Raw genomic sequence first — 208,301 nt, 5'->3', positions numbered from 1 at the left:
GACGTCTAACGAGGACAGTGCTGGGACACTGCTCGTGGGTGCATAGGACTGCCCCACAGCAGAGGATGGATCACCCGCCCAACAGCAAAAGTGCCGAGGTTGAGGAAGCCGCGTGTAGTCGGCACGTGTGCGTTCTGCCGTTTGTAAGCCGCTGTCCTCACTTCCAAAGGGGCCCGGCCGTGGAAACTCCTGCCTCAAGAAGCCAGTGCCGCATCCACCTGGCCCGGCGTTTGCATTTGCAGCTCTGGGCGCAGTGGGCCGCTGCTCTCCGCTCCCTGGCTCTCAGCTGCAAGGGCCCTTCTCAGCTTAAGGGTTAGAAGGGGGTTTGTACACGAGCTGTGCCTCCGTCCGCGGGGGCTCCCTGGGCCCTCGGGGGACGCATGCGCTCAGGAGCAGCGGGACAGTACTTTTCCTGTGCGGTGAAGGTGGAGTCTTCAGACAGCCCTGGCCTGCTGTGAAATTCCATGCCCGCGCCGACCCTCCTCCAGTGGAGCCACTAGGGGGAACCTGAGGACCGAGAGACGCTTCTGCTTCCTGTTTTCATCACCCGGCCGGCCCAGCAGGCCCGGCTGTTCTGCGTCAAGATGCTCCTTTCATAGCTTCAGAATTTATTTCATGGCCAGCGGCTCCGTTGAAAACAGGCATTTCTTTTTATGTTGTTGACCAGACTATTTTGCTGGACTAAACTTGAAAAAAAAAAAAAAAAAAACCAACACAAACTGAGCAGGATGGGGGTGGGGGTGAGATGAATATTTATTTGATCTCAGATATTTGCATTTTTGAATAATTGGCAACCAGGGAGGCTTGCCCTCCTCGCTGTCCAGGCTAATAAGGTTTGGAGACGAAATGTTCTAACACCCCAAGTACTTTAACTGTTTTTGTTATGAAACTTTGCAGGGTGACATGAAGCTCTGCGGTATTTGTGAGGAGATCTGTAAATGATGGATTTGCTCACCTCAAAATAGAACTGTAGCCGCTCCAAACTTTCCACAAGTCGGAGCACAGTAACAGAATTCATTCAGGACTTGCTAGTTTCCTACTTGAAATGTGTTACATAACAGAACAGTCCCGCCTTCGCGCCTCTCAGAACTACCCATGAAGTGATGGTGAAATTTATCCTTAAAAGCTAGAAATAGCTTTGCTAAACTCTGGGAAAAAGATGAGTTTTTTTTTCTTCTGATATCCCCCCCTTTTTTCACCCAAACATTGCATAATGTTAAAAAAAAAAAAAAAGTCAAATCTTTCCGTGGGGTTTAATTTCATCCTCCATGTGGCTGTGGTCGGAGGGGTAACTTAAGTACTTTGGGGGCTGGTGGATTTTTGGAGGATCACGCACTCCCGGGTCGGTTTTCATCTGAAGCCTTAGGGAAGCACGCCCGATCCTGGGGTTTCTCCCCTTCCCTCCTGCTCCCCCTTTTGTGGATGAGCTATCTACAACGGAGCATCTTTTCAGAAAGCCTGCCTCCTTGTAGGAGTGCCAAAGCAAAGCCGCCCTCTGCTTTCCACACTGAGGTTTTGATTTGGAAATGGGTTTCCCTTACCATTTGGGGTAACTGACTCGTATGCGAAGTCACCAGCCCCACCGCCTGTGCTCCATGACCAGCCAGGTCTCATTTCTTAGAACTCAGCCTGCAGATACTGTTTGCTGACACTGAGGACTTGGTGTTCCAAGCTTCTGCTGCTCATTTTCAAGAGATTTAAGATAACTTTTTTTTTTCTTTTACTGGGTCCTGAGAAACCCAGAAGTATATTTTTTCAAAAATTTCCTTCAAGAAGGATTGCAGACTCCAAGAGAGGGATCAGAATCATGTGATCAGACTATGCTGATGTTTTTATTCGTTCATTCACTAAATATTTACTGAGCACCTACTATGTGCTGGGGACTGCTCTTTGGGCTAGAGGCACAGTGGAGAATAAGGTGGACAGGCTCTGCCCTCGTGGTGATTATCCTCTTGTAAGAGACCTTGGACATACAGATTTAGACTCTGATAGCCTTTGAAGAAAGCAGGGCGAGGAGTAGGCAGAGAGTGAAGATCTGGCGGAAGTGAGGGTAGAGAAAGTGATGGAGGTCAGAGAAGGGCCCTTAGAGATGGACCACTGGATCGGAAGCCTGAAGGGTGAGCGGAAGGGAGTTGTGGGAAGCTCTGGGGGAAGTGGTGTTCAGGCCGCAGAGTATGCAAAGGCCCTGGGGTCAGAAAGGCTGGGCATGTTGGAGGAGCAGAAAGGAGGGCATGTGGCTGGAGTGCTGAGACCAAGGGGGGGCACGGAGGAAACGGGGGCGTTGGTCGCAGTCCATGGCGTTCAGCCTGAGTGCTGTATGAGAACCAAGCAGCCATTATTAAAGTTGGCCCCCGTCCCTGCACTATGTCCGAGGGGACCTGTTTTGCTCCCTCCCTGCTACTCATTGACCCATCCCTGCCTGTCTTGGTTTCCACCTCTCTGTTCCAAGGGGGCTCGGGTGAGACCCCTCCCACTGGACTCAGCCCACTCCCATGCCCAGTATTTCTGCATGGCTTTATTAGCATCAGTGATGCTAACTGTTAAGTAAAGGGGAGGAGAAGCTGGTCCTCGGATGAAGTTTCTTGCTTTTCCAGCAAATCCTTCGAGGGATCTCTGTTCAGCCCTGCCTGGGGTACAGCGGGCGGAGGTGATTGTTCTGGGCGAGTCCTGGAAAGCAGACTTAGAAGGTGAGTCTGGAGGGAGAACAGGTAGAGAAAAATTAACTGGGTCATGGTCTTCGAAGCCGCCACATTTCCAGAATGTGTGCCCTTGGGTCTGATTTTGAAGAGGAAGCCCTTTGCAGTCATGAACTGCGTGCGGGAGCCCAGGCTGTGTTCAAATTCCTCCTGAAGAAAGAAATAGTAACGAGAACAGGCTGTGGAAAAGAATGTAGTTAGTGTCTTAAAGATGGGCAAATATTCATTCTCATTTGTCCTTTTATGTGAAACAGATTTTTAAAAAGGCAATTGGAGGAGTTAACGACATCCAGAACCCTGCTGATTCTAGTGGGGCTGGGGGGTGGGGACTCCAAGTGGCCCACGTGACTAAATCAGACCCGAAGAAAGAGGTGAGTTGATTACCCTGGAAATTGCACAGGAATTCTTCAAAGCCATGGCCAGTAATTAGATTGCAAGATGCTACTCTCTATGCACATAACTTAGCATAATTTTATTAGGCAGCGCATCACCACCAGAATTAGAGAAAACCAGGCCAGAAAAAAATCTGCTAGCCAGGCTGCCTCATGCAAACGTGGAGACGGTTGCTCTAAAATGGCTTCAGCTTGAAGGAGACACCGCGAGAAAGCCCTGACTTTCCTCTGGGGCTAAGGGTGGGTGGGAGTGGAAATGGATGCCCTGACATTTTAGGGGATGGGCTGGAATTGGGCGGGGTGGGGGGAGGGCTAGGCAGCCAAGGGCAACGTGCCATGGACCCCGCTGAAATCAAGAGAGGCTTGAGAACCATTTCCCACACCTGCGGAATGATACGGGGCCACTTCCTTAAGTTCTCTGAGCTTCAGTCTCTGCCTGATTTTAGGAGTGAGAACCCCACTGGTGCGGGCCAGCAGCCAGGCTCCTGGTGCAGTTGTGGTCACCACTGAAGACGTCTAGGGGGAGGGTGGGCTGCAGACGGAGGAAGGCAGTGTCTCTCCCAAGCTCAAAGTCCTTCGTAAATGGAGTTCCCATTGTGGCACATCGGAAACGAATCCGACCAGGAACCGTGAGGTTGCGGGTTTGATCCCTGGCCTCGATTAATGGGTTAAGGATCTGGCGTTGCCATGAGCTGTGGTGTAGGTCACAGACGTGGCTTGGATCTGATGTTGCTGTGGCTCTGGCGTGGGCTGGCAGCTGTATCTCTGATGGGACCCTTAGCCTGGGAACCTCCATATGCCACAAGGGTGGCCCCAAAAAGCAAAGTCCTTCCCAGAAAGGGGTTCACGTGCATGTTTTTTTTCCAAACACTGCGGTCATCTGTCTGGATAGAGTCCTTAGAAGATGGCAAAGCTGAGGCATGGGGGGCAGTATCCCACGTGGACTCCTTTTCCTCCCCCTTTTCTTGACTTTGCAGGTGATCGGCCTTTAACTAGCCCTGCTCTGCATGGCTCCTTTTCTCCCCACCTGTGCTCTGAGCGGGAACCCACCTGCGTTATACTGGGCTGGCCTGGCCATCCCTAACTGGGGCTTAGGGCTGGGGGTAGATGTGGCCCAAGGAGAAGGGGGACATCCCCCAAGTTCCACTGACTCGGCGGATGGAGAATGAAAGTTGGTCATTGAACTGGCAAGTCATTTAACACATTTTTTAAAAGATGAAAACAAATCCATTAATACAGCAGAAGGCCAAATGCGCTTGAGTTTGAAAAAATAAGAGGCTTGAGAGAAGTGAGGGGGGAGGTGGTGGCCGGAGCCCATGCGGGTGGTGCTTGCTCACTGCCTCGGCTCTTAGCGGATAGGGAGAGGCAGCCGAAGAGGAACTGGCTTCTGGTTTCTGCCTCAGCCATCCCTGGACCTGGCCCGTGGTGATGCCTCAGTAAACCTTTGTGACTTAGACTTTTTTTTTTAAATTGTGGTAGAACATACCCAAAAGGTACCATTTAAACTATGTTTAAGTGTATGGTTCAGTGGCATTAAGTCATCGGATTCTGGAAGATTCAAGAACCCAACTTGAAAAAGTGGGCCTTGCTGCGGCATGGTGTTTCAGGGTTGCAAAGTGCTTTCTCTCCCACCTGCTCTTCATGATTCTGTGACTATGAAGTTATTATCCTCATTTTGCAGAGAAGAAAAGCATCACAGAGAGAGGCTGAGGTTGAACAGGCCACATAGCAACACAGCCATTCATAGCATTATTCACAACAGCCAAAAAGTGAAACCAATCCAATTGTCAAGTTATCCATTTCTCCACTGATGAATGGGTAAACAAAATGTGGCCTCCCCATACTGTGGAATACTATCCAGCCATAAAAAAGAAGGAAGTACTGATACATGCTATTGCATGAACGCTCCTCGCAAACATTGAGGGAACTAAACCAGTCGCTATAGGCCACCTATTGTATGATCCTATATTTATATAAAATGTCTGGAAGACGCACATCTGTAGAGACAGAAAGTAGGTTAGTGGGTGCCTGGGGCTGGCTTCAAAGAGGTATGGGGTTTCTTTTGGGGGTGATGAAAATGTTCGAAAATTAGCTTCTGATGATGGTTGCAGAACTGCAAATACACTAAAACACATTTCATTATACCCTCTAAATTTGGGTGAATTTTATAGTATGTAACTTATATCTTAGTAACTCTGTTAAAAAACAAACGCTGCCAAGCTGCTTAAGAGTTGCGGTTGCTCCACATCTTCGTCAGCACTTGGCATCGTCTGTCCTTTTGTTTTAGTCCTTCTAACTGATGGACGGTGGTCTTCCTTCCTGATTTTAATAGCATGTTCCCGATGGCTGACGACATCGCACATCTTCTCATGTGCTTGCTCGCCGCTCACATAGCTTCTCTGCTGAGTTGTTCATGTCTTCCCCCCACCTTAAAAATGAGATTGTTTTCTTATCGTTGAATTCTGAGAGTTCTTATTTTTTCTTTTTTTCTTTTTAGGGCCGCACCTGCAGCATGTAGAAGATCCCGGACGAGGGGTCGAATCAGAGCTGCGTCTGCGACCTACCCCACAGCTCACAGCAATGCTGAATCCTTAACCCACTGCGTGAGGCCAGGGATCGAACCCACATCCTCATGGATACTAGTCGGGTTCGTAACCTGCTGAGCCACAACAGGAACGCCTTTCTTTTCTTTTTATGGCTGCACCTGTGGCATATGGAAGATCCTAGGGTGGGGGTCAAATCAGAGCTGCAGCTGCTGGCCTGCCCCACAGCCACACCAGAACCAAGCTGCATCCGTGACCTATGCCACAGCTTGTGGCAATGCTAGATCCGTAACCCTCTGAGTGAGGCCAGGGATCAAACCTGCATCATTATGGACACTATGTCAGGTTCTTAACCCAGTGAGCCACAGTGGGAACTCTGATGAGAGTTCTTTATATTGTATGGATAGAAGTATATTGTTGAATATGTAATTTGCAAAAAAAAAAAAAAAAAATTCCCCCCACTTGTAGGTTGTCGTTTCATTCTCTTTATTGTCAATGTTTCTAATTCTAGCCATTCTGGTAGGTGCATTGTGGTATCTCATTGTGGTTTTAATTTGCATCAAATCATCTTTTAGTCTGGCGTGTGGAGTCTTGGTTCCACAGCAGCTCTGGCTGTGTGTGCAACACACTTTACACACAGGGTCTTTTTAATGAGGGGGAGACGCTCATTATTTTTTCTACCTGCAAGGTTTTAAGAGATTCAGTGACTGGCTCAAGGTCACAAGGCTCCCACGTAGGGGGTGGGGCCAAGATTGGAACCCAAGTCCATCGTCTTAGAGGCAGTTGCCTCTTTGGAGCTGTAATCTGCTTTGACCCTCACCTTCAGTGCTCCTGGTAAAAGCAACAGCCTGACTTCACTCCAGCAAGCTGCATTCCTTTATGTCATGTCACGAGAAGTTGAGAAATGCCAAGGAGGGTGACTAATAAATGCTCCATTTATCTGACTCCCATCATTCCCAAGGGCCCTCCTTACCTCCATCCCTGACGTAGCAGTTCCCAGGGAATTGCCACATTCCCTAGCTGCTGTCATTGTGGCCGTTCCCACCTTGTAATTATGAGCAGAGTCAGCCTCGGACGGGGGGGAGAGGCCTTGAGTGGTGAGTCATCGCAGGGACCCATCACCCGGGGACGAGGGCCTCTGGGCTGTCTGGAGACGCCTTTCAGTGTCCACAAGCACCTACTGGGCACCAGATGGCTTCTCGACACTGGGGATGTGACGTTCGTGGTCCCTGCTCTCTGAAGCACAGACAGAGGAGAAACAAACGAGCCCCATTTAAGTCTTCGCCCAGATGTCCCTTCTCAGAGAGGCTTCCCTGACTGCCTCATCTAATGTGACATCCTGGTCACTCCCTAACCCCTTACCCTGCCGTATTGTCCTCAGGAACTTAGCAGTATTAGAGTCCGCAGAAATGAATGCTCTTTGGCGGGCTAACGAATGCTGTTCTGGGTCCCGAGAAAAAGATGGCACGTGGTGGGTGTTCAGTAAATGCGGAATGAGTGAGTGAACTAAACACATGAGGCAACTGCTTTTCACCGCGATAATTACTATGATGAAATTAAGTCAGGATGCCATTAGGGAGACTGAATAGAGTGGGGCGGGGATGAAGGGGGAGGACGGTGTATGGCTATTTTAGACTTGGTGACCAGGACAGTGTCCTCGAGTGGGTGGGTTTTGTGCTTAAATCTGAACAATGAGGGAAGCCAGCATTCATAGGTATGAGAAGAGAATGTTCCAGGCAGAGGAAATCGCACTTGCAAATGCCCTGAGGCAGGAAGGGTTTGGTATATTGAGAAAGAGAAAGAAGAGCAAATGGCATCCAGTGCTGATGAGTGGCAGGAAGTCAGAATTGTTTTCTAGTAGGAAGACATCCATTTGCCCTCCTGGGTCTTTCGCCACCATCCAGAGCTCACTGTCCTCTGACCGTTCCAGGCCAGCTTTGTGGACTTGCTGGGGCTCCCATAGCCAGAGATGCCCATGGCTCACACCCCAGACCACACTGCTTTCCCCAAGTATGACTGATTTCTTTCTTCAGGTCCAGGGCTGTGGCTTTTAGTAGTTGGATCAACCTCATGAAAAAGCTCTGTTAATTCCACTGAGCTGAAGAAGTAAATGCCTTTCAAAAAGGAGGCTTCTGAGAACCACACGGCTTCCAAATGGGAGTGTGTATGCTGTGTATGCTATGTCTGCCACCTGTATTGTCTCGTTGCGTCCTCGCAGTAACCATGTGGCTTAGGTTGAATTAAACTCGTCTGACAGATAAGGACAGCAAGATACGCTTATATTCCAGACCTGGCTTATTAACTTATTAACTGTGAAATGCTGGGGAAATCATATACTCTGGGCCTGAGATTTTTCCTCTCTGGAATGAGCATGTGTCTGTGAGTGTTCATGTGTCCAGTCCCTAATGGATAATACTTGTCATGAGAAATAAATGTGATGTATGGGAAATGCCCGGCTTGGTTCATGAACACATAAAGCCATTTTGTATCAGTCACAGCTCCATGTCTGCCTGTAACCGAAATCACTATTGGCAAAGCTAAACCAAGGATTGGGGAGGGGGAATGTGTTGCCAGGATGCGGAGTAATTCAGAAACTGGAACTTGGGCTTGGAATGGACAGGAACCAGGATGTGCTAGGAATGCAGGTAGCAGAAGCTCATCCACCTCCAGTCGGGTTATTGCAGCTTGTTTTTTTTTATCATCTCCAGCTGTTTCATCCACCTACACTCGGGACCCATACCCCATATGGCTTCTGGTGGGAGACCCTCATGTGTCCAGCTTGGATCATAAGGTGGCGTATTTTGATGGACGGTTTCTCCAGATTGTCTGCCATGGGGAAGAGGTAATTTTTCAAAGGGATTGTTTTTGTTTGCTCTAGAACAAAAGGCACATGGATGCTTGGTAGTCCAAGCGTCTGTGATAGTGTGATAACCATGCGCATTACATACTAATGCTGGCTTTGCTACTGACCTCCCTGCTCAAGACCTCCCCTCTCCAGGCCTCAGTTCCTACTCTGAAATGAAAGCACTGAGTTCCACGCCAGGGTGACTTTCAGAATCTCTGTTGGAACTTTAGAAAAATGAGGACCGGCTCTCCTAGGCCATCTCTTTCGATCAACTTTGAAAACACCCGGAAGTGCCGCTTACATTTCATTGGCCAATTCTGGGACACACGCCCACCCCTAGACCAATCACTGGCAAGAGGGATATGGAGGAAGACCAATCAGATTTGACCTCTGATCTTATGACGGCACAGAGAGGGGTTGCAGTTGGCTGACTGCAGAGTGGTCTGTGGTGCTTTCTCTTTGTTGGATAAATTTCTTTGAACCAGTGAAGCTTGAAAAGGCGAGGTCTGGGTGTCCTTTTTAGTCCGGAAGTGGCCATAAAATTTGATTGTGTCCTCCCTGGACTGTGGAATACCCCAGAGGGAGGCTGTTTGTCACCTGCCAGGTTGTTCAGCCGCCCCAAGTATCCATCCCACCTAAACTGTGCCAAAGCTGCTACGAACCTAGAGAAGAAACACCAGGTGGAAGCATCAAATAAATAAGGATTTGGGCTGAATTGCAAAAAAAAGAAAAAGAAAAAAAAATTATCTTGCCAGGTATGATGGCTGCACTGGTGTTGACTTAAGGCAGGTTTTAATTACAGTGCCAAGTAAGCTCGAATGCAGGTTGGGGGCTGTCCCCAGCTCAGCTGTCAACTTCGCTTACCTTCCAGAGAGCTGACAACTACATGGTGGCACTTTTCCACTCACGTGTGACCTAACACAGCCATTCTTCTCAAAAGTTGGTAACTAAATTTAAGGTGCTGAAAGAAATATTGCGATTGAAATAATGCTTTAGGGAACGTTTATATGCCTTGGAGTGAATTAATGTCTCAGGGAAAAAAGGCCCTTCTCTAAGCACAAATATATACTTTTCACATTCCTTTTTAGGCACCAAGGATTTTAACAGCAGTGTAAATCAGATTTTACAGGCCACATATTTCAAGTATGGAGTTCATTAAAAGTGTGAAATTTGACATTTGCTTCAGGGCGTGGCTAGGGTGCCTAGTAATGAATCACAAATTGTGTTGGGCTTTCTGATCAAGTTCAAGATGCTAAGACCCCTGTGGAGTTGCACAAAGAGGCAGTTTCTCTTCAAGCCTTCCCCAGCCTGGTTTTCCCTGGAACCCTTCTTCAATGGACTAGGTACTAATAAGAGATGTGGTTCCATCATTATTCACATTGAGAAACATGGGAGACACCTTCTCTCAATCGATTCTTGAGTGGCGTCAATGCATCTATGAATTCAGTGATCATTTCCCGGGCACCTGCTGTGTGTCAGGCTCCATGTCGGCCGTGAGGATGCAGTGGTAAATGAGACAATAGCTCACCTGGGGAGTGTGTAGTCTTTGGGGAAACAGACATGGTATTTTTAACTATTTCCACCAATAACTAGGAATCACCAACATAAGAAGTGCTATGGAAAAGCCTGGGGTGTTATGAGGCCCAGGAGAGAATTTTTTTTTTTTTTCTCTGAGAGTATTAAGAAAGGGCTTTCTAGAAGTCATAGTTAAACTGATGGATACATCTTAGCTAGATTAAGAGTAGGGGATGTGGAGTGGAGGGGAAGGGGAGAGAGACAAGGCAGGAGTGTGGCCTGCCCTCAGTTAATGAATGACTAGGTATTTATGGACCACCTGTGCTTGAGTTAGGCATTAGGATGGAGAGAAAGATGTGAAACTTGTATCAGCTGAGAGTCATGGTTGCAAGCGACAGAGCCCGATTAATTGGGACTTTACTGACTCCTGTACCTCAAAAGTACAGAATCATGTCAGCTTCAGGCATGGATGAATCTAGGATGAAATTGACATCAGGCATCTGCTTCTGTCTCCTGGCTCTGGTTTGCTGTTTGCCTCTTTCCCAAGCAGAACCTCTCTTCCTGGTGGCCCCAGGAGCCCAGGTTCATATCCCACTAGTTTTCCAACCCCAGTCCACAGAGTGCTTCCTTCTTATTAGCTCCAGCAAAAGTTCTAGGTTTGAATGTCATTGGTTGGTCCCACATCCAACCCTGAGACAGTCATTGTGGCTGGAAGTGTAGGATGCCCTGCTTGGCCAGCTCTTACTGGAGCTGGAGAGAGGTGGGGTGGGCTCCACCTAAGCCACAAGAGTGGGAATGGAGATGGAGTGGTCCCCCAGAGGAAAATGGGGGTACTGGTTTGAAAAGATGCGGTAGCAGATGCAGGGCAGGTAGAATATCTGCCACAACATCAAGGCTTCAGGTGAGTGAGTCTTGGATGTTGATGAGTGCAGGACGTTTTCCTGAGCTTCTCTTCCGTGTCATGCCTTGTGTTTAGAAAGAGCTGAATGACGACATCTCCTTGTTGTCTAGGTCCCTGTCTCTGAGAAGGACTAGGGGTGCACAAATGATCAGGGTTCAAGGATTCTTTGAGAGCACTACAGGGACAGAAAGTAAGGCAATGCCAGCAATGACATTCTCATGGAAGAGAGGCTTGCCTGAGAAGTGCCTTAAAGAAGAGTAGTGTTTCAGTAGTGATGTCAGGAGGGCCTTTCAGGTCAAGGAAAGGGCAGGATTAAAGGTGCAGAGGCTGGAAGGTGGGCTATGTTCTGCTAACTGTTCACAGCAGCATTTTCTCAGAAGTATAAAGACGTGGAGGGAAATAGTGGGAGTACAGCTAGAAAAGGAAACCGAAACCATGTTGTTGGGTTGCCAGTGACAGAAACTCACACCAAACCAGTTCAGACTTTCAAAAATGGGGGCCAGGAGATGTAGTGCGTGAGTAGAATTGGCTTCAGGCATAGCTGTATCCAGGGACTTTAAGATATTTTGAAGGCCACTTCTTTCTTGACCTCACAACTCTATGTTCTCCTGAGTTGGCTTGGTGGTGGCTAGGTGGCCCTTAGCAGCTTCTGGCCTGCATCTTCTCAGCCTGGCGACACCAACAGAGAGAGGGGAAGGAGAGGGAGGGAGAGACAGACAGACACCCTTCTTTGTAGTGCCAGAAGCCTGGTGCTGTGTTGACTGTGGTGGCCTGACCCGGCTCACGTGGCCAAGTCCGAACCAACTCCTGTGTTCAGGGGAACGTGGCACATGTGTCAGCCCAGCCTGGGTCACACGGACTCAAAGTGGGGGATGTGTGACTCCTTCCTCTTCTCCCCAGAAAACCCAGAGTGGAGTTGCCAAGAGAAGCAAAAAGGAATGATGGGGAACCAAAGCGGCAGGCACCCGTCCCAGGGAGTTTAACATCACAGTGAGGAAGCTGGTACTTATTTCAGGAGGCAATGGGGAACCATAGAAGGTTGTTGAGCAGGGGAGTGATATTAGCATCCAAGCTATTCTTTGGGAAGATACCTTTGGCAGTGGGGGAGGGAGAGGGGTTGGTTGGAGTGGAGGGGGAGGAGGTGAGGTAATGGGAGAAGAATGGATAACGGGTCAGGAAGGATGAGACTGCGTTTGAGGTGGGGGAGTGGAAAAGCGAGACCCCAGTGGAAGGACATTGATGGGATGGGATTGGGGATGTGCTGAGTGCAGGGCAGGGAGGCCCTCAAGCCTGCGGGGCGCTGGGTCACAGCTGGGCGTTGGGAGCCACGCCCTTGGAGCTGGTGATTTTGGAAGGACGTGACCCCAGACGAGATAGGAAAACAGAGGGGCCTGGGTCTCTCCTCGGAGAGCATTTGGGGGTCACTTGCGAATCCCACAGGGATTTGGGTTCTGACTCCAGGGAGGGTGGGTCGTCAGAGCCACAGGCCATTTTCCACAAGGCTTTCCAGATGTTTGCTTTGTTGGTTTGCTTTATTTATTTATTTTGAAAGCAGTAACAACAGAGGGGGAAAAAAAGGAAAAGAATAAACAAAACTCAAGTTGAAAGTGAGGAGCCTTCAAGGGGAGGGGGCTGGGAACTCGGAGGCCAGAAGTCGGAGGGGGACTCCTGCCTCGGGGCTGCCGGGGGTGGCTTGTTCCATGTCCCCCTTCTTACCCCATGCCCAGGCCCTGGCAACCCCTCCAGGAAGGACCCTGCTGGGTTTTCTGCCATCCCAGCCACAGTGACTCAGCCCGCCCCAGGCCTCCTGCCTCTGTCCAGAGGGCTTCCTCTGGAAGATTCTCAGGGAGCAGCTAGGTCCCCGGTCCCGCCCGCTCAGAAGTGTAATTCCTGGAACCTGGACTTGGTAAGAAGCATGGCTGACCCCATGTGAATCACAAAGCCTTTGAGCCTCAGTTTACTCTTTGGTAAAAGGAGGGCTGTAATTTGTGTCTCTTGGAACAAGGCCCCGGGGAGGAAGCGAGAGGACGCCTGGCAGGGTCTGATTCCTCAGAGATATTTCTAAATAGGAGGGTCGGCGGGTCGGCAGTGGGCCTTTACTTCCAGGGTGGTATCCTTGCCAATCACAGGCCAAAGAAGGCTGTGGAGGGACGGTGACAGTGCAAGTTCCTGCCGGTGGACCATGAAGCTGGTCTGTGGAGGGAGGCAGGGCCATTAAGCCTGTGCCCCTGTTGAAGGGTGTGTGGCTGGACATGAGTTAAGACACTCTCAGGTTCAAGGAATCTGAAACCTGGCCCAAGCTGTACAGGTTGCCAGATAAAACATAGGGTGTCCACTTAAATTTAAATTTTAGGTAAACAATAAATAATTTTTTAGTATAAGCAGATCCCCAATATTGCATAGGACATACATATGCTAAAAAAATTATTTATTGGAGTTCCCGTCGTGGCGCAGTGGTTAACGAATCCGACTAGGAACCATGAGGTTGCGGGTTCAGTCCCTGGCCTTACTCAGTGGGTTAACGATCCGTTGCCGTGAGCTGTGGTGTAGGTTGCAGACGCGGCTCGGATCCCGCGTTGCTGTGGCTCTGGCTTAGGCCGGTGGCTACAGCTCCGATTCAACCCTTAGCTTGGGAACCTCCATATGCCGCGGGAGCGGCCCAAGAAATAGCAACAACAACAAAAAAAGACAAAAGACCAAAAAAAAAAAAAAATTATTTGTTGTTCATCTAGAATTCAAATTTACCCCATGCTCTGTGCAACCTCACAAACCGATTTAAATACAAAGGAAGTTTATCGTTGAAAATGTCCAGGAGTCGACTTCGGGCTCAGCCCGAGCCTTCAGGGGTTCAAACAGTGTGACTGCAATTTGGTCTCTCTCTCTCACTCTCCGGGCGCTGCCTGCGCGGCCGCCCTCACTCTACACCAGCTCGCCCCTCCTGTTGCCACGTTGGCCACATCCTTCTACCTTCATTTCCAGCAGGAGAGAGGGAGTCTGTTGAAAGCTCAGGTGAAGGCTCCCTGTATAAACACTGGCCCCGACTTGGCCACGTGCTCATCCCTGAGCCAATCAGAGTGGTCAGGGGAGTTTCACGTGCTGATTGGCTGTGGGCCCTAATCACGTGATACCCCGCCCCACCCTCTTTCCTTCTTTCCTTTCTCTCTTCCTGCCTCCTGCTCTCGCTCCTGTTTTGTCTTCCTCCCATCCCATTTCATTCCCATGTGGGTATGAAAAGACGTTGTATTATTATTTCACTGTCTAGCATAGTGGTGTCTACACCAGATTGGATTTTTTCAGATGGCACATGAAGCATGGGCTAACATTTCTCTTTGATTCCCGAGAACCTCAATATCCTCTGTCTTTTGGAGAACCTGGTTTCTGGCGGCGTCTGGGATACCATCTCCAAGAATACCGAGGGCGCCTAGGAAGGCCCCCGTGTCGCTGAGTTCTATCGCGTTCCCTGCTCGAGATTCTCCCCTTTCCTTCTGACCACATCTTCAGCAGGCAGTCCTATGATTCCTCAGGCTCGTGCACACCATCTGGGGAGGGCTCAATTTTGTGTGTTTGTGTAGAAGGTTCATAGAAGGATGGGCAGCATCCTGGGGTCTTTGCCACCAGATGTCAAAGCAAGCTCTACCTTGAAGCTCTGGTTGGAAGAAAAGAATGTGTGGATTTATGACAAAACATGGTATAAGGCTCCACTTGGAACTGGAATTAAATGTTCCATGAGAGGGCTCTTTGGTAGCACCCGTTTTACTGCTCTTATCACTATGGTGGGGTCAAGGTGCTTATTGGGAGGTAGGAAAAAAAGGTTTGAAGAGACAGCGCTTTTAAAATCTGCTTCTAGGCCTGCCAGCTCTCATTCTTTGACAGCCAGGACGTGCTTTTAAGTGGGGGAGGAATCCCTCCAAGTGTATGGACGAGGGTGAGGGGAATTGCCAGAGAAAGACTTGGCTATTTGACCTGTGCTCCTGCGAACCTGGGTAAAGTCCGAGCCCCAGTTGTCCCCTGGGTCACCCCTAAAAGTGTCACCCTTGATTTCATCTCAGGGACTAGTGAGCGCTGCATATGAAGGGTCCCATGCCACCTGGCAGCCCCCACCTGTAGGGCGGGGGAGGGGGAGGGCAGGAATCAGGCTGAGAAGTGAAGGGAAGCCTCTGTAGAGCCCCTGCTCAGTCTGCGGGCTGTGGGCTGGAGCTTTCCATAGCTGGTCCCTATTCCTCACTGGCGCAACTGGAGATACGTGTGATCATGTCTGTGTCACGTGTGAGAGTGTGTCACAGGGCACACTTTTGGCCACAAGTACTGCAAAACCTGACTCAAAGGGGCTTAAACCTCAGGAAGTGTATCATCTTGTTAGCAGGCACGTTAGTGGTTAGGAGAGTTTTAGGAACTGCACATCAAAGCCCGGCTCTATTTCTCTGTTTCCCTTGGTTTATCTTTTTTTTTTTTTTTTTTTTTCTGGTTTGCTTGTTTTAATGGTCACAAGGTGGCTACTATCAGCAGCTGGGGCAACACTTCCCAACTTCAAATTCTTGGGGAGGGAGTAGGAGACGTGGCAAGTGATAGAAAATCCAATTCAAAGTGGCTTAACTGAAAAAGAAAATGTTTTCATATGTGTGAGAAGCGGCATGAAGTTTCTCCCGGTTTCAGGCATGGCTGGATTCAGGGGCTCAGATGTTGTCAGCAGCACTTAATCCCTTTCTATCTCATGGCTTTCCTCTGTGCTGCCCGCCTTTTCTGACAGCTTGCTGTACAGATGCAGTGCACCGAGGCGGCTGACAGCAGGTCCAGGCTTACATCCTTCTCTCTCAGGAGGGACGAGAGAAGAGGTATGTGTGGGTGAGATTTCCTTCTCTAATGGTTCAAACTACAGTCCCAGGGCTGACGCTCATTGACCCGAGCCAGTCGCTCTGGATGATGAGAAGCTGGACCTGGGTCACATGCTCAGACTCCAAATTGGGATCGACTCAGCCTCCGACTTGCCTGAACGGCACGATCTGAGAGTCAGAAAAGTTTGATCTGGGAGCTCCTTGGTGGTCTAGTAGTTAGGATTTGGCGCTTTTACCATTGCAGTCCGGGTTCAGTCCTTGGTGGGAATGGAGATCCCATATCAAGTTGCTACACGCCACACCAAAGGGAAAAAAAGAAAGAAAAAAAGCTTTGATCTCTAAGTAAGAATTGGGACACTGTTTCCAGAAGAAGGCAGGGAGGTTAGGGGCTGGGGGCAAAGCCAGCGAGTATCTAGAGCCTCCTGGGAGGACGCCTCTCCGCCACCGGGCCATGGCGTAAGGTCCCTCTCACCCCCAGGACCCTCCTTCCCAGTCAGAGTTTAAGGTCTGTGGGTACTCGGACCTGCAGATGGCTTGTGCCTGTGTCCCATGCTCTGACTTTTCAGGTTTGGGGAGAGAGGCCAGTGGCAGGCAGCTCTCTCCCTGCGGCTCTTCTATCCATAGCTCCCATTTTGGTTTTTAATGAGTTTTGCTCTTAACGCTGATTACAGTGCAATGTTAGACTGCCTGCCTGACTGCAAAGTGAGTCAGCGCCATGCAAAAACTCACTTTGAGAGAATCTGTCCCACACAGCGAATCCAGGGGACGGACATGTCTCTGTGGAAAGCAGGGAGGGAGGGAAGCAGGCAGGCAGGCAGGCTGAATGTGGATAATCACCGTTGGTGGAATAGACGCCCTCCCGGAGGAGTGACGTTGCTGGTGCCTGGTGCTCGGGGCCAGGTTCTATTTGCTGACCCTCTTCTTGATTTACCAGCCCAGGAAGAGTTCCCAGACACTAAAGAGTGGCTGCAGTGGCCCTTCTTCTTCTTCTTCTTCTTCTTTTTTTTTTTTTTTTTGGTTTTTAGGGCCGCACCTGTGGCATATGGAAGTTCCCAGGCTGGGGGTCCAATAGGAGCTATAGCTGCTGGCCTACACCACAGGCACCATAACAGCAACTCCAGATCCAAGCCGACCGAGTCTGCGACCTACACCACAGCTCAGAGCAACGCCAGATCCTTCATCCACAGAGCGAGGCCAGGGATTGAACCTGCAATCTCATGGTTACTAGTCGGATTCGTTTCTGCTGAACCACCATGGGAACGCCCCAGAAGGCATTTCTAAAGAAACATCAAATGGTTCCCAAATGGGGCAAATCGAGGGCTCTTCCAGAGGACGATGTGGATCTTCTGGCTTCTGCCAGCCTCTGGGAGAAGTTGCCATGCACACATGTCAGCTGAGCAGTTTTGGGATAAAAAGATTGGGAAATTGGATCCATTTGGCTCAAGAATAACTGCATCTAAGTAGTATTAAGTTTCTCATTTTCCTCTAAAGCTCAGTCAACAAACATATTTGGGGCCAGCAGTTGATGTTTTCAGCTTTGCTGGCCATCTGGTCTCTGCTGCGACTCGATTGTACCACTCAACCATTTTGTCAGGAAGACAGCCACAGACAGTCTAGATGTAAATGTACATGGCTGTGTTCCAATAAAACTTTATTTACAAAAACAGGCAATGGGCCAGATTTGTTCATAGTTTGTCCACCCCTGACCTAGACCAAAGAAACTGTAGGAACAGTTAGTAGCCTGAGTCAGGAAGCTGGGATTTTTTAAAAGTCAATTTTACTAAATCATAATTTGCATATAATGAAATGCACATTTTGAGTGCACAGTTCCATCCGTTTTGACCAACACCCCCTCAGTCAAAATACCTTCACCCACTGTCTACCCAGCCAACTGCAGATTTGTCTGGACCATTCCAGCATTTCATGTAAAAAGGTTCCTGCAGTGTGTTCTCATCTGGTCTGCAGAAGCTGGTGTTTGAAGCCCTTCTGGTCCAAGGAGTCTTTTTGGCCGCTGTGATGATTTTCAACTAATCTGTGTGTGCTGTGACACACTGCCCTTCAAAAGGCAAAGAGGGGGCCACGTTCCTTGGCCCAGGAATGTGGGCTGGACTTTGCAACTTGCATCGAGGAGCAGGATGTGGTCGGAGTGATGGAAGCAGCCTCTGGGATTGGTCACAGCTTCTGGTTCTGTCTCTTCGCGCTGAGGGAAGCTGGCTGCCATGCTAGGAGGAAGCTCAAGTAGCCTGAGGAGGGGCCTGTGGGGGAGGAACTGAGGCCCCTGCCGGCACCTGGGGCCCATGTGCCAGCCCCAGAGGGAGCCTCCTTGGAAGCAGAGCCCCCACCCCAGTCAAGCCTTCTGATGATGCAACCCTGGCCAACATCTTGATTTCAGTGCGATAAAGACGCTGGCCCCAACCAGGCTGCTTCTGAATTCTTGCCCACTTTAGGTGAGAGTAAATTTTTATTGTTGTTTGAGGACTAAATTTTGGGGTGACTTGTTACACAGCAATTAATTACTAATATGCTACTGACACATCGAGTCCCTCCATTCATCCATTCACTTTTTAATTCCTTTGTTCAACAAATATTTATTTCTTTAACTTTTTTTTTACAGTTTATAAAGTTTAATGAAATTTAGAAAGGTTTCTATAAAAATCATGCAGGTATTTTTGAGGGCTAATGCTTCCTTGACAGAGTATGCTTCAGTTCTCTAAGAGTAATAATTTAATAACCCATCCTGCACTGCGTACTGTTCTCCTCTGAGCATGGTTTTGTTTGTTTGTTTGTTCCATTTTGTTTAAATTTGCTGTGCCTGTGGCATGTGGAAGTTCCTGGGCCAGGGATCAAACCTGTGCCACAGCACTGACACCAGATCCTTAACCTGCTGAGCTACCAGGGAACTCCCCTGAGCATGTTCTTTGTGTTAGCTTTCATTACCGCCCCAACTTTGCAGATGCAGAAACTGGCTCTCTGAGAGGTTGAGTCACTTGCCCAGTGTCCCATGGTCAGTAAGTGGCGGAACCGAATTGGACCCAGGACCCACAGTCTTCTTCAGGAAGACGTTTACCCTGCGCGTGTAGGTCTCCCTGCTAACATGTCTTCAAGGCTTATGCTCCTCCAGGCGGGAGGCCATGTCTTTTCCGTCTGTGTGGCGCTGGACCCAGAGTAAGACATCAACACGTGTGTTGACTGACTGACTGACCGCTGGAGCGGGGCTGGCTGGATGTGGCATGCATTGCCCTAGGAAAGCCCCGGGGATCCTGAACAGCCCTGCCCTTCGGCTCGAGTGTGAGACTCTGTCCTCCCCGCAGAGGCACCAGAGCCTCCTCTCCTGGACGGGCACACAGCTCAGGACGCAGAGAGCCCCAGAATAAGAACACTGCTTCCCCCTTGGCGGCCCAGAGCCGGCTGACCCGGGTCCGGGATGAGCTGTGTTTACCTTGGAAGGCCCGACCTCTTTTGTAACACTCACTCATTGTTGCCAGGAGCCCAAAAATACTTTTATTAATGGAAAAACAGGGATGGCTCCACAAAGAAATATTTGGACAAGCCCAGAGGAGCCAGCGGCAAGGTTCAGAGCACATCCTCAGGAAGCGGGGGCTTCTTATCTCCTAGGGAGTCCGCTGTGGGGAGAGGGCAGCACGCTGCTCCCGGCCGGGCGCCTGCCCATTTCCGTGCAGGGCTCCCAGGCCCGGCTTCCTGGGCTGGATTGCGCGGAGGCGGCTCCCTGCCACGTGGCCTGGTCCACACCCCACTCTGGATGCAGCTCGTCGGGGCCCAGTGGCATTATCTTGGGTGACCGCCCCTTCCGGGCGTTCTCCTTCATGGCCCGTTTCCTCTGCTGCAAGTGATGGACTGGAGCTGTTGCCAGATATCTTTCCAGGCTTCCAGGTATGTACCAGTGCCCACTGGGAGAGGGGGTGCCCACCTGCCTCACTGAGACCAGAGGGCACAGGTGGGGAATGTCCCTCCACAGCTGCACCCCCAGAGCCGGGGGCTCCCGTACAAGTACCAGGTCCATGCCAACTCCTCACGACAGCTCTCCAGTTACATACCATTACCCCCATTTTACAGATGAGGAAACCGAGGTACAGGGACGTTCAGTAACTTGGTCACAACGTTGAGGAGGGGTGGAGCTGGGATTTGCACCCAGGCCAGCTGGCTCTGCAGCCTGACTCTTAACCTCACCTGTGGCCATCTCTCTGAAGTGCACATCTGATCAGCTTACTCAGTGTTTGTGTATTTGATGTTTTTGTACTCTTAAAGTAAATCCCGTAAGGACTAGGAAGCAAGTTTAGCTGTTGTATTGAAGATCTACAAATAGCAGTAACTTCAACAAGTTAGATGTTTGTTTTTCTAGGTGGGAGGTCCAGGGTTGATATGGAGGCCCCGTGATCCTTAGGGACCTGAGCTCCTTCCAACTGGAAGCTTGGTTTTCATTAGCACCATTTCCACCTCACAGCCCAAAAGGGCTGCTTGAGCTCCTGCCATCAGGTCCCCATGTCAGCAGAAAGGGGAGAAGGGGAAGTGAAGTGTATCTCCTGTCTCTTTAGGGATTTGATTCCAGTCTCTTCCATCATGTGAACAAGGGCAAGTGATTTAACCTCTTTTATCATTTTTGAAAACAATATTTGAATTTCTTTTAAAGGTTATGAGGATTAGATGAGTTAATACAAGTCATACACTTGGGAAAAGGGCAAAGTCTTAACACTCAATAAATTTTAGTGACTATTATTATTGTTGTCATGTAGATGACACTGTTCCTGGGAGTCCCCACCCCCGTGACTGGGTTATGTTGCTCTCTTAGGTGTTTGTGGCTCCCCAAGCCTCTCTTGTCACAGCACTAGACTTTCACTTTGTCATGCATGTTGACCTCTCTTGCCCCCATTGGATGGAGGGTTCCATGAAGACATGCATTCGCTGTCTTGTTTTCCTGCTCTATCCCCAGCAGCAAGGGTCACAGGACAGGTACCCAGCAAACTAGCTGAATGTAAGAAAGAATGAATATTTCCAGTGACAGCAGGCTCACAACTATAAAGGAGACTTCCTCAGGGCCTTTGCACATGCTGTTCCCTCTGCTCTCAAGGCGTTTCCCAGCTAGCTGCATAGCTGGTTCTCAATGTCATTCGGTTCTGCTCATATCACCTCTTCAGTGAAGTCCTCCTTGACCACCCTGGATAAACCTGGCTCCTTTTCCCCCATCCTTTTCTACCTTCACACTCCATTTTTTGTTTCTTTTCTCTCTCTCTCTTTTTTTTTGTCTTTTATCTTTTTAGGGCCGCACTTGTGGCATATGGAGGTTCTCAGGCTGGGGTCCAATCAGAGCTGTTGCTGCCAGCCAGCACCACAGCCACAGCAACACCAGATCCGAGCCGAGTCTGCGACCTACACCACAGCTCACAGCAACACCGGATCCTTAACCCACTGAGTGAGGCCAGGGATCGAACTCACAACCTCATGGTTCCTTGTTGGATTCATTTCCGCTGCGCCACGACGGGAATTCCTCCACTTTGTTTCTTCCTTGGCACATGTTACTTCTCATCTATGTTGTCTGTATTTGTGCGGTCACTCTTTTTATTTTTATTATTTTCTTTTTTTTGGCCGCCCTGAAACATACAGAGTTCTCAGACCAGAAATCAGATTCGAGCCTCAGTTGTGACCTATGCTACAGCTGTGGCAGCGCTGGATCCTGTAACCCACTCTGAGGGCCGGGGCTTGAACTGCATCCTGATGCTGCAGAGATGCTGCCGATCCTGTTGTGCCACAGTGGGAACTCCTGTGTGGTGGCTCAGTCTCCCACTGGACTATAAGCCCCATGAGGACAGCATTCTGCATCTGTTTTTCTCCTGGGTGCACTCCCGGTGCCCAGAATATTGCAAGTATGTGACAATGGTTGTAGAATGAATAAACAAAGCAACAAGATAGGCTGATTGACTTTTGACTTTTAAAACATGAGGAGTTACCGTCACGGCTCAGCGGTTAACGAACCCGACTGGTAACCATGAGGTGGCGGGTTCGATCCCTGGCCTCCATCAGTGGGTTAAAGATCTGGCGTTGCTGTGGCTGTGGTGTAGGCCAGCAGCAGCAGCTCCAATTCAGCCCCTAGCCTGGGAACCTCTATATGTCGCAGGAGTGCAGCCCTACAAAAAAAGAAAGACACACACACACACACAAAAAAAAAAAAAAAAAAAAAAAGGAGAAAAATTCTAGGTCCATGTCCCTCATTTTTTTAAACAAGAGAAAGGCCTGACTCCTCCCCGCTTCGCTCTCCGAAAGATGCAGACGAGATAAATGGTGCCTTCTCACCCCCTTCCCCTTTCTCCCGGCCAGCCAAGCCGGTTCCCTCTCTCTCCACGTCAGCTCTCCAGCTTCTAGGAAAAACCTCCCGCCTCCGAGGAGGGCCGAGGGCTCCGCCGGCCCCTGGTCCCATCCCGGCTCCGCAGTCAGAGCAGCCGAGGGAGCCCCTCCGAGGGGCAGGCTCTCCCTGGAAACTCGCAGTCAGCAAGCAGCCCGATGAGCTGGCAGGCAGCGTCCGGGGTTCTCTCCAGATGCCTCGGAAATCTCCCTGTTGGGGCACATTCCGGCTCGGGGGACCCTGGGATGACCAGGGCTCTGGGTGGCAGCCAGCGGCGGATTGGGAGGTAGTGAGATTCAGCACTTCTGCGTTGGAAAAAGCGGCGCTGGGTATTATTTTGGGAACAGTCAGTCATGAGAGCCTCCAAGAGCAGATCAGGGAGGCTATTAAAAGCAAGACAATGTATTTTGAAATGAACCAGGCCGGGGAGACACCTTGGTCCCTGCCACAACCACGGAACTGGGAGTTCTTTCCAGATGAGGCGAACCTTTCCATTGCTTGGAAACGGGGAAAGCCTCTCCAGCTGCCCGGCCACCGCCCCGTTCCTCCGGCCCTGCCAGCCCCAGCTGAGCCTCCTCTCCTCCACCTCCCCGGCCATGTGATGGAGCCAGGGGCCTCCCCAGCCAGCCGAGCAGGGGGCCAGACACTCAGGCCAATCATTCGACAGTCACTGAGAGCACCCGGGAGTCCGGCTCCAGAGCCAGGGGCTTACTCTCTGGTCACCGTGGGGCTCTGTGCCTCAGTTTCCTCACCTGTAAAATGGGGATAATAGTTGTTTTCCTCCTGTGGACTTGTTGGGAAGAGCAAATGAGTTAGGATGTGCGGAGGGCTTGGGAGAGAGCCTGTCTCGGAGACATCACGCTGTAGACACACGACAGGAGTATTTGCCGAGTACCCACTGCTTCCAGACATCACTCCAAGCCCCAAGTAAAGCGGGCATGGTCCTCTTTTCCTAGTCTAGTGGGGAGATGAGTCATAACCGAGTAAACAAACCGATGAGACAATGTTCGTATTCTGTTATTCACTCAACAAACCTTGTTGAGGTCCAGCCACATGCCAGGCATCATTCTTGGGGCAGAGGAGACAGCAGCGAATGAAATAAAGCCCTGCCCTGGTAGAGTTTATGTTTTAGTTGGGAGGCAGGGGAGACCTATGGTACCCAAGTGAATATATAATTTATTTGTGGTAAGTGGTGAAGGCGCTGCAGCAATACAGCAGGTGTTGTGATTGAGGTCTGTGGGGAGGGGTCAGGCTTTAGGGCAGAGGGCCCGATTTTGGAGATGAGGGTCGTGGAAGAATATGTTCATAGGATGACATCTGAACTGAGACCAAGAGGATGAAAGCCACAGGCCATGAGAGATCCAGGTACAAAGGGTTCCTGGCAAAGGGATGAGGAAGCATAAAAGCCACGCGGTGGGACCAGGTAGGGAAGGACAGTGAGGCTGCAGTGGGACAGTGGATGGGCCGGGAGGGCCATGGGGTCAGACAGGTGGGGCAGGAGGGTCTCAGAGGCCATTGTATTAGTTACCTGCTGTTCCCTCCACACTTAGTGACTTAAAGGAAGAAGTGTGTACTATCTCCGTGGGCCTGGAGCGCTGTGTTGACTGATGCGGCTGCATCATCTGAGGTCTTGGCTCTTGGTGGGAGGCCTCAGTTCCTCACCATGCGAGCTCTCCAGAGGGCTGCCTGAGAGTCCTCCCAGCAGGGCAGCTGGCTGCCCCCAGGGTGAGGGATCCAAGACAGCAAGGCAGAAGCCACACTTCTTCTCTAACCTAGCCTCCGGAGTCACACGCCACCGTTTTGGCAATGTCCTAGTGTTACACGGGGTGGGAGGGGACTGGACGAGACTAGGACTCCCCAGATGGGCGCCCCTGGGACCGACCTGGAGGCTGGCCGGGGACAGCCATGGTGAGGTAGCTGGCTTGTATCCTCAGGGGGATGGGAAACCTCTGCAATGCTACCTTTGGCCCATCTGAGACCTTGCAGAACTGTTGTACGAAGTGGCCAGGTAACAATTTTAGCACTGCTATCGAGCGCTTCCACCATACCAGGCACTGCACGTAGTGCTTCATTAGACAAAGTGTCATCAGAGCCTCACGTCTCCCTAAGAGGATGGTACGGATCCATTTCATGGACGAGGAAGCTGAGGATGTCTGGAGGCTGAAGCATGGAGTTCAAAGGTGTAAGAGGCGAGCGATGAGGCTGGAAGGGGTGGGGCGGGTCTGATAGATCTTTGCGGGCCACATAGAGGATTCTGGACTTTGTGCTGAAGGTAATTCTAATCCAGTGGAGCAATTGAGATAACACTTGAGAGGCAGCATTGCCTCGTGGATCAGAACCTGGGCTCTAGAGCCAGGTGGTTGGGGTTCGAATCCCGTCTCTGCCACGTGCTGGCTGTGCAACCTAGAGCAAGCTGCAAAACCTCTCTGGGCTGCAGTATCCCCCTCTGTACACTGATAATGGAAGGATTGGTAAGAGGATTCTATGGGTTCACACCTGCCCCACAGCAAGAGCTCGGTAGATGATTGATCACGTGACAAAGATCCGTAACCCTCCCCCTTCTGGTTTTCATACATCTGGGTCCATCCCACTTTCTGTGTTTGAGACACGGGGGCGTCCAGGTCCATTTTGATGGCCGTTGACCAGGAACGGGTCGGCGGTCAAGGTGACTGACAGGTGAAGGGGACCCCCGGAGTATAGATGCCAGCTGCCCTCCTCGAAGGGGCCCGGGTCCTCTGACATCCTCCTGGTGCTGGAGCAGTGGTTGGGGCAGCCCCAGGAAGTGATGCCTCAGCAGAAATACCTGCGTTTCTTATTTATGAGGCCTTCGGAGGGAAGCGATTCTAATAAAAGGCTTCCCCGGTGAGTCAAGGTCTCCTCCAGCCCAGATGTCTTGCGGGCTCCCTGGGCCTTTCTCCCCACGGCCACCTGGACGCCTTCTATTTGCTTTGATTCAGCCTCTCTTTGGCTTTTTCCTCACATGCTGGCGCATTCCCACCCCAGCTGAGAGCTTCTATTTTGGGGAGTTTTCGTGGATAATTTAGTGGGCGGAAGCTCCCCACCCACCCCCCTCGGAGCATCCCTAAAAAAAAGGGAGAGTGCTCGAGAGAAGTGAAAAGCAGTGGGTGGTTCAGTTCAAAAGGACAAAATAGTTCTGGCCCTGGCACCGCGAGAGGAAAGAAATTGTCTGAGGAACCGAGGAGCAGCTAAACTGAGAAGCCGAAAGCTGCAGCTCCTAAGGGCAAATTAGGTGACTCAGCTGAGACTCCCCCGCTCTGGCCCTTGTAGTATTAACGTGCTTTAAAAGGGAAAAATGCTTAACTGAGACAAAGAGTGGGCTCTATAAAAATGTGGCTAATGCTGCTTCTACCACGTTCCAAAGGCGTCCCCCTCTCGGCAGCGCTGGACACCTGTGGAGATCGGGACTCGCCTCTGAGACCTGAGCCTGGGTGGGACCGAGTCTAAAATTATCCCCGATAATGAGCCTGGCAGAGGAGGCCCCGCGTGCTCGTTTCCTGCCGCACCTCTGGCCTCCAAGACCTCGGTGCCCAGGGAGGCCTCCGGGAGGCAGGGGCTGTGGTGCCAAGAACGCGGGCTTTGTGGCCAGACAGAAGTGGGTTCCAAGCCGGATTGGCTGTGGGGACATCAACTCACAGGGCCTCAGTTTGCTCATCCATAAACCGGGCTCCCAGCATGAGGCTCGGGTGGGGGGTGAAATGGACCAGATGTTGCAAAGAGGCTGCAACAGGGTTTAATAAAGGGAAGCCTGGAGTGGAAGGCCATGGACTACAGGGTCAACCCAGATTAATTCTGGCTTAAGCATGACTCACTCTTTGAGGGTAGAAAAGCTTAAAATACATATGTGTGTAAATATAATATATACACATGTGCATATGCATATGTTATGTATAATATACATATGTGCATAAATGTATATACATATACGTGTGTGTGTGTGTGTGTGTGTGTGTATGTGTACTTTAGGCATTTATTATCCTGACATCAACTCCTAGGAAGGCACTAATAGCATCCCCGTCTTGCAGAGTGGGTAGCTGACTCCCTGGCAGGGCCAAGCATCTGATTCCAAAGCCTGGACTTTATCCTGCCTCTCGGGTTGCCTAGCCCCATGTTACCCTGTAGAACTTTCTACAGTGACGGAAACGGTCTCTTCTGGGCTGTCCACCTCTGGAGCCACGGGCCACGTGTGGCTTTTGAGCAGTTGAAATGTGGCCTGTGCATCAAAGAACTGACTGACCTTTTATTGAATTGTTAATTACTTTAAATTTTAAGGGCCACACGTGGCAGGTGGCTACCCTGTTGCCTGGTGCAGGGCTGACCTCTCACCATGTCAGGGTATCACTCTGTAGGGGGTCAAGGGGCAGGAGCCTAGGTCGGGGCCTGGCACATGGTAGGTGCTGGGCTAGGGCTTGTGTTCAGAGACGATGATTTGTGGAATTGCCTGCACGTGCATCACTGCGGGAGGAAGTTGAGTGCAGAATCTCTTTCGAGCCTGGGGTGACCAGCGGGTCCCAACATGCCTCAGACTTCCCTGGTTTTAAAACTGAAAGTCTTGTGTCCTAGGAACCACCTCAATGCCAGGCAGACCAGGATGCTGGGTCACCCTGTTCTTGCCTCAGATGATGGGGTACAGAGGGATGGGGCTTGTCTGAGGGGATGGGGCTGCCTCTGCAGGGTTCCCTGAAAAGAATCTCTTCCAGGGCCTTCTAGGCTACACTCCAGTATTTGCCAAGGAAACCAACAGGCAAACCATCTGGTTTTTTGTTTTTGTTTTTGTTTGGCTTTTTAGGGCCACACCTGTGGCATACGGAGATTCCCAGGCTAAGGGTTGAATCAGAGCTACAGGTGCCCACCTACGCCACAGACACAGCAACACAGGATCCGAGCTGTAGCTGCAACCCACACCACAGCTCACGGCAATGCCAGATCCTTAACCCACTGAGCGAGGCCAGGGATCGAACCCACCACCTTGTGGTTCCTAGTTGGATTCCTTTCCTCTGTGCCACAACGGGAACTGCAAGCCACCCACTTTCTCTGTGCCTCCATTTCCCCTTTGGAAAGGGGGAGAGAGGGATTCCCCGCTTGTGAGGCAGCTGCTGGGAGTTCAAGGTAAGGCCGCACAAGGCTGGGAGCACAGGAGGTGGGCAGATGGGGCTGCTCTTGCAGGGAGAGCATTACTCAGGCTGGAAGCCACCCTGGCTGAGGCAGGCTTTGGGGCGCGATGGGTGGGCGAAGCCTGGGTGGGGATGGAGGGCTTTTCCAGTTACTGGGACGACGTCTGCAGCAGGACTGGTCATGTCTGAGAGCCCCGAGAGGCGCTTGTGGGCCAGGGCGTGGAACACCGAGTGGTCCCGCAGACGGAGCCAGCGCCTCTCAATGCCTCTTAAAGTTCAAGTCTGTCTGTAAAAAGGGGGGAGGGGCCGCTGAGTCACCAGCCTTGGTGCTCCCCGCAGTTTTATCAGAGCCCACAACGGTATCTGAAATGGCTCTTTTCAAAGCTGGCTTCAGCTGCGGGCCCCTAATTTCCCACCCCGCAGGCAGGTGAAGAGGCAGAACCAGGCTAGGTTCAGAAAGAGCGGTGTGACAGCAGCACCTCTCCCCCTCCCCACTGGCCTTCCCGGGTCCGGGGCCCACCAACGGCAGCCATGCGTGGCATCCCACCGACCTTCTTCTGGAGACCGTGCAAAGTTCATGACATCCCTTGCCTTTATTTTCCTGTTTATTCAGAACATGTGTAAACACATGGGTTGCCTGGTTTCGGCGTCTCTTTGGCCATTTCATTATTGCTGGAGCCTCTGAGCATCACTGGAAACCTTGGGTTTTCTAAATGAATCTAAAAATAGACTTCTTTGAAAAAAAAATCTTGGAGAGTTGACACAAGGCACCGTTATTTATTTCTTTTCCCTCCTACCCCGCCCCCCCCCCATCAGCCCAGAGCACAGAAAAAATCTGGGCAGCCAGAAGTCTCGAGGGACTGGGAAGAGCCCCTGGGTTGGTGTCCAGGGGTCCCGACCACCTGGGGTGTTGGTTTGAGCCCTGGGCGACTTTCTCTGGGAGATCCCCGCTGGGGAAACGGGGGGCTCGGGTGCCTCGCGCAGGATTTCTGCGAAGCTGCAGCGGGAAAGGGAAGGCGGTGGCTGGGGCAATCCTTGCAAACCGCCGCCTGGAGCTCCTGCAAGGCCGACTTGGACACTCCCACGCCCCCACCCCCTTCTCCTCGCCGTCGCCCGCATCGCTCCCTCTCCCTGACTTTTCTCCCAAACAATCAGGGACTTGTGCTGGCGGCTGAGGGAGCCACGGAGCTGGCTGGCCGCGGAGGAGGCGACGTCATGGATTCCTGAGTGTGAAGTTTGCAGGAAAGCCCTTAGTTTTGGAGATGGACGGGATCCAGTGGTTTCCATGGCGCTGGATAAACAGGAGGAAACAGTGAGGGAATCCCGTTATTTTACTGCATTGAAAGCCTATAAACACGGAGCGCGGGGAAGGAAGTCGCGTTCCCTCTCGAGTAAGCCCGAGCGCCGAGCCGCGCCGACTCCGCCGCGCCGGGAGCCGGGAGCCGGGAGGCGGGAGGCGCGCAGCTCCCGGGCCGCTCGCAGGCTCCTCGGCCAGGGCAGCCCCGCGAGCATGCTTTAGAGAGGACGGCGCCCCCTTGGCTCGTGGTCTACCCAAACAGACCCCTCTCACCCCGCGCACCGAGCCCCCGTCCCCTCCAGATGCAGAGAGAGGCTGCGTTCAGACTGGGGCACTGCCAGCCCCTCCGCATCATGGGGTCTGTGGACCAAGGTAACTGACTCGCCCTCTATTCCGGCCGCTTCCTCCTCCCGCCTCCCAGCCCTTTCCCTTCTGCTCTTTCCCGGGCAGCGCTTCCAGCTCCTGGCTGAGGTCGCGGGGAGGCCCGGGGACTCCGGTGTCCTAGGGCGCACAGGTAGCGTGGCCGGGAGGAGAGCGCCCTCGCCCTGGCCGAGGAGGGGAGATGGGGAAGCCAACTCCAGACCACTTCGCGCGGGGGCGGTGGAGTGGCCCCGGGCGGGATTCCCCAGGCCAGTCTGTCGTAAGGACTGTCTCCTCCATGGGACACCGGGAGGGATTCTCGCTGCTCACCAGGGGCTGCTTAACCATTTCGGCGCTCGGCTTTTGACAGCAGATGCGGTTCCGCGGTATTAGTGTTGTCGTTATCACCCCCCTCCTCATTATTGTCATTATTTCGCTTTTTTCCCCTTTTTTTCTTTTAGGAGAACAGGCTTGGCATTTTACTAGCTAGTACATCTAGTAAGGAAGAGTTTGCTTTTTAGCAGTTACAGCAGCAGCTGCTCTGGGACATTTAAGCAATTTTCTTTCCCCCCCTTTTTTTTGATGTGCCTGATGGATACAGTCCTCCAGCTCCCCCTTTAAAGTGCAATGTACCATCAGTTTGTTTGCGGTCTGATTACACTCTGCTTGCCGCGTTTCTGTCTCTTTCCCCTCCTCTAGAGTTAGTCCTGGAGTCGTACTGCTTGGATCTTTCGGGAGGGGCTTAACATATACGGATATGATATGAAAATATCCCATCTGGTTGGGATTGCGGAGGGGTTTCGGCTGGAGACTAATGAATCGGACTTGAAACGTGGAAAGCAGGCGGTGTGATGTGTTTTTCAGAGGCCAGCCCGTTTGACTAGTGGGGGGCACTGCCCAGAGGGCAGGGCTGCAAGAGTTAAATGAAATAAATATGCGTAGGAGGAGTTAGCCTCGTGTCATAAAATCAGAGTTGAATGTAGGTTTTGTGCTCTGCGTGGCTGATTAAAGTTCTAGGGGGGAAGAAATGACAATTTCAGTAAATAAACCTGAGGGGCTTTTTTTTTGAAAATCGGCGTGGGGCCAGATGCCTCGGGTTAGGTAAATGGTGTGCTTTGCCACAGCGGACCTCAATGACATGTATTTTTAGCTGAGTTGCACTTTTGAAAGCAAGACCCTGCCAGCACTTTGAACATTTTAACTGGTACCAGTTTATCCTGTCCTCTGCTAGTGGTCAAGCCTATGACATAATGGCCAAGAAACATTACTAATACCACCTCGTCTGTAAAAGTGATACTCGGAGACAGGCGACAGATATATTAAGGACGCGAACTGGTTTTTACTGTCGTATATACTGAAACACGGTGTCGGATGTTTGGAGGTAGGGGCGGGGGCACGGACTAATGCCAAATTTGGGTCTATTAGTTACGAGAGAGGGAGCTGGGAAGAGAAGCTGGGCTTCTGTTTTACTGTGTGGCCTCACACAGTCCTCACATTTCACTGAGGCGGCTACACCTCTGCGCCAGGTGTGTGAGCTGGGTCCTCTCTCAAGGTTTTGAAGTGTGTGGATTCTGGGTGTGCGCATGCATCGCCCAGCCGCCCGCAGCCCACTCTCATGTGTGCAGGGGGTGTGAGGACGTGCGTGCCAGCGAGTGTGTGTACACATGTGGGAGACAGGGCACCGCATTGTTCCCGGCGAACGACATTTGGCACGCCGCGGCCCCTGGGCGCGCAGAATGCAATTCCAGGCATCAAAGGCAGCTGGCATGAGAGGCGCTTCGACCGTGCCCTGCACAGGGGTCTCCAGAGGAAACCCCGAATGCCCCTTTAACTCAAACACTGCCACAAGCACAGGGACAGATCTGAGGGTACACGCGGATGGGTGGGGTCATTAAATAGGGAATAGAAATATTTGCCTGGTAAGAAGATACTGACCTTGCTGTGCAGTTGTGGGTCGAGGCCCTGGGAAAAACAAATGATCCGAAAGAGGTGTGTTCAGTTTTAGCTGAAATGGGGTGATGGAAAGTATTTCAGGAATAAACAAACCCAGGGTGAGCTCTGCTCACTCCCGGACCCAAACCCCCTGCCTTGTGCCTGGGTTAGAATTTCTGCTTGGCATGCATGGCAGCTGTGTGATCTTGGGCAAGGGACTTAACCTCTCTGTGCCTCAGTTTCCACATCTATAAAATGGAGCCAATACTAGTGTCTCCCTTCCAGTAAGTTGTGCGATTCGGTGGGATAGCACCTGAATCAGTGGGATCGTAGGCGCTGCTGTGCTTATAATCAATGCTTGATAAACATTAGCTGCAGTGCCTATTAGAGAAGCAAACAGTAACTTATGTTGCTATAGAACCTGCGTTTCAGGGCAAAAATTCTTTGAAGAGAGGCAGTACTTTCAGCCTCTCAAGGTACTTTGTGACTTGCTAGAGCTTCACAGGGACACAGGTTGGGCTAAAATTATGGCTTGTGAGGCCTTCATTTCCTGATCTGTGAAAGGGAATAATAGCAGTGCTGACCTCACAGGGGTGTCTGAGCATCGTATGAAATCATGCACATAAAACACTTACTCTGTGCTTTATATGCACTTAACATACATTACATGTTATTATTTTCTGACAGTGGAGGACAATGACAGCCAGTTTCACCTGTGGTCACACCATAAGTGCCTAGCACAACACCTAGCACCTGGGGAACGTGCTCTTGCCGTCCTCGGTGGGCCCGGGGGGGGAAGGGGGGGCGGCAGGTGAGCAGACCTATTAGGAGCATTGACTGCAAGGGGCAGGGCCAAGTGCTTTCTAGGTATTAAGACTTAATAGGTTTAAAAATTTTATTTTTAATTTTTCCTACTGTGTAGCATGGTGACCCAGTTACACATACATATATACATTCTTTTTCTTACATTATCAGGCTCTATCATAAGTGACCAGACATAGTTCCCAGGGCTACACAGCAGGACCTCATTGCTAATTCATTCCAAAGGCAACAGTCTGCATCTATTAATCCCACGCTCCCAAACCATCCCACTCCCTCCCCCTTGGCAACCACAAGTCTATTCTTCAAGTCCACGATTTTCTTTTCTGTGGAAAGATCTATTTGTGCTGTATATTAGATTCCAGATATAAGTGATATCATGTGGTATTTGTCTTTCTCTTTCTGACTTTACTCAGTATGAGAGTCTCTAGTTCCATCTATGTTGCTGCAAATGGCATTATTTTGTTCTTTTTTATGGCTGAGTAGTATTCCATTGTGTATATATACCACATCTTCCAAATCCAATCATCTGTTGATGGCCATTTGGGTTGTTTCCATGTCTTGGCTATTGTGAATAGTGCTGCAATGAACATGCGGGTACATGTGTCTTTTTTAAGGAAAGTTTTGACTTAATCAGGAAGTTCCTGTTGTGATGGAGGCTGTAATTCAAACCCAGGCTCTTGACCGTATGCTCTGTTGGCCCTGGAACTTACTAATATTATTGTAATTTTTTCATCACACCATTTGACAGGTGAGGAAACTGAGGCAGATCTTGTCCTGGGCTCTTGCCAGTTCCACGTTGTTCCTTAACCTACCCTGGAGGAGAAAGAGAGAGAGGGGTAGGAGGGTGGAAGGGTTTAAGCGTCACTGTTAGAGGCCGGAGACTGAGGCAGCAGCTGCTTCATCCCGAGTGGAGGTTGAGTCAAGGGAGGACGCCTCCCTGGCCTCAGGGAGACCAAAGCACGGGGTTGCCGCTTCTGCCAGAGGAAGACAAGACCCCCCAGGCGGCCAGGAGTGCCAAAGCCAGCACTGCTTTCTGTCCGCACAGAGCTGAGTACCCCCCTGGCTCCCCAGACAGCCCCTCCTCCAGAAAGTCCTCCTGGTCTCTCCCTCTATTCCCAGGACTTCCGAGAGAGTCACCCATGCTCCCAGATGCTCCTCTGCCTTCATTAAGAACTTTACTAGCCAGATTGTAAGCCCCCCGAGAACAGAAGCGGGTCTCCTGTGTCTGGGACTCTCAGGGAACCCTGGGTGACATTTCTACACCCAGGATGTCCAGAGCTTGAGATCTGAGCCAGGGGTTCATGTCTTGGCTCTGCCACCTGCTGGCTGCATGACCTCGTGCCAGTACCTTCCCTCCTGCCTCGGTTTCCCCACATGTTAAGAAGTGACAGTGTGTTTGTCTGGAGTATCTGTTAATAGATTTAACAACTGAGATATCAACCAATCAGAACAACCAGAGCAGGGTCCCCAGGGACTCCCCTGCCAGGCCAGGCTTTAACCCTTTATTTGCTGAATTGTGGGGGAGGTCCCACCCAAGGCAGCAAAGGGGGCGAATGACAGCAAATCACTTACCAGTCCTTGGAGAGTTTCGATCTTTTCCTAAACAATACGAAGCTCAAAGTACCCACATAATTAATAACTGCCATTATTATTAGGGTACAATGCGTTAGTTCAATATTTAACCTCCCCCCGCCCCCGCCGCCATCATTCAACCTAAACCAATCACCAAATGCTTCCCCACACAGCCTCTCACTGGCTGGCTCTCACTCACGACACGAGTGAGTGACTGATTTCACATCTGGCCTGGAAGAAGCGGGGCAGTTTCCTCTTTTTGCTCCTTTGCTGGACAGGGAATCGGGGACTCGGACCACCCAGACTGGGTTGGAGGCGTCCTCTGAGTTCCCTGGGCCTCCACCCTCTGCTTGCTACATCCCGTCTTGTGCTCATCACACTGGTGGCCATTGTCCAGGCTGTGTCTGTGTCCTCCTCCAGACCTGAACTCCGGCCACCAGAAACCACAACTGTCCAGTTCGCCTCTGTGGCTCCAGTGCCTGGAACAGAGCCTGGTACATAGAAGGTGCTTGGTCCTTTTTTTGTTAAATGGTTGGAGGAATGAACAAAAGAATGAATGATGCACAGTAGGGGTGATGCTGCCTGTTACGGCCACAGAATTAAGACTTCAACTCCAAGGCATGGTGCCATCTTTCTGGGTCCTTCACTCCTGCCTCCTTTTGACAATGACAGTGGTTTTGACTTCCAGGTTTTCCCACCAAGGGCTGGGGACCCAAGCAGGCTTCCTCCTGGGTCATCCAACAGTCACACGCTTTCATGTCGTTGTCTGGAAGGAATCAGCCCTCAGCAGCAACTACGGCCAACAGTGATGACCATGACAGCAGCAACCACTTATCGAGTGCCACCTCTGTGCCAGGCGCCATCCCCAGGGTTTCCCATGGGTCTCCTCCTTAGTCCTCAGCCAGCCAGTGACTACCCAGTGTTGCACAGGGAGGGGCAGCCAGTGTCCCAGGGTCATATCGCTCAATGGGAAGCTTGGAACCCATGCCATGCTGCCATGTGGCTCCCTGGTAGGCTGGATAATCATAGCAAGAGCACCATCTGTTTTTCCTGCCAGACCCAGCCCGCAGGGCCAAGAACTCTACAGGTATTTATTTTACTGAATTCTCACGAAATAACCTCAGAATACGCTGAAGATGATCCTCCCGTTTAGAGAGGAAGAAACCAAGGTGAAGCACGATCAAGGTACCGCTAGAGGACCGAGCTGATGCCGAAAGCTTGGCATTTGAGGGCAGTATGGTCCTGTCCCTTCTGCTTCCCGCAGCAGGACCAGCTGCTTGGATGGGGAGCTAGAGATGGGCCATAGTCCCTCCGGAGCCAGCCCTCCACAGTCTGCGGTGGGGGGTCTCTCTCTCTCTTCTATGCTTTTCTGGGCCACCCAGGAGCTTCTTTAATTAATTCATGAATTATTTTTTATTTTTTATGGCCATACCTGCAGCACATGGAATTTCCTGGGCCAGGGGTTGAACCTGAGCGGCAGCTTGACCTACGCCGTAGCTATGGCAACGCTGGATATTTAACCCACCACCCTGGAGCAGGGGATCAAACCTGTGCCTCTGCTGTGATCTGAGCCGCTGCGGTCGGATTCTCAACCCATTGTGCCACAGCAGAAACTCCCACCCAGGAGCTTCTGGTGGCCTCTCTCCCCTCCTTTTCCCAGTGGGACCTGCCAAGAGGGACCCATTTTCTTAAAGCCTCTCTGAGTGGCCAACACCCAGCTGGGTGCTCATTTGGCCTGATGATCCAGCGCTTCCATTTCGTGCGCTGCCTCTGCTCTTGGGGCTGGGTCCACACCTGTCGGCTTGCACCCCGGCACCGCTCCCTCCTCCCTCCACCTTGGCTCTGCCAGTCTTCCCACCTGGGGTCCCTGCTCCCCCTGTTTCACATCTTTCCACAAGGCCCAGCTCACTCCCATCCCCTGTTAGAAGCCTCTTTGACCATTTAATTCATTTTCTTCATGTTAGAGCATCTTTTGTACCAAAGGGCCCGGAGAAAGGGACCAAGACCGACCAGCGGCTCAACTCAGCCAACACCCAGCGAGCCGAGCAGGAGTGTCCAAGATAACGCAGGGGCTGTGACGGGCTCGGGACCCAAAGAGGCGAACAGGGTGGCAAGTGACTCGCTGCATACGTGTGTGGTGCGTGGGTGTACAAGCTTCCTGTGGCTGCCATCACAAGTCACCACAAACCGGGCGGCCTGAAACGACAGGGATCTGTCCTCTTACAGTTTCAGAGACTGAACGTGTGAAATCAGGGTGTCGGCAGGGCCTGCTCTCTCTCTCTCTCTCTCTCTCTCTCTCTCTCTCTCTCTCTCTAGGGTAGGCCCCTTCCCCGGCGCTTTTAGCTCCTGGGGCTCCTGGGGCTCCCTGCGCTCCGTCCCTGGGCTCCCGGCTGCCCTCCTCTCTCCTCCTCTGTCGTCACACGGCCTCTTCCTGGGTGTCTGTGTGTTCTCGCCTCTTCTCATAAGGACGCCAGTCCTCAGATCAGAGCCTTTAGCACTAAGAGCTGCACGTGACCTTGATCACATCAGCAAGGGCCCTGCGGCCTGAGATCAGGACTTGAGCATGTTCTGGGCGGGGGACGTCATTCCACCCACAGCGGCGGGGGTTGCTAACTCGTGGTCCCTTCCTCTCTAAAGAGATGCCCTGCTCATGGTCTCTGAGCGCAGAGGGATCTGCCCGGAGAAGCGCCGCAGGCAGACGCCACCGGGAGTGCAAAGCCCTGAGGAGAGACGTGTGCTTGGCACCTTCCGTGACCAGCAAGACCAGTGTGGCTGGAACAGAAGTGGGGAGAGCGGAGGAGGAGAGGAGACAGAGCAGGGAAACAGGCCGGGGGCAGGGTGACCCGGCTCTGGTGGGCAGTTGGAAGCGTGTGCTCGTGGTAACGGGGAGACTTTGGGGAGAGGGTGTGAGCTCTTCATCTCTCCCTGGGATCTTACTGACCACTGTGGCCTCTAGCCAGGAAGAGGGGCTGCTTAGACCCCGGTGGGAGGCTGCTGCAGGGGCCTGTGTCGGGAGGAGCAGGTGGGAGAAGTTGGTACTTCCCTGTCGTGGTGCCTTCTCCTCGTTGGTTCTCAAACTGCGTTCCCAGAGTCCTGGGCTTCTACAGGGATGGTCCCTGTTTGGGGCACCCCCTGGGTAGATGCCATTCACTTCGTGAAGAATATGAACCCTTTCAGATGTGTCTTCCTCTTAGCCCGGCCTGGACCCCCGCGTCAGCGCCTCCTCCCCTCTCTGCTATCACCGGGAGTCATAAGACTTTTCTCAGCGTTTCATCTTGGTCCAAAAATGTCCCTTAGCGCATCCACCCTTAGCCAATAACCCAGGAGCAGGGTGACTCAGTAATGAGTATCAGACTTGCCGTGGGACAAAACCACTTCCGTGGCGGTATGTGCGACTTCAAAAGTAACATCACAACCTACCCCCTGCCTTAGTTTCTTCAACTGAACCGTGGGGGTGATAGTGACCGTGACACATGGCAGTGCTTGGAGCTTTCAAGATCGTGGCCAGGGCGCTCTCCGTGTCTGTGAGGCAGTCGGTTCCCGTTAGCTGCCATTTCCCTCTTACTTTACGGTATTAAATTCAAGTTAGTACTTTCCTTCAGCCAACTCACCGCCAAGCGTCCTTCCTGATTGGGATAAATCCATTTTCTCCCAAATCTTTGGGGCCTTTTCTGGATGACCTAGTTCAGTCACTCAACCAATGAGTTCAGGGGTGTCTGTGGGGGATCTGCTCATGCCAGGTATGGGAGGTGGTAGGGAGAACACCCGAGATACATAAGAAATGGAGTTCCTGCTGTGGCGCAACGGGATCGGCAGTGTCTTGGGAGAACTGGGTGGCAGGTTTGATCTCCAGCCTGGCACAGTGGGTGAAGGATCCAGCGTTGCCACAGCTGCAGCTTAGGTCATGACTGTGGCTCAGCTCTGACCCCTGGCCCAGGAACTCCATAGGCTGCAGGGTGGCCCCAAATGAAAAAATGAAACAAAACAAAAACATAAGGAATGCTCACTTGCATTTGAAAGCCAGATACAGATTTTCTTTTCCCCTTGTGGCAAGTCAGATAAAGGGACACAATCACGGAGTTCCCATTGGCTCAGTGCATTAAGAACCCGATCAGTATCCATGAGGACGTGGGTTTGATCCCTGGCCTCGCTCAGTGGCTTAAGGATCTGGCATTGCTGCAAGTGGCAGTGTAGGTCACAGACATGGCTCAGATCTGGCGCTGCTGTGGCTGTGGTGTAGGCGGGCCACTGCAGCTCTGATTCAACCCCTAGCCTGGGAACTTCCATATAACGTGGGTGCAGCTGTAAAAAGAAAAAAAAGAGAGAGAAAAAACAATCAGGTGTGAAGCCATTCACATGCAAAATAACTAGAAGTTTTGATGAAGTCTAGTGATTTTTTTGACTGAGGAATGGTGGGGGCGGGAGAGCGGGCAAGAGCAGATGCCCTGTGCTTGGTGCGGGGTAGGGGGCGGTGGGAGGTGGGAAGCCCCGGGATGTGGTCCAGCTGGAGGGAGGCTGGAGGTGCGTGGCTGTGAGATCCTTGAAGCCAGCTTCCTTGTCCGCATCACTCGTCATCCCCAAAGATGATGACACGGACGCAGATGTTGGAGCCTGCGGAACACAGCAGGGGAGAGGATGGAGTTGAGGCTCAGGATCCTGGGGGTGTGACCCTTTAGGAAGACAACTTGGGTGACGCAGGGCGACCGTGGAGGGAGGGAAATGGTGGATGGTTGAGAAATAGTCGTGGGGTTGGGCAAAGACTAACCCACGCTCCATCCCCTAACCAACCAGCCCTCTGCTGCCTGCCGTGAAGGCTCTGATTCAGTAGAAGATGAAGCTCCCCTGGCAGAGGGACGGTGGCACCTCCTGCTTAATTAAAGGCAAGGACGGTAGTTTAGGGCTGGGTGAGTGTGCTGACCGTGCTTTCCCATTAAATGTCAGTTCCACAAGGCGGAGGGGAATGTGCTATGAAGCAAGGGATGAAGAGGACCAGCAAAGCCAGGACAAAGTAGGTGAGCAGGGACCGGGGAGGAGTCAGGAGCCTGGGACCAGGGTCTGGAGCTCGGGTGCTCAGGGGGATGGATTCGGACAACTGGGTGGGGCTGGTGGTGACCTGGCAACGGGATCGTTTGGAGGAAGAAGCCCCTATGCAGCTCCAGCTGGCGAGTCCATGTGGGGATCTGAGCCCACAGTGGCCTGATCTTCCCATTTGGGGGAGACATTGGCAACCTGGATTTTTCTATGAAACTTCCCAACTAAAAAATGGTAGTTTAGGTTAAAAAAAAATTATGGGCCAGGCCAAACATAATATGCCTGCAGGATGGGCTTGACCAAGCCGCTGCAGACCTGCGGCTGCAGCTGCTGTCAGATGGGGCGTCTTTCTACCACCCACACCTTGATTTGGGTTCTGGCTTTTGGTAGATCCCTGCTTTCCTAGAGCTTGTCCCTTCAGTGCCCGCCAAGAGGGGCACCGATTTCAACAGACTGCCTTTGGCTGCAACCTCCATCCTGGAAAATAATTTTCTCAGAGCTGGGGAGACCTGTTCAGGCTTTAAAAGGTGAGGTCGATCGTAGATTAGTGTGAAAGTCACGTTTGAAACTGTCTTGCTGTTTTTCCAATTCATAAGGAGCTCATTCCTGAAAGATGGTTTTGGGGGGAGGCAACACGCAAGGGAGGGGCCCCAAAACGCAACAATCAAAATGAGTAATATTTCCTGTAATATTTTAGAAATCAAAATTGATGCAAAAAATCCACAATAAAAAGTAGAAATAAAAATTTTAAATAAAGACAGGATTGCTAGTATTCATTTTTCCTTTGTCCTCAGGGTCCTGTATGGCTCTCCACGGTGCTGTTACTGGTCCTGTCTTTATTCAAATTGTAGTGGTTTGCTCACCGTGGATTATTTTTCATTTATTTTGGTTTTTAAAAAACATTTCATGAAAACATTATATATATAGATATATATTTTTTTCGGTTGCACCCTCAGAATATGGAAGTTCCTGGGCCAGGGAATCCAAGCTGCAGATGCAAGCCACACCACAGCTGTGGCAACAGCAGATCCTTAACCTGCTGTGCCTTTGCAGGAATTCCAAAAATAGTAAATAGATTTAGTTACTGAGTTTTTGGTGCTCTCTTGAATTTTGCCTCACTTGGCTCACTCTGGTTCCAGCCCCAGTGGAGTCAAATGCACCCATCTGTAAATTAAAATATTAACATCTAGGGTGATAATCCCAGGATGTGCTTAAATTAAGGGGAGATGGGGTCTGGACTCTGGTAAAGAATGCTCCTACTTTCTGGATTAGATTTAAACACATTTTATGGTCAGGCTTTTATTATGATGGGGCTTGTCAGGATGTGGAGTTGGTGATAAGAATGTGTGATTTATTTGTTACACACGGCTAACAGGGGCGGACGACATAGTTGCCGGGCCCAGTGTAAAAGGAATATTCGCAGCTCCTGGCTCAAAGATTATTAAGAATTTTAGGGTGATGATGGCAGAGAATTAGACCCAGCGTGCGGTCCTCTGAGAGGGAGACGCTGTGTGACTGCACGGGTTGTACCCCCGTGAAGATGGCCCCGGCTGCTACTCAGGTTAACATCTGAGCATCCTTGAACATTAGAGTTGGGACAGGGCCTCAGATAGTATCGAAGTCACTGCCCCCATTTTATCGATGGAATAACTGAGGCACAGAAAGGCCAGGTGACTTGCTTAAAGGTCACAGATTGAGTTAGAAGAAGCACTCGGATTGGATCCTGGGCTCCCCCTGGTTCTTTGACTTTCCTTATCGTGCTGCAGATTCACCCCTACCTGGGCCAAACAATGAGGTCTTCCTGTCTGTGGGGGCCACTGACTCTCATGAAGGTCGTCTTGGAAGAGGGGGGCAGTGGTTGGATTCAAATCCACCAGTTTTGTTATAATGACCCCAAGAACATAGTTCCTGTAACAACATTTTCTAGACGTCATTTTTTTTCCTTTTCTCTTAAAAAAAAAAAAATGTACAGGCAGAATTTCCCTGAAGCCATTGAGTCAGATGAAATGTCGTTTACATAAAAATGATTACAGGTATTATAACCACGCTAGAGGTTGGGCCTCTGATTGTGCAAAACACCAGATTTCCAGACATTCCTGATGAGTCCCATGAAACCGAGGGAAGCAGGGACTCAGGTTTTCCCTTTGATGCAACTTCATGTTCTCAGGGATCTCTCACGTGCAGTCTTTGATGGGCACTGCTGTTTCACTCATTCCTCAGCTCCTTTTTATTTATTTTTTTGTCTTTCATGGCTGCACATATGGCTCATGGACGTTCCCAGGCTAGGGGTCAAATTGGAGCTATGGCTGCCAGCTACAGCCACACCAGATCTTTAACCCAATGAGTGAGGCCAGGGATGGAACCCACATCCTCATGGATATTAGTCGGGTTCTTAACTTACGGAGCCACAGTGGGAACTCCTCCTTTAGCTACTTTTTAATGCCAGGTACCCACCACGTGCTGGATATTCTTCAAGGATCTGGAGATACAGCCAGAGTTGCTATGTAAAAATACTGGATGTCCGGTTAACTTTGAATTCCAGAAAAAAAATGAATGAGTTTTTAATTTAAATGTGTCCCATACAGTATTGGGGACCTACTTGGGCTAAAAAAGCATGCTTGGTTGCATTTGGTTATGCTTTGAGGATAGGGCTTCCTGTATTTGCCAAGAGTTTGCAGGTGAGTGTGAGCAGAGAAGAGGAATAAAGGACTTCTTGGTTTTCAGCCAGAGAGTGGGATGAATGGGAGGGTGACACTTGAGCAGTTTTAGAGGATGAGAGAGTTTGACTTGGACACACTCACTTTGAGAAGCCTTTTGGATGCCCCGATGGAGATATGCTGGGTGGACAGCAGGTTATGCGAATCCAGATTTCAGGGGAGAACTCCAGGCTGTGATTAAAAACGAGCTTTATACCAAAAGGGGGAAATGAGGGCAGAGGTCTTCGTGGGAGGCGCCTGCCAGGAGGGGGTCTCAGGACTCAGAGCCACTTGGGGTAGGGTGGGAGGGGCCCAGAGGGAAGTTCATCTTAGATAATTATATTCACATGGACTCACGTTAGGCTGCATTTTAAGAGGAGAAGGAAAAGAGATACTTTGAGGATGGACCCAAGGATGAGCGTATGTCCGCCTTTCATATGCGTCTATGATTTCTCTCTCGACTGCCGTCACCGTTATGTCTTGCCTGGATGGCTGTGTGAACAAAGCTGCTACTTTGGTCTTTGTGCTTCAACCTCACCCCCTACAGAACCCAGAGCAACTGCTTAAAAACCCAATATGATCTTGTCATGTGCTTGCCTAATAAACTTCAATCATTCCTCATTGGTCTTAGGTCCAAAAATTCTCCAGGCCCCTCTAACCTTCCTTCCTTACCTCAAACCTTTGCTGGTCCATCCCTAAGCACCTGCCCCTCCAGTCTTTTTTCAGTTCCTCTAATACTTCCTACTTGCTCCTGCCTCAGGGCCTTTGCACATACTTTCCCAGCTGGCTGTTGGTTCTTCCCCTCACTATTCTCTGGCTAACTTCTGCTCAACTTTCTGGTCTCAGCTTAAATATCACCTCTCCAGAGAAGCCTTCCCTGAATTCCCTGTGGACATCAGGTTTCCTTGGTATAACCTCTGTTGGATTTTCTTCTTTCATTTCACTGCACTTGTCTCAGTTGGTAATGATATACTAGAGTAAATGCTTTTGAAGGCAACTGAATTCCTGGGTCAGGGTCAGACAGGACCAGCATGTGCTAGGAATTTCAAACTCTCAGTGGTCTCCCTAGCTTCCCATTGCACTCTGGTTGGAGAGAAACTAAAAGGCCTGGGCCTTTGCAAGGTGATTAGCAGCAAGGCAGAGGGAAGGTTGGCAGAGCTATACTGGCAAGGCTTCCATCTCACTCCTACCCTGCTGGTGTGGCCTCTGGATGGAGAAAGGTCATGCATTCTGCTCCTAGCCCCTGCTGCTAACAGCACAAAGTATTTATTTTGGAAATGAAAATATTCCTCTCCCCCAGGTCCCACCCTTCTAAAGCAGCCTTTAGAGAAGAAGAGCCTCCGACTTTCCTGTGCTCCAGCAGAAGCTCTGTTATGGGTCAGGGCATCGTCTGAACCTCTTCCCTTTAAAGAACTCTGCTCCTAGAAACTTTAAATATATATCCACTGTTTAGAGGAACAACTTAGGCAATTAGGATATTATTCAGAATGTCCCGAATCATTCTTGTAAGGCAGCAGTTTTTGTAGTGGTTAAATCAGTTGTAAAGTGATTTTACCTTTGTTATCTCATCTCATTAAGTATCTCAAGAGGATGTCAGTAGGGGGTAAGAACTTAGATTCTTGCCCTAAAAACTGGGTGGCCAGAGTAAGCCTCAGGGAGAAAGGCTTTTAAAGAAAAATATAAGGACCTTATGTAGGCAAGGACAATCAAATTTCTTTATCCAACTATCCGTCCATCCATCCATCTATCCATCATTCCATCCACTTTTCATCCATCCATCCGCACATCCACACATCAATTGTACACAAAGCTGTGAATGAGGCAATCATGACCGCTGCCCTAGTGGATCTCGTAGGCTAGTGGAGATCAAAATCTCTTATTGGCCAAGCCTGGGTCATTTGTTCACCTCTTTGCCAGCAGAGTGTGTGACAACTTGGTTGATAATTTTGCCAAGATCGTATCAAGCGTAGTTTCCCAAAGGAACACACTGGGGTGTCATCAGGAGAAGGGGGAGTGATCCCAGGTGGGCCCAATCAACAGACGTTCATTCGAGGAGAGGCACTGATCATTGTGGGTGGGGGGATGAGAAGAGACACATGTGGGGGACGCCAGCCTTTCTCCTCTTCTATAGCTCAAGGGCAGGCTGGTTCTTTTGTTTATCCCTGACCAAATTTGAGGGTTTGGAGTTTGAGTCCTGTCATAGGCGCTCAAGAACACCCATCTCTTTCTGGATACCTATCTGAGCTGTCTCCCCTCCTCCACCTAAATTTATCAGCCTCCCCTAAGATGCTTGTTGGATCCACCCAGTATAGGTATGTTGATGCTTAGGAAACCAAAAAGAGGGTTTGCTTACGCTCTGCCAACTAGAAAGTGCTTCCCAAGACGCTGAAAGTTCATGAGTCTTGAGCCAGACCTAGGCTCCTGGAACGGAATTTGTGTCTAAACCCCTGATTCTCACCCTGGGCTACACACTGGAAGCACTGGGCAGGTGGGGATGGTGCTCTTACAAAATAGTGCTGCTCAGGCCTCAACCATTATAACTAGTTTCTCCCAGGGCCCAGCCACTTTTTTTTTTTTTTTCTCTTAAACAGCTCTCCAGGGGAGTCTAGGTGTAGCTTGGGTTAAGACCCACTGGTCTAAGTGCAATTTGGAAAACCCTGTTTATTGCTGTGCCTCTTTGCTAACAGGATACAAGTAGGATGAGGGTAGTGACCATGTTTTGCCAATGGCTACACCCCCAAGGTTGGTAGCAGTGCCAGGTGCCTCGTAGGTGCCCAGCCAAGATTTGTGGGACGAATGATGATTGATAGCTTCGCACAAATCCCTTAATGGACCAGAGATGCCTCTCCCTGAAGAGTGCATGTCCTCCATGCTGCTGGCACTTGGGGAAGGAGTCCAGTCCCCATGTGAGGTCAAGCTGTGCTTCTCAGGGAATCTCTGAACCTCACCCACCTACGTTTCTGAGCCTGTGATTTTCAACACTCGTGGCCTTTTAGATTCATCCGAGGTCATTAAAAAAAAAAATACACTTTAGGATGTCCTTGTTCAGAGGGTTTGGATTGAAGCCTGGGCACAGATGTTCAAAAAAGTGTCCCAGGTGAACGTAATGTGCTGTAAGCATTGAAGGCCCCTGTTCTCGTCTCCCTTCTACCTCTGTGAGTCTGCTTCCTGACTTTGGCTAACTTGATCTGAGACCCCCTGGAAGTGTTTCATGGGAGCAGTAGTGGGTTCTTAGGTAGCCTTCCCCAAGGGTACCTGTTCATAATGTTCCCCTTGGGTGCTTGCTTAAAAATACGCATTTCTGAGCCTCTACTCCGGGCTTATGGACTCAGGCGCTCCAGTGAGGGTTCTGGGAATCTGCCCTTTTAACAAGCATCCGGGGATGCTTGCCACCTGCCGCCTCTCCATCGGCACTGCCCCCCTTGCTCCAGCTCCCACACATGAACTCCTGGCTTTTGCTTTCTTTGGGTTTCCGCTGCCCAAATATTCTTCCCCCAGATCTTCCCATCCGTCAGTCAGGGTTGTCCAAATGCCCCCTTCCCAGAGAGGCCCTACCTGACCACGGAAGGGACCAGAGCCTCCCCAGGCCCCAGCCTTTACCCTGTATCTCTGGTGGGTTTTCTCCTGACACTCTGCAGGGATGGTCTTGATTCCTTCTTCCCCGACCAGAACCTGAGCTTCCCAGGGCAAGTGTCTAGTCCCGTGCTAGGTCCCCGGCACCTGGCACAGGATAGTGACCAGGAAGTATAGATGTAAAGGTGGGAGGGACTCGCGCTTTTCAGCGTCTCTGTGGGTCTTTGCCAGGCCTTGGGGAATTGAGCGCAGGGCACACAGGTGACTGATGCAGGTGAAAATCATGCCAGAGCTGTGGGCGCGCAGAGGCACCTGGAGACACGGGTCCGCGATAGAAGGGAGTGGGTGCAGCCCCTCCCCCTCAGGGAAAAGAGGAAAAAGCTTGAGCTCAGCCAGTCACGGAGGGCAACACAAGTGGCGGCGGCTTTGTCCTCTAGAGCCTGGGTCCCGCAAGGGCGCAGCGCTCAACGCGAGGACAGTGGGAGCGGCGGCCTCGCCCGAGCGCCTGGCGGCGGCTGGCTGCGCGCGGTGCCCGGGCGGTGCGGCCAGGCCCAGGGGGCGGCCTCCTTCCTCCCGGGCGCCAGGCCGCCGGGGCCGCGCGCCTCTCCTCCCCTCCCTCCCTTCCTCCCTCCCTCCCTCCGCTGGTCCCCGGGTGGCGGCCCCGCCCCCGCCGGCCCGGCCGCGCTGTCCCCGCCCCCCCTCCCGGGCTGCAACAGGTGCCTCCGGAGCAGGAAGCTCGCGCCGCCGCTCTGCTCCCCGGGGCGCGTCCAGGACCCGCCGCGCCAGGCGCGCCATCCCCGGACCCGGCGTGCGTCCCCACGAGGACAGTGACCCCGCCGCTCGAGCCGCCCCTCCGCCCCGCTTCCTGCCACCGTCGCCACCCTCGGCGAGGGGCCCAGGAGAGAGCCGAGTCTGCCCTCGCCCCCGGCCCGCCGCCCTCTCGCCGCTTTGCACGCCATGGACGCCCCGGAGCCGCAGCCGGACCCCGACGGCGGGGACGCCCCGGGCCACGAGCCTGGAGGCGGTTCCCAAGACGAGTTCGACTTCTCCATCCTCTTCGATTATGACTATTTGAATCCTATCGAAGGTCGGTGGAGGCTCCCCCCGGCCTGGCCCTCGAGCCTGGGCTGGGGCTTGGGCCTGAGCAGTGGGCAGAGGGCCCTCTTTTGCTCCAGATGCCACACTTCCTGGGGGACCTGAAGAGGGGCTGCCTCTTCAGCCAGGTGGAGGGAAGGCGCGAGGCGGCAGCGACTGCAGCCACCTTTAGGGGGCGCTAGGCTCATTCCGCCCGTAGGGCGTCAGTTTCCAGTTACTTCTGCCTCAGGGTCGGTGGTAGCAAAGCAGAGGGTGGCCGGGGGTCTCTGCTGGCCTCTTGCGTGCTGCTGGGTCCTCTGAGGGCAGCGAAAGCTGTGAGTTTGCCTTTGGAGGGAGGCGGTGAGGAAGCTAAAGAATGGCGTTCGTGGGGAGGGGCCGGTGCAAAAAGAGGGCGTGTGAAGCGGCCCTCCTACCTTCGGGCACCACCGCGTGTGAGGTGTGAGCCGCGCGTGGTGGAGGACTGTGTGTTGACACTAGGAAGAGGCTGGCTGTGTCTGATGCGGGAGAGGGGTTCGACTTCAGGTCAGGCGGCTGGCCCATTTCCTCCCCGGGTTCTGCTGCCTTTGCAAATCCCCCCGACCGGCTCAGTCTGAGCTTTGTTGAGTGATCCCTTTACCCGCACGAGTCACGATGGCTGTGGGGGCTGGGGGGAGCCGGCCTGTGATGCGGGCAGCTGCAGGCTGTTCCTGTCTAAGCAGGCTGCCAGTCTGTGCCCCCTGGTGCCCTCTGCGCGGGGATTTCCCCAGGCCGGGCCTGCATTTCACGTGTTTCGCAGGAGCCTTGGTCAAAACGAGGAGGTCGCACACCAACCTCACTGTATTTTTCTGGGTAGCAGGTTGTCTTGGAACAAAACAAGAAAAAAAAAAAAAAAACCCCAACCAGGCTTCCTGATTGTGACAGCCTAGCCCAGCCATTGCTTACTGGAGCCTCAGGGGCAGGCCTGTTGGTACCTTCCAGAGGCACTTGGGCTTGGCTGCGGCCACAGAGTAGGAAGGGATTGTGCTGGCTGGTGTGTGTAGGCGGCCGTTTCTGGAATCTCCCAGGCTTACTGTTTCCCAGAGATGCTGTGTTAGGCGGGTGACGGAGAAGTTTTAACTTCGCTTCCACCACGGCTTCCCTGGCGATCTTCGAGGGAGGGGTTGGCTCTGACTTTGGAGGATGCCCTTCACTCAGATACCAAGTGAAGCTGGTAATTAGTCCTTATTCTGTATTTTGGCTGGAGATGGAAATAATTAGCCAGCCAAAGAGACCAGCCTTCTCGAGTTGCAATCTGGAGGCCATCCTTTCCTTTGAAAAGATACAATTAAGAATCTGCAAACGATCCTTTTAGCATCAGTGGTCTTTCTGTTCCTTAAGATTAAAGCCGTATTTTGCAGGGAACTAATACTTACACCCCTCCCAGATTCACAATCAACGCACTTTTTTTTTTTTTTTTTTCTTCCCTGCAGCAGGGGAGATTTCCGGGGAAATAGTTTCCAAGCCAAATCTGATGGGAGGTGCTTTTTATAGTTTTTCTTGGCAAGTGGTGCTCGGTGGCTGCCAGATGGGTGTCTAAGTGACCACAGGGAAGGCCCCTGAGTCTATTTCTTATTGATAAACTTTATTTTTTGGAACAGTTTTTGATTTACAAAAGAGTTGTAAAGATAGTACGAGAGGTGTCTTAGGATTAACATCTTACATTGGTATATGGGATGTACTTGTTATAATTTATGAGCCAGTATCATGCAGTGCGATGAACCCAAGTCCATAATTTATTTGGATTCAGACTGTCCTTGTTTTTTTATGAGCTTGGCAGTTTGAGGAGCACTGGTTCGGGACATTGTAGCCTATCCCTCCAGTAGGGTCTTAACGTTTTTCTCATGGGTAGACAGGGCTGAGGGTTTGGAGGAGGGAGACTGCAGAGGTACAGGGACCATTTCCATCATGTCACATCCTTGTCGCTACCGTCAGCATGACTTACCACTGTGGAGGTTGGTCTTGATCAAGTGGCCGAGGTAGCGTTTGACAGGTTCCTCCACCGTCAAGTTACTCCTTTGCAAACTGTGCTCTTTGGAAAGAAGTCATTATGTGCAGCCCCGCTTTGGGAGTGAGGAGTTATGCTTTGGAATCTATAAAATAACGACTCCTTGCTGGGAAGTCAGCAGCCCAGAAACATCACGGCTCAGGGAGAGAGGATGTCATGAGCCTTGAGAGGCTACAGCGAGCTCTTCCAGATGTCCAGGGTCGGATTCTGGCTCACCCAGATGTTAATAGCAGTCACCTCTCTCTCTGCTTCCGCAGGAGGGAACTCCCCAAGGGCCAACGCTAGCTTCTCTCGTGCTCTCGGGCCTTGTCCCAGGTGATGGGACGTGGGTGATGCAGGCGAGGTGTTACCCTTCACTCCAGGCATGGACTTGGCAAAAAACCAAGACGGGAAGAGGACTGCTCATGGGCCAGACCTTGTCCGAAATTGGTGATGGCTCTTCGGTGTTTTGGGGAGGTCAGATGCTCGTTTTGTGGAACTTGAACATGCGGCAGACATTTACTAGCTCATGCGTTACCCTCCAGCCTTAGCAGGTAGGCACCGTTGTTACTCCCGTTTTACAGAGGAGGATGCTAAGGCCCAAAGAGGAAAAGGAATTTTCCTAAGGAAGCGGAGCTGGTAAATGGCAGAGCCGAAATAGGAACCTGGCAGTCCTGCTCCGGAGGCTGCTTTCCGATCTACTGGGTGAGGGTTCCTCATTCCCTCATTTGATGAGGAACATATGTAAAGCAGGTGGTAAGGGAACCATGCAAGGCTGGAATTTAAAGCATTTACCACCAGAGTGGTCTTGGGCCCGTCACTTAACCTCTCTGGATCTCAGTAGAGCTGTCACATGGCTGAAAAGAGACTACTCACCTCGGTAGGGTTCTTTGCCTTGAATGGGTTAGCACATTTAGATCTATTAACATAGCGTGATTTGTTACTAGCATTTATTAAATCCTCGATTTTGTTAATAGAGGTGTCACTTAATGTGAGTCATTATTCATGTCCTCATCCAACTGATTATAGAGCACCTACGGTGCTGGATCCTAGGGATATAATAGGAAATAAGACCTAGTCCCTGCCGGCATGGAGTTAGAGCCTCTAATTGAGACTCTAATGGTTTTCTCCTGTTTAATTGCATTGACCAGTACCTCCAGTAGCATCCACCTCGTAGTGGAAAGTAGGCATCCTTGCTTTGTTCCTGACCCCAGCAGGAGTACCTTCCAGCGTTGGCTTGAGGATGAGGGCACATGGATTTAATTTTGTGGCGGACGTATTCCTCTGTTTCTGTTTTGTGGAGAGTTTTGATTAGGAATGAGAGTCATACTCATAGATAGTCATGTTATGTCAGAGATAATAACAAGTGCCTACAGAAGAATAGGGTTTTATTCTTCTAAAATTTATTAATATGTTCACTTATAGTAATAAATTTCCTAATATTGAAACATTCCTGTCATTAACCCCCCTTGTCACTGCACATTTTCTTATGGTGGTGGGGCTGGCATCTACTCGATGTGTTTTGTTAAAGATTTCTTTCAGCAGTGTTTGCAAGTGAGGTATGTCTACAGTGTGCTTTTCACTTTTCGGTATGCTGTTAGGCTTAAGTGTCTTTCCTTCAGGGACAATGTGTGGATTGTTGGGGGTGTCCAGTTTCTAAAGTTGTGATAGAAGTCCCCTGTGAAGCCATCTGGACCTGGTGCCTTTTTTTTTTTTTTTTTTTTTGGTCTTTTTGCATTTTCTTGAGCTGCTCCGGTGGCATATGGAGGTTCCCTGGCCAGGGGTCCAATCAGAGCTGGAGCCACCAGCCTTCGCCAGAGCCACAGCAACGTGGGATCTGAGCCGCGTCTGCAACCTACACCACAGCTCATGGCAACACCGGATCCTTAACCCACTGAGCAAGGCCAGGGATTGAACCTGCAACCTCCTGGTTCCTAGTTGGATTCGTTAACCACTGCGCCACGACGGGAGCTCCAGGACCTGGTGCCTTTTTACGGGCCTGGGCTACGACGGCTTTCTCGATGGTCTCGATGGGAGTCGGTCGTTTACTTTTTCTACTTCTACTGGAGTCAATTTTGGTAAACTTTATCTTTCTAAGAAAGTATCCATTTTGCCTATCTAGGTTTTCAGATTTATTTGCCTAGAGACATGCAAAGTAGACTGTCGCTTTTTTCTACTGAGGGAGACGGCTAAGTACATGGCAGTAGAAAGGATGGGCACAGGGCTAAGGGAGCCGTGCCCAGGGCTGCTGCCCCCACCTTGGAGCAGAGGGGTGTGCTGGCTCTCATTGCTTCCTGTGTGCTTGTGATTCAGCCAGTCCGTTTTTACTTGAGAGACGGGCGGGTACGGGCAATCCCAGGTCGCCTGCAGAGGCGCCAGCTCTCCTCTGGGCCGTGCTGGGGACCAACCTTTCTGAAGTGCTCATTTCTCACCTGGCTCAGTGGGTCTGGCGTGTCCCTCTGCCGATTCCTGGTAAGCTGATGCCTGCGGCATCAACTGTGACCTTTCAGACGGGACAAGGGACTCCTGGCCATTGCTTGTAGAGTTTAAACGTTTTGGGTCACAGCGCTTTGAAAGGCTGATAAAGCCACAGGTCCCATACACCGTAGGAGCGCACTGCTCACACGCAGACCCCCTTGCACTCCCCACACCCCTGGCCCACAGGCATCCCCACCCCCACAGGCATCCCCCTCCGCCCCCAGCCCACCTCTTATACCATTTTCAAGTAGAGTCACAGACCCCGCTGTGGCCCATTTCTAATGTCACCAGCACTTCCACTCAGGGCCACCTGCCCTCCACCCATTCGCAGGGGACAATCAAAACCTCCTTCTCTCAGCAACCACTCATGAGTGCTGGTTCTGTGCCAGGCCCTATGGGGGTAGAGAGACGAATGAGATGTGGTCCTGCCCTCATCTGGCCCCCAGGCCAGTGTGGGGCACAGCCTGGTAAACAAATGGGGACAAACGAGGTGCTGGGATATAGTCTCAGGCAGCTTTTTTTGGTGCTTGCTAAAAATAGAGCTCTACCCTAAGCAAGCAGGTTTGCTAAACACATGTGACATTCAGAGACGTTGCCGTCTGTATCGAGCTAAGGACAGGCCTTAATAAGCCTGCTTTGTACAAATAGTGTCTCCAGGTGCAGCTGGAAAGGTGAACTGAGGGCTGACCTGAGCCCTGACCCTCTCAAAGGGGCCAAAGAACTAGGAAGAAAGTTGCCTCAATCCTTCTTTACCAGTAAACACATGTCATCCCTGCTTCCAAATTAAAGGCCTTCTGTTCTCGAGGTGGCCTCAGATTTTGATTGGGGGGTGGAGGCGCTTCAGATCTCAGAGCTGTATTATTTGGGTTGGTTCCCAAGGCTTTTTAGTCCTGTAGGTGATGGGGTTGAATAAACTGGAAAAATGCAGCATCTGCGGCCAGTGGTTCTCAATCCTGGCTGTGCACTAGAATCTTCCAGTCGTACGAAGGCCCCATGAAGTCATATTCTTTGAGGGGTCAGCTGCCTTTTGCTTGGAGTCATTCAGGGGCACGTGGCAGAGCAGGGCTTGAACCCAGGCTGTTGGGCTCCCAAGTCTCTGTCGTTCAGCCAGAATGTCACTGACTCCAGCTTTTGAGGGTCCTGCCTACGCTAGCATGGGGTGCTTTGACCCTGGAGGTTTGATACTTATTATCAATGGTGTGTTCACGCCTGTCCTGAGGGATTATATTCATTATAAAACATGCAATAAAAATCAAAGTGGAAAGGACAGAATATAAACGGGTGTTCTGCTATTTTTAAAAAGTATTTCCTTCTACGCCCCACTGGATTGTTGGGCATGCCTTCGGGGGTACACGGCCCCCCACCTCCAGAGGCCATTGGCCAGGCGAGTTAGAGCACCAATCCTGGCTTGAAATTCTGACTTAGTTGTCTTCTACCTGCATGACCTTGGCCAAGCAAAAGTGCCTGGATTTAGCAAGCATGCAATAAATCATTGCCATATAAATGGATGAAAAGTTGCATAATTCCTTATTAGCCGCGTGCCTCAGGGCAGTGGTTTTGGTTCCCTGCACTTGTTTCTCACCTGTGAAATGAAACGGGGCTAGTGCTCTTGCGAGGGCTGATGGCAGGTTTTCTTGGGGTGGCGTGACGAAGCGTGGGCTGTGTGACCATCCATCCAGCGGCAGTGCTGGGGCCAGCAGTGATGGGCTCTGAGAAATCTGGGTCACCTGACTTCGGGAGAGCATTGGCTCCTCGGAGGAGTCTTTGCCTTGGCCTTTGATGAATCCTGAGCCTTAAGGGAAGATGGTCTTTGGAGAGGAGCCACTGGCTGCCGGGCTTACGTTGGCATTGTAGCAAGTTACCTAACAGACATGCAATCAGTTCTGACTTTAAAAACTTTCATCAGGCCCCTGCCTGCACCCCGGAACTCGGCTGGCTGCAGAAACCTTCTCAGCTGCCTCGGCTGCAGGGTTCCCTGGGCCGCCTCTCTCACAGGCCCTCCCCGTGGTGCTGCTCTGGCCCCCGGAACCCCCTGAGCCAGGGCCAGGAAGGGGCAGCCTTGGGAAGTGCCGCGTGGTGGATGTCTTGTGGCTTCCCCCACGGAGGGACTTCCGCTTTCCTCGGTCCCCAGCACAGGAAATCGCCCCTGGCTCCGAAGAGTTCTGGCCAAACTCGGCTTCCCTGGGGCCGGTGTGAGGTTTTTTGCTGATTGTTCCCAAGCTGAGCTCAGGGAAGAAGGCTCAACTCTTCCTGGGATGGAGCAGGGGCAGAGCCCGACATGGGTCCCCCCAGAGCAAAGGGAACTGCCTTTGACTTTTTCCCGAACTTTTATTATGAACTTTTTGCAAAATAAGGAAAAGTAGAGACGTTGGTATAATTACTTCCCGTGTTCTCATCACCCAGCTTCAGCAGTCATCAGCGCACGGCCGGTCTTATTTCAACCCAACCTCAGCATATTCTCTGCATCCCCACCCTTGCTGATTTTAAATCACATACCAGATGGTTAATGTTTGATTAATAAATAGATTAGTATGCAGCTCTCAAAAATAAGGACTCTTGGAGTTCCTGTTGTGGTTCTGTGGTTAACGAACTTGACTAGGAATCACGAGGTTGCAGGTTCGATCCCTGGCCTCGCTCAGTGGGTTCAGGATCTGGCATTGCCGTGAGCTGCGGTGTAGGTTGCAGACGTGGCTCGCATCCTGCATTGCTGTGGCTGTGGTGTAGGCCGGCAGCTGCAGCTCCGATTCAACCCCTAGCCTGAACAGACTGTTGAGAGTCCCATCATCAAACCTTAAAAACTCCAATACTTAATTTCAAATATCTAGTGTTTAAATTTCCTGCTTGTTTCACAAGTACCTCTTTGTGGATAATTTGTTTGAACCAAAATCCAAACAAGAGCCTCACGTTGTAGTTGGTTGACACGGCTGTTATTATGTCTTTTATTTTATAAAAATCCCCATCGGTCTGTTTTCTTGCCATTTATTGGTTGAAGAAACAGGGTCATTTTTCCTGTGCTGTTGTCTACACAGTGAATTTTGCCAGTGGCATCCCTCTGGTGTTTTTTTAACCTGTTCCTCTGTCCCCTGCCTTTCCTACAGACTGGCATTTAGCTCTAAAGTCTTGCTTTAGATCTAATTTTAATGCCTTTTTTTCCCCCCCTGCAAGAGAAACATGTTGAAGGTAGATTGGAAGCTATAGGAAAAGCAGCGAGAGTGTGTTTCCTGAGTTGGCACTGGGGACCCTCCCTGCGTCCCAGCCTGAGGTTTTGGAAAAAAAGCATTTTCTCAGCTGGGCCTGTGTTAGTTAGTAAGATGTGTTACTAAAAGCCAGTCCTTCTATGCGAATTTTAATTGGGCCACGCCTGAGTGAGCTTTCTGAAGGTAAGAAAGTTGCCTGCAAAGCTCAGGATTTATAAAGGTCCTTATCAAAACAAACCTGCTTGGGCCTGCCTGAAAAAGGGGGGGCTGTTCAACGAGGGGGCGGAAGCCTTGAAATCTGCAGTGCCTGCGAAAGTCATTGTACAGACAGAGAGGGGCTGTTTACCTGCGTGATCTGGAGAAGGTGGGCTGCAGGTCTGAAATCCGCGACGGGTGACATCACCTCCGTTGCCATGGAGAAAGGAGGAATGTCACTAATGACTGGGGTTGGCAGGGGCCACTGATGAAGTGTGCCCACCCCTGGGAACATGGCACCGACGTGAAAGCTCCTGGGGACAAGTGTAAATAAAAAGCCCACCCGTCAATCGGGTATTAATTTTAAGTCTCTGCCCCTGGCTGGGGGTTCCAGGAGCCCGGCTGTCTTCAAGGGGAAAGTTTCCACTTGGATTTCAAGTTGGCTGAGAAAAAGGTGGAAATCAGCTTTGCAGGCTGTGCCAGGGGTTGGGCGACTCAGTATGGGGACTGCTCTTGGAGGTGCTGGCATAAAGGTGGGGGGACCTTGCTGACGTGTCTCTGTGCAGGCCTTTGCCCGAGGGATGGGTTAGCCTTGGCGAGCCCTTTCTCTGAGGGAGGATTATCTGAGGTCTATTTCTGGTTAATTCTTCTGACCAGATCCTTCCTTCTCCTTTTGGCGAGGAAGCGGAGCCCCGCCGAGCCCCGCAGAGCCCTGCTGTCTGTCGCGTGTTGCCTGGCAAATGTGGAGGCACTCTCTCCCGTTAGAGTTGGGCTTCCCTGAATCCCAAGTGCCATCTCCAATGGCTTTCTTCTTGAAAGAAAAACACGGGGCAGGATAGCAAGGGGACCAGATAAGTAGCATTCGATGGAGTCCTTTGAGGGACTATTGCGCAGCAGTTAAAAAAAGGAACCGAAGCTGCACACAGTGTGGTTCAATCTCAGGCATGAGGTGGACGAAAGAAGGGACGTGTATGTCCCGTGTGATTTTCTTTAGGAGATGGGCAAGAGCAGGCCACGAAGGCAGGCTAGCGGGTCCCCTGAATTTGGGTTATTGGCCGGGTGGGGCCGCCAGGGAGCCCTGTGGCGGGATGGAGATATTTTCTCTCTTGAATGATGGATGCATACGGTGCATACCAAAGGCACTGGACTGCATTTGAAGGATGTCTCGATTTGAACCCCCGCTCTGCCCCTGACTTTTTTTGTGATGCTGGGTGAATCCCTGCACCCCTGACCCTCAGAGTCCCACCCGTAACACAGGGGACTGGAGAGTGCCGGTAAGTTGCAGAGACAGAAGACACGGGAGAGGCACGGGGAACAGCGCCTGTTTGAATGAATCAAAAGAGGAAGGTCTTTGAACCTCTTGAAAGCAGGAGGCCCCCCTGGAGTGACTTTAAACTGGTTCTTTCCATCCTATGTTGAGGTCGGAGGTGAGGTTTCCTGTCTGCCAGGTGCCCGGGCCCCACTGCCCCGTCCAGAAGCTGAGCTGACCTCGAGGTGCACGGTTTGCCGAGTCCCTACATTTCTTCGCTTCTCTTCGAAAGGAACATGTGTCAGCCTGTGGGTGCGTGTGTTTTTGCAAACAGCCACGCCAGTAGCCAGTCTGGAAGGCTTGTCGCTTGCAAATTGTCCTGGGCCCTGTGTCGCTGGCGCCTGGCCTCATGGCCAGCTGCCCGAGAGGCAGGACTGAGCCTTCCTTTCTGCCCTGTCTGGTGGAGGCAGACAGCTGCCTTAGCCGGGGGCAAGGTCAGCGGAGAGCTTAGTGTTCAAGGTGACTTTTTCCAGTGGTTCCACGTTGACGAGACGGATGGTAAACTGCCTTCCTTCCCTTTCTGGCATTTCTGGATCTGACTTATCTGGATGGAATTTCTCACCTCTCACGCCCTGCGTCTGTGTGTGTCATCTCTGACTGACGGGCGTGACCACCTGATTCTCCGTCATTATTGGTACACACGCTTCATGGATCGGGAATCCAGTTACTGTTTGGCATGTGTGCTTGGTGGCGGCAGCAGGGGCAAGGGGGAGCCCTGCGGAAAGTGTGCCAAGCACCGACTTTGGTCCTCGAGGGCGATCTGTAACTTTTCAACGAAGGCCTTTCCTGTAGGTGATGCAAGCCGCCAGATGAGAAATGCATCCACCCTCCGCCTCTCCTGGCGAGTCCGTGCAGCCCCCGGCACACGGGAGGGAGGGGAGGGCGGCGCGGAGGCAGGCAGGATTCTTGCTCTCCATCTCGTCCCCCGTCCTCCCTCGGCACATGTGCGGTGCCAGGTTGTGGCATCCGAACGCTGCCATGGCAACAGACTGTGATGTCTCAAACCCAGGGCCAGGGCCTCACAGCATCTCGGGCTGTGAGCTCCTCCAGCAGTGGGTCTGTCCCCTCAGGGACAGATGCAGCTTTGGGGCCCCCGCTGCCCTCCCGAAGGGCATCTGGCCTCAGGGCCAGGCCCTGCCTTCCCTCCTCCAAGTCCTTCAAGCCTGAAAGCACTGGTTCATGCTGTCCCTCCCCCTCCCCCTCCCCCAAAGGACAGACGCCTTGTGGAGGTTCCTTAGCTGGGTTTCTATTTTGGTCATTCTGTTCTGCTTCCTGAAAATTCCACCCGCCTGTAGTTCTAGGCGGAGAGGAGGTTCTCTTGCTGTTCCTTTTTTTTTTTTTTTTTCAAAAGCCATCTCTTGGCGGGCGGGTTGGCACCGACAGCTGCCTCAGGCTTGGCCGTGTGTCCTGAGGGTGAGCAACAGGCCTGAGAGAGGCTCCAGGAGAGCAGGCTCTGGCAGAGAGCTCCGTGTGGCCTGAGTGGGATCTTTAAAGTAATCCTTGACTCACTCCTGGGGCAGAGGAGGGATTTCCTGGGGCAAATGAGTATTCCAGAAGAAAGGAACCCATGTCTTTAGTTGTCAAGGGCAGCCTGCCTCCTGATGGGGCTCCGGAGCAGTTCCTATTCTGGGGGTACCTCCTTTCCATGGGGTGGGTGTAAGGTGACACTATCCAGGAAATATCCCCTTTCAGGAGAAGCAGGGCAGAGTGATGGCTATGCGGGTGGAGGAGCCAAGCTGCCTGAGACTGAATCCAGCTTTGCCCCTTAGAAGCTGTGTGACTTTGGGCAGATGACTCACCCTCTCTGAACCTCACTTTCTCCATGTATAAAATGAGGAAACTCTATCACCTGCTTGGTAGGGTTATTGTAAGACTCACCTGCTTGGTAGGGTTCTTGTAAGACAAATATTAGCAGATGTTAAATGCATACATAGTGGATCTTGATATAAAGTAACTGGTAGAGACGTATTAGCAAGAATCATTTTTGTTATTGCAACTAGCTCACTGTACCACTAACACTTTAGTAAGATTTAGTTGATCAGCGCCAGGTATAGCCCAGAAGAAAGGGTACAAAGCATGGAACAGAAGGCATGTTTTACCTACTCCATGTTTTTTTTCTAAAGGCTGGCAGAAAAAGAGAATTCCCAAACTGCTGACCAATCCATTTTGTTTGTATAAACATTTCTTCCCTTTTTCTTTTAAAAAATGCTTTTTAAAGGCATTGGGGGGCTAGTGGGTGTCACATGTTCAAGTTGTAAAATGAAGCAATGAAAACAGAGCGTAGAATTCCCACTTAAAAGATCATTCTTCCCATAATAATAATAATGATATACTGGTAGGCCTCATTTATTGTTTATTTTGGGGGTTTGGGGCTTCACGTGGATTATGTGAATGAAGAGGTGGGTGTTGTCACCAACCTCTGCGCCGTGTTGTGCATGAAGACTCAGAGGTCCCCAGCTTCCCACAGCTGGGGGCGGGGGGCAGGGGGCTCGTAGAGCTGGGGGCCCCTAACACTGTGCCCTGACCGAGACCGGGATCTAGTGCAGATGCCTTGCTGAGGCGGGGCTGGAGGGGCCTCCAGTCTTGTGTGCCGTTTCTGAAAGTGGCCAGAGATCTCCACAAATATTCATGGGGCCCAGGTGTTGGGGTGAGTGCCTGGGAGCTTGAGGAGAGGAAGCTGGTCCTGGAACTTTCAGGCGTCTGCTGCAGAAATGCTTGACCTGCCTGGCTGATGGGGAGCAGGTGTCTCATTCCTGTTGGGTCGATGCTCCTAGTTGTCTTTGGCACCTCTGCCGGTGCTCAGGCCCCGGGTGTGGCCGGGGGTTTTAGGGCCTAGAGCAGTGGTTCTCAGCTGGGAGCGAGTCTGCCTTGCAGGAGAAATCTGGCTGTGCTTGGAGACGTTTCTGGTTGTTAGAACTGAGAAAGGAGTGGGGATGCTACTGGCGTCTAGTGGGTAGAGGCCAGGGATTCTGCCAAACACCTGTCAGCCTGCACAACAAAGAATTTTCTCACCTCAAATGTCGATAGTTCTGAGGTTGAGAAGCCCTGGTCTCAGGTCTGTTGGGTTCAAGCTGTGAGACCTTGGGCACGTTAATTCACCTCTCTGTGCCTCAGTTAACACATCTATAAAAGGGGAATAAGCAGCACCCATCTCATAGGTTGTGAAAATAAATAATTTACTACGTGTAATGTGCTTACAGCCGAGCCTGCCATGTAAATTCTCAATAAATGCTGCTGCTGAGGTCGTTATTGACCTTGATCTGCTTCAAAAGGCTCACAGTCTAGTAGGGACTGTTGAGTGAATCTATACTTAACAGACTTCACTGCATGACTCTGTAGGTTCTGGCAACACTATATTGCCTGTAGCGTCTGGTCCAGCCCACGGAATCAGGGAGGGCTTTCAGGAGGAGGTGGCCCAAGTGAAATCTTGATGGACAAATAGTGACTTACCAGGCGACGTGAGCACGGAGGCATGGAAGGGAGTTCTGCATAAGGGGAATGGCATGTGCAAAGGCATGGAGGCCCAGAGGACCTAGCCACCTCTGGATCTGCACCTGCTTCCACCTTCTGCCTCTTCTGGAATACTGAGGCCACGGGTACCTCCCGTGGCAAGTGGGGTGGGTTGCAGGACCCACAGGTGAGATCACTGTGCGTGAGCGCCATTCCCCTGGCAGAGCGCCTTCTCCTGAATCAGAAGGCGTGGAGCCTCGGTCGGGCGCTGCGGTGTCTTGAACGCCTTTCTTTTTTGACGTCATTTCCTCTCGCCGCCTCTAGCTTTAGAAAAGCTAGGCTTTCTGGGGTTGTGGGAAAATGTCCTACATCCTAAGATGAAGGTGGTGGTTACCAGGGTGTATAACATTTGGCGCAATTCTTTGAACTCTGCCCTCAACGTCTGTATGTGAAAATGATACCTTAAGAAAAAAAGGACCGAGGAAGAAAAAAGTGGGGCTCAGCCTCAGAGCCTTTGGCCAGCAACCCTGTCTCGCTTGAATTTGGTAACTTTTATTTTTATTGTATTTTCACCCTACCTTCTATTTATGGAGGTGACATCAATTTTCCATTTGTGGCAGCGGTATCGTTTCCTTAAAAAAAATTAAATATGTGAATGAATTTAGATAGAAATATTAAGTGAATAATCTTTACTGCTGGTACATGGATATAGCGAAGATCAAACAAGTGGTGAGAAAAGCAAGCTTTGTGGAAGCCCTTCGGAGAGAAGCTGGTGCTTCTGAGATGAAGGCAACTTGGCCCAGTGCTGTGTGGGCACTGCCAGGGCCATAAGGGAGCTGTCTGCAAGGGTGGCACTTTTCTACGGAGAAATAGCGAAGAATCCTAGCTACTTACAGACATATTTAACGATGAGCCTTTTGTCTGTGAGATTTACTGTCAAGTGCCCAGGGGACTGAGCATTAAACAGTAATAAATTACCTCCACATTCCCAGCTTGTGGTTGAACCTTCAAAATCTCAGAGAAAAGAAAAGAAAAAGAACCTCTGCTGCGTGGACTCATTAAAACCAATGTAAATACTTTAAATGCTTTTGCTCAGCAAGTGGGCCTTGCTGCTCTTCAGTGCTGCCTGGCCGTCTGAGCCATGTGTGTTTGGATGGCGAGTTTCTGTGCATGTTCACATCAGCCCCCGAGGGGGTGTTTCTGATAAGACGTAATGCAGTTTTTCTGATAAGGATGGAATTTTCACTCAGAGGCGTTCTGTGTTTGGTTTTGCTGGTTCACAGGTCGATGGATCATCAGAATGTGGTTGGACATGGATTTGACATTGATCTCCTCCTAGATGAAAAAATCTATGTTCTGTTACCTGCTAGGAAGCGGGGTGTGTGTGTGTGTGTTTGCAAGCACCAATACAAAGTTACGTTGAACTTCAGCTTCACGAGCAGCCCGGACCACACAGACTCTAGCTAGAAAAACGATAGGATTTCAAAGCCAGAAGCAGCCAAGGAGACCGATCTGGTTTATAAATGAGAAAGTTGAGACCTAGAGTGGGTGGGGGACTTTTCCAAGGTCACACAACTAGTGAGTGGCAGAGGAGGACCAGAACTGCATTTCCTGCTTCCTAAACCAGGGTGTCATTACCGTATATCATGTATGTCACCCCCCACCTTAAAGTAAAATAACAGTGTGTCTTTTGGAAATCCAAGTTACACAGAAATCAGGGTCTCCTTGCTGCTCCTCCTCTGAATGACATAGTTCTCGTCGCTGGAGGAGGTCACTGTCACCTGTAACTTCCAGAGCAAGCCTGTGCAACCATCAGCACTGTGTGTGTGTGTGTGTGTATCCTTGCTTGTCCTCTGTTTGTATACCATACATACTCTATGCCTCTTTAACACTATCTTGTGCTCATTCTCTATCAATGCAAAAGGAACTTCTTCAACCTTTTTCATAGCTGTATTGTATCTCACTGTGTGAATGACAGAATTTAACCCGCCCCCGGCTGATGGGCAGTAGGTTGCTCCCAGTCTTTGGGGATTATGAACAGGGCTGGACTAACCAAATTTACGCACACCTCATTTTGCACCCATGAGAGTGTATCTGCAGGATAAATATCTAAAAGCAACATTGCTTGGTTCCAAAGATGCACGCGTTTGGGATTTTGATAGATAGTGCCAAATCACCCTCTGTTGAGGTTATAGCTTTCTACCTTTTGGTTCAGATGTTAGCATCTTTGAGTAGTAGTTTAAATATTTCATACTTTATTCATTTATGCAGCAGACCACCAAATAAATGTTCTTGGAGGGTCTGCCTCATAGCAGGTCTTGTCCAGGTGTTGGGAATACAATAGAGGTGAGTGTCCTCATGGAATTGACTGATTGGTGTGGGTGGGGCAGGAGGTTGCAGGAGAGGCCGACAATGGACAAATCACGTCAGAATTACATAATTGCAGTGGAGCAGAGTAGGGAAGTGTGAGTGGGGTTTGATCTGTCAAGAAAGACATCTGGGAGCACACGACACTTTAGGCAAACTCTGGTGAAGGAGCAGCTTTGGTTACTTAGAGAAGAGGGTGGGGGAGGAGCTACTGAGAGCAGAGGGAACAGCAAGTGCAAAGGTCCTGAGGCAGAAATGAGTTTGGTGCTTTCCGAGAAGAGAAAGACCACCAGTTTGGCTGGAGTCCAGAGAGTGAGGAGAGGGTCAAGAGAGGTGCAGCTAGAGAGGTGAGGCTCGGGTCTGGTCTAGTTAAGGTTACCTTTACCCTAAGAGCTGTGCAAATCCAGTTCTGGGCTCTCACCTGGGGTAGGGCACCATCTGAACCCCGTGAGATCAGCTCAGCTAAACTAGGCAGCACTTACTCCAGGTTAGCCCAGAGAGGGCACTGAGAAGGCTAAGGATCACCTGTGCACAACCACCAACTCTGCTATTAGAGTGCAGAAGCCAGCTGTGCCCATGTCTAAAAAATAGGAGTGGATATGTTCCATTAAAACTTTATTTATACACACAATCTGTGGGCCAGCTTTGGCCCTCAGGCTGTGGTTTGCTTGCCCCTGATCTAGCAGGATGCGATTCCCTGGAGAGAGAATGTCTGATGTGACATGAGCTGGTGACAGGTGTCGCTGGAGAAAAGATGGCAAGGAGATGGGGTGGAGAAGGACACAGGCGTGGGGACGGCAATGATCTTTTTGATGGGCCTGTTGCAGGGGCTGCTGACTGAGCGGACACGGGAAGGGATTAAAGGAAGCAGCAGGTGAAGAGCTTGGGGGGAGAGTTTCCAGGGAGAGGGCACGGCACACTCGAGAACTCCACAGCAGGAGCTGCTTAAAGAGTAGAGGAGATGTCAGCAGGCGTGGGGAGAAGTGGGGAGAGTGGGAGTGGCAGGACAGGCTGGGGACAAATGTGTTGAGGACTGCAGGGGACATCTGGAGAAGGCATTCAAGTGGATTTCACTTTTCAATAGACTGCTGTGGCAGAGGGGGGCGGGAGGGGATGGACCGTGGAGTGTGAGGGCGGAAATGGGGAGATGAGGGAGGAGGTGACTGCAACAGTTCAGGGGGCAGGGTGGGGGATGGGCGACACATGAACTTGGTTTATATTTTAATAGAGTGGTCAGGCTTTGCTGACGGATTGGATCTAAGGGCATGAGAAGGGGGAGTCAAGGCTGACCCAAGTACCCTAAGGTGCCAGAGAGAGTTGGGGGGGAGCCTCTGTTGAGCTGCGGGAGCTTGAAGGAGGAGGGGCGAGGGGTGGCTGGAACAAGTTGCTAGTTCCCTCACTAATTTCACTCTCCAGCTGGGGGTTCTCTCCAGGCGGCAGTGGAAGCCTGTGCCTAGGTGGCCACGATTAAAGAAGAAATTAGGTCATTCTGTATCCAACGGATTTGGATAGTTTGGGAAGCTCTCTGTAGCGATGCCTCTGCCTTTTAGGGGCCAAGGGGCTTGTGGATGGGATTTCTAGCCCTGTTGGTTCTGTATTCGGGTGAATTTCTTCCCTGCCCTGGACCTCAGTTTTCTCATCCGTAAAATGGCACACAATGAGACACGACTCACCGAGTCCTGGTTCTCAAGCCACTTTTAACACGTGAGCATAAACAGCTGGGATTTGAACCCGGAGCTTCCTGGCCGCCAGAGCCGGTGTGTCCTCCTGTTGTATCCAGTAGCTGGACTGGGCATGAGGATGATCAGATGGGCTTAGATCAGTGTTTTTCAAACTGTGGGTCATGACCCACTGGTGGGACAGGAAATCTGTTTCATGAGTTAGGACCCGCATTGAAATAAAAGCGCCCCAGACAGGGGCTAGATAAGAGCGCATAGTGCATCACAGGTAGCAGCGTAACTGTTGTTTTGTGAAGCTTTTGTTCAGTTGCCAGTGACTATGACGGTGTGAACTGAACTGTGAAATGAAATTGCATTTCTTGCAAGGGTTGCATTGAAACGAAAGTTTGGAAGCCATTAGGTCTCTGGCGGAGGCTGCCTGGCTCGGACCAGCTGTGCTCCTGCACCTGCACTGCAGTCTTAACGCTTTGATCTCTGTGCCCAAGGAAATCTGGGATGAAGTGGCCTCCCTTTCCTTCTTTGGGGAAAGGAGATTCTAGCTTGGGGTTTGGTGTGGTGGGGATTAAAGGAAAACCAAACAGGAGACAAAAACCCAACCTGCGACTGCTCTGCATCGGGAGTTCTGTTTTAGAGGCTTAAAAAGACCCCTCCCTCCCCCCTTCTCTTTCCAGAAGAACCGAATGCACATAAGGTCGCCAGCCCACCCTCCGGACCCGACGATGTACTGGACTATGGCCTCAAGCCATACAGCCCCCTAGCCAGTCTCTCTGGCGAGCCCCCCGGCCGATTGGGAGAGCCGGATAGGGTAGGGCCCCAGAGCTTTCTGAGCCCGGCCAAGCCAGCGGGGGCCTCGGGCCTGAGCCCGCGCATCGAGATCACTCCATCCCACGAACTGATACAGGCAGGGGGCCCCTTCCGCGTGAGAGACACTGGCCTCCTGGTGGAGCAGCCGCCCCCGCCGGGGGTGGCCGCCAGCCCGAGGTTCACGCTGCCCGTGCCCGGCTTCGAGGGCTACCGCGAGCCGCTTTGCTTGAGCCCCGCTAGCAGCGGCTCCTCTGCCAGCTTCATTTCCGACACCTTCTCCCCCTACACCTCGCCCTGCGTCTCGCCCAATAACGGCGGGCCCGACGACCTGTGTCCCCAGTTTCAAAACATCCCCGCTCATTATTCCCCCAGAACCTCGCCAATAATGTCACCTCGAACCGGCCTCGCTGAGGACAGCTGCCTGGGCCGCCACTCGCCCGTGCCCCGTCCGGCCTCCCGCTCCTCGTCGCCTGGTGCCAAGCGGAGGCATTCGTGCGCCGGGGCCTTGGTTGCCCCGCTGCCGGGAGCCTCACCCCAGCGCTCGCGGAGCCCCTCGCCACAGCCCCGGGACGACGGCGCCCCCGCCGGGTACCCCCCCGCGGCTGGCTCTGCCGTCCTCATGGATGCCCTGAACAGCCTCGCCGCCGACTCGTCCTGTGGGATCCCCCCCAAGATGTGGAAGACCAGCCCTGACCCGTCGCCCGTGTCTGCTGCCCCACCCAAGGCCGGCCTGCCGCGCCACATCTACCCGGCCGTGGAGTTCCTGGGGCCCTGCGAGCAGGAGGAGAGGAGGAACTCGGCCCCGGAGTCCATCCTGCTGGTACCGCCAACTTGGCCCAAGCAGCTGGTGCCTGCCATTCCTATCTGCAGGTGAGTCCAGCTTCGAAATGATTGATTCCATGGTCTAGTTTTAACAGAAGGTTTTCTGGTGATGAGCATGGGATTCAGACTTGTCTAGGCTGGTTTTAAATCCCGGCTCCCCGTTTTCTGGCTGTGAGACCTTGAAAGGGAAGTTAAATTCTCTGAAAAGGGAAAAAAAAAAAAATCTCTGAGCTGCAGTTTTCCAATCTGTAAAACGGGTATAAGTGTCCCCAACTTACAGGGTGGTTGGAGTGAGGCTGCAGTCATGGGACACATGGGATTGCTCATAGGACACCTGGCTCATTCATTCGTTCACTTATTTAATGAGTGTTTATCAAACACCTGCTACGTGCCAGACACTGTTACAGGTGCTGGGGAGACAGTGGTGAACAAAACAGGATCAGAATTCTGCCTTCATGGAGCTGATGTTCTAGTAAAGCACAGAGCAAAAGCCTTAACACGTGGAATCTGTGATCTTATATGAAAGGAATGGATGTTTCTTGGCATCTGCTATGTGCCTCAGTACTGCAGTCAGTGACATGAAGGCCTTCAGAAAATGTGTGAGTCATAATCCTTAAGGGGCTTAAAATCTTGGCAGCCTGAAGAGATGCATGAATAGCAGCATGTAGGCTTGGGGTCTCTAGGACTGGATCTGAGTCCTGGCTCTGCCACTCACCGGCTGTGTGGTAAGGGGCATGTCTGCTGCTGCCATCCTGCTGTGCCCATAGCAGACATCACTCATCGTGCAGTTGCGTTGGAGCTACAACAGCCGGCCTGTGCCACAGCCACAGCAACACAGGATCTGAGCCGCGCCTGTGACCTATACCACAGCTCACAGTAACGCCAGATCCCCGACCCGCTGAGTGGGGCCAGGAATCAAACCTGCATCCTCATGGATACTAGTTGGATTTGTTTATGCTGTGCCACAACGGGAACTCCTCGTTGGGTACCCTTTTAAGGCCATGCCCAGGGCAGGCACTGTGAATCAATCAGGTCCTTTGCTCTCACTGAGCACCTTTCTGGGTCCTGGTTCGTCCCCTGTGAGGTGAGGATGATAATAGTACTACTTCGTGATGTGGTTTTTTTTTTTTTTTTTTTCGGGATTAGATGACCTAACACATACCAGACTCTTGGCACAGAATTTGCGCAAAGTAGAAGCTCACAAAAGAGCCAGCTGCTATTGGTATTGGGGAATTGTATCCTTATAGAGGAAGCACTTTCTTGCTTCCTCATTGATGAGCCATATGCTAGGAGACTGAGCTCCCAATAGCCGTTAGGACACTAATGTCGGGACAGTAGCAGTCACCAGCGCTTAAGGATGCTTGTGATGTGCTGGGCACGATTCTAAGTGCATATATCTGTTATTCTGGGATTATTTCGTTTAGTTCTCACATGCTCCTGGTTTGGTATTACATTTATCTTCAATTGGCTGATGAGAAAGGAGATTAGGAACAGATATTACCCTATTGTTTTGTTAGATGAAGAATGGAAGCCTTATGCTGGTACCATTTTCCCAGTGTTTTCCCAAAAGTGTCATTTACTTTTAGCAGAATGGAAGCTTCTTTTTTTTTTTCAAGTGAAATGTCGAATGCCAAAATAGGTCACGTAGAGCCGTTTGGATTGACATGGGGTTGAGAGTAGCCCAGAGCCCTGTCCACTGGGCCTGGCTTACTCCCCTCGCCCTCCCCACCCCCTGACCGACGGAAGTGGATCCCCCCGACCATATGGAGCTTCTGGGCTGGCCGTTCCTCCAAAGCAGGTTCTGAGAACACGACTGCCATCGTAGAGCTGTCCGTGTCCCTTAAGAAAAGGAGTTTCTGGGTCTAATAGTTTCCTAGATGCCTTTGTGGAGGGCCCGCCCCCAGCTGTGGCCAGTATGTCTGGCGATTTCACAGGCCATTGGGCCATGAAGTTCTGAGGCTTAGCGTTTCCCGGAGCCGCCTCAGGATCCGTGCCTGGTGCAGGTTGAGAAAGCTGGGCTCACAGAGGTGAAGCGACAGACCCATCATCCCCCAGCTGGTTAATGACCAAGCTGGAAATCAGAATTTGAGATGCCTGACTCCTTGTTCTTTCTGCTACAGATGGATCTCCAAAACGTGACTTATTTAATGATTGGGAGTGAGGAGGAACATTGTTATAAAGTATGATTGAAAGGCATTTTTCTGAGACTTTATTGTATGTAAAATCGTCCCCCCCCACTTTAAAAAGTAAACTTTATTGGAATAGAGTTGACTTAGAAAGTTGTGTTAGTTCCCGGTGCACAGCGAAGTGACTCAGTTATACAAATGCATATATCTGTTCCTTTTCAGATTCTTTTCTCATATAGGTTATTATACAGTGACCCTATGCCATGTACTAGGGCCTTGTTACCTATTTTTTCACAACATAGAATTTTTAAAAATTAAAGTGTAGTTGAAAACCCTTCCTTCTTGATCTGAGAGTCTGACAAATTGGAATCCTTTGGTCCCTTCAATCTGTTCCAGCCAATGGGAGGTTTGCAAGAATTTTCTAGAAGATTGAGAGGGATGGGCCTTCAAAGAAGTCTCGTGATGATGTTTATCTCAAGGAGTGTGGACAACTCGGCAGGCAGCTGGAATTCAGATGCAGAATTTCGGACCACCTCCCATGGTCTGAGTCTTAAGATGGAATTTCAGTTGTCGAAGACCTATTCCAGAGCCAAACAAAATTAGGAGTTGATACTTAGAGATATTCCACTGACTCTTCTACTCACTGAAGTTTTTGATACTTTAAATGTTATTAATACAGGGGTGAAGTGATTTTTTAATGAGCCTTATTTTGCAAACTTAAAAAGTCTTTAACTTGCATGCATGAGAGTAAGAGTATTTAAACTTGGCGCCTTGGTTTTAGGCAGAAGCTTGAAGGCATCTTGGAATTATTGCTAAGGCAGAAATTAAGGCACTTTGGGCACCCTGAGACTTGAGGATTAGAGAGGCTTCAGGAGGCAATGTGGTTGGAAAGAAGGGCTGGAGATCTGCTTGCACAGTGAGGATGTAATTGTAAGTTGCATTGTCTGTTCAAGTTCGGCTCCAGCACTGATGGAGTTTACAGGGGTACCACCCCTCCATCCTCCCCTTGGTACTGCTGTAATAGAGAAGGAATGGAATTGGCTTCATTGCAAATGCTTAATTAAGTCCAGTTGATAGTGTTAGCTTCGAGCAGTTCTGGGCTTAGCAAGAAAAAGATAGCCTTGTTGGATTAATTTTTTCTGCTGCATGTGAAAAATCAGGACTTAGTGACACAGATTCCTGCATTTACAACTTCAAAGCGACTTTGAACATACAGGGGTTCTTTGAAATACAACTGATCATTCATTCATTCATTCAGTTATCCTTCCATTTATTCCGCCACCTACCCTCTGAATATTTACTGAGGACCCATCAAATGTCAGGCATTGCTCTAAACTCATTCCATAAAAGAGATATTTTCTTGGACCTATTTTAAATGAACTCGTAGGAGACAGGGTAGAGGTGTGGAAGGAACACTGAACTGGGAGTCAGGAGACCAAGTTGGAGCTTTGGCTGTATCTTTCTCTGTGATCTTGGGAAAATGTCTTTAGGTTCTCCAGGGCTCTGAGGCAATGGGCTGGATAGATTGTCAAGACCTCAGTCAACTCTTCAGTGACATAATCGTAACCTCATATCAAGTACCTGTTGTGTGTGCTGGGTAGGCTTGAGACTGTATGGGAAAAAAACCCAAAACTTAATGGCATGCCCTCAAAGATCTTAAACTTCAGAGGCAAAGGCATGCTTATTCAATGCCGTTAATGCTGTAGTCAGATCATCTACAGGAAGTAACTTTATGTGAAAGATACAATATATCACAAAAATAGTTATAGCTGATATTTATTGAGCAGTTACTGTGCTTAAGCTCTTTATATGATCTTAGTATCGCCATTTCACCATTGAGGAGACTAGGGAGATGGAGACATTTGCTCAAAGCCACACAGGTCGTTACAGGTGGGACTTGAACTTGGGTATGTAACTCCAGTCATGCTCTTGACCTTTACTCCTCATTTAATTGAGGTGAGACTGAGTAGTTTGGCTCATCTATACCCAAACCAGACACCTCTCTGTGGTTAGATGTTCTGCACTTGGCCTGAGAAGTAGTAACTGTGACTGGGAATGGCCTCTCCCCAAATTTGCTTTTAATCAAGATCATCAGACACAGAAATAAGAGCAAAAACAACTCTCAGATGCCATGTCCATTTGTGATTATAGAGACCGGGGTAAGAAAGATGAAATTGCTTATTACCTCAAGTCACAGGACAGATGAGTGACATAGTGGGGCCCCTGATTTCTGTTTCAGTGTTCCTTCTCCCACAGTCACTGCCATGAAAAAGAAAACCATCCCGGCTAAGGGTTATTTTTTTTTTAAGAGGTAGGAAGTGGTATTCTTCAAAATTCCCAGAGGAAAAGAAGGTACAGTGGTTAGACACACACTAGAACCAATATATCATGAAATTTGCTTCATAAATTGAGAAGACAGTCATTCTGTCTTCATCAGGATGGAAGAGCAAAGAAAGAGAATGAAAAAGGTCTCTACCTTATGAAGAGCCCTACTTGTTATGTTTGAAAAATGTGTGCCCCCCAATAGCCAGCATTTTATCATATGCCCATTGGATGTGATTTTCAGAAAAGGGGCCATTTATATTTATTATACAGGTTGACTGGTTATGATTTATTATACGAATGACTGATTCTGTTTCCTCTTTCAGCATCCCAGTGACTGCATCCCTCCCTCCTCTTGAGTGGCCGCTCTCCCACCAGTCAGGCTCCTATGAGCTGCGGATTGAAGTGCAGCCCAAGCCACATCACCGGGCCCACTACGAGACAGAAGGTAGCCGAGGAGCCGTCAAAGCTCCAACTGGTGGCCACCCTGTGGTTCAGGTATGGACTTGAGTTTTTTTGTTTCCTTATTTGTCACTGGCTGATTCACTTCTGCTAAGCTACTGTCGGGTCCTTATTGGGTTGAGATGTGTGTCTCAGCCCCTTATTCTTCTGAGTGATGGGAAATTTGAGATTGAATTAGTATCAGAAGCTAATCCAGCGAGTCAGAAGCCAGAGAAAAAAGTCTTCCTGAGCTGGATAAGGATAGAAATGATATTCATGTTCCGGCTACTTCTTCCTTCTCTTTCTGATTGAGAAATGACTAGATTTTTGCCGAGGTTCCTGTATTGAAGGTTTCTGAAGCCGTCATTTTGTGTTTAAATTTCAGATGAGAGTCAATTCAGGAGAATCAATATATTGAGAAGTAGGAAAAAGTTAAAACTACACATAGTCCAACTACCTAAAATAAAATACTCTTATTAATATTTTGATATATTTCCTGTTGCTTTTTTTTTTCCTATTCACAAACATGGCAATGTCTAGCACTGTACATTTATATATTTGATGTTTTAGGGGTTTGTTCTTTGATTTTTTTTTCACTTTACATTATACCATGAGCATTTCCTCCTGTTTTTTCCTTAATCATTATCTTTTATGTCTGTGGCTTTTGATTGAACCTCAGATTTTTTTTTTTTTTTCAAAATAAGCAGAAAACTGTTCTTTTTTTCTCCAAAATAATTGGGGTTGAAATATTCTTAATTGTGTAGTCTGGTTAACCAAGAACTGCTGACTGGTACCCACCAACCAATTCAATTAACTGGACTCTTAATATATTTAAGTTAATTTAACTCTATTTTTCTTTTTTTGTATTTGCCTTAAAGCAAAAGTATTCTATGATAAGAATCTGATCGTGCATCAAAACCCTTTAGAGGAGTTGTTAAAAATGCAGATTCTTGAGCATCCCCTGAAACTAGTTAGGAGCTACAGGACATGAAGTACATTCAGACAAAAAACAAACACACAAACCCTAAAATCTCCGCAGGTAGCTTTGAGGGTGGACACCTGGTTGAGGACTTCAGTGATAATATTAGGAGCGGATGCATCCTGGCAGTCGCTTTCTCTAAATCTAACATCACACCTTTTTGGAGATGTGTTTCTGTTTGTTGCTTTTTTTCATTGACCATGAGTCACAATTTCCTCTGTCTTTGTGTCGCTGGTAATTGTTGACTGTATTCTGACACTGTGACGTTGGTGTGTACTGGATATTATAGAGACCTGATTTTGTTATCTTCCTCTAAAGGTAATTCAGTTGCTGGCTGATCACTTTGACCTTTTGTAGGCTTGATTTTACCCTTTGTTAGGAGAGACCTGTGGGAAGCCCGGGGTGTTTCCCATGCCCTTCGACTTCATGGAATTAGCCTTCGATTCCTGCTTTTGTGGATCTAGTTGAGCCTTGGTTTTAGACCAGGTCAGGGCAGGTCTAGAATGGCCCTTCCTCTAAGGCATGACCTCGTGCTTAAGGGCTAGCCTTTTGGGATACTTGGTGGGGAGGTGACCCCCTCTCTGGTGGGCTGGAGTTCCGATATGCCAGCCCCACTCGGCCTCTAGTCTCTCTGCTCCTCTTTTTCACCCCATTGCTGCCTCTGTCTGTAAACTCTGCACGTTCTTTCTCTGTGCTCACACCACCGCCCAGCCCTTGGCCAAGGCCTCGGAGAGCTCCCCTAGCACCTTCCTCCTCTCTGACGCTTTGCCCACAGATTCTAGCTGCTTCCACTGCCTGGGATGCTGAACTCTGCCCCTCCCCCCAACCAGTTCCGCTTGAACTCCACTCCCTGCACATGGTAGGGAAACTCCCCAGGCAGCGAGTTGGAGTGAACATGGGCTCACCTCCTGTTTCCTTTCTTCGTGTTGCTTGCTGTCTAATGCCTGAAAGCCGTGGACGGATAAACTTTTGTCCTATTTTATAGTTGTTTATGGCGGTGGGACTAGTCTGGCTCTATTTACTCCATCATGCTTGAAAACTGATTATTGGGAAAGAAAGTCTTCCTATCATTATTGATCTAGGCTTACCTGTTCTAGGATGGGAGCCTCCTGGCCTGGGGGCTGGTGTCAGTGTGTGTTGGAGTCAAAGCCTTTGGTTGGAATGGAGAGAGAAACTCATTCAAAGCAGATTAGAAAAAGGGGATTATATGCGAAGGCCACTGGGCTAGCATATAATCAGGCCGGGAGATTCAACTCCAGAAGAGCCTGGACTTAGGAAGTCATGGGCTTTGCTCAGTCAATCCATTCAAAAAGTGGATTCATTCTTCAGGTATTTGTTGAGCACCTACTTTTTGCTCTATACTGTGCGTGATGCTGAGATACAATGAAGAAGAAAAGAGAAGTTATGGTCTTCTCTATGGAGCGTGTGATCTGGGAGCTAAAAAGTTATTGACTACATAATCATGCAAATGATACAAGTACCAACTGTGGCAAGTGGCAGGAAGAAAAAGCGCCTGGGGTTCCAGGCGTGTACACTGGAGAAGCCAGTGTGGATGGGGGAAGATTTCCTTGAAGAAGAGACTGGGTCTGAACATGCATAGGCCGAGCAGCTTGTGCAAATGCCTGGAGGCAGAAGGAAGTAGACTACGTCAGGGGAACTTGAGGAAGACAGTGTGCTTGGCTGTGCAGGCCCAGAGGGAGAGAGGAGGGGCCCAGAGCATTCGGAGCCTGGGTAGCCATGCGGGAGAATCCGGCTTCCATCCCGGGATGGGAAAAGCAGGGAAGAAACAGTGAGGAGAAGAGTTAGGAGGCTCTGTCCATGGTGTCTGTCCTTTTGGGGCTCAGTGTGCGATGTCTTTGTTCTCTGATGGCTCAACAAATGTTCGTTGAGCCCTGCCATGTACCAGGCATGGTTCTAGATTCTGGGATATGGTATGAGCGAAACAGCCAGCAACCCTTCTCTTCAGGAACTTACAGTTTAGCAAGATGACGTGAATAATCGTTAACACTTAGCATTTACTGCATGTCAGACCCTGTTCTAAGCGCCGTCTGTGTTAAGGTATTGAATCCTCAAAAAAAGCCCTATGAAGCAGTTACAGGTGGGTCAAGGAGACATCAGGGAACTTGTTCAAGGTCACAGCTTTTGAACGGTGGCCTGGGGTTTGGACTTGGGTGTTTGGCTTTGCCTGCTCTACATGCTCTCTGCCGACCAGCTTTCTCGGCACAGAAAGCCTGGGGAAAAATGCTGCCACCTCCCGCCTATCAATTTTCTATGCTGTCCCAATTCTAGCTCCCTTGCCAGCTCATTGGACCCAATTCTGATCCTCAGAGAGGTTCTAGTTGGCCTCGGTTGGAAAGGGTGCCCCCCCACTGGTCCGGTGAGCTTGTCCCTGTGTGGTGCTGGTTACCCATTCATCAGGGCTGCGGCCACGGAGGGTTCGAGGGAAGGGAGTGGGCTGGATGCTCAGATCTGATGCCCACGACCCTGTGCTTGAAGTGCTCGCCCCTCCTTCCAACAGCCTCCGTGGATCCACCCTTCTTCTACCTTATAACTTTGAAAACCCAGGGTAGGACTTAGAAATTTGTAGCCATAGCCTCAAAAGACCCAAAGTGTGGGCTGCTTCTTCTTCTTCTTTTTTTTTTAATCATTTGGAGAGATTGGGTTCTCTTCAAAATGAAATGTGCTAACTTTTGTAATGTTTAACATAGGAGGCCAGTTTTTTAAAAACTGCTTTGAAAAAATGAAGAGGGGACTTTAAGAAGACAGGGGCGCTTAACCTTTAAGTAGGTGCAAACACCCCTTTCCCGATCTGAAGGGTTGCCCTTTCATTCCCAGAAGAGCAGCGAAGCCCAGTTTTGTACCGTGTCTAGATGCTTCTGCTGGTTTCTCTCTTGATCTCTGTCTCTCTTTATCTCTACATCTGTTTCTATTTCTGTACTGCACCGTGGCTGCTTTTTCCCCTCTTCGTGATTGGTCCCGCGCTTCTCTTTTTTATTTGCCACACTATAAAACTGCACTCTTTTTTTTTGCATGCCTGGTGGTTTTTTGCTCCTCTTTATGTGAAAATAAAATGAATACATGGCCATTTCATTCCCTTTCTTTAAATACAAAATGTAAAATCTTAAGCATATGCTGTGTTCAGCTGTTTCTCTTTCTTCTCTCTCTCTTGAATGTCACTTGGTCATGGAAGAAAGTTTGTGCCAAACCTTGAATACTTTTCAGATCTCATGCCTCATTTGTTTGGCGACAGTTTTGGCGAGGACCTGCTGTGTGCCAGGTACTGTGCTAGGTGCTCATGATGTAGTGATGGGTGAAAGGGACACAGTCGCTGCCCTGAGGGAACTCTGGGGGGCACTGGGACATGCCAAGGAGACCCGGATGAGTTGGTGTGACCATTGCTGAGATGCCAGGGGGTCAAAGAGGCCAGACAAGGGCAGTCTGGGGTCACATCTGGACGTCAAGGTCGGACGTGATGGTGATTAGGGATTCATCTGTTGGATTCACAATTTGGGGGTAACTGCTTCAACAAAACTATGCCAAGAAAGTACTCCTTGGGTAACCTGCTTTAGAGGGTGAGTCTCGCTGAGGAGGTGACTTGCCAGCTGAGGCCTGGAGCAGGTGATTAAGGCAGCAATGAGCAGAATGTTGCACTTCTTCTCTCAGTCTCTGTCTCTTTCGGAGGTGGTGGGAGAGTGTTCCGGGCACAAGACACAGCACGTGCAAAGGTCCTGAGGCAGGCAAGAACGTAGTGTGTCTGGGGAGCTGAAGGAGGGCCAGTGTCAGTTGAGTTTAGCTTGGAGAGTGGTAGCTGGCAGGACTCATAAGCAGAGATGAGGAACTAGGGTTTGATTGCAGGGCAAGGGGAAGAGAGTGGTGAGTTCTGCATAAGGAAGGAGTGTGACTTTGATTTAATATTTTTAGGATCACTTGGGCTTCCTTCTAAGGCATGGGTACCTAAGAGGGAGGAAGCAAGGAGATGAATTTGATAGGCTGTGGCAACGCCAGGTAGGAGATCCAGGTGGCGAGGCCAAGGAGGTGGCAGTGAGGACGGATTCCATGGTGTGATCTCCAGCACATGGTCTGGCCTAGATGCGGGAGGCCGAGGAACCCCTGGGCAGAGGATGGGGTCATATGCCACGTGGTGAGACTTGCAGAGGATAACGAGTTCAGTTTGGGTGCAGGAGTTAGGAAGGGCCTTTGAGGCATCCAGGCAAGGATGGCAAGTAGGCAGCTGGGTATATGAGCCTGGAGCTCAGAAGCAAAGCCCTAGACTGTCTAACTCACAGGCCTGTGGAACAGCCCAGGACCACACACGCCATCACTACAGGGCTTAGCACGTATCCACGTGTAAGAATTTACTTCCCACACCCTCAACATCAAGCTGCATCTCTCCAGAAGCAGTGGACCAAGGAGAGACCAAAGCAGAGTTTGGAGAAACAGGATTACACACTGACAGCTCATGGGGGCCGGACAGTGAAAGGAAACAACTGCACTGGCCAGACAGAGTGCGATAGGGAATGGTGGGGAGTAGGGCACAGCACAGTATGTACCTTGTCTTAAGGAGACAGCAACTGCTCAGCCCCCCCTTGGTTATGCCGTGTGGGAATGTGGGTCCAGAGTTGCCAGGTTTTACAGTTTATTTATTTTTTTAAGGGGAGCTGGGAATCTGAGTTCTTATGTGAAATAGAATTGTTTATGTTTTGGCTACTAAAGCAAAGTTTGGGTTAGATTTGGCTTAGGGCAAATATCCTTACGTTCATATCTTCTGGGGGTTAATAAGGACTGTACTGCTTCAAGGTTTATCAAAAGAAAGGGAGATAAGAGAGAGGCTATATTTATACGAATTCTAAGACTCGTCCAGTTAGAGAAGGAGCACTGTTAGCAGCCAGGCTGGGCGGTGTCCCATAAAGCTCCACGTCCCTGGGACTGGAGCACATTCATGATTCTTTCCGAGGAGCCTGGGAACCTTAATTCTTTGACGTGACTTTGACCTGTGGGGATCAGAGAAAGGGAACTACGTGATTCACCTCGAAAAAGCCACATGCCTTTGGTGGAACCCCGCCATCATTTCCTGGTTCTATTTCAGGGCAGCAAGCAGTGGTCCTTTGGACAAAAACTTCCATTTAAAGGCGGCTTTGCAAAGTTGGGCTTTAAGCGTTTCCATAGCTCTTCAGCTTATGGGATCTAATTATACTCCGGTTGAGAGTTGCCTGTATCATGCCATTGTCATTTAATCCTTCCCCTGCCTGCTTCCAGACCCTTCAACCAGAATCCTGGGTAGAAATTCCCCAGGGAGGACACTTGGTTATTTTCTTCATCCATCTTTGTGCTGAGGCTTTCAATAAATGTTATTTTTACCACTCTCTGGGACATGTTTTCAACTCAAAGAAAGATTGGAAAGCCATCCTTTTAGTTATAAAGTAATCAAAACATGGCTTGTTTAACCGCAGTACACACCTCCAAAGACAATATTCCTGATTCTTTCACACAGATGTTCAGACATATGGAAAAAACATGGGCAGTTCCTTGAGGAGAAATTCCTTGCAGATGCGGAAACCTGAGCTCAATTTCATCCTGGGTACCAGTCGTGAGCTTCACGGGGACAAGGCGGGTGGGGGTGGCGGCGCACCTGTCTGGGGTGCCGCCTGCCCGGCCCGGAGGAGGCCAGTAAAGTCCTCCAGCTTTCATCTCATAAAACAGATTGTGGGGCAGTGCTGCTCAGCCTGTTGGATCTCAGCGTTTATACTATCTGCGACTCACTTTAAATGATATCTCAGACAGGGGAGAAAGAAGCCAGGTGGGGTTTTCTCCTTACCAGGCGAACCTGAAGCTGTGGCAGGGCGCTGCGCTTCTTTGGCACTTGGCGGAGCGTGCTGGCTTCCACTGATGAGTAAAATTTTGTGCTCGGCGAGGCCGCCTCGGTGAGAGAGGAAGCGGGTCTTGCGGATGCTTATTCGTCTTGATCAGGGCTGCTGCGTTTGCTTCTGCGGGAGGTTCAGCCAGACCTGCAGGAGGACAGGGCAAGAGGAGAGCAACGGTGCTCCTCCAGCCTCGAGGAGGAGGTGTGCTCTGAGATCACCGGGGTTTTATTCTGCTCATTCATCCAGTTTGTTGTAATTGTTTACCACGTGCCTGCTAGGGCCTGGCACTGCTCCAGGCGCTGGGAACACGGCCGTGAACAACACAGACAAAAATTCCTGCCCCTGCGGTGCTGATGTTCTGGCTGCAGCGAGATAAACAATAAATCTGGTAAAGAGGAAAATGCGATAGGATGTTGGGGGGTGATAAGTACGATTGGAAAAACGACCAGGGTGAGGGGAACTGGGTGTGGTCAGAGAGGCCTTCCTGGGAAGGTGGCACTGGAGCCGAGAAGGAGATAAGGGACTCGGAGGCGGGGGTTTCTGGAGACGGGTGCTCCCCGTGGAGGGCCGGCCGGGGCCTGCGTGGGAAGGGCAGGCTGAGTCAGGCAGACGAGTGGGGGCTGGCAGCTCCGGGGAAGGAAGATGGGCCCACTCGGGCCTCGGACAGTGAATACTGTGACTCGCAGGAGGGTGGGAGCCAGGGAGGCTGGGCGTGACTTAGGTGTAAGCAGGATCCTGCTGGAGGTCCGGCTGAGGCGGGCAGGCTGTGGAAGGGCTGCAGGAAGAGGCCGGGAGCTAGCCAGGGCCTTCTGCAGTGGTCTGGGCGAGAGAGGAAGTGACTGGACCAGGATTGGGAATGGAGGGCATGAGACGCGGTTGGATTCTGGGTGTATTTTGAAAATCAGGCTAATTGGATTTTTTTTTAAATTTTTTTAATTTTTTAATTTTCCCACTGTACAGCAAGGGGGTCAGGTTTTTTTAATTTTTTTTTTATAATTGGATTTTTTGAGAGATGGGTGCGTGTGGTTGTCAGCTTGCAGAAGGCAGGAGTCCTCAGGGTTGAACAGCTCTGCCCACCCCACTGAGATTCTCCTGTTTGCAGCGGGAAGACATCCGCCAGGGGTGGCTTGACCCAGCCTTTTCATTGAAGGGTGAGGAGCGGGGCCAGGATGGGAATGCTGAGGCCAAATCGGGAGGAACCGTCCTTACCCCCTGCTGTTGGTCTCTACCAGTGTCTTGGTTACAATACTGGCCATTAATTAAAACATCTTTTAAGAGAGTAGGGTCCAAACCGAGTGCAGCCGTGGGCCAGCTGTGGCCCCTGCCTGTAACCCTGGCTGAGGCTGGAGTGGTCGTGCTTGTAGAAGCATGGGGATGGGTGCTGGCCTCCGAGGGGGAGCCAGGTGGGGAGGGAGGGTGTCCGGGGGCGGGGCCTGCACAGGCTCGGGTTGCAGTGGCACAGGGTTGGCTGGCACCTGTGCTAACACGTCTGCAAGCCAGAAACACACGGAGGTAAACAGGAGGTGCTCTCAGCTCCTGTGAGGATATAAGTGGTCATGGATGAGCATCAGATGTTACCCCCACTGCATAAGCAGAAAAAAGAAAGCTTCCAGAATCTTAGTGACATAATTGTTGGAAAAGGAGACCTTAACCCTGAGGCTTGCAGTGTGTCTGGCAACCAGTGGGAACATAGAGAAGAAAGTTCATTTGTTCTACAAACACAATTTTGAGTCTCTCTTACGGGCTAGGCATGGTGGGGTGATAGTGATAGCTACACTTACTGAGCGCCTACTGTGTACTTTCCTTCAAGTGACCTACTTAATCTTTGCAGCGGTGCCATGGGCTGTAGGTGATAGACTTACTCCTCTCATTTTACAGACAGGGAAATTGGGGCACAGAGAGGTTAAGCAGCTTCGCTGATGTCACGCAGCTGGTGGACAGTGGCTTTGATTTGGACCTAGGAGGTTTAAAGCCAGAGCCCACACTGAACTGTCACTCAGGGCTGCCCTTTCGGAAGCAGAGCAGGCTGTTTGGAGCCAGGCGGTCCTAGTGTTTCATTAGCTTTGGCCGTCGGGGTCACTGGCCGAGCTGCAGTTTCTTCAGTGAGAAAGTAACGAGGACCCACATCTTTCAGATGATCTGTTTTGTTTTGTTGAGTTGCTAGGATTCTAGGAGTTCCCACTGTGGTGCAGCGGGTCAAGGATGTGGCGTTGCCACAGCTGTGGCGCAGGTCGTATCTGCAGCTCGGATTTGATCCCTGGCCCAGGAACGCCCATATGCCACGGGGGTGGCTGATAAAGTGGCGGGGAAGAGTTGTTAGGATTCTAAACAAGAGCACTCAGCATCATCTTTGCCAGCACCTGTTGGCTCCCACGTGCCCAGAGAGAAAGGGGAGGTGGCGGCTTCTCACAGGGGCCCTGTTCCCTCCATGCGAGCAGCAGAGTCATTCTCGGGACCCTGGGAGGCAGCGTGGAAGTCAGAGCTGCTTATTCTGCGCCTCCTGAAAGACTGTGGGCTGACTCTACTCACAATTTATCTGTTTATTGAGCACTTCCTATACGACAAGCATGTCATGGGGAGTGGCTGGGGCAGGCCCGCTGGCTCTGCTCTGTGAAGGAGGCTCGGACACACTGAGTGACTGACTTCCCCAGGGAGCACATGGTCACGAGTAACCCTGACCAGGCTCCCCTGTGTGCCACCTGCAGGAGGTCGGAGTGCTCTGATGAACCCCATTTACAGATGAGGAAGCTGAGGCTCAGGGTCACACCACTCAGCAGAGGGGACGATATGAATGCCTGCGCCCTAGGGTCTCTGCGGAGATGAACGGCTTCAGGGGTAAAGTGCCCAGAACGGGGCCTGGCATGTCCCGAGTGCCCAGTGTGCGTGCGTGGCCGCTCTTTCCTGTCGTTGTTTATTTTCCTCCAAACTGTCCTGTTAGGATAGAAAAGGGGGCCTTTGTTCTCTCATGGAAGTTTTGATTTCATGCTGTGACCCCGGAGCCGGAGTGGCCGTGAGCTAGATACTCATGATAGAGAGACGACATGAGTGCCCATCATTTACGGAACACATGCCCTGTGTGAGGTCAGAGGTCATGCAGCCTGGAGGCAGTGGAGCTGAATTTCAAGGCACATCTCTTGGGCTTCTTGGCCAGACTATCTCCATTGCTGTGTATGGTCCTCAGGCTCACTGCTTAGCGTGGCTGATTCTGAACCCTCTGACACATGTTGGAAAAGCATGTGTGGGTGCCTGTGTTTATACACACACACACACACACACACACACACACACATATATATATACCCTAGACCTGCATAGATTATACATATTTTATATAAATATGTAAATATATTACCTATAAATATACCCACGTGTATATACAGACACAATATGTATGTATGTGCATCTGTGCATCAAATACCCACATATATACGTAGTTTTTATTCCGTCATTTTTCTTAGTGTGTATTCACTGTTTGAAAAGTATAAAAAAGAAACCAAACAACAGCCTTTGTCACCTGGAGAGAAGCTGATCCCATGGCATCCTCGTATTTCCCTTCAGTCTTTTCAACATTGCTTGCACCCTTAAACTCGGAGTGCCTGCTCCTGCCTGACTTAGTTGGGTCTATATCAGGTTTTATCATGACATTAGGGGAAAAACAGCATTTACCAAGATCTGAGTCAGGTTGGGAATTGTTTTAAGTATCTTCTATGTATAAACGGATATAAAGTTAGCTTATTTCCAGGCAGTGCTTGGAGGCACAGAGAGGTTGTGTAACTTGCCTAAGGTCACACAGAAAGTATATGAGCCTTGAACTGAACCTAGAGGGTCTAGGTCAAAGCCTGCACACTTAACTGGTAAAGCCACCAAGAAAAGACCAACATCTTTGATCATCCTGAGCTAGTTTTCCAGCTGGTTCCCAGGGGCTTTTTGTTGTTGCTTAGGTATTTTGAAAAAAGCCAGGACATGAATCTAGTCTGGTCGAGCAGCAAGACAGATTTCCCCATGTCAGGGGGTTCGGGCTCATGCCGGCCATCGCTGTCGCCCCCACCACCTGGCTTCCTTCTCTCTGGGGGGTCTGGCCACAGCAGTGCAGGCCCCTCCCAGGTGCCGAACAAGAGCCGGCTTGTGGCGGAGGAGGGGGTTTGTCGTGGATGGAGGGCCCCTGTGGATGGTTCTGAGCATGTCCTGGTGTGAGCGCCAGAGCCCGAGAGCCCAGAGAGGCCAGAATAGCCTGCACTTGGCCTCTGAGATGTCGGCACGGCTCCCGCATGTGATCCATGCTGATCGGACCTGCGTCCAGCTGGTCCCGGGACCTACCTGACCATCCTAGCCCTTCAGCCTGCCTTGGTCTCATCACACTGGTGGTGTGACTGCGAACATGGACCGTCTGACCTCTTGGGGCCTCAGTGTCCCTGGTGGCACATGGGACAGAATGGTACTGCTTTTCTAGGGTTTCTGCAGGAGATGAGAATGTGTGTGAGACAGCGCCAAGTGCAGGCTGCTCTGGTTCTTTATAGCTTAAATTTTTTTTTTTTTTGGGGGGGATGCATTCTCATGATGAAGAATTTGAGAGGTTCAAGAGCTGCGCAGGGCCAGACCTGCCTCTCTCCCCTTCCCGGGGTCACCAGCTTCTTAAATTTCCTCCAAGAAGAGGTTCGCATCTGCCCTCGTGGTTGGACGTATTGCTCTTCTCAGCAGCGTCATCAACATTGCGACTTATGAAGGACTCGACAGCGTGCCCTGCCCGTTTTAAATTCCCAATAAATGATCAAGGCGGATATTACTGTTGAGCTTAAAAAAAGCCTTGTATTTGGATTTTCCGAATAGGAAGTGAGGCCGAGTTGATCTTCTTGGCATCGTTTCTTGAAGCCGCTCGACCTCTCCCCATGAAACCAGGTTTCTGTTATGTGAATCCCATCTTCCTAATTTGACATTTATTATAAAACTATAAATACTATTCTAATGAAGAAAGTTTTTGGAACCTGCCTCAAGCAAACATTTGTTAAGCCTTGGCCTTGCCTGACCCCAGGCTTGGTGATGTAACACAATCCATCACATACCCTGGCTGTATCCCGTATCTCTGCCTGTATCCTTTCTCTTCCATGAGAAAATGATACATTGAAGATAAAAGCAATTGAGGCATCAGCAGGGGCAGGACACAGTGGTAGAAAAAGTTGCAAGAAAAGCGTTGAGCTGGACAGTGGTTTTCCACTTAGCTCTTATTTATCAGACAAATATTGAATGAGCTTCCACCTCATGCCAGGCTGCATGCTGGGTGCTCCCCACTCAGTTTGGTCCACAGACCAGCGGCCCAGACCTCCCTTGGGGGCTTGTTCAAAACACAGAATCCCAGGCTTCACTGCAGCCCACAGAGTCGGAGTCTGCCTCTTACAAGAACGCCTGGGGGTTGGTGTGCGTGTTGGAGCCTGAGGCACATTCTTCCAGAACTCAGATCATCAAACTGTGCTATCCAAGTCTGGCCTGCCACCTGCCTCTTTAAATAAAGTTTTATTGGAACATAGTCGTGCTCATTGGTTTATATACTATCAGTGGCTGCTGTTGTGCTACGGCGGCAGAGTTGAGTCTTTGCGACAGAGGCTGTATGGCCTGCAAAGCCTAAAATGGCTACTGTCTTGTCCTTTATGGGAAAAATTTGCTGAGTGAAGGTGGGGTTAGACTGGTGAACAGAACAGACAAAAGCCGGTGTTCTCACGGAGCCATGGAAGGAAACATACAGCAAACCAACAAGTTGACAGGCTGTCAGGTGGTACAAAAGGAATACAAAGAAAGACAAGGCTGCATAGGGGGTGGTAGAAGAGGACTGTGAGGTGGTGAGTATGCTCTTTAGGGAAGAACTTTCTGAAGACATGACATTTAACCAGAATTTTGAGTGCACTGAAAAAGTAAGCTGTGTCACTGCTCTGGGGGAAAGCATTGTAGGAGAGGGAGCTAGTGCAAAGGCCCTGAGGCAGAAGCCTTCTTGATGTGACTTTGGATACTGGTTCTGAGGTGGGGTCTGATTAGGAGTTAAGTATTGACAGTGATCACGTTTTTGTTGGTTTGTTGGTTTTCTCATGACCTTTGCTGTGGCATTTCAGTGCCTTTTATATGACCGTGGAATGGAGGCAGAGGTCCTCAACTTGTACCCCAGGGAAGTCTTCTATGTCATTGGGTATGGTTGCACAGACTGTGCACTGCACAAGGCACTGCATATCATGAGGACACCTTTCATATTTGCATATTTATCAAGACAGGGTTCTGACACATGTCTTCAAAGGGTGCAGAGGAATGGGTGTCTTGTTCTAATTTGTACAAAAATGCCAGGCAACTTAGCAGTGACCATGGTGGTATAATCAGAGCTACAGCTGCCAGCCTCTGCCACAGCCACAGCAATGTGGAATCTGAGCCATGTCTGCAACCTACACCACAGCTCATGGCAGCGCTGGATCCCTGACTCATTGAGCGAGGCCAGGGATAGACCTTGCATCCTCATGGATGCTGGTTGGATTCATTTCTGCTGTGCCACAACGGGACCTCTGTTGGTATAATTCTTTTTTTTTTTTTTTTTTTTTTTTTTTTGGTCTTTTTGCCATTTCTTGGGCCGCTCCCGTGGCATATGGAGGTTCCCAGGCTAGGGGTCTAATCGGAGCTAGGGGTCTAATCTGGCCAGCCTACGCCAGAGCCACAGCAACGCTGGGTCCGAGCCGCATCTGCGACCCACACCACAGCTCACAGCAACGCCGGATCATTAACCCACTGAGCAAGGGCAGGGATCGAACCGAAACCTCATGGTTCCTAGTTGGATTCATTAACCACTGCGCCACGATGGGAACTCCAGTATAATTCTTAAAGAGAGAAAAAAAAATCTGACTGTAAATATCCTTAGGTTAGTATTCATCAGTCTTTGCCCTGATTTCTCAGCTCATTTACCTTACCTGGCCCTTTAAAGCATTTGAATTAACTCTTGACAGCAAGAAAGGCAATTCTGCGAGTCTAAAGATAGCCCTACTTCATTACTTTCTTTCTTGCAGATGGGATTTTTATTGCTTTCTCTTTCTTACCCTCCAACCGACCAGACTGGCTCAGACGGTGGGGGGAGCCTCGTCAGCTCCCACCCCTGCCCCTGTCTGGCTGTGCAGCTTCAGCCCACACACTTCTCCTCTCTGAGCTGTGGCTCCAAAATGAGGGGCCATAAGCTCCCTCTCACTTCTAAACTTACATGATTCTGTGACTTAGATCAGTAGGTATCACCTGAGCAGAGGTGCCTGCCTTTAGTTCTGTTCTCTTTGTGGTGGGAGCTCCAGCTTCTCTTCACCTTGGTCTGCCTTAACTTGCATCGCTTCCTATCTACAGAGTTGACTCATTCATGGACTCGAAGCTGGCTTTTTTAGAGTTTGGAGATGGTTGAGCTAGAAGGAGACTTAGAATCATCTAGCTGAATGACTGGCGTATCAGATTCATGTGCCATTTTACTGAAGGTTTTGGGCACCATCTTACTGAGGGTTTCAGCTACCATTTTATTGAGGGCTTCAGTTACCATTTGACTGAGGGCCAGGCTTTTTGCTAAGTTAATGTCCCATTCAGTCTCCCACTGAGTACTTGAGGTAGCTAACCATCGTCATTAGCTTGTATTTATTAGATGGAGGCTCAGAGAGGTGATGTGAATTGTAGATTACACAGTGACTAAATTGGCACCACACCGGCTGTTAAAAGCAGAGGCTAGGAATTTTTTTTTTTTGTTTGCTTTTTAGGGCTGCACTCAAGGCATATGGAGGTTATCAGGCTAGGGGTCAAATTGGAGCTGTAGCCACTGGCCTACGCCACAGCCACAACAACACCAGATCTGAGCCGCATGTGCAACCTACACCACAGCCCACGGCAATGCTGGATCCTTAACCCACTGAGCGAGGCAAAGGACTGAATCTGCATCTTCATGGTTACTAGTCAGATTCGTTTCTGCTGAGCCACGACAGGAACTCCAGGAATGTATTTTTTTTTTTTTTTTATCAAGCACGTGCAACGTGCCAGGCATTAAGTATCAGCTTGCATTCCCCATAGCTACCCTGTGAATTGGTTCCTGCTGTTTTGTAATGAGAAAACGGAGCTCCCAGGACATAGGTGACTAACCCAGGGCAAGGCTTACGCAGGTAGCAAGCGGAAGCATTTCAGATTTCAGCTCTTGTTGTCCCTCTCATGCACTTCTTTTTGCTTTGTGAACTTTTACGTGCATCCTGTTTACCTGTTGGCCTCTGTCACAGGTCTGTGGGTCTGTGCCAGGGAGGGTAAGGCTGATACTTTGGTGGCCCCGGCTCCCCGTGTCTTACCCCCTTCGCTCTGCTCTCTGCGGCTGAGCCATCATCTTCCCTTGTCTGGGTGACAGCTACAGCCTCCCATCTGGTTTCCCACCTCGTTTATGCCCTCGTCCAGTCTGCTCCGCACACAGCGGCCAGAGGAGCTGTTTGAAATGCAACTGAGTCCACAGTGCCCCTTGTACTGAATCCTCCTATCTCCCTCTCACTCAGGACGCAGAGACTCCACACTATGGACTGCGAGGCCCCTTGTCGTCTGGGCCTCTGCTCTTCCTCGCTTTCCTCCGCTTTCACCCACCGGCCTCTCGCTGTTCATCCAACACTCCAAGTCTGCTCCTGTCTCAGGGCCTTTGCACTTGCCATTCACTTCCCCAATATCCGCACAGCCCTCTTCTCTGCTCCCCTCAAATCTTGCTTGAGTTGTTGCCTCAAAGAAAGTTTCTCTGATTCCTCTATCAAAATAACTACCCCTGGAGTTCCCTGGTGGCTCAGTGGGTTAAGGAGCCAGTGTTGTCACTCTTGTGGCTCTGGTTTGATCCGTGGCCTGGGAACTCCTGTGTGCCGTGGGCATGCCCCTCCCCCCACCCCCCAAGCTACCCCCTCCTCTGCCATCCACTGCCACTCTCCTTGGGGTGTTTTTTTTTTTTTTTCTATAGCCTGATAGATTCTTCCCTCCCCTCCCCGCTCCATCCCCCTTTCCCAATTATCCACCCATCACCGTCCATCACTGCACCATCTCAGTCCAGAGCACACTTCATCTGTGCATGAACGACAGCTGAGCAAGCGTCTCTGATGCCTCAGCCTCTGGGACCAACAGTGCCCGGCGCCTGGGGAGCCTGGGTGATGGATGTGCTGACACGGGCGGCCCCTCCGTGGCTTTCCTGTGCTAAAGGAAATGGAGGAAGGAAGTGACAACAATTAAGAAGGACCAATTCAGAGCCCTGGGACGTGCTCAGGCTTCCGCGGCCCCGTGGCTTGGGCTCGCCCAAGGCAAACAGAAGTCGTGCCTTGATGGAATGGGCACAAGTTAGTTTTATAATGATTAAGAAGAAGAGAAAAAAAACCCTTATTTTTCACTTTCCTTTTTTAATCAAGAAGTATGCCGTGGGTGTTTCCTTGTGGTTTTGAGTCAAAGAGAGGATTGTTGTTGAGCCCGAGTTCCCCCGGGGGCTGCAGCTTTGCGTGTGCTGGACTTTGAACGCGTGCTTTTAGGGCGGTGCTGGGATTGGGGTCTCGGGGTCCATCCCTGAACAAGGCGACAGGCTTGTTTATTGTGTCCCAAGTGCCCCCTCCGCACAGGCCACCTCTTGCCTCCTACCTCATCTTCTTCCTTCTCCCACTAACCCTCCACGGCCCGTCCTGCCTGGGCAGGGGTTGGGGGGGTGGAGCGGGTGGAAGAGGTGGCAGGACCCGCGTGGGGTGGCTGCCTGTTGGGGGGCCGTCCGAATGTGGGCTCGGGTGCGAGTGTTAAAGGCGGATTAGTCTCTACGGAGGGCTGGTTGTACCGAAGTGGGATCACGTCAAGTTCACACCGTGTCCCCAACGCAGCCCCGAGTGTGTGTCTAGAGAGCTGTGCTCTTGTACTTTCTTTCACACCCGTGGCCCCTGCTCCCACGCATTTTTTCTTTTTGTGTCTACTTTTTGGGGGTAGGTTTGGTCTTTTTCTTGCCAGGGGAGCAGCAGAACGGGCTCCTTGATGTTGACCCCTTGGTGGGCGAGGAGGGTAGGGAGGCATGTTGCTGCCCCCGCCTAGGGCAGAGGCACAGCCTTGGAAAGTGCATCGCCAGGTGGCAGCTGGACTTCGGGAGGCTGTGACTTGCTGGGGACCTGGGTGCAAGCCCTGCCTTGTGGTCAGATCTGTGTCCCCTCTCAGGGCTGGGATGGGAGTGGTGTTTTTCGTCATTTCTCGTGCCCATCTGCCAACCCCCCAGCCGAGCAGCTGAGAATGAAGGACCCTAGAATGGCACCCTAACACCCGCCCCCGGAACCTTCCAGCGTATCTCGGAGGCTGGGCTGGGCAGCAGCCTTCATTCAGTCAGCAGCTATTTACTGAGCGTCAGCCGTGCATCCAGGATGGAGCGAGAAATGTGCTCAGTGCCCGCCCTCCGGGAGTGCTCGGTCTGCTGGGAGAACTGGGTATGAGGGAGGCGGTTTAACAAAGAGGTTAATAGCAGCGGGGGATGGAGCCAGGGGGCCTGGGTTTGAATCCTGACTCTGCCACTTACTGGCTGTGTGATGCTGGGCAAGTTTCTTAACCTCTCTGTGGCTACAGAGTGGGATGATGATGGTGCTCAAAAAAGATGCGACTGTAAGGTATCACGCGGAGGGCCTGGGAGGGTGAGTCCCATAAATGCTGGTTATTATTATTATTATTATTATTATTGCTTCCCGAGGTGAAGGCTGAGTACATCAGGGATGTGATGGGGTAGGGGCGGCGTGGCTCCCTCTGCCTCTGGGAATCTGGGCCGGCTTCTGGGAGGAGGTGACATTTGAGGGGGGTGTGTTGAGAGATGTAAAGGAAGAATGTTCCAGCTTCAGGACCAACCCGGTCAGCGTGCAGAGGTGACAGCATGCTGAGAGCCTGAGGCCAGAGTCTGTCCACAGATGGTCAGGGTTTCAAACTAGACACTAGTTACCCTCACTTATGAATTAGGAGATTTCTCATAAGGAGCCGGATTTCTGGCTACTGTTAATAATCAGAAGATCTGGCCAACTGGGCCCATTTCCTGCATGCCGTAGTGGTCAGAAATTAGGGGCTGCCCTGGGCTCCTAGGGCCCCCCCCAAGGCCCGATTTGCTTGTTCGTGTCCCTTACCTCATTCCCCTGGGCACCCCGTGGGTGACCCTGGATGGGGATTTGTTCCCTCTTCCCCGAAAGGCTTGAAAAAATAAACCCAGATCCCGCTGACTTTAATGCCTAAGCATTTAGCGCAATCTTTTTTTGTTTTGAATGTAGAAGTGAGACTTTGAATTATAAAGCTGGCCTTTCCCCCTCCCAGCACTGTCCTCTGTTTTGGGGGGGGGGGTCTATCCTGACCCACAGATTTTTCAGAGGAAAAAGGAGGGATAATCGAGGCCTGACTTACCTTCCTCTCCAGATGACCCCCTGGGGTGTCTAACTGGCCGGCACAGTTGGCGTGAGCTCCTACACCTGGGAGTGGGGACAGGTGCGTTTATTGTCGGCCTCGAGGTCAGAAAGCAATGGAGTTGAATTGCACAGCTTTACAGCAGGGAGCCAGCTTGCCTCCCTTGGTCCCTCCAGATGCCACTCTTGGCTAAAACCGGGTGCTGCAGAATGGATTTGCATTCTGCCAGCCACCAAAGGAGACCCCAGCTCAGAGCTGGACGAGGCCGGACCCCGCCCGGGCGACGTCCACCGTACAGCCCTGACACAGCGCCCAGCTTCACTTCGGGCATTCAAGATGGCATTTGCGTCTCCCCTCTCTCTGCGTCTGAAAGGACGGAGAGCCACATTCTATTTGAGCTGAATTATCAGGGTCATGCTCGAACCCCTGTAAGAAAGGAGGCTGGGGGCTCGCTGGGATTCCGGCCCTGCAGGGTCAAGTGGGGTCTTTCTTGGCCCGTCTGGAGGTCACCTCTACGACCCAGGGCCTGGGTGTCCATTAGGGCCTCACTGCCAAGTGTGCCCGACTGGCCGGCGGCAGGCACACCCGTGTGCCGTCACGTTTGGTACAGTAAGTGGCTGTCCTCTCCGCCACCATCTCTCGGTGAACAGAGGACCTCGGGGGTCGGGCGGCCACCCAGGCCTCGCTAATCTTTACGGAGTGACTGTGCCTTCCTACAACGAACCATTTCCCTTTCTCCCAAAGTCCTTCTTGGCAAGCTGTGGCTTCTCAGCCTCTCACCTCCCTGCCGCGGGAGGTGACAAGCTCTCCCTCGCTGTGAGAGGCCTGCTGGGGCCCCACTGCCAGCAGCCAAGTTCCAGCCCCTCGCCCTTCGCAGGCCCCGCATCTCCGGACGCGGATGGAGCCCTGCTCAGCTCTTGGCGGGGTAGGTCACTGATGGAACGAATACAGATCGGAAAATAGTAGCAGAGGAAAGAGCTCTGGGGGCCTGAAGTAACAAACCTCTGAAGAGTGACTTGTGAGAGTCACTGATGTGTGCTGCCCGTGTTTCCACTTGAAAGTAAAAGGAGATTTTTAAACAGAGAGGAAACCAGAGGAGCAGGTGTAGCAGAAAAGCAAGGGGCCAGGGAAACCTCTGGATGTGCTTGCGGTTCCCAGTTGTAGCCCTTGGGAGCTGGGCCCCTTAGGCAGCTTACTCAGCCCTCTCTGAGCTAACATCGAGAGGCACAGTGCCTGGTTCAGGGCTTGGCATGGTTGGCAGCGGGGGCCCCACCCTTCCTCTCTGTTCTGAGGAGGACCAGTGAACCAAAGAAATGAATGATGACGCCGAGCTGCTGTAGAGAAGGGTTTGAAATTGCCGGCAGTGGTGCTGGTGGCGACGGTAAGGCTGCCATTTATTGAGCACTTACTGTGTGCCAGGGGCCGTTCTCAGCCCCTTACGCGTATGATGTTACTCAGTCCTCATGGCACAGAGGACACCCTGTGGGTATCGGCTATTTTCTCCCTTGGCCAGATGGGGACCCGTGTTCTGTGGCCCTGACAAGTCTTAGATCCGAAACACAGGGGGCCTGAGAAAGCTGCTGGTCAGAGCCACCGTGTCCCAGGCCAGGCTCTTGGCTCTGTGTTTCTGCCTGTCCCAGCGGGAAAGCATCCTGCCCAGGGACCTGGTGCTGACTTAGGCGCAGAGGAGGTAGCTGTGCGTGGACTGGGCTGGACTCTGTCCTGCCTGCGTGCACCCTGGCCTCGCGGGGATGGCCGCTGCCTTCCTCAGGCGCTGGGCCAGGGGCCTGTTCCTGAAGAGCAGCCTCAGGTGGAGGAGTGGGCCTGCGTCCAGGCCCAGGCAACTGAGAATCCTGTACCCAGAGGGCCCCTTCCCCGAGGGCATGGTAGAGTCACTCGTCCATCTGAGGCCTTTGCCCCGTGAGCGGCAGGGTCAGCAGAACGGCCTGTAAGAGAAAAATGATTTCTTAGTATCTCATTGATTTCATATCATGCAGATGCAATGCGATGCCTGCAAACCTTGTTCCATGTCCACAACCCCTTGAATGGACAGTAGAGAGGATGGATCCTGTTTAGTGGACACTGACGATATGCTGGCCCTGTTTTAAGAGCTGCACGTGGAACAACTCCTTCCCTCCTCCCGGTTCTATGAAATAGGTGCTGTTTCCACTTGACACACATGGAAGCATTTTCCAAGGGCCTGGCTCGACTTGCCCAAGGTCACCAGCCAGTGAGTTCAGCTACCGGGACTTGATCTCGGTCGGCCAGCTCCCAAGCCCCCGTCTACACGGCTGGGTTCCACTGCTTCGAAACCTCTTCTTCTGGTGGCCTGATGACAAAACCAGGGCCCAGAAGGTCTGGGTGACTTTGCAAAGGCCGCACGGTTAACCAGAGGTCCAGGCTCGCAGGCTCAGTCTCCAGTCCCCTCGGAGATGCTGGCCCCGAGCTGAGGACACCAGCGCTGATGCTCCAGTTCTGTGTGCACGCAGACACGGCGGTGACCGGGTGACACAGGGCGACATGAAAGGAACACACTCGGCCTTGACAGGGGCCCAGCCCTGGCGCTCACTGGAGGCAGTTAAAAGGAAAGCTCCAGATAAGGAGATGCTTTATCACGCTTCGTGACAGGCTGTGCTTCCTCCCTTCTGCTGCGTGAGCCTTAAACCTCTTCCAAGTCCCTGGCGTGGGGCCTCGGCCGCCTCCCGCTCCCAGCGCGGGCTCTGGAGGGGGGAGGCCATTCGCAGGGGGACTGGGCCTGGGGGTGGGTGGTTGCCAACCCTTTGAAACCATCCGGGGGGCGGGGGGCGGGGGACGCACGCTGCCCTTATCTTGGCCCGTTGGTGTTTCTGGGCCGGAAAAGGGAAGCACAAAGAGGAAGGCCTTTCTCCTGTGGCTTTTGTATTTGGTACACAGTAAATGAGGCTGGGCCAGGTTTTTGTTGTTTGTTTTCCCACTTTTCAGCGCGAGGATGATGGATGAACCTTGGTGTTGCCGGCGCCCGGTTCTCGGGGGGTGGCACGCCACACGCCAGGCCACACTCACGCATGCTCGCTCCCAGCAGTGGTGCAGTGTCTCCTCTGCGTCTCTGGGACAATCCCGGGGCCGTGCCAGGTCTGAGCAGGGACCTCAGGCCCCCAGGTTTGCCGCGTGGAGCTCAGCCGAGAGCACGGCGGTGCCAGGGCGTGGAGGGCTGTGAATTCATTCACTCAGGGGCCCTGGCAGCCAGTGGCCTCGTCTAGACAGGAAGATGTGTGTGATTGGATTGAAAGACCAGGCTTAGCTCTTGCTGGAGTGAGAGGGAGCCTGGAGCATCAGGGCCACGGGAGCGCAGGCTGGTGAAGGCAGGGCGTTTGTGGCGCTGCTGGGGGCGCAGGAGGCAGGAGCGGCAGGAAGATGAGGGTGGGCAGAGCAGAGAGGGGGCCAGACCACGGCGAGCTCCGTAGACTTTTCACAGAGAGTGGGGCCAGGGGCACGTGTGTGTGTGTGCACGCCCTCCGTCGGTGGGAGAAGAGGGAGAAGTGGACAGTTGGCTACGTGAGCAGATGGGCACATCAACAGATGTGCGTGGAGACCCATGCGAGCTCAGGGACAGGCCCCTGCCACTGTGTCCTGGTTCCCGGGAGCTGACTGTTAATTTTTCAGGAATTCTACTATGTTTTCCCACAATCTGCACCCCTGGAGTCATTTACATGCATTGGCTCCGAGCAGTGGCAATGGTCAGTAATGGTCTGCCCTTGGACACCTCTTCCCAGCTCGGGTGACATCGTATGGGTCAGTTGAAATCAGCCAAGCTAGGAGTGTTTACACCACAGAAATGGGCAAATGTGACAAGTTGTGGCGAACCGGTTGTTAAACACTCAGTCCACCCCTGGAGACCCTGCAGGTGCACACACGGCACGAGGAAGGCAGGCAGGCAGCAGGTGGCTGCCTGAAGGATTGCCGCTTTCGATTTCAGGAAAAGTACATCATTTTTGTATACATGGGTCAGTTGTCTTCTTCCACAGCTTCTCTGCACATAGGACCTGTCTCCTAGCACCGGGCAGGGCCAGGGTATGGTTTTTTTCTCGGCACCTTGAGCAAAAGGTTTGCTGAGCCTCTCCTGCATCTGGGTGCCAACCTGGGTAGTTTCTTAACCAGTCCCCTGATGATTGCCTGGTTTCCCACCCCTGGTTGTGCTGTTCGCTGGGACCACCTGTGATACACTTTATGTGTCAGTCCATGTTCTGCAGACTGGGGTTCCCTGGGGTTTACTGGTTGATGAATTCTGTAGTACTTAATAAGTATGTAAAAAAAAAAAGTATAATTACTTCCTTGGCACCTTAATTTTGTTGTGTATGTATGTGCACCTTCAATTGCCAGTTGCTCCTGGCTTCCTATTTGTAGTAGTGACATAAAGTTTATCTTATTTATTTATTTATTTATTGCTATTCTTTAAAAAATTTAGGAGTTCTGTTTTGGCTCAGTGGTAATGAACCCGACTCGTATCCATGAGGACGCAGGTTCGATCCCTGGCCTCGCTCAGTGGATCAAGGATCTGGCGTTGCCGTAAGCTGTGATGTAGGTTGCAGACGCGGCTAGGATCTGGTGTTGCTATGGCTGTGTGTAGGCCAGCAGCTGTAGCTCGAATTCAGCCCCTAACTTGGCAACTTCATATGCTGTGGGTGTGGCCCTAAAAATAAAAAAAATAATAAAAAAATTAAAAATTCAGTTATGGAAAATTTCAAACATACGTAAACTTAGAATGGCACAATGAACCCCCTATGCCCATCACTCAACAACTTTCTGCATTTTGCCAGCATTGTCTATTGATGGCTTTTGAAGAGGGTTATTATGGATCCAAATATTTTTAGTAGCTTTAACTAAAGGGTTTGTTGATTCTTTTTTTATTATTGTTGATTTACAGCATTGTGTCAATTTCTGCTGTGCAGCAAAGTGATCCAGTTATACGATATATACCTTCTTTTTCTCACATTATCCTCCATCATGTTCCATCACAAGTGACTAGATACAGTTCCCTGTGCTGTACAGAAGGATCTCATTGCTTATCTATTCCAAATGCAGTAGTTTGCATCTACTAACCCCAGACTCCCAGTCCATCCCACTCCCTCCCCCTCCCCTTTGGCAGCCACAAGTCTGTTCTCCATGTCCATGGGTTTGTTTCTTTTCTGTGGATAGGTTCATTTGTGCCATATTAGATTCCAGATATTAGTGATATCATATGGTATTTGTCTTTCTCTTTCTGACTTAACCTCACTTAGTACAAGAGTCTCTAGTTCCATCCATGTTACTGCAAACAGCATTATTTCATTCTTTTTAATGACAGAGTAGTATTCCATTGTGTATATATACCACATCTTTTTTTTTTTTTTTTGTCTTTTTTTGCCATTTTCTTGGGCTGCTCCCATGGCATATGGAGGTTCCCAGGCTAGGGGTCAAATCAGAGCTGTAGTCACTGGCCTACACCAGAGCCACAGCAATGTGGGATCCTAGCTACGTCTGCAAGCTACACCACAGCTCATGGCAATACCGGATTTAACCCACTGAGCAAGGCCAGGGACCAAACCCGAAAACTCATGGTTCCTAGTTGGATTCGTTAACCACTGAGCCACGACGGGAACTCCCCTATACCACATCTTCTTAATCCATTCATCTGTCGATGGACATTTGGGTTGTTTCCACGTCTCGGCTATTGTGAATAGTGCTGCAGTGAACATACGGGGGCATGTATCATTTTCAGTGAAAGTTTTGTCTGGTTATATGCCCAGGAGTGGGATTGCTGGATCATATGGTAGTTCTATATTTAGTTTTCCAAGGAACCTCCATTCTATTTTCCATTGTGGTTGTACCAATTTACATTCCCACCAACAGTGCAGGAGGGTTCAGAGTTCACCGATTCTTTTGAAGTTGGAGATTTAGTTGAGGTACAGTATTATATGTTACAAGTATACAACATAGGGAATCACTTTTTAAGGTTATATCCTATTTTTAGTTATTATGAAATATTGGCTATGTTCCCTGTGTTGTACAATATATCCTTATGGCTTATTTGTTATGTAGAGTGGTCGTATAACTGTTTATGGTATGCATATAATATACATTGTATAAATATTTGTTAGCTATGTATTATGTAAGAAATAGAACATTTATTTAAAAATAAGTTTCTATAAGTAAAAACACAAGTCATAGCCAAAAGAGAAAGATTCAGTAACTAATGGTCCAGGAAAAGCTCGGGAATGTGGCCAGAGAACGATTGAGATGTGGGGACACTCTGGGGCCACTTGCGGGTGTGGCGTCTCCCCCATACTGAGGCAATAGGAGCAGAATATCATATCGGGGTTAGGAGAATGGGCCTTGGGGCCAGACCTCCCTGCTTGGAAACCTGGCTTCTCCTTTCCTGGCTGTGTGACTTTGAAGAAATTACCTAACCTCTCTGTGTCTCGGTTCCCTCTTATCTAAAGTAATAGTATCTGTCTCACAGAGTTATCCTTGAATGAGTCAAAAGATATTGGCATTTAGAACTATGCCCGATATTTAGCAAGTCCTCACTAAGTGATTAGTGGCTTTTGTTGTCCTTTTTGTTATTATGATGATGAATTATAGCATCTTCCCTTTATACGAGTTTGCCCCTGCATGGCTTTTTTTTTTTTTTTTTTTGTGAATAGACAGTGCTCAACAAATATTTGTTGACTTGAATTTTAAATTTTTAGAAAGCTGCCAGGCCTGGCACCTTTCAACCAGGAAAAAGCAATTCGGAAACCAGACAGAAAGTAAGCAGCACTTTTATTTCTAGTGAGCACCTTCGTCACCCCGTGTGTGTCAGACAACCTTTCCAGACACCCATTCCAGTTGTGCAAAAGAGGGCTCACGGCCTCGCAGACTGACTGGGGTTTCTTTACCCAAAATGTTTCTGAGCGGTTGGATCATTCGACCCTTTGTATATGGCAGTTTCTTTCAGATTCGCTTTCAGTCCTGGCTTTTTAGAGAAATCATTTTTTTGAAGCCTTTTCTAAAGTAGATTTGTGCAGCAATACTACCTACTTTTTTTTTAGGGCCACATCTCCTTGGCATATGGAAGTTCCCAGGGTAGGGGTCGAATCAGAGCTACAGCTGCTGGCCTACGCCACAGCCACAGCCACGCCAGATCCGAGCTGCATCTACAACCTACACCGCAGCTCTCAACAATGTCAGATTCTTAACCCACTGAACAGGGCCAGGGATCGAACCCGCATCCTTGTGGATACTAGTCGGGTTCATTACCACTGATCTCCACCTACTCTTTGAATCTTGAGTTTCTTTCCTTTTCCTTTTTTTTTTTTTTTTTTTTTTTTTTTTAGCTGAGGCTCACTTAAGCATGATCATCTTACTTCCACTGAGATGCAGCCGAGGGACACGCAGGAAATGATGTTACAGTGGTGGGATGATGGATCTTTCAATTAGGCTTCGGTTTAGTTGCTTCCATCAGAAACTCCCCCTGAAACAGTTGCTTTAAACACTCCAAACCTTATTTTCTTATGGTGGAAGTCTAGAGCTGAGTTGTCCAAAGTGCTATGAAGTCATCAGGAATCCAGGCTCCTCCTCTGTCCTGTTCTACTCGAGGTCACCTCATGGTCCAAAATGATTGCTGGAGCCTCTGTATCACATCCATATTCCAAGCAGTATAATTCCAAGGAGGAAAGAAGATAGGGCAAAGGGGCCTGCTCCGCAGCGGGGTTGGCTCCCTCCCAGGAACCTTTCTGCAAGTCCCCTCCATGCTTTCGCTTACATCTCACTGACTTCAGCCTAGTGATGTGGCCCCGTTCATCTGCAAGGGGTGCTGGGAGGTGTGGACTCTCAGCTGGAACCCTTGCCACCCAATTGGTATCCCATTATGAAGGAAGGGAAGATGGAGAACCGATAGGGAGCAGGTGGTTTCTGCCACAGCAGATGGCCTTGGAAAAAGATAGGGTAACACTGTTTTTAGAAAACAATGTTGAAGTTTTGAGAGATGTGGTCCTCCATGTATCATCTGATTTGCCATAGCCTGTGGTCTAGAGCGGTGGATGTTAAACCTGCAGATGTACCAGGGCTTTGGGGGATGTTCACCGAGGTTGTCCCAAACCCCAGCCTCCTTGCCGCTAATCCTGTCTCTTTCAGTGCTGAGTTTTCCAGCACTTAGGACTCGGCGGGGCACATTCTAGGCACTTTATCTATGGTTAGTAAAAGGATAAATGAGTCTGGACCTTGGTTTCTTTATCTGTAAAACCCAGGTGAGCCTTCTGGTCCTTCTGGACTTCAGAGATGGTGCATGTTCTAGGAGCCACGGAGGTGGCAAGGGCCAGGGGCCTTGAAAGCCAGTGCTCACAAGTGAGGCTAGTGTTACTTTCTACAAGTTGTTTTTCTTGTAACAGAGGTAACTTGCGCTCATTGTACGATGTTCGGCATATACGGATTACTCACTCATTGATTATTTATAAGGCACCTTTCGTGTGCCCGACTCTACGTCCCAGTAAAGGAGAAAAATGAGGTGTTCATTCCAATGAGGAAATGGACATTGAAGAGATTAGACCGTAAATAGGGCCATGTCAGATTGTGGTGACGTGTTTTCAGGGGAAAAAGTCGGTGATGGGAGAGCATGCCTGGGGAGAGGGTTTACTTTCTGGTGGGGCTGTCAGGGGCTTCCTCCTCAGGTGCGGGTTCATTGAAGTTTGAATGACACTTAACGGCTATTTGAGTGACAGTATGGAACCAGGCAGGTGAGAACCAGGGAAGGAGCCTTCTCAATAGAAGGCACAGCACGTGCAAAGGCCCTGAGGCAGGAGAGCGACAAGGAGGCCTGTATGGCTGCCTGCAATGGATGAGGGAAGCAGCAGTGGGGATTAAAGCTGGAGGGAGAAGAGGAATTGGATGGTGCAGGACCTTGCAGGCTGTGGAAGTTGAACTTGATTCTTCACACACCAGGAAGCCCACGGGTGCGTTTTAAGTAGAGGAGTGATGTGAGATGATTGGCTTTAAAAAGATCCCTCTGGCTGCTTGTAGAGAATGTACTTCGGATGGTGAGGCAGAGGCAGGGCAAGAGGAAACTGGGGAGGTGGGTGCAGTGGGCAGGGCAAGAAATGATGCTGGTGGGACCCAGGGAAGGTGGAAGAAAAGGTGAGAAACTGAAGGATCAGAGGGGTCCATTGAAGATCCTGCCCAGCGTACCTTCTGATGGACAGGAGATCCCATTCCAGTATAGACTTTCTGCAGAAAAACACCCTTCCCCGCAGATGTCAATGCAATTGAAGCCTGGTTCTCAATGGGGTGAGTTTATCCCTTAGAGGACATTTGACAAACATCCAGAGACATTTTGGCCCTCACAGCTGGGTTGGGCAGGGGGAGCAGGTTACTGGCACCTAGTGGGCGGAAGCCAGCGATGCCACTAAACATCCCCGCATGCACAGCGGTCCCCACCACAGAGAAAGATCTGGCCCCCAAGTCAGCCTTGGTCACTAGTACTGAGGCTGAAAAATCCTGATTCACTAGCTTTTTTTGGTTTGTTTTTAACCCGCATCTTAAATAAATTGTGGGATGAGGATAATCGCAGAGGGTGCCATTCATCCAGAGAGGTGCCCGATTCTCCACCAAAGGGATGTATAGTGAGTGTTCCGGGAGCAGCTTTCAGCTGAGGAGCCCTTCCCGGGAGGCCTCTGCTGAATGAATGAATAGACGAACGAGGGACTGAACGCAGAGCTGCCTCCAGAAAGAGGTGAGTCAGCTCGGATCGGCCCACATGCTTCCATCATGTTATGAAAGCCGGCCCCGTGCGGCTGCACACAAGAACGGGCTCCTTGTTCCTGGATGATGCGATTTGTTGATCTGCCAAAGGGGCCCCGCCTCTCCCCAGGTCACCGACAGAGGCCCGTCTCCTCGCCGTCTCGCCGTGTGCACGGTACAGGAGTTATGCAGAGCCCTCCAAAAACCCACCCTTTGAAACGAAAGAAATTGGATCTTAAAATCCCAAAATAGAGTGCGGAAAGGTACACATCACGTCTGCCTTCTCCTTTTTTCCCCTTTGTGGCAAAAGTGACTCAGAATTCTTGGTCTGGATCCAGAGAGACCTGCGTGGCCTTTGCAGTGGGGGCAGGAGGGTGCTCATTTGATTGGGAAGAACTCACCTTTTTAATGCCTGGACTGGCTCAGCTGACTCTCTTGCATTTCACAAGGTCTGGCTTTTCCCACCCCACCAACCCCGGGGTTCTTTTTCAGCTTTTGGCCCAAGCGAAAGAGGAGGAGCCGAAGTTTATGCCTCGCCCAGATGGTCCTGTCTTTGGTGGAGTGTTTCTGTGAGGCTCAGCTGCAGTTTCTTTGGGATGTTTTATCAAAGTGTTCAGAGGGGCTGCTGTCGGAGCTGGCTACAGAGTTCTCATCCCAGCATCTGGGTACCACTGGTCAGGGTCAGATACAGGCACAAGGTTTTCTTGAGCTGCCTTCAGTCCTCAGTTGCCCCCGCCCCAGGGTGGCTCAATTGTTCCCCCTTCTCTGCTCCCAGAGCCCAGGTCCCCTGCAGACATCAGACACTTCAATCCTCAATATCACTCGATGCTCTGAGTCAGAGATTCCCGGGGAAATGTTTCTGAAGCATGTTCTCCCTTGTCTGGTCTTTGGGAGAACACACAGGCAGCAGAGGGCCTTGCCTGTGCCCCCCACTTTTCCTCATCATCTCCAAGAGGCTGCCACGTCACTGCACTTTCACCTCAGTCTCCCCCTGGGTCGACCCCTCAGTGCTGCCTGGAGAAGGGATGGTACACTTCATTTTTCCAGCCCGAGCTTGTCTCCTCTTTGACTTCAGTGGAATTGGCCTGCTGTACCATGTCTCTTTCATGGTGAGACACATTCCTGCAGACTGGCTCAAGCGGTAGTGAGTTTAGGCAGACTCCAAACATGGGGATTCTCTTCGAGACATGAATAAGCCTCCTCTCTCAGGGTCACTGGAGGATGAATCACTTGGCAGTATGTTGGGCCACATAGGAACCCGAGAATTAATCTGTTCATTTATTTACTCAGCAAATATTTATTGAACATCTGCTATATGCCAGGTCCTGTTCGAGGTGCTGGGACACGGGGATGAATAAGCCTTCATTCAAGTCAGGGGACGGACAATAGCCAATGAGCAAATGCACAAGATAATGCTTATCAAAGGAAATCAACAGGAATGGGGGAGTGACAGTGGGGAGGCTTGACTTCAGCTGGGCTGCTCAAAGCAGGCGCTGAATTTAGGCTGAGAGCCAAGGAGTCTAGAGGGTACCAGCCGTGGGAAGACCTGGAGAAAGAATGTTCTGGGCTGAGGGAGCACAAGTGCAAAGGCCCGAGGTAGGAGCAGCCTCAGCCCATTGAAGGAGCAGCAGGAGGCCCATGTGGCTGGACCAGAGTGGGGAGGGTGACGCCGGGGACACGGGCAACGGCCACACTGTGCAGGGTTTGGTGCACTGTGATGAGGCATTTGCATGTTATCCTAAGTGTATCCTCGGGTCATTGTGTTTTAGGGCTGAACAATAACCTTCAGGATGATGTCTTCCAAGAACTTAGACTAGGAGGAGGACTTTAATTGCTCAAAGTCACCCAGCCGTGGGTGAAAAACTATTTTTAAAAAGTTGACATCTCCTGCATGCTTGTGATGCGCGTTGTGTGTAACTCACTTGAGCCTCCCAGCAACCCAGTGAGATGTGTGTGGTCCTCAGTCCCATTTACAGATGGAGAAACTGAGGCCCGAGAGGTAAACCAGCTTCCCCACCGTGACAGAGTCAGTGCCTGTGCGGGGCTGTGACCCCTGATGGTCTGGCTTCTCCGGCGTTCACACTGGTGATGGCGCTGGTTCTGCCCACGGAGGAGTACAGAGAGAAGATGTGAAAAGGACTTGTTTAGCGTCTGACAACAACAAAAAAACAAAACTCCTTCCAAAGGTCGACTCTGAGAAGGCTTGCGTATTTCAGTCCAGGACTTCCAGACTCATCTCCTCTATGACTCAGTCGCTCCTTGGCGTGGAGAGCTTGTTGGTCAGGCTGGGGGTGCTGGTGGGGAGCCACGCTGAGCGGATGTTTCTGTCGAGTGGACCAGAAGCCGGGGGGCTGAGAGGGGAGAGGGATGGGCGGGACCAGAGACGGGGAAAGAAGGGTGTGTCTGGGAGGGAGGGGGGCAAAGTGATCCTGTTTCTTTGTTCAGAGACCCCTGGGGCGGGGGGCAGAGGGGGGAGCTGTGGGGAGAGGGGGTGGGGTGCAGCCTTGGACTCAGAATCCCATTAGGCTAATGTGCCTTGCCTCTGATCTCCCCACACTGTTTTCTATGGCTTCCTCGGGGTTTCAAATGTGGACATGGTAATTGGAAACAAATTTAGCATGTTTCAGGCCATCAAGCCTCCCTCTGCAGTCAGCGGGCTCACTGTGTGGTAGATATGTCTGTTTTTAATTTCCAGTGATGTGAGAAATATAGAATGACTTGATTCTTAATTTAGAATAACCGGGAGAGACAGACTGCTTTTGCTTTTGAGCCTGTGCAAAGTGTCTCATTCTCTTTTAAGGGCTCACCATGTGATTTTAAAATGTGGCCTTATCAACACGGGGCGGGGCAGGATGGGGAGAGGATTAAGAGGGACAAACAGCTGCGCTCAAATATTGTACCGCACGGGGGATGGAGCCAATATTTTATACGACGTCCCAATGGAATGTAACCTTTACCAATTGTGAGTCACTATTTTGTGCTCTTGAAAGTTATATAATACTGTACCTCAACTAGACACCAATTCAAATGAAAACTAAAATAGCATGTGGCCCTGTCACAGAGGCATCTGGTCGCGGAGGTCTCCAGCCAGGCTGGACCGGACATACCTGGCCAGCGGGATCCCCACCTGGGTGAGAAAATCAACATGGGGCTCCTTTTCCACCACACCCTGGAGATGCTGCCACCTCTTTTGGGCACAGGGGAGTCCAGGTACGAGTGGTCCAACCGGCCGAGTCCTGCCCGGGCTGAGCAGGACGCAATGGTGGCTGTGGGCCAGGGAGGTAACTGCCGGGGCTGGAGAGAAGCCAGCGTGGGCAGCAGAGCCGCCCTTTGTCATGGGGAAGGGGAGGGTGGGGCGGGCTGGTAGCCACTCGGACCCCTCCCGGGTCACTCACTGCCCTCCCAGGATTGCTCACGTGTCGAGCACTCCTGTGTGGCGTCCTAGGCACCGCGGATGCCTTGGCGAACCAGACGGATAAGTGCCTGATGCTCCGGTCGGGGAGGCAGAAAACAATCAAATAAACATGACACAGAAGATCAGACGATGATACATGGCTGTTGCAACATAAAGCGGGTTGGGTGGATGAGTGAGATGGGAGTGGGTGACCCATTGGGGCGAGTGGTAGGGGGAAGGCCTCTCTGCTAAGGGGTCATGTGGGGAGAGGTTTGAGTGAAGCGGGGGACTGGGCCCCGGGGAGATGGCAGAAGAGCCCTCTAAGCAGAGGAGACCCCGTGTGTTGAGACCATGAGACTGGGGTCTGCGGGGTGGGTGCCTGGCTTGTGTGAAGACAAGGCTAGTGTGGCTGCAGTGGCGGGAGAAGGGAGGCCGGGCAGGAGACGGAGAAGAGGCGTCAGATCACATAGGGTCTTCGGAGTCCTGTTAAAGGCATTGGCTTTTTGATCCAAATAAGATGTTTGCTTTTGGGGGATTTGAGCAGAGGAGCAGCTAGGTCTAGGGTACAGTTTTAAAGATCATTCTAGCGATTGTGTGAAGACTATGTGACAGGGGAGGGGAAAAGGTGGGCAAAGATGGAAGCAGGGAGACCAGGAAGGAGGTTACTGCAACAGTCTGGGTAGGAGACGGGCCAGGGAGGAGTCCACCGCAGTGGTCCAGGCAGGAGATGGGCCAGGGAGGAGCTCAGGGAAGAGATGATGGCAGCTCAGACCCTAGCGGTGGTGATAGGGCTTGTGAGAAGCAGTTTAATTCTCCCTGGATTGGAACATTGAGCCACCTACACCCTGCTCCACTGGATGTGGAGTGTGGTTTGCTTCTCTCTTGGTGTGGGCCCCCAACCCTGACCTGGAAGGGAGCCTCCTGGCACCTCTGCCTGCTTCTTCCTTCACTGAAGCCCTCCACCTTGGACTCTTGCTCTTGAGGTTTCCGTGGGTGGGTCCTGGGTCTTTTCCTACAGGATGGGATGGGACATTGCACATGCATCTGTGCCTGGGTCGCTTTAGTTTTTCTTCCTTGTGGCCTTTAAGAGCAATGTCAAGGCTCACACAGAGGAAAGCAGAGGGGTCACTTTCTTTGAATGAATGTTTTGGCTTTATTTTTTATGTTACATTCATTTGTGTTAAGTTGTAACCAAGACTTTGGGTTCAGGAGAGCTGCAACCATGGGTCCTGGGACCACAGAACTCCTTTTTGGGAATGATCAAAATTCAGTGGCTATTTTGATTAGGGCCTGATTTCTGCTTTTATTTTTGATGCGCGCACGCGCACACGCACACACACACTCCCTTCCCCCACTTTAAAAACACAAATGGATGAGATTGTTTTCATGGTTTCATGGTTATAGTATTTTTTTTTATTAGAGTATAGTTGATTTACAATGTTATACCAATTTCTGCTATACAGCAAAGTGACTCAGTCACACACACATATACATTCATTTAAAAAATATTGTTTTCCTGTCGTGGCACAGCAGGAACAAATCTGACTAGGAACCATGAGGTTGTGAGTTTGACCCCTAGCCTCGCTCAGTGGGTTAAGGATCCGGCGTTGCTGTGGCTGTGGTGTAGACCGGTGGCTACAGCTCTGATTAGACCCCTAGCCTGGGAACCTCCATATGCCACGGGTGCGGCCCTGAAAAAGACAAAAAAAAAAAAAAAAAATATATATATATATATATATATATATATATATATATAGTTTTTCATCATGGTCTGTCCCAGGAATTGGGTATTGTTCCCTGTGCTCTACAGCAGGACCTTACTGTCTATCCCTTATAAATGCAGTAGTTTGCGTCTATTAACCCCAAACTCCCCATCCATCCCACTCCATCCCCCCTCCTCTTGGCAACCACAAGTCTGTTCTCTATGTCTGTGAGTCTGTTTCTGTTTTGTAGGTTGGTTCGTTGGTGCCATACTTTAGATTCCATGTATAAGTGATATCATATGGTATTTGTCTTTCCCTTTCTGACTTCCTACACTTAGTGTGAGAATCTCTAGTTGTATCCATGTTGCTGTGAATGGCATTATTTCGTTCTTTTTTATGGCTGACTAGTATTCCATTGTAGATATGTATCACATCTTCCTAATCCACTCATCTGTCCATGGTCATCTAGGTTGTTTCCGTGTCTCGGCTATTGTGAATAGCGCTGCTGTAAATATGCATCTTTTTGAATTGTAGTTTTGTCCGGATATATGCCCAGGAGTGGGATTATTGGACCGTATGGTACATATTTAGTTTTCTGGGGAATCTTTGGACTGTTTTCTCAGTCATTATACCAATTTACATTCCCACCAACAGCGTAGGAGGGTTCTCTTTTGTCCACAGCTTCTCTAGCATTGGTTATTTGTAGACTTATTAATGATGCCACTCTGACTGGTGTGAGGTGGTACCCTATTGTGGTTTTGATTTGCATTTCTCCAATAATTAGTGATGTTAGGCATCTTTCCATGTGCCTACTGGCCATCCGTGTGTCTTCTTTGGAGAAATGTCTACTTAGGCCCATGTTTTTGATTGGATTGTTTGGTTTTTTGGTTGAGTTGTGTGAGTTGTTTGTATATTTTGAAGATTAAGCCCTTGCCCATTGCAGCACTTGCAACTCTTTTCTCCCAGTTTGTACGTTGTCTTTTCATTTTGTTAATGGTTTCCTTTGCTGTGCAAAAGCTTGTAAATTTGATTAGGTCCCATTTATTTGTTTTTGTTTTTATTTTTATTGCCTTGGGAGACTGACCTAAGACAGCATTTGTACAGTTTATGTCAGAGAATGTTTTGCCTGTGTGCTCTTCTAGGAGTTTTATGGTGTCATGTCTTATGTTTAAGTCTTTAAGCCATTTTCAGTTTATTTTTGTGCATGGTGTGAGGGCGTGTTTAGTTAGTTTCATTAATTTACATGCAGCTGTCCAATTTCCCCAGTACCACTTGCTGAAGGGACTGTGTCTTTCTCATTTTATATTCTTGCCTCCTTTGCTGAAGATTAATTGACCATAGGTATCTGGGTTCTCTCTGTTCCACTGGTCTGTATGTCTGTTTTTGTATCAGTACCACACTGTCTTGATTACTGTAGCTTTGTAATAGTGTCTGAAGTCTGGAGAGGTATGCCTCCTGTTTTACTTTTTTTCCTCAGAATAGCTTTTGCAATTCTGGGTCTTTAATGGCACCATATACATTTTTGGATTATTTGTTCTGATTCTGTAAAAAATGTCACAGGTAATTTGATCACATTATATCTGTGGATTGCTTTGGGTAGTCTGGCCATTTTCACAATATTAATTCTTCCAATCCAGGAACATGTGATATCTTTCCATTTCTTCAAATCCTCCTTAATTTCCTTGGTAATGTTTTATGGTTCTCAGCACATAAGTCACCTCCTTGGTCAGGTTTATTCCCAAGTATTATTATTATTTTTTTTGGTGGATTTTAAAGGGTGTGATTTTTTAATATATTCCTTTTCTATTATTTTATTGTTAGTATACAGAAATGCAACTAATTTCTGAATGTTAATCTTGTATCCTCCTACTTTGATGAATTCACTTATCACCTCAAGTAGTTTTTGTGTGGCCTCCTTAGGGTTTTCTATATATAGTATCATGTCATCTGCATGTAGTGACAATTTTCCCTCTACCGATTTGGATAGTCTGTCTGTCTGTCTTTCTTTTTCTTTCTTTCTTTCTTTCTTTCTTTCTTTCTTTCTTTCTTTCTTTCTTTCTTTCTTTCTTTCTTTCTTTCTCTCTCTCTCTCTCTCTCTCTCTCTCTCTCTCTCTCTCTTTCTTTCTCTCTCTCTTTCTCTCTTCCTCCCTCCCTCCCTTCCTTCCTTCCTTCCTTCTTGCAGTGGCTAGGACTTACAGTACGGTGTTGAATATAAGTGACGAGAGTGGGCATCCTTGTCTTGTTTCAGATTTTAGTGGGAAGGCTTTATGCTTTTCTCTGTTGAGTATTATATTAATGATGGGTTTGTCATAAATGGCTTTATTATGTTGAGATATGTTCCTTCTATAGTTATGGTATATTTTGGAGATTATTCTATATCAGTATATGACCAGCTTCCTTGGGGTGCCCCATATGGTTGCCCAGATTGCGCACTGCACAACTCCAGGGGTTGCCATTCATGTTAACTGTCATGCTGGTCCCCACATACTCATTCTTTTGAAAATAACAGTGTTATAGTCCATAATGTACCACTCCTGATTTAACCACTACTCTTTTGATGGACCTTTAGGTTGTTTCCAATCTGTTGCTATTTTAAAGATGCTGCATTGAATAACTTTGTCAGTTGTTTTTTCCTGCATACCTGCCAGGACATCCATAGGATAACCCACTCACTAGTATCAAAATTACTACATCCAAGGGAGGGTACATTGTAATTTTGAAAGATAACTGCAAAATTGTCTACCACAGATCTGGGCACACCCTATTTCTGCAGACTCTGCTCCCAGGTTTACGTATTTCAACCAGAAGGTTTTGCCTGGAAGACACCCTTTTTCTGCCTTTTGTGTCAGTCACACATCAGGCAGAGGAAGGAAATATCCCTCCTGCCATCAGACCTGGGTTCAAACTCCTACACTGCCGCTTGCTTGGTTGGGGACCTCATGTCTCTGAGTCCCAGTTTCCTCATCTATAAAATGGCAGTTGAATAGTTCATGGAGCTTTAGGAGGATGAAAAGGGGACAGAAATGCAACAAATAATTTGGGTAACTAATTATTTCTTGCCAATTATGAGAAATACAACAGAGAAGACTATTACTGGGAGGCCCCACCTTGTCCAGGGAACAAGGAAAGACTTTTTTAGGAAGTAATATTTGAGCCACACTCTGCAGTATGACTAGGAATTAACTAGGGTGGAGGTGGGGTGAGGGTGGCAGGGTGTAGGAGGTGGATTGTTCCTGAAAGATCAGACACAGGGAGCCCATGGAAAGGGGTGGAGCATGATGTGGGGCGGGGCCAGATCAGCGTGGCCTTGGAGCCAGTGCAAGTGACTAATGGCCAACTGAAATTTACAAAAGGTCCTTCTGGTCACCAGGTGGAAAACGGTGGGGGGGGACTAGAGGGAATGCTGGGGAACTCGTTAGGAAGGAAACAGGGGTGGTTTGGACCAGGGTGGAAGTGATGGATGCGGAAAGGACGGTAGGTGTGAGTGCACTTTAGGAACGCAAATGGATGGGACTTTCAGATGGATCCCATATGGAGGTGAGGCAGAGGAAGGTATCATGAATTTGGATTTTTAATGATTTTATTAATATGTGTTCATTAGATGGATACAGAATGCTTGTTGGGATCCCTGGGGTGAGAGTAAAATCATGGGCTACTGTGTGTGTGTGTGTGTGTTTGTGTGTGAGAGATGGACATGGGGTTGTGGTAGCAGCTATGTTCTGCAGTTTTTGCACCCAAAAATAAAGGCAGAATTTGAGATCCGCGTGTATTTGTGAAATCCTTCTCCCCATGCGCTGTGTGGCAATTGGGAATTACAATAAAACGTCCCCATGGGCTTTCCCTTCTTTTAGAATGTAATCTTTGAGGATGATACCAATTTCCTCATATTCCCAATTCAACAGCAAGAAAAAAAATGCTACTTAACATTGTTAAAGTTTGATTTTACTCAAATTCAAAACAGTGTCCTTGGCCAGTTGCCATTTTGAAAATCAATCCCACATTTCAGATGAGATGGCAGCCTCGTCCATCTGAGAGTATTTAGAAAGCTCAGAGCAGCGTTGATAGAAAAATCATTTTCAAGAAAGTGTCATCCATGAGTTCTCATTGCCTCATTATAGAATGGGGACTGTTTGAACAACCTAAACGCCCAGCTGTAGGGGTTAAAACTGTGGGTCCAAAAGAGGATGGAAATGGGGGGAGGGGGCAGAATTTAAGGCAGGACTTGCTCTCAGGGACCCAGTGTGCATCTGCTCAGCCCTGAGAGCCAGGGCTTCCTCAAATCGTGTGCCCAGGCTTCTCCCTTGCCTTCTGTCCATCTCAGCCCAGGGGGAGAGTATGCAGTCGTTTGAGATGGTCTCATGGTCTCATCAAATGGCATTTAGTGGCAAAGAAAAATGGTCACGTTATATTTAGTGGCAACAATATCTAAAATAGAACCCCAGGTATGCTTCTCTCTGTGCCTAGAAGAAGAGTCGAGAAGGAGAGACTAAGGAAGCTAAAATGCTTGCTTACTCTGAGGCAGTATTTTCTTTATATATTTTTATATCATCTATTGTTTGTACAGTGACTGGTGAACGTTTATTACTTTTATAATAAGACTAAGGGAAAGTAAGTATCAGCCCCACCAGTACCCTTCGATCTGTGCATCAGGACCTTGCTGCTGAGAATGGGCAGAGCTTGAACAGGGGCTAGGGGTGTGCCTGCGGAGTTTCTCTGGGAACCTGGGGGGGGGGGGGCAGTCTCTGAGATGCGGAGACCATGTTTACCTCTGGGTTCCTCTGGCAGAGCTGGCGGGATGGACCTGCCTGTCTTAATATACCCAGTCCAGGATCTGGGGGAGTCAGGAGTCAGCTGGGACACAGAGGAAGACCGTGTGGCCACATCCCCAGGATTCTACCTGGTGCTTGTGAACTATAGGGTCCTGAGCAAGTTGCTTAACCCTGCTGAGCCTCAGCTCTCTCATCCAAGAAAGGGACCACCCTGCGTCCCCCTCTGTGCGTTGCTAGGCAGATGAAAGCAGCTCTGACACCCCCGCCCTGGGCATCAGGCCCCTGCGATGTGCCTCAGAAGCCCCCCTTCTTCCTGGAACCTTGTAGACTGTCTGGGAAATGGCAAGAAGCAGAAAACTTTCGCTCTCACCTCGGCTGCAGGAAGTGGAACCACTTCTCCTTTGGAGGCTGGCTGACCTTGAGCTTCTAGATTGCAGTGGGCTGGCGTCTGCTGAGCCTGGGAGGTGACCCTGCTTGCCACGTTCCTGAGGTGGCCCTACCTTTGGCGAAGCCTGGAGAGAGGCCTCGAGACCCAGGTCTCCCTAAAATGAGGACAGCAGGGCGTTTGGGACCTCGGGAGCAGGGCACGCCATCCCACGACATTAAGTTCTGTTTGCAGGACCCAAATCACTCAGTTTTTAGACACAGGTAAATAGCCCTGTGCTCTTAGCAAACCTCCAGAGGGCTGGCAAGGCTCCTCCAGAATGAACATGCTCTGGGCACCTTCTCCCACCTTCTGGGGAAGGGGAGGGTGGAGCTGGGGGTGGGGGAAGTGTGCTTTCCATGCAAAGAGGCTTCTCCCTGCCCCCCCCACCCCCGGGCCCCCATGTCAGGGGCTGTTTAACTGCCCACGGAGGAGTCGGAGTGAGTGCCTGGCTTCCACTGTGCACGAGGTCGTTTCGGGTTGTTTTTCCCATCCTGAGTCTTTCCCACTCGTTCTTTGCTTCTCCAATTCTGTCACGTCACCTCCATGGTGTGGCTTGTGTCATCCTCCAATGACAGGGACACTTCTCATTTCGTGGGCACCTCCCGTGCGCTTGCTTTGGGGCCCTACCAGGTCGTCTTTTCTAGCCTTTGAAAGAGCCCTGGGGGTGGATGCTGATGTCCTTGTTTTATGTGAGTAAATGGAAACTCAGAGAGGTGGGGTCACTGCTCTGGGGTCACACAGCTGCTAGTAAGAAGCACAGCCTGGACCGACAGCCGGATGTGTGTGACCCAGAGTGAAATCCTTTCTCCTTTCTGCTGTCCCCGGGACGGGGGCCCGCACGAGGTGAGGGGGTTCCATCTGCTCAGATGGTGTCAGCTAGTTCAGCTCAGGCAGGGGCTGCTCTGGGACTCAGAGAGGTTCTGCCGAAAGATGCAGGTTCCTCTCCCAAGGGGCAGCATTATTTGTTTTGGATGCTGTTGCCTGTTTCTCTTCCCCCCTCCCCCGCCCCCCTCCCTCCTCTCTCTCCCCCTCCCCTCTCTCCTCCTCCTCCTCCTTCCCTTTCTCTCTTGTTCAGCAGGAAGAATGCTCTTGATCTTATAATTTAGCACTTGCTTGTGTTTCCTTTGGGGACCTGATCTGCATTCTGTGACCTGTGGCTGTGGATCAGAGAGCTGCTGTGGACCAGATGCCAAGGGCACAGACAGTGTGCTGGGAGTGGACTTAGAGGTGGAAGGCTCAGAGTTCACATCTGGCTCTGCCCTGTGCTCACAGGGTCTGTTAGGGCAAGTTGCCAGGCCTCTGCCAGCCTCCGTTTCCTCGTCTATAAAACAGGCCCATCCTCCCTCCCGAGAATCGTGGGGATGCTTGTAAAATGTGGGGTGCGTGTGCTTGGCCGGTGGGCAGTGTACGCTTAGCTCTTTCGCCCTCCTGTCGCTGGTGACCGTGGATCCCATGTGCTCACTGATCACGTTGAACCAAAAACACACACACTTCCTGCTGCCATGGACTTCCTGCTCAGGTGAGAAAGAGAGCTGCTCAGCGAATAAACAACCAACAAGACAATTTCAGATGGTAATGAAGTAACTCTTCTAGGGGTGTGCCAGCGAATGTGTAAGAGCCAGTCCTCTGGAAATCAAGAGCCCCAATGTGTAGCATTGGCCAGTTTTTGTGGTGCAGAAATTCTCACCGTGGCTGATTTCAGGCTCCCAAAGTGACATCTCATAGCTCTTAAAATTCCTGAAATTGTAACCCACTGGCTCTTGCAAGGCTGAAAGAGCTGCTCTGGCACTGGGTGTTTGTAAATAATGTGCTTTGGGAAAGACCTGAAGATCCGAGAGCTCAGTGTGCCAATGGAAGAGTGTGCCAGGCAGCAGGATGGCTGTGCAAAGGCCCTGAGGTTGGAGAGCACGTGGTGTGCTCAGGGAATGGAAGGATAGCTGGTGTTACGAGGAGCCTAGTGCCGTGGCAGGCCGGGGAGGCACAGGCTGGGCTGTGGAAGCCTCATAGACCGTGCACCAAGACTGGACTTTATTCTCTGGCCCCAGGAAGTCTTTGGAGGGTTGTTAGCAGGGGAACATCTGGGTCTGATTTGCATTTGTTAAAGATGAGTGGACTGTTCCGTTAAAGACCAGCAAGAGGTCAGTGAGGGAGCAGGGCTGGTCATTCCAGGGAGAGGCAGTGGTGGCTTGGGCTAGCGTGCCATCAGGCGAGGGGACAGAGGTGGCCGGACGCAGGTGGAGCCTGGGGGACGTGACAGATTTTATCTCCAGGTGTTCTCTGGCTGTTTCCTCTGAGTCCACACAGCCCGCAATTTCTGCTCTCCGGTCCCAGGGAGGCGGGAGGAACTGCGCGCCCTTCGGCTCACTGTCTCTTCTCTACTCTCCTTCTTGCTGCTGTGTGATAACTGTGTTTACTGGCTCCTGATGGATCCAGGAGAGGACTCGAGGAAAGGTAGTGACCTTGGGTCCAAATGCAGAGCCAGAACAACAAAGACAAAATCTCTTTTCAGTGCTGCCCTTCTTCTTTGATTTTTGGTCACGAACAGCGCCCTACTCTTCAATTTGCATGGGGGGAGGGTAAGAGACCGACTTCATTGCCACCTCTGCCCGAGGGTGCCTCTCGGGTGTGTATCAGACACGTATGTAAATTTTGTGGGTGGCAGCCTGGCGGGTGATGAAGAAGGCTGCCATCTGGCTCTGCCCCACCCTTAGCTTGCCTGCCTCTCGGCGGGAGGGCTCGCGAGGATGCCATCGCTCTGGACCGGCGCTGTCCTGGAGGACTCTTCCCGAGGATGGCCATGTCCAGAACTGTGCCATCCATCCGTTCCAGTAGCCACCAGCCAGTGGTGGCTACCGAGCATTTGAAATGTGTGGCGCGCGTGACGGAGAAACTAAACTGTCAATTTAATTGTGGTATTTACCGTGTTGGACGGTGCAATTCTAGACCCTGTGAAGTTGTCTATCATCCTAGGGTCTTGGGATTTTGGCAGTTGACTAGATCCTGCTGAAATTTTGTAGAATTCTGTGGACGGATGCGATCTCACTGAGTTGTCACTTGTCATGCCCGCCCGCCACCACTACTACCACCAAGGAGCAGGGACACGCAGAGGGATTACATGCTTTGTCAAGCATTTCTCAGCTGGGAGTGGCAAGGCAGAAACCCATCTTTCAGCTCAACACCCTTTTTTTTCTTTTCTTATGTATAGTTTTCAAAACCAGTGTTAAATTTCACAAGTTGCCACGCAGCTCTTCTGCTTCTAGGTTTTTTTTTACATCAAAAATACTCTTAATGATCTGACATCTTGGTTAGACCGTTCTTTAAGTTTTTTCATTTTTAATGTTTTATTGAGATACCGTTGATTTACAAGATTGTGTTTTTTTAATACTGCAACAAAACTTAATTTTTTAATTGCTCAGTGAATTTATTACATTTCTCGTTGTACAATGATCATCACAATCCAATGTTATAGAATTTCCATCCCACACCCCCAGCGCATCCCCCCACCCCGCAAACTGTCTCCTTCTTTGCAGAACAGATACTGACTCACAGACTTTGAAAAACTTAGGGTTTTTACAAGGTTGTGTTAAGTTCTGCTGTCAACAGAGTGATTCAGTTATGCATATACACACATCCATTCTGTTGCAAATTCTTTCCCCACATAGCTTCTTCTTCTAACTTTATGAGTTCAAGTCCTGGTTGACCACCTTCTCAACTTGATCTCTTCCTCCATCCCTAGAAATGAGGGCAGTGTGGTCTGTCTGGAGTGCATCCTTCCACACCTTTTTGTCTTGCATTCCCGTGAGTGTAAATGAATGGATTACAAACATTTAGCATTAAAAAAAAAAAAAGAGGCTGTATTCTGCCATCCATATTGTCCTACAAATTGCTTTGCTCTCTCAACACTGTGTTTAGATCTTCCCGGGTGAATTCATGGGTCTTCCCCACACTGTTCTTTTCCTGTTGTAGTCTTTCCTGATCTGGACGTGTCATATCATCACTCATAAGCACAATCAGGGAAAACTCTTCATTCATTATTCCGTTTGTTTCAGCAAACATTTTGGTGCATATTTCCTGCATACACTACATTTCATCCAGGGTACATACCAACAAGTGGATGTATTAGTTCATAGGGAATGTCTACTTTTTTTTTTCCAAAGCCACACCCATGGCATATGGAGGTTCCCAGGCTAGGGGTCCAATTGGAGCTGGAGCCACTGACCTACGCCACAGCCACAGCCAGATGTGAACAGCATCTGTGACGTACACCACAGCTCACAGCAACGCCAGATCCTTAACCCTCTGAGCGAGGCCAGGGATCCAACCTGTGTCCTCGTGAATGCTAGTCAGATTCGTTTTCCATTGAGCCACGACGGGAACTCGGGAATATGTACTTTTAATAGCTGCTACTTCAATATGCTTTAAAATAATTATATCAATTTATGTTTCTTTTGACTGTGGGAGAGTGGCTGTAAGTGTCCTTATAGCTTCCCAAACACTTGATATTTTTAAATATCTACATGGGTGTCCACCTAATGGGAGAAAAATGGTATCCCATGGTTATTTAATTTGTATTTTTCTGTTCACAAGTCAGATTGAACATCTCTTCTGTGCTAATCATCATTCGTTTTTCTGTTAATTGCCTGTTCCAATCTCTTATCCTCACTCTCATCCCTGCCACGCCACCCCCAACAACCGTAGTTTCTGGGTGTTTCTCCAGAAGTGCAGTTCTGTCTACTGTAGAGCTCATGGCTCATGGCTGCTTAATATCCCATTTTAGAGAGGATCCCTGTATTTATCCGAGCAGTCCCCTCTGGCTGGGCATCACAGTTGCTCCCAGCTGTCCATGCCTCTAGACAATGCAGCAGTCAGACCTGTGTTTTTTCTGCTACCCCATGAGCATCTCTGATATTTTGTGTGTGTCGGACAATAGCCACCATACCCTTCAATAATTCAGTTTTCTCTTCTCCCCCCCCAGCTCCATGGCTACATGGAAAACAAGCCCCTGGGGCTTCAGATCTTCATCGGGACGGCCGACGAGCGGATCCTTAAGCCCCACGCCTTCTATCAAGTGCACCGGATCACGGGGAAAACTGTCACCACCACCAGCTATGAGAAGATCGTGGGCAACACCAAAGTCCTGGAGATTCCGCTGGAGCCAAAAAACAACATGAGGGCCACGTAAGGGCTGGGGGCCGAGGGCCGAGGGCCGTGGGTCTTCGTGGGGAAGTGAGGGGGGCCACGTGGCAGGGCTTTGGGAGACGGGACTCTGTGACACGGATGGGAGCTGCTGTGGATGATAGTTCCCAATCTGTGATGGACCCGTAGAGAGTTCTGGTTTTTAAAGCTTCTATTTTGAAAGTCCTAGACCTAGCTTTTTTTTCAAGTGCATTGAGAAAAAGAATGCTTAGGAAGCTTCGGATTACGTTGCTTGGGATGAGGCCAAATTTATTTACATTTAAAATTTTGACTCAACGAACATTATTAGGTAATGATGATTAGGTTAGATAGATCTAACCTCCCAGAGCTAATATGGCTGTGGCTAAAGTGTGGGAAACCTTGCACCCACGTATTGGCGTTTAAAAAACATGATTAGAGAATGATCTCGAACGTGAGAACTGCGAGAAATATGCCAAGGGCTCCCGTTGTACTGTCTGCTCAGATTGACCAATTGCTACCAAATTTCACATTTGCTGTGTTACTCTGCATCCCTCTCTCTCCATTTGTCCCTGAACTGTTTGAGAGTTAATGGCAAACATCATACCTTTTTACTGTCACACTCTTAAGCGTGCACTTCCTGCGAACAAGCATGCTCTCACGTGACCATGGCACACTGATCCAGTGGAAGGTACTTTGTGTCTATACACCACTCTTACTATTGAATAATCCATAATCAAATTTTCACCAGTTGTGTATTTGAGGTTTTCAGATACCCCCCCCCCCCATTTTTTAATGGCCACACCCGGAGCATATGGAAGTTCCCAGGCCAGGGACTGAATCTCAGCTGCTGCTGTGACCTGTGCTGCAGCTGTGGTAATGCTAGATCCTTAACCCAACTGCGCTGGGCCAGGAATTGAACTTGCGCCTCTGTAGTGACCCAAGCCGCTGTAGTCACAGCAGGAATGCCTCAGATATTTTTGAGAGTAGAACAGTTGGCAGGCAGAATCTCCCTAGGGAAGTACTTGACACTGGGGACTTTTGCTAATTACTTGGTAAGTGTCCCCCCCCCCCCCCCATCTTAGTCTAAATTCCTGGCTGAAATATTTGTCTCAGGGAATTGCAGTCCCCCCACCCCCTCTCCGGCTCGGGGCTGGTGGTGGAATTATGTCGGTCCTCTGACTGGGCCGGTCCTGTGGCTGACCTTTCCCGTTCCCCGAGATGGTGGGGTGTAAATGGGTCCCCCGCTTTCTGGCAGCATCGACTGCGCGGGGATCCTGAAGCTGAGGAACGCGGACATCGAGCTGCGGAAAGGCGAGACCGACATCGGGAGAAAGAACACGCGCGTGAGGCTGGTTTTCCGGGTGCACATTCCAGAGGCCAGCGGAAGGATCATCTCTCTGCAGACGGCCTCTAACCCCATTGAGTGCTGTAAGTTGGCTTCTGGGCGCCGTCCGTCTTGGCAGGTGCACCCAACGTGACCTTCTAGCCTGGGCGAGGTAGCCTGGGCAAAGCACCCAGCAAGAATGGGCAGGACCCCCAGAGATCAATAGCGAGCCCAAGCTGACCAGAGAGGCCAGGGCCAGAGCACATTTAAGGGTTTCACTCTGCTTCATTTTACCTGTGGAGGGTTTAATGTAAAAAATAATGTGGCTAATAAGTAGCCTACAGCTTAGCTGAGGAGGTTTGACATGTGTAAATGCTGTGTTGGTCTCAAACAGGGTAGATGGAGTTGCGTTGAGCTCACGGTATTTCAGGTCCTTCTTTTATTTTCTCCTCTCTTCTTTCAATAGAATAATCATACTGTCGTGGTGGCCCTTGTTTACAGAACTGTGCCTCCACCAGTCACTGGGCTAAGTGCTCATTAACCATTCAGCAGCCCTTGGCAATCGCTCGTGTCATGATGCCCCTTTTACAGAAGAGGCAGGAGAGAGGTGAAGGGTTGGGTAATTTGTCCCAGCAGGGCTGGGATTTGAACAGGAGCTTTGGCATGCAGGACCCACGCGTCCCCATCACCCCCAGCCCACCCCAGGGTGTTTATTGAGAATCCGCTCAGTGTCGGGTGCGGGGCTGCGGGGCTGCAGGTGAGCAGGATGTTTCCTCTGTCCTCACCAAGATGATGAGCTGGTGGAGATAAAGATACCCAAACAAAGATGCCGAAGATTTTCAGAGTCGTACGGAGAGGCATTTGGAAGGGCTCTGAGCAGAGACCTTGCTCGGCTCTCCCAGGCTTCAAAAGAAGCTGCTTTGCTCACTCTTAGGGAGTTTGGGCAAGTTTGTTGTGGGATCTTGCAGTGCGACATGACAAAGCTGATGGTCTGTTCAGCTTTTGAGAGTTCAGAAGTCAGTTTTAAAGGCATAAAGAAGGAAAGAAGTAAGCATTGCTTCAGAAACAAAAGCTGTTAATATTGAGTCTCTTTCCTCTAAGGATTTTTTTCATGTTGTTAAGATCATATATTATATGCAGTTTCGTTTCAGGTCCCCCCCCCCTTTTATACTGGACACTTAGGGAGGTCGTGGATATGAGTGAAGCGGGTAGGCAGGCAGCAGCAGGAGGTGGTGGAGACGAGACCGGGAGGCAGTTACTCAAATGCAGCCAGTGTTTCTGTGTGGCAGTGTAGACCCAGTGTGGCCAAACCTTCTTTCCTTTCCTTTCCTTTCCTCTTCTCTCTCTCTCTCTCTCTTTCTTTCCTTCCTTCTTCCCTCTCCTTCCTTCCTTCCTTCTTTCTCTTTTTAGGGCTGCACTCACGGCATATGGAAGTTCCCAGGCTAGGAGTCTAATCAGAGCTGCAGCTGCCGGCCTACACCACAGCCACAGCAACGCAGGATCCGAGCCATGTCTGCAACCTACACCACAGCTCCCAGCAACCCCAGATCCTTAATCCACTGAGCGAGGCCAGGGATCAAACCCGCATCCTCATGGATTCTAGTCAGATTTGTTTCCGCTGTGCCATGAAGGGAATTCCAAATCTACTGATTTTTCAAGATGAACCAATCATCTCCTGATTTTTAAAAAGTGGGAACAAATTCAAAAATACTCTGTGGATCAGCTGGGAACTGCATGTGGCTCGGATTCATCAGAGGTACCTTCATCAGACACTAATGAGGAGAGGGAAAGGGTGAGTATTTTAGGCAGAGAGGGTTCAGGAAGGCTGGCGCTCAGGCAGCAGGGGGAGAGGGCGGACTCTTGTGGGGAGAGAAGTCAGATCTTGGTCTCAGTTGGTCTTTGGAAAAGGATGAAGGAAGCCTGTGATGTCTTCCAGCTGGTGAGTCAGGATGCGGATCAGGCCGGTGTGGTGGTGAGGTTGTGCTCTGGTGGTGGAGGCAGAGGACCCAGTGGCAGACAGCGAGGGCACCCGAGGGTTTGAGAAAACATCAGCTCAGAAACACTGGAATTCCCCTCCTCTACCCAGCAGACCCCACCCTGGCCCCCAAGTGCTAGTCGTGGTGGCTGCCCCGCCCTGGCCTTGGTTTTGAGCATCTCAAGATGTTTGGGGAAGGAGCCTCAGGCTCTTCCTCCGTGATTTGGGGGATTTTGAGAAGATACGGTCTCTTCTTTCTGGCAAATGACTCAGTCTCCAGGATGGGGCTGCGGTTTGGAGTCAGGTGGGGTGCAGGAGGCCTCGGGGGGGGGGGGACCATCCGCACTTCCTCCCCATCTTTGGGTCCCTCAAGTCACCTTAGCTCACGTCGGTCTGAGACTAGGGATCATCACTGAACTGCGTGCCTCACCAGCAAGATCCTCCGGGCGTTATAAAGTTGTTGGCACATTGAACAGAGTGGGTTTTTTCTTTTTCTTTTTTTTTTTTTGATTCTTTTAAAAAAGTGTTTGGCTGATTCAACTGCTGTGCTCTGACAGATAAGGAAACCGAGACATTCTCGGTAAAGTGATTCACTCATTTTTACTTGGTAGGTAGCACGGACAGGGTCTGCAGCCTTCCAGTTCTGTGAAACACCTTCTTTTGGTTTCTATGCCACCAGCCCTTCTTGCAGTACCAAGCCGAGCTGCCAAAGGGCCACTTTCCCTCTCACAGAGGGAAGACAGATGCTTCTGTCATTTTAATCTCCTTCTTTGTTCTCTTTTCCTGGATCAGTGCCTGGCTGTTCTGTAAATATTTATGGACTGATGGACTTACTGTTTGTGTGGTCCTTAGGGAAATAGTCCAGAAACAAATTAGTCTCTAATATGCATTGACACGGTGTGCGTATGACAAATAGTTGTTGGACTAAGTGACTTAGGGTATACCCATGGGGGAAGGTGAGTGGGTGAGAAAAACACTCGTTGGGCTGGTACTTATTTCCAAGGCTAACTTATTTACCTTGGAAGCATCTTTCATGCGATGCCTCAGAGATCAAGGGAGAATTCTTAGAATCTAGTAGAAAAATCTTGCACGAGCTGCTGGAGCTCCCTCTTGGAAAGGGAGTTACTTGCTGGAAATGCAGATTCCTTATGTTTATTTACAAGCCGGTGTGCCAGGGGTCAAGACTCCTGGGCTTCTGTTTCCACTATTTCTTCAGTGTTGCCACGGAGCTACTCTGAGTTCCCTCCCTTAATCTCGGCAGAGATTATTTCGAATCTTCTGCAGTAGCCCAGCTCTAGAGGCCGCCACACCTGCCCTGCTCCAGGCAGATCACTGCCTCCCACTTGTCTGAGCACATGGGAGAGGCCGGAAGGCAGCGCCCTCATCTTGCCCAACAAGAAACGTCCACACAGTGGCAGTTTCAGGCAGCCACCTTGAAACGGGACAGTTCTCCTTTCCCCAGAGTGCTCAGCGTCCACTCCAAGTTCAACACCAAGTTCCCTGTGGTGGTGGAGCCCTGGCGTCCTTGCACGAGTTTTCCAGGGCTGGCATAACCAGCCCCCACCTGGGAGCCTTACAGCAACGGCAGCGGGTTCTCTCTGATCTGGAGGCAGGTGTCGGCTTAGTTCGCTCTGGAGGCTCTGTTGCAGCCTCTCTCCTGGCCTCGGGGTGGCCGTTGATCCCCAGCGTTCCTTGGCTTGGAGATGCAACGCTGCAATCTCTGTCCCCATCACCCCGGGGCCTCCTCTGTGTGCCCTTGGGGTCTCTTCTCAGGACATTCCCCCTGCCTGTAGGGCGCATTCTCATCCAGGGTGACTATCCGCATCCTTATTTATGTCGCCGAAGACCCCGATTGTGAGTGAGGTCACCTGAGGTTCTGGGTGGACGAGAAGTCTTGGTGGGGGTGCTCTTCTACCCACTGCCCTGCTCCCCATGGCTGCATTTCTCGACTGCACTCCCCTCTCTGGCCCTCAGTTCCCCGGTCCGATCTGCCTCTGATTCCTAGGCTTTGCCTCTGCTGTCACCTCCACCCAGAGCACCGGTTCCCGGTCTTAGCTGCATGTGCCTCTCCCTGTGCCCTGACCACCCACCTTGCTTGTCAGCCTGTCTCAGGGAAGGTTAGGGACCAGCGGGTGTTAGTTAGGGCCTGGCACATAGCAACTGTCTCTAGAACTTCTGCTGAAAAAAATGACAGCGTGAAAACCAGCCTCCGCAGGCTGTGCAGCGGGAGAGGAGGGCAGCGATGAGCTGGAACGGACATGTCCAGCGAGACCCTCCTGTGGGTTTTCTCCCTGCCCTGCGAGGGGCCCCTCTGCTCATCACATTTCAGGAACCACCTCGAGCAATTTGCCACCGAGCCAGGCCTGCTCGGGGCATGGAGTGTAAATTCACTTTGCTCGTTTTGCAGGAAGTGGGGGCGCGGGTATGAGGTGTGGACTCAACCATGGAATTTCTCACGTGCTCTTGTCAGTCTCACCCCCTTCGTGACATAAATGTGTTTTACTGAAGTGTGATGCAGGCAGAGTAAATTAGACGGCAAGTCTTCCGTTCCGCTGCTTGGACAGTTGCCTGCGCCCTTGTGAGCAGCAGAAGACGTTTCGGGGTGTTTTCCTTGAGTCCTGAGAGTCCGTGTGGCCCTCGAGTGGTGCCCCCGCCCCAGCCCCCCCACAGGCAAGCCCTGGGCTGCTTTCTGTCACCAGAGATGAGCTTTCTTTCCCTGTTCTAGAACTTCATGGTGGGGAATAATACAGCACGGATGCGTTCGCTGGGGAAAATACATGTTCTGATTTGTGTATTTTCTGAATCATTTTACACTCTGTGAAGAGCGGATAAGGAGTTCCTGTTATTACTCAGGGGGTTAAGAACCCAACTAGTATCCATGAAGATCCGGGTTCTATCCCTGGCCTTGCTTGGTGGGTTAAGGAGCCCGCGTTGCCATGAGCTGTGGTGTAGGTCACAGATGCAGCTCAGATCTGGCATTGCTCTGGCTGTGGTGTAGACCAGTGGCTACAGCTCTTATTCGACCCCGAGCCTGGGAACCTCCATACGAGGCAGGGAAGCCCTAAAAAGAAAAAAAAAAAAGTGAATGAGAATCCTACTCACGCCACATACTCACCAGTATTTGGCTTTGTCAGTCCTTTTATTATTTCTTTAGTTAATTAATTTATTTGGTTGCACTCATGGCTTGTACAAGTTCCTGGACCACCACAGCAGTGACCCAAGCTGTAGTGATGACACCAGATCCTTAACCCACTGCATCACAAGGGAACTCGTTTGTCAGTCTTTTTAATTGTAGCCATTCTAGTGGGTGTAAAATTGTATCTCATTGTGTGTAACCCATAATTTGCATTTCCCTGCAGACTAATGATGCTGAGCCCTAACCTCTATGCTTATTGGCTGACATATGTCTTCTCAGGTGAAGTGTTCACAAAGATTTTGCCTGTTTTCTATTGAGTTACTCGTATTTCTATGCAGTGGTTCTTTATGCCTGTGGATACGAATCCATTGTCAGATTTATGTATCATGACTATTTTCTGCCAGTCTGTGTCTCGCCTGGTTATGTTCCCAATTTTTTATTATGAGCATCAGTATTTTATTTGGATGAAGTTTATTCTTTTCTTTTCTTTTGGGGCTATTTCTCTTTACATTCCCACAAGAATTTGCCACCTATCTGAAGGTAGCAGAGATCTTCTCTTCTCTTTCAGAAACTTTTTTTTTTTTTTGGTCTTTTTTGGGCCGCACCCACGGCATATGGAGGTTCCCAGGCTCCTTCGCGTTCATTCTTTCAATTGCAAATCTATTTGGCGTGCATTTTGGAGGTGAGGAACTGGGGATTCAGCGGTGAACCAAAGTCCTGGCCATCATGGAGGTCACGTTCCAGTGAGGAAAACCCACAGTCACCAAGCAGGCAAAGACCTCGTTTCAAACAGAGCCAGGTGTCGTGATGAAAGTCACAAGGACCATGTGTTGGTGACTGGGGGCTGGGGGAGCAGCAGCCTTGGTCCTGCTGCTCAGGGAAGAGCTCCCTGAAGAGATGGCATGTTAACCTGGACCTGAGTGTCAGGGGAGGGTGGCTCAGCCGGAGGGTAGGGCACGTGCAAAGGCCCTGAGGCAGGGATAAGCTTGCTGTCTTCAGGCAGCGGAAAGGCAGCCAAGGAGGTTGTGCAGAGTGATGGGGCAGGGAGAGGTGTCGGGGATGAGGTCTGAAAGGAAGCTGGAGACTTTGGCTTTTATTCTAAGGGAAACAGGAAGCCTTCAGTTCTAGGTAAGGGCCTGGCATGTTGTGATTTATATTTTGAAATTCATTTGGCACAGTGTCTGGCACAGAGTGATGCTAATAAATACTTGAAGACCAAAGGAAGGAAGAAAGGAGATGAGGGGGACAGGCTGGGACGAGGTGAAGGAAAAGGAGCAATTATCTGTCACTTTCTCTGTGGCTGCTGAGTCATCGTAAGAACACTGTGGACTCAGCATCTGTTCCCATTTTATAGATGGGCAAACTGAAGCATAGAGACATTCAACTAATTGCCTGTGGTCACACAGCGAGGAAAGGGTCACGCCAGCTGTGACATCCCCAGCCTGCCGGACACCAAGGTTGAGCCCCCTCACCAGTGACAGGTTCATTTGAACCAGAACCCCAACGGGTGACATCATCTCCTATAAACTGCAGAGAGACCAGCTCAGGGACCCTTAGAGGCTGAGGCGCCCTCCCACCGCTCAGCCGTGGATTGTTTTTCTCGAGATGCTGTAGGGCTAAATCTTGGGTGAAATTTGGGCACCTGGCAGAGGGCAAGTAAGCCAGCCTTTGTCAGCCCTTGCTCTCCAAGGTGGCTTTTAGGCAGGAAGCAAGGGACTGCACTTGAGAAATCTCAGAAACTGACATGATGGAAAGCAGCAGGTTCGAGTGACGGTTAGGACTGGGGGCCTGGGTTCACCTTCCTGCCTCTGCCACTTATGAGCTCTTTAGTCCCAGGGACGTGACTGAGCGTGCTGGGCCTCAGTTTTCTCCTCTGTAAAATGGGGAAGGTCTTGGTACCCACGTCGGTGCAGTAGAATCACCTCAGTACCTCTCTTGTGGTGTGTCTCATCCTTTCCCACCCATGGGCCTCCTTGTAGCCCTGCAAAGCAGATGTCACATACCTCTGGCTGCCACTCTGTCACAGCCGAGAGCTCCCAGCCCAGGCAGCAGGAGGTCTGTGTGGGAGTTTTACCAACACTGATTGTTTCAGGTCAGCTGGCAGCAAGCAGCGTGCCCTGCTGCTAAGAAAGAGCTTAGATGATTATCTGACCAGTGCTGTGGGTTGGCAGTTACAGGAAAGCTGGATTTGGGGGAGCCCAGGATTGGGGTGGCTTCTCTTCTGATGGATCTGGTCCCAGCCATGTGATCATGGCCTGTGACTGAGCTGGTTCTGCAGCAGTGGTGACGGCCAAATGCCCTTTATCGAAGAGCTACTGGGTGCCGCCCGCTGTCATGTCACTTGCTTTTATCCTCCTCAAAACCTCAAGACGTATCCTAAAGACTCTGGGCTTCTGTCTAGCAGGTTGAACTTCAGAAGGACTGAATGCTTTGCTAGTCACGTTGCTGACAAGGGAAGGGCCAGAGCTGGGCATTAAACCCACGTCCTCTTCTCTGTCCAGGCTGCCTGGCCCCCCAGTGACCTGGGAGCTCATCAGTTAGAGGAGATCCCTGGAGGGGCCTTGTTTGCTGGAGGCTTTCGAGGGGCTAGTCCATCGGAGAGGTACCCTAATTGTCCTCCTGCGGCTCCAGACTGCGCGGATTGGACAGGAGGGGCTTGCAGTCTTGCAGGGCTGCTGTCACTGCTCCATTTTCCGTGGGGTCCAGAGAGAGAAGGTGGCCTCAAGCACCGTGGGCCCTGGTTCCGCACACCCCCACCCCGCGCCTGTGCTGCGAATGCGGACAGGTCCCTTACAGACGGGAAGCCCATTCTCAGGGAGAATTGGGTTCTTCTGTCCCACCCTCCGTCTTCCCCAGGAAGACCCAGCTGTGGCCAGGGTGGGGGGCTGAGGGGGCCAGTCTGCTGGCCCTGCTCACAGCCCCCCGCCCCCCCCGGGGGGGCAAGGCCTGAGTCAGCACCACGCTCTGGGCCAAGCCAGGCTCAGCCTGGCCAGGCTCACAGCCAAGGACAGGGGCCCGGTGTGCAGACAAGAAGGGTTACAGCAGCCGGGGCGCGGCGGCCAGGGGTGGTCGGTGCATGGGCCAGAGCGAGACGGACGGGAGGGCCCCTCCTTCCCCAGGCTGGCTGGAGGCTTTCCCTGGGTCCTTCCCTGTGTTACTCAAAAGGGGCCCCTCTGGGTAGGGGAATCCCACAGTCTGGGTTCAAGTTCAGCCTGTCTGCCTTACGTGGCTGTGAGCACGTGACTTCTCCTCTGGGAAACTCAGCGCCCTCCATTTCAAAATGGAAATAACTCCTGCCTTGTGGTCTCATGAGGTTTAGCAATAAAAATAAACACAACCCACCTGCCCGGAGCCCTGCTGAGGTGCCACACACTTCCTGGTGCATTAGCTCAGTTACTCTGCAGCCAGCCTTCCGAGTTTGAGCACCGCGACTAAGTCCCATTCTCTAGGTGAGAAAACAAAGGCGCAAAGAGAGCAAGTGACTTGCCCAAGGCCCCAGAGCTAGGTCTCACTGAGCTGGGCTTCAAACGCAGCCAGTCACGTGGCAGCATCCTTTGACCCGTGACCATCAATTGCCTCTCACATGTGAGTTCTGTCATGTCAGCACAAGTGTGCACTGGCAGTGCTGGAGTCCAAGGCGCTCTCTGTGGCCGCTCTAACGATCCGCTATTATTAGCGAAACCCACCCACTCTGCACAGCCCAGTTCGCCCAACCGGCCCCTCCCGCCTCCGTCCTGAGGTTCTTGGGGAGATCGTGGTTCTCGGCCAGGCGCCCCATGACAGGCATGTGGCAGACAGGTGGGCGGTAATGTCCCCTCTCCAGGCTGACCTGGAGGACCCCCTCGAGGTGTGAATTTCCCTTTGCCACCGGGCTCTGCTCGCCATCAGCCACCGTCGCTAGTGAAAATAAACACCGGCGCAGGCTAAACCAACAGCGCCCCGGTGATTCAGAGCTCATAAAACCTAGGAGCCCCGAGCCACTTTATGAAGTGCCGGATTCCGGGGGCAGGAGGGAAGCCTGGAGGAGTCGCCTGGCTTTGAGGGCCACCTCCATGCTTACGTGGGGGCAGGGGGACTGGATCCCACCCCAGGTGAGAGCAGGCCGAGGATGGCCTGGGGATGGTGGCCCGGCTTTGGTTAGAGTGCTGCAGGGCGTGGGGTTTGGAGGGCCTGGACCCTCGGAGGGTTAAAGAGCTGAGTGGGATGCAGTGGGGACTGCCGGCTGCAGGCCTGGGAGGCCCAGTGGGTTGGTGGGGCATCCTCCCCTAGGTGCTGGCCGGGTCACCCCAATTGGTGGCCATGGGTGTTGGAGGTTGCATCAGAGAGCGAGAGGGAAGTGGACCCCAGGAGGGTAATTTTGGTTGCTGTTTGCCTCTCTTCAGTTCCTCTTTCAGAGGCTAATTGGATCCATTTGCTTTGCCTCTGGGCTCTCTGAGGAGGCTGGGCACCCCCCTGGAGGAGGTCCCCTTGGCCTCAGGTGGCCTCTGAGTGTGGGACTTGGCTCACAAACAGACTGCGTGTAACAAATCACCTGGAAAGATTGTCAAAATGCAAATATCCAGCCTCCTCCTCTAGGAGCTTCTGGGGCTGTGGGTTGGGGTGTGGCCTGGGCAGCTGCATTTTCATTAAGCTCCCCCCTGCCCCACTAGGTGACTTGGCCACAGGTGACCTGGAAACCTCCCTTTGAAAAATACTGGGAGTCGGGATCAGGAAACCTGGGTTACGGTTTGGGATCCATCAAGAACAGCAGGGACAAGATCAGTAATGTGTGTAAACACGTGGACGTGGGCCACACGGACTTGGTGAAATATCGAAGGCGGGACAGCAGTGGTACCAAGCACGGGGCAGCTGCTCCAGGAACGCCAGCTCTTGCTGTCACCATACTGGCCAATATTTATCAAGCCCAACGCGCTGTCTCCCACGTAGTCCTCACAGCAGCCTGTGCGGTGGGTCTGTGAACAGCCCCGTTTTTCTGATGGGAAAAGTGAGGTTTAGAGCTGGGGAGCCCTGGGCAAGGGTCACCTTGGGGGGACTTGAGCTGGGGCCGAGGACTGTCCAGCACGGCGGCCTCCCACAGGCCAGAGCTGCCCCTCCACGAAGCAAGGTTCCAAACACCTGTCGTTCTGTCTGCAAAACGGCACCAGCAGCGTCTTCCTTGATTACCTGGGAGGGCTCTGGTGTCAGCCAGATAACAGATGAAAAGGACACTTTGAAAATGACCCAGCGAGAAGGCAAGAGCAGCATTTTGCAAGTTAACAATGGGAAAGACGAGTTGCTGGCATGGTTACCCTGTGCCAGGCACCTGCTAGCTGTTTTTTTGTCTTATATGAGATAGATTTTTAAAAATTGTGGTACGAGGCACACGATCGACCATTTTAAAGCACACAACTCAGTGGCATCAAGTGCACTTACAATGTTGTGCACTCAGCACCACTGTCTAGTTTCAGAACTTTTTCACCCCCTCCAAAAGAAACCCGTGAGCCGGGTCCCTCCCCAGCCCCCAGCAACCCCCAGCCTGCTTTCTGCCTCTGTATTAGCCAGTCCTGGACACGTACCAATGGGATCAGACAATATGTGCCCTTTTCTGTCTGGCTTCTTTCACTTAGCATCATGTTTTTGAGCTTCATCCATGTGGAGTGTGTGGCAATGTGACTAATATTTCTGTATAGATAGACCACGTTTTGTTCGTCCATCCGTCGATGGACCTTTGGGTGCTTGATAACATATTTCACCACGTGTTTTCCTCCCACGTGCACATGTTTACACGCAGCATCTCTTGTGCTGCTTACCTGCCAGGGCAGGTCGTCTTAGGATTTTACAGAGGCGGCACGGGTGACTCAGAGAGGTGAAGGGCCTTGCCCAGGGTCACACAGCAAGGAATTGGCAGAGGCAGGACTTGAAACCATGACGTTCTGACCCCAGGGCTCGAGCGGCAGTAAAGAGGGGACACTGTGGTCCCCTGGTCCTGCATTATCCTAGCATGATGGTGCCTCGGGTCAAACGTGGTTTGGCCACTGGAATCAGCAAGGATTGTTGGGAAAAAAACTATGCTGGGGCCCACCCTGCAGACCACCAAAGTCAGAATCTCTAGAATGGTGATTCTCAGCCTTGGACGGTTGTGGCCATTTTTTCCCCAGGGGACATCCAGCTCTGTGTAGAGGCAGTTTGGGTTGTCACGTGAGGGAGGTGCCACTGGCACGTGGTGGGTGGAGGCCAGGGATACTGTTCAACATCCTCTGAGCACAGGACCCCCCCCCCCCCCCCCGCAAGGAGTTACCCTGCCCAGATGTCAAGAGTGCCTGGCCTAAGAAACACTGTGCTAGGATCAGGGCCAGAGGATTCGACTGTAAACCAGCACTAAGCAGTGCATCTTGGGCTGGATGGTGCATGCGGATCACCTGGATTCCTGCTTAAGCTGCAGATTTGAGTTCAGTGGGTCTGGGGTGGGGCTCTTGGGTCTGCAATTAATCCTTGGCCCCCTCCGCCCAGTGATCCAGTGATGCTGAAGTCCCCACACTGGACTGGACAAGACTGGAGTCCAGGTAAAAGCTGACTGGAAGCCGGACTGGACTCTTTCGTCCTCTCTCTTTAAATATTCATTAGAAAAGATGGTTTTCTTTCAGGGAAAGAGAAGGGGTGGGAAATGCCGATTTGGCAAAGGGAGAGTCCGTGGGGTGCTTGAGTCTGTGAGGCTTTGGAGGGAGAAGCAACGAGGTTGCTTCAGGAAATAGCCGAGTCGTGTTCACAGCCATGCACAGTGATTCACAGAGCAGCTTCAGGCCAGCCTCCCGCCCAGCGCTGAGAGCTCACGGCCACGTCCAGTCCCCGGCCTGGCTGGCTGGGAGCCATTGGCCAGTTTGCCCAGGCGCGATGACTCAGGCTTTCCACCTGCAAAATGGGAGGGATGGCTCTTGCTGCCTCCCCACCCATCCCCGGGACCGAAAGCCCCCACGTGCCCCCCAAACTCATCAAAGGCAGATCTTAAAAGCCTGGACCTGCTCTTCTGGGTGGTGTGGCTGCTGTTTTCACTGCTAATAAATCTCCATTTGTGGCAGCTCAATTAGGAAGTCACACAAAACTCCCCTATTGAAAGAAAGGATTAATAGCCCAGCCCATGTGGGAGAAATTAGCAGCTTCTGCAGAGAGGTCCTTTTAATATGTGCTCTTAACTGGCAGCGCTTTAGAACCACACTGGCTGGTGGGGCCCTGGAGACAGAGGGCCTGGACTGAGCCTGGGCTGGGGAGAGACCATCCTGGGGCTGGGTCATTGCAAGTTGTGGGGCTGCATGGTTGACATAAAGTGTCTCGGTGTGACTGGTCCACGGCGGGCTCCGTAAATGTTGGCAAGTTCATGGCTGCTCTTCAAGGGACAGGTTTCATCGTGACTCCAGGGCAGATGGGACAGGGTGCTGGACCTGGAGGCCCGGGCCGGCCAGGAGGGCAGGGTTAGGTTTGAGCCTTGGGCCTCTTGTGGCTGCAGCCCTGGCTCCCGGATGGGGAGGTCCGCGGCCCTGGCACGGAGAGGGTTGGCCCCCTGCCCAGTTCTCGGGCTCTGGGAGGAACGCCAGGAGCTCAGGCTGACTCACCCAGGAGGAGGGCCGGCCTCTTCAGCCCACGCTGCCAAGGCGAGGCCGAGGAGATGGTCCCTGGTGCTGGCTGGGACCTCTTTCTCACCCTGCCCCGGAAAGGCATCCGGAGAGGGTCTTGATTCTTTCCTGCAACCCTTCCTGAAGAATCGGGGGAGGGGGGCGCTGCAGGGGCTAAGAGATGAGGCTCTGGAGCCGGTCAGACCAGGTCTCGAGGCTTCAGATCTACATCAGCACATGCCCTTGACCTGACTTTTTTCTAGGCATTCGTTTCCCTACCCGAGGATGAATAATTCTAGTACTTCTTTCCTCAGAAGGTTGCTGTGAGCATTCGAGTATATCCTTGTGGTTAAACCCTCAGCCTGTCCCATTTCTCACTGTAGATGCAGAAGAGGATGTAGAGATGGGCCTGCAGAGCTAGCAAGAGATATGTGTGTGCCAAGATGCACTGAGACACATCTGTATCCATATCTTCTCCCTCCCTCCCTCCCATCCATCCATCCATCCATCCATCCATCCATCCATCCCAAGCACCTCTGGCTGAGTCCTCTCTTCTGTCCCCAGCCCTGGGCTTACAGCATGCACCAAGGAATGCTCCTCCCTCCTGGGCTTCCATTCCTGTGGGGAAGAGATGAGAGACAGAGGAACCGATAGAGCTACATGCAGTGTATCTGAAAGTAGGAAGTTCTTTGGAGATGAACTAAGCAGGATAGAGCAAAATAAAGGGGAACGAGAAGGAGAGACCTAGCCAGCCAGCCAGATGGACGCAGAGTGGGTACTGCTGTTTTAGCTGTGAGGGGTAAAGAAGCCTCACTGAGGAGGTAGCATCTGCCTAGAAAGCTGCAAGAAGTGAGAAAGGCAGCCAGGCAGGTGATTGGGGAAGAACCTTCCAGAGACAGCAAGTTGAATGTGCAAACATTTAAAGGCAGGGGTGTGTTGTGTACATCCGAGAGACGGTGAGAGCATTCTGCAGGTGTGACTGGAGCGGAGTGAGCAAGGGGGTCGTTCTAGGAAGTGTGGTCAGAGAAGTGACGGGGCAGATCATGTTCAGGACTGCGAATGAATTCCAAAGCGAAGATGGAATCAGGAATCAGGAGTCCTTCAGGAATCAGGTCCTCAAGTTTACGTGCATGAGCCCTTCGCGTGTTGGCTGACGTCAAATGCAGGAGAAGAAAGGACACTCTCGCAAAGGAACTCTCATATGAAAAAGCTGATCTGTCCATCCATTTATTAAAGAAATCAAATTCTTACACTCCTTTCCTTTTATTTTATTTCATTTTATTTTTTTTTGGAGCTTGGGCTTATCAGACACAACTTAGATTTACAAGGAGATCCTGCTGAATAGCATTGAGAACTATGTCTAGATACTCATGTTGCAACAGAACAAAGGGTGGGGGAAAAATGTAATTGTAATGTATACATGTAAGGATAACCTGACCCCCTTGCTGTACAGTGGGAAAATTAAAAAAACAAAAAACCAAAAAAACAAACAAACAAAAAAACAACTCCTTTCCTTTTAAAAAGAGGAAAGACATCCATCCCTTGGTTCATGGAAGTGAAGCATCATTAGGAAAAACAAGCCCAAGTAGCTCAGGGCACTTTGATGAGAACATAACGTTGGCAGGGTCACTGGTGGGCAGGGATGAGGGTTCCACTTTGCAGTGACAGTAAGTGGGCCAGGGTGGGCAGAGCGTGTCGTGTCCCGTTCCCGTGGAATTGGAACGCCTCTTCGGAGTGGGCACCCCATCACCACGGTGTCTCCTTCTTCTCTCGCCCTCAGCCCAGCGGTCCGCCCACGAGCTGCCCATGGTGGAAAGACAAGACATCGACAGCTGCCTGGTCTACGGGGGCCAGCAGATGATCCTCACGGGGCAGAACTTCACGGCCGAGTCCAAAGTCGTGTTCACCGAGAAGACCACAGGTCAGGGGGCCCTTTGCACGTCGTACAGAAGTGACCACCTGTTTCTTCCCAGGGGCATTGGTTTGGGGGGTAGATCCTTTTATGTGGACTTTTCTGTCCTGCTCTCCTTACCGTGAGAAGTTTCCTGTGACTGCAGTGATCTGCCGTCCCCATGGGTCACTGCTGTGTGAATGTCTCTCAGTGTATTTTAACTGATCCTGGGCTGGTTTGTTAGATGATAAGGTTTTTCCCACCCCAAGTCTTTTTTTTTTCATTATTTTTTTTCACATAAAGAGACACAGTTTTTCCCACTTTTTATTATTAACGATGGGAAAGAGATTTCCCATTGTGGCTCAGTGGTAATGAACCTGACTAGTATCCATGAGGATGCAGGTTCGATCCCTGGCCTCGCTCAGTGGGTTAAGGATCTTCTGTTGCCGTGAGCTGTGGTGTAGGTAGCAGACCTGGCTCAGATCCTGCATTGCTGTGGTTCTGGTGTAGGCCAGTAGCTGCAGCTCCGATTCAACCCCTAGCCTGGGAACCTCCATATGCTGTGGGTGCGGCCCTAAAAAGACAAAAAAGAGGGGGGCATTAATCGCAGTGATTCATCACGCATGCTCTGGGCCTGGATATCCTGGGTTCAGATCTTGCTTTTGCTACCTTTCTGGGCCTCCGTTGCTTTAGGTATTTAATGATAATAACAAGAGTTCTTACTCCATAGGGGTTTCATAGACGTTAAATGAGATGATACATGTCAGGTCATTATAACAGGACCAGATACATTGTAAATCAATAAACATTTGGCTGCTTATATTTTTTATTATAAATAGTGATGCAGTTAATCTTGGTATATTTGTAGGATTAATTAATCTTCGTTTACATGAATCTCCATGTGTATCTTTTTTGTTTATTTAGAGTTTATTCCTAGAGTGGAATTTTGGATAGGTATTATGAGAGCTTTAAATACATACTGCTTCCAGAATTCAGATTACCCTTCCAGAAATAAACAAATGGAAAACTTCCTTTAATACCTCGGCAGTGATGGGTTCACCCTATCCCAGAAGTGCCATGTTTTTTAGTTTAAAAAAATCGGCTGAATTGGTACTGTTTTGACGTGGCACTCCTTGCTGTGAGAGATTTAGTATTTCTGTTTACGGGACATGTATCTTCTTTCTGGCTAGGGGCTGTTCGTGTGTTTACCAACGCGGACGTGGTAAAAAGACAATGACCTGGAGGAGTGAAACTGGCAGGTTAAACAGTTCGTTAGGGACGCTGGGCCTTGCCTGTTTCCCCCCCATGGACATGATTTCAGTAGGTTAATTCTAGGGGGTGTTGATGTTTGTTAGCTCACTGCCCTTGGATGCTCCAGAGTGTAACAGGCAGCTTGTCTGCCTGTGGGGTTTGCCCTGCATGGGAGTAACCCAGGGGCTGCCATTCAAACTGCTCACATCATCCAGCCCTGCTGCTAAGACAGCTTCTGACGGGAGGAGGCAGAGCGTCTTGGGAAAGGGCTGCTTCTTCCCAACGCACGCAAAACCTCCTCTTGGGATGGGCCGGCCCGGTGACCAGGGTGTGAGAATTGCCTCCTGACACTTTGAAAGCACAAGAGATGGAAGGTGATCTTAAAGAGGATTTTTTTTTTCTTTTTTTTCTTTTTCGGGCCACACCCGCGGCATATGGAGGTTCCCAGCTAGGGGCTGAATTGGAGCTGCAGCTGCTGGCCTGAGCTACAGCCACAGCACCGCCAGATCCGAGCCACGTCTGTGACCTCCACCACAGCTCACGGCAATGCTGGATCCTTGACTCTCTGAGCGAGGCTAGGGATCGAACCCACATCTTTATGGATACTAGTTGGGCTCGTTTTTGCTGCGCCACAACGGGAACGCCTTAAAGAGGTTTAATGAAGCCATTGAGGGAAAAAAAACTCATCCAGACTGTGCCAGAGGGGAGATGGATGGATGGGCTTGCAGGTGGTTTAGGAGGCACGTGGGCAGTCCCTGCAGCCATGAGGAGCCGTGATGGTGTCGTGAGGGGAGAGGAGGAATGACGTGTAAGTGGACGCAGCGCGTTCTCTCGCCTGCTTGTTGGGCACCTGATTTAACCATTCCCCTTTTGTTGGGCATTAGGCCGCTTCCAGCTTTGTGCTGTCGTCGGCAACTCAGGCATGTGTGTAACTGCCTCTGCCTTCCTTTTGTCGGCTAGGTAAGGACTCATGCTCTCCAGCCAGTCTGCTTGTGTTCAAAGACCAGTTCTGCTACGTTCTAGCTGTGGGACCTCGGACAAGTTACTTAACCTCTCTGGGCAATGGTTTCCTCGTCTGTACAATGCATGAGGATGGTGACAGTCCTACCTCCCAGGATGGTCATGAGATCAAGGGTTCAGAAGCTTTGGTGCAGTTGTCAGTCCCTCAGTGTCTGCAAGGCTTGGTTCCAGGACCCCAGTGGGTACCACAGTCTGAGGATGCTCAAATCCTTTGCATACAGTGGTGTGGTACTTGGGAGAACCCAGGCACATCCTCCCGTATAGTTTAGATCACCCTAGAGTACTTAGGAGGGTGTAATTGACATGGACAATGACTTAGGAGGGTGTAGTTGACATGGACTAAGCTCATGTCACTGCTATGTAAATAGTTGCCAACGAGTGGCAAATTCACAGTTTTGCTTTTTGGATATTTCTGGGTGTTCTTTTGAATATTTTAATCTGTAGTTGGTTGTCTCTGTGGATATGGAACCTGTGGATATATATAGTAAATGCTTGTTTTATATTAGCTAATATTCCTTTTTATTTCCTAGGGTTAAGGCCTGCATGTGGTAGTGGATTCCAGGAGCATGCGTGTTTTTAAGCATCTTGATTCATTTTGGGGGAGCCTTATTTTTCAGGTGGTGGGACAGTATAAAATACTCTGTGGCAAGAATTTGCGAGGCTCTTGTGAGATTGAGAGCAAAGCTGTGGGGCTGCAGTAGAACTGGTTCATACTAGGAACTGTTTTGATGAGCCCAGAACCCGAGAGGTCTCCCAGTGCCAGGTAGAGACATGGCCTTGGTTTAGTCTGCACATGACTAAGGTAATAGGGAGTCATGGTGGATTCTTGAGCAGGAGAGAGTGGTTCTTACTTGGCATGACCAAGTAAGCGTGAGCTTCCCCAGCTTTGGTGGCCCTCCAGGACCAGGACAGCTGGCCCTCCAGGACCAGGACAGCATCCTCTGGCCTTCCTCTGACTTCCACAAGCAGTGGATTCGAATCTATGATCTGCATGTAGTAGCTCTGTCATCCTGGGTGAGTCCCGGCACCTCTCTGAGCCAGCATTTCTTCTTCTGTAAAATACAGGTGATTTACTTCTTTTGAGATGAGGCGATTAAATGAGATGAACCAGATGAGGCTCTTCACGTAGAGCTCGGCATGTTGTAGATTCTCATGAAATGCTAGCTGCTATGATTATTATCATATTTAGGCCGTAGAAAGACAAAGATGGGCAAGAGTTTATCTCATGGATGCAAGAGACACTGAAAAACAGTAATAAGTAATCATTATAAACCATGCGCCTGGCTTTTTTCTAGGCACTTTGTATGTATTAACCTGATCACTCGTGACATTCCTACAAGCTAGCTCCTCTTCTCCCATTTTTCTGATGAGAAACTGAGGACAGAGAAGTTAAAGAACTTAGCCATCACAGCAGCTGGTAAAGGGCAGTGCTGGGTTGGATCCCAGGCAGCCTGGCTCTGGGGTCTGTACCCTTGGTCATCAGTTGTTCTACTCTGAAAAAGCCCCAGACCAGGTTACTTTGCCTGAATATCCTTCAGCAGCTTGGAGCCACTGACTTAAGCCCTTTTGTGGTGAGACAGCCTCTTGAATTCTGCCGTGGTCACTGAGGGCAGCAGGGCCCGTTTCAGATCATTCTGTGAAAAGAATCCTGGGTGAATGCCGTTCCTGGATCGATGCCAGCAGACAAGCCAGGGTATCCGAGGTGCCCCCAGCCCCCAGACAGGCGGTGGGCTTCCCTCGTGGGATGTCTGGCTCCCGGTGGCTCTGACAGATAAGGGGGAATTGCCTCGTATTTGCAGAGAGCTGGTCCTGCTCTTTTGACCCCAAGAACTTGCCTCTCAGCCCAGGACCGCCTTCTGCAGGGGGAATCCCTGTTGCTCAACTTCTTTTTTCCAAAACGCATCCCCGTTCCCATCTCCATGGACAGTTTGGCCGGCAGGGCTGCTGCGGGGTGGGGCGGAGTGGAACAGTTGAGGTTTTCCAAGGCAGGGGAACCCCAGCTGGTTCTCACATTAAGAAAAGGTGACAGCCTCCTGGGCTAATCTTAGCCCCCGTGTTGGGTCATCGGCACCACCAGCTCCAAAGTTCTTTTTATAGCCGTGGACTGAAATGGAATTGGCAGTTTCCACTCCAGCGGGATGACAAATTGGAGAACGGTGGAAAAACAGTAGGAGAGGGGTAGCGTGGTGTTTCTTAAGTTAGAAAAAGCTTGGTGTTTTGGAAAATGGCATCTTATTTATAGCAGCAGTAATAATAATGCTTATTATATTATTTTTATTACTATTTTTGATTATTTGCATGACTCCCAAGAGCCTGTAGGATCTGGCCCTTGCCCACCTCTCGGATGGCGGCTCTTTTCACCGGCCCCCTTGCTCCTTGGGCTGCAGCTGTACCATCTTCACTTTGTCCTCAAACACCCCACATGCCTTTCTGTCCCAGGACCTTTGCTTTTGCTGTTTCCTCCTGGGTTGCATCCTTCTGTTCCTACAAGTCTCAGCTCTGAGGTGACTTTCTTTACTTTTTCTTTCTTTTTTATTTTTAGATTAAAAAAATTTTTTTTCGAGTACAGTTGACTTACAGTGTGGGGCAACTTCCTCTGTACAGCAAAAGGGATCTAGGCATACATACATACACTTTCCTTTTCTCATTTTATCTTCCGCCGTGGTCTACCCCAGGAGACTGGATGGAGTTCTAGCTCCCTGTGCTATACAGCAGGACCTCCTTGCTCATCCGTTCTAAATGTCATCGCTTGCATCTACTAACCCCAAACTCCCTGGCCATCCCCCTCCCTCCCCCCTCCCCCTTGGCAACCACAAGTCTGTTCTCCACGTCTGTGAGTCTGTTTCTGCTTTGTAGTTAGGTTCATCTGTGCCATAGTTTAGATTCCACATATAAGTGATATCATATGGTATTTATCTTTCTCTTTTGGTTTTGCTTCACTTAGCATGAGCATCTCTGGTTGCATCCAAGTTGCTGCACATGGCATTGTTTCATTCTTTTTTACAGCTGGGTAATATTCCCTTGTATATATAATCCATTCATCTGTCCGTGGGCATTTGGGTTGCTTCCATGTCTTGGCTATTGCGAATAGTGCTGCTGTGAACATGTGGGTGCATGTGTCTTTTTGAATTATAGTTTTGTCCGGCTATATGCCCAGGAGTGGCATTGCTGGGTCACATGGTAGTTCTCTAGTTTTCTGAGGAACGGTCATACTGTTTGCCATAGTTGTGGTGCCAACTGACATTCCCACCAACAGTGCAGGAGGGTTCCCTCTTCTCCACACCCAGGGGATTTTCTTGACAGGCTCCTCCTTGACCATCAGCTCTCACACTCTGTCCCGTTCCGTCCCATTGTCCTGCCCTCTTTTCTTGGTAGCACTTAGCTCTATTGGATTTGCCTTGTCTATTTGTTCACTCATTTGTTTTCTTGTTTCCCCCCCCTGCCCCCCCCGGTTAGGGTTCCTTGAGGAAGAAGACTTGGTGTTTGCTCTGGTATCTGCAGAATCTAGAACAGTCCCTGGCACTTCATAGGTGCTTATACATATTGTTGAATGAACATGTCATCTCCTTTGATAATCACATGGGCCCTGAGAGGCTGGCAGCCTTAGCCCCATTTTATAGATAAGGTAACGGAGGCTCACAGAGGTCAAGCCATGGACCCCAGGTCAGCTCACTGCTAGTGACAGAGCTGGAATCCCAAGCAGCATTTGTTATTGTCACCCCCCAACACCCCCAGAAATCTCTCTAGTCACATTCAAGAGGACGAAGAGGAACCAAACAGATCAGGACCTTTCCTATTTACTGTTTTCAGCAATTGCTGAAAAGCCGTTCTATAGTCTCTGCAATTGAAAAAATGTGTAACCTTCCAGGCGAAGTTCACGCCGGGAAGTCCAGGCTGTTCCTGACTTCAGCTGGGAACCCTGGCCCCCGGCCACCCAGGCCTCAGGCGGAGTCGGGGGTCCCAGCAAAACATTGCAAAACAGGAAAAAATCTAAGGACACAAAAATAAAAGTGATGTGGCAGCGGAAACGGGGTTGCCATGGCTCTGAGCGACTCGCCGCGCCTGGGTGGGATCCAGTGTTTTGGAAGGTTCCTCCACATGACACAGGGTTTTGGAATTTTTCAGCTGGTAAATCTTTCTTAATTCAGGGCCCCCGGCCCCCGCCAAGGAGCTCCCTGGCTCTCTGTGTCCCGCGGGGGCGTAGGTTGGAAACGTGCCTGTGTTGGATTACTCAGCTTTGAAACTTAAATTGTTTGAAGAGGACTTGTTTTGTTTTGTTGGACGATTTTCTTGGAACAGTCTGATGGCAGAGGCTTCTATCACCTGTTGAGAGGGCAAACTGACTTTTTCGAAAGGAGGCGTGGGTGGTGGAATTCCCTCTTTCCCACTGAGTCATCATCCGAATATGAGTCATTTTATGACTTGGAGGTTCCCAAAGGTTGTATTTTGAGCTTTGTTTAATAAATATAAATGCATAGGCTTAAAATAAAAATTTTTTGCTAAATTAAGTAGTTTTCCATGAATTAGTACCCTGGAAACGCTGGAACGGTCTTCGAGAAAACACCTCCTCTTCCCACCTGTTTTTCTCCACGGCTTTGGTTCCACGCGGTCTGGTGTTTGCTGAAACAATAGACCTCGTCTGGGAGCCTCTCTGCCTTGGACTCCCCTCTGGGAAAGGTCAGACTCCAAGCTGGGCTTGACCATGACTAAGGCTCTGGAGACCTTTGCCCTTGGTGACTCATGTCCACAGTGTCATCGGTCCCCTGGGCTGGAGCCCACCACTTAGATGCAGCTGGCTGGGATGTGAAGCTTTGCTCCAAAGGCAGAGGCTAGCTCGCTGCTCTGAAGCCCCACTGGAGACAGAGAAAATGGCCTTATTTTCAGAGGCCTGAATTGTTGCCCAAATTTCAGTCCTCTTGCATGAGAGAACAGACTTTGGAGTGAAAGAATCCTGCTGTTTAAATGCCTTCAAAAGAGGACACAGAGAAATGAGGTTTCTAATTAACTTGGGTCGTAGTGTTTCCCCATCAGAAATTGCTCTTGGCGCCAACAGATGTTCTGTGATTTGCAATTAGCAGGTGGGCATTTCCACCCTGGTCAAGAAAATCATAATACCTTTTATTAATGAACGGTCTGACACCCTGTTGTGCTATTTTTTCCTTTATGTTTGGTTGAACGCCTTTTTTTTTTTTTTTTTTTTTTTTTTTTAAAGTAAAAATTGTAGATCTCTAAGCCGTAAGCAGGCTGGATTGTGGATCATCCAGACTGGGCTTGAAGCCTGGATAGGCCTCATATTTTGTGCTTTGGGATTCAGTTTCCCCATCTTTAAGAGGGAGTCGGTAGTTATTTTAACACTAAAAGGAGATCAAAGATCTGAAAGGGTCGGACCATGGAAGGTGCCCAGAAAAGTCAGCTGACCTTGCACGTGTCCCCTGGAAGCAGGGAAGGCAGGCCTGTGTTGGTTTCTTGTCCGGGAGAAGAACCCTTCCTGGCAGGAGTTTCTCCCCTCCTCTCACCCCGGAGCCATCAGACTCCTGCTGTCACGCCTCAGTGACAGCCCACCCCCTGCCCCCAACTAACAGATGGGGAGGCCACTTGCTGGCTCGCAGAATGAGGTTGGCTGACTTGCTTGAGGCGACAGAGCACGTCAGAGGAAGACTGGGTCCCACACCCCCCACTTCCTCGTTCCCAGAGGGACTGGCTCTGTGAGCTGGGGTGGAGCATCACTGAGAAGAGGCGCCTCTAGGATGGGATGCAAGAGGAGCTGAAGTCCGGCCTCCACATTAAATGACCTGTCCATGCTCTTTTGGCCTCGCTCTGCTCACTCAGCCCCCAGGACTTCCATAGGTGCTCCCTAGACATTCATTGAATACCTACTGTGTGCACGTGCTGTGCCAAGTGCTGGCGGGGCAGGGGGAGGCATGTGACAGACGAGGTCCCTGCCCTCGGGCTGGACAGTCTCAAACTTGTTTGTAAGCAGGCCACCTTGAGATGGGGAGAGTGCAGGGAAACCAGACGTAGGAGCAAGAACGAAGGATCTGGTGGTCAGGAGAAAAATAGAAACTGTGGAGTTAAATTCAAATCTCAGACAACTAACTTCTTTAGTATGGATGTGTCCCATGCAGTAGCAGAGTTTGGGACATACGGATAGGTTAAAAGATATTCATTGTTTTCTGAAATTCAGATTCAACTGGATGGTCTATGTTTTAGTTCATTAAATCTGGCAACCATGGACTGAGCAATCAGGGAGGACTTCCCTGAGGAGGTGGCTTTGAGCAGAGCCCTTAAGGTGGGAAGTAGGGAGCCACGTGGATGGTGGGAAGACTGTCCCAGGCAGAAGGAACTGCCCCGTGCCAGGGTCCCTGCGTGGGGAAGAGCTGGGGGTGTTTGGGGAACTGAAAGTGGATGCAGGCAGCTGGTGCAGGGTGAGAGCCAGGGCACAGTGTGATACCCGTCAAGCCTGGAGAAGTCATGGGGGGAGGGGGCTGGGCCATATAGGCATGGGGAGGAGTTCGGATTTCATTCCAAAAGCAAGTAGCCGTGGGAAGCTTTCAAACAGGGGAGTGCCACGATCCCATTTACATTTTGAAGGTGCTCTGGCGATCTGGGTGGAGAATGGATGGTGGTGGCGGGGGAGGGGAGGCGGGCACAAGTGGAAGCTGGGGGGTGACTGAGCAGCCGCTGCAGTTGTGTATGTGGGGATAGGGTGGGTGAGCCCTCCAAGGAAGGGGTGGGCAGGTGAGAGGGGGAGGGATTGGGGAATGGAGGTGTTTCCCCCCCAGCTTTCAGTAAAGACCAATGTTGTACCCTTTGGCGGCGGCGGGGGGGGGGGGGGCTGAAATTCTAACTAAGGGGCCCCTCCCGATCCCCCATCTGCTCCACTCGTTAAGTTCACGGAGGATGCGTTTCTCGGCTAGTTAACCATCGTAAAGCGCAGCTGGCCTTGACTTCAGCCGTCTTCATTTAGCTAATTTGTAAAAGCAGAGCCAAGCCTGGGAAGCATCACACCCAGTTTCCTAACCCAAACGGACACTTGGCTTTCCTGCCCGCTTGCCCCGAGCCCCGCGGCGCGCTCATGCCCGGCGAGGATGGCTTTGCTGCCCTCCTTGTCCGAGCGCCCTCCCTTCTGCTCCGAGCGCTGACTCGAGCCCGCCGCTGACACGACACGGACCCCGCGCCAGCCCTGCCGCTTCCTGATGCTTTGCTCCGTCATCAGGTCCCACAGCTGCCCGCAAAGAGAAACCACTCAACCAACCCAAGCACGAGGGCTGTCGTCTGCACACATGCTGGCTCCCGAGGCGGGTTCTCCCGGCTCCGCGGCCAAGTTAACACCAAGGCTGTAACGAAGCTTGAGCTGTGCATCGCTCCCCACCCCCCATTTCTTTCTTCTCTTGCAGAGTCTTGCTAAGTCTTCTCTAGACCCAACCTGTCTGCCCAAAGAAGTTGGCTCTTTTCTCTTCCCCTCTGAGTAAAGAATTGGAAGAGCCGATTGCATGCTGGCTGCCAGCCCCTCTCAATTTAGGACGGGGGAAGTTTGCCCGAACATCTGCTCCGAGAGTCCGAAGTCCTTTATTTCATCTCAGCCCAGAGCAGTAGAAGCAAACGTGGTCTTCTTGGGCCTCTTGTGTTTTGGGCAGCTTCTCCCAGAGCCCCAGACATGGGGTGGGGAGTGGCAGGTGGATCATATGGAACTCAGGCTGAGTGGGTCCAGTTGAGTCTGATTGCTTGTCTGCCCCTGTATCCAGGCTCCTGCCTTCTCAGGCGTTTCCCCAAAAGGACTCTTCATCAAGGGTAGGTGATTCCTCTTCTGGCTGGAGAGGCCAGGGGTCAGGCATTTCCTGAGCCCTGGCTGTGGGCCAAGCACTGGCAAATCCTGAGGTCTGTCTGTCCGTTTACTCCGCCAGCGTTTTACTGAGCAACTGTTGAGCGCCAGAGAGGTAGTGCCAGGGAGAAAACAGAGAACAAGACAGCTGTGCGGCCCACTCTCTGGGTGCCCGGAGGCTCGCAGGGGGCGAGCTGGAAAACCAGTGGGCAGATCGAATGATGTCAGAGAGTGGGAGGTGGGCGTGGAAAATGCCAGAGGATGGGGAGCTCCCGGAGCTGGTCCTGAAGGATGGGGAGGAACTGGTCCAGGTGAAGGTGGAGAAAGGCAGGCGTGGCTGTTGGAGGGAAAGGGAAGGCGGTGTGTCCCAGGGCCGAGCCAGGAGGGAAGCTGACGAAGGAAGCAGCGTCCTCTCCCAGGCGAGGAGCGGGATCTTGAGTCCATTTCTCTCCTGAACCCTGGTGGGACTCAGGGCCCTGCCTCCTTGTCGGGGGGGCCCCAGAGAGCAGGGAGACAGATGTGACTCCTGTGAAGGCCCCAGCAGCCTGCAGAGGCCCTGCTGTGCGGTACGAGATTGGTCGGTGCTGGGAGTTCACTCCCGGCCTCCCGCTAAGATCGTGGCCCCAGAAGGTCCCTGGGAGCCAGCCGGTCAACAGGCAGTTGTAACATACCTTCTTCTTCAGAGAAAACTTTATTTTCAAAATGCACAAAAAAAGGCACACCAATTAAAATCGTCCGTAATTCTAGCGTGTTTTTTGAGTCACGTGAAGGAAGTCGTGAAGGTCTCGCCGCATCCTCCAGTCCCAGGTGGGGGAGCGGGATGACCATCGGGCCGCTCGGGGCGCAGGCTCCCCAGGCACAAGCAGAGATGCTTAGAGACTCATGAAGTGATGTCGTGACGCACACACGCTCCTGCCACTCTTGAAATAGTCCACTTTGTAATATAGCAGGGACACGTTTCCAGGTCAGAAAACATGACCGTCCTTCTATACCTGGTGTCACATACCAAGTATGGGTGGCCCATGATTAACTCAACCAGTCTCCATCAGTGGATATTTCTCATGCCATTTTATTAATGTGCAATGAGAAGTGTAATGCAAAGACATGAAATGAGAGGCTGTGGTACCCGCCAGAAAACTTGGGTCAGCCAAGTCTTTCTCCCTGAAGTTGCACCTGAGACAACAAATTCTCAAAGAACAATAGCAATAACAGCGTTTGCTATGGGCTGGGTGTTTTGCTAAGGATTTGACCTATACTTGTTTCTATTTGAGTTTTTGCCATAGCTCTTTGAAGTCAATCAATTAACTCTTGTATTTGGCCTATGAGGAAAGCGAGGCACAGAGAGGTTAAGCTACCACTCAGAGGCCACACAGCGAGTAAATGGCAGTGACAGGACCTGAAGGCAGACAGAGTGATGCTAGACTGGAGAGTCCTGCCGACATTCACTGCCTCCCGGAAGCTCCGTTCAGAGGATGGGATTACTATGTTTTCTTGGTGAAACCCCAGGACCTGTGAGCTGAGGTTCTCTGCGAGGTGTGGAAATGGAGAAGAGCCCAGGAAAATGGGCTGGACGTATTTTGCACACCACACGGTTCCCTTAGAGCCCAGCCCCCTTGGGGTGTCCCCAGCACGCGCTGGAGCACTGAGGAGGGCCACGGCAGGGTTCCCTTCCCGTCGGAGACTTACTGGTTCAGCAAGGAGTCCAGGCACCAGAGGAGGGGTACAGCCAGGCTAGATGCCTGAAGCTGCCCATGGGGCTTTTAAAAAGTTGAGATAATGGTGAAAAGACCCATTTTTGAAGGGAAAGACACCAAGGCACTCTGCTCCCTGTCTCCCATCCACAGACACACAGACATCATGCCTTTGTTAATTTCCTCCGCTCGCGCCTACAGGCAGAGGTGTTTATGATCACAATCAGAGAATGTGTATTATTTTCTTTTTCCTCTTCCTTCCTTCCTTCCTTTCTGAGGGCCGTGTTTATAACATATGGAGGTTCCCAGACTGGGGGTTGAATCGGAGCCGTAGCTGCCGGCCTACACCACAGCCACAGCAACACAGGATCTGAGCCTAATCTTTGACCTAGGCCACAGCTCCTGGCAACACCAGATCCTTAACCCACTGAGTGAGGCCAGGGATTGAACCTGCGTCCTCCTGCATCTTTGTTGGGTTCGTTACCGCTGAGAATGGTAACGGGAACTTCAAGAATGTGTATTATTTTCTGATTGAAAAATGCTTGTGTTTTCTTTCCCCCAGTATTAACACATTATGGAACACATGCCAAAAAAGGATAAAGGAGACGATATTTAAATAATCTGTCCCCACCAGCTCTGATAACAGCGCTTGTCAAAGTCTGTCTAACACCTACACTCTGCCTGGTCCCTTCTCCCGGGATGAGCCTGTGGTGTGCACGTGTTATGATAATCCATGATGATCGTATTTTGGATGAGAGGCACAGAGAGGTCAAGTATCTCATCCAGGCTCACACAGCTAATTGGGGGCAACACAGGAACTCAAAGCTGGGTCTCTCTGCTCCCGAGTTTGGGGTACATAGGAATGAAATGGCAAGTGTTCTGGTGACACACAGAGGAGAGGTCCATTCTGGCTCTGGGACACGCTGAGAAGGCTTGGGGTTGCTGTAAATGTGACACAGGACACGGGGGTGAGCCAGCATTTCCTCCTAAGTCTCACAGGCTTCTTAGCGGAGCTGACATGGGAGCTCAGGGGGCTGGGATACCTGGTGGCCGAGGGCCTCCTGGGCACGTGCTCCTGATTCTGAAGCAGAGAGAAGGTCAAGTCCTTGGAGCCAAGGGCCTGCGGTCCAGCGGGCAGGGTTGTTCTGTCCTGACAGGAGGGGCCGGGCTCCTCGCTTTGGGGACAAGTGTGCAGCGGCACAGGGGGGATGCTGCCCACGATAGTATTGGGGGGTGAGTTGCCGTACCATCGTGAGAACACATCAGGCGCGTCCTAGCTGAGGGCCATTCTGCAGAAACCCAGCCAGGTCCCCTCCTTCTGTTCTGGGGGCGGCACCTGCCTCTTTCTCTCAAAGACCCCCCCCCCCCCGCCCCCGCAAGACGGGACCTGGAAAGAAGATGCGGGGCCGGGGTGGGGCTGTGGGAAGGCGCGGTGCACAGCGCTCTCAGAAAAGGCCACCGTGGTCAAGTTCCCACGTGGGAGCCCCACGTGGTTCGGTCATCTGGTTGGCTTCTTTCTTTTCAGAAGAACAAGATCTGCATTTTTAGGTGAAATCTCATTTCCAGGTACTTCTCTCTCTTTCCTCCCAGTCGGGAAGCATCTGAAAATGGTCCTTTCTTTTCCAAGTGAGGGAGGCTCCCACGTGGTCATGAACCAAGCCCCCGGAGCCCTGGGGCCCTGGCGCCACTGACGGCAGAGCTGTTCAGCCAGTGAGAGGCTAAAGAGGAGGGCGACGCACCAGCACGGTGTTCATCTCTGCAGTTTAATTTCTTCATCTTCTGACTCAGAGCTCACACTGCAGGTGGTGAATAAGTGTGTTTTTTATGAGGATCCGCGTACTGCCATCTGGGGGGGGGGGTCTCTCGGATGACCTTTGACCTGCCTTTAATAAAGACATGGGGATTTTCCGTCTTCTGTCCAGGGCTTTGCACACGGCAAGCACCCTGTCTTGATGTCTTAACTTTCAATTCCTTGATGTCTGTCCATCTGTGCTTTTGCGCAGTGGCTGATGTCAGCTGCTGGGTTTTTCCCGGGCCCAGTGGCAGCCTCTGGAGCTGCTGACCCTGCGTACGCTTGGGCAGGAGGGGTTCACTAGGCACCGGCACTGGGCTGGGTGTTGGGGAGACGGTGATGATTATAACGTGGTCCCTCCCCCAGGGCTCTTCCTCTCTAGCGAGCGTGGGTGGCATGGCCCTTTTCTTCTCCCGCTTGGACAGCAACCCGTGTCTTCCTCAGTCACTTCAGGAATCGCACCTAAGGCTGAGATGTGCAGCCTTGGCTCGTTGGAGGCCGCTCCTCCGGCTCCGTGCTTCTTTCTTCCGGTCATCTAGATGGCATCATCTTTGGTAGCAATTACGAGACGTTTTATTGATTATTATTTGGGGAAATAGGTTTTATACGAGGTAGTAGAAACTTCAAATAATGATAAAAACCAGATGTCTTCAGGTCTTTGAACCTTAAGAGCTAAGACCACATGGGTTCAAATCTAACCTACTGCAGAAGCTGCTCGTAGTTGTACTTACAAAGAGAGGGGGTTCTTTGGCCGGATGATACATGGCACGTGCTCTAGTCCACCTTGGAGGGTTACGCTATACCTGAGCAGATTAAAGGCTCTGAGAAGTCCTGCAGTAAAGCAACCCAACTGGACTTTGACTCAGCACTTTCCGGCTGCTTATTAGCTTGCCGAACTCGCTTCCCTTTCTCGTAAACCCATCTAATATTCTTCAGAGCCAGTGTTCCACCAAACACCCTGGAAACACTTGTGGAAACGATTTGTTTCAGCTGAAAACTGCCCACTGGCCAACGTAGGTGGTCAGCAAAAGAATTCTATTATTTTCAAATGCAGGGTTTTGTTTGGCCCAACTTCTTGGCCCCAAACTGGGGAACGAGTGCTCCACTCCAAGGAAGGGGCGTTTACTCTTGCGCGAAAGCTCTCGGCACTTGTTGAAATGAGTCCTGGGAGATCCAGGCTCTCTGTTGACTGAAAGGTGGAGGGTTGGATGCCTGTGTTTCCACCCTCTCCAGGGCCTCAGAGCCAGGACGTCATTTAAGCCTCTTAGGACAGAATATGTAAGCCACCTGTGTTCTCAGACAACGAAGAAGCCGTGTCTGGGACAGCCAGGGATCTGTCATGGGGCCCCTGTGATAGTCTTGGCATATGTAGAACATTTTGGAAATGGTCTTTGGTCAAACAAAGCATGTTATAAAGTAAAAGTGCATAACAACACTTTTTTTTTTTAATAAAAAAAGAAAGATACGTAGACATTCAGATATGGAGAAAAAAGATAATGGTGTAGGGATGGTGGGTAATTTCTATTTTTCCTTATTTTGGTGTCATTGCCTGGTTTCCTGTCACCAACGTGCATTCCCTTTGCAAAAAGGAATATTCATCTATAGAAACAAAAATACATATATGCACAGGTTTACACACGTAGCACAAAGGCACCGATATCCTTTACCGAAATGATCTAATATGGAAGCCAAGACCCATAGGCGTTGGTGAGTTTTTGTCTCACATCTTTGGTTGCTAAGAGTTCCTTCAAAGTCGGTCATTTTTACATTTTTCCAGATGGGCAGCAGATTTGGGAGATGGAGGCCACGGTGGATAAAGACAAGAGCCAGCCCGTAAGCATCCGGACGCGCCGCCCGCCCGCCCGGCCCTGTTTCACCCCTCCCCCGCCTCCCCTGTGCTGTCTTTGCTACTCTTTTTTTCCTGCCTTCATCGCGGTGCCAGGGCTTTGGACCTAACAGGTGCTCAGTAGGTACTGAATTGATGAGTGGATTAAGTGTTTATCAGGCCCTCTGCTCTGTGACAGGGCCAGGGGCATCTTAATTCGCTTTGAGAGGGTAAGTGGTTACGTCATCTTCTCTGCAGCTGAAAGGTCAAGCTCCCCTCCACTAGCATTTTGCCTGGAAACAGGGGTCGTGCCGCGGGTCCTTTGGGGTGGGCCGGCTCGCCGAGCCTCGGGCCTGGGACAGGAGCGGAGATGTGGTTGTAGTGACCTTGTGGACAACGCCTCTCCTCCAGAACATGCTTTTTGTGGAGATCCCCGAGTATCGGAACAAGCACATTCGGGCATCGGTGAAGGTGAACTTCTACGTCATCAACGGGAAAAGAAAACGAAGTCAGCCTCAGCACTTTACCTACCACCCAGGTAAGGAGTTCTCTCTGAAGGCCCCTTGGGTGTGGAGAGGTGGCTCCGGCATGCGGGTGAGGACCCGTGATCTGCGGGGCAACCTTGGGCAGGTGACTCAACCTCTCTGAGCGCCAGTTTCCTCATCTGTCATACGGCGCCTTCCTATTATGAGAGTTACAGAAATCTCATGCACGTAAAGTGCCTGGCACAGGGCACGTCAACAATGTGAGCTGCTGTTGTTATTAACATCTTCCTTCGCGAGGTCAGAATCGGAAAGGGGCACCTATAGACTTGTTCACCAGAAGGTGGCAAAGCAAACGACTCTTGTCCCTGATTGAGACGAGATTTGGTCACGACAGGAGTAGAAGCTGATTGTGCTCTAAAGCTGTGGAATCTTAGGGACCCCACGGTGGGGGGGTCAGCTGGTGGCCAAATGGAGTTACTGGTGGATAACAGGCCCAGAGGCCTCGTCCCCACCCAAGCTCGCCGGTGCCAAGAAGGGGCCGAGCGCCACTTCTCGTTCATTCATGTGTCTGCGCGCCGGGCGCTGTGCTCGACTTGAAGGTGCAGCAGGGAGCAGATACCAGTCCCGTCCTGGTGGGGCTGATGGTCTAACCGAGGGGGATTCAGATGAAAGATAATAGCGAGTTGACGGGCTTCAGGTAACAGGTAACACTGAGATCACTGGTGTGTTGGCGTGTGGATAGAGCTGCAGAAAGAGGCTGCAAATGTCCGAAAGCCGAGACGGGCCTGCAGCCCCCTTCCCAGGAAACTTAGAGTCTGAGAATGTTCGCCAGGGTCTAACTTTCACCCCGCGACAGTTTCACATGGCGCCTCCAGGCGGCCGGAAGCACAGAGGCCAGGGGCTGGCTTTGTCCACAGGTGCGTGGGGCCCCTGTGAGCATTCCCAGGACTGGTGTGACGCACCATGGGTGGCAGAGGCCTGATGGGACCCGGATCTGGGGAATCTCCCGCTCAGCCTTCCTTCGTAATGGAGAGGTTTTCACTTAGGTGTCATGTGCTCTCACCTCTCCAGGGTGGTGACAAGCCCCCGCCCTGAGCCGCGGTGCTGACACTTGGTTGTCTGAACTTGGCTCGAGAGAGGATGCAGGGCCCAGGTGCCTGGGGACAGTCTTTGAGTGGCTTCCTGAGAAGGGGTTTCTGTGGTTGGTGTCAAAGCTGCCTTTTGGCTGTAGAGGCTGAACCTCCTTTGCCTCCTCCGCCCCCAACACTCGGGAGTCCCCCGGCTTGATGACAGTCCTGTCACTGACTGATTTACTCCAGTGAAAGGAAACTAATGCCCAGCTCATGAGGCAGCTGCTGCTTCAGTAAAGGATGTTGGCGAAGTACGAATCCTGGTGGACGTCCTGGGTAGGGAGAGGTGAGCAGTGACCTCACCAACACTAAGCATAGTAGTATAGAAAAAAGAGCAATGACAGCAAGCAGGGAGCACTTACTGTATACAGTCGCTGTGCATACAGTTCACACCATCTCATTTCATCTTTTTTTTTTTTTTTTTTGTCTTTTTTGTCTTTTTAGGGCTACACCCATGGCACATGGAGGTTCCCAGGCTAGGGGTCCAATTGGAGCTACAGCCGCCGGCCTACACCACAGCCACAGCCATGCCAGATCCAAGCTCGTCTGTGACCTACACCACAGCTCACGGCAATGCCAGATCCTTAACCCACTGAGCGAGGCCAGGGATCGAACTTGCAACCTCATGGTTCCTAGTTGGATTCGTTTCTGCTGCACCATGACGGGAACTCCTCATCTTTTTTTTTTTTTTTTAGAGTATTTGATTTACAGTGTTGTGTCAATTGCTGCTGTGCAGCATAGTGACCAGTCATACAGAGAGGTACATTCTTTTTCCCATACTCCCTTTCATCACATTCTACCCCAAGAGATGGGATATAGTTCATTTAATCTTGCCAACAGCTCCATTGGGTAGATGTGATTTTTCCTGCCAGCTGATGGGGAAACTGAGGCCCAAGCCACAAGCCTCACTGCTCCAAAGTATGCAGAACTAACGAGAAAGGCTGACCCTCGCAGTTTGGCCATCCCTTTGTCCCGAAAACATCGAGCACCGGTTAAGTACCAGATACTATTTTACCTGCTGGGGACCCAGCATTGAACAAAAAAGACAACAAAAAAACCCTCCCTTTGAGGAGCTGACGTTCCAGTGGGGGAGCTGACATCCTAGTACATTGCACGTGCTCACTGGTGTTTCAGATGCTGAGCGTTAGGAAGGACCACGAGCAGGGAAGAGGAATGGGAGCTGCAAGGGCAGAGGAGGGAGGCAGAGGCATCATTTCACATTGGTCAAGTGCTCTTCCCTGAGCTCTCCCCCTAGGCAGAAAGGCTGCCCACCTCCCAGGGCTGACTCAGACCCCACCAGCCACATCCCACTGTCAGAAAGGCCTGGAGTTCAAGATTATCACCCAGGGTAAAATTTCTAACGTAAGACAGTTGCCCTGGGAGCCTCTTGCCCAAGGCTGATAGATGACAGAGTCCAATTCTTTGGTCCCACCTGGGCTCCCAAGGCCATGCGCCCAGCCACCGTCTGCTAACCCTCTGTGTACTCCTGCAGCCCTAAGAATGATGCACGCGTGTGCTTTTCTCCTCTCACAGTCCCAGCCATCAAGACAGAGCCCACCGACGAGTATGACCCCACTCTGATCTGCAGCCCCGCCCACGGGGGCCTGGGGAGCCAGCCTTACTACCCACAGCACCCAATGGTGGCCGAGTCCCCCTCCTGCCTCGTGGCCACCATGGCTCCCTGCCAGCAATTCCGCTCAGGGCTCTCGTCCCCCGACGCCCGCTACCAGCAGCAGAACCCGGCGGCCGTCCTCTACCAGCGGAGCAAGAGCCTGAGCCCCAGCCTGCTGGGCTACCAGCAGCCGGCCCTCATGGCCACCCCACTGGCCCTCGCGGATGCCCACCGCTCTGTGCTGGTGCACACCGGCTCCCAGGGCCAGAGCTCGGCCCTGCTCCACTCCGGTCCGGCCAACCAGCAGGCCTCACCCGTGATCCACTACTCACCCACCAACCAGCAGCTGCGCTGTGGGAGCCACCAGGAGTTCCAGCACATCATGTACTGCGAGAACTTCGCACCCGGCACCACCAGGCCCGGCCCACCCCCTGTCAGTCAAGGTCAGAGGCTGAGCCCCGGGTCCTACCCCACGGTCATTCAGCAGCAGAATGCCACAAACCAAAGAGCCGCCAAAAATGGACCCCCAGTCAGTGACCAAAAGGAAGTATTACCCTCGGGCGTGACGATCAAACAGGAGCAGAACTTGGACCAGACCTACTTGGATGATGGTAAGATGTTTATTTTTCTCATTGCCCATGAGTTCGGTGCCCTGAAGCATCGCCCCCGCCCCCGCAAGTTCACCCTGCAGCCTGGGTGTCTTCATTCACCTATTTGGGCCTCAGCGTCCCCCTGTTTCATTTAAAGGGGTTAAAGGAGAAAGCCTTTAAAGCCTCACCCAGCTCCGGTGCCTGAATCATTTCCCAGCAGGGGTTTGGGGTGGGTGGTGAGTTTTAGTTACCTCGCCCTCCCCCCACAACCAGTGCAACACAAAGAGCAAATGAGGGCAGTTCTGGCCCCAGGAGTGTCCCCTGGGTCACGAACTGGGTCAGTTTAACCACTTCCACTCTCTTTCCGTTTGCCAAGTTTAGACCAAGGATAGGGAAACAGAAAGGAAGGAAAGCCAACTTTTTATTCCTGGAGAGAGAGAGAAAAAAAGTCTATAGCCCTCTTTTGTGTATCTGGGGGAGGCCGGGGTGGAGGGAGAAACTTTGTTGAAGAGTGTTTCTATCAGAAGGGTGCATGAATCGGGGGCTTGCAGGCAGGCTGCGGGCATATCTGCCCCGTGCCAGCGGAACAGAGCAGCTCATTGATGGGAGGGGAGCAGCAGGCTTCCGTTGGGGTGAGCCCGGCCGATGGTGTGCCTGGGCCAAGGAACAGATGCAGAGGCAGCTTTGTGTGTCTGTAGGTGCCTGAGTTTGCGGGCGGGGGCCCAGCTGGAGGGTAGCCTTGTTGGAGTGGCTCTGCATGTGACATTGGTCTGTGACGGCAGAGAGGAGGGCCCCGTGGTGTTGTCAGGACTCACCTGGGGTCAGCCAGGTGCTGCTGAAGGACGGAGAGGGCAGGGCAGACAGAGCAGCCTTCCCCTAAAAGGCTCAGAAACAGGAAAACAGAGGTTTGAATTTCTTAACGGGAGAAGGAAAGCCTTCTCCGCTGGCTGCCACCCGCAGCTCCAGCCTCGCGTGTTGCAGGCAGTAGCATCTAATGTACCCTTAAACCTCAATTGTTCAGGAAAACTTACTCTCAGGAACCCAGCCAAGGGGTAGGAAATAAGGCAGAAAGCTTGGGAAGAGCCACAGTAGTTAAGCAAAGACCAGGGATTGGATCCCAGACCTGTCAGGGGCAGGTCTCCTTGCGTGCTCACTCGGATATTGTTGACTTTGACTTTAGAGAATTTTGATGATGCAAGTTATCTGTGGCTTCTGGGACTTGCACTCTCCATGTCGTCTCTCTAGTAAAATTAACTTTGAAAAACTTCCTCCAAGTACATCCGACAAAGATCCTTAGAACCACTTAGTATTGGGCCAGACAGCCCCACGTGCTTTACAGGGCCGACCTCAGGGTTTTGCTGAGTTAATAATTGATCTGTCTTATCCTGAATAATCAAAGACAGGTTGAATTAGGGTCACTGTGTTCAGTTTTCAAAGACAGACCCCAGTGCTGTCCATTCTGAAACAATTCACACCTGAAATGGTGAAGATAGAATTTGGGTGCTTATCCGAAAGGGGGGGTATATCGTGTGGAAAATTCAGCGAGTGCAGAATGCCTTACCCGAGCGAGCGGATAAATGAGACGTAGCTGTAATCGGACCTCTCTCCACATGTGCACCTGGGGGCTGGGTCGGGGCAGAGGTGCTTCATCAATAAATGAGGCCCGAGCAGAGCCTGGAACTTTCCCCTGCTGACTCCCTGCTGGGGGTTGGTTGAGTCTCTAGAGCGAGAGGTGTGCCAGCCCCTCCCACCCTGCCCGTCACCCCAGGCCACAGACCAATGGCGAGCATCTCAGGCTGAGGTCGGGGGGGTCAGTCCCTGGTTATCCACGATGTGTCGCTATCCAGGTGGCCTGCGGTGGTCTGGGGTAACCTCTGAGTGTCCACTGCAGCCCCAGACCCACGGGGCACCTCCTGCTTTCACAGAAGCTTGAGTTACGGAGAAAGCAGCCGAGAGTGGAGACCCTCTTGGGCCTCCTAAGTGTCTTTCTGAACACAGGGAGGTTCACGGTCACGGTGAGGGTGATGTCCCAGCAGGGCCGTAACCTGAGCTGACTCTAAGGCTGTCTCGGAGAACCTGGTACAGTGAAATTGCTTCTTCTGATGGAACCTTTTCTTAGATACATTCTGCACAAGCCCAGTTTCCTGGGCTTTTGGGAGGGTTCCATGGCTGAAAAAGGGAAAAATACTTGATAAAACCAGTTTTTAAAAAACGTGTGTCCTGCAGGACTTCTCAGAGCCTTTACTGAGCTAGGGGACATTATAAATCTCTAAAGTGAGGGGGATGCGGCACTTAGCAAAATTACTCCATGTGGAGTTCCCATCGTGGCTCCGTGGTTAATGAACCTGACTAGGAACCATGAGGTTGCAGGTTTGATCCCTGGCCTCACCTAGTGGATTAAGGATCTGGAGTTGCTATGAGCTGTGGTGTAGGTTACAGACATGGCTCAGATCCTGTGTTGCTGTGGCTGTGGCGTAGGCCTGCACTTACAGCTTCGACTCGATCCCTAGCCTGGGAACCTCCGCATGCCGCAGGAGCAGCCCTAAAAAGACAAAAAACAAAACAAAAAACCACTACTCCATCACAGGCGAGAGAGCACACAGCTCCAGGGGTGCACTGTTCACATTGTGTGTGAATGAAGCCCTTGGAGTTGTACAGTGTGGCAGGCCCGGGACCCTCTCCCCAACGTTTGGGAAGAATGAGCTGAAGGAGTCTCAGAGTTCAGAGCCAGCACCCCACCTCACATGCCGGATTCAGGCTTCACATTCCTAGAGCCCAAGCCCCGAGTGGGCAGGAGAATCATTTCTACCCGTGTGGTCCCCAAAAGGCAGCAAAGTGGCTGCTGGTTAGATGCTCTGTGCTTGACTGGCATTGTCCCCACGGCTCTGCCCAGCCTGGGTCCCTCTGATGGGGAGGTGCCTGGTGGCCTGTGGTGCCCAGTGATGAGCTCTAAGCTGCACCATTGATGGAGGTGCCAAGAAGAGGTGGGTGCAGCTTTGGCCCCTGGTTTGCAGGGTTTCGGGTCTAACAGATGCCTTCTGGCCTCTGCGCTCACAGAGCCGTCTCAGGTTCCACTGTGGGCCTTATTAAGACGGGATCCAGCTCTTGGGCATTTCTTTCTCGACAGATAAACTGGAACCCCCTGGGTCATTTCTCTAGTCTGTTTGGGAGGCATCCTCGGTCCTCTTCTGTCCCTTTCACCTAGTCCCCAAAAGAGGTCTCTCCTGAGAAATACAGATCTGGCTGCACAAACTCCAGCAAAGCACGCCTCCAAGGTGGGGGCTGGTTCTCCTGTGCCATTCACTCGCCTGGAGATTTTGGCAAAGCTGACTTTCCTTGGAAAGTTTGTGAGAGCTGGGCTTGAGTGTTTTGAGGGTCAAAGGAAGGTTCCGCCAACTGGAAAAGAAAGGGGTCACCAGAGGACTCGGGTCCAGATGCAAGCAGATCACTTAGAAGCTGACTGCGTGGCTCGACTGTGGTCGCGGGAAGTCCCAGCGCTGGGTTATCTTCCCCCGACCTTTGCTGATGATCCAGAACGTCTTGTCTGGCGCTCCCACCTGGTCCCTCTCTCTTCTTCCAAACTGCATTCCTGCACACAGACACTGTCTGTCTTGGCCCCGTTGTTTTTTTTTTTTTTTTCTTGGAACTCCAAAACGCAGCTTCTACTTTCTCCACTCCAAGGACTCGGAGACATTTTCCAAAAGTCTTTTTTGAGCTAATAGCAAAATAAGCGATATTCCAGGGTGACCGTACCCTCCCTCCTTGTGTTTCTCTGCCCGCCCCAGCGCAGGCACTCTTTCACAGTCCTTCGGAAAGGCATGCTTTGCACATACACTCACTGTGGTTTTTTTCTTTGTTCCCTTCTCCCCTTTTGCAACTAGTTTCTTGTCCTAAAGTCCCAGGTTGTACCTGGGAAAGACCAGCAGCCCCTAACAGTGGCCGGATCCCATCCACTGGGAACGAATTTTTCCCTCTCTCCCCCTGCCTGCCGTCCTCCGAACCTTCCCCCCACCACCTCGCCTGACCCTCCTTCGCTCCCTCTCAAGCCCCCTTCCTGTCACCCACTGGGATTAACAGGCTGCCTTCTCTGTGCCAGGCACCGTCCTGGGACTCAGAGATGCACTGGAGCAAGTCAGAAGTCCTTGCTCTCTTGGGGTATCTTTTTTCTTTTTTCTTTTTTTTGGTAAAGGAGGCAGACTCCAGAGTGTCAGGTGATAAAGAAGCATATTTCAGATGGTGATAAAAAAGCCATGAGGAGAGCATGCAGGTTAGGAGCCTGAGCGAGGCTGGATGGGGTGCATTGGCCCCTCAGACCAAGTGCACAGCAAGGCCGGCCCTGAGGAGGTGGGCTTTGGGGAAGATGTGAGGGAAGGGTCTTTCAGGGAGAGGGAACAGCAGGTGGCAGAGGCCATGAGGTCAGGGGCCTGGGCTGCTATTGGTGGGTTTTTGGCAGCAGGGCGCTGTGATCTGCTTTACCTTTTGAAAAAAGCACTGGCTGCATATGGAAAATGGACAGTAGGGGAGTTCCCTTCATGGCTCAGTGGTTAATGAACCTGACTAGGATCCATGAGGATGCGGGTTCAATCCCTGGCCTCGCTCATTGGGTTAAGGATCCAGCATTGCTGTAAACTGTGGTGTAGGTGGCAGATGCAGCTCTGATCCCATGTTGCTGTGGCTGTGGTGCAGGCCAGAGGCTACAGCTCCATTTCGGCCCCTAGCTCGGGATTCTCCAGATGCCTTGGGTGAGGCCCTAAAAAACAAAAAACAGAGAAAGAAAATGGACAGTAGGGAGGCAAGAGCTGGCACACAGGGGGTTTATTTCATTTTAGATAAACCCAGACAGGAAGACTATGACTCCCACGGCAGGAGTCTTATGGGGGTGGGGTAGGGGACACATTTTACAAGAGGCTGCCCTACGCATCCTCTCACTAGTGCGGTTATTTGGAATATCAGTGGAACTGCCAAATGTGATGAGTTTCCAGGGCGTTCTGACCACCGTCATTGCCCAGAGCAGAAGGGCGGCTGCACCCTCTCCTGCCCAGGGCGCCTTCCCTGAGCAGGTAGGGAGTGTTTGCGCTGTGCAGGGGGTGGGCAGGACCCCGGCCCACAGGAGAGGCACTGGGGACCTGGGACTCAGAGGGGACTCCTGCAGGGTGGTGCAGGTAGCAGGTTCTCTAAAGAGCTGGGACTTTGCAGGTCATCAGGCCACCTGAGCACAGGCTCTGGGGGGATGGGCCCACCCTGGCACCTCGAGAATCAGCCACAGGCAAGAGGAACCAGGGGATGGGGGGAGGCCTGGGACTCAAAAGAGGTCTTCCATCCCCTTCCGTGAAGGTCTTAGGGGAAGGATGAGGTTCCAGTGAGGGCCAGAGCCTGCAAGGGCTGCAGATGGGTGTGTGTGTGTGTGTGTGTGTACCTGTAGGAAGAGCACAAAGCTGTCTGTTTTAGAGTCTGCTTTTCTCTTCTTCATGTGAACTACTGAAAAACCACTCATTGAGACCCATTGACTACATCTGAGTGTCTCTGTATGTTGAAGTATAGGCACACGCAGACATTGCTGGTGGGTTCTGCATTTCACCAGGACCCCCTGTGTGATTACCACCTGGACCATGCCTGACACTGAATCTTAGCACCCCAGGAGCCCCCATGTCATCCTTGGCCTTCTGCAGAAAGGTGGCCGTTATCCTGCCGTCTAACCCCCGAGGTTCACTTTGCCTTCTTGCAGAAATAGAATCACATGGCTGTGCTCTCTCACGACTGGCTTCTTTCCATCAGCCACTAGCTTGATGTGAGATCCGGCAATGTTGTTGGGTGTAGTTGAGGTCCATTCACTCTGTTGTCACGGATTATTCCCTTGGGGGGATATTCTGTGACCTCTGTGTCTGTGTTCCTGTTGATGGACGTTTGGGCTGTTGCCAGTCTAATGAATAAACCTTCTGTGAAGGCTCTTGAACTCTTCTCTTGCTGCCCACACAGAAGGGTGGCACTGGAGCCCTTGCCAGATGGGTTTTGGAAGTGGTGGTACCAGTGTGTACGCTCACAGCAGTGCCAGGGGATCCTACGAAGTGGTTTTAAAAGTACTTCACTTTATATCTTCCAGCTTTGGGACCTGCCCTCACTTCTAATGAAGGTGCCTAGTTATGGGGGTTCCAGGCTGTAGACCCAGGGGCTTCAAGCTGTTTGGGTGTTGGCTGCTCTGACCTTTGCCTGAACCAGCTACTTAAACTCTCTGGGGCTCTGTTTTCTCACCTATGAAAACCGTATCTCCTGCTCAGATACTCCACCTGCCAAACAGGCATTAAGATCTGAACTTGAAGTTGTCAGCAAAGGAAGCAAAACACCTTCAGCGATTAATATTTGCACCATTAATAGTGATGGTGGAGTTCTCACTGTGGTGCAATGAGATCAGCAGCATCTCTGCAGCACCAGGAAGCAGTTTCCATCCCTGGCCTGGCACCCTGGGTTAAAGGATCCAGCTTTGCCACAGCTGTGGCTCAGGTCTGATCCTTGGCCTGGGAATGCCATATACTGCAGGGCAGCCGGAAAAGAAAAGAAAAGAAAACAAAACAAAACAAAACCACAATAATCCTGTTTCCCCTCAAGTTTCTGGTGGTGTCTTTTCCAGCCTCTCCTTTCTCTTGGCTGCTTGAATACCTGGGCCTCTGTTGTTTGGTGAGAATACTCCACGTGGAAAAAGGGTAGGGAAAGGCTCCAGAGAGAGAACCGGCCTGCGGCCCACAGGGTCTGCCTTGCAGGCCACAGAGTAGCCGAGTGTAGATGTGCGGTCCACCAAGCCGAGCCCCAGCTTCACCTGCTGCCACCAGCTGTCCTCCCGCCCCTGAGAGACCATGGCCAGTTAGTATGAACCCTGAACCCCCACCCATGAAGTGTGGGCAGCCGCCAGGAGCCTGCCCTTGACCCTGGGAAGCTGCTCGGCCACCGGGAGGAGCTGACCACACCTTGTGTGCTCTCAGGAGGCGGTTGCCCCGGGGCTGGCAGGCAGCGTGGGGCTGAAAGTTCAGCTTCAGCGCTTAAGACGAGGTGGGCTCAGGGGCCACCTCCGCGCATGCTCCTTACTGCTTTTGGTCTTTGTGGGCGGTGCAGCCGCTGCGCATGCGCCTTCCTGCCTCTGGTCTTGTTTGTAGGACTCCTGCTGCCTTGTTCCCAGTTTTCCAATTCACTCACCCTGTCTCCCTGAGACGCCTTGAAGGGAGCTTTGAATATCAGCACTGTACTTACTTGGGGTCTTGGGCAGCTGACCAGCCTCGAGGTGCCTCGATGTCCCGTCCAGGGGATGGGGACGATCCCAGCGCCGTCCTCACGGGGCTGCGGTGACAGTGTATTGACTTCATGCACATCCCAGCTTTAGAACAGGGCTCGGCCCAGGGGTACTCCTTGATAAATGTGAGCTGCTGTTTTTGTTTATGAATTCAGGAGACTTCTTGGAGGACCTGGTTCGAATTTTTGAGACTATATTTGCATCGGAGAATTAAAACATTGGCTATCCTGGTCTTTGGTAATAGGGTCCGCTGACCCTGAGGCCCTTCTCTTCCGTGTGGGCAGAAGCAGGGGACCGGGTCCCAGGGCACAGGCTCAGGGCTTCCTTTCCAGGCTTCTTTCAGGGACCCTGGGATGTCTACCTGCACAAGGAGGTGATGCCTTGGCCCCAGGGACTGCTGGAAAGTCCAGTTAGCACGTTTCCTGCTGTGCAGCCCTGGGGGAGCGGGAACCATGGGCCCATGTTTTGCTAGTTGTGCCATGAGCGGAGGGTCCCAGGGTGTCCTTTTGAAGACTCTTTACCCAGAGGCTGGACGTGCCAGCACGCAAGAACCAGGTCGGGGGGAGAATGGACAGAGGGACACACCCTGCCACGTGCAGGAGGTAGGAGAGGAGCCAAGGGTGGGAAAGCCTTCTGGGATGGGCTTTGTTCAGCAGCTCAGGGAGCTTTCACTGGGGCTGCTCGGTGCCCACGGCAAGCCCGTGACAAGCAGCTCCTGTTTGGAGAGGCGTGCAAAAAGCCCACAGACAGCCAGACTGCTGCCAAGCATGGCCGAGTGCCCGGCTGCCATGGTGGCCCCGTGTGGGCTGGGCCTCCCGGCTGCTCCCTGGGGGGGGTGGCGCTGGTGGAGAGTAAAATCCAGGGGACTCTTACTCTGATGACAACCAAGCAAAATGGTCACCTGGCCTCTGGCGCCACGGAAAGCCTGATTCCGGTGTCAGGATGTGGGGCTGGGCCGGGCACCTGAAACCTCCAATGCCAAGTTTAATTCACACGGCTATCTCTAGTGGGCACAGACAAGAGTCAAGGCCCCTGCCGAGGGCTTTGGTCAGCATTCTTGTAAAAGTTCATCTAAAAAGATCTGTATTTTATGTACGTGATACATTCACACGCTCAACAAAACAAAACAATATTAAAAACATATCCAGCAAGGACTTACTCCATCGCAGCCCTGCTCCCCGATACTAGTTTTCCCTAACTTTCTAGAGCAGTATTTCTCCACCTTTTTATCACTGTTGCCACCTTTTCCACTCAGGCTCCTTTTTTGGGCAGTTTTTCCTAACTCCCACCCTCCTGAACTGCTAGGCCCGTAGCTGGACGAGATACCTCTTTTTGGACCGGGAGGCTTTGCAGGGCCACAGACCATTGTAACGTGTAAGGTTTTTCATTTACCACCCTCTTGGGCGTGGTGTCTTCCCCACTGGGAAGCATGTAGCAGTTTCTGTATGGAATCGTGAGCACATGTCAATATACTGTCTTACGTCCCCCCTTTATTCTACGAAAGGTAGCAGAGTGTACCCACAGGTCCCCCGTGGATGGCCAAGTCCTCTCACCGGCAGCTCGGACACACGTGTCACTCAGTGGATGGACGGGCATGTCAGGGGCCACTTCCCAGGAATGCGATGTCTGGTCTGAGGGTCCAGCCTGCATTCGGGGGCCTTTGGGTGTAGCGTTTCTGGAGTTGTCCTGCCTGGCTTTCAGTCCGGCCTCCCCACTTCACTCTTTTGGGGCCTCAGGCAAGTCACTTATGATAATGGCTTCCAACTGTGAGGGTTTTTGCGTGCATGGAAATGGGAGCCTCCCTGGCGAGAATGGCGAGTGCTCAGTAGTTGCTCCTATACTCTTCTGCCATCGGCCACCAGCAGTATCATTGTCGTCAATTTGGGGCCCTTGCTAGAGTCTCAGTGTCTGTGTTTCTTGCAATTTATGTGTTGAAGCCTAACCCCCTGACTGTGCTGGTATTAGGAAGTGGGGCCTTTTGGGGGAGTGCTTGTGTCCTCAGGGTGAAGCGACTTGAAGGGGATTAGCGCCCTTAGAAAAGAGACCGCACAGAGCTCCCTTTCACCATGCGGGGTTCTCATGCGAAGGCAGCCGTCTGAGGAAGCAGCCCCTGGCTGCTGGCACTTTGATCTTGGACGTCTCTGCTCCCAGGCCCGTGAGAAATGAATGTTTGTTGTTGATAAGCCACCCAGTGGCTTTTTTTTGTTACAGCAGCCTGACTAGACTAAGACAGCCTACAGGTAGTAGGGGCAGAGCTGGCCTTCGGAGACGAGTCCTGAGGCTGCCCCTTAGTCTGGGTCCTTGTCCCCCTGCTGGGCTCCTACTTGTTAATTCAGCCAAGGCTGTTTAGATGTCTCACAGGAAGATGCCAAAGCCCAGAAAACGGCTTGCCTAGACACAAGCCCACAAGATTTGCGAGAGCTCCTGGTTGAAGACTTCACCGAGCCAGTGGCAGGTCTGGGTGCCTCCTCCTGGGGAGAAAACCTCAGGAAGTTCTCTGTCCCTAAGGGCATCTTTGTTTTGCCCCTCCTGATGGTTCCCTACCTTCTCAGAACCCCAGATTTATAGCTGGGCATCCGCTTTGATGTCCTTTCATTCCCAATCACGTGTGCTCAGCATTGCTGGCCTACATCAGTACAAAGAGCCACCTTCCAGCTGACTCCACACCCGGAGAGGCTCAGGCATCTTTTCGAAATTCTGCAAAGCAGATGTTTCCGAAGGAATGTGCTCTTGCATTTCGAGGTCAGAAGCTACCAAACCACAAGAAAGTCGGTTCTCAGACTTGCTGTCCACTCAGCCTGCATTCCAGAGCCGCAGCTGACCCACAAAGAGCAGACAGGGCCCAAGAAAGAGGACAAAGGAGACATCCTTTGGTGTCATCCGATGGCCCCACTGTCAGAGCCCGTGCTTTTAACTATTCTGAGTCATCGGGGTTGTGTCTAATTTCCACTTCCAGAATGAGGCTCTTCTCTGGTGGAAACAAGTGACTGTCCTTGGGAAGGAAGCAAAACGTACAAGAAGGCCAGCATCCAGGCCTTTTCCCCCCCAAGGCCCTTCTAGACTTTGACTCTTACTGGCACAGCCTGCAGAAGTGCCGGGCGTCCTTCCTGCCTTAGCGGATGAGCTGGACATGCCTGAGAGGTGGCCTGTTTCAGAATGATGCAGTGACTCAGTGACTATTTTGAACTTCATGCCATGCAGGTCTGTCCTTGTAATGGGCCTGTGATTTTGTGTGTTAAAAAATACATAACTCCCCAACGCCAGCTCGAGCTGTAATGTGGTTCCTTCTAGAACAGTTAGAACTTGAAAAGCAATTGAGTTAGTTGAAGCTGTGACTTAGATGGGGGGTGGGGAGATGGGCAGTTCATCAAATCTTAATACCAGATTTTTTTCTCTGTACTCCCTACCTTCTCCTGCATCAGTAAGCCCATTTCACATCAATAGTAAAGTTAATTTTTCTCATTAGAAAACCACCTTTCTGTAACGAAATAGCTTGGGTTTATTCCATTCTGCAGAGTTGAAATTTGGGTGCATTTGGTCTTTTGTTGCCCTCGAGTATGGTTCAGGACTCTTTTCTGGTCCTGGACCTATTTAACTTTATTTTAGCACCATTTTCTCTTTCTTTCCATCCTTTCAAAAAAAAAAAAAAAAGCGTTGGGGGGGAGCTTTGTTCTTGGGAAATGATGAAACCATTTCTCTGGCTCGTCTCCACTGCATTCCTGACACCTCTTTAATTTGTTATTGACCCTGGGATCGGTTAGCTGAGCCCGTGACTATAAAGGCAGGGCAGGGCCTGTTTTGCCCATCCAGGAGGTCAAGGTGAAGTCAAAGGCACACCGGGGGTTGAGTGTGAAGAGGGAGTCTGTTCAGGTCCCTGGCAGCCAGTCCTGCCACTTTCAGTCACCTCATCCCTTTCACCTGCCATGGTATCAGATCTCTGGCGGGGCAAGTGGAGCAGAGTGCTCCGTGGTCATTTTATAATGAGCGCTGAGCACCCCAGCTCGATTTTATGATGGGATGGCCTGTTGCAAGTGGTTTGGACCCAAGTCCCAGGCATCCAGCAAACCAACAAATGGGTTTCATCTGAAGCCTGTTAGTTCCACCATCCCGGGCAAGCTGAAAGGCCACTCCCTGGTTGTCAGTTTCCAAAACGCTGGACAGAGTGGAGGTTCTGTTGTAGGAGCTGACGACGTGGGGAACGCCTTTGAAATGTTCCACAGCCGTCGCTTATAGATTTCTGGAAGATGATGGTGTCTTTTGAATTCTCAGATTTATTGGAAGCCTAAAAAAAGAAGGGACCCAGAGTTGATTAATGCACCCTTCCCACTTCTTACAGATGGATTGAGTTGTGGTCTGCTCCGGGACTGGGAACCGGGGCGGCCAACTGGTGTTCCGTGGGCTGCATTTCGCCTGCAGATATTTTGTTTGGCCCACACAGTATTTAAAAAAATATTTGGATTAGATGCCAACACTTAAAAACCAGGAGATTGCACGTAAAAATGCAGATTTCCGGCTTTCCTTGGAAAATCCGAGGATTTGGCCACCCTGGGCCCCACATTCTGCACGGCGGCTACCTGGAGTCAAAGTCAAAGCTGGCCGGGAGCAGAGATCGCCTCCTTTAGACAGAGCATGTCCTTGCCCGGAGCCCCCCGCACTCCCTCTTGTGTCCTGAAGATGGAAGCCGTGTCCGTCAGTATTTACCAGCATGCCGGTGTCACTGCTCCTCTTCCACTTGGCTGGCCTCACTCAGGCAATTTCTATCCACCCCTGTTTGGCCCCTGCAATTGTTATCACTCTTCTGAAAGTGACATCACTCACATCTGTGGCCGCCTAGCCCAGCCCTTGGTGCACAGTGGGGACTTGGAAGGTGTTAGCTCCCTTCCACTCCTTGTGGCTGGGGGCAAGATTTAAAAACATCTTTTTTTTTGATGAAATGTTGTAAATATACATAAATTAACACAAGGTACCCCCTTAGCCACCATTCAGCTTCAATTGTGGTCAATTCCCAGCCAATTTGGTTTCTTCTGTGCCTTCATCTTCAACCACGTCCATTTCACAATAATAGTCTGAAGCAAATCCTGCACATCCCAAACCCTAGATACCAAAACCATATAATTTTGTGTGTAAATATTCATTCAGTATATATCTCTAAAAGGAAAGGATTCTGAAAATACTTGTAATGCCATTAACAGCATGAAACTTAATGAAAATTCCTTAAAGTCATGAAATTTCAGAGTTCCCATTTGTGGTTTAGCAGTAACGAACCCAGCTAGTATCCATGAGGACATGGGTTCGATCCCTGGCCTCGCTCAGTGGGTTAAGGATCTGCATTGCCGTGAGCTGTGGTGTAGGTCACAGAGGAGGCTCAGAGCCCCTGTGGCTGTGGCTGTGGTGTAGGCCTGCAGCTGCAGCTCCCATTCATTCCCTAGCCTGGGAACCTCTGTATGCTACAAGTGAGGCCCTAAAAAGCCAAAAAACAAAAACCAAAACCAATGAAATATCTGGTGTTGAAATTTCCAGTTGTCTCATATAGATCACAAGGTTTTTTCTTCTTTGTTATTATTATTATTTTTTTTATCATTTTATAGTTTGAGTCAGGATTCAGACCAGACGCGCACAATGCTTTTGGATGCCTGGTTTCTAAGACTGCTGTCATCTAGAGGTTTCCCTCTCAATTAAATAAGAGAGCCCCTTTTTGGTTTTATTATTATTATTATTTTGCAATTTTTTTGGTTGAAAAAGACCAGGTTGTTCACCCTGTAAAACCTCTCACAGTCGGGCTTTTACCAGTTACGTCCTCATGGTGAGCTTTAGCCTGTTCCTCTGTCATCCCTATTTCCGGTTAATGCCCAGTTGTTTCTAGTGATCGCATTGATTCAGGTTTCATTGGGGTGCAGCTGCTTCTCAGGTGCTGGCGCATCTTTCGGTCAGGAAGCACATGCCCTCAGGTTGCCCTCCTCCTGGTGACATTAGCAGCTGCTGATAGTCGATGCCAAACTCCATGAATTCAGTGGTGTGTGAATTGCAAAATGGCGCTATTCTGTTCCAAGTCCGTCTTCCCTTCCTCTTCTGTTCACTGGAAAACTTCTGTAAAGAGAAACTTGCCTTCATCAACAATGGTAGAATTCATATAGGAAAAGCGGGATGAATGCTCGATTCTTTCCCTGTATTTACCAGTTTTTAAAATAATGGGTTGGTTCATTAACATCCTCCAATGCTGATCAATTAAGGATTGTTGCTGTTGTGTTTTTTTGGTATCATCATGAGCTCATAAATTTAAGCATAATTGATGTTTTAAGATTTTAATGGGCTTTTTTGCTTGTCCCTTTGTCCTTACCATTTGGTGGATCTCAATAATGTAACTTCCTCCCCTCTCCCCCCTCTGGCTTAGCAACGTGCTCAGATATTCTGAGGCGTCAGGAAGGGAAGAGTCTTGTGTACACTAAGGGTTCTCTTCCTTACATGTGTCGAGGGGAAATCATAAAGTAACTCGAGTGCCAGCTGGCTCAGAAATTTCTTGCAGCATTAAGGGGTCTTTAAGTGTGGTTTTAAAATATTTTTTTAATATTGTTTTTTTGGCCACACCCATGGCATGTGGAAGTTCCCTGGCCAGCGATCAAACCCATGCCACAGCAGCAACCCAACCTGCTGCAGGGACGGTGCTGGATGCTTAACCTGCTGCACCACCGCAGGCACTCCAAAATGTGGTTTAAGGGTAGTTTGCATGGCAGGAGGAAGTTAGATATCGATGAGAATGTAAAAGGCTTCTATAACTGAAACCCAAAGTACAGTAGCTTAAACCAAATAGATGATCTTTTTTCTCATGTAACAGCACAGGTATAAGCATTCCAGGGCTGGTATCCTGGTTCCATGGTGCAAAGACTAGGCTCTTTCTCTCTTATCACTCACTCAGCCATCCTTAGGGTGGTACCCTCATCTGCACCACCCAAGTTGGCTCCTGGATGGGAAGAAAGGGTAGAGGAAAGGAGGAAGAAATGTATGCCCCTTTCCTTTAAGTACGTGACCTGCAAGTTTCTTCTAGCCCTGCACCTGATACCTCATTGGCCAGAGCCTTATCATGTGACCCCAGTGAGCTGCAAAGGAGGCTGGGCAATGTAGTTTTTATATTTACCTAACCATGTGCAGTGCTAAATAAAGCCTGTTACTGTGGAAGACAGGGAGAATGGATTTGGAGTCTCTGCACAGGAAACATGATCGTAATGGGAAAATAGTGCCAAAAGGAGGTGGGATATTTTGTATTGTTTAATATCCTTAGGCGTTTCTTCATCTATTTCACAAATGTCTGTTGAAGGCTCCTGATATGCCAAGTGCAGTTTTTAGGTCATAATGACACAGCGGTACATGAAACAAGTCCCTGGTTTTATGAAGCTTCCCTCCTTGTTAGGAAAGCAAACAAACAGCTAAATAAATATATCGTCATCTCTCTGTATCTGCAAGGGATTGGTTCCAGGGCCCCTGCAGATACCAGAGTCCAGAGGGCATAGTATTTGAATATAGTGGACACATAGCCTCACGTATACTTTAAATCATATCTCGATTAACTGAGTACCTGATACCAGGTAAATGCTGTGTAAACAGTTGCCAAGCATCTGGGAATGTCTGGAGTTTTTTTTCCTTGAATATTTTCAGCCTGCAGTTGTGGAATCTGTGGGTTTGGAAGGGTGGACAGGGAGGGCTGACTGTATGTTATAATGTCGGATGGTTATAGTGTATGAAGACAATCTAAAACAAAAGAGGCCATAAGGGTCCAGTTATTGCTGATTCTCCCCATATTCAGGGAGCCCTTCTCCTCAGGCTCAGTCCAGGAGCCCCCCAAATACTTTATTAGCTTTTTTCCTCAAGTGCGTTTTTCACTCTCAGTGCTCTTGACATCTGGGCCGGGTCCTTTGCTGTGGGACCATCCTGTGTGCTGTAGGATATTTAGCAGGATCCCTGGGCTCTGCTCACCAGGTGCCAGTAGCACCCCAGCCCTGACACACCCCAGTTGTGACCACCAAAAACGCCTCCAAAGATTGCCAGATATGCCCGGCAGGCGGAAGTGCCCCCCAGTCAGGAGCCGCCAGTCTGAAGGGTTTAGTGTCTGATTCTGGTGGAAACAGCAGCTTTACAATGCTAGGGAGGTTTTTTGGAGGTGGGGAGGGGGTCCAGTCCAGAAAAGGCCTGTATCACACACTGCAGAATTCTTAGCTCTCTGGGTTGGGAAGCCGCTGGGAACGTCTCTGTTGCTGAGCTCAGTGTAATCCCTGGTGAGTGAGTTGCCCAGGACAGTGGTTTCAGGGTCAGAAGATGCTGATGAATAGTCGCTGTCAAAGGAAGCCTGCCCTGGAGCCCCGCTTTGCCTCTTCCTTGCTTGTGGCCTTGGGTGAGGCATGTGTGAAAAGCAGTTTAGAGACGGCGAGGCTGCCCACAGATACCGGGAAGAGCCTCCTTTAGCGCGAGGGTGGGGTAGGCTGGCCGCCTCGGGAACCTGCCAGGAGCCATGTCGTCTGGGCACTTGCCGTCTCGGCTTGTCAACAGGTGCCCCTTCGTGCCTCCCTTCTTTGAAAGACGCTTCACTGGGCACCAGCTGCTTCTGGGCTTTGTGCCAGGTGCAGGGACACAGCCGTGAGTCCAGCGGACCTAGGTCCTCCTCTGAGCAAGCCTCCAGAGACGACGTTAATCAAAAGCCAACCACTAGGTCAGGAGAACTGCAGATGTGCTCAGTGCTCTGAATAAAGCAAGCCAGGTGATGGAGGGAGGGTGCAGCTTCGGCCGAGGCAGTCATGGGACAGGTTCCTTGAGGAGGCGTCCTGAGCTGAGAGAGCTGCGAGCTGCAGGAGGACCCGGGGGAAGGGCATTCCGGGCAGAGGGAACAGCGTGTCAATGGACCAGTGCTAGGAAGAAGCCTGGTTTGTGTGGAGGGTTGCAGAAAGGGCTGGGCAGCTGAGATTCTTGACCAGGAGATGTGTGAAAGGGCGATTCTGAGGGAAGGCTGGACGGCAGACGGCCTCAGCGGCCGCAGCGGGAACTTTGGGTTTGACTCCGGGAGGGAAGGGAAGCTGCTGGCAGGGGGAAGGTTGCAGGTTGAGGGTGTGTTTGCCAGGCGGGCAAGTACCGGAAGTAATTATAAGCTAACAACAGTCCCCCCCACTTAATGAGCACCTCGGGAAGGCAGAGACTAATCTTCATCTCCGAATCACACCTGTGAGACCAGCGAGGGAGGTGCGAGGCCGAGGTTTGTCTCAGGTCACAAAGCTCGAGGCCCAGGAGTGTGAGCTGTTGGAGGCATTTGTGTGAGAGAATGATCGGGATTCAATTCATACACAGAATGGAGCATTCACCTTGGGCCCTTCACTGGCCGTATCGGCCGAGACTCCAGAAAAGTAGCTTGCCCGCCAGACTCACCAAGCTGCCTGCCTGCCCAGACACACCTGCGTGGATACCCTACAAGAATTCCAGGTTCAATCAGCGCTAAAGGGAGCTCACACCCAACCCTGCTCTTTCTGTCCCTCCCCCCAAGGTGTGGCCTTAGGCAAGTGACGTAGTGTCTGCGACCTCAGTGTCCCATCTGTATTAAGATGGGGATAACAGCAGTGCTTCAGGCTTAGGTGAAATGACCTAGGAAAGCGCCTGTAGCAGGGTCTGCCCACGGTGGGTAGAGGGCCTGTCGGCTTGTCGTCTTCCTCGCCATCATCATCCTCCGTCCAGGGTCATAGAAAGGACCTAGTCTCTGCCTTTGGGACCTGCCAACCCTTCTTTAGTATCTTCCCTCCAGTTCCAGGTCGAGGCCGTCTGCTCAGGCACGACAGTGAGCCTTGATGTCAGGGATCCTGGCCCCGGCTCTCCGGGCCCCTGCTGCGTGTGGGCTGCAGGACGTTGCTTGCAGTCTTGTTCATACCAGCAGACGATCAGAAGCAACCTAAGTATCTGTGAATAAGAGTCGGCAGGAGTTCCCGTTGTGGCTCAGTGGTTAACAAATCCGACTAGGAACCATGAGGTTGCGGGTTTGATCCCTGGCCTCGCTCAGTGGGTTAAGGATTCGGCGTTGCCGTGAGCTGTGGTGTAGGTCGCAGACACGGCTCGGATCCCGCGTTGTTGTGGCATAGGCTGGTGGCAACAGCTCCAATTAGACCCTTAGCCTGGGAACCTCCATATGCTGCAGGAGTGGCCCTAAAAAAAAAGACCAAAAAAAAAAAAAAAATAAGAGTCAGCAGGGGGTACCAAGCAGCTGGGGACAGGAGCAGAAGGGGGGACCTTCTGATGTTTGTGTTCTTATGCTTCTGGATGCTTTTCCGTCTTTGTCACATGCTCATATTTACTTTTAAGGAAAATTACAAGGAAGGGACACATTTCAGGTTCTAGAAATGACCCTAGAAGCTAATGTTTTTAAAAAGGAATTTAGAAGTAGACAGTTTTAATTCCACTCAGGGGCACATCTCCCACGGTTTGGATGCAGAATCATCCGTCCTTCTCGCCCACCCCTCCCGGCTTTGAGTGGAGGACACGGGACTGTGCTGCGATCTTCTTGCCCCTGAGCCTCTGCCTGCACCGTAACCTCCGCCTGGACGCCCTCCCCTCCCTCTGGTGCCTTTTGAAATCTGACTGGCATTTCGAGGCTCTTCTCCGTGCGGCCATGGGCTTCTCCTCTTCCTCGGAGCCTGGAGACACACCTGGTCCCTGGAGTTGCTGTTGATTACACACACCTGTCAGGTGTTTCTGTGTGTTTTTTCCCTCCCCCGCTCAAGTCCACGTGCTAAGGACTGCTGCCCCTGACTTGGCTGTACCCTGCCTGCCCCTGGGCTGACTTTGCACATGCTAGGGGACCCTCAACTGCATTTTCTGATGTCCCCTTTGGGCAGAGTCTAGCCCACTTCCCTACATGTGAGACGCTCACCACACGTCCGTGGAATTGAACGAGTACCCCAGAGTGAAACCGAGATCACGTGCTGCCTGAGGTTTCCATGATTTAAAACTAGTCACCATGCAGCTGCCACAATAATACTTCTTTTTAATGATGATGATAGCACCTAATACTTATTAGGCACTCTTCTAAGACATCATTGTATTAACTCATTTAATACTCATAAGAGCCCCATGAGGCAAAGACTATTCCCGCTTTATAAATGAGGAAACTGGTCCAGAGAGGTTAAGTAATTGACCCAAGGTGGCACAGCCAGCAAGTAATTACGTAGATGTGCCTTGTGTAGGTTTTCTGGGGGGAAAGATGCCACGTATTCCTTCAGGAGTACAAATAAACAACTCTGAAGCACCTGCTGGCAGGGCGGGACAGCGTACACAACCTGGGGAGATGGTTTGTGTCCTGGTCCTAAAATCAGGCCTCATCCGGACAGCTTTGGAAGCAAGGGCTGTGAGGTTTTCAAAAGGCCTGAGAAAAAGTCCGAGAAATGCAGGGGTAGGGGTGGAGGAATAGACTAATCCAAAAGGAGAATCGCAGAAGTGAAGTGATAAATGTTTAATAATAGGCTTTAAACGTAACATGTTAGCCAGTCACCTTCAACCTCTCTGGCAATGTTTAAATTCTGTTCATTGTAACAATCGGGGCATCTTACGATGCGTGGGGCATGATCTGGCCGGCCTGGCGTTTTCAAAAGTGAAGGTGCTGGTCCTTTGTGGGGTGGCAGTGAGGGCAGCACGCTTCCGTGGGCACAGCCTGGAAGGCTCCAGTGGGTCCATGCCCCCTCCCTCGCCCCTCCTGTCACGCTCCCCAGGCCTCAGACGGCCCCCCGACGGACTTGACAGAGGCAGAGTCTGAGGACCAGGTGGGGCAGGCCTTCAAAAATGTGCTGGCTGCGGGGCCTGCTAGAAAAGCCGTTTCTCACCTCCAGCCTCTGCGCTGCCCAGCGCCGGGCCATCCTGAGGTTGTTGTGACAGCAAAACCAAGTGCCATGGAAACGGTTGTGCAACCCAGGAGCAGGCTCCCTGAAGAGCAGGGCAGCTGCTCTCGCTGGGTCGGTGCAGCCTCGTGCTGCCCTCCCGGTCCCCTGTTTCCTTGTTTGCTTGGCCTCGGCTCCCTTTGGACTCTGAAGCGCTTTTTTTTTTTGCAGGGAGACCCATATCGCTCTCCCGCTTTGCATGCCAGGAGGCCGGCCACAGGCTCTCGGGTCCCCATCGCTCTGGCTGCCTGCCTCCTTCCAGCCCCCTAACCCTCATGAAGGCAGCATCCCCGTGGGCCCAGCTGGCGGGAGCCTGAGGCGGTGGCCTGGGATGTGCTGGACTGGGCATCAGAGCTGGCCCGGGGCTTCCCTCCCCCTGTTAACAGTGTGGTGTTTGCACCCCGGGCCTGGCCTGGGCTCTCCCAGCCAGCGGGGCCTCCCTCCCCCTGTGGTTCCAGGTGTTTCTGTGGGCAGAAACCAGAAACCAGCCTTGTGTTTTCCAGACTTCTGAGAAATTCACACCTCCGCCCAGGAACTCCCTTCTCCCTCTCACGCCGTCCAGAGCCGAGGGGACCAGCCCCAGGCTGGCTTCCTGTCGCTTCTGGGGAGGGGGCGAGGTCTTTGGCCCCATTTGCAGTCGCCACCCCTTTGGTCGCTGCCCCCCCCAGCCCATCCCCGCTGCTCTTTGATGTCGGAGTGTGCAGGTCTTGGGCGCTCACCCCACTGTGGGCTCCGGGCACTGACCGTGGTCAGGACCCCCCTGGGAAGAGTTTCCCGAATGCAAACTCTGGATCACAGCCCTGGGGCACCTGCTGCTCTGAGGGAGCTGCTAACCTTTAGCAGTTCCCTCTGCATGGCTGGTGTTGGCTGCAGGGCAGGAGGGAGAGCAATCTGTTGAAAGTAATTCCTGCTGAAATAGGAGTGACTGATAAGGTTAGGGCCCCCTCCTGTGGGAGCTTCGAGTTTCCACCCACGAGGGCTCATGCATGCCGGGGGCGGGGGGGTGGTGTGGATCGTAGCGAGAATGGGCGGGGGTGTTTGCCCACGGAGGCTGCCACCTCTAGTTTCTATGTTGGAAGGTTTGGCACCCTGGCCCAAATTTCCTGCAGTTTAGTCAGTTTCACTCACCACTTTTGCTGGGTACCTACCTGTTAAGTGCCAGGCAGAAAGCAAGTCGAAGAGTGTTGACTTGGTAACTTACATGAATGGTTTGTTAATATGGCTACATGTAGTTGTGTGCGTGTGCATGTGTGAGTGTGTGTGTGTGTGTGTGTGGTATGCAGGCTCGCGAGTGCAGCTGAAAATGTGCATGCAAAGGAACAGCCCAGGACCTAGAACGGGCTAGCGGAAGAGAAAAACTGGCGCAATCAATCAGGTTCTCAGTGGTTGACGCTGGTCATTTTAGGCTTGAACAAAGGGCTTCTGTTTTTTTGCATTAAGCCAACATTTTTTGGCGAGGCAGGAAGGCAGGGTAGAGTGGTCTCAAGTTGGCGCCCTGGAATCCCCACCTGCGTTTAAATCCTGGCCCAGACACCTGCTGCTGTGTCCCTGCGAGTCTTGGTTTACTGACCTGCAAAATGGGAATAAAGGATAATAGGGCCAACTCGCCAGGGCTTGTGAATCTGGCATGGCTAATGCATGTAGCTTTCTTAGGCCAGGACCCAGCACAGAGCAAGTGCTTGGAACATGCCAGCCCCCAGTCACTCGACGGGCATGGCCAGCTGAGTCAACTGACAGGTGCTGGGTCACTGAGGGGCGGTCCCTGCGCTGTGAATCTTACAGTGTAATGGGAAGGATCACGAATACAACAGAGACATGTATCTCTGATGGAGAGGCATGCCGTGAAGGAGAGAAATAGGTGCTACGAGAGATTTGGGACAGGGTCTATCAGGGAGGGCTTCTCAGAGGAGGTGACCTTCTCCTGCCCCAAGTGTACCAGGAGGCCCCCTCCCTGACTCCCCATGGGGCACGCGGTGGTTGTTCCCCAGGCCAGTTCTTGCACGGTAGGTGCGAGGTGATCTGTCTTGTCTTCCTTCTTGCTTCTTGCCGTTTCCTTCCCCACCTCCTCCCTCCCTCCTCTCTTCCTTCTTCCTTCCTTGAAATAGCAGATTGTCTTCATTAAATATAAGTGAGAAATAAAAAATAACAACACAGAAAAATACCATGTACCTACCCCGAGCTTAAAGAAAAAGAACACCAGCGTTGCTTTTGCGCTTGTCTGCTTTTGAAAACATTTTATTTGCAAACCTTCCAGCTGTGTTTCTCTACAAGAGGATTCATTAGAAAACTTTTCTTTGATTTTCATTCTCATACCTAAAATAATTCTTTTTTTGCCTAATTGGTTTTTGTATTTAAAACTTTTTTTTAGAAATTGAAATATAATTGATTTACCATATCTTCGTTTAAGGTGGTCAACAGAGTGATCCAGTCATACGAATATTCTCCATCAGATTCTTTTCTCAGTTATTACGAGATACTGAATATAGTTCTCTGTGCTGTAGAGTAGGTCCTTGTTGTTTACCTATTTTAGGTACAGTTGTGTGTTAAAATAACCCCTTAATAGCAAACTCGGCGCTCAAATTCTCATACATACCCAAAGTTTTCTTTCCCCGTTTGTCAGACTCTGGATCCAGGGCAGGCTCGCCCACGGGGGTTGTTTGAAATGGGTTTTCTGTTTCTCTTATCCGTCCGGGCCCCCCTCGTCCTTCCCCTCTCGCCGTCTTGGCGTCGAAGGAGCCCAGTGGTTTGCACACAGGCTGGGTTTGGCTGATGGCAGCCCTGACGTGCCGTCGATGGGTGTTGCCATGTCCTTGGCACTTCCTGTCCCCCAGGAGGGAGACGAGCAGCTGGATCAGACTGAGTTGGAGGTTTGGGGCGAGGCTCCCTCGTGTGTTCCTCCCGCGGAGGCACCGGATTGAACCTGCCGTTCGGAATGTGGTTTCTTCCCTCCCACCTTAGACTCACTGCTCGCTCTCTTGTGCCTTTGTGATTTTCCCTTTTCCAAATGGTTTTACCACTTGATGTTGCGTGCTTGTGAGCTTCACATAAATGCAGCCGTTCTGCAGTCTTCTGGCTGTTTGCTTTCCTGGGATGTTCTTGGTATTCGTATGTTGTCGTTTTTGTAGTTCTTTCCTCGTCTCCATTGCGTCGTCGTTCACGGGAGAGCTCATTTTCCCATTCTGCCGATGGTGGACAGTTGGCTGTTTCCAGATTTTTTCCCCCATGCTGGTACAGACCGTGCTTTCCAGAATGTTCTTTTTCTGTCTCCCAGGGCACCCACACAGAGGAGTTGCTACCTGTGAGACTGCTTGGTCACTGGGCTGCACATCTGCTGGTTAGACAATGCTCATTGTCTTCCAAAGCGGTTGTACCAGTTCATACTCCCATCAGCCACAGTGAGCTAATTTCCTGGCTCTGCATCCTCCCAGTGTTTGATTCTGTAAGATCTTTAAAGTGTTTGCAGGAGTTCCTATCATGGCTCAGCGGTAGCGAACCCGCCTAGGATCCATGAGGCCACAGGTTCAATCCCTGGCCTTGCTCAGTGGGTTAAGGAGCCAGCGTTGCCATGAACTGTGGTGTAGGTCACAGACTTGGCTTGTGTCCTGCTTTGCTATGGCTGTGGTACAGGCCAGCAGCTGTAGCTCTGATTTGACCCCTAGCCTAGGAACTTTCATATGCAGGTACAGCCATAAAAAGACCAAAAAAACAAAAAAACAAAAAAATGTTTGCAAAGCTCTGGGTGTAACGTGGGTATCTTTCCCCGAACAGACTCTTAATGTAGTTATGTTGAGTTTGGGCAAGGTTTGCGCTTTTTTGAGTGTCTTTTGGGACCGTGCTACTGGAAAAGTCCTACTGAACTGGCAGCGTCTGCGTCACTTGGGCACTTGTTAGAAATGCAAATTCTCGGGCCCCACCCACAGACCCACTGCATCTGCAATGCCAGGGTTGGGCCCAGCAAGCTGCGCTTGTGCGAGGCCTGCAGTGAATCTGATGCCCCTCAAGACTGGACGGGCAGGGCTTAGGAAGTCCTCTCTCACCCTGACCTTATAAAGAGAGCTTCTCCTGCATTGTCTTCCAGATACGTTCCAGTCTTATCTTTCACACTTAAGTTTGTAATCCACCTAGACTTGGGTTTGTGTTTTGTTTTTCCTTTTGCTTTTTAGGGCTGCACCTGTGGCCTATGGAGGTTCCCAGGCTAGGGGTCAAATCAGAGCGGTAGCTGCCGGCCTACACCACAGCCACAGCAACACTGGATCGAAGCCGCGTCTGCAACCTACACCACAGCTCACGGTAATGCTGGATCCTTAACCCACTGAGTGAGGCCAGGGATGGAACTCACAACCTCACGGATCCTAGTTGGATTTGTTTCTGCTGTGCCACGATGGGAACTCCCTGAACTTGAGTTTTGTAGCCAGTATAGCCTACGGTTCTAAGTTCATTGTTTTCCTTGGGGATAAGCAGTGGCCCCAGACCATCTACTGCGAAGTCATCCCTTCCCCACAGGCCTGCGATCCATTCATGCTGTAAATACAGCTTCCACATAAGCGCAGGCCTCGTCCCTGCGTTGCCGGTCCCTTGGCTTTATTCCCGGATGAGCTGGTCCCCTGCGACCATTCTTGATTACGGCCGCTTTGTAGATGGTCTTGATTTTCTGGTAGGTTTGGTCTCCAGCTCGTTACTCCCCAGAAAGCATCCTTGTGCTTGTCTGCAGACACGGAGAGTCAGCCTGTCAAGCTGCACAGAATGGCCTCAAATCCTCAGCCTCAGTGGGGGGAAATGGACCTTGTGCAGTGCTGACGTTCTGTGGGGTTCTTCTAAAATCTGCTCAAGGTCATCTTTCGTAACAGAAGTCAAGGTGGAGCCACCTCTCACTGTCGTTCTGGCCTCTGACTCTGCTGCGCGGGCCGGGGTACCCTTCCCAGGTCACCAGGCTGCTCCCTAAACCTGCCCCCTGCCCCCGAAAGCCCAGCAGGCGTGCGTGCACTCAGGGCCAGGATGGCAGGGGCTGTGGCTGCAAAGGCCGACCCTCTGATTCTGAGACTTTCCGGTTTCCTGAGGACGCGCTGCTCTTAAAACCGGCCTCCCGCTGTGGTCTTTTCATGGGCAATTTCCAGCCACATCCCAGCTGGCGTGTGAAATGAGCTCAGGATAGAGTTGTTCCCAAGTGGAGAGACACTTTCTCCTTGAAGTCGGACTGAGTGGAAAACAAAGCTTGAGGTTGGGGACCCAGCCCCACAGCTGTGTCATCAGCCCATCCATGGCCCAGTTCGCTCTGCCGGCTGAGCGCCTCACGGGGCGCCAGGTGCTTTGTGGGTGTGCAGGTTCTGAGCGGGGATTTCACTAGTCAGGAGCCAGGCGGGGACCCGCGGCTGAGCGCTTAGAGGCCCCGGCTTCTCCCTTATGACAGCGGAGCATGATTTGTCGCTGTTTGTCTCGGAATCTGCTCTGCAGAGACAGAGGTTAGAGCCCCCGTGTTTGGCCTCAATGACGTTCATGCTGGGCTGCCAATCCTCCGAGGCCATAGCTCATCCATTCATTTGTTCCATCGTTCCTTAATCATTTGTTCACCCACCAGCTATTTATTGTGCCCTGCTGGGGACTGCAGGCAACAACAAGGCTCCGAGTCCCTGCCCTCTTCAGTCTAAACATAAACAATACCACCAGATAGAGCAAGCGCTATGAAAAAAGGCAAAGCAGGGTAGAGGGGAACAGAGAGTGGTGGGTGGCATGAGTGCTATTCCATAAGGGGAGCCTCCGAGAGGAGGTGACATTTGAGCAGAGATCTGGCTGATAGAGCCTTGCAAATATCTAAGGAAAGAGCAGCCTTGGTAGAGAGAACAGCAAGTGCAAAGGCCCTGGGGCGAGCTTGGTGCATTTAGAGTGTAGAAGGAAGGCTGGAGGGACTAGAGGAGAGTAAGGAAGAAAATAATCCTCCATCTTAAAGGAGTGTCCTTGCTCCAAGCCAAGTGGGATCCCCTGGGTCCCAGCAGTGGGTTGGGTGGGATGGAAAAATCCATCCAAGGGGAATTCTAACTAGAAGGCTGTGGATAGCTGCAGTCTGGTGGCCACTCACCTCTGTCACCCTCTGGGATAACCTGGGTTTCCCCGTCAGATAGGTCCCTGACTGGAGGCTGAGATGGTTATTCTTTTCTTTGGAGAGAGGATGCCTTTTATGCTGTCAGAGCCCAACGCCAGAATCAGAGTGCCACCACCTTGAGTCCAGAAATACAGGTTGCCGGTGGTTTTGTGGGGAGAGAGCTTCAATTTTCCTCTTTTGCTGGAGAATACTGCCAACAGAAGCAAGCTGGGAGCCTCCAGTTACATCTGGGAAGCTGCCTTTTTTCTCTGAATCTCAGGATTTGGTTCTACTTTAGGGCTTATGATACTCTAGCACCATCTCACCCCTTAGATATGTGCCTCAGGCTTGGCATCACGGTCCGAAAGGGGCCAGGCCACTCTTTGCTGCTTACAGTTCATCCCCCCAGATGCATGCTATCTCATCTCTATTTTTCCTTGAAATACTATATGGGTGACTTCTACTGTGTAACCCTGATGAAAGTTGAGGTCTCCCAAGGACCAGTCTTTGTTCTGAGTTGCATGAGAAGAAGTAGGTTCTGGTGGCCAGATGATAATTGCAAAAGAATTCCCATCTTCAATAGCTTGAGCCAGACTGGGTAGGCTTGAATCCTGGCTCGGCTACCTCGTAGTTGTAGAAGCTGGGTATATTCCTTCATCTCTCTGTGCCTCAGTTTCTTCATCTATAAAATAGGGACAGTCAACCTACTCTCTGGGATTACTGTGGGGATTACAGTAATATTTTGTGACGTGCTTTGTAGAAAAGTGCCATATAAATAATAAAATAATGGTAATTTTTATTCTACTACATGTATGAGGAGGTTTCACGTACAGTTAATAGAACAGCTGGCCAGCAACTTCCTTCCTGGAGTTTCAGACCAGTTCCCTGGAGACCGTTGAAAACCAGACCTAACTGGGCAAATTCTGATTATATCCCAGTCGGTTAGGAGTTTGTGTTTCGTTCATTCATTCAACCATTTTGCCATGAAATTTTTATTGAGCACCTACTATGTGCTGGGCTCTGTCGCTGGTGCTGGGGCTATGGCAGCAAAGGCGAGATGAGGTCCCAGTGAGGCATTGACGTTGTCTTGTCTTGGGCTTCAAGATTCGGGGTCCTTAAAGCCTGAGCCATGCTAACCCTCCCCCCGAACCAGGATCCATCACCATGGTAATCACGTGCCACAGAAGGGCTGTGCCAATGCCTGCACCTGTGGGGTTCGCCCTGATCCAGCTAATGCGAAGCTTCCGTGAACACTGGCACGTGCTTACAGAACTGTCAGCGGCTGTAAATGAGATGATACCTGTGAGAGAGAGGGCCCTGCGTACAAGCATAGAAGGCGCCCACTGTGCACATGCGGTCCTTTAGAAACTGTGGAGGAGATGGACTTAACCTCCTGCCCTTGTCTTTCCAAGCAGCCAAGCTCCCAGGCTTGGGGAGCAGCTCAGGCACCACCCTCTTGGCCTCGATGCGGTGGCGCTGCATGTGGATTTGGAGTGCTGCATCCAAGTCTGACTCGGGTGAAGGGTAGGCCTGGGGGAGGTTGCTGGGACTGAGGCCCTGGGAAATGGAGATGAGAGACGTGGACTCGACCAGAGCAGGACGAGTGTGCCTCCCCGGAGGCTGGCTCAGGCAGGGGGCCTCCTCCACCCCCCAGGGCTTGGCACCTTCCTGGCGGCACCCGATCTGCCCTCCTCCCAGTTAGCACCTCAGCTTCTTACTCGAAACAGGAGCCTCAGAACTGCCATGTTTACTCATCCCGAGAGCTGAGGACAGGTTGGGACGAGGTGCGGCATTTTTCTCGTAAGCCCCAGGGTCTTGCTGGGAAGATGTGGGGGCTGCTGGGGACCAAGCAGGCCTGCTGCCAGGGCTGGCTTCCGGGGACCTCTGGTTTGCAGAATACTGGTGACTCAGAGGCTGTTCTGTGTGTCGCTGGCCCAGGCAGGCAGTGCACGGGGTAGGGTGGCCTGGGAGGGCCCCCCCACCCTCGGCAGGATGTGACAACGCATCTCTGGCAGCTGAGCTGACCTCAGACCTACCCGTTCTGAAAATTCAGCAATGGCTTCCATGGTGAAAGTGCTTTGGTGAAAGAAGGTGGTCTGGCCACCAGGCAATCCAGTCTGTCAACCACGTGTTCTCTGTGGGGTGGACGGATGTGTACTGATGATGTTAATATTAATAGCTATTAACACTTTTTTTTTTAAACTTGGCATCGTGTCAACTGTACGCAGTGCCCAGCATCTCTGGGATGCACGTTGTTATTCCCATTTTACAGATGAGGAAACTGAGGCCCAAGACGTTAAACAATTGGCTCACATGCCAGATGCTGTTCACAGCATCATGGGTCAACTCATTGATTCCCTCTAAAATTGTTAAAATTCCCTCTAAAATTAAGAACCATTATTGCCCACTTTCTGCAGGCAGGTGGAGATGGGGCCAGGGGATCAAGTCCACGGCAGGCTGGATTTGACCCCAGCCTGTCCCAGGTGTGAGCTCCTCTCGGCTGCGCTTCAGCCCCTCATCTGCGTCATCTCTGGCCACCACCCGCAGAGCCGTGCAGCCTTATCAGGCTCAGAAGGGCTGCCTTTGTGAGATCAGCAGAGGGCAGGCACAGGAGAAGGGGCTGGTGGCCAGGGGAACCCGGGCAGCCCTTGAGGCTGGATGTAGGCAGAGGAGTAGGATTCTAGGATTCAGACACATAACGGGAAGAGGCAGCATTCCCGGCACAGGGCCAGGTGGCCAGAAGGCCTGGGGGTGGGGCCGCACCCGCACCTGCTCCCAGTTCCAACCCTGCCCCTGAGTGTGACCTTGGGCAAGCTCTTAAGCTCAGCGGCTTCGCTGGCAGCCTGCCCTCTGAGCCACGGGGATCTTAGAAATGCTCTCGGGCAGAATGGGGCTTGCAGGAGTGTCGTAGCTCAGGCCACCATGACCGCGTCCACAGACTGAGTGGTGTCAACAGCAGAAATGAGTCTTCTCGCAGCTCTGGAGGCTGGGCATCTGCGATCAGGCTGCTGGCGTGACGGGGTTCTGGTGACTGGATGCCTTCCGGCTGAGCCCAGGGCCCAAGCACACAAGCTCTCTGGTGTCTCCACTGACGCCACCAGGAGGGCCCACCCTCACGGTCTCATCCAACCCTCATCGCCTCTCAGAGGCCCACCTCCAGACACTGTCACTGGGAGGGCCAGGGCCTCAGCACGGCAAGCTGGGCGCACAGTTCAGTCCATAGCAAGGACTGTATCGCCGAAAGGTTTCATCGGGGGTGAGGCAGGAGTTGGGGCTCTGTCTGCGTGACCTGGGAGGGTTAAGGTACCTGCGGGAGAGCTGGCGTAGTGTCACAGACACACACAGTCTGTGCTGGTCACTCCAGGCAGCTTTTGCGTTGAGAGCCATCAGTGCCAGGCCTGGGCCTCTGACTCTCTTTCAGAGAGATGTAGGAGCAGGTCTGGTTCCTGCTTGAACCTGGTGAAGTTTCTTTCCAGGCAGCTAGTGACTTCTTGGGCCTGGGCGGGGTCGGCTGGGGAGCCCAGGGGTCCCAGGTTTATCTGCTGTCCCTCGGGTGCTTGGCCTGGCACCCTCCTCCCCCTCCTCAGGCTGGTGGTGGGAGTTGGTGCCAGTCGGTGGGCCCGAGGGTGAGGGCTTGCCAGGTGCTTGTTGGGGACAGTCTGCAGGTCCATCAATTCTCACACCAAACTGGGCTGAGGGACCTGAGAGGGAAGCAGATGTGACTCAAATCATCTGGGGGAAGGTTTCAGGACAAAATGCCTCAGGCTGATGTGACCACGAAGAGGGGACTGCCTCCTCTCGGGATGCGGGCTTCTGTGGGGCTTTGGAACAGGTGGGTGTCTGGAGGGGTAACCTTCTTGGCTGGGGTTGGGGGGCCCTGTGCTGTGAGCAGGTTGTGACACGTATGGAAGGACATCGAATGACCTGGAGGGTGAATTTATGGCAGGGGGAGGCGGAGACGAGGCTGGAAGAGTCGGTACATAGCCAGCGAGTCCTTTCTAAGCAGCAGGGGTGGTGCTGGTTTTCGAAGGAGAGGTCTCCAGAGGCAGGCCTGGGGCTTGGGGCCCCTTCTGAGAGGCCACGAGGAACTTCTCTGGCACTGTGTGACAAGAGAGGTGACCTCCTGCTCTGGGCTTCCAGCCCCTCATCCAGCTGGAGCGCTCGACCCGCCTGCTTCACTGCCCCCTCTCCTGCATCAGCAAGGCCAAGGACACGCACATGTCTTATCATAAATGCTTGCTGAATTCCCTCCAACCCCCAGAGAGGACGACGGCTTCCCACATGTTTCGGGATCAATCTTAGCATCTCATTTGCGATTGCAGGCTGAGCTGTGGGTTTGGAGCACTGTTTCTTTTCTTGTGCTTCTGTTTTTTACCATTATTCTTTTTGTTTTTAAAAAAGGCAACAACGGCTCCTTTTGCAGGGCTGGCTTGGTGGCTGCTGCCTCTCAGCAGAGGTTTGGGGCCGGGGCAGTGATAAAACGGCAGGAGGACGCGGAAGCCAGTGTGGTTTGTTTAGAATGCTTTCCTGCCTGTGGTCGCTGCCTTAGAAGCCGTGTGGTTGCTCGAGAGGAGAGGTGCCTCTTTGCTGCATGTCATCGGAAGAAATTCTGCTGAATTGGAGGAAAGGGCCGGCAGATGAGCTCAGCTCAGATCTGCATTCATGCAGTTGCTTAGTCTTCCCAGGCAGGGCAGCTGAGCCTAGAGAAGGTCTGAGTTGTTTGTAAGTTGATGGGTCATCACGGAAAAAGTGGAGAATGGAGAAGATGCATGTTCCACACTGGTCGGGACACTGGTATTTTCATTATAGAACCATTAAACTCAGTGGACCTTGGACCCGTTCTAATTCCTATGACACAGGTGTACACAGGCCTTCTGCTCTAACGCCATCCCGCTTAAAGACATGTGCCTATGCTCTCAGGTGGCTGGAAGCTAGTTGTGTGCTTGGTCAAGGTGACAGATTGTGTATTTCTGTATCTGAGCTGTTGAGACCTTGTGCTTTCATGTTTATCTGTGTTGATTCATTGGTGAACCGTTTCCAATCCGTACCCTAACTTACCCTCTAATCCGTGAGACTAGGGAAATAGAATTGTGCTCTGCCTGGCCTGGCCTGTCTCCTTCCCTGCCTTTTCACTCGCATTCTTCTGTTCTCCTTCTTTACCGGTCCATAAACACCTGCCCAGGACTAATAAGCCAGCACCGTCATCTCATCAAGTCCTTGCAGCCATCTCTCCAGGGAGGTTCACTGATCCCATTTGGCGGGGAAACTGAGGCTCAGGGAGAGGTCGTGAGACTTACAGGGGTGGATTGACACACTGCTTTTGTGTCAAGCCCTTCGGATGCAAAACGGCATTTACCCCCAGGCTTGATGACCTTCCAAATGCAGGTAGAAGCCCTGACCCGGGCCTGGCACCCGTAGAGCCAGGGTCATTCCTGGGCAGGTCACTCCATCTTTCTGTGCCTCAGACACTTGACCTGAGAAGTGAGCCTCCCCCCAACCCCCCGCCTCCCCAGAGAGAGCTGGGAGGATTAAAGACGGCACGTGATCAGCCCCCTCCCAAGCGGGGTGGTTGCAGGGAGGTGAGTGGTGGAGATCAGGGCCTTAGTTGAATGAAAACAGACCCTTGCTTCGGCTCTTGGTGCCAGCCTTCCCCCAGGAAGCAGAGAATTCAAGAATGAAACTTCATGACTAAACATGAAGCTGCACCTCAAAAGGCTGCAGACCAACTGATCAGGATGATGCTTTAGAAACGCTCAGAACACTTGATGGGGGGTGGGGTGGGGTGGAGACAGAGCGGGCCTGGGCTTCCTGGGGACCGGCAGATGGCAGCCTGGTCCCCAGGGTTCCACTTTGATTGAAACTGCTGCTCCAAGGGTGTGACCTAGGACACCTGCAGGGCACCTGCTAACTGAAGGGTCCGCATGGGTCAAGTGCAAACGTCTTGGCCATTTTAGCACCTTGGAGCTGGTTTTTTTTCTCCCCTCAAGTGAGCCATGTGCTCTACTTTAAATTCCAACTGTACCGCCTGCTGTTGGGTGGCAACCAGAGAGCCCAGCACAGAGGCAAGGAGACAGGTGAGGGAGCCAGACAGGAGGTGGTAGAGGCTCTTGGTTTCCGGCTCTATTTTGAGGGTAAATCCAGAAGCATTTGCATCTGGAGGGGATGTGGGCTGTGACCGAGATTGACCTGAACAACCGGAAGCAGGGGGCGGTAAGAGTGACAGTCAGCAGCGTGGTTCTGACCCTGTTGAGTTTGAGATGCCCAGGGGGCAGTTAGAGATCCAAGGTTGAAATTCAGGAGTGAGGGCTGGGCTGGAAACATTAATTTGGCCCTTGATGGGACAGAGGTGTTATTTTAAGGCTCTGAGTGGTCAGACAAGGCCTCTGCTCTCAGAATGGGAACTGGCCGGCATGTAGGACAGACAGGCAAGCACGGCGCAGGAGCTGCCATCCCGCCCAAGCACCTGGGACTGGCCAGGGGCCTTTTTGCTTCAGGAGATGGCCCGAAATGCCTGGTCCAAACTGCGTTCCCACCCACTAAGGAGGAGCAGCAGGAAGCTGGTTATTTTGTCCTAATGATGCAGATAAAGCTGTGTCTCGTAAAACGCTGGACCACTCCCTGCAAGAAATTAATCCCAGAAAGTCTTTCTAAAGCAAGTATTCAAAACAGACTCTGGCCTTCTAATTTGGCCATTTAAAAGGAATGGGGGAGTTCCCGTCATGGTGCTGTGGAAATGAATCCAATTAGGAACTATGAGGTTGTGGGTTTGATCCCTGGCCTCGCTCAGTGGGTTAAGGATCTGGCATTGCCATGAGCTGTAGTGCAGGTTGCAGATGCGGCTCGGATCGGGCGTTGCTGTGGCTGTGGTTGGCAGCTACCGCTCCGATGGGACCCCTAGCCTGGGAGCCTCCATCTGCCGTGGGTATGGCCCTAAAAAGCAAAAAAACAAAACAAAAAACAAAACCAAAAAAAAAAAAAAAATGAAAGGAATGGGAAAAGCCAGTGTTTTAAAAGCTGTAGAGCAGGGTTATTTAAAAGGGAAGAGAGAATCTGATATAATTGAACGCCTGTCAACTACACTTCTGAAGGGTGCTGTCGACCAAAGAAAAACAGGAAGAAAGCATACAGTCTCAGGAATTTGCATGTGCACTGAGGTTGTATCACTCATAAGGAAGCAGGGGTCAGATGTAGCCTATATCAAAGCCTGAAGGAGGAGGATTACATTTGAGTAGATCCATCAAGAAATTCTGATTTTCTTTGCAACTGATGCCAGTGTTATTCTATCCCTTTAGTTGGCCATGATTTGAAACCCTATGATAGACCAGCAACTGAGCCATTTTTGTCTGGCTTAAAAAAAAAAAAAAAAAACCCTCAAGCCACCATCTTCTTGCCGCTGAATTTTGTGCAAAGAACTAGGGATCTCTGAACTCAAAGTCCCTCATCTCAGTGATAATTAGCCTGGTTTGGGGGTTAATTCTGGCACAATTGTTAAAATAAGACAGATGCGGGGCTTAAACTAGAGCCAGAGGGTTGAGTTCGAGCCTGGGTTTTGAGTGGCCCTGGGTTAAGAGCTGCTCTGGAAATGGATACTATTAGTGTGAGTTGGGAGCATAATAGAGGTCGAAGGTGATTTTTTTTTCTTCTCAAAAATGGTTTTGCAAATCTTTTTCAGAGCTGATAGACACACACCTTAGCTGGATACAAAACATATTATGAAACAGAATGACTGTGATCTTTGATCCGAGAAATCAAAGTTAAAGGTAATTGATATCTTCTGCCTTTCCTTGTGTTTTCCAGCTGTGTGTTTCCTTAACTTGAATTTTTTTTTTTTTAGTAAAACAAAACTTTACCATCTGAAGGCCCTCTCTCATCTTCCAGCATTTCCTAGAGGGTTCGACCCCACTCCTCTGTAAGGGGACAGCCCTGGGGGGCAAACCTGAGGTTCTCCAGGGCTGGGGTGGGGAGTCGGGGGTGGCGAGGAGGCTCTGGGAACTTGCATGCTCTCCCAGGGGCCCCTCCCCCTGTGCCGACAGCAGTGCCGGGTTGGGTTCCAGTCTGTGGAAGTTCCGCTCCTGCCCTGTCCAGCTCCTTTTTGGTTTTGTACACTTTGCTTGGTGTTCCCAGTTAAGGAATGCTCTCCATCCGTGGTGGGACAGTCTGCACTGGGGGAACGAGAAGGGGCAGGTAGCCCAGAAGCCTCCTATTCCCCGGGGCCTTAGGTAATTTCTAGTCGTGGGCTCATCAGCTCTCAGCCCCACCTCCCCGGGGGCTCTCTTGTGCCCTTTGGAAGGTGTTCGTTCACCGCTTAGGTTCTGGATGTGAAACCGGCCTCAGGAACTGGGCTAGAGCCGAGTGTGGTTTTCTTAGCCGAGCCCCTCGCCTTAGCTACAAGCAGGGGAGCCCCTCCATCCACTCCGGACTCTGGGCCCTCACAGAAGAGCCTGGGCGCTACCATAGACTTTATAGCACAGGGAGCAGGCGGCTCTGAGGGGAAAAGAGTCCACCTGGGACAGGGAGGGTGTCACTACCTTTCTCTGCCTTGGCTGTTGGGCTGCTACTGCTGTTCCTCGGCTTCGGTGCCCGCTGCGCCCAGCACGTGGTGAGCACTCGCCGGCCGGAAGTCAGCCAGCATCAGTGTTGCTGGGTTACGGGCCTCCTGCTGGGCAGTAGCTTTCAAATTGTCCACCTGTCCGTGAAAAGGGGTTCACGGCCTCCCAAGCCAGACCCCGCAGCATCACACTGACGTCCCACTGTGAAAACCCTGGAAAAATAACCATCAGCTGCCGCGTACATTAGTGCACAGGGCGGCGGCAGCGGCGGGGCTGACATCCCCGAAGCCTTTCCCAGAGGGCGGGGGCCGGGGAGATGTGAGCCAGCTCCCCCACCCTCCGACCTTCGTGGGGGGAGGGTCCCTGGCACATTCTCCCCTGGTGACTCTCCAACCCCATTAACAGCCAAAAGGCAGCAGGAACCCAGCGCACATTGGCTGGATACCCACCAGGTGCCCGAGTACCTCCCGAGGGTTTCATACCCAGGGCATCGGGGTGATAGAAAGGCAGCCGCAGTATCAGTGCTGAGTGTCAGCCCCTCAGTCAAAGGGCCTTTTTCACGCGCTTCTTCCTTCCCGCTGTCAGAAGTTGGCAGTGCTCCTGACCTCGGGGGGCCCGGGAACCGGGGCGAGCTGGCTCTGAGCTGCGCTGCCTCAGAGGGAATTTTGACCATCACGTAGCTCTGCGGACCCCACCCACGGCTTTGGGCCACAGGCCTATCAAGGGTTTTTTATCCTTTCCACTGAGCCTCTAAAGTCTGGCCTGGCTGGGCCCTTCTGGAAAGATCTTCTCCCAAATCCCCCTGGAGCATGGGGGAGGGCCGGGAGGGGAGGGAAGGTTGGGCTTCACTTAGCGAGTGGAAAGCATTCTGATACCCAAGTCACAGGGGTGACTTTCCTCCTTAGCCTCTTGTGGGGGAAACAGGCCTGGCGCTCAGGGCAGAGTTTGGGCCCCAGAGTTTGCCCTTGGCCTTCAGAGTCGCGTTGCTGTAAGAGCAGTTAGGACAGGGGCGGACCATACAGAGAACACTGCGTGGGCTTTCTGGTTCGCCCCCCTCCCGCTCTGGCAGGGGCCCCAAGGGTCTATGAAGCAAGGCGTTCACTCTCAGATGCTCCCATTTGGTCCCCAGAGCTCAGCCTCTGCCTCCCTGGTCAGGAGTGACTCCCCGGCCGGCCCCCCAGCCCTCGAGGGCCCCCACATGGTGTAACCAGACTTTAGAAAACATGCTTGAGGTTTGGGAGAGAAACAGGATGAGGCCTGGCCTCTCCTTCCTGTTGCTGCTTTCTCAGGGGACAAAGTTCCAACGGCAGCAGTTCAAGGCGAGAAGGCTTAGAAGAGTCAAAATTCCCTGGAAAGTCTCTTAAACAGTCCCTGAAGCCTGTCTGTGTGGGTTTCTGTGGGTAACCCTGAGAGCCATTCTTCTGCCAGGTGAAGTTTCAGAACCTCTGAGCTCGGCTAAAAGTCAGCACATGGGCGGCCGGGCCTGCAAGTGAACCCGAAATTTCCGGGGGATGCTCACGGACATCACTTTTAAGAGGTTTAACACGAGTCAACCGAGAGTCGTTGGAGGAACGATGTTGTTAAAGGCATTGGCTTCCCCACAGTGCCAACCCCCCAAACTAGGGACGCGAGCATACGCTGCTTTCCTTTCTTCTGTGCCACTGGTGTATACACTAGAGGCTGGCAACTACGTCTCAGGCTAAAGGCAGCCCCCGGCCTGTTTTGTTAAGTAAAGTTTTATTGGCACATAGCCATGGTAGAGGCGTTGAGTAAGGGGCTAAGGGACTACATAGCCCGCCAAGCTGAAAATACTCTTATCTGACTCTTTACAGAAATAGTTTGTTGACCCCTGGTGTGTGTGTGTATGTGTGTATATGTATTTGCCCATAGCCATTTTTTAAAGAATAGCTATTGATTTGTCACACCTCTTTATATATGAACAACCTTTGTCATATATACTGAAACTATTAGATTTCTTTTTTGAAGTTTCAAAGAGAAATGCATAATAATTTTGATGTACTTCGAGCTGTCTGCCTTTTCTTTCTGGCTTCGGCCTTGGGCAGCAGGCTTAACAGTGCCCCTAAGGTTGTAGCCGTATTCCGCAGCCGTGTTTTCATCACCGTGTCTCTCACTAAGGGTAACAAAAGGTCAGGGTGCTTGGGGCAGACCGAACACTGCTGGCCTCAATTCTCTTCTGAGAAAGTGATGCTCAGTGACCACCTTAACCACTCAGCACACGGCCTCCTCTGCTTTGTTAACTTAGAGGCTGCCCTTGGGCTTTTCCTGAGTCACACACAAGAGGCCGAGGCTCCCAGGGCCCAGAAGAAAGGTGATGGCTAGCAAATTTCGTAGCACAGCCCTTTTGCCTAGATGGTTGAGCCATATAGCATACAGGTTAATAAAAGGAGCCGTAGGTTCAAATCCTGACCCCTCCCCTTCACCTGCCATGGCAAGTGCCTGCCTGTCTCTACTTCTCCATCTATAAAGGAGGGTGACTAAATTCCTAGGTTTGGTCTGAGAAGTAACTCAGGGCTTAATGAGCATAGTGCCTACCATATCATTAGCCCTCAAAAAATGTGAATGGCTTAAATTCTTTTGTGGAGGAAAAGGCTCCAGACAGGCAAACAGACCACCCATGTGTACGTTGGGTCACAGGAAAATCCGCTTCCCTAAACCAAGTGACCAAGGCTTATGGTGTGGGGGCCTTGCAGTGGGCTAAGATACATGCATTAGGCACCTGCTCTGTGCGTGCTGCTATGCATGGTACAGTGGGGTTACAGGTGACTCCAGTAACGTGGTGTAGGAGGAGCAAGCAAAGCATTAGGACATTTTGGTATTTGCTGCTGGAGGTGGGAGCCCATGAGAGGAATGTGGGGGAAGGTGGTGCTGGAATGGGGCAGGAGGGATGCTATTTGGAGAACTGCCCGGGGCCCCATTTGGGAAGAGGTGAGAAGAAAGGTACAGAGCTTGGCACAGGCTAGATGCTCAAAGAAACGAAGTGCTGATGGCTGTGATCAAGAATAGCGGGTTTCAACACTCAGACCTCAGAGTCGGACCTGGGGCCAAATCCCAGGTTTCTCCTTCATGAGTACCAATTGCTGAGCCCTTGCTAATGCATGGAGGCCTTCTTCAGGAGCTAGGGACATAGCGGGGGAGCCAGAAACTAAAGCTCTACATGATTAACTGATCAATGCAGGAGATAGGGGGACCAAGCACTGCAGGCAAGGGTGAGGGTGCTGGGGATGGCCCCCCAGGCAGACCTCCCCCAAGACGGAGCAGAGCCTTGAATGAAGTGGGGAAGAAAAGCATTGCGGGGGGGTGGGGGGGAGAGACCTGGAGGGGGTAGGGGAGACCAACAAGCACAGAGGCTCTGAGGCAGGAGCTAGGCGTGGGGAGCACATAGAACGGAAGCTGGTGCGGTCTGCTGCAGCAGGGGTGGGGAGGGCAGCAGGAGGCGAGGTCAGAGCAGGAACCAGATCAGGGGAAGACGGCCCAGGGCAGGGGGTGGGGGTGGGGGGTGGATAAAGGAGACTTGAGCACGCAGGGGCGCAGAGTGAGGACGTCAGACGCAAGGCGGCAGGGCTGAGTGGGGAGCATCCTTTCCCCACGAGGGAGGGATTCCACGGTGACAGTCATGAAATTGACACAAAGAAAGGGCAGCTGGAGACCCCTCTTCTCCCTTCCAGTGTGACTTCTTGAGGTTGCAGAGGCTTCTGCTCTAGAACTTTCTCCTTGTCCACAGCTAGTGGTGTGAGCTCTGAGGTTTCAAAAAGGGAAGGTTCCTCTGCCCAGAGAGGTTTAAGGGGGCAGGAGGGAGCCTCACTGGGGGCCAGGGTGCACAGCCACGGCCCCACGCCCGGCCACATGAAGGTCCTGATACAGCATGTTGGCCAGGTTTCTAGATTCGACTGTTAGTCCCTACCTGAAGGTAGCTTTCAGAAAGCCAGGATGGTTTCCCTCCACGGGGAGGGGGAAGCCTGCCAGACTCCCACCTCCCAGCCCTGAACCCGGCCCCGAGCTTAGAAGGGAACCGACCCTTTGGCAAGTGCTCTGGTGCCAGCATCTCTGCCCACCAGCTATTTTTAGAAAGCTGAGCCTGTGGAAAGTTTCCATTGAGGATTGACTCCTCTCGTTTCCTAGGTTGAGAAAACAGGAAACCCTTCAGAATCCGGGCTTTGAAAAGCTTCGCCTGAAGCCACACTGACACCCCCCCCCCATCTCCCGCCCCCCATCCCCGCACTCTGCTTTCACTCCTGCCTCACTGTCCTCCCCGAAGACCCTGGCTGCCCTGCCCCACATGGGGCCCTTCTTGATCCAGATCCTGGTTCAGGGGCCCTGGGAGCTGCCTGGAAGCCGGTACACAGTCAGTGCACAATTAACGATGGTTAGCTGAGCACAGGAATTCAGCCCTCTGAGTTCCTCGTAGTAGATCCAGGTCCACGCGTCAGAAATGGCCGTTATTCTCACACAGCCTCATACATCCACACCCAAAGATCTGCATAATGTGTCGGAACAGAGGCTGTGTCCACAGCGCTCTAAGAACCAGCGCCTGCTCTCCAGCGGGCACTGTGAGTATTTGCTTCCTTGGATTATCTCATTTAAGTGCCTCCACAACCACGGAAGGAAGGCCAGAGTTTTATACACAGTTTACAGATGGGGAAACTGAGACCCAAAGCTGTTACATCACCCAGGCAAGGTTCACCAGGCGAGGAAGCAGCAGAGGTGGGGTTCTAGCCCTGGCCCCCTGGCTCTAGAACCTGCACAGGCTTTCAGCACAGACCTGAAGAACCGTGAGCAACGCCTGGCTGGCCTCTGCCACAAAACAGCCCATGGGTACAGAGTCCCACATAAAGCACGGGGGCGTTACTACCCACCAGAGCCAACAGCTACTCAACACCCTTTTCCTGGCTTCATGCTAGGAGCAGGTATAGACACCAATGCTCAAATCCTCACAACAGTCCTGACTCATGCTGATGATTCCCACTTTACAGATGAGAAAACTGAGGCAGAGAGGTAAAGCTACACAGCCTGATTGTGAGGGAGCCGAGAGCCAAACCTGGCTAATCCAGTTCCAGAGCTGTTCGTATTTGCTTTCTCCTGCTGCTGGGCGTTGCAGACTCATCCAGGCAGGGGTTTTCCAGGGAAGAGCACCCTGGACGTAGGAGAGCCCAGCTTGACTTTGGAGAGACTCCAAACACATCTGGGCAGTTAACCCTCACGGCTCGTCTTCCCCCCGTAATGTTAGGATAAGGCCGAGATGAGAAAACAAAGTGGGAAGAGCCCGTGGGAAGAATTGAGTGTCAGAAGGAGGGCAGGGGAGAGTCATGCGCCTTTGCTGGGGCTCGTCTCCTTTTCTGCTCCTGGGACCGGTCAGCACAATCCAGCTGCAAAACCGAAGGTGCACACACACAGCTTAAGGCATGGGCACAGCCTTGCCTGGTTCCTGGGCTGCTCTTGGTGGCGACGTTTCCCCCAAGAACACTGAGGAAACCTTTTTGCAACAGCCCCTGTTCTCAGATCTTACTGCCTTGATGCTAAGAACCGGGGGTCGGGTGGGCGGCCAGGATGGAAGAGGAGAGCTGGCTCCTTGACGCCAGTGGCTGGCCTGGCATTCTTGATTCCCTGCTAAATGCCATGCATCTTTCTGGGGTAGGAGGTGACTGAACTTCCCAGAGCCCCTGGCAGACTCTTGGTACTTGAGAAGGCTCATGGCTGACCGTCCACCAGTGGAGGGGAGGAATTCCTGGTTGTGCCAAAAGGGAGAGAGATCAGGTTTGTGTGGGTGGCTAGTCTTTGCCCACCCACTCTTTTTAAAGGTCTCTCTTTTGAGAGCCGTCGGTTTTGTGGGTCGCGGAAGTGCCTTGTAGTCATACGGCAGCAGGTGTTTTCCGGGCAACGTAATAACAGGAGAGCCTTCAATACTAAGAAGGAGAATGTTCCTGATGCCATCACGCCCCGTGGCCCAACCCCATTTCTGCCACTGCAGTTTTTAAGTTACCATTTGGGCAATTTTCACTCATACACTTGTACCGCAAAAAGTCGTCATGGGGTGGGGGTGGGGAAGTCACAAGGTAGGAAGGCATTTCTTATGTCGAAGAGTGTCACATGCATTATTGCAAGGAACCCAAATGTCTTTTTCAGAGATAGCCTGGTCGTTTTAGGTTCGAGAAGGCTAACCTGATCTGTGTGTTTGGTGTCCTCTCACTCGCCTCTCCCTCTCTCTCTCTCCTTTTGTAGTCAATGAAATTATCAGGAAGGAGTTTTCAGGACCTCCCGCCCGGACTCAGACGTAGAAGCAGCCATCAGCAAGACACCGTCCACAGCCGCCCCCGGAGCCTTCTCCCCATCCCCCCGCCCTCCCTGGTGTCCACCTCCTGGCCCGGAGGCCACGCGGGACCACGCACGTACTGACCACGAGCCACCTCCCCGTGCAGGAGCACCACCTCTCTCTGCAGACGCCAGAGAGCCCTCTGCATGCTGAGTTCTGTTCTGAATCCCCAAGAGCATCCTGGTTGACTTCACGGGTGTCCCATCTGATCCTCAAGTGCCTGCTGACCCCAAATGCACTCTGCACAAGACTGCTGCCGCCGGCACGTGCCTGAGAGTAGACAGCCTGTGGGGGGTGGGGGAGCGGGGAGGGGGCGCTGCGATTGCACCCCAGCCCCTCGGCTTCATCTCTTCAGGCCCCGACGCTGTCCTCGTATGCTTTGAGGGAAAGGAGTTCTCCCCGACGGAGCCACCCAAGGAACGTGACCCAGCTTCCGGGCAGAGAAGCCGGCCGGTCCTCCATAGGGATCGCCTGGTCCACAGCCTGATTTAAAAGGGTCTGATTCAGACGCAAAAACTGACCGACTCCGACAAGATCACCTGTTACAATTTCTCGGCCTTAAGTTATGACATGTGTATGCTTTTTTTTTTTCTTATCTGCTTCCAAGAGCTGACCGGGGTGGGGGGGCCGCTGGATGGGCCCCCCACCCCGGCCAGCAGCCCCACCCCCCTGCAGCGCCTGGTCTGGGCCTGGAGGTTACAGGCTCCCGTCACTGGGCAAACCCCAGTCTGCTGCCGCCCGACAGGCTCCCTGGCTTTTTGATGCTCCCGCTTTCTAACAGCCAGAACGCTTCTCCAGAAGCAGTGAAGTATCTCAAGCTTGTGCATTGACTTTTGAGAAGAAATGGCAGAAGGACTAAAGCCACCGAAATAAGTAGAACAATAAGTGCAGGTACTTTTGCTAAGTGAAATAGTTAAGCAGTGTGGCAGTTGGCGGGCCCAAGTGTTTCCATGGGTAGGTCGCCCCCGCCCCCCACCGGGAAGAGGGCGGAAGTCCCTTTCAGGCCTAGACTCAAAGCGGTCAAGCTCAGGATCTGGCCCCAAAGGTGACGGGTTATTTTCACCAGAACCCATGTAACGCCTTCCCCCCCACCTCCTCGGCCTCAAGGACACATCTGCATTCGCTGCTTCAAACAACACAAAAAGGGACCCCAAGAGAAGCAGGCCCACTCACGCCCAGCCCTCAGTGGGAAGCGCTCCGCTCAGACCGCTTGTCTGGGACGCGTGATTTTTCTCCCAGCGCTTCACTCTGTGGAGTGCACCTGTGACCCACGAGCGTCTTCCTCCTTTGGTGCAATTTTTACAGATAGATAAAAGCCTCTCAGCTCCTGGCAGGTGAGTTTTTATCACACAGATGTGTTTACATTTCTTGTGGACACCCCAGGAGCAGCCGGGGACTCCTTTTTAGCTATTTAATTGCTTCCCTAGTAATCAGCACAGAGTGTAAATAGCCCTAGCCTCTCCAAAAGGCTGTACTTAGGCCTCCTCTTCCTGCTAAGAAGAGAATCGCGGCAGCTAAGGGCCCACTGTGGATTTTCTATGCCCTGGCTTTCTCATCACCCAGAGGTACAACCTTCCCGAGACCTGGGCTGGGAACTTGGGCCCTGGGGACCCCAGCTCCCGGGAGAGGGCCGAATGTCCAGGCTGTGGCCTTGGCAGCCATGTGCATGTAACCTTTTGGTCATTTCTTTTCCCCCAACACCAGGGGACTTTTCTGTCCACCCCAAGCCGAGTTTAGCACAATTCTTTTAAACGAGCAGAATGCCAGTAAGAAGCTGACCGCCACACAAAGCTTCTGGGATGTAGAATCCTTGCTCCTTAATCAAAAGTCCTTTATACAAGCAGCTTTACCTAAAGAACTTTCTCTCCAGCCATACTGACTTCACGGGGGAAGGGTTAAAGTGTTTGGTGAGCGATCTGTTCTCACTTGACCTGGCTAGGAGCCATTTTTTGCACATGAGGGAATTTGGCCTTTCCTCAGTTATCTGAATGTTTTACCCAAGCGCCTTCCTGCTATTGTAGCAAAGTTGCTCAGCTTCATTGTGCATGGGGTGAAAACGGACTAACGCATTTTCCATCACTATTCTAACCGTGTTAGTGCAAAGGGCCTCCTAGTAGTTCAAATTCCTGTACGTATATATGTACGTGTGTGTGTGCGTGTGTGTATAATACACTCACGAGCTCTTGTTCTAAGACATCCAGCTGGATATTATAGGAAGCACTTTTATAAACAACTATACCAAATAGCAAAGGAAAGAGAAAAGCATTAGTTTGGAGGCCAAAGAACGTGTGTGAAGACTTGGACAGCAATCGAGAAAGTTTTGTCAGTTACCCATGCCAGGAGGAGGTTTTGCCAAGAGTAAACTGCTCATGAAATATTTTCAGGATGAGAAGAGGCAATAGGTCCTCAGAGAGAAAGACAATAAGGATGTGTGAACTATTGATGGGTGTGTTGCACGTGGGTTAGAAGGATCTGTTAGGTGGAGGTTTGCACTTGCTAGGGCCAAGGTCATGTAAATATGTAGCACTTCTGACAGACACCTAGCCTGTTGCTGAATGTAGTATATTTCCAAAGTTTGCAAGTCTTCCTGTATTGTACAAAAATACTGCTGCTTGATAATATATAATAGCGACCCAAATTCATTCATATGTTATTAAATTTTATTTTCTTATCTGTATTTTTATGCTTTTTCATCTGTCTCAAAATACCGTATCCTTGTTGGAATTAGAAGATATTTATAAGTGGTCAGAAATCTTTGTCAAGTGCCTCTTTTTACATATTGGTGGATGATTTTTTTTTCCCTTAAGAGAAAAGGATGTATTCTTAGAAATTTGTTAATCATTCCAGAAAAAAAACAAAAAACCAAAAATCCCACCTCAGAGCCTGTTGCCCACCTGTCTCCCAAAAGAAATGCATCTCCAGAGAAATGATGGGGGCGGGAGGCCGGGGGTGGGGCTCTGCGGAGCAAGAAAGCACCTGTTTGTGATTTGAGGGTGCTGCCGACCTCAGCTTCGCACCTCCATCATGTCACTGAGGAGAAGTGGAAAGTGTTTAGATGCCCCCAATAAGTGACCTAGTTGGTGACTTTGAGCTAACAAACCCGCCTTGCTGTGGTGGGGGATTTAACACAGTTATGTTCACGGAACAGGTGTGCACCTCGGCATTTACGGAGCTGAGTCCTGGCGGGTACACCGCCATATGCATTACCCAAAGGACATCCAGAGTTTTCCAGCAAAGACCCAGCCTAGAGGAGTCAAGTCCATTCCCTCTCAGAACTGGGAGGCACTGGTGTGGCCTCTCTTGATGACATCCAGTGGCCAAGCCAGCCCTCTCAGGAAGCCAGCCTTGGCCCGTGCCAGAGCTGTCAGGTGCAGACAGATGGGAAGCGGACGTGTTCTCATTTGTCGCTCCGGACTAGAGGGAGGCTGAGTCTGTTTAGTTTCATGTCAGACCCTTTCCAAGTGCTTTCTTTGTTCGGAATCAAAAGAGTGTCAGGGGTCTGGTGAACGACTTTGTTCGCTTTACGTTTACAAGAGGCGCGGGGGTTGTGACATTGACAAGCTGGGGTAAACCTCCCTGAACTCCCTTTTGGAGGGCCAGCTCCTCAGCCGGCACCCAAAGCATCGTAACCCTGAATCGTCCAAGCTTGGGGCTTGCGCATTACATCTCCTGGAGCCAAACAAGCCAGTCCAAGTGGTTTCCCTGTTTTCCAACTAAACGTTTGAGAAAAAGCCGCATCACTCGAAACTGATCACACGCATCAGTTTCTCTCAGCTTTCAAGAGTGCATTGAGTTATAGCCAACATCACAGTCTTGACTCAGTTTAAAAACCAACTTTTTTGGTGATTGGAGAGCTAGTGGTGTTCCCTAAGCCGGCTCCTCTGAAAATGAGCTGGGGCGTTGGGTGCTGGAAGAAAGGTTTAACAGCCTGCCCTTACACAGTTGGCTAACTAAAATAAACTCTGCCTGCCTGGTTCAGGCTCTGGGTACAAATGTTGCTGTTCCTATTAGCAGGTGTTTTCAGCACTCTGACTGGCCTGAGCAGATGGGGGCTGTCGCAGGGACAAGCTAAGCATCCTGACACACGCCTTGTCAAAAACCTCACTTACCCCTGTCGCCTCTACAGCCCCCCGAGGGGAGAAAAGGTTGAGAGGGTCCTTGCTCGTTCTCCAGCAAACAAGTCCTCTCTCATGCGGTGGCGCTGGAAGGCTTAGGTTTTGAAAATCTTGACTGTTAAAAACAGAGTTTGAATACATCACATTCCTATGCAAAACGTTTTAAATCTCCAGTTTAATGTAGTTTATTTTTGCTATATGTAAAGTATTTTTATACGGCTTGTATCATGATAGTTTAGCAATAAAACAGTTGAAAGCAGTGGCTACTTTGGTGTGCCTTTTCTTCTCTAGAGATGCTCTACTCTCTCACATTTTGAGGTCACAGCATGGGACATTTTGCGGGGAGTACACGCACCCGTATGTGGGTTTAGTGCCCGTCTCTGCCCTGTGGGGTCGGTCCTGTCCATTCTCCGTCTAACCTCCGACGTTTCCATTTTATATCAGAAGCCCAAGGTGACGGAGCAAGGAGGTCAGCCTGGGTTTGTCCCCTTCTCCCCCTGCTCCTTCCACGGCAGCGCCACTGAATGTAATCCCTCTCTCTTGACCGCTTTAGAAGTAGCATCCAGGGAAATAGACATATCATGTCCACCTTGGGCTGACTCACAGAGCATTTACAGAGAACAGGGCCAAGCTGGTCACTTGGAAGGCAGAAACAGTCTGCTGCTTGAACGTCTTACAAAATCCCAAAGTTTAAAAAAAAAAAAAAAGTAGTCTTTTTTAATCATTAAACTCGCATACAGAATTAGATACCGAAAAAAAAAAAGAGATATCGTAAATACTAGAGTTTCCATCTGCATTCTTTTTTTTTTTTTTTTTTCCTATGAGGGCTGCACCCACACAGCATGTGGAAGTTCCCAGGCTAGGAGTCGAATTGGAGCTGCAGCTGCCAGCCACAGCCACAGCCACGCAGAATCCAACCCACATCTGCGACCTACACCACAGCTCCTGGGAACCCCAGATCCCTAACCCACTGAGCGGGCCTGGGGATCGAACTGGCATCCTCATGGATACTGGTCGGGTTCGTTTCCACTACGCCCCAATGGGATCTCCCTCTTCCTTCTTAACAACAGCTTTTCCCCCCTATGGCTGGAGCACCTAAGGGGTTAGGAAATGATTGCTATTTAAGTCTTAACATAATATTGTTCAAACTCCACCCCACCTCTTCAGCGTTACTCTCGAACTCTAGGGAAGCGGGGCCCTTGCCTCAGGCCCTAGCCTTTGGGGACAAGTCCGCCCACCGTAACTCTGCACTTGGGGTCCACCTTCTTGGGGATTTTTCCAAGCGCCCTTCTAGTGCCTGGAACCAGAGGTACCACGTGGGTAAGGTGTTCCAAGCATATGCAGGAGCTCTGGCTTCAAACACCCCTGGGCCCCCTCCAGTGGCTGGGGGCCGCCTAGTTCCTATTTCTTTCCTTCAGAGCACAAGGTCAACCAGATGCCCCCAAAAGCTCCAGCACCCACACCTCTAGGGTTCAAGCCAGTTTCCAGGAGACCTTCCTGGTGAGCAGCCTTCTCCTGATAAAAGGCACGGTATTTTTTGTTTTCGTGGGATTGTGCAAAACTGGGCCACCAGAACGGTGCTGAAATGGTGATCCGAGGAGGACTCAAATTGCTTATAACAGAAGCCCCACGGAAAATATTTCCCCAGCCCCATCCACCCACCCTAGGGGGCAACTCTGCCCCCTTATGATTTTTGCTGTAGTTGTCTACAACTGGCTGTTAGCTCACTTTCTGAAAACCTTATGCCGCTTTTTCGGAATAGAACCATCTTGGACCAGAACCAGAATAGAACCAGAACCATCTCAAGCAGAAAACAAAGATATAATGATACAGCCATATAAAAAAATAAGTCTGTGTTTGGAGTTCCCGTCATGGCGCAGTGGTTAACGAATCCGACTAGGAACCATGAGGTTGTGGGTTCGATTCCTGGCCTTGCTCAGTGGGTTAAGGATCCGGCGTTGCCGTGAGCTGTGGTGTAGGTCGCAGACGTGGCTCTGATCCCGCATTGTTGTGGCTCTGGCGTAGGCAGGCGGCTACAGCTCTGATTAGACCCCTAGCCTGGGAATCTCCATATGCCACAGGAACGGCCCTAGAAAAGGCAAAAAAAAAAACCAAAAATAAAAAATAAGTCTGTGTTCTACATTTACATGAGCCACACCGTCAAATTCCACCTGTGGCTTGGTCTCTCCGGATGTAAGATGAAGGTAAGTGTCCCTACCTCAGAGACGGTGCATGCTTAATAAATGTTAGCTATGGATATACTCTCCCATCAGTTAGCTAATGGATTTGATTCACCCAAGGCTCATTTCCCCAATATCTAGAAGGAAACATTCGGAGCTTTGACAGTAAGTCTTGAGTTTTGCTCACTCAATAGCTACTCGAGACTCTAGTGGAGACTCTAGTCAAGTCGTTAAAGCCCCAGACTTGAGCTTATCCAATCTTCAAATCCTGAAATGAAAGGGAAACACACTTGGGGGTATCCAATCTCTCCTCCCTGGGGAGACTTTGAAATCTGTGAGCATCCTTTGCTCCACACAGCAGCGCAGTGTTCTTCTGTCCGAAGGAGTAGGAATAGAGCACTGGCTTAGTAGCAAATGGGAATTTAAGAAGTAACAGGCCTTCCCAGAGAAAACACAATGCTGACTCCTACACAGCCTTTTCAGGTTCATGAAGGGGGAGGAAACTAGTTTCTTGCAGGACCAGCTTGAGTAAGAGTTAAAACCGTGAAAGAGGCATAGCCCAAAAGGACCATTCACAAATGAAAGCGAAGTCTTTTCTTTTGTGTGAGGAGCCCTGGGTGCTAGGATGAGCTGGGTGAGACAAGGGTGCTGTAAGCTGCACTCCATGTTAAGATAAGCCTGGACCAAGCTTTTCCCAAAAGAGTTTTCTACTCTAAACTCTCTGCCTTCATCCTCCTGGTACAATTCAGAAGTAAAGCTTGGTAAACGGTCCAATGTGGAGTTACCACCAAAGAGACGGAACCCCCTGCCCCATCCCAGGATTTCCAGGAATTCTTGGTTTACTAGAAATTTTAACTTCTGCACTGAACTCCAGACACAAAGAACAGTGACAATCTGATTGTAGCTTTTTTGTTTTCCCCTTTCTTTTAGCGAGGTGGGAGCAGCTCAGGGCTATGAGCTACCGATGGGACTTCCTAAGAAATACCCCCAGATCACAGGGCTGCTGGTTTCCGCCAGACCTCAAAGTGTTAAGGTTGCTATGGAGATGTGATCACGAACCCTCTGCAATTAATACCATCAGGACGGCTCTTGAGGAAAAGCATTCACAGGACAGTCCCGGCACCAGATTTTACTTACACCCTCACCTACACACTCTGGACTCATGTAACTCTCTTGTCTCCACTTTGATAACCCCCGTCTTCCTACTCCCCAATCTCCTCTCCCGACCCTGACCCTCTAGCACACCTGCTCTTCCCCAGCCATTTATGGCAACGGCATCTAAGCAGTTGCATAGTCAAAAACCTGGGAGTGGTCCTAGACCCCTCACTGCCCCCAAGCCCCCACACATCAGCAAGTTTTGGTGAATCTACCAACTCTGAAATCACACCTCTTTATTTCACGTTCCCTGGACCACCTTTATCTTCAGCCTGGACGACAGAGCAGCCACTGCACTGCCCTGGTTCCCTCCATCCCTCCCTGCTTGCACAGAGGCCACGACATATCACACTCATGCTCACACTCGTACATAAAGCCTTCCACCTGTTCCCTTGGCATTTATTTTTTCCCCAACTTTACTGCAGTATGATCGACAAAGTATATATACTGAAGATACATAACATAGTATCTTGATATATTAAAAATTATAAAATGATCATCAAAATCAGTTTAACACACACATCACCTCACCCAGACACCTTCTTTTGGTGGTAAGAACACTTGAGATCTACTCTCTTAGCAAGTTGCAAATACGCATTTTTGTTAACTCCTGTCACCATGATGCACATTAGGTTTCCAGCTTATTGGTCTCAGAAATTAAAGTTTGTCCCCTTCGACCGAATCTCCCTGTTTCCCCAACCCCCAGCCACAGTAACCACTATTCTACTCATCTGCCATCATGAATCTGACTTTATTTTTTAATTAAAGTGTAACTGATTTACGATGTTGTACCAATTTCTGGTGTATAGCAATGTGACCCATCCATATATATATATATATATATGCTTCTAAAAAATATTTTCCATCGTGGCCTATCCCAGAAGATTGAATAAAGTTCCCTGTGCTACACGGTAGGGCCTTGTTGTTCATTCATTTTAAATTAATAGTTTGCATCTACTAACCCCAAGAGTTTGACTTTCTTTAGATTCCACATATAAGTGGGATCATACAGCATTTGTGTCTCTCTGATTTATTTCCCATAGCGTAACTTCGTCCATGTTGTTGCAAGTAGCAGGATGTCCTTCTTATGGCTGAGTAATATTCCATTCTGTATGTGTATATATGTACATACACACACCTGCCACATTTTCCTCTGTCTGTTCATCCACAGACAGACACTTAGGTCGTTTCCATACCTTGGCTATTGTGAATAACGCTGCAGTGATCGTGGGCGTACAGCTCTCTCTTCAAGATCCTATTTTCATTTCCTTCAAACATCTACCCAAGAGTGGGAATGCTGGATCATGTGGTCGTTTAATTTTTTTTGAGGAACTTCCACGCTATAGTGACTGTGTGACTCTATATTCCTGCCGACAGTATGTAAGGGGTTCCCTTGTCTCCATATCCTCATCAACACTTAACTGTCTTTGACTTTTTGATAATGGCTGTCCTAACAGGTGTAAGAGGATATCCTATTGTGTTTTTCACTTTCATTTCTCTGGTGATTAGTGATGTTGAGCATTCTTTCATACACCTGCTGGCCATTTGTATGTCTTAAAAAATATTCAGATCCTTTGCCTATTTTTAAATTGAACTTCTGTTTGTTTTGCTTTTGAGTGGTATGAGTTCCTTATACACTATGAGTATTAAACCCTTACAGGATATGGGGACTTGCAAATACTTTCTACCATTCAGTAGGTTGCCTTTTCGTTTTGATAATGGTTTCCTTTGCGGTGTAGAAACTTTGTAGTGTGATGTAGTCCCACTTGCTGATTTTTGCTTTTTTGTTCTTGTGCACTGGTACCAAATCCAAAAAATCATTGCGAAGACAAATGTCAATAAGTTTTCCCCTATTTTTTTTCTAGGAATCTTAATAGTTTCAGGTCCTACATTCAAATCTTTAAGCCATTTTGGGTTGATTTTGGTATGAAATAAGAGTCCTTTTTTGTTCTTTTGCACTTGGCTATCCAGGTTTCCCAATGCCACCATTTACTGTAGAGACTTCTTTTCCCCATTATCTATTCTTAGTGCATTTATTGAAGATTAATTGACTATTTATGCACAGGTTTATTATGGGCTCACCATTCTGTTCCATTAGTCTGTGTGTCTCTTTTTACGCCAATACCACACTGCTTTATTACTATAGCTTTATAATATAATTTGAAATCAGGAAGTGTGATGCCTCTAGCTTTGTTCTTCTTGCTCAAGCTAAGCTATCTGGGGTCTTTTATAGTTAAATACAAATTATGAAAACAAAGGCTATTTCTCTAAAGAATGCTATTGGAATTTTGATAGGGTTTACACTGAATATGCCATTCATCTTATGTAGTGTAAACATTTAGACAAGATTAATTTTTCAAATTCTTGAGCATGGGATATCTCTCCATTTATCTGTGCCTTCAGTTCCTCTCAGTGTCTCATAATTTTCAGTGACTAGACCTTTATACTCTTTGGTTAAATTTATCCCTAAGTATATTTTACTTATTAATGCTCTTGTAAATTTGGGATAGTTCATTGTTAGTATATAGAAACAAAATATTTTTGTTAATTTTGTATCCTGCAACTTTGCTGAATTCATTTACTCTAACAGATTTATTGGTAGAATCGCAGAGCTTTCTCTATATAAGATCATGTCATCTGTAAACAGACAATTTCATTTCCTTTCTGATTCAGATGCCTTTTATTTTTCTTGTCTAATTGCTCTGACTAGGAACTCTAGTACTTTGTTGAATAGAAGTGGTGAGAGTGAAATCGTTGTCTTGTTCCTAACTTAAGAGGAAAATCTTTAATTGTTGAATATAACGTTAGCTGTAGGCTTCTCTCATGTGGTCTTGGACATATTGAGGTACACTCCATTTATACGTAATTTGTTGAGAGTTTTTAATCATGAAAGGATCTCAGATCTTGTCAAATGCTTTTTGTGTGTCTACCGAGATAATGATACATTTTTTATCCTTAATTTTGTTAAAGTGAATATCACAATGTTCATCAGGAATTTTGGCCTCAAATTTCCTTATAGTGTCCTTATCTGACTTTGTTATCAGGGTAATGTTGGCCTCATAAAATGAGTTTAGAAATGTTCCCTGCTCCACAGTTTTTTGGAAGAGCTTGAGAAGGATCAGCATTAACTCTTCTATTTTTTCTTTCTATGGCTGCACCCATGGCATATGGAAATTACCAGGCTAGGGGTTGAATTGGAGCTGCAGCTGCAGGCCTATGCCACAGCCACACCAGATCTGAGCCACATATGTTACTTTTGCCGCAACTTGCAGCAACGTTGGATCCTTAACCCACTGAGCGAGGCCAGGGATTGAAACCACATCCTCACAGACACTATATCGGATTCTTAACCCACCGAGCCACAACAGGAACTCATATTCTTCTCGAAATGTTTTACAGAAGTCACCAGTGAAGCCATTTTGATTACCAATTGAGTGAGTAATCAGTTTTTTCAGACTTTTCTTCCTTCATGATTGTCTTGGTATGTTGGGTGTTTATAGGAATTTCTTCTAGTTATCCAATATGTTAGTGTATAACTGTTCATAATAGTCATAACATGATATTATATAGGGAAAACCCTAAAAGATTCCACCAAAAAGCTATTATAACAAATTCGGTAAAGTTGCAGGATTAAAAAAAAATCAATATACAAAAATAAGTTGTATCTCTATACACTAACAAACTATCTGAAAGATTAAAACTCATCTCATTTATAACATATCAAGAGAAATAAATTTACCCAAGGGAGCGAAAAATCTATATACTTAAAACTGTAAGATATTGATGAAAGAAATTGAAGGTGACACAAAGAAATGGAAAGCTATCCTGTGTCCATCCCACCCAAAGCAATCTACAGGTTCAATGCAAACCCTATTGAAATTACAATGATATTTTTCACAGCAATAGAAAATCCTACAATTTGTACAGAATGACAAAAGACCCCAGATAGCCAAAGCAATCTTGAGCAAAAGGAACAAAGCCAGAGTCACCATACTTCCTGATTTCAAATTACATTTAAAGCCATAGTAATCAAAACAAAATTGTACTAGCATAAAAACGGACACATGGATTAATGGAATAGAATACAGTGATGATCAACATCAGTGGTCACCAGTGAAATGCAAGTCAAGATCAATGGGACATCACCTCATACCTGTTAGGATGGCCATTATCAAAAAGTCAAAGGTAGCATGGGATTGGGACAAGATGGTGGAGTATAAGTACTTAAGCTCACCTTCCCTCATGAAAACCCCAAAATTACAACTAACCACTGAACGACCATCAGTAAAATAGGCTGAAAACTACCAAAAAAGATACCCTGCACCCAAAGACAAAGAAGAAGCCACATCGAGATGGTAGGAGGTGTGCTTTTATGATATAAGCAATACCATACTCACTGGGTGGGCACCTCACAAACTAGAAAATAACTATATCACAGAGGCTCTCCCACAGGAGAGTTCCAAAACACATATCAGGTTCCCCAGGGGTCTGGCATTGGGAGGAGGAGCCCCCAGAGCATTTGGCATTGAAGACCATTGGGGCATGTGCACAAGAGCCTCACAGGACTGGAGGAAACAAAGACTCTACTCTTGGAGGATGTACACAGGATTCTATGTGCACAGGGTCCCAGAGCAAATCAGGGACTCCCTAAGAATCTGGGTCAGACCTATCTGCAGGTCTTGGAGTGTATCCTGGGAAAGCAAGGGGCAGCTGTGGTTTGTTTTGGGCACAAGACATTGGAGGCAGAGGTGCTGGGAATATTCATTGGTGTGCCCTCCCTTGGAGGTAGCCATTTTGGAAAAATCTGGTACCACCCATCAGGGCTGAGAAGCCCCAGGCCAAACAACACAAGGTGGGAACACAGCTCCACCCATCAGCAAACAGACTGCCTAAAGTCCTCCTAGGCCCTCAGCTGCCTCTAATCAACACCCAGAGACAAAGCCCTACCCACCAGAGGGACAAGACTCAGCTCCACCCACCAGTGGGAAGGCACCAGTCCCTTCCATCAGGAAGCCTATAACAAGCCCCTGTGTTAACTTCTCCCACAAGGAGGCAGATACCAGAAGCAAAAGAGGGTACAACCCCCTAGCTTGCGAAAAGGAGACCAGACAAAAAGCTATGTGAAATGAAAAAGCGGAGAAATACAAGCCAGTTGAGGGAACTAGACAAAACCCCAGAAAAAAACAGCTAAGTGAACTGGAGATTAGCAGCCTCCATGAAAAAGACTTTAGAATAATGATAGTAGGAGTTCCTGTCATGGCGCAGTGGTTAACAAATCCAACTAGGAGCCATGAGGTTGCGGGTTCAGTCCCTGCCCTTGCTCAGTGGGTTGACGATCTGGCGTTGCCGTGAGCTATGATGCGGGTTGCAGACTCGGCTTGGATCCCGCATTGCTGTGGCTCTGGCATAGGCTGGCGGCTACGGCTCCGATTAGACCCCTGGCCTGGGAATCTCCATGTGCTGCAGAAGCAGCCCAAGAAATAGCAAAAAGACAAAAAAAAAAAAAAAAAAAAAAAAAAAAAAAAAAAAAAAAGAATAATGATAGTAAAGATAATCCAAGATCTTGGGGGGGGGGGCGGGAACTGGAGGCCAGGATTGATAAATTAGAAAGAAATAGAAGTTTAAAGATTAAACAAATAGAGTTCCAAAATACAATAACCAAAATAAAAGAAAATAGAGTTCCAAAATACAATAACCAAAATAAAAGAAAAATCACTAGAATGAACTAATAGCGGATTAGAGGAGGCAGAGAAAGAATAAGTGAGGTGGAAGACAGACTGGTATAAATCACTGATGTGGAAAAGAATAAAGAAAAAAGAATGAAAAGAAATGAGGAGAGTCTACAAACTCTGGAACAACCTTAAATACACCAACATTCACATTAAAGGGGTATCAGAAGAAGATAAAAAGAGTCAGAGAAAATATTTGACTAGATAATAGATGAAAACTTCCCTAACACCGGAAAGGAATCACTCACTCAAATTCAGGAAGCATAATGAATACCATATAAAATAAACCCAAGGAGGGACACCCCTGAGGCACATAATAATCAAACTGGCCAAAATTAAAGACAGAGAAAATATTGAAAGCAGCTAGGGAAAAGCAACAAATAACATACGAGGGAACTCCAATAAGGTTTTCAGCTGATTTCTAAGCAGAAGCCCTGCAGGCCAGAAGGGAGTGGCACCATATACTTAAAGTGATGAAAGGAAAAACCTTCAACCTAGAATACTCTACCCAGCAAGGCTCTTTTTCAGATTTGACGGAGAAATTGAAAGCTTTACAGACAGTAAAAGCTAAGAGAATTCAGCACCACTAAACTAGCTTTGCAACAACTACTAAGGGAACGTCTCTAGATGGAAAAGAAAAGGTCACAACCAGAAGCAAAACAATAACAAAGGAGAAAGCTCACCTGTAAAGGCAAACATATAGTAAAGGTAGGAAATCATCCACACAAAAATCTGATGTCAAAACCAGCAATCATGAGAAGAAATGGGTACAAATGCACAGTACTGGAGATGCATTTGCAATTAAGAGATCAGCAACTTAAAAAGAATATTGTGTACATCTATAGACTCCTATATCAAAACCTCATGGTAACCACAAACCAAAAATCTGCAAAATAGATACACACACAAATAAGAAAAAGCAATCCATACACAACTCTAAAGATATTCATCAAACTACAAGAGAGGAGAACAAGAGAAGGGAAGAAAAAAGACCAACAAAAACAAATTCAAAACAATGAACAAAATGGCATTAAGATCTTTTTATATCTGGAGTTCCTATTGTGCCTCAGCAGTTAACTTACCCAACTGGCATCCATGAGGACATGGGTTCAATCCCTAGCCTTGCTCAGTGGGTTAAGGATCTGGTGTTGCTGTGAGCTGTGGTGTAGGTCACAGGCTGAGCTCGGATCCTGGGTTATTGTGGCTCTGGCATAGGCCGGAGGCTACAGCTCCGATTGGAGCCCTAGCCCAGGAACTCCATATACCATGGGTGCAGCCCTAAAAAGACAAAAAGACAAAAAAAAAAAAAAAAAAAAAAAGAACTTCTATCAATAATAACCTTAAATGTAAATAGACTAAATCCTCCAACCAAAAAACATAGACTGGCTGAATGGATACAAAAACAGGGGCCATATATATGCTATCTACAAGAGACCCACTTCAGCTCTGAGACACATAAATCTGAGAGAGGATGGAAGAAAATATTCCATGCTAATGGAAATCAAAAGAAAGCTGGAGCAGCAAAACTCATATCAGAAAAAGAGATCTTAAAATAAAGAATGTTACAAGAGACAAAGAAGGTCATTACACAATGATCAAAGGATGAATCTATGAAGAAAATATAGCAATTATAAATATACTCCCAACATAGGTGCACCTCAGTATATAAGGCAACTGCTAACATCCTTAAAAGGAGAAATTGACAATAACACAATAATGGTGGGGGACTTTAACACCTCACTTACAACAAGGGACAGATCGTCCAGACAGAAAATCAACAAGGAAACACAGGCCTTAAATGATTCATTAGACAAGATGGATTTAATGGATATTTATAGAACATTCCACCCTAAAGCAGCAGAATACACTTTCTTCTCAAGCACACATGGAACAGTCTCTGGGTCACAGATCAAGCCTCAGTAAATTTTAAAAAATTGAAATGGTATCAACCATCATTTCTGACCACAACACTATAAGATTAGAAATCAATGACAACAAAAAACTGCAACCCCCCCGAAACACATAGAGACTAAACAACATGCTACTAAACAGCCAATTAATCATTGAAGACATCAAAGAGGAAACTAAAAAATACCTAGAAGCAAATGACAATGAAGACACAACAACTCAAATCTATGGGATGCAGCAAAAGCAGTTCTAAGAGGGAAGTTTATAGCAGTACAAGCCTACCTCAGGAAATGAGAAAAATCCCAAATAAACAATATAACTTTATACCTAAAGCAACTAGAGAAAGAAGAACAAACAAAACCCAAAGTTAGCAGAAGGAAAAAAATCATAAAGAGAGCAGAAATAAATGAAGTAGAAATGAAGGTCTATGGCCATACCACCCCAAATGTGCCTTATCTTGTCTGATCTTGGAAGTTAAACAGAGTCGGGCCTGGTTAGCACTTGGATGGGAGAAATGAGGAAAACAGTAGAAAAGATCAATGAAACTAAAAGCTGGTTCTTTCAAAAGATCAACAAAATTGATAAACCCTTATCCAGATTCATCAAGAAAAAGAGGGAGCAGACTCAAATCAATAAAATGAGAAAGGAGAAAGGACATCACAGAAATACAAAGGATTATAAGAGACTACTACAGGCAACTATATGCCAATAAAATAAACAACTCTGAAGAAAGAGACAAATTCTTAGAAGGGTACAATCTCCCAAGACTAACCCAGGAAGAAGTAGAAAAGATGAACAGACCAATCACAAGTACTGAAATCGACAATGTGATTTAAAAACTTCCAACAAACAAAAGTCTGTTCGTCCAGATGGCTTCACAGGAGAATTCTTTCAAAAATTAGAGAAGAGTTAATACCCATCTTTCTGAAACTATTCCAAAAAACTGCAGAGGGAGAAACACTCCCAAACTCATTCTATGAGGCCACCATCACCCTGACAACAAAACCAAAGATACCACACAAAAAGAAAATCACAGGCCAATATCACTGATGAACATAGATGCAAAAATCCTCAACAAAATACTAGAAAACCAAATCCATCAATACATTAAAAGGATCATATTCCATGATCAAGTGGGATTTATCCCAGGGACGCAAGGATTTTTCAATATCCATAAATCAATCAGTGTAATAACCACATTAACGAATTGAAGAATAAAAAGTATATGATGATCTCAATAGATGTAGAAGAAGCTTTTGGCAAAATCCAACACCCATTTCTGATAAAAAACCCTCCAAAAAGTGGGCATAAAGGGAACCTCACCTTAATGAAGGCCATATATAACAAAACCACAGATAACATCATTCTTAATGGTGAAAAGCTGAAAGAATTTTGGATAAAATCAGGAAAAAGGCAAGGATGTCTGCTCTCACTACTATTCAATATAGCCTTGGAAGTCCTAGCCACAGCAATCAGAGAAGAAATAAAAGGAATCCAAATTGGAAAAGGAAGAAGTAAAACTCTGTTTGCAGATGACATGATACTGTACCAAGAAAATCCTAAAGGCGCTACCAGAAAACTATTAGAGCTCATCAATGAATTTGCTAAAGTTGCAGGATACAAAATTAATACATAGAAATAAATTGCATTTCTAGATGCCAACAATGAAAGGTCAGAAAGAGAAATTAGGGAAACAATCCCATTTACCATCACATCAAAAAGAATAAAATACCTAGGCATAAACCTACCTAAAGAGACAAAAGATCTGTACTCTGAAAACTAAGACACTGATGAAAGAAATCAAAGATAATACAAACAGACGGAAAGGTATATCATGTTCTTGGATTGGGAGAATCAATATAGTCAAAATGAGTATACTACCCAAGGCAATCTACAGATTCAACATAATCTCTATCAAATTACCAATGGCATTTTTTCACAGAGCCAGATAAAAAATTTTTTTAATTTGTAGAGAAACATAAAAGACCACATCTAGCCAAAGCAACCCTGAGAAAGAAAAGTGGAGCTGGAGGAATCAGGCTCCCTGACTTCAGGTTATACTACAAAGCTACAGTCATCAACACAGTATGGTACTGGCACAAAAACAAACATAGATCAATGGAACAGGATAGAAATTCCAGAAATAAACCCAAGCATCTATGGTTAATTAACCTATGACAAAGGAGGCAAGAACGTACCTCGAGAAATGGAGAAAAGACATTCCCTTCAATAAATGGTGCTGGGAAAACTGATAGCTACGTGCAAAATAATGAAATTAGAATACTTTCTAACACCATACAAAAAAATAAACTCAAAATGGATTAAAGACCTAAATGTTAAGGCCAGATACTATAAAACTCTTAGAGGAAAACATAGGCTGAACACTCTCTGACATAAACTGCAGCACTATCTTCTCAGATTCACCTCTTAGAGCAAGGACAATAAAAACAAAAATAAACAAATGGGACCTAATTAAACTTAAAGTTTTTGCACAGCAAAGGAAACCATAAACAAAACAAAAAGACAACCCATAGAATGGGTGAAAATATTTGCAAAAGAAGCAGCTGACAAAGGATTAATCTCCAAAACATAAACACCTCCTGCAGCTCAATATCAAAAAAAAAAACAAACAACCCAATTAAAAAAAAAAAAGAGCAGAAGATCTAAATCAACATTTTTCCAAAGAAGACATATGGATGGCCAAAAAAATGCATGAAAAGATGCTCATTATCACTAAGTATTAGAGAAACACAAGTTAAAACTACTATGATGCATGACCTTACACCAGCCAGAATGGCCATCATCCAAAAGTCTACAATTATATAGAAGCTGGAGGAGTTCACGTCGTGGATCAGTGGAAACAAATCTGATTAGTATTCATGAGGATGCAGGTTCAATCCCTGGCCTTTCTCAGTGGGTGAAGGCTCTGGTGTTGCCGTGAGCTGCGGTGTAGGTCACAGACATGGCTTGGATCTAGCATTGCTGTGGCTTTGGTGTAGGCCAGCAACTACAGCTCTGATTCGACCCCTAGCCTGGAAACCTCCATATGCCATGGGTGTGGCCCTAAAAAAAATATATAAAAAATAAAATTAAAAAAAAAATTCCAGAGAAGTTGTGGGGAAAAGGGAATCCTCTTAGACTGTTGGTGGGAATGTAAACTGGTGCAACCACTATGGAAAATGGTATGGAAGTTCCTCACAAAAAATACAACTCCCACATGACCCAGCAGTCCCACTCCTGGGCATCTATCCACAGAAAACCATCATTTGAAAAGATACATGTACCCCAACATTCATCGCAACACTATTTGCAATAGCCAAGACATGAGAGCAAGTTAAATGTGCATCAACAGAGGAATGGATAAAGAAGACGTGGTGCATATATAGGATGGAATATTACTCAGCCTTAAAAAAGAATGAAATAATGCCATTTGTAGCAACATGGATGGACATAGAAACTATCATACTAAGTGAAGTTAGTCAGTGAAAGACAAATATCATACATCACCTATATGTGGAATCTTAAAAAAAAAAAAAAAGGATACAAATGAACTTACCTGCAGAACAGAAACAGACTCACAGATTTTGAAAAACTTCTAGTTACCAAAGGGGACAGGTATGGGGGGGTGGGAGGCACGGACTGGGGGTTGGGATTGGCATGTGCACACCGAGGTATATGGAGTGACTGGCCAACAGAGACCTGCCTTATAGCACAGAGAATTCTACCCAGTATTCTATGATAATCTATGTGGGAAAAGAATCTGAGAGAGAATGGATATGTGTCTATGTCTGACTGGGTCACTTAATTGTACAGCAGAAATTATCACAACCACATGAATTAACTTTACTTCAATAAAACTCAGATCAAAAAAAAAGTCAAAGGTATTAGGCATTGGCAAGGATGTGGAGCAAAGAGAACCCTTATAAAAGTGCTGTTGGTGGGAATGTAAATTGGTACAGACACTGTGGAAAACAGTATGGAGGGTTCTCGAAAAATTAAAGAGAGAAACTGCCATATGACTTGGCAATCCCACTTTGGGGTATGTATCCAAAGGACGTGAGAACAGAATGTCAAAATAGGTATGCACTCCCATGCTCCCTATTGCAGCGTTATTCACAATAGCCAAGATATGGAAACTATCTAAGTATCTGTCAATGGATTAATAGGTAATGAAAATGTGTTAGGTATGTATACACACACATGTATATACGCATACATGTATATATACAAATAAAATAGCATTCAGCCATGAGAAAGATACCCTGCTGTTTGCAACAACACAGATGAAACTGGAGGACATTATGCTAAGTGAAATAAATCAGACACTGAGACACAACTACCGCATGGTTTCACTTATATGTGGAATCTAGGGGAAAAAAAAAGAAGCAGAAAAAAAGTGGTTCCCAGGGGAAACCAGGGAAAATCGGAAGCGGTTGGTAAAAGGGTACAAAGTTTCAGCTGCAATAAAAGTTCTGAGGATCTAATGTAAAGCAGGGTGACTAGTTGATAACGCTCTTGTAGATTCAACTCTGCTGACAGTACAGCCTGAAGGTTTTTACATTCAAAAAAGATCACGGCGAAGTAACAAAGTAATGGGTGTGCTTGTTAGATGGGAGACTCCTGTCAGTTATACTTTAAATACTTTATAACTTTGTCACACCTCAGTAAAGCAGAAAAAAAAAAAATCAATGTTCGCTGGGAGAATGATATGCAGATGATTGCTCTTCTGCCATCTTGCAGACACTATTTTTTTTCTTTCTAGAAGCAGGCAGCTTGGGCACTCAGGTCTGAAACAGTGTACAGCCTTAAGGTTCCACCAATCACAGGGCAAAATCCTTTGCTTTTAGAATGATCTAGATTTCTGTCGAGCTCTTCGAAAACCTTCCCTACCCACCACTTCTGCAGACTCACCTCTCACCACACACCAGTCTCCCTTTCTGGAATCACCCAGTCCAAACGCCTTGCCACCTCTGTCTCTGCTTTCCCGAGACCTGCAATGCTCTGACCCCAGAGGCTGGTGGACCTGGCTCTCCCCGACCCTACAGGTCCCCAGACATCTCATCCTCTGAGGACGTCCCCCTGGCCACCACAGGGAATGAGGGGTCCACACCCACCCCACCCAGACACCCGTGTCACCTACACAGAACCCTCGTTTGCAGAACCGTTTGCTTGTTTACAGCCTCTCGCGTGCACCTGTACATTCCAGGAGGGCAAAGACAGTCTTTGTTTTGGTTCAGTGCCATGTGCCCAGACCCTGCCCTGGGGAGGCCCTCCGGAAGAGTGCGCTGAATGAACAAACATGTCCAAAAGTCATACATGCAAGTGACAGTGGGAACAATAGACTCATCCGGAATGCATGGAAAATTCCTCATTTCCTAATATTTAACACATTTGAAAAAGCCGAACATCTGACTCAGGAGAGACGTTTCTTCTGTCCCATGTGGCTCAGTTTATGCACCTCTAATTACACATCTGTGGATTCCAAGCTGTCTTTTAGAAAGAGCCCTCTCTCTTTGCTGCCCATAGTCCGAAAGACCATCACGCCCTCTGGATGCAGGAGCCCGCCAGGCTCTTATCTGCCTTCTGGCATCCTGCCATCACCTGGGGCCCTCCTGCCTGTAAAATGCTGGCTGCTGTGGCCCAACAGCTCCTCGGGGACAGGTAAGAGCAGGGCGGCCAGCCAGCTGCCGTTTACAAGCCGAATGTGAACCACGATCTCCCCAGGGAGTCTGTTTGACAAGGTAACGGGATGCTGCGGCGG

The 208,301-nt window shown here is 50.4% G+C and overlaps 1 protein-coding gene and 1 long non-coding RNA gene across 15 annotated transcripts; both read left to right on the top strand.

Moving 5' to 3' along the window:
• The first annotated feature begins 28,558 nt into the window (after nt 1–28,558).
• On the top strand, nt 28,559–191,827 carry NFATC2 (nuclear factor of activated T cells 2). Of its 14 annotated transcripts, none has more exons than XM_085002535.1 (11): nt 28,559–28,602; nt 63,443–63,940; nt 68,667–68,838; nt 112,016–112,218; nt 113,453–113,625; nt 127,999–128,139; nt 143,463–143,518; nt 143,922–144,048; nt 146,659–147,348; nt 180,249–180,336; nt 187,363–191,827. In XM_085002535.1, the coding sequence occupies exons 2-10, from the start codon at nt 63,456–63,458 to the stop codon at nt 180,290–180,292; spliced, it is 2,091 nt and encodes a 696-aa protein (XP_084858661.1). In that variant the 5' UTR covers nt 28,559–28,602; nt 63,443–63,455; the 3' UTR covers nt 180,293–180,336; nt 187,363–191,827.
• LOC146395374 (uncharacterized) lies at nt 48,165–59,256 on the top strand. Its single transcript, XR_014832611.1, has 2 exons — nt 48,165–49,421; nt 52,755–59,256. It is a non-coding gene; the product is annotated as an uncharacterized LOC146395374 (long non-coding RNA).
• Nucleotides 191,828–208,301: the final 16,474 nt, after the last annotated feature.

The sequence above is a fragment of the Sus scrofa genome, chromosome 17, assembly GCF_054392235.1.
Source record: "Sus scrofa isolate SSC_HxYL_T2T_F1_AM1 chromosome 17, Sscrofa_HxYL_maternal_Yorkshire_Landrace_v2.0, whole genome shotgun sequence".
In the NCBI taxonomy this organism is placed as follows: Eukaryota; Metazoa; Chordata; class Mammalia; order Artiodactyla; family Suidae; genus Sus; species Sus scrofa.
The sequence above is the reverse complement of the archived record's forward strand: the minus strand, read 5'-3'. Positions and strand labels throughout refer to the sequence as shown.

Coding starts and splice junctions, on each gene's coding strand:
- NFATC2 (XM_005673012.4), top strand. CDS start 45,452: ATGGACGCCCCGGAGCCGCAGCCGGACCCCGACGGCGGGGACGCCCCG. Junction 68,839..112,015: donor GTGGCCACCCTGTGGTTCAG/GTATGGACTTGA, acceptor CTCCCCCCCCAG/CTCCATGGCTACATGGAAAA. Junction 112,219..113,452: donor AAAAACAACATGAGGGCCAC/GTAAGGGCTGGG, acceptor GCTTTCTGGCAG/CATCGACTGCGCGGGGATCC.